Below are 288358 nucleotides of genomic sequence, written 5' to 3' on the forward strand. Positions count from 1 at the left end.
CTCTTCTTCTGTTTTCCTTCTCGTTTTACAACTTCCTACTTTCCTCAAATGTTTGCACACTTCAAATTTCAACAGTTCCCAGTTTCTTGTGACTTGATTGTCTTCTAAAGCCTTAGAGGAAAAATCTGCAATTAATTCCTTGATGGCAACTTTAACATCATCATACTTTAGTAAAGAAGTATTCAATTTCCAATATGAGCTACGAGTGGGTTCTATCAGTTTCAGACGTAGAGTAATAGAAATGGCTTTGTGGTCGGTTAATGGAGAAGGTTCAATGTTTACACCAACCGTGTCTTTGTTAAAACACTCTGAGATTAGCCAAAAATCTAGAACCTGATTTATTACTCCATGTAAAAGACATTTCATAGGGATTTTTTGCTCTCCAAATGTCTATCAGATTAAATTTATCCATAAATCTTTTAAGATATTCACATGTTTTATTTGGTTGGGCAGAAGGGAATTTATCTAAATTATTAGATAGCTTTATGTTTGATTAAATTAACCTCTAGTGTTAAGAGAAACAAAGGATAATGATAGTTTGTTTTTAAACAAAAGGAACAGAGAAAAGCAGAATGTAAAACTTTCGCAGGCTTTAAAATGACAACGAGATCAGCACCAAAGGGTGACAAGATTACCTGTCTGACCAGAATAAATCCCAGAGGAAAGAAGAAGAACAAACATAGGAAGCACCATGCCTAAAGTTCAGACAAAACTCTTTTTAATCACATGAAAGAGCAGCTTGTGATAAATCTTTCTGGATGATCTCTGTGCTGTTCAGGAAGGCTTTACCTCCCACCCTGCGGCCGCTCTGCCTTCCTCTCCAGCTTGTTCTGTCTCTGACGCAGATCAGGGTCTTCCTTCAGCAAAGTCCTCAGCGGAGCGCTGGCCTTTGCTCCGAGGAAAGCTGAGTTCTTAGCCGCCCTCCACATGGCATCCCTGTGCCGTGTGACACACCACAACCTCCTCGCCTTCTTTCGCCTCAGGTTCCAGCTCAGAAACACGGCTGATGGTTCCGATCCAAACGGTTTTCAATGCCTTTGATTTTTTCATTCATCGTTTTTAACTCACCACAAACCGTTTCAGTGCTTTTTTCAACAGCATCTCTTGTTGTGCTGACGAGGCTGGAAGGGGTATGGACCACGTGGTTTGGGCCAGAGGAAACGGACTGTTGGTGTTTTGGCTCACTGTGGCGTAGTAGACGTCATAGGCAGAGGCGGGAATTCCTCTTCGCGATCCACCTGCAGCTGGCACACCTGAGCCTCCGTAACTGTGGTCCTTAGCGCCAACACACGGCTTGTTAGATTCAGAAGGTCTCTTATTGGCACTTTTGGGCATTTTCAGCTGACTTGAGAGCTGTGAATTAACAAGTTGACTCAAAGAGCTGTACAGAAACTTACAGACAGGTCTGCTTGTATTTTCGCCGAAAAAAAGAAAAGTAACCAACTTTGGTGCTGAGAGCTCGTAATCGCTTGACTACTCACGCCGCCATCTTGAGCCGCCCCCCGTTTCTGTTAAACTGAAATCCGTTTTATTCAGATTAGTGATGTAAAAGGCTCCCGTCCAATCAGAATCCAGCTGGTTGAACAACATAGAGAGTACAGTCTGGTCTGACTAAACCCATTAACTGTCTTCCAAATAAAATATTTTTACATTTTACAATCTTTTCTGCCATTCAGTCCTTTACTGGGTTCAGACAAGCTGGCACAGCGCCCTCTGGTGGCCGGAGTTACAGCTTCAGGAATAACTACGTGATACAGTTCCGCTTTACGTTTTTTTTTCTTTCTTTTTTGTTTCAAATCTTTTTTTCTTTTTTTTTTTTATGTCTTGTCCATTATTTAAGCAGTAGACTGATGTTCTGGATGTTCTGCTGAGCAAATTTATTTTGCCAAGGGGAACTTTTATAGATGTAATGATCCCCTTGTATTTCTTGATTCTTATTTTATTTTCCAATTTGTTTTGGATAATAAGACCCCTATGATGAACACAAACTCGGGCAGAAATGTTCCCTTGCCCAGACGTGGGTTACCGGGACCCCCCCCTCTGGAGCCAGACCTGGGGGTGGGGTACGAGAGCGAGTGTCTGGTGGCCGGGCCTTTACCCATAGGGCCCGGTCGGGCTCAGCTCGGAAGGGTTACATGGGCCCCACCTCCCGTGGGCTCACCATCTGCGGGAGGAGCCGTAGGGGTCGGGTGCAATGTGAGCTGGGCAGCAAGGGAAGGATGGAACGTGAGATGGACAGACGGATCGGAGCGGCGTCTGCAGTAATGCGGACTCTGCGCCGGTCTGTCGTGGTGAAGAAGGAGCTGAACCAGAAGGCGAAGCTCTCGATTTACCAGTCGATCTACGTTCCTACCCTCACCTATGGTCATGAGCTGTGGGTCGTGACCGAAAGAACAAGATCTCGTATACAGGCGGCTGAAATGGGTTTCCTCCGCAGGGGTGGCCGGGCTCTCCCTTAGAGATAGGGTGAGGAGCTCAGTCATCCGGGAGGAGATCAGAGTAGAGCCGCTGCTCCTCCGCATCGAGAGGAACCAGTTGAGGTGGCTCGGGCATCTGGTCAGGATGCCTCCTGGACCTCCCTGGTGAGGTGTTCCAGGCACGTCCCTCTGGGAGGAGACCCCGGGGAAGACCCAGGACACGCTGGAGGGATTATATCTCTCGGCTGGCCTGGGAACGCCTCGGGATCCCCCCCGCAGAGTTGGCAAATGTGGCTGGGGAGAGGGAAGTCTGGGCTTCCCTGCTTAGGCTGCTGCCCCCGCGACCCGACCCCGGATAAGCGACAGAAGATGAAGTTTTGGATAATAGTTTGTATTACAGAGTTTATGCTGCTGGACCGGAAAGGACAGAAAAGGGGCAGAAAGAGATCATTGCATACACATATATGCACATACATACCCACCTACATATGTATGTATGTACACTCGCACACACACACACACACACACACACACACACACACCACCCACACAAGCCAACTCTAGATTCATGGTCCCTGTGAAGAACAAAAAAGACCCAGTGACTGTGTCACATGCAGAACATTCAGAGTGGAACGTGTTCAGAGAAGAGTGATCATACCAATGTGGCCCAGGACGGCAAGGGCCGACCCCACCGGCCACCCAGGGCAGACAGAGCGCAGGCCCCAGAGCCCCAAGAACCCAAGAGCCCCCCCCCCCCCCCCCCCCCCCACCAAACCACACACACATATACATGCACACCCTCCCTCCCCTCTCAACCCCCATCCCACACACCCCTCTGCAATCTACACACATCCCCCATCACATACACACCCCCACCTCTACTCACTCACCCATACCAAGTCACACAAACCCCACCCCACCCCCACACACGCTCACCCCCCTCCACCCCACCCCACCCCGCCCCCACACCTCTTCACCCCATCCCTCCACTTCCACCCAACCACACATGCCCAACTAAACACCCATCCACCCCTCCCTCAACCACAGCCCCCCCTCCAAACTTCACCCTCAGTCACACATCCCATTCAGCATATACACCCCCCCTCCCCACACACACACACCCTCACCCCTCCAACACAGGCACACCCCATTACATACAACCCACCCACCAACATACCCCTCCACACACACACACACACACACACACACACACACACACACATCTACCCATCTGCACACATTCCTATCCCCTCACCCCTCTACCCACCTATATCCCCAACCCTAATCCCCCCCCAACCATCCCACCATCCATCTGTAACGCCATACACTCGCTCCCCCTCCCCAGGGCCGGCGACAACCCTCCTACAGCTAGGACAGCCTAGACTTAGGTCTAATGGACCCCCCCCCCCCCCCCCCAGTAAAGCCTCGAAAATAGGGGCATGAGAAGACCCTATCGCCCCTGCCTCCCCCCCGCTTATGGCTGATTGTGAAGTATGTATTAGTTGCAATTAAAATTGAGGGAAGTGCCACGCGGTGTTGGGAGAGGGACCACCTAAGCAGCCCCGCCCACCATACACCGCATGCCCCCCCCCCCTAATCATGTGAGTTGTCAGTGTTTTGGTGTTTGGTGTCTAAGTGTAATTAAAACTGGGGGGTGAGCCGAGGCTGGGTGCAGCGATCAAGACCACCTTGATGGCCTTTCTCACCACCCAGCGCCACGTGCACACCTCCCAATACCCTGCCTGTGTGTGGTGGGGGGCGGGGAGGAAGAGGGGTCGAGGGATTTAAGTCTGGAGGAAAGTGAGCCGCCCGCGGCACTGGGCATGCCCCCCCTCCCAGGGCCCCCCAAGGACCAGGACAAGCCAGGGGCAGCCATCCCCGTAACCAGAGCCTTCGGCGACTCTAACCAGAGAGTCATCACTGACCCAAGAGGGGACCAACTCACCACATGCAGAAGGGGGGCACGAGGACAAAGAGGAGGCGGGGCGGCAGAAGGGGGGGCATGAGGACAGAGAAGAGGAGGGGCGGCAGAAGGGGGGGCACGAGGACAAAGAGGAGGCGGGGCGGCAGAAGGGGGGGCATGAGGACAGAGAAGAGGAGGGGCAGCAGAAGGGGGGCATGAGGACAGAGAAGAGGAGGGGCAGCAGAAGGGGGGCATGAGGACAGAGAAGAGGAGGGGCAGCAGAAGGGGGGCATGAGGACAGAGAAGAGGAGGGGCGGCAGAAGGGGGGCATGAGGACAGAGAAGAGGAGGGGCGGCAGAAGGGGGGCATGAGGACAGAGAAGAGGAGGGGCAGCAGAAGGGGGGCATGAGGACAGAGAAGAGGAGGGGCGGCAGAAGGGGGGCATGAGGACAGAGAAGAGGAGGGGCGGCAGAAGGGGGGCATGAGGACAGAGAAGAGGAGGGGCGGCAGAAGGGGGGGCATGAGGACAGAGAAGAGGAGGGGCGGCAGAAGGGGGGCACGAGGACAGAGAAGAGGAGGGGCGGCAGAAGGGGGGGCATGAGGACAGAGAAGAGGAGGGGCGGCAGAAGGGGGGGCATGAGGACAGAGAAGAGGAGGGGCGGCAGAAGGGGGGCATGAGGACAGAGAAGAGGAGGGGCGGCAGAAGGGGGGTCATGAGGACAGAGAAGAGGAGGGGCAGCAGAAGGGGGGGCATGAGGACAGAGAAGAGGAGGGGCGGCAGAAGGGGGGCACGAGGACAGAGAAGAGGAGGGGCAGCAGAAGGGGGGGCATGAGGACAGAGAAGAGGAGGGGCGGCAGAAGGGGGGCACGAGGACAGAGAAGAGGAGGGGCGGCAGAAGGGGGGCACGAGGACAGAGAAGAGGAGGGGCGGCAGAAGGGGGGCACGAGGACAGAGAAGAGGAGGGGCGGCAGAAGGGGGGCATGAGGACAGAGAAGAGGAGGGGCGGCAGAAGGGGGGCATGAGGACAGAGAGAGGAGGGGCAGCAGAAGGGGGGCATGAGGACAGAGAAGAGGAGGGGCGGCAGAAGGGGGGCATGAGGACAGAGAAGAGGAGGGGCGGCAGAAGGGGGGCATGAGGACAGAGAAGAGGAGGGGCGGCAGAAGGGGGGGGCATGAGGACAGAGAGAGGAGGGGCAGCAGAAGGGGGGCATGAGGACAGAGAAGAGGAGGGGCGGCAGAAGGGGGGCATGAGGACAGAGAAGAGGAGGGGCGGCAGAAGGGGAATCCCAGACCGATTGTCCACCACCCCCTCACTCACAGAGGACACCCCCACCTGGGGACATGAAGTCCCCCCTTGTCCACACATCGGCACTTTCACACACATCCGCCACTGTCTCAGCACATAATAATTCCAAATTGAGGTTTACGTGGAAAACTCGTTTATTTGCCTTCACTTAATTCTACTTTAGATCGATGTGTCAGGCACGGTTCTGATGGACAGGGGACATGATGTACTTAGTCTACCTGAAATGAACAAATTGCACTTCCTGGTTTTTTGGTTCAAGCATAGAAAACCACAAAATAAGACATTTTTTTCCATCAGTTTTTTTTTATTTTTGAAGCACAGCTTGTAGGGAGCATACTACATCACTTTTGTCAGCAGCTGAGGAGAGGAAACGTCAGGCAGAAGACCACACATGTGCATCATTGCGATGGGACGTGGTTACGAGTTTGCACAGAATGACCGGTATGAGCAGAGCGGAATGAACGTGAACATGATGGAAGAAATAATCAGCTCAGAATAAATGGGAGTAAACCCCCGACTAACTTCTAAAATTAAGTTGAAATCCAAATTGTCGTTTTCTTTGGGAATTAGATGTTTACATGTTAATTTTTCACCTATTTAAAGCAGACTTACATTTTATTCAGAACTAAAACTCATGTAAAAGTGACAATTTAAACAGAAACCAGACAACCGCAATCAGACCTTCTGAGGACACAGATCCTCTTCTCCAACTAAGCTTTTTGTCTACATACGAGCTCCCTGTCTCACCTGAGCAGGTGTCTCTATATCATGCAGCTGTATGTGTTTACAGAGATTAATATGAAAGTTTATGTTATTTAAGCAAAGCTGAAGATCCTTTCTGATCAGCACAGCTTCAGCAGCACAGTCTGGTCTGGTCAGTGGATGTTGCTTGTTGTCCAGTTAGCGGCGCTCTGACTGAAGCTCTGGAGGTTCAGCCACACATAGTCACAAACAACCACTGCAATAAAAGGAGAAGACATCGGTGAAAACCCCTGCATGTGGATCAGTGAATGAACTTGACAGAATTGGTTGTAATTGGATACAATCCTGTGGTCTCATCACAGGGGTCGGGTGCAATGTGAGCTGGGCGGCAGCAAGGGGCGGGGACCCTGGCGGTCCGATCCCCGGCTGCAGAAGCTGGCTCTAGGGACGTGGAACGTCACCTCTCTGGTGGGGAAGGAGCCTGAGCTTGTGCGCGAGGTTGAGCGGTTCCGACTAGATATAGTTGGACTCACCTCGACGCATGGCTTGGGCTCTGGAACCAGTACCCTCGAGAGGGGCTGGACCTTCTTCCACTCTGGAGTTGCTCATGGTGAGAGGCGCCGAGCAGGTGTGGGCATTCTCATCAGCCCCCAGCTTGGTGCCTGCACGTTGGGGTTTACCCCGGTGGATGAAAGGGTAGTTTCCCTCCGCCTCCGGGTGGGGGGGCGGGTCCTGACTGTTGTCTGTGCTTATGCACCGAACAGCAGTTCAGAGTACCCACCCTTTCTGGGGTCCTTGGAGGGAGTGCTGGAGGGTGCTCCTTCTGGGGACTCCATTGTTCTGCTGGGGGACTTCAATGCTCACGTGGGCAATGACAGTGAGACCTGGAGGGGAGTGATTGGGAGGCATGGTCCCCCCCCCCTCTGAACCCAAATGGTGTTTTGTTATTGGACTTCTGTGCTCGTCATGGATTGTCCATAACGAACACCATGTTCCAACATAAGAGTGTCCATATGTACACCTGGCATCAGGATTCCCTGGGCCGCAGTTCAATGATGGATTTTGTAGTCGTATCGTCGGACCTGCGGCCACATGCCTTGGACACTCGGGTGAAGAGGGGGGCGGAGCTTCAACTGATCACCACCTGGTGGTGAGTTGGTTCAGATGGTGGGGGAGGAAGTCGGTCAGATCTGGCAGGCCCAAACATGTTGTGAGGGTCTGCTGGGAACGTCTGGCTGAGTCCCCCGTCAGAGCGAGCTTCAACTCCCACCTTCAGCAGAGCTTCGAACATGTCCCGAGTGAGGCGGGGGACATTGAGTCCGAATGGGCTGTGTTCCGTGTCTCTATTGCTGAGGCGGCCAGCCGGAGCTGTGGCTGCAAGGTAGTTGGTGCCTGTCGTGGCGGTAATCCCAGGACTCGTTGGTGGACACCAGCAGTGAGGGATGCCGTCAAGCTGAAGAAGGAGTCCTATCGGGCCTTCTTGGCCTGTGGGACTCTGGAGGCAGCTGATGGGTACCGGCGGGCTAAGCGGCATGCAGCTTCGGCTGTCACTAAGGCAAAAACTCGGGCATGGGAGGAGTTCGGCGAGGCCATGGAGAAAGACTTCCGGACGGCTTCGAGGAGATTCTGGTCCACTATCCGGCGTCTCAGGAGGGGGAAGCAGTGCTCCATCAATACTGTGTACAGTGGAGATGGGGAGCTGCTGACCTCAACTCGGGACGTTGTGGGTCGGTGGAGGGAATACTTCGAAGACCTCCTCAATCCTACCAACACGTCTTCCGATGAGGGAGCAGAGCTGGTGGACTCAGGGGTGGACTCTCCTATCTCTGGGGCTGAAGTCGCTGAGGTGGTCAAAAAGCTCCTTGGTGGCAAGGCCCCGGGGGTGGATGAGATCCGCCCGGAGTTCCTTAAGGCTCTGGATGCTGTGGGGCTGTCCTGGCTGACACGCCTCTGCAGCATCGCGTGGACATCGGGGGCAGTACCGCTGGACTGGCAGACTGGGGTGGTGATCCCCCTTTTTAAGAAGGGGGACCGGAGGGTGTGTTCCAATTACAGGGGAATCACACTCCTCAGCCTCCCTGGTAAGGTCTATTCAGGGGTCCTGGAGAGGAGGGTCCGCCGGATAGTCGAATCCCGGATTGAGGAGGAGCAGTGTGGTTTTCGTCCTGGTCGTGGAACAGTGGACCAGCTCTATACCCTCTCTGGGGTCCTGGAGGGGGCATGGGAGTTTGCCCAAACAGTCTACATGTGCTTTGTGGACCTGGAGAAGGCATTCGACCGTGTCCCCCGGGGGCTCCTGTGGGGGGTACTCCGGGAGTATGGAGTACCAGACCCCCTTGTACGAGCTGTCCGGTCCCTGTACGACAGGTGTCAGAGCTTGGTCCGCATTGGCGGTAGTAAGTCGGATCCGTTTCTGGTGAGGGTTGGACTCCGCCAAGGCTGCCCTTTATCACCGATTCTGTTCATAACTTATATGGACAGAATTTCTAGGTGCAGCCGAGGTGTTGAGGGGATCCGACTTGGTGGCCTCAGGATTGGGTCCCTGCTTTTTGCAGATGACGTGGTCCTGTTGGCTTCATCTGGTCGTGATCTCCAGCTCTCACTTGAGCGATTCGCGGCCGAGTGTGAAGCGGCTGGGATGAGAATCAGCACCTCAAAATCTGAGACCATGGTCCTCAGCCGGAATAGGGTGGATTGCCCTCTCCGGGTCGGGAGTCAGGTCCTGCCTCAAGTGGAGGAGTTTAAATATCTCGGGGTCTTGTTCATGAGTGAGGGAAGGATGGAGCGCGAGATGGACAGACGGATCGGTGCGGCGTCTGCAGTAATGCGGACTCTGCGCCGGTCTGTCGTGGTGAAGAAGGAGCTGAGCCAGAAGGCGAAGCTCTCCATTTATCAGTCGATCTACGTTCCTACCCTCACCTATGGTCATGAGCTGTGGGTCGTGACCGAAAGAAGGAGATCTCGTATACAGGCGGCTGAAATGAGTTTCCTCCGCAGGGTGGCCGGGCTCTCCCTTAGAGATAGGGTGAGGAGGGAGACCCTGGGGAAGACCCAAGACACGCTGGAGGGATCACAAGTCTTGGCTGGGCTGGGAACACCTCGGGATCCCTCTTGATGAGTAGGTGAATGTGGCTGGAGAGGGAAGTCTGGACCTCCTGCTTAGGCTGCTGGATCTGTGTCCCAACCCAGATAAGATGTAGAAAATAGTTGTATTCTATTTAGACTGTTCTGGAGTTATGTGGCAGACGCTTTTATCCAAAGCAACCTGCATGTAACAAGTGATCAATAAACACGAATATCGTTGGTGGGAGGAGGCCGAAGGATCAGGAGAGAACTCCGCCGCCTACAAGGGTAGAACATGCAAACTCCACACAGAAAGACCACCACTCAAACTCCCCCCAGCCGAGGCTCGAACCAGTGAACTTCTTCCTTCTTGCTAATCACTATGCCAGCGTGCAGCCTTGTAATGAATTAAACTGGTACCTCATTGATGTTCATTTCCACAGTTCCTGTCCTGTCCTGGTCCAGTCCCTGGAAAGTTCCTGACAGAAACAGAAACGGGGTCAAGTCTATTTAAACACGTGTTCATGAGAACACGGACTCATGCTGAACTTACTGAACATGGTCTCCAGTTTAACCAGACAGCAAATGAAGTTGTCAAAGTCGATGACCTCATTGTCGGCATATCGAGCAATAAGCGTCTGGTACAACTTGTTGTTGAGCCTGAACCCTGCAGACCAAGCGGATCCAGGTCAGTTCATCACCAGACCAGAGAAGGTCCAACTCTGACGATGGAGGCTCACCTCCTTTTTCCAGCGCCAGACGCATCTCGTAGGAGTTCATGCTGCCAGATTTATCCAGATCAAACTCTCGGAATATTCCCTGTAACACACAGAAGAGCTCTGAGAGGTTAAACCAAGATCCAGAGTGGAGTCCAGGTCCACGAACAACCTCCTGCGATCTAGTCTCAGCAGATGTTGGACCACCTGTAGAACTCAACTGAAGATTAAGTGATAAATGCTATAGTTAGGGGGAATAGCCGTCCATGATCAAATTTCTCCAGTTTTAGCATCTCTCCATTGGCTTCCTGTTAAATCCATGGATGGAGTTGAAACTTCTTCTCCTCACATATAAAGCTCTCCATGACAAAGCTCCATCGTACATCCGAGATCTTATTGTCCATCAAACAAGGCGGGGCAGAGGGGTTCTGGTGGGGTTTTTGGTCTCTCTTTCCTGTCCTGTCCACCCCAACAGATGGCCGTCCTCCCTAAGCCAGGTTCTGACGGAGGTTTTTTCCTTCCCATGCAGCTCAGGATGGAGGATTAGATCCAAGACTAGATTCCTTATCTAGAGTATTGATTATGAATCGGCTCGTACTGATGTGTCCTGAGATGATGTTGCGGTGAAGTGACGCTGTACAAATATTGAATATGAATTGAATTGAACTGAATTGAATTGAACACCAGTCTGGCCTCTGACTCACCAACCATTTCCTTATTCTATTCCAGAGGATCTGAAACTCCAGCAGACCAAGTCGAGTGCTGCCATCTTTCTGAGTTCCTGTTAAGGTCCAGTCAGCAGGAAAAACCAGGATCGGGTCAAAACAGGTTTACTGGATCAAGGTCTGTTAACACCAAAAAGATTTCAGTTTCAGGACGTCAGTGAGGATACATCGATGAGGCTGACAATGGCTCTGCAGGACTCCATGCTAAATCCATCAGTCTGGAGGTCTCTGTCTGCAACACAGAACCAGATACCATGTTCACATGAAACCAAGAACTATATTCACATGAAACCTAGAACCATATTAACATGAAACGAAGAACCATATTAACATGAAACCAGGAACCGTGATCACATGAAACTAGGAACCGTGTTCACATGAAACTACGTTCACAAGAAACCAGTTCACATGAAACCAGTTCACATGGAACCAGGAACTATGTCGACATAAAACCAGGAACTGTGATGACATTAAAACCAGGAACCATGTTCACATGAAACCAGGAACCATGTTCACATGAAACCAGGAACCGTGTTCACATGAAACCAGGAACCATGTTCACATGAAACCAGGAACCATGTTCACATGAAACCAGGAACTATGTCCACATGAAACCAGGAACCATGTTGACATGAAACCAGGAACCGTGTTGACATGAAACCAGGAACCGTGTTCACATGAAACCAGGAACCGTGTTCACATGAAACCAGGAACCGTGTTCACTTGAAACCAGGAACCGTGTTGACATGAAACCAGGAACCGTGTTCACATGAAACCAGGAACCGTGTTCACATGAAACCAGGAACCGTGTTCACTTGAAACCAGGAACCGTGTTGACATGAAACCAGGAACCGTGTCCACATGAAACCAGGAACCATGTTGACATGAAACCAGGAACCGTGTTGACATGAAACCAGGAACCGTGTTCACATGAAACCAGGAACCGTGTTCACATGAAACCAGGAACCGTGTTCACTTGAAACCAGGAACCGTGTTCACATGAAACCAGGAACCGTGTTCACATGAAACCAGGAACAATGTTCACTTGAAACCAGGAACTGTGTTCACATGAAACCAGGAACCACGTTCACTTGAAACCAGGAACCACGTTCACATGAAACCAGGAACCACGTTCACATGAAACCAGGAACCATGTTCACATGAAACCAGGAACCGTGTTGACATGAAACCAGGAACCGTGTTGACATGAAACCAGGAACCGTGTTCACATGAAACCAGGAACCGTGTTCACATGAAACCAGGAACCGTGTTCACTTGAAACCAGGAACCGTGTTCACATGAAACCAGGAACCGTGTTCACATGAAACCAGGAACCGTGTTCACATGAAACCAGGAACCGTGTTCACATGAAACCAGGAACCACGTTCACTTGAAACCAGGAACCACATTCACATGAAACCAGGAACCATGTTCACATGAAACCAGGAACCGTGTTCACTTGAAACCAGGAACCGTGTTCACATGAAACCAGGAACCGTGTTCACATGAAACCAGGAACCGTGTTCACATGAAACCAGGAACCGTGTTGACATGAAACCAAGAACCATATTCACATGAAACCAAGAACCATATTCACATGAAACCAGGAACCGTGTTGACATGAAACCAGGAACCGTGTTCACATGACACCAGGAACCACGTTCACATGAAACCAGGAACCGTGTTGACATGAAACCAGGAACCGTGTTCACATGAAACCAGGAACCATGTTGACATGAAACCAGGAACCGTGTTGACATGAAACCAGGAACCGTGTTGACATGAAACCAGGAACCGTGTTCACATGAAACCAGGAACCGTGTTCACGTGAAACCAGGAACCGTGTTCACATGAAACCAGGAACCGTGTTCACATGAAACCAGGAACCGTGTTCACATGAAACCAGGAACCGTGTTCACATGAAACCAGGAACCGTGTTCACATGAAACCAGGAACCACGTTCACATGAAACCAGGAACTGTGTTCACATGAAACCAAGAACCATATTCACATGAAACCAAGAACCATATTCACATGAAACCAGGAACTGTGTTCACATGAAACCAAGAACCATATTCACATGAAACCAAGAACCATATTCACATGAAACCAAGAACCATATTCACATGAAACCAAGAACCATATTCACATGAAACCAGGAACCACGTTCACATGAAACCAGGAACTGTGTTCACATGAAACCAAGAACCATATTCACATGAAACCAAGAACCATATTCACATGAAACCAGGAACCGTGTTGACATGAAACCAGGAACCGTGTTCACATGACACCAGGAACCACGTTCACATGAAACCAGGAACCGTGTTGACATGAAACCAGGAACCGTGTTCACATGAAACCAGGAACCATGTTGACATGAAACCAGGAACCGTGTTGACATGAAACCAGGAACCGTGTTGACATGAAACCAGGAACCGTGTTCACATGAAACCAGGAACCGTGTTCACGTGAAACCAGGAACCGTGTTCACATGAAACCAGGAACCGTGTTCACATGAAACCAGGAACCGTGTTCACATGAAACCAGGAACCGTGTTCACATGAAACCAGGAACCGTGTTCACATGAAACCAGGAACCACGTTCACTTGAAACCAGGAACCACGTTCACATGAAACCAGGAACCATGTTCACATGAAACCAGGAACCATGTTCAAATGAAACCAGGAACTATGTCCACATGAAACCAGGAACCGTGTTGACATGAAACCAGGAACCGTGTTCACATGAAACTAGGAACCACGTTCACATGAAACCAGGAACCACGTTCACTTGAAACCAGGAACCGTGTTCACATGAAACCAGGAACTGTGTTCACATGAAACCAAGAACCATATTCACATGAACCCAAGAACCATATTCACATGAAACCAGGAACCGTGTTTACATGAAACCAGGAACCATGTTCACATGAAACCAGGAACCATGTTCACATGAAACCAGGAACCACGTTCACTTGAAACCAGGAACCGTGTTCACATGAAACCAGGAACCGTGTTGACATGAAACCAGGAACCGTGTTCACATGAAACCAGGAACCGTGTTCACATGACACCAGGAACCACATTCACATGAAACCAGGAACCGTGTTCACATGGAACCAGGAACCGTGTTGACATGAAACCAGGAACCATATTCACATGAAACCAGGAACCACGTTCACTTGAAACCAGGAACCGTGTTAACATGAAACCAGGAACCATGTTCACATGAAACCAAGAACCATATTCACATGAAACTAGGAACCACGTTCACATGAAACCAGGAACCACGTTCACTTGAAACCAGGAACCGTGTTCACATGAAACCAGGAACTGTGTTCACATGAAACCAAGAACCATATTCACATGAAACCAAGAACCATATTCACATGAAACCAGGAACCGTGTTGACATGAAACCAGGAACCGTGTTCACATGACACCAGGAACCACGTTCATATGAAACCAGGAACCGTGTTCACATGAAACCAGGAACCGTGTTCACATGAAACCAAGAACCATGTTCACATGAAACCAAGAACCATATTCACATGAAACTAGGAACCACGTTCACATGAAACCAGGAACCACGTTCACTTGAAACCAGGAACCGTGTTCACATGAAACCAGGAACTGTGTTCACATGAAACCAAGAACCATATTCACATGAAACCAAGAACCATATTCACATGAAACCAGGAACCGTGTTGACATGAAACCAGGAACCGTGTTCACATGACACCAGGAACCACGTTCACATGAAACCAGGAACCGTGTTCACATGAAACCAGGAACCGTGTTGACATGAAACCAAGAACCATATTCACATGAAACCAGGAACCACGTTCACTTGAAACCAGGAACTGTGTTAACATGAAACCAGGAACTGTGTTCACATGAAACCAAGAACCATGTTCACATGAAACCAAGAACCATATTCACATGAAACCAGGAACCGCGTTCACATGAAACCAGGAACCATGTTCACATGAAACCAGGAACCATGTTCACATGAAACCAGGAACCGTGTTGACATGAAACCAGGAACCGTGTTGACATGAAACCAGGAACCGTGTTCACATGAAACCAGGAACCATGTTGACATGAAACCAGGAACCGTGTTGACATGAAACCAGGAACCGTGTTGACATGAAACCAGGAACCGTGTTCACATGAAACCAGGAACCGTGTTCACGTGAAACCAGGAACCGTGTTGACATGAAACCAGGAACCGTGTTCACATGAAACCAGGAACCGTGTTCACATGACACCAGGAACCACGTTCACATGAAACCAGGAACCGTGTTCACATGGAACCAGGAACCGTGTTGACATGAAACCAGGAACCATATTCACATGAAACCAGGAACCACGTTCACTTGAAACCAGGAACCGTGTTAACATGAAACCAGGAACCATGTTCACATGAAACCAAGAACCATATTCACATGAAACTAGGAACCACGTTCACATGAAACCAGGAACCACGTTCACTTGAAACCAGGAACCGTGTTCACATGAAACCAGGAACTGTGTTCACATGAAACCAAGAACCATATTCACATGAAACCAGGAACCGTGTTGACATGAAACCAGGAACCGTGTTCACATGACACCAGGAACCACGTTCATATGAAACCAGGAACCGTGTTCACATGAAACCAGGAACCGTGTTCACATGAAACCAAGAACCATGTTCACATGAAACCAAGAACCATATTCACATGAAACTAGGAACCACGTTCACATGAAACCAGGAACCACGTTCACTTGAAACCAGGAACCGTGTTCAAATGAAACCAGGAACTGTGTTCACATGAAACCAGGAACCGTGTTCACATGAAACCAAGAACCATATTCACATGAAACCAGGAACCGTGTTGACATGAAACCAGGAACCGTGTTCACATGACACCAGGAACCACGTTCACATGAAACCAGGAACCGTGTTCACATGAAACCAGGAACCGTGTTGACATGAAACCAAGAACCATATTCACATGAAACCAGGAACCACGTTCACTTGAAACCAGGAACTGTGTTAACATGAAACCAGGAACTGTGTTCACATGAAACCAAGAACCATGTTCACATGAAACCAAGAACCATATTCACATGAAACAAGGAACCGCGTTCACATGAAACCAGGAACAATGTTCACATGAAACCAGGAACCATGTTCACATGAAACCAGGAACCGTGTTGACATGAAACCAGGAACCGTGTTGACATGAAACCAGGAACCGTGTTCACATGAAACCAGGAACCATGTTGACATGAAACCAGGAACCGTGTTGACATGAAACCAGGAACCGTGTTGACATGAAACCAGGAACCGTGTTCACATGAAACCAGGAACCGTGTTCACGTGAAACCAGGAACCGTGTTCACATGAAACCAGGAACCGTTTTCACATGAAACCAGGAACCGTGTTCACATGAAACCAGGAACCGTGTTCACATGAAACCAGGAACCACGTTCACTTGAAACCAGGAACCACGTTCACATGAAACCAGGAACCATGTTCACATGAAACCAGGAACCATGTTCACATGAAACCAGGAACTATGTCCACATGAAACCAGGAACCGTGTTGACATGAAACCAGGAACCGTGTTCACATGAAACTAGGAACCACGTTCACATGAAACCAGGAACCACGTTCACTTGAAACCAGGAACCGTGTTCACATGAAACCAGGAACTGTGTTCACATGAAACCAAGAACCATATTCACATGAAACCAAGAACCATATTCACATGAAACCAGGAACCGTGTTTACATGAAACCAGGAACCATGTTCACATGAAACCAGGAACCATGTTCACATGAAACCAGGAACCACGTTCACTTGAAACCAGGAACCGTGTTGACATGAAACCAGGAACCGTGTTGACATGAAACCAGGAACCGTGTTGACATGAAACCAGGAACCGTGTTGACATGAAACCAGGAACCGTGTTCACATGACACCAGGAACCACGTTCACATGAAACCAGGAACCGTGTTCACATGAAACCAGGAACCGTGTTGACATGAAACCAAGAACCATATTCACATGAAACCAGGAACCACGTTCACTTGAAACCAGGAACCACGTTCACATGAAACCAGGAACTGTGTTCACATGAAACCAGGAACTATGTCCACATGAAACCAGGAACCGTGTTGACATGAAACCAGGAACCGTGTTCACATGAAACCAGGAACTATGTCCACATGAAACCAGGAACCGTGTTGACATGAAACCAGGAACCGTGTTCACATGAAACTAGGAACCACGTTCACATGAAACCAGGAACCACGTTCACTTGAAACCAGGAACCGTGTTCACATGAAACCAGGAACTGTGTTCACATGAAACCAAGAACCATATTCACATGAAACCAAGAACCATATTCACATGAAACCAGGAACCGTGTTCACGTGAAACCAGGAACCGTGTTGACATGAAACCAGGAACCGTGTTCACATGAAACCAGGAACCGTGTTCACATGACACCAGGAACCACGTTCACATGAAACCAGGAACCGTGTTCACATGGAACCAGGAACCGTGTTGACATGAAACCAGGAACCATATTCACATGAAACCAGGAACCACGTTCACTTGAAACCAGGAACCGTGTTAACATGAAACCAGGAACCATGTTCACATGAAACCAAGAACCATATTCACATGAAACTAGGAACCACGTTCACATGAAACCAGGAACCACGTTCACTTGAAACCAGGAACCGTGTTCACATGAAACCAGGAACTGTGTTCACATGAAACCAAGAACCATATTCACATGAAACCAGGAACCGTGTTGACATGAAACCAGGAACCGTGTTCACATGACACCAGGAACCACGTTCATATGAAACCAGGAACCGTGTTCACATGAAACCAGGAACCGTGTTCACATGAAACCAAGAACCATGTTCACATGAAACCAAGAACCATATTCACATGAAACTAGGAACCACGTTCACATGAAACCAGGAACCACGTTCACTTGAAACCAGGAACCGTGTTCAAATGAAACCAGGAACTGTGTTCACATGAAACCAGGAACCGTGTTCACATGAAACCAAGAACCATATTCACATGAAACCAGGAACCGTGTTGACATGAAACCAGGAACCGTGTTCACATGACACCAGGAACCACGTTCACATGAAACCAGGAACCGTGTTCACATGAAACCAGGAACCGTGTTGACATGAAACCAAGAACCATATTCACATGAAACCAGGAACCACGTTCACTTGAAACCAGGAACTGTGTTAACATGAAACCAGGAACTGTGTTCACATGAAACCAAGAACCATGTTCACATGAAACCAAGAACCATATTCACATGAAACAAGGAACCGCGTTCACATGAAACCAGGAACAATGTTCACATGAAACCAGGAACCATGTTCACATGAAACCAGGAACCGTGTTGACATGAAACCAGGAACCGTGTTGACATGAAACCAGGAACCGTGTTCACATGAAACCAGGAACCATGTTGACATGAAACCAGGAACCGTGTTGACATGAAACCAGGAACCGTGTTGACATGAAACCAGGAACCGTGTTCACATGAAACCAGGAACCGTGTTCACGTGAAACCAGGAACCGTGTTCACATGAAACCAGGAACCGTGTTCACATGAAACCAGGAACCGTGTTCACATGAAACCAGGAACCGTGTTCACATGAAACCAGGAACCACGTTCACTTGAAACCAGGAACCACGTTCACATGAAACCAGGAACCATGTTCACATGAAACCAGGAACCATGTTCACATGAAACCAGGAACTATGTCCACATGAAACCAGGAACCGTGTTGACATGAAACCAGGAACCGTGTTCACATGAAACTAGGAACCACGTTCACATGAAACCAGGAACCACGTTCACTTGAAACCAGGAACCGTGTTCACATGAAACCAGGAACTGTGTTCACATGAAACCAAGAACCATATTCACATGAAACCAAGAACCATATTCACATGAAACCAGGAACTGTGTTCACATGAAACCAAGAACCATATTCACATGAAACCAAGAACCATATTCACATGAAACCAGGAACCGTGTTCACGTGAAACCAGGAACCGTGTTGACATGAAACCAGGAACCGTGTTCACATGAAACCAGGAACCGTGTTCACATGACACCAGGAACCACGTTCACATGAAACCAGGAACCGTGTTCACATGGAACCAGGAACCGTGTTGACATGAAACCAGGAACCATATTCACATGAAACCAGGAACCACGTTCACTTGAAACCAGGAACCGTGTTAACATGAAACCAGGAACCATGTTCACATGAAACCAAGAACCATATTCACATGAAACTAGGAACCACGTTCACATGAAACCAGGAACCACGTTCACTTGAAACCAGGAACCGTGTTCACATGAAACCAGGAACTGTGTTCACATGAAACCAAGAACCATATTCACATGAAACCAGGAACCGTGTTGACATGAAACCAGGAACCGTGTTCACATGACACCAGGAACCACGTTCATATGAAACCAGGAACCGTGTTCACATGAAACCAGGAACCGTGTTCACATGAAACCAAGAACCATGTTCACATGAAACCAAGAACCATATTCACATGAAACTAGGAACCACGTTCACATGAAACCAGGAACCACGTTCACTTGAAACCAGGAACCGTGTTCAAATGAAACCAGGAACTGTGTTCAGATGAAACCAGGAACCGTGTTCACATGAAACCAAGAACCATATTCACATGAAACCAGGAACCGTGTTGACATGAAACCAGGAACCGTGTTCACATGACACCAGGAACCACGTTCACATGAAACCAGGAACCGTGTTCACATGAAACCAGGAACCGTGTTGACATGAAACCAAGAACCATATTCACATGAAACCAGGAACCACGTTCACTTGAAACCAGGAACTGTGTTAACATGAAACCAGGAACTGTGTTCACATGAAACCAAGAACCATGTTCACATGAAACCAAGAACCATATTCACATGAAACAAGGAACCGCGTTCACATGAAACCAGGAACAATGTTCACATGAAACCAGGAACCATGTTCACATGAAACCAGGAACCGTGTTGACATGAAACCAGGAACCGTGTTGACATGAAACCAGGAACCGTGTTCACATGAAACCAGGAACCATGTTGACATGAAACCAGGAACCGTGTTGACATGAAACCAGGAACCGTGTTGACATGAAACCAGGAACCGTGTTCACATGAAACCAGGAACCGTGTTCACGTGAAACCAGGAACCGTGTTCACATGAAACCAGGAACCGTGTTCACATGAAACCAGGAACCGTGTTCACATGAAACCAGGAACCGTGTTCACATGAAACCAGGAACCACGTTCACTTGAAACCAGGAACCACGTTCACATGAAACCAGGAACCATGTTCACATGAAACCAGGAACCATGTTCACATGAAACCAGGAACTATGTCCACATGAAACCAGGAACCGTGTTGACATGAAACCAGGAACCGTGTTCACATGAAACTAGGAACCACGTTCACATGAAACCAGGAACCACGTTCACTTGAAACCAGGAACCGTGTTCACATGAAACCAGGAACTGTGTTCACATGAAACCAAGAACCATATTCACATGAAACCAAGAACCATATTCACATGAAACCAGGAACCGTGTTTACATGAAACCAGGAACCATGTTCACATGAAACCAGGAACCATGTTCACATGAAACCAGGAACCACGTTCACTTGAAACCAGGAACCGTGTTGACATGAAACCAGGAACCGTGTTGACATGAAACCAGGAACCGTGTTGACATGAAACCAGGAACCGTGTTGACATGAAACCAGGAACCGTGTTCACATGACACCAGGAACCACGTTCACATGAAACCAGGAACCGTGTTCACATGAAACCAGGAACCGTGTTGACATGAAACCAAGAACCATATTCACATGAAACCAGGAACCACGTTCACTTGAAACCAGGAACCACGTTCACATGAAACCAGGAACTGTGTTCACATGAAACCAGGAACTATGTCCACATGAAACCAGGAACCGTGTTGACATGAAACCAGGAACCGTGTTCACATGAAACCAGGAACTATGTCCACATGAAACCAGGAACCGTGTTGACATGAAACCAGGAACCGTGTTCACATGAAACTAGGAACCACGTTCACATGAAACCAGGAACCACGTTCACTTGAAACCAGGAACCGTGTTCACATGAAACCAGGAACTGTGTTCACATGAAACCAAGAACCATATTCACATGAAACCAAGAACCATATTCACATGAAACCAGGAACCATGTTTACATGAAACCAGGAACCATGTTCACATGAAACCAGGAACCATGTTCACATGAAACCAGGAACCACGTTCACTTGAAACCAGGAACCGTGTTCACATGAAACCAGGAACCGTGTTGACATGAAACCAGGAACCGTGTTCACATGAAACCAGGAACCGTGTTCACATGACACCAGGAACCACGTTCACATGAAACCAGGAACCGTGTTCACATGAAACCAGGAACCGTGTTGACATGAAACCAGGAACCATATTCACATGAAACCAGGAACCACGTTCACTTGAAACCAGGAACCGTGTTAACATGAAACCAGGAACTGTGTTCACATGAAACCAAGAACCATGTTCACATGAAACCAAGAACCATATTCACATGAAACCAGGAACCGCGTTCACATGAAACCAGGAACCATGTTCACATGAAACCAGGAACCATGTTCACATGAAACCAGGAACCGTGTTGACATGAAACCAGGAACCGTGTTGACATGAAACCAGGAACCGTGTTCACATGAAACCAGGAACCGTGATCACATGAAACCAGGAACCGTGTTCACATAAAACCAGGAACTGTGTTCACATAAAACAAGGAACTGTGTTCACATAAAACCAGGAACCACGTTCACATGAAACCAGGAACCATGTTCACATGAAACCAGGAACCATGTTCACAATAATCCAGGAACTGTGTTCACATAAAACCAGGAACGATGTTCACATGAAACCAGGAACCATGTTCACATTAAACCAGGAACCGTGTCCACATGACACCAGGAACCACGTTCACGTGAAACCAGGAACCGTGTTCACATGAAACTAGGAACCACGTTCACATGAAACCAGGAACCACGTTCACTTGAAACCAGGAACCGTGTTCACATGAAACCAGGAACTGTGTTCACATGAAACCAAGAACCATATTCACATGAAACCAAGAACCATATTCACATGAAACCAGGAACCGTGTTTACATGAAACCAGGAACCATGTTCACATGAAACCAGGAACCATGTTCACATGAAACCAGGAACCACGTTCACTTGAAACCAGGAACCGTGTTGACATGAAACCAGGAACCGTGTTGACATGAAACCAGGAACCGTGTTGACATGAAACCAGGAACCGTGTTGACATGAAACCAGGAACCGTGTTCACATGACACCAGGAACCACGTTCACATGAAACCAGGAACCGTGTTCACATGAAACCAGGAACCGTGTTGACATGAAACCAAGAACCATATTCACATGAAACCAGGAACCACGTTCACTTGAAACCAGGAACCACGTTCACATGAAACCAGGAACTGTGTTCACATGAAACCAGGAACTATGTCCACATGAAACCAGGAACCGTGTTGACATGAAACCAGGAACCGTGTTCACATGAAACCAGGAACTATGTCCACATGAAACCAGGAACCGTGTTGACATGAAACCAGGAACCGTGTTCACATGAAACTAGGAACCACGTTCACATGAAACCAGGAACCACGTTCACTTGAAACCAGGAACCGTGTTCACATGAAACCAGGAACTGTGTTCACATGAAACCAAGAACCATATTCACATGAAACCAAGAACCATATTCACATGAAACCAGGAACCATGTTTACATGAAACCAGGAACCATGTTCACATGAAACCAGGAACCATGTTCACATGAAACCAGGAACCACGTTCACTTGAAACCAGGAACCGTGTTCACATGAAACCAGGAACCGTGTTGACATGAAACCAGGAACCGTGTTCACATGAAACCAGGAACCGTGTTCACATGACACCAGGAACCACGTTCACATGAAACCAGGAACCGTGTTCACATGAAACCAGGAACCGTGTTGACATGAAACCAGGAACCATATTCACATGAAACCAGGAACCACGTTCACTTGAAACCAGGAACCGTGTTAACATGAAACCAGGAACTGTGTTCACATGAAACCAAGAACCATGTTCACATGAAACCAAGAACCATATTCACATGAAACCAGGAACCGCGTTCACATGAAACCAGGAACCATGTTCACATGAAACCAGGAACCATGTTCACATGAAACCAGGAACCGTGTTGACATGAAACCAGGAACCGTGTTGACATGAAACCAGGAACCGTGTTCACATGAAACCAGGAACCGTGATCACATGAAACCAGGAACCGTGTTCACATAAAACTAGGAACTGTGTTCACATAAAACAAGGAACTGTGTTCACATAAAACCAGGAACCACGTTCACATGAAACCAGGAACCATGTTCACATGAAACCAGGAACCATGTTCACAATAATCCAGGAACTGTGTTCACATAAAACCAGGAACGATGTTCACATGAAACCAGGAACCATGTTCACATTAAACCAGGAACCGTGTTCACATGACACCAGGAACCACGTTCACGTGAAACCAGGAACCATGTTCACATGAAACCAGGAACCGTGTTCACATGAAACCAAGAACCATATTCACATGAAACCAGGAACTGTGTTCACATGAAACCAAGAACCATATTCACATGAAACCAAGAACCATATTCACATGAAACCGGGAACCATGTTCACATGAAACCAGGAACTGTGTTCACATGAAACCAAGAACCATATTCACATGAAACCAGGAACCGTGTTCACATGAAACCAGGAACTGTGTTCACATGAAACCAAGAACCATATTCACATGAAACCAAGAACCATATTCACATGAAACCAGGAACCGTGTTTACATGAAACCAGGAACCATGTTCACATGAAACCAGGAACCATGTTCACATGAAACCAGGAACCACGTTCACTTGAAACCAGGAACCGTGTTCACATGAAACCAGGAACCGTGTTGACATGAAACCAGGAACCGTGTTCACATGAAACCAGGAACCGTGTTCACATGACACCAGGAACCACGTTCACATGAAACCAGGAACCGTGTTCACATGAAACCAGGAACCGTGTTGACATGAAACCAGGAACCATATTCACATGAAACCAGGAACCACGTTCACTTGAAACCAGGAACCGTGTTAACATGAAACCAGGAACTGTGTTCACATGAAACCAAGAACCATGTTCACATGAAACCAAGAACCATATTCACATGAAACCAGGAACCGCGTTCACATGAAACCAGGAACCATGTTCACATGAAACCAGGAACCATGTTCACATGAAACCAGGAACCGTGTTGACATGAAACCAGGAACCGTGTTGACATGAAACCAGGAACCGTGTTCACATGAAACCAGGAACCGTGATCACATGAAACCAGGAACCGTGTTCACATAAAACCAGGAACTGTGTTCACATAAAACAAGGAACTGTGTTCACATAAAACCAGGAACCACGTTCACATGAAACCAGGAACCATGTTCACATGAAACCAGGAACCATGTTCACAATAATCCAGGAACTGTGCTCACATAAAACCAGGAACTGTGTTCACATAAAACCAGGAACCACGTTCACATAAAACCAGGAACCGTGTTCACATGAAACCAAGAACCACGTTCACTTGAAACCAGGAACCGTGTTGACATGAAACCAGGAACCATGTTCACATGAAACCAGGAACTGTGTTTACATGAAACCAGGAACCATATTCACATGAAACCAGGAACCATGTTCACATGAAACCACGTTCACAAGAAACCAGTTCACATGGAACCAGGAACTATGTCGACATAAAACCAGGAACTGTGTTCACATGAAACCAGGAAACGTGTTCACATGAAACCAGGAAGCGTGTTCACATGAAACCAGGAACCGTGTTCACATGAAACCAGGAACCGTGTTCACATGAAACCAGGAACCGTGTTCACATGAAACCAGGAACCGTGTTTACATGAAACCAGGAACCATGTTCACATTAAACCAGGAACGATGTTCACATGAAACCAGGAACCATGTTCACATGAAACCAGGAACCGTGTTCACATGAAACCAGGAACCGTGTTTACATGAAACCAGGAACCATGTTCACATAAAACCAGGAACCATGTTCACATAAAACCAGGAACCATATTCACTTGAAACCAGGAACCGTGTTTACACGAAACCAGGAACCATGTTCACATTAAACCAAGAACCGTGTTCACATAATACCAGGAACGATGTTCACATGAAACCAGGAACCATGTTCACATTAAACCAGGAACCGTGTTCACATGACACCAGGAACCACGTTCACATGAAACCAGGAACCACGTTCACATGAAACCAGGAACCGTGTTGACATGAAACCAAGAACCATATTCACATGAAACCAGGAACTGTGTTCACATGAAACCAAGAACCATATTCACATGAAACCAAGAACCATATTCACATGAAACCGGGAACCATGTTCACATGAAACCAGGAACTGTGTTCACATGAAACCAAGAACCATATTCACATGAAACCAGGAACCACGTTCACTTGAAACCAGGAACCGTGTTCACATGAAACCAGGAACCGTGTTGACATGAAACCAGGAACCGTGTTCACATAAAACCAGGAACCGTGTTCACATGACACCAGGAACCACGTTCACATGAAACCAGGAACCGTGTTCACATGACACCAGGAACCGTGTTGACATGACACCAGGAACCACGTTAACATGAAACCAGGAACCATGTTCACATAAAACCAGGAACCACGTTCACTTGAAACCAGGAACCGTGTTTACACGAAACCAGGAACCATGTTCACATTAAACCAGGAACCGTGTTCACATAAAACCAGGAACGATGTTCACATGAAACCAGGAACCATGTTCACATTAAACCAGGAACCGTGTTCACATGACACCAGGAACCACGTTCACATGAAACCAGGAACCATGTTCACATGAAACCAGGAACCGTGTTCACATGAAACCAAGAACCATATTCACATGAAACCAGGAACTGTGTTCACATGAAACCAAGAACCATATTCACATGAAACCAAGAACCATATTCACATGAAACCGGGAACCATGTTCACATGAAACCAGGAACTGTGTTCACATGAAACCAGGAACCACGTTCACTTGAAACCAGGAACCGTGTTCACATGAAACCAGGAACCGTGTTGACATGAAACCAGGAACCGTGTTGACATAAAACCAGGAACTGTGTTCATATGACACCAGGAACCACGTTCACATGAAACCAGGAACCGTGTTCACATGACACCAGCAACCGTGTTTACATGACACCAGGAACCACGTTAACATGAAACGAGGAACCATGTTCACATGAAACCAGGAACCATGTTCACATGAAACCAGGAACCATGTTCACATGAAACCAGGAACCGTGTTCACATGAAACCAGGAACCACGTTCACATGAAACCAGGAACCGTGTTCACATAAAACCAGGAACTGCGTTCACATGAAACCAGGAACCATGTTCACATGAAACCAGGAACCATGTTCACATGAAACCAGGAACCATGTTCACATGAAACCAGGAACCATGTTCACATGAAACCAGGAACCGTGTTCACATGAAACCAAGAACCACGTTCACTTGAAACCAGGAACCGTGTTAACATGAAACCAGGAACTGTGTTCACATGAAACCAAGAACCATGTTCACATGAAACCAAGAACCATATTCACATGAAACCAGGAACCGCGTTCACATGAAACCAGGAACCATGTTCACATGAAACCAGGAACCGTGTTGACATGAAACCAGGAACCGTGTTGACATGAAACCAGGAACCATGTTCACATGAAACCAGGAACCATGTTCACAATAATCCAGGAACTGTGTTCACATAAAACCAGGAACTGTGTTCACATAAAACAAGGAACTGTGTTCACATGAAACCAGGAACCACGTTCACATGAAACCAGGAACCGTGTTCACATAAAACCAGGAACTGCGTTCACATGAAACCAGGAACCATGTTCACATGAAACCAGGAACCATGTTCACATGAAACCAGGAACCATGTTCACATGAAACCAGGAACCATGTTCACATGAAACCAGGAACCGTGTTCACATGAAACCAAGAACCACGTTCACTTGAAACCAGGAACCGTGTTAACATGAAACCAGGAACTGTGTTCACATGAAACCAAGAACCATGTTCACATGAAACCAAGAACCATATTCACATGAAACCAGGAACCGCGTTCACATGAAACCAGGAACCATGTTCACATGAAACCAGGAACCATGTTCACATGAAACCAGGAACCGTGTTGACATGAAACCAGGAACCGTGTTGACATGAAACCAGGAACCATGTTCACATGAAACCAGGAACCATGTTCACAATAATCCAGGAACTGTGTTCACATAAAACCGGGAACTGTGTTCACATAAAACAAGGAACTGTGTTGACATAAAACCAGGAACCACGTTCACATGAAACCAGGAACCATGTTCACATGAAACCAGGAACCATGTTCACAATAATCCAGGAACTGTGTTCACATAAAACCAGGAACTGTGTTCACATAAAACCAGGAACCACGTTCACATAAAACCAGGAACCGTGTTCACATGAAACCAAGAACCACGTTCACTTGAAACCAGGAACCGTGTTGACATGAAACCAGGAACCATGTTCACATGAAACCAGGAACTGTGTTTACATGAAACCAGGAACCATATTCACATGAAACCAGGAACCATGTTCACATGAAACCACGTTCACAAGAAACCAGTTCACATGGAACCAGGAACTATGTCGACATAAAACCAGGAACTGTGTTCACATGAAACCAGGAAACGTGTTCACATGAAACCAGGAACCGTGTTCACATGAAACCAGGAACCGTGTTGACATGAAACCAAGAACCATATTCACATGAAACCAGGAACTGTGTTCACATGAAACCAAGAACCATATTCACATGAAACCAAGAACCATATTCACATGAAACCGGGAACCATGTTCACATGAAACCAGGAACTGTGTTCACATGAAACCAAGAACCATATTCACATGAAACCAGGAACCACGTTCACTTGAAACCAGGAACCGTGTTCACATGAAACCAGGAACCGTGTTGACATGAAACCAGGAACCGTGTTCACATAAAACCAGGAACCGTGTTCACATAACACCAGGAACCGTGTTCACATGAAACCAGGAACCGTGTTCACATGAAACCAGGAACCGTGTTCACATGAAACCAGGAACCGTGTTCACATGAAACCAGGAACCATGTTCACATGAAACCAGGAACCGTGTTCACATGAAACCAGGAACCGTGTTCACATGAAACCAGGAACCATGTTCACATGAAACCAGGAACCGTGTTCACATGAAACCAGGAACCGTGTTCACATGAAACCAGGAACCGTGTTCACATGAAACCAGGAACCGTGTTCACATGAAACCAGGAACCATGTTCACATGAAACCAGGTACCGTGTTCACATAAAATCAGGAACATTGTTCACATGACACCAGGAACCATGTTAACATGAAACCAAGAACCGTGTTCACATGAAACCAGGACCCGTGTTCACATGAAGCCAGGAACCATGTTCACATGAAACCAGGAACCGTGTTCACATGAAACCAGGAACCGTGTTCACATGAAACCAGGAACCGTGTTCACATGAAACCAGGAACCACGTTCACTTGAAACCAGGAACCGTGTTTACACGAAACCAGGAACCATGTTCACATTAAACCAAGAACCGTGTTCACATAATACCAGGAACGATGTTCACATGAAACCAGCAACCATGTTCACATTAAACCAGGAACCGTGTTCACATGACACCAGGAACCACGTTCACATGAAACCAGGAACCGTGTTCACATGAAACCAGGAACCGTGTTGACATGAAACCAAGAACCATATTCACATGAAACCAGGAACCATGTTCACATGAAACCAAGAACCATATTCACATGAAACCAAGAACCATGTTCACATGAAACCGGGAACCATGTTCACATGAAACCAGGAACTGTGTTCACATGAAACCAAGAACCATATTCACATGAAACCAGGAACCACGTTCACTTGAAACCAGGAACCGTGTTCACATGAAACCAGGAACCGTGTTGACATGAAACCAGGAACCGTGTTCACATAAAACCAGGAACCGTGTTCACATGACACCAGGAACCACGTTCACATGAAACCAGGAACCGTGTTCACATGACACCAGGAACCGTGTTGACATGACACCAGGAACCACGTTAACATGAAACCAGGAACCATGTTCACATAAAACCAGGAAGCATGTTCACATAAAACCAGGAACCACGTTCACTTGAAACCAGGAACCGTGTTCACATTAAACCAGGAACCGTGTTCACATAAAACCAGGAACCGTGTTCACATGAAACCAGGAACCGTGTTGACATGAAACCAGGAACCGTGTTGACATGAAACCAGGAACCGTGTTGACATGAAACCAGGAACCATGTTCACATGAAACCAGGAACCATGTTCACAATAATCCAGGAACTGTGTTCACATAAAACCAGGAACTGTGTTCACATAAAACAAGGAACTGTGTTCACATGAAACCAGGAACCACGTTCACATGAAACCAGGAACCGTGTTCACATAAAACCAGGAACTGCGTTCACATGAAACCAGGAACCATGTTCACATGAAACCAGGAACCATGTTCACATGAAACCAGGAACCATGTTCACATGAAACCAGGAACCGTGTTCACATGAAACCAAGAACCACGTTCACTTGAAACCAGGAACCGTGTTAACATGAAACCAGGAACTGTGTTCACATGAAACCAAGAACCATGTTCACATGAAACCAAGAACCATATTCACATGAAACCAGGAACCGCGTTCACATGAAACCAGGAACCATGTTCACATGAAACCAGGAACCATGTTCACATGAAACCAGGAACCGTGTTGACATGAAACCAGGAACCGTGTTGACATGAAACCAGGAACCATGTTCACATGAAACCAGGAACCATGTTCACAATAATCCAGGAACTGTGTTCACATAAAACCAGGAACTGTGTTCACATAAAACAAGGAACTGTGTTCACATAAAACCAGGAACCACGTTCACATGAAACCAGGAACCATGTTCACATGAAACAAGGAACCATGTTCACAATAATCCAGGAACTGTGTTCACATAAAACCAGGAACTGTGTTCACATAAAACCAGGAACCACGTTCACATAAAACCAGGAACCGTGTTCACATGAAACCAAGAACCACGTTCACTTGAAACCAGGAACCGTGTTGACATGAAACCAGGAACCATGTTCACATGAAACCAGGAACTGTGTTTACATGAAACCAGGAACCATATTCACATGAAACCAGGAACCATGTTCACATGAAACCACGTTCACAAGAAACCAGTTCACATGGAACCAGGAACTATGTCGACATAAAACCAGGAACTGTGTTCACATGAAACCAGGAAACGTGTTCACATGAAACCAGGAACCGTGTTCACATGAAACCAGGAACCGTGTTCACATGAAACCAGGAACCGTGTTCACATGAAACCAGGAACCGTGTTCACATGAAACCAGGAACCGTGTTTACATGAAACCAGGAACCATGTTCACATTAAACCAGGAACGATGTTCACATGAAACCAGGAACCATGTTCACATGAAACCAGGAACCGTGTTCACATGAAACCAGGAACCATGTTCACATAAAACCAGGAACCATGTTCACATAAAACCAGGAACCATGTTCACTTGAAACCAGGAACCGTGTTTACACGAAACCAGGAACCATGTTCACATTAAACCAAGAACTGTGTTCACATAATACCAAGAACGATGTTCACATGAAACCAGGAACCATGTTCACATTAAACCAGGAACCGTGTTCACATGACACCAGGAACCACGTTCACATGAAACCAGGAACCGTGTTCACATGAAACCAGGAACCGTGTTGACATGAAACCAAGAACCATATTCACATGAAACCAGGAACTGTGTTCACATGAAACCAAGAACCATATTCACATGAAACCAAGAACCATATTCACATGAAACCGGGAACCATGTTCACATGAAACCAGGAACTGTGTTCACATGAAACCAAGAACCATATTCACATGAAACCAGGAACCACGTTCACTTGAAACCAGGAACCGTGTTCACATGAAACCAGGAACCGTGTTGACATGAAACCAGGAACCGTGTTCACATAAAACCAGGAACCGTGTTCACATGACACCAGGAACCACGTTCACATGAAACCAGGAACCGTGTTCACATGACACCAGGAACCGTGTTGACATGACACCAGGAACCACGTTAACATGAAACCAGGAACCATGTTCACATAAAACCAGGAACCATGTTCACATAAAACCAGGAACCACGTTCACTTGAAACCAGGAACCGTGTTTACACGAAACCAGGAACCATGTTCACATTAAACCAGGAACCGTGTTCACATAAAACCAGGAACCATGTTCACATGAAACCAGGAACCATGTTCACATGAAACCAGGAACCGTGTTCACATGAAACCAGGAACCGTGTTCACATGAAACCAGGAACCATGTTCACATGAAACCAGGAACCGTGTTCACATGAAACCAGGAACCGTGTTCACATGAAACCAGGAACCGTGTTCACATGAAACCAGGAACCGTGTTCACATGAAACCAGGAACCATGTTCACATGAAACCAGGTACCGTGTTCACATAAAATCAGGAACATTGTTCACATGACACCAGGAACCATGTTAACATGAAACCAAGAACCGTGTTCACATGAAACCAGGACCCGTGTTCACATGAAACCAGGAACCATGTTCACATGAAACCAGGAACCGTGTTCACATGAAACCAGGAACCATGTCCACATGAAAAAAGGAACCATGTTGCCATGAAACCAGGAACCGTGCTAACATAAAACCAGGAACCACGTACACATGAAACGAATTCACATGAAACCAGGAACCATGTTCACATAAAACCAGGAACCATGTTCACATAAAACCAGGAACCACGTTCACTTGAAACCAGGAACCGTGTTTACACGAAACCAGGAAGCATGTTCACATTAAACCAGGAACTGTGTTCACATAAAACCAGGAACGATGTTCACATAAAACCAGGAACCATGTTCACATTAAACCAGGAACCGTGTTCACATGACACCAGGAACCACGTTCACATGAAACCAGGAACCGTGTTCACATGAAACCAGGAACCGTGTTGACATGAAACCAAGAACCATATTCACATGAAACCAGGAACTGTGTTCACATGAAACCAAGAACCATATTCACATGAAACCAGGAACCACGTTCACTTGAAACCAGGAACCGTGTTCACATGAAACCAGGAACCGTGTTGACATGAAACCAGGAACCGTGTTCACATAAAACCAGGAACCGTGTTCACATGACACCAGGAACCACGTTCACATGAAACCAGGAACCGTGTTCACATGACACCAGGAACCGTGTTGACATGACACCAGGAACCACGTTAACATGAAACGAGGAACCATGTTCACATGAAACCAGGAACCATGTTCACATGAAACCAGGAACCATGTTCACATGAAACCAGGAACCGTGTTCACATGAAACCAGGAACCACGTTCACATGAAACCAGGAACCGTGTTCACATAAAACCAGGAACTGCGTTCACATGAAACCAGGAACCATGTTCACATGAAACCAGGAACCATGTTCACATGAAACCAGGAACCATGTTCACATGAAACCAGGAACCATGTTCACATGAAACCAGGAACCGTGTTCACATGAAACCAAGAACCACGTTCACTTGAAACCAGGAACCGTGTTGCCATGAAACCAGGAACCATGTTCACAATAATCCAGGAACCGTGTTCACATGAAACCAGGAACCGTGTTCACATGAAACCAGGAACCACAGTCACATGAAACCAGGAACCACGTTCACATGAAACCAGGGACCGTGTTCACATAAAACCAGGAACCACGTTCACATGAAACTAGGAACCGTGTTCACATGAAACCAGGAACTGTGTTTACATGAAACCAGGAACCGTGTTCACATGAAACCAGGAACCGTGTTCACATGAAACCAGGAACCATGTTCACATGAAACCAGGAACCGTGTTCACATGAAACCAGGAACCATGTTCACATGAAACCAGGAACCATGTTCACATGAAACCAGGAACCGTGTTCACATGAAACCAGGAACCATGTTCACATGAAACCAGGAACCATGTTCACATGAAACCAGGACCCGTGTTCACATGAAACCAGGAACCATGTTCACATGAAACCAGGAACCGTGTTCACATGAAACCAGGAACCATGTCCACATGAAAAAAGGAACCATGTTGCCATGAAACCAGGAACCGTGCTAACATAAAACCAGGAATCACGTACACATGAAACGAATTCACATGAAACCAGGAACCATGTTCACATGAAACCAGGAACCGTGTTGACATGAAACCAGGAACCATGTTCACAGTAAACAGGAACCGTGTTGACATGAAACCAGGAACCATGTTCACATGAAACCAGGAACCGTGTTGACATGAAACCAGGAACCATGTTCACATGAAACAGGAATCGTGTTGACATGAAACCAGGAACCGTGTTCACACGAAATCAGGAACCGTGTTTACATGAAACCAGGAACCATATTCACATGAAACCAGGAACCACGTTCACAAGAAACCAGTTCACATGGAACCAGGAACTATGTCGACATAAAACCAGGAACTGTGTTCACAGGAAACCAGGAACTGTGTTCACATGAAACCAGGAACCGTGTTCACATGAAACCAGGAACCGTGTTCACATGAAACCAGGAACCGTGTTCACATGAAACCAGGAACCGTGTTTACATGAAACCAGGAACCGTGTTCACATGAAACCAGGAACCATGTTCACATGAAACCAGGAACCGTGTTCACATGAAACCAGGAACCGTGTTGACATGAAACCAGGAACCGTGTTGACATGAAACCAGGAACCGTGTTCACATGAAACCAGGAACCGTGTTCACATGAAACCAGGAACCGTGTTCACTTGAAACCAGGAACCGTGTTCACATGAAACCAGGAACCGTGTTCACATGAAACCAGGAACCGTGTTCACATGAAACCAGGAACCACGTTCACTTGAAACCAGGAACCACGTTCACATGAAACCAGGAACCATGTTCACATGAAACCAGGAACCGTGTTCACTTGAAACCAGGAACCGTGTTCACATGAAACCAGGAACCGTGTTCACATGAAACCAGGAACCGTGTTCACATGAAACCAGGAACCGTGTTGACATGAAACCAGGAACCGTGTTCACATGAAACTAGGAACCACGTTCACATGAAACCAGGAACCACGTTCACTTGAAACCAGGAACCATGTTCACATGAAACCAGGAACCGTGTTTACATGAAACCAGGAACCATGTTCACATGAAACCAGGAACCATGTTCACATGAAACCAGGAACCACGTTCACTTGAAACCAGGAACCGTGTTCACATGAAACCAGGAACCGTGTTGACATGAAACCAGGAACCGTGTTCACATGAAACCAGGAACCGTGTTCACATGACACCAGGAACCACGTTCACATGAAACCAGGAACCGTGTTCACATGACACCAGGAACCGTGTTGACATGACACCAGGAACCGTGTTCACATGACACCAGGAACCGTGTTGACATGACACCAGGAACCACGTTAACATGAAACGAGGAACCATGTTCACATGAAACCAGGAACCATGTTCACATGAAACCAGGAACCATGTTCACATGAAACCAGGAACCGTGTTCACATGAAACCAGGAACCACGTTCACATGAAACCAGGAACCGTGTTCACATAAAACCAGGAACTGCGTTCACATGAAACCAGGAACCATGTTCACATGAAACCAGGAACCATGTTCACATGAAACCAGGAACCGTGTTCACATGAAACCAAGAACCACGTTCACTTGAAACCAGGAACCGTGTTGCCATGAAACCAGGAACCATGTTCACAATGATCCAGGAACCGTGTTCACATGAAACCAGGAACCGTGTTCACATGAAACCAGGAACCACAGTCACATGAAACCAGGAACCACGTTCACATGAAACCAGGGACCGTGTTCACATAAAACCAGGAACCACGTTCACATGAAACTAGGAACCGTGTTCACATGAAACCAGGAACTGTGTTTACATGAAACCAGGAACCGTGTTCACATGAAACCAGGAACCGTGTTCACATGAAACCAGGAACCATGTTCACATGAAACCAGGAACCGTGTTCACATGAAACCAGGAACCATGTTCACATGAAACCAGGAACCATGTTCACATGAAACCAGGACCCGTGTTCACATGAAACCAGGAACCATGTTCACATGAAACCAGGAACCGTGTTCACATGAAACCAGGAACCATGTCCACATGAAAAAAGGAACCATGTTGCCATGAAACCAGGAACCGTGCTAACATAAAACCAGGAATCACGTACACATGAAACGAATTCACATGAAACCAGGAACCATGTTCACATGAAACCAGGAACCGTGTTGACATGAAACCAGGAACCATGTTCACATGAAACAGGAATCGTGTTGACATGAAACCAGGAACCGTGTTCACACGAAATCAGGAACCGTGTTTACATGAAACCAGGAACCATATTCACATGAAACCAGAACCACGTTCACAAGAAACCAGTTCACATGGAACCAGGAACTATGTCGACATAAAACCAGGAACCGTGTTCACAGGAAACCAGGAACCGTGTTCACATGAAACCAGGAACCGTGTTCACATGAAACCAGGAACCGTGTTCACATGAAACCAGGAACCGTGTTCACATGAAACCAGGAACCGTGTTTACATGAAACCAGGAACCGTGTTCACATGAAACCAGGAACCATGTTCACATGAAACCAGGAACCGTGTTAACATGAAACCAGGAACCGTGTTGACATGAAACCAGGAACCGTGTTGACATGAAACCAGGAACCGTGTTCACATAAAACCAGGAACCGTGTTCACATGACACCAGGAACCACGTTCACATGAAACCAGGAACCGTGTTCACATGACACCAGGAACCGTGTTGACATGACACCAGGAACCACGTTAACATGAAACGAGGAACCATGTTCACATGAAACCAGGAACCATGTTCACATGAAACCAGGAACCATGTTCACATGAAACCAGGAACCGTGTTCACATGAAACCAGGAACCACGTTCACATGAAACCAGGAACCGTGTTCACATAAAACCAGGAACTGCGTTCACATGAAACCAGGAACCATGTTCACATGAAACCAGGAACCATGTTCACATGAAACCAGGAACCATGTTCACATGAAACCAGGAACCATGTTCACATGAAACCAGGAACCGTGTTCACATGAAACCAAGAACCACGTTCACTTGAAACCAGGAACCGTGTTGCCATGAAACCAGGAACCATGTTCACAATAATCCAGGAACCGTGTTCACATGAAACCAGGAACCGTGTTCACATGAAACCAGGAACCACAGTCACATGAAACCAGGAACCACGTTCACATGAAACCAGGGACCGTGTTCACATAAAACCAGGAACCACGTTCACATGAAACTAGGAACCGTGTTCACATGAAACCAGGAACTGTGTTTACATGAAACCAGGAACCGTGTTCACATGAAACAAGGAACCGTGTTCACATGAAACCAGGAACCATGTTCACATGAAACCAGGAACCGTGTTCACATGAAACCAGGAACCGTGTTCACATGAAACCAGGAACCATGTTCACATGAAACCAGGAACCGTGTTCACATGAAACCAGGAACCATGTTCACATGAAACCAGGAACCATGTTCACATGAAACCAGGACCCGTGTTCACATGAAACCAGGAACCATGTTCACATGAAACCAGGAACCGTGTTCACATGAAACCAGGAACCATGTCCACATGAAAAAAGGAACCATGTTGCCATGAAACCAGGAACCGTGCTAACATAAAACCAGGAATCACGTACACATGAAACGAATTCACATGAAACCAGGAACCATGTTCACATGAAACCAGGAACCGTGTTGACATGAAACCAGGAACCATGTTCACAGTAAACAGGAACCGTGTTGACATGAAACCAGGAACCATGTTCACATGAAACCAGGAACCGTGTTGACATGAAACCAGGAACCATGTTCACATGAAACAGGAATCGTGTTGACATGAAACCAGGAACCGTGTTCACACGAAATCAGGAACCGTGTTTACATGAAACCAGGAACCATATTCACATGAAACCAGGAACCACGTTCACAAGAAACCAGTTCACATGGAACCAGGAACTATGTCGACATAAAACCAGGAACTGTGTTCACAGGAAACCAGGAACTGTGTTCACATGAAACCAGGAACCGTGTTCACATGAAACCAGGAACCGTGTTCACATGAAACCAGGAACCGTGTTCACATGAAACCAGGAACCGTGTTTACATGAAACCAGGAACCGTGTTCACATGAAACCAGGAACCGTGTTCACATGAAACCAGGAACCGTGTTCACATGAAACCAGGAACCGTGTTGACATGAAACCAGGAACCGTGTTGACATGAAACCAGGAACCGTGTTCACATGAAACCAGGAACCGTGTTCACATGAAACCAGGAACCATGTTCACATGAAACCAGGAACCGTGTTCACATGAAACCAGGACCCATGTTCACATGAAACCAGGAACCATGTTCACATGAAACCAGGACCCGTGTTCACATGAAACCAGGAACCATGTTCACATGAAACCAGGAACCGTGTTCACATGAAACCAGGAACCATGTCCACATGAAAAAAGGAACCATGTTGCCATGAAAACAGGAACCGTGCTAACATAAAACCAGGAATCACGTACACATGAAACGAATTCACATGAAACCAGGAACCATGTTCACATGAAACCAGGAACCGTGTTGACATGAAACCAGGAACCATGTTCACATGAAACAGGAATCGTGTTGACATGAAACCAGGAACCGTGTTCACACGAAATCAGGAACCGTGTTTACATGAAACCAGGAACCATATTCACATGAAACCAGAACCACGTTCACAAGAAACCAGTTCACATGGAACCAGGAACTATGTCGACATAAAACCAGGAACCGTGTTCACAGGAAACCAGGAACCGTGTTCACATGAAACCAGGAACCGTGTTCACATGAAACCAGGAACCGTGTTCACATGAAACCAGGAACCGTGTTCACATGAAACCAGGAACCGTGTTTACATGAAACCAGGAACCGTGTTCACATGAAACCAGGAACCATGTTCACATGAAACCAGGAACCGTGTTAACATGAAACCAGGAACCGTGTTGACATGAAACCAGGAACCGTGTTGACATGAAACCAGGAACCGTGTTCACATAAAACCAGGAACCGTGTTCACATGACACCAGGAACCACGTTCACATGAAACCAGGAACCGTGTTCACATGACACCAGGAACCGTGTTGACATGACACCAGGAACCACGTTAACATGAAACGAGGAACCATGTTCACATGAAACCAGGAACCATGTTCACATGAAACCAGGAACCATGTTCACATGAAACCAGGAACCGTGTTCACATGAAACCAGGAACCACGTTCACATGAAACCAGGAACCGTGTTCACATAAAACCAGGAACTGCGTTCACATGAAACCAGGAACCATGTTCACATGAAACCAGGAACCATGTTCACATGAAACCAGGAACCATGTTCACATGAAACCAGGAACCATGTTCACATGAAACCAGGAACCGTGTTCACATGAAACCAAGAACCACGTTCACTTGAAACCAGGAACCGTGTTGCCATGAAACCAGGAACCATGTTCACAATAATCCAGGAACCGTGTTCACATGAAACCAGGAACCGTGTTCACATGAAACCAGGAACCACAGTCACATGAAACCAGGAACCATGTTCACATGAAACCAGGGACCGTGTTCACATAAAACCAGGAACCACGTTCACATGAAACTAGGAACCGTGTTCACATGAAACCAGGAACTGTGTTTACATGAAACCAGGAACCGTGTTCACATGAAACCAGGAACCGTGTTCACATGAAACCAGGAACCATGTTCACATGAAACCAGGAACCGTGTTCACATGAAACCAGGAACCGTGTTCACATGAAACCAGGAACCATGTTCACATGAAACCAGGAACCGTGTTCACATGAAACCAGGAACCATGTTCACATGAAACCAGGAACAATGTTCACATGAAACCAGGACCCGTGTTCACATGAAACCAGGAACCATGTTCACATGAAACCAGGAACCGTGTTCACATGAAACCAGGAACCATGTCCACATGAAAAAAGGAACCATGTTGCCATGAAACCAGGAACCGTGCTAACATAAAACCAGGAATCACGTACACATGAAACGAATTCACATGAAACCAGGAACCATGTTCACATGAAACCAGGAACCGTGTTGACATGAAACCAGGAACCATGTTCACAGTAAACAGGAACCGTGTTGACATGAAACCAGGAACCATGTTCACATGAAACCAGGAACCGTGTTGACATGAAACCAGGAACCATGTTCACATGAAACAGGAATCGTGTTGACATGAAACCAGGAACCGTGTTCACACGAAATCAGGAACCGTGTTTACATGAAACCAGGAACCATATTCACATGAAACCAGGAACCACGTTCACAAGAAACCAGTTCACATGGAACCAGGAACTATGTCGACATAAAACCAGGAACTGTGTTCACAGGAAACCAGGAACTGTGTTCACATGAAACCAGGAACCGTGTTCACATGAAACCAGGAACCGTGTTCACATGAAACCAGGAACCGTGTTCACATGAAACCAGGAACCGTGTTTACATGAAACCAGGAACCGTGTTCACATGAAACCAGGAACCGTGTTCACATGAAACCAGGAACCGTGTTCACATGAAACCAGGAACCGTGTTGACATGAAACCAGGAACCGTGTTGACATGAAACCAGGAACCGTGTTCACATGAAACCAGGAACCGTGTTCACATGAAACCAGGAACCGTGTTCACTTGAAACCAGGAACCGTGTTCACATGAAACCAGGAACCGTGTTCACATGAAACCAGGAACCGTGTTCACATGAAACCAGGAACCGTGTTCACATGAAACCAGGAACCACGTTCACTTGAAACCAGGAACCACGTTCACATGAAACCAGGAACCATGTTCACATGAAACCAGGAACCGTGTTCACTTGAAACCAGGAACCGTGTTCACATGAAACCAGGAACCGTGTTCACATGAAACCAGGAACCGTGTTCACATGAAACCAGGAACCGTGTTGACATGAAACCAGGAACCGTGTTCACATGAAACTAGGAACCACGTTCACATGAAACCAGGAACCACGTTCACTTGAAACCAGGAACCATGTTCACATGAAACCAGGAACCGTGTTTACATGAAACCAGGAACCATGTTAATATGAAACCAGGAACCATGTTCACATGAAACCAGGAACCACGTTCACTTGAAACCAGGAACCGTGTTCACATGAAACCAGGAACCGTGTTGACATGAAACCAGGAACCGTGTTCACATGAAACCAGGAACCGTGTTCACATGACACCAGGAACCACGTTCACATGAAACCAGGAACCGTGTTCACATGACACCAGGAACCGTGTTGACATGACACCAGGAACCGTGTTCACATGACACCAGGAACCGTGTTGACATGACACCAGGAACCACGTTAACATGAAACGAGGAACCATGTTCACATGAAACCAGGAACCATGTTCACATGAAACCAGGAACCATGTTCACATGAAACCAGGAACCGTGTTCACATGAAACCAGGAACCACGTTCACATGAAACCAGGAACCGTGTTCACATAAAACCAGGAACTGCGTTCACATGAAACCAGGAACCATGTTCACATGAAACCAGGAACCATGTTCACATGAAACCAGGAACCGTGTTCACATGAAACCAAGAACCACGTTCACTTGAAACCAGGAACCGTGTTGCCATGAAACCAGGAACCATGTTCACAATGATCCAGGTACCGTGTTCACATGAAACCAGGAACCGTGTTCACATGAAACCAGGAACCACAGTCACATGAAACCAGGAACCACGTTCACATGAAACCAGGGACCGTGTTCACATAAAACCAGGAACCACGTTCACATGAAACTAGGAACCGTGTTCACATGAAACCAGGAACTGTGTTTACATGAAACCAGGAACCGTGTTCACATGAAACCAGGAACCGTGTTCACATGAAACCCGGAACCATGTTCACATGAAACCAGGAACCGTGTTCACATGAAACCAGGAACCATGTTCACATGAAACCAGGAACCATGTTCACATGAAACCAGGACCCGTGTTCACATGAAACCAGGAACCATGTTCACATGAAACCAGGAACCGTGTTCACATGAAACCAGGAACCATGTCCACATGAAAAAAGGAACCATGTTGCCATGAAACCAGGAACCGTGCTAACATAAAACCAGGAATCACGTACACATGAAACGAATTCACATGAAACCAGGAACCATGTTCACATGAAACCAGGAACCGTGTTGACATGAAACCAGGAACCATGTTCACATGAAACAGGAATCGTGTTGACATGAAACCAGGAACCGTGTTCACACGAAATCAGGAACCGTGTTTACATGAAACCAGGAACCATATTCACATGAAACCAGAACCACGTTCACAAGAAACCAGTTCACATGGAACCAGGAACTATGTCGACATAAAACCAGGAACCGTGTTCACAGGAAACCAGGAACCGTGTTCACATGAAACCAGGAACCGTGTTCACATGAAACCAGGAACCGTGTTCACATGAAACCAGGAACCGTGTTCACATGAAACCAGGAACCGTGTTTACATGAAACCAGGAACCGTGTTCACATGAAACCAGGAACCATGTTCACATGAAACCAGGAACCGTGTTCACATGAAACCAGGAACCGTGTTGACATGAAACCAGGAACCGTGTTGACATGAAACCAGGAACCGTGTTCACATGAAACCAGGAACCGTGTTCACATGAAACCAGGAACCGTGTTCACTTGAAACCAGGAACCGTGTTCACATGAAACCAGGAACCGTGTTCACATGAAACCAGGAACCGTGTTCACATGACACCAGGAACCACGTTCACATGAAACCAGGAACCGTGTTCACATGAAACCAGGAACCGTGTTGACATGAAACCAAGAACCATATTCACATGAAACCAGGAACTGTGTTCACATGAAACCAAGAACCATATTCACATGAAACCAAGAACCATATTCACATGAAACCGGGAACCATGTTCACATGAAACCAGGAACTGTGTTCACATGAAACCAAGAACCATATTCACATGAAACCAGGAACCACGTTCACTTGAAACCAGGAACCGTGTTCACATGAAACCAGGAACCGTGTTGACATGAAACCAGGAACCGTGTTCACATAAAACCAGGAACCGTGTTCACATGACACCAGGAACCACGTTCACATGAAACCAGGAACCGTGTTCACATGACACCAGGAACCGTGTTGACATGACACCAGGAACCACGTTAACATGAAACCAGGAACCATGTTCACATAAAACCAGGAACCATGTTCACATAAAACCAGGAACCACGTTCACTTGAAACCAGGAACCGTGTTTACACGAAACCAGGAACCATGTTCACATTAAACCAGGAACCGTGTTCACATAAAACCAGGAACGATGTTCACATGAAACCAGGAACCATGTTCACATTAAACCAGGAACCGTGTTCACATGACACCAGGAACCACGTTCACATGAAACCAGGAACCGTGTTCACATGAAACCAGGAACCGTGTTCACATGAAACCAAGAACCATATTCACATGAAACCAGGAACTGTGTTCACATGAAACCAAGAACCATATTCACATGAAACCAAGAACCATATTCACATGAAACCGGGAACCATGTTCATATGAAACCAGGAACTGTGTTCACATGAAACCAAGAACCATATTCACATGAAACCAGGAACCACGTTCACTTGAAACCAGGAACCGTGTTCACATGAAACCAGGAACCGTGTTGACATGAAACCAGGAACCGTGTTGACATAAAACCAGGAACTGTGTTCACATGACACCAGGAACCACGTTCACATGAAACCAGGAACCGTGTTCACATGACACCAGCAACCGTGTTTACATGACACCAGGAACCACGTTAACATGAAACGAGGAACCATGTTCACATGAAACCAGGAACCATGTTCACATGAAACCAGGAACCATGTTCACATGAAACCAGGAACCGTGTTCACATGAAACCAGGAACCACGTTCACATGAAACCAGGAACCGTGTTCACATAAAACCAGGAACTGCGTTCACATGAAACCAGGAACCATGTTCACATGAAACCAGGAACCATGTTCACATGAAACCAGGAACCATGTTCACATGAAACCAGGAACCATGTTCACATGAAACCAGGAACCGTGTTCACATGAAACCAAGAACCACGTTCACTTGAAACCAGGAACCGTGTTGCCATGAAACCAGGAACCATGTTCACAATAATCCAGGAACCGTGTTCACATGAAACCAGGAACCGTGTTCACATGAAACCAGGAACCACAGTCACATGAAACCAGGAACCACGTTCACATGAAACTAGGAACCGTGTTCACATGAAACCAGGAACTGTGTTTACATGAAACCAGGAACCGTGTTCACATGAAACCAGGAACCGTGTTCACATGAAACCAGGAACCATGTTCACATGAAACCAGGAACCGTGTTCACATGAAACCAGGAACCGTGTTCACATGAAACCAGGAACCATGTTCACATGAAACCAGGAACCGTGTTCACATGAAACCAGGAACCATGTTCACATGAAACCAGGAACCATGTTCACATGAAACCAGGAACCGTGTTCACATGAAACCAGGAACCGTGTTCACATGAAACCAGGAACCATGTTCACATGAAACCAGGAACCGTGTTCACATGAAACCAGGAACCGTGTTCACATGAAACCAGGAACCGTGTTCACATGAAACCAGGAACCGTGTTCACATGAAACCAGGAACCATGTTCACATGAAACCAGGTACCGTGTTCACATAAAATCAGGAACATTGTTCACATGACACCAGGAACCATGTTAACATGAAACCAAGAACCGTGTTCACATGAAACCAGGACCCGTGTTCACATGAAACCAGGAACCATGTTCACATGAAACCAGGAACCGTGTTCACATGAAACCAGGAACCATGTCCACATGAAAAAAGGAACCATGTTGCCATGAAACCAGGAACCGTGCTAACATAAAACCAGGAACCACGTACACATGAAACGAATTCACATGAAACCAGGAACCATGTTCACATAAAACCAGGAACCATGTTCACATAAAACCAGGAACCACGTTCACTTGAAACCAGGAACCGTGTTTACACGAAACCAGGAAGCATGTTCACATTAAACCAGGAACTGTGTTGACATAAAACCAGGAACGATGTTCACATAAAACCAGGAACCATGTTCACATTAAACCAGGAACCGTGTTCACATGACACCAGGAACCACGTTCACATGAAACCAGGAACCGTGTTCACATGAAACCAGGAACCGTGTTGACATGAAACCAAGAACCATATTCACATGAAACCAGGAACTGTGTTCACATGAAACCAAGAACCATATTCACATGAAACCGGGAACCATGTTCACATGAAACCAGGAACTGTGTTCACATGAAACCAAGAACCATATTCACATGAAACCAGGAACCACGTTCACTTGAAACCAGGAACCGTGTTCACATGAAACCAGGAACCGTGTTGACATGAAACCAGGAACCGTGTTCACATAAAACCAGGAACCGTGTTCACATGACACCAGGAACCACGTTCACATGAAACCAGGAACCGTGTTCACATGACACCAGGAACCGTGTTGACATGACACCAGGAACCACGTTAACATGAAACGAGGAACCATGTTCACATGAAACCAGGAACCATGTTCACATGAAACCAGGAACCATGTTCACATGAAACCAGGAACCGTGTTCACATGAAACCAGGAACCACGTTCACATGAAACCAGGAACCGTGTTCACATAAAACCAGGAACTGCGTTCACATGAAACCAGGAACCATGTTCACATGAAACCAGGAACCATGTTCACATGAAACCAGGAACCATGTTCACATGAAACCAGGAACCATGTTCACATGAAACCAGGAACCGTGTTCACATGAAACCAAGAACCACGTTGACTTGAAACCAGGAACCATGTTGCCATGAAACCAGGAACCATGTTCACAATAATCCAGGAACCGTGTTCACATGAAACCAGGAACCGTGTTCACATGAAACCAGGAACCACAGTCACATGAAACCAGGAACCACGTTCACATGAAACCAGGGACCGTGTTCACATAAAACCAGGAACCACGTTCACATGAAACTAGGAACCGTGTTCACATGAAACCAGGAACTGTGTTTACATGAAACCAGGAACCGTGTTCACATGAAACCAGGAACCGTGTTCACATGAAACCAGGAACCATGTTCACATGAAACCAGGAACCGTGTTCACATGAAACCAGGAACCGTGTTCACATAAAACCAGGAACCATGTTCACATGAAACCAGGAACCGTGTTCACATGAAACCAGGAACCATGTTCACATGAAACCAGGAACCATGTTCACATGAAACCAGGACCCGTGTTCACATGAAACCAGGAACCATGTTCACATGAAACCAGGAACCGTGTTCACATGAAACCAGGAACCATGTCCACATGAAAAAAGGAACCATGTTGCCATGAAACCAGGAACCGTGCTAACATAAAACCAGGAATCACGTACACATGAAACGAATTCACATGAAACCAGGAACCATGTTCACATGAAACCAGGAACCGTGTTGACATGAAACCAGGAACCATGTTCACAGTAAACAGGAACCGTGTTCACATGAAACCAGGAACCATGTTCACATGAAACCAGGAACCGTGTTGACATGAAACCAGGAACCATGTTCACATGAAACAGGAATCGTGTTGACATGAAACCAGGAACCGTGTTCACACGAAATCAGGAACCGTGTTTACATGAAACCAGGAACCATATTCACATGAAACCAGGAACCACGTTCACAAGAAACCAGTTCACATGGAACCAGGAACTATGTCGACATAAAACCAGGAACTGTGTTCACAGGAAACCAGGAACCGTGTTCACATGAAACCAGGAACCGTGTTCACATGAAACCAGGAACCGTGTTCACATGAAACCAGGAACCGTGTTCACATGAAACCAGGAACCGTGTTCACATGAAACCAGGAACCGTGTTTACATGAAACCAGGAACCGTGTTCACATGAAACCAGGAACCATGTTCACATGAAACCAGGAACCGTGTTCACATGAAACCAGGAACCGTGTTGACATGAAACCAGGAACCGTGTTGACATGAAACCAGGAACCGTGTTCACATGAAACCAGGAACCGTGTTCACATGAAACCAGGAACCGTGTTCACTTGAAACCAGGAACCGTGTTCACATGAAACCAGGAACCGTGTTCACATGAAACCAGGAACCGTGTTCACATGAAACCAGGAACCGTGTTCACATGAAACCAGGAACCACGTTCACTTGAAACCAGGAGCCACGTTCACATGAAACCAGGAACCATGTTCACATGAAACCAGGAACCGTGTTCACTTGAAACCAGGAACCGTGTTCACATGAAACCAGGAACCGTGTTCACATGAAACCAGGAACCGTGTTCACATGAAACCAGGAACCGTGTTCACATGAAACCAGGAACCGTGTTCACATGAAACTAGGAACCACGTTCACATGAAACCAGGAACCACGTTCACTTGAAACCAGGAACCATGTTCACATGAAACCAGGAACCGTGTTTACATGAAACCAGGAACCATGTTCACATGAAACCAGGAACCATGTTCACATGAAACCAGGAACCACGTTCACTTGAAACCAGGAACCGTGTTCACATGAAACCAGGAACCGTGTTGACATGAAACCAGGAACCGTGTTCACATGAAACCAGGAACCGTGTTCACATGACACCAGGAACCACGTTCACATGAAACCAGGAACCGTGTTCACATGACACCAGGAACCGTGTTGACATGACACCAGGAACCGTGTTCACATGACACCAGGAACCGTGTTGACATGACACCAGGAACCACGTTAACATGAAACGAGGAACCATGTTCACATGAAACCAGGAACCATGTTCACATGAAACCAGGAACCATGTTCACATGAAACCAGGAACCGTGTTCACATGAAACCAGGAACCACGTTCACATGAAACCAGGAACCGTGTTCACATAAAACCAGGAACTGCGTTCACATGAAACCAGGAACCATGTTCACATGAAACCAGGAACCATGTTCACATGAAACCAGGAACCATGTTCACATGAAACCAGGAACCATGTTCACATGAAACCAGGAACCATGTTCACATGAAACCAGGAACCGTGTTCACATGAAACCAAGAACCACGTTCACTTGAAACCAGGAACCGTGTTGCCATGAAACCAGGAACCATGTTCACAATAATCCAGGAACCGTGTTCACATGAAACCAGGAACCGTGTTCACATGAAACCAGGAACCACAGTCACATGAAACCAGGAACCACGTTCACATGAAACCAGGGACCGTGTTCACATAAAACCAGGAACCACGTTCACATGAAACTAGGAACCGTGTTCACATGAAACCAGGAACTGTGTTTACATGAAACCAGGAACCGTGTTCACATGAAACCAGGAACCGTGTTCACATGAAACCAGGAACCATGTTCACATGAAACCAGGAACCGTGTTCACATGAAACCAGGAACCGTGTTCACATGAAACCAGGAACCATGTTCACATGAAACCAGGAACCGTGTTCACATGAAACCAGGAACCATGTTCACATGAAACCAGGAACCATGTTCACATGAAACCAGGACCCGTGTTCACATGAAACCAGGAACCATGTTCACATGAAACCAGGAACCGTGTTCACATGAAACCAGGAACCATGTCCACATGAAAAAAGGAACCATGTTGCCATGAAACCAGGAACCGTGCTAACATAAAACCAGGAATCACGTACACATGAAACGAATTCACATGAAACCAGGAACCATGTTCACATGAAACCAGGAACCGTGTTGACATGAAACCAGGAACCATGTTCACAGTAAACAGGAACCGTGTTGACATGAAACCAGGAACCATGTTCACATGAAACCAGGAACCGTGTTGACATGAAACCAGGAACCATGTTCACATGAAACAGGAATCGTGTTGACATGAAACCAGGAACCGTGTTCACACGAAATCAGGAACCGTGTTTACATGAAACCAGGAACCATATTCACATGAAACCAGGAACCACGTTCACAAGAAACCAGTTCACATGGAACCAGGAACTATGTCGACATAAAACCAGGAACCGTGTTCACAGGAAACCAGGAACCGTGTTCACATGAAACCAGGAACCGTGTTCACATGAAACCAGGAACCGTGTTCACATGAAACCAGGAACCGTGTTCACATGAAACCAGGAACCGTGTTTACATGAAACCAGGAACCGTGTTCACATGAAACCAGGAACCATGTTCACATGAAACCAGGAACCGTGTTCACATGAAACCAGGAACCGTGTTGACATGAAACCAGGAACCGTGTTCACATGAAACCAGGAACCGTGTTCACATGAAACCAGGAACCGTGTTCACATGAAACCAGGAACCGTGTTCACTTGAAACCAGGAACCGTGTTCACATGAAACCAGGAACCGTGTTCACATGAAACCAGGAACCGTGTTCACATGAAACCAGGAACCACGTTCACTTGAAACCAGGAACCACGTTCACATGAAACCAGGAACCATGTTCACATGAAACCAGGAACCGTGTTCACTTGAAACCAGGAACCGTGTTCACATGAAACCAGGAACCGTGTTCACATGAAACCAGGAACTGTGTTCACATGAAACCAAGAACCATATTCACATGAAACCAAGAACCATATTCACATGAAACCAGGAACCGTGTTGACATGAAACCAGGAACCGTGTTCACATGACACCAGGAACCACGTTCACATGAAACCAGGAACCGTGTTCACATGAAACCAGGAACCGTGTTGACATGAAACCAAGAACCATATTCACATGAAACCAGGAACCACGTTCACTTGAAACCAGGAACTGTGTTAACATGAAACCAGGAACTGTGTTCACATGAAACCAAGAACCATGTTCACATGAAACCAAGAACCATATTCACATGAAACCAGGAACCGCGTTCACATGAAACCAGGAACCATGTTCACATGAAACCAGGAACCATGTTCACATGAAACCAGGAACCGTGTTGACATGAAACCAGGAACCGTGTTGACATGAAACCAGGAACCGTGTTCACATGAAACCAGGAACCATGTTGACATGAAACCAGGAACCGTGTTGACATGAAACCAGGAACCGTGTTGACATGAAACCAGGAACCGTGTTCACATGAAACCAGGAACCGTGTTCACGTGAAACCAGGAACCGTGTTGACATGAAACCAGGAACCGTGTTCACATGAAACCAGGAACCGTGTTCACATGACACCAGGAACCACGTTCACATGAAACCAGGAACCGTGTTCACATGGAACCAGGAACCGTGTTGACATGAAACCAGGAACCATATTCACATGAAACCAGGAACCACGTTCACTTGAAACCAGGAACCGTGTTAACATGAAACCAGGAACCATGTTCACATGAAACCAAGAACCATATTCACATGAAACTAGGAACCACGTTCACATGAAACCAGGAACCACGTTCACTTGAAACCAGGAACCGTGTTCACATGAAACCAGGAACTGTGTTCACATGAAACCAAGAACCATATTCACATGAAACCAGGAACCGTGTTGACATGAAACCAGGAACCGTGTTCACATGACACCAGGAACCACGTTCATATGAAACCAGGAACCGTGTTCACATGAAACCAGGAACCGTGTTCACATGAAACCAAGAACCATGTTCACATGAAACCAAGAACCATATTCACATGAAACTAGGAACCACGTTCACATGAAACCAGGAACCACGTTCACTTGAAACCAGGAACCGTGTTCACATGAAACCAGGAACTGTGTTCACATGAAACCAAGACCCATATTCACATGAAACCAAGAACCATATTCACATGAAACCAGGAACCGTGTTGACATGAAACCAGGAACCGTGTTCACATGACACCAGGAACCACGTTCACATGAAACCAGGAACCGTGTTCACATGAAACCAGGAACCGTGTTGACATGAAACCAAGAACCATATTCACATGAAACCAGGAACCACGTTCACTTGAAACCAGGAACTGTGTTAACATGAAACCAGGAACTGTGTTCACATGAAACCAAGAACCATGTTCACATGAAACCAAGAACCATATTCACATGAAACAAGGAACCGCGTTCACATGAAACCAGGAACCATGTTCACATGAAACCAGGAACCATGTTCACATGAAACCAGGAACCGTGTTGACATGAAACCAGGAACCGTGTTGACATGAAACCAGGAACCGTGTTCACATGAAACCAGGAACCATGTTGACATGAAACCAGGAACCGTGTTGACATGAAACCAGGAACCGTGTTGACATGAAACCAGGAACCGTGTTCACATGAAACCAGGAACCGTGTTCACGTGAAACCAGGAACCGTGTTCACATGAAACCAGGAACCGTGTTCACATGAAACCAAGAACCATATTCACATGAAACCAGGAACCGTGTTGACATGAAACCAGGAACCGTGTTCACATGACACCAGGAACCACGTTCACATGAAACCAGGAACCGTGTTCACATGAAACCAGGAACCGTGTTGACATGAAACCAAGAACCATATTCACATGAAACCAGGAACCACGTTCACTTGAAACCAGGAACTGTGTTAACATGAAACCAGGAACTGTGTTCACATGAAACCAAGAACCATGTTCACATGAAACCAAGAACCATATTCACATGAAACAAGGAACCGCGTTCACATGAAACCAGGAACCATGTTCACATGAAACCAGGAACCATGTTCACATGAAACCAGGAACCGTGTTGACATGAAACCAGGAACCGTGTTGACATGAAACCAGGAACCGTGTTCACATGAAACCAGGAACCATGTTGACATGAAACCAGGAACCGTGTTGACATGAAACCAGGAACCGTGTTGACATGAAACCAGGAACCGTGTTCACATGAAACCAGGAACCGTGTTCACGTGAAACCAGGAACCGTGTTCACATGAAACCAGGAACCGTGTTCACATGAAACCAGGAACCGTGTTGACATGAAACCAAGAACCATATTCACATGAAACCAGGAACCACGTTCACTTGAAACCAGGAACTGTGTTAACATGAAACCAGGAACTGTGTTCACATGAAACCAAGAACCATGTTCACATGAAACCAAGAACCATATTCACATGAAACAAGGAACCGCGTTCACATGAAACCAGGAACCATGTTCACATGAAACCAGGAACCATGTTCACATGAAACCAGGAACCGTGTTGACATGAAACCAGGAACCGTGTTGACATGAAACCAGGAACCGTGTTCACATGAAACCAGGAACCATGTTGACATGAAACCAGGAACCGTGTTGACATGAAACCAGGAACCGTGTTGACATGAAACCAGGAACCGTGTTCACATGAAACCAGGAACCGTGTTCACGTGAAACCAGGAACCGTGTTCACATGAAACCAGGAACCGTGTTCACATGAAACCAGGAACCGTGTTCACATGAAACCAGGAACCGTGTTCACATGAAACCAGGAACCACGTTCACTTGAAACCAGGAACCACGTTCACATGAAACCAGGAACCATGTTCACATGAAACCAGGAACCATGTTCACATGAAACCAGGAACTATGTCCACATGAAACCAGGAACCGTGTTGACATGAAACCAGGAACCGTGTTCACATGAAACTAGGAACCACGTTCACATGAAACCAGGAACCACGTTCACTTGAAACCAGGAACCGTGTTCACATGAAACCAGGAACTGTGTTCACATGAAACCAAGAACCATATTCACATGAAACCAAGAACCATATTCACATGAAACCAGGAACCGTGTTTACATGAAACCAGGAACCATGTTCACATGAAACCAGGAACCATGTTCACATGAAACCAGGAACCACGTTCACTTGAAACCAGGAACCGTGTTGACATGAAACCAGGAACCGTGTTGACATGAAACCAGGAACCGTGTTGACATGAAACCAGGAACCGTGTTGACATGAAACCAGGAACCGTGTTCACATGACACCAGGAACCACGTTCACATGAAACCAGGAACCGTGTTCACATGAAACCAGGAACCGTGTTGACATGAAACCAAGAACCATATTCACATGAAACCAGGAACCACGTTCACTTGAAACCAGGAACCACGTTCACATGAAACCAGGAACTGTGTTCACATGAAACCAGGAACTATGTCCACATGAAACCAGGAACCGTGTTGACATGAAACCAGGAACCGTGTTCACATGAAACCAGGAACTATGTCCACATGAAACCAGGAACCGTGTTCACATGAAACCAGGAACTGTGTTCACATGAAACCAAGAACCATATTCACATGAAACCAAGAACCATATTGACATGAAACCAGGAACCGTGTTTACATGAAACCAGGAACCATGTTCACATGAAACCAGGAACCATGTTCACATGAAACCAGGAACCACGTTCACTTGAAACCAGGAACCGTGTTCACATGAAACCAGGAACCGTGTTGACATGAAACCAGGAACCGTGTTCACATGAAACCAGGAACCGTGTTCACATGACACCAGGAACCACGTTCACATGAAACCAGGAACCGTGTTCACATGAAACCAGGAACCGTGTTGACATGAAACCAGGAACCATATTCACATGAAACCAGGAACCACGTTCACTTGAAACCAGGAACCGTGTTAACATGAAACCAGGAACTGTGTTCACATGAAACCAAGAACCATGTTCACATGAAACCAAGAACCATATTCACATGAAACCAGGAACCGCGTTCACATGAAACCAGGAACCATGTTCACATGAAACCAGGAACCATGTTCACATGAAACCAGGAACCGTGTTGACATGAAACCAGGAACCGTGTTGACATGAAACCAGGAACCGTGTTCACATGAAACCAGGAACCGTGATCACATGAAACCAGGAACCGTGTTCACATAAAACCAGGAACTGTGTTCACATAAAACAAGGAACTGTGTTCACATAAAACCAGGAACCACGTTCACATGAAACCAGGAACCATGTTCACATGAAACCAGGAACCATGTTCACAATAATCCAGGAACTGTGTTCACATAAAACCAGGAACGATGTTCACATGAAACCAGGAACCATGTTCACATTAAACCAGGAACCGTGTTCACATGACACCAGGAACCACGTTCACATGAAACCAGGAACCATGTTCACATGAAACCAGGAACCGTGTTCACATGAAACCAAGAACCATATTCACATGAAACCAGGAACTGTGTTCACATGAAACCAAGAACCATATTCACATGAAACCAAGAACCATATTCACATGAAACCGGGAACCATGTTCACATGAAACCAGGAACTGTGTTCACATGAAACCAAGAACCATATTCACATGAAACCAGGAACCGTGTTCACATGAAACCAGGAACTGTGTTCACATGAAACCAAGAACCATATTGACATGAAACCAAGAACCATATTCACATGAAACCAGGAACCGTGTTTACATGAAACCAGGAACCATGTTCACATGAAACCAGGAACCATGTTCACATGAAACCAGGAACCACGTTCACTTGAAACCAGGAACCGTGTTCACATGAAACCAGGAACCGTGTTGACATGAAACCAGGAACCGTGTTCACATGAAACCAGGAACCGTGTTCACATGACACCAGGAACCACGTTCACATGAAACCAGGAACCGTGTTCACATGAAACCAGGAACCGTGTTGACATGAAACCAGGAACCATATTCACATGAAACCAGGAACCACGTTCACTTGAAACCAGGAACCGTGTTAACATGAAACCAGGAACTGTGTTCACATGAAACCAAGAACCATGTTCACATGAAACCAAGAACCATATTCACATGAAACCAGGAACCGCGTTCACATGAAACCAGGAACCATGTTCACATGAAACCAGGAACCATGTTCACATGAAACCAGGAACCGTGTTGACATGAAACCAGGAACCGTGTTGACATGAAACCAGGAACCGTGTTCACATGAAACCAGGAACCGTGATCACATGAAACCAGGAACCGTGTTCACATAAAACCAGGAACTGTGTTCACATAAAACAAGGAACTGTGTTCACATAAAACCAGGAACCACGTTCACATGAAACCAGGAACCATGTTCACATGAAACCAGGAACCATGTTCACAATAATCCAGGAACTGTGTTCACATAAAACCAGGAACTGTGTTCACATAAAACCAGGAACCACGTTCACATAAAACCAGGAACCGTGTTCACATGAAACCAAGAACCACGTTCACTTGAAACCAGGAACCGTGTTGACATGAAACCAGGAACCATGTTCACATGAAACCAGGAACTGTGTTTACATGAAACCAGGAACCATATTCACATGAAACCAGGAACCATGTTCACATGAAACCACGTTCACAAGAAACCAGTTCACATGGAACCAGGAACTATGTCGACATAAAACCAGGAACTGTGTTCACATGAAACCAGGAAACGTGTTCACATGAAACCAGGAACCGTGTTCACATGAAACCAGGAACCGTGTTCACATGAAACCAGGAACCGTGTTCACATGAAACCAGGAACCGTGTTTACATGAAACCAGGAACCATGTTCACATTAAACCAGGAACGATGTTCACATGAAACCAGGAACCATGTTCACATGAAACCAGGAACCGTGTTCACATGAAACCAGGAACCGTGTTTACATGAAACCAGGAACCATGTTCACATAAAACCAGGAACCATGTTCACATAAAACCAGGAACCATGTTCACTTGAAACCAGGAACCATGTTCACATTAAACCAGGAACCGTGTTCACATGACACCAGGAACCACGTTCACATGAAACCAGGAACCGTGTTGACATGAAACCAAGAACCATATTCACATGAAACCAGGAACTGTGTTCACATGAAACCAAGAACCATATTCACATGAAACCAAGAACCATATTCACATGAAACCGGGAACCATGTTCACATAAAACCAGGAACCATGTTCACATAAAACCAGGAACCATGTTCACTTGAAACCAGGAACCGTGTTTACACGAAACCAGGAACCATGTTCACATTAAACCAAGAACCGTGTTCACATAATACCAGGAACGATGTTCACATGAAACCAGGAACCATGTTCACATTAAACCAGGAACCGTGTTCACATGACACCAGGAACCACGTTCACATGAAACCAGGAACCGTGTTCACATGAAACCAGGAACCGTGTTGACATGAAACCAAGAACCATATTCACATGAAACCAGGAACTGTGTTCACATGAAACCAAGAACCATATTCACATGAAACCAAGAACCATATTCACATGAAACCGGGAACCATGTTCACATGAAACCAGGAACTGTGTTCACATGAAACCAAGAACCATATTCACATGAAACCAGGAACCACGTTCACTTGAAACCAGGAACCGTGTTCACATGAAACCAGGAACCGTGTTGACATGAAACCAGGAACCGTGTTCACATAAAACCAGGAACCGTGTTCACATGACACCAGGAACCACGTTCACATGAAACCAGGAACCGTGTTCACATGACACCAGGAACCGTGTTGACATGACACCAGGAACCACGTTAACATGAAACCAGGAACCATGTTCACATAAAACCAGGAACCACGTTCACTTGAAACCAGGAACCGTGTTTACACGAAACCAGGAACCACGTTCACATGAAACCAGGAACCATGTTCACATTAAACCAGGAACCGTGTTCACATAAAACCAGGAACGATGTTCACATGAAACCAGGAACAATGTTCACATTAAACCAGGAACCGTGTTCACATGACACCAGGAACCACGTTCACATGAAACCAGGAACCATGTTCACATGAAACCAGGAACCGTGTTCACATGAAACCAAGAACCATATTCACATGAAACCAGGAACTGTGTTCACATGAAACCAAGAACCATATTCACATGAAACCAAGAACCATATTCACATGAAACCGGGAACCATGTTCACATGAAACCAGGAACTGTGTTCACATGAAACCAGGAACCACGTTCACTTGAAACCAGGAACCGTGTTCACATGAAACCAGGAACCGTGTTGACATGAAACCAGGAACCGTGTTGACATAAAACCAGGAACTGTGTTCACATGACACCAGGAACCACGTTCACATGAAACCAGGAACCGTGTTCACATGACACCAGCAACCGTGTTTACATGACACCAGGAACCACGTTAACATGAAACGAGGAACCATGTTCACATGAAACCAGGAACCATGTTCACATGAAACCAGGAACCGTGTTCACATGAAACCAGGAACCACGTTCACATGAAACCAGGAACCGTGTTCACATAAAACCAGGAACTGCGTTCACATGAAACCAGGAACCATGTTCACATGAAACCAGGAACCATGTTCACATGAAACCAGGAACCATGTTCACATGAAACCAGGAACCATGTTCACATGAAACCAGGAACCGTGTTCACATGAAACCAAGAACCACGTTCACTTGAAACCAGGAACCGTGTTAACATGTAACCAGGAACTGTGTTCACATGAAACCAAGAACCATGTTCACATGAAACCAAGAACCATATTCACATGAAACCAGGAACCGCGTTCACATGAAACCAGGAACCATGTTCACATGAAACCAGGAACCGTGTTGACATGAAATTAGGAACCGTGTTGACATGAAACCAGGAACCATGTTCACATGAAACCAGGAACCATGTTCACAATAATCCAGGAACTGTGTTCACATAAAACCAGGAACTGTGTTCACATAAAACAAGGAACTGTGTTCACATGAAACCAGGAACCACGTTCACATGAAACCAGGAACCGTGTTCACATAAAACCAGGAACTGCGTTCACATGAAACCAGGAACCATGTTCACATGAAACCAGGAACCATGTTCACATGAAACCAGGAACCATGTTCACATGAAACCAGGAACCATGTTCACATGAAACCAGGAACCGTGTTCACATGAAACCAAGAACCACGTTCACTTGAAACCAGGAACCGTGTTAACATGAAACCAGGAACTGTGTTCACATGAAACCAAGAACCATGTTCACATGAAACCAAGAACCATATTCACATGAAACCAGGAACCGCGTTCACATGAAACCAGGAACCATGTTCACATGAAACCAGGAACCATGTTCACATGAAACCAGGAACCGTGTTGACATGAAACCAGGAACCGTGTTGACATGAAACCAGGAACCATGTTCACATGAAACCAGGAACCATGTTCACAATAATCCAGGAACTGTGTTCACATAAAACCAGGAACTGTGTTCACATAAAACAAGGAACTGTGTTCACATAAAACCAGGAACCACGTTCACATGAAACCAGGAACCATGTTCACATGAAACCAGGAACCATGTTCACAATAATCCAGGAACTGTGTTCACATAAAACCAGGAACTGTGTTCACATAAAACCAGGAACCACGTTCACATAAAACCAGGAACCGTGTTCACATGAAACCAAGAACCACGTTCACTTGAAACCAGGAACCGTGTTGACATGAAACCAGGAACCATGTTCACATGAAACCAGGAACTGTGTTTACATGAAACCAGGAACCATATTCACATGAAACCAGGAACCATGTTCACATGAAACCACGTTCACAAGAAACCAGTTCACATGGAACCAGGAACTATGTCGACATAAAACCAGGAACTGTGTTCACATGAAACCAGGAAACGTGTTCACATGAAACCAGGAACCGTGTTCACATGAAACCAGGAACCGTGTTGACATGAAACCAAGAACCATATTCACATGAAACCAGGAACTGTGTTCACATGAAACCAAGAACCATATTCACATGAAACCAAGAACCATATTCACATGAAACCGGGAACCATGTTCACATGAAACCAGGAACTGTGTTCACATGAAACCAAGAACCATATTCACATGAAACCAGGAACCACGTTCACTTGAAACCAGGAACCGTGTTCACATGAAACCAGGAACCGTGTTGACATGAAACCAGGAACCGTGTTCACATAAAACCAGGAACCGTGTTCACATAACACCAGGAACCATGTTCACATGAAACCAGGAACCGTGTTCACATGAAACCAGGAACCGTGTTCACATGAAACCAGGAACCGTGTTCACATGAAACCAGGAACCGTGTTCACATGAAACCAGGAACCGTGTTCACATGAAACCAGGAACCGTGTTCACATGAAACCAGGAACCGTGTTCACATGAAACCAGGAACCGTGTTCACATGAAACCAGGAACCGTGTTCACATGAAACCAGGAACCGTGTTCACATGAAACCAGGAACCGTGTTCACATGAAACCAGGAACCGTGTTCACATGAAACCAGGAACCATGTTCACATGAAACCAGGTACCGTGTTCACATAAAATCAGGAACATTGTTCACATGACACCAGGAACCATGTTAACATGAAACCAAGAACCGTGTTCACATGAAACCAGGACCCGTGTTCACATGAAGCCAGGAACCATGTTCACATGAAACCAGGAACCGTGTTCACATGAAACCAGGAACCGTGTTCACATGAAACCAGGAACCGTGTTCACATGAAACCAGGAACCACGTTCACTTGAAACCAGGAACCGTGTTTACACGAAACCAGGAACCATGTTCACATTAAACCAAGAACCGTGTTCACATAATACCAGGAACGATGTTCACATGAAACCAGGAACCATGTTCACATTAAACCAGGAACCGTGTTCACATGACACCAGGAACCACGTTCACATGAAACCAGGAACCGTGTTCACATGAAACCAGGAACCGTGTTGACATGAAACCAAGAACCATATTCACATGAAACCAGGAACTGTGTTCACATGAAACCAAGAACCATATTCACATGAAACCAAGAACCATGTTCACATGAAACCGGGAACCATGTTCACATGAAACCAGGAACTGTGTTCACATGAAACCAAGAACCATATTCACATGAAACCAGGAACCACGTTCACTTGAAACCAGGAACCGTGTTCACATGAAACCAGGAACCGTGTTGACATGAAACCAGGAACCGTGTTCACATAAAACCAGGAACCGTGTTCACATGACACCAGGAACCACGTTCACATGAAACCAGGAACCGTGTTCACATGACACCAGGAACCGTGTTGACATGACACCAGGAACCACGTTAACATGAAACCAGGAACCATGTTCACATAAAACCAGGAAGCATGTTCACATAAAACCAGGAACCACGTTCACTTGAAACCAGGAACCGTGTTCACATTAAACCAGGAACCGTGTTCACATAAAACCAGGAACCGTGTTCACATGAAACCAGGAACCGTGTTGACATGAAACCAGGAACCGTGTTGACATGAAACCAGGAACCGTGTTGACATGAAACCAGGAACCATGTTCACATGAAACCAGGAACCATGTTCACAATAATCCAGGAACTGTGTTCACATAAAACCAGGAACTGTGTTCACATAAAACAAGGAACTGTGTTCACATGAAACCAGGAACCACGTTCACATGAAACCAGGAACCGTGTTCACATAAAACCAGGAACTGCGTTCACATGAAACCAGGAACCATGTTCACATGAAACCAGGAACCATGTTCACATGAAACCAGGAACCATGTTCACATGAAACCAGGAACCGTGTTCACATGAAACCAAGAACCACGTTCACTTGAAACCAGGAACCGTGTTAACATGAAACCAGGAACTGTGTTCACATGAAACCAAGAACCATGTTCACATGAAACCAAGAACCATATTCACATGAAACCAGGAACCGCGTTCACATGAAACCAGGAACCATGTTCACATGAAACCAGGAACCATGTTCACATGAAACCAGGAACCGTGTTGACATGAAACCAGGAACCGTGTTGACATGAAACCAGGAACCATGTTCACATGAAACCAGGAACCATGTTCACAATAATCCAGGAACTGTGTTCACATAAAACCAGGAACTGTGTTCACATAAAACAAGGAACTGTGTTCACATAAAACCAGGAACCACGTTCACATGAAACCAGGAACCATGTTCACATGAAACCAGGAACCATGTTCACAATAATCCAGGAACTGTGTTCACATAAAACCAGGAACTGTGTTCACATAAAACCAGGAACCACGTTCACATAAAACCAGGAACCGTGTTCACATGAAACCAAGAACCACGTTCACTTGAAACCAGGAACCGTGTTGACATGAAACCAGGAACCATGTTCACATGAAACCAGGAACTGTGTTTACATGAAACCAGGAACCATATTCACATGAAACCAGGAATCATGTTCACATGAAACCACGTTCACAAGAAACCAGTTCACATGGAACCAGGAACTATGTCGACATAAAACCAGGAACTGTGTTCACATGAAACCAGGAAACGTGTTCACATGAAACCAGGAACCGTGTTCACATGAAACCAGGAACCGTGTTCACATGAAACCAGGAACCGTGTTCACATGAAACCAGGAACCGTGTTTACATGAAACCAGGAACCATGTTCACATTAAACCAGGAACGATGTTCACATGAAACCAGGAACCATGTTCACATGAAACCAGGAACCGTGTTCACATGAAACCAGGAACCATGTTCACATAAAACCAGGAACCATGTTCACATAAAACCAGGAACCATGTTCACTTGAAACCAGGAACCGTGTTTACACGAAACCAGGAACCATGTTCACATTAAACCAAGAACTGTGTTCACATAATACCAGGAACGATGTTCACATGAAACCAGGAACCATGTTCACATTAAACCAGGAACCGTGTTCACATGACACCAGGAACCACGTTCACATGAAACCAGGAACCGTGTTCACATGAAACCAGGAACCGTGTTGACATGAAACCAAGAACCATATTCACATGAAACCAGGAACTGTGTTCACATGAAACCAAGAACCATATTCACATGAAACCAAGAACCATATTCACATGAAACCGGGAACCATGTTCACATGAAACCAGGAACTGTGTTCACATGAAACCAAGAACCATATTCACATGAAACCAGGAACCACGTTCACTTGAAACCAGGAACCGTGTTCACATGAAACCAGGAACCGTGTTGACATGAAACCAGGAACCGTGTTCACATAAAACCAGGAACCGTGTTCACATGACACCAGGAACCACGTTCACATGAAACCAGGAACCGTGTTCACATGACACCAGGAACGATGTTTACATGAAACCAGGAACCATGTTCACATGAAACCAGGAACCGTGTTCACATGAAACCAGGAACCATGTTCACATAAAACCAGGAACCATGTTCACATAAAACCAGGAACCATGTTCACTTGAAACCAGGAACCGTGTTTACACGAAACCAGGAACCATGTTCACATTAAACCAAGAACTGTGTTCACATAATACCAGGAACGATGTTCACATGAAACCAGGAACCATGTTCACATTAAACCAGGAACCGTGTTCACATGACACCAGGAACCACGTTCACATGAAACCAGGAACCGTGTTCACATGAAACCAGGAACCGTGTTGACATGAAACCAAGAACCATATTCACATGAAACCAGGAACTGTGTTCACATGAAACCAAGAACCATATTCACATGAAACCAAGAACCATATTCACATGAAACCGGGAACCATGTTCACATGAAACCAGGAACTGTGTTCACATGAAACCAAGAACCATATTCACATGAAACCAGGAACCACGTTCACTTGAAACCAGGAACCGTGTTCACATGAAACCAGGAACCGTGTTGACATGAAACCAGGAACCGTGTTCACATAAAACCAGGAACCGTGTTCACATGACACCAGGAACCACGTTCACATGAAACCAGGAACCGTGTTCACATGACACCAGGAACCGTGTTGACATGACACCAGGAACCACGTTAACATGAAACCAGGAACCATGTTCACATAAAACCAGGAACCATGTTGACATAAAACCAGGAACCACGTTCACTTGAAACCAGGAACCGTGTTTACACGAAACCAGGAACCATGTTCACATTAAACCAGGAACCGTGTTCACATAAAACCAGGAACCATGTTCACATGAAACCAGGAACCATGTTCACATGAAACCAGGAACCGTGTTCACATGAAACCAGGAACCGTGTTCACATGAAACCAGGAACCATGTTCACATGAAACCAGGAACCGTGTTCACATGAAACCAGGAACCGTGTTCACATGAAACCAGGAACCGTGTTCACATGAAACCAGGAACCGTGTTCACATGAAACCAGGAACCATGTTCACATGAAACCAGGTACCGTGTTCACATAAAATCAGGAACATTGTTCACATGACACCAGGAACCATGTTAACATGAAACCAAGAACCGTGTTCACATGAAACCAGGACCCGTGTTCACATGAAACCAGGAACCATGTTCACATGAAACCAGGAACCGTGTTCACATGAAACCAGGAACCATGTCCACATGAAAAAAGGAACCATGTTGCCATGAAACCAGGAACCGTGCTAACATAAAACCAGGAACCACGTACACATGAAACGAATTCACATGAAACCAGGAACCATGTTCACATAAAACCAGGAACCATGTTCACATAAAACCAGGAACCACGTTCACATGAAACCAGGAACCGTGTTTACACGAAACCAGGAAGCATGTTCACATTAAACCAGGAACTGTGTTCACATAAAACCAGGAACGATGTTCACATGAAACCAGGAACCATGTTCACATTAAACCAGGAACCGTGTTCACATGAAACCAGGAACCACGTTCACATGAAACCAGGAACCGTGTTCACATGAAACCAGGAACCGTGTTGACATGAAACCAAGAACCATATTCACATGAAACCAGGAACTGTGTTCACATGAAACCAAGAACCATATTCACATGAAACCAGGAACCACGTTCACTTGAAACCAGGAACCGTGTTCACATGAAACCAGGAACCGTGTTGACATGAAACCAGGAACCGTGTTCACATAAAACCAGGAACCGTGTTCACATGACACCAGGAACCACGTTCACATGAAACCAGGAACCGTGTTGACATGACACCAGGAACCACGTTAACATGAAACGAGGAACCATGTTCACATGAAACCAGGAACCATGTTCACATGAAACCAGGAACCATGTTCACATGAAACCAGGAACCGTGTTCACATGAAACCAGGAACCACGTTCACATGAAACCAGGAACCGTGTTCACATAAAACCAGGAACTGCGTTCACATGAAACCAGGAACCATGTTCACATGAAACCAGGAACCATGTTCACATGAAACCAGGAACCATGTTCACATGAAACCAGGAACCATGTTCACATGAAACCAGGAACCGTGTTCACATGAAACCAAGAACCACGTTCACTTGAAACCAGGAACCGTGTTGCCATGAAACCAGGAACCATGTTCACAATAATCCAGGAACCGTGTTCACATGAAACCAGGAACCGTGTTCACATGAAACCAGGAACCACAGTCACATGAAACCAGGAACCACGTTCACATGAAACCAGGGACCGTGTTAACATAAAACCAGGAACCACGTTCACATGAAACTAGGAACCGTGTTCACATGAAACCAGGAACTGTGTTTACATGAAACCAGGAACCGTGTTCACATGAAACCAGGAACCGTGTTCACATGAAACCAGGAACCATGTTCACATGAAACCAGGAACCGTGTTCACATGAAACCAGGAACCGTGTTCACATGAAACCAGGAACCATGTTCACATGAAACCAGGAACCGTGTTCACATGAAACCAGGAACCATGTTCACATGAAACCAGGAACCATGTTCACATGAAACCAGGACCCGTGTTCACATGAAACCAGGAACCATGTTCACATGAAACCAGGAACCGTGTTCACATGAAACCAGGAACCATGTCCACATGAAAAAAGGAACCATGTTGCCATGAAACCAGGAACCGTGCTAACATAAAACCAGGAATCACGTACACATGAAACGAATTCACATGAAACCAGGAACCATGTTCACATGAAACCAGGAACCGTGTTGACATGAAACCAGGAACCATGTTCACAGTAAACAGGAACCGTGTTGACATGAAACCAGGAACCATGTTCACATGAAACCAGGAACCGTGTTGACATGAAACCAGGAACCATGTTCACATGAAACAGGAATCGTGTTGACATGAAACCAGGAACCGTGTTCACACGAAATCAGGAACCGTGTTTACATGAAACCAGGAACCATATTCACATGAAACCAGGAACCACGTTCACAAGAAACCAGTTCACATGGAACCAGGAACTATGTCGACATAAAACCAGGAACTGTGTTCACAGGAAACCAGGAACTGTGTTCACATGAAACCAGGAACCGTGTTCACATGAAACCAGGAACCGTGTTCACATGAAACCAGGAACCGTGTTCACATGAAACCAGGAACCGTGTTTACATGAAACCAGGAACCGTGTTCACATGAAACCAGGAACCATGTTCACATGAAACCAGGAACCGTGTTCACATGAAACCAGGAACCGTGTTCACATGAAACCAGGAACCGTGTTCACATGAAACCAGGAACCATGTTCACATGAAACCAGGAACCGTGTTGACATGAAACCAGGAACCGTGTTCACATGAAACCAGGAACCGTGTTCACATGAAACCAGGAACCGTGTTCACTTGAAACCAGGAACCGTGTTCACATGAAACCAGGAACCGTGTTCACATGAAACCAGGAACCGTGTTCACATGACACCAGGAACCACGTTCACATGAAACCAGGAACCGTGTTCACATGACACCAGGAACCGTGTTGACATGACACCAGGAACCGTGTTCACATGACACCAGGAACCGTGTTGACATGACACCAGGAACCACGTTAACATGAAACGAGGAACCATGTTCACATGAAACCAGGAACCATGTTCACATGAAACCAGGAACCATGTTCACATGAAACCAGGAACCGTGTTCACATGAAACCAGGAACCACGTTCACATGAAACCAGGAACCGTGTTCACATAAAACCAGGAACTGCGTTCACATGAAACCAGGAACCATGTTCACATGAAACCAGGAACCATGTTCACATGAAACCAGGAACCGTGTTCACATGAAACCAAGAACCACGTTCACTTGAAACCAGGAACCGTGTTGCCATGAAACCAGGAACCATGTTCACAATGATCCAGGAACCGTGTTCACATGAAACCAGGAACCGTGTTCACATGAAACCAGGAACCACAGTCACATGAAACCAGGAACCACGTTCACATGAAACCAGGGACCGTGTTCACATAAAACCAGGAACCACGTTCACATGAAACTAGGAACCGTGTTCACATGAAACCAGGAACTGTGTTTACATGAAACCAGGAACCGTGTTCACATGAAACCAGGAACCGTGTTCACATGAAACCAGGAACCATGTTCACATGAAACCAGGAACCATGTTCACATGAAACCAGGAACCGTGTTCACATGAAACCAGGAACCATGTTCACATGAAACCAGGAACCGTGTTCACATGAAACCAGGAACCATGTTCACATGAAACCAGGAACCATGTTCACATGAAACCAGGACCCGTGTTCACATGAAACCAGGAACCATGTTCACATGAAACCAGGAACCATGTTCACATGAAACCAGGAACCGTGTTCACATGAAACCAGGAACCATGTCCACATGAAAAAAGGAACCATGTTGCCATGAAACCAGGAACCGTGCTAACATAAAACCAGGAATCACGTACACATGAAACGAATTCACATGAAACCAGGAACCATGTTCACATGAAACCAGGAACCGTGTTGACATGAAACCAGGAACCATGTTCACATGAAACAGGAATCGTGTTGACATGAAACCAGGAACCGTGTTCACACGAAATCAGGAACCGTGTTTACATGAAACCAGGAACCATATTCACATGAAACCAGAACCACGTTCACAAGAAACCAGTTCACATGGAACCAGGAACTATGTCGACATAAAACCAGGAACCGTGTTCACAGGAAACCAGGAACCGTGTTCACATGAAACCAGGAACCGTGTTCACATGAAACCAGGAACCGTGTTCACATGAAACCAGGAACCGTGTTCACATGAAACCAGGAACCGTGTTTACATGAAACCAGGAACCGTGTTCACATGAAACCAGGAACCATGTTCACATGAAACCAGGAACCGTGTTCACATGAAACCAGGAACCGTGTTCACATGAAACCAGGAACCGTGTTGACATGAAACCAGGAACCGTGTTCACATGAAACCAGGAACCGTGTTCACATGAAACCAGGAACCGTGTTCACTTGAAACCAGGAACCGTGTTCACATGAAACCAGGAACCGTGTTCACATGAAACCAGGAACCGTGTTCACATGACACCAGGAACCACGTTCACATGAAACCAGGAACCGTGTTCACATGAAACCAGGAACCGTGTTGACATGAAACCAAGAACCATATTCACATGAAACCAGGAACTGTGTTCACATGAAACCAAGAACCATATTCACATGAAACCAAGAACCATATTCACATGAAACCGGGAACCATGTTCACATGAAACCAGGAACTGTGTTCACATGAAACCAAGAACCATATTCACATGAAACCAGGAACCACGTTCACTTGAAATCAGGAACCGTGTTCACATGAAACCAGGAACCGTGTTGACATGAAACCAGGAACCGTGTTCACATAAAACCAGGAACCGTGTTCACATGACACCAGGAACCACGTTCACATGAAACCAGGAACCGTGTTCACATGACACCAGGAACCGTGTTGACATGACACCAGGAACCACGTTAACATGAAACCAGGAACCATGTTCACATAAAACCAGGAACCATGTTCACATAAAACCAGGAACCACGTTCACTTGAAACCAGGAACCGTGTTTACACGAAACCAGGAACCATGTTCACATTAAACCAGGAACCGTGTTCACATAAAACCAGGAACGATGTTCACATGAAACCAGGAACCATGTTCACATTAAACCAGGAACCGTGTTCACATGACACCAGGAACCACGTTCACATGAAACCAGGAACCGTGTTCACATGAAACCAGGAACCGTGTTCACATGAAACCAAGAACCATATTCACATGAAACCAGGAACCGTGTTCACATGAAACCAGGAACCACAGTCACATGAAACCAGGAACCACGTTCACATGAAACCAGGGACCGTGTTCACATAAAACCAGGAACCACGTTCACATGAAACTAGGAACCGTGTTCACATGAAACCAGGAACTGTGTTTACATGAAACCAGGAACCGTGTTCACATGAAACCAGGAACCGTGTTCACATGAAACCAGGAACCATGTTCACATGAAACCAGGAACCGTGTTCACATGAAACCAGGAACCGTGTTCACATGAAACCAGGAACCATGTTCACATGAAACCAGGAACCGTGTTCACATGAAACCAGGAACCATGTTCACATGAAACCAGGAACCATGTTCACATGAAACCAGGACCCGTGTTCACATGAAACCAGGAACCATGTTCACATGAAACCAGGAACCGTGTTCACATGAAACCAGGAACCATGTCCACATGAAAAAAGGAACCATGTTGCCATGAAACCAGGAACCGTGCTAACATAAAACCAGGAATCACGTACACATGAAACGAATTCACATGAAACCAGGAACCATGTTCACATGAAACCAGGAACCGTGTTGACATGAAACCAGGAACCATGTTCACATGAAACAGGAATCGTGTTGACATGAAACCAGGAACCGTGTTCACACGAAATCAGGAACCGTGTTTACATGAAACCAGGAACCATATTCACATGAAACCAGAACCACGTTCACAAGAAACCAGTTCACATGGAACCAGGAACTATGTCGACATAAAACCAGGAACCGTGTTCACAGGAAACCAGGAACCGTGTTCACATGAAACCAGGAACCGTGTTCACATGAAACCAGGAACCGTGTTCACATGAAACCAGGAACCGTGTTCACATGAAACCAGGAACCGTGTTTACATGAAACCAGGAACCGTGTTCACATGAAACCAGGAACCATGTTCACATGAAACCAGGAACCGTGTTCACATGAAACCAGGAACCGTGTTGACATGAAACCAGGAACCGTGTTGACATGAAACCAGGAACCGTGTTCACATGAAACCAGGAACCGTGTTCACATGAAACCAGGAACCGTGTTCACTTGAAACCAGGAACCGTGTTCACATGAAACCAGGAACCGTGTTCACATGAAACCAGGAACCGTGTTCACATGACACCAGGAACCACGTTCACATGAAACCAGGAACCGTGTTCACATGAAACCAGGAACCGTGTTGACATGAAACCAAGAACCATATTCACATGAAACCAGGAACTGTGTTCACATGAAACCAAGAACCATATTCACATGAAACCAAGAACCATATTCACATGAAACCGGGAACCATGTTCACATGAAACCAGGAACTGTGTTCACATGAAACCAAGAACCATATTCACATGAAACCAGGAACCACGTTCACTTGAAACCAGGAACCGTGTTCACATGAAACCAGGAATCGTGTTGACATGAAACCAGGAACCGTGTTCACATAAAACCAGGAACCGTGTTCACATGACACCAGGAACCACGTTCACATGAAACCAGGAACCGTGTTCACATGACACCAGGAACCGTGTTGACATGACACCAGGAACCACGTTAACATGAAACCAGGAACCATGTTCACATAAAACCAGGAACCATGTTCACATAAAACCAGGAACCACGTTCACTTGAAACCAGGAACCGTGTTTACACGAAACCAGGAACCATGTTCACATTAAACCAGGAACCGTGTTCACATAAAACCAGGAACGATGTTCACATGAAACCAGGAACCATGTTCACATTAAACCAGGAACCGTGTTCACATGACACCAGGAACCACGTTCACATGAAACCAGGAACCATGTTCACATGAAACCAGGAACCGTGTTCACATGAAACCAAGAACCATATTCACATGAAACCAGGAACTGTGTTCACATGAAACCAAGAACCATATTCACATGAAACCAAGAACCATATTCACATGAAACCGGGAACCATGTTCACATGAAACCAGGAACTGTGTTCACATGAAACCAAGAACCATATTCACATGAAACCAGGAACCACGTTCACTTGAAACCAGGAACCGTGTTCACATGAAACCAGGAACCGTGTTGACATGAAACCAGGAACCGTGTTGACATAAAACCAGGAACTGTGTTCACATGACACCAGGAACCACGTTCACATGAAACCAGGAACCGTGTTGACATGACACCAGCAACCGTGTTTACATGACACCAGGAACCACGTTAACATGAAACGAGGAACCATGTTCACATGAAACCAGGAACCATGTTCACATGAAACCAGGAACCATGTTCACATGAAACCAGGAACCGTGTTCACATGAAACCAGGAACCACGTTCACATGAAACCAGGAACCGTGTTCACATAAAACCAGGAACTGCGTTCACATGAAACCAGGAACCATGTTCACATGAAACCAGGAACCATGTTCACATGAAACCAGGAACCATGTTAACATGAAACCAGGAACCATGTTCACATGAAACCAGGAACCGTGTTCACATGAAACCAAGAACCACGTTCACTTGAAACCAGGAACCGTGTTGCCATGAAACCAGGAACCATGTTCACAATAATCCAGGAACCGTGTTCACATGAAACCAGGAACCGTGTTCACATGAAACCAGGAACCACAGTCACATGAAACCAGGAACCACGTTCACATGAAACTAGGAACCGTGTTCACATGAAACCAGGAACTGTGTTTACATGAAACCAGGAACCGTGTTCACATGAAACCAGGAACCGTGTTCACATGAAACCAGGAACCATGTTCACATGAAACCAGGAACCGTGTTCACATGAAACCAGGAACCGTGTTCACATGAAACCAGGAACCATGTTCACATGAAACCAGGAACCGTGTTCACATGAAACCAGGAACCATGTTCACATGAAACCAGGAACCATGTTCACATGAAACCAGGAACCGTGTTCACATGAAACCAGGAACCGTGTTCACATGAAACCAGGAACCATGTTCACATGAAACCAGGAACCGTGTTCACATGAAACCAGGAACCGTGTTCACATGAAACCAGGAACCGTGTTCACATGAAACCAGGAACCGTGTTCACATGAAACCAGGAACCATGTTCACATGAAACCAGGTACCGTGTTCACATAAAATCAGGAACATTGTTCACATGACACCAGGAACCATGTTAACATGAAACCAAGAACCGTGTTCACATTAAACCAGGACCCGTGTTCACATGAAACCAGGAACCATGTTCACATGAAACCAGGAACCGTGTTCACATGAAACCAGGAACCATGTCCACATGAAAAAAGGAACCATGTTGCCATGAAACCAGGAACCGTGCTAACATAAAACCAGGAACCACGTACACATGAAACGAATTCACATGAAACCAGGAACCATGTTCACATAAAACCAGGAACCATGTTCACATAAAACCAGGAACCACGTTCACTTGAAACCAGGAACCGTGTTTACACGAAACCAGGAAGCATGTTCACATTAAACCAGGAACTGTGTTCACATAAAACCAGGAACGATGTTCACATAAAACCAGGAACCATGTTCACATTAAACCAGGAACCGTGTTCACATGACACCAGGAACCACGTTCACATGAAACCAGGAACCGTGTTCACATGAAACCAGGAACCGTGTTGACATGAAACCAAGAACCATATTCACATGAAACCAGGAACTGTGTTCACATGAAACCAAGAACCATATTCACATGAAACCGGGAACCATGTTCACATGAAACCAGGAACTGTGTTCACATGAAACCAAGAACCATATTCACATGAAACCAGGAACCACGTTCACTTGAAACCAGGAACCGTGTTCACATGAAACCAGGAACCGTGTTGACATGAAACCAGGAACCGTGTTCACATAAAACCAGGAACCGTGTTCACATGACACCAGGAACCACGTTCACATGAAACCAGGAACCGTGTTCACATGACACCAGGAACCGTGTTGACATGACACCAGGAACCACGTTAACATGAAACGAGGAACCATGTTCACATGAAACCAGGAACCATGTTCACATGAAACCAGGAACCATGTTCACATGAAACCAGGAACCGTGTTCACATGAAACCAGGAACCACGTTCACATGAAACCAGGAACCGTGTTCACATAAAACCAGGAACTGCGTTCACATGAAACCAGGAACCATGTTCACATGAAACCAGGAACCATGTTCACATGAAACCAGGAACCATGTTCACATGAAACCAGGAACTATGTTCACATGAAACCAGGAACCGTGTTCACATGAAACCAAGAACCACGTTGACTTGAAACCAGGAACCGTGTTGCCATGAAACCAGGAACCATGTTCACAATAATCCAGGAACCGTGTTCACATGAAACCAGGAACCGTGTTCACATGAAACCAGGAACCACAGTCACATGAAACCAGGAACCACGTTCACATGAAACCAGGGACCGTGTTCACATAAAACCAGGAACCACGTTCACATGAAACTAGGAACCGTGTTCACATGAAACCAGGAACTGTGTTTACATGAAACCAGGAACCGTGTTCACATGAAACCAGGAACCGTGTTCACATAAAACCAGGAACCATGTTCACATGAAACCAGGAACCGTGTTCACATGAAACCAGGAACCGTGTTCACATGAAACCAGGAACCATGTTCACATGAAACCAGGAACCGTGTTCACATGAAACCAGGAACCATGTTCACATGAAACCAGGAACCATGTTCACATGAAACCAGGACCCGTGTTCACATGAAACCAGGAACCATGTTCACATGAAACCAGGAACCGTGTTCACATGAAACCAGGAACCATGTCCACATGAAAAAAGGAACCATGTTGCCATGAAACCAGGAACCGTGCTAACATAAAACCAGGAATCACGTACACATGAAACGAATTCACATGAAACCAGGAACCATGTTCACATGAAACCAGGAACCGTGTTGACATGAAACCAGGAACCATGTTCACAGTAAACAGGAACCGTGTTGACATGAAACCAGGAACCGTGTTGACATGAAACCAGGAACCGTGTTCACATGAAACCAGGAACCGTGTTCACATGAAACCAGGAACCGTGTTCACTTGAAACCAGGAACAGTGTTCACATGAAACCAGGAACCGTGTTCACATGAAACCAGGAACCGTGTTCACATGACACCAGGAACCACGTTCACATGAAACCAGGAACCGTGTTCACATGAAACCAGGAACCGTGTTGACATGAAACCAAGAACCATATTCACATGAAACCAGGAACTGTGTTCACATGAAACCAAGAACCATATTCACATGAAACCAAGAACCATATTCACATGAAACCGGGAACCATGTTCACATGAAACCAGGAACTGTGTTCACATGAAACCAAGAACCATATTCACATGAAACCAGGAACCACGTTCACTTGAAACCAGGAACCGTGTTCACATGAAACCAGGAACCGTGTTGACATGAAACCAGGAACCGTGTTCACATAAAACCAGGAACCGTGTTCACATGACACCAGGAACCACGTTCACATGAAACCAGGAACCGTGTTCACATGACACCAGGAACCGTGTTGACATGACACCAGGAACCACGTTAACATGAAACCAGGAACCATGTTCACATAAAACCAGGAACCATGTTCACATAAAACCAGGAACCACGTTCACTTGAAACCAGGAACCGTGTTTACACGAAACCAGGAACCATGTTCACATTAAACCAGGAACCGTGTTCACATAAAACCAGGAACGATGTTCACATGAAACCAGGAACCATGTTCACATTAAACCAGGAACCGTGTTCACATGACACCAGGAACCACGTTCACATGAAACCAGGAACCGTGTTCACATGAAACCAGGAACCGTGTTCACATGAAACCAAGAACCATATTCACATGAAACCAGGAACTGTGTTCACATGAAACCAAGAACCATATTCACATGAAACCAAGAACCATATTCACATGAAACCGGGAACCATGTTCACATGAAACCAGGAACTGTGTTCACATGAAACCAAGAACCATATTCACATGAAACCAGGAACCACGTTCACTTGAAACCAGGAACCGTGTTCACATGAAACCAGGAACCGTGTTGACATGAAACCAGGAACCGTGTTGACATAAAACCAGGAACTGTGTTCACATGACACCAGGAACCACGTTCACATGAAACCAGGAACCGTGTTCACATGACACCAGGAACCGTGTTGACATGACACCAGGAACCACGTTAACATGAAACGAGGAACCATGTTCACATGAAACCAGGAACCATGTTCACATGAAACCAGGAACCATGTTCACATGAAACCAGGAACCGTGTTCACATGAAACCAGGAACCACGTTCACATGAAACCAGGAACCGTGTTCACATAAAACCAGGAACTGCGTTCACATGAAACCAGGAACCATGTTCACATGAAACCAGGAACCATGTTCACATGAAACCAGGAACCATGTTCACATGAAACCAGGAACCATGTTCACATGAAACCAGGAACCGTGTTCACATGAAACCAAGAACCACGTTCACTTGAAACCAGGAACCGTGTTGCCATGAAACCAGGAACCATGTTCACAATAATCCAGGAACCGTGTTCACATGAAACCAGGAACCGTGTTCACATGAAACCAGGAACCACAGTCACATGAAACCAGGAACCACGTTCACATGAAACTAGGAACCGTGTTCACATGAAACCAGGAACTGTGTTTACATGAAACCAGGAACCGTGTTCACATGAAACCAGGAACCGTGTTCACATGAAACCAGGAACCATGTTCACATGAAACCAGGAACCGTGTTCACATGAAACCAGGAACCGTGTTCACATGAAACCAGGAACCATGTTCACATGAAACCAGGAACCGTGTTCACATGAAACCAGGAACCATGTTCACATGAAACCAGGAACCATGTTCACATGAAACCAGGAACCGTGTTCACATGAAACCAGGAACCGTGTTCACATGAAACCAGGAACCATGTTCACATGAAACCAGGAACCGTGTTCACATGAAACCAGGAACCGTGTTCACATGAAACCAGGAACCGTGTTCACATGAAACCAGGAACCGTGTTCACATGAAACCAGGAACCATGTTCACATGAAACCAGGTACCGTGTTCACATAAAATCAGGAACATTGTTCACATGACACCAGGAACCATGTTAACATGAAACCAAGAACCGTGTTCACATGAAACCAGGACCCGTGTTCACATGAAACCAGGAACCATGTTCACATGAAACCAGGAACCGTGTTCACATGAAACCAGGAACCATGTCCACATGAAAAAAGGAACCATGTTGCCATGAAACCAGGAACCGTGCTAACATAAAACCAGGAACCACGTACACATGAAACGAATTCACATGAAACCAGGAACCATGTTCACATAAAACCAGGAACCATGTTCACATAAAACCAGGAACCACGTTCACTTGAAACCAGGAACCGTGTTTACACGAAACCAGGAAGCATGTTCACATTAAACCAGGAACTGTGTTCACATAAAACCAGGAACGATGTTCACATAAAACCAGGAACCATGTTCACATTAAACCAGGAACCGTGTTCACATGACACCAGGAACCACGTTCACATGAAACCAGGAACCGTGTTGACATGAAACCAGGAACCGTGTTGACATGAAACCAAGAACCATATTCACATGAAACCAGGAACTGTGTTCACATGAAACCAAGAACCATATTCACATGAAACCGGGAACCATGTTCACATGAAACCAGGAACTGTGTTCACATGAAACCAAGAACCATATTCACATGAAACCAGGAACCACGTTCACTTGAAACCAGGAACCGTGTTCACATGAAACCAGGAACCGTGTTGACATGAAACCAGGAACCGTGTTCACATAAAACCAGGAACCGTGTTCACATGACACCAGGAACCACGTTCACATGAAACCAGGAACCGTGTTCACATGACACCAGGAACCGTGTTGACATGACACCAGGAACCACGTTAACATGAAACGAGGAACCATGTTCACATGAAACCAGGAACCATGTTCACATGAAACCAGGAACCATGTTCACATGAAACCAGGAACCGTGTTCACATGAAACCAGGAACCACGTTCACATGAAACCAGGAACCGTGTTCACATAAAACCAGGAACTGCGTTCACATGAAACCAGGAACCATGTTCACATGAAACCAGGAACCATGTTCACATGAAACCAGGAACCATGTTCACATGAAACCAGGAACCATGTTCACATGAAACCAGGAACCGTGTTCACATGAAACCAAGAACCACGTTGACTTGAAACCAGGAACCGTGTTGCCATGAAACCAGGAACCATGTTCACAATAATCCAGGAACCGTGTTCACATGAAACCAGGAACCGTGTTCACATGAAACCAGGAACCACAGTCACATGAAACCAGGAACCACGTTCACATGAAACCAGGGACCGTGTTCACATAAAACCAGGAACCACGTTCACATGAAACTAGGAACCGTGTTCACATGAAACCAGGAACTGTGTTTACATGAAACCAGGAACCGTGTTCACATGAAACCAGGAACCGTGTTCACATGAAACCAGGAACCATGTTCACATGAAACCAGGAACCGTGTTCACATGAAACCAGGAACCGTGTTCACATGAAACCAGGAACCATGTTCACATGAAACCAGGAACCGTGTTCACATGAAACCAGGAACCATGTTCACATGAAACCAGGAACCATGTTCACATGAAACCAGGACCCGTGTTCACATGAAACCAGGAACCATGTTCACATGAAACCAGGAACCATGTCCACATGAAAAAAGGAACCATGTTGCCATGAAACCAGGAACCGTGCTAACATAAAACCAGGAATCACGTACACATGAAACGAATTCACATGAAACCAGGAACCATGTTCACATGAAACCAGGAACCGTGTTGACATGAAACCAGGAACCATGTTCACAGTAAACAGGAACCGTGTTGACATGAAACCAGGAACCATGTTCACATGAAACCAGGAACCGTGTTGACATGAAACCAGGAACCATGTTCACATGAAACAGGAATCGTGTTGACATGAAACCAGGAACCGTGTTCACACGAAATCAGGAACCGTGTTTACATGAAACCAGGAACCATATTCACATGAAACCAGGAACCACGTTCACAAGAAACCAGTTCACATGGAACCAGGAACTATGTCGACATAAAACCAGGAACTGTGTTCACAGGAAACCAGGAACCGTGTTCACATGAAACCAGGAACCGTGTTCACATGAAACCAGGAACCGTGTTCACATGAAACCAGGAACCGTGTTCACATGAAACCAGGAACCGTGTTTACATGAAACCAGGAACCGTGTTCACATGAAACCAGGAACCATGTTCACATGAAACCAGGAACCGTGTTCACATGAAACCAGGAACCATGTTGACATGAAACCAGGAACCGTGTTGACATGAAACCAGGAACCGTGTTCACATGAAACCAGGAACCGTGTTCACATGAAACCAGGAACCGTGTTCACTTGAAACCAGGAACCGTGTTCACATGAAACCAGGAACCGTGTTCACATGAAACCAGGAACCGTGTTCACATGAAACCAGGAACCGTGTTCACATGAAACCAGGAACCACGTTCACTTGAAACCAGGAACCACGTCACATGAAACCAGGAACCATGTTCACATGAAACCAGGAACCGTGTTCACTTGAAACCAGGAACCGTGTTCACATGAAACCAGGAACCGTGTTCACATGAAACCAGGAACCGTGTTCACATGAAACCAGGAACCGTGTTGACATGAAACCAGGAACCGTGTTCACATGAAACTAGGAACCACGTTCACATGAAACCAGGAACCACGTTCACTTGAAACCAGGAACCATGTTCACATGAAACCAGGAACCGTGTTTACATGAAACCAGGAACCATGTTCACATGAAACCAGGAACCATGTTCACATGAAACCAGGAACCACGTTCACTTGAAACCAGGAACCGTGTTCACATGAAACCAGGAACCGTGTTGACATGAAACCAGGAACCGTGTTCACATGAAACCAGGAACCGTGTTCACATGACACCAGGAACCACGTTCACATGAAACCAGGAACCGTGTTCACATGACACCAGGAACCGTGTTGACATGACACCAGGAACCGTGTTCACATGACACCAGGAACCGTGTTGACATGACACCAGGAACCACGTTAACATGAAACGAGGAACCATGTTCACATGAAACCAGGAACCATGTTCACATGAAACCAGGAACCATGTTCACATGAAACCAGGAACCGTGTTCACATGAAACCAGGAACCACGTTCACATGAAACCAGGAACCGTGTTCACATAAAACCAGGAACTGCGTTCACATGAAACCAGGAACCATGTTCACATGAAACCAGGAACCATGTTCACATGAAACCAGGAACCATGTTCACATGAAACCAGGAACCATGTTCACATGAAACCAGGAACCATGTTCACATGAAACCAGGAACCGTGTTCACATGAAACCAAGAACCACGTTCACTTGAAACCAGGAACCGTGTTGCCATGAAACCAGGTACCATGTTCACAATAATCCAGGAACCGTGTTCACATGAAACCAGGAACCGTGTTCACATGAAACCAGGAACCACAGTCACATGAAACCAGGAACCACGTTCACATGAAACCAGGGACCGTGTTCACATAAAACCAGGAACCACGTTCACATGAAACTAGGAACCGTGTTCACATGAAACCAGGAACTGTGTTTACATGAAACCAGGAACCGTGTTCACATGAAACCAGGAACCGTGTTCACATGAAACCAGGAACCATGTTCACATGAAACCAGGAACCGTGTTGACATGAAACCAGGAACCATGTTCACAGTAAACAGGAACCGTGTTGACATGAAACCAGGAACCATGTTCACATGAAACCAGGAACCGTGTTGACATGAAACCAGGAACCATGTTCACATGAAACAGGAATCGTGTTGACATGAAACCAGGAACCGTGTTCACACGAAATCAGGAACCGTGTTTACATGAAACCAGGAACCATATTCACATGAAACCAGGAACCACGTTCACAAGAAACCAGTTCACATGGAACCAGGAACTATGTCGACATAAAACCAGGAACTGTGTTCACAGGAAACCAGGAACCGTGTTCACATGAAACCAGGAACCGTGTTCACATGAAACCAGGAACCGTGTTCACATGAAACCAGGAACCGTGTTCACATGAAACCAGGAACCGTGTTTACATGAAACCAGGAACCGTGTTCACATGAAACCAGGAACCATGTTCACATGAAACCAGGAACCGTGTTCACATGAAACCAGGAACCGTGTTGACATGAAACCAGGAACCGTGTTGACATGAAACCAGGAACCGTGTTCACATGAAACCAGGAACCGTGTTCACATGAAACCAGGAACCGTGTTCACTTGAAACCAGGAACCGTGTTCACATGAAACCAGGAACCGTGTTCACATGAAACCAGGAACCGTGTTCACATGAAACCAGGAACCGTGTTCACATGAAACCAGGAACCACGTTCACTTGAAACCAGGAACCACGTCACATGAAACCAGGAACCATGTTCACATGAAACCAGGAACCGTGTTCACTTGAAACCAGGAACCGTGTTCACATGAAACCAGGAACCGTGTTCACATGAAACCAGGAACCGTGTTCACATGAAACCAGGAACCGTGTTGACATGAAACCAGGAACCGTGTTCACATGAAACTAGGAACCACGTTCACATGAAACCAGGAACCACGTTCACTTGAAACCAGGAACCATGTTCACATGAAACCAGGAACCGTGTTTACATGAAACCAGGAACCATGTTCACATGAAACCAGGAACCATGTTCACATGAAACCAGGAACCACGTTCACTTGAAACCAGGAACCGTGTTCACATGAAACCAGGAACCGTGTTGACATGAAACCAGGAACCGTGTTCACATGAAACCAGGAACCGTGTTCACATGACACCAGGAACCACGTTCACATGAAACCAGGAACCGTGTTCACATGACACCAGGAACCGTGTTGACATGACACCAGGAACCGTGTTCACATGACACCAGGAACCGTGTTGACATGACACCAGGAACCACGTTAACATGAAACGAGGAACCATGTTCACATGAAACCAGGAACCATGTTCACATGAAACCAGGAACCATGTTCACATGAAACCAGGAACCGTGTTCACATGAAACCAGGAACCACGTTCACATGAAACCAGGAACCGTGTTCACATAAAACCAGGAACTGCGTTCACATGAAACCAGGAACCATGTTCACATGAAACCAGGAACCATGTTCACATGAAACCAGGAACCATGTTCACATGAAACCAGGAACCATGTTCACATGAAACCAGGAACCATGTTCACATGAAACCAGGAACCGTGTTCACATGAAACCAAGAACCACGTTCACTTGAAACCAGGAACCGTGTTGCCATGAAACCAGGTACCATGTTCACAATAATCCAGGAACCGTGTTCACATGAAACCAGGAACCGTGTTCACATGAAACCAGGAACCACAGTCACATGAAACCAGGAACCACGTTCACATGAAACCAGGGACCGTGTTCACATAAAACCAGGAACCACGTTCACATGAAACTAGGAACCGTGTTCACATGAAACCAGGAACTGTGTTTACATGAAACCAGGAACCGTGTTCACATGAAACCAGGAACCGTGTTCACATGAAACCAGGAACCATGTTCACATGAAACCAGGAACCGTGTTCACATGAAACCAGGAACCGTGTTCACATGAAACCAGGAACCATGTTCACATGAAACCAGGAACCGTGTTCACATGAAACCAGGAACCATGTTCACATGAAACCAGGAACCATGTTCACATGAAACCAGGACCCGTGTTCACATGAAACCAGGAACCATGTTCACATGAAACCAGGAACCGTGTTCACATGAAACCAGGAACCATGTCCACATGAAAAAAGGAACCATGTTGCCATGAAACCAGGAACCGTGCTAACATAAAACCAGGAATCACGTACACATGAAACGAATTCACATGAAACCAGGAACCATGTTCACATGAAACCAGGAACCGTGTTGACATGAAACCAGGAACCATGTTCACAGTAAACAGGAACCGTGTTGACATGAAACCAGGAACCATGTTCACATGAAACCAGGAACCGTGTTGACATGAAACCAGGAACCATGTTCACATGAAACAGGAATCGTGTTGACATGAAACCAGGAACCGTGTTCACACGAAATCAGGAACCGTGTTTACATGAAACCAGGAACCATATTCACATGAAACCAGGAACCACGTTCACAAGAAACCAGTTCACATGGAACCAGGAACTATGTCGACATAAAACCAGGAACCGTGTTCACAGGAAACCAGGAACCGTGTTCACATGAAACCAGGAACCGTGTTCACATGAAACCAGGAACCGTGTTCACATGAAACCAGGAACCGTGTTCACATGAAACCAGGAACCGTGTTTACATGAAACCAGGAACCGTGTTCACATGAAACCAGGAACCATGTTCACATGAAACCAGGAACCGTGTTCACATGAAACCAGGAACCGTGTTGACATGAAACCAGGAACCGTGTTGACATGAAACCAGGAACCGTGTTCACATGAAACCAGGAACCGTGTTCACATGAAACCAGGAACCGTGTTCACTTGAAACCAGGAACCGTGTTCACATGAAACCAGGAACCGTGTTCACATGAAACCAGGAACCGTGTTCACATGAAACCAGGAACCGTGTTCACATGAAACCAGGAACCACGTTCACTTGAAACCAGGAACCACGTTCACATGAAACCAGGAACCATGTTCACATGAAACCAGGAACCGTGTTCACTTGAAACCAGGAACCGTGTTCACATGAAACCAGGAACCGTGTTCACATGAAACCAGGAACCGTGTTCACATGAAACCAGGAACCGTGTTGACATGAAACCAGGAACCGTGTTCACATGAAACTAGGAACCACGTTCACATGAAACCAGGAACCACGTTCACTTGAAACCAGGAACCATGTTCACATGAAACCAGGAACTGTGTTCACATGAAACCAAGAACCATATTCACATGAAACCAAGAACCACATTCACATGAAACCAGGAACCGTGTTTACATGAAACCAGGAACCATGTCCACATGAAACCAGGAACCATGTTCACATGAAACCAGGAACCATGTTCACTTGAAACCAGGAACCGTGTTCACATGAAACCAGGAACTGTGTTCACATGAAACCAAGAACCATATTCACATGAAACCAGGAACCACGTTCACTTGAAACCAGGAACCGTGTTCACATGAAACCAGGAACCGTGTTGACATGAAACCAGGAACCGTGTTCACATAAAACCAGGAACCGTGTTCACATGACACCAGGAACCACGTTCACATGAAACCAGGAACCGTGTTCACATGACACCAGGAACCGTGTTGACATGACACCAGGAACCACGTTAACATGAAACGAGGAACCATGTTCACATGAAACCAGGAACCATGTTCACATGAAACCAGGAACCATGTTCACATGAAACCAGGAACCGTGTTCACATGAAACCAGGAACCACGTTCACATGAAACCAGGAACCGTGTTCACATAAAACCAGGAACTGCGTTCACATGAAACCAGGAACCATGTTCACATGAAACCAGGAACCATGTTCACATGAAACCAGGAACCATGTTCACATGAAACCAGGAACCATGTTCACATGAAACCAGGAACCGTGTTCACATGAAACCAAGAACCACGTTGACTTGAAACCAGGAACCGTGTTGCCATGAAACCAGGAACCATGTTCACAATAATCCAGGAACCGTGTTCACATGAAACCAGGAACCGTGTTCACATGAAACCAGGAACCACAGTCACATGAAACCAGGAACCACGTTCACATGAAACCAGGGACCGTGTTCACATAAAACCAGGAACCACGTTCACATGAAACTAGGAACCGTGTTCACATGAAACCAGGAACTGTGTTTACATGAAACCAGGAACCGTGTTCACATGAAACCAGGAACCGTGTTCACATGAAACCAGGAACCATGTTCACATGAAACCAGGAACCGTGTTCACATGAAACCAGGAACCGTGTTCACATGAAACCAGGAACCATGTTCACATGAAACCAGGAACCATGTTCACATGAAACCAGGACCCGTGTTCACATGAAACCAGGAACCATGTTCACATGAAACCAGGAACCGTGTTCACATGAAACCAGGAACCATGTCCACATGAAAAAAGGAACCATGTTGCCATGAAACCAGGAACCGTGCTAACATAAAACCAGGAATCACGTACACATGAAACGAATTCACATGAAACCAGGAACCATGTTCACATGAAACCAGGAACCGTGTTGACATGAAACCAGGAACCATGTTCACATGAAACCAGGACCCGTGTTCACATGAAACCAGGAACCATGTTCACATGAAACCAGGAACCGTGTTCACATGAAACCAGGAACCATGTCCACATGAAAAAAGGAACCATGTTGCCATGAAACCAGGAACCGTGCTAACATAAAACCAGGAATCACGTACACATGAAACGAATTCACATGAAACCAGGAACCATGTTCACATGAAACCAGGAACCGTGTTGACATGAAACCAGGAACCATGTTCACAGTAAACAGGAACCGTGTTGACATGAAACCAGGAACCATGTTCACATGAAACCAGGAACCGTGTTGACATGAAACCAGGAACCATGTTCACATGAAACAGGAATCGTGTTGACATGAAACCAGGAACCGTGTTCACACGAAATCAGGAACCGTGTTTACATGAAACCAGGAACCATATTCACATGAAACCAGGAACCACGTTCACAAGAAACCAGTTCACATGGAACCAGGAACTATGTCGACATAAAACCAGGAACTGTGTTCACAGGAAACCAGGAACCGTGTTCACATGAAACCAGGAACCGTGTTCACATGAAACCAGGAACCGTGTTCACATGAAACCAGGAACCGTGTTCACATGAAACCAGGAACCGTGTTTACATGAAACCAGGAACCGTGTTCACATGAAACCAGGAACCATGTTCACATGAAACCAGGAACCGTGTTCACATGAAACCAGGAACCGTGTTGACATGAAACCAGGAACCGTGTTCACATGAAACCAGGAACCGTGTTCACATGAAACCAGGAACCGTGTTCACATGAAACCAGGAACCGTGTTCACTTGAAACCAGGAACCGTGTTCACATGAAACCAGGAACCGTGTTCACATGAAACCAGGAACCGTGTTCACATGAAACCAGGAACCGTGTTCACATGAAACCAGGAACCACGTTCACTTGAAACCAGGAACCACGTTCACATGAAACCAGGAACCATGTTCACATGAAACCAGGAACCGTGTTCACTTGAAACCAGGAACCGTGTTCACATGAAACCAGGAACCGTGTTCACATGAAACCAGGAACCGTGTTCACATGAAACCAGGAACCGTGTTGACATGAAACCAGGAACCGTGTTCACATGAAACTAGGAAACACGTTCACATGAAACCAGGAACCACGTTCACTTGAAACCAGGAACCATGTTCACATGAAACCAGGAACCGTGTTTACATGAAACCAGGAACCATGTTCACATGAAACCAGGAACCATGTTCACATGAAACCAGGAACCACGTTCACTTGAAACCAGGAACCGTGTTCACATGAAACCAGGAACCGTGTTGACATGAAACCAGGAACCGTGTTCACATGAAACCAGGAACCGTGTTCACATGACACCAGGAACCACGTTCACATGAAACCAGGAACCGTGTTCACATGACACCAGGAACCGTGTTGACATGACACCAGGAACCGTGTTCACATGACACCAGGAACCGTGTTGACATGACACCATGAACCACGTTAACATGAAACGAGGAACCATGTTCACATGAAACCAGGAACCATGTTCACATGAAACCAGGAACCATGTTCACATGAAACCAGGAACCGTGTTCACATGAAACCAGGAACCACGTTCACATGAAACCAGGAACCGTGTTCACATAAAACCAGGAACTGCGTTCACATGAAACCAGGAACCATGTTCACATGAAACCAGGAACCATGTTCACATGAAACCAGGAACCATGTTCACATGAAACCAGGAACCATGTTCACATGAAACCAGGAACCGTGTTCACATGAAACCAAGAACCACGTTCACTTGAAACCAGGAACCGTGTTGCCATGAAACCAGGAACCATGTTCACAATAATCCAGGAACCGTGTTCACATGAAACCAGGAACCGTGTTCACATGAAACCAGGAACCACAGTCACATGAAACCAGGAACCACGTTCACATGAAACCAGGGACCGTGTTCACATAAAACCAGGAACCACGTTCACATGAAACCAGGAACCGTGTTCACATGAAACCAGGAACTGTGTTTACATGAAACCAGGAACCGTGTTCACATGAAACCAGGAACCGTGTTCACATGAAACCAGGAACCGTGTTCACATGAAACCAGGAACCACGTTCACTTGAAACCAGGAACCACGTTCACATGAAACCAGGAACCGTGTTCACATGAAACCAGGAACCGTGTTCACATGAAACCAGGAACCATGTTCACATGAAACCAGGAACCGTGTTCACATGAAACCAGGAACCGTGTTCACATGAAACCAGGAACCATGTTCACATGAAACCAGGAACCGTGTTCACATGAAACCAGGAACCATGTTCACATGAAACCAGGAACCATGTTCACATGAAACCAGGACCCGTGTTCACATGAAACCAGGAACCATGTTCACATGAAACCAGGAACCGTGTTCACATGAAACCAGGAACCATGTCCACATGAAAAAAGGAACCATGTTGCCATGAAACCAGGAACCGTGCTAACATAAAACCAGGAATCACGTTCACATGAAACGAATTCACATGAAACCAGGAACCATGTTCACATGAAACCAGGAACCGTGTTGACATGAAACCAGGAACCATGTTCACAGTAAACAGGAACCGTGTTGACATGAAACCAGGAACCATGTTCACATGAAACCAGGAACCGTGTTGACATGAAACCAGGAACCATGTTCACATGAAACAGGAATCGTGTTGACATGAAACCAGGAACCGTGTTCACACGAAATCAGGAACCGTGTTTACATGAAACCAGGAACCATATTCACATGAAACCAGGAACCACGTTCACAAGAAACCAGTTCACATGGAACCAGGAACTATGTCGACATAAAACCAGGAACCGTGTTCACAGGAAACCAGGAACCGTGTTCACATGAAACCAGGAACCGTGTTCACATGAAACCAGGAACCGTGTTCACATGAAACCAGGAACCGTGTTCACATGAAACCAGGAACCGTGTTTACATGAAACCAGGAACCGTGTTCACATGAAACCAGGAACCATGTTCACATGAAACCAGGAACCGTGTTCACATGAAACCAGGAACCGTGTTCACATGAAACCAGGAACCGTGTTGACATGAAACCAGGAACCGTGTTCACATGAAACCAGGAACCGTGTTCACATGAAACCAGGAACCGTGTTCACTTGAAACCAGGAACCGTGTTCACATGAAACCAGGAACCGTGTTCACATGAAACCAGGAACCGTGTTCACATGAAACCAGGAACCGTGTTCACATGAAACCAGGAACCACGTTCACTTGAAACCAGGAACCACGTTCACATGAAACCAGGAACAATGTTCACATGAAACCAGGAACCGTGTTCACTTGAAACCAGGAACCGTGTTCACATGAAACCAGGAACCGTGTTCACATGAAACCAGGAACCGTGTTCACATGAAACCAGGAACCGTGTTGACATGAAACCAGGAACCGTGTTCACATGAAACTAGGAACCACGTTCACATGAAACCAGGAACCACTTTCACTTGAAACCAGGAACCATGTTCACATGAAACCAGGAACTGTGTTCACATGAAACCAAGAACCATATTCACATGAAACCAAGAACCACATTCACATGAAACCAGGAACCGTGTTTACATGAAACCAGGAACCATGTCCACATGAAACCAGGAACCATGTTCACATGAAACCAGGAACCATGTTCACTTGAAACCAGGAACCGTGTTCACATGAAACCAGGAACCGTGTTGACATGAAACCAGGAACCGTGTTCACATGAAACCAGGAACCGTGTTCACATGACACCAGGAACCACGTTCACATGAAACCAGGAACCGTGTTCACATGACACCAGGAACCGTGTTGACATGACACCAGGAACCACGTTAACATGAAACGAGGAACCATGTTCACATGAAACCAGGAACCATGTTCACATGAAACCAGGAACCATGTTCACATGAAACCAGGAACCGTGTTCACATGAAACCAGGAACCACGTTCACATGAAACCAGGAACCGTGTTCACATAAAACCAGGAACTGCGTTCACATGAAACCAGGAACCATGTTCACATGAAACCAGGAACCATGTTCACATGAAACCAGGAACCATGTTCACATGAAACCAGGAACCATGTTCACATGAAACCAGGAACCGTGTTCACATGAAACCAAGAACCACGTTCACTTGAAACCAGGAACCGTGTTGCCATGAAACCAGGAACCATGTTCACAATAATCCAGGAACCGTGTTCACATGAAACCAGGAACCGTGTTCACATGAAACCAGGAACCACAGTCACATGAAACCAGGAACCACGTTCACATGAAACCAGGAACCGTGTTCACATAAAACCAGGAACCACGTTCACATGAAACTAGGAACCGTGTTCACATGAAACCAGGAACTGTGTTCACATGAAACCAGGAACCATGTTCACATGAAACCAGGTACCGTGTTCACATAAAATCAGGAACATTGTTCACATGACACCAGGAACCATGCTAACATGAAACCAAGAACCGTGTTCACATGAAACCAGGACCCGTGTTCACATGAAACCAGGAACCATGTTCACATGAAACCAGGAACCGTGTTCACATGAAACCAGGAACCATGTTCACATGAAACCAGGAACCGTGTTCACATGAAACCAGGAACCACGTTCACTTGAAACCAGGAACCGTGTTTACACGAAACCAGGAACCATGTTCACATTAAACCAAGAACCGTGTTCACATAATACCAGGAACGATGTTCACATGAAACCAGGAACCATGTTCACATTAAACCAGGAACCGTGTTCACATGACACCAGGAACCACGTTCACATGAAACCAGGAACCGTGTTCACATGAAACCAGGAACCGTGTTGACATGAAACCAAGAACCATATTCACATGAAACCAGGAACTGTGTTCACATGAAACCAAGAACCATATTCACATGAAACCAAGAACCATATTCACATGAAACCGGGAACCATGTTCACATGAAACCAGGAACTGTGTTCACATGAAACCAAGAACCATATTCACATGAAACCAGGAACCACGTTCACTTGAAACCAGGAACCGTGTTCACATGAAACCAGGAACCGTGTTGACATGAAACCAGGAACCGTGTTCACATAAAACCAGGAACCGTGTTCACATGACACCAGGAACCACGTTCACATGAAACCAGGAACCGTGTTCACATGAAACCAGGAACCGTGTTGACATGAAACCAAGAACCATATTCACATGAAACCAGGAACTGTGTTCACATGAAACCAAGAACCATATTCACATGAAACCAACAACCATGTTCACATGAAACCGGGAACCATGTTCACATGAAACCAGGAACTGTGTTCACATGAAACCAAGAACCATATTCACATGAAACCAGGAACCACGTTCACTTGAAACCAGGAACCGTGTTGACATGAAACCAGGAACCGTGTTCACATGAAACCAGGAACCGTGTTCACATGAAACCAGGAACCATGTTCACATGAAACCAGGAACCATGTTCACATGAAACCAGGAACCATGTTCACATGAAACCAGGACCCGTGTTCACATGAAACCAGGAACCATGTTCACATGAAACCAGGAACCGTGTTCACATGAAACCAGGAACCATGTCCACATGAAAAAAGGAACCATGTTGCCATGAAACCAGGAACCGTGCTAACATAAAACCAGGAATCACGTACACATGAAACGAATTCACATGAAACCAGGAACCATGTTCACATGAAACCAGGAACCATGTTGACATGAAACCAGGAACCATGTTCACAGTAAACAGGAACCGTGTTGACATGAAACCAGGAACCATGTTCACATGAAACCAGGAACCGTGTTGACATGAAACCAGGAACCATGTTCACATGAAACAGGAATCGTGTTGACATGAAACCAGGAACCGTGTTCACACGAAATCAGGAACCGTGTTTACATGAAACCAGGAACCATATTCACATGAAACCAGGAACCACGTTCACAAGAAACCAGTTCACATGGAACCAGGAACTATGTCGACATAAAACCAGGAACCGTGTTCACATGAAACCAGGAACCGTGTTCACATGACACCAGGAACCACGTTCACATGAAACCAGGAACCGTGTTCACATGACACCAGGAACCGTGTTGACATGACACCAGGAACCACGTTAACATGAAACGAGGAACCATGTTCACATGAAACCAGGAACCATGTTCACATGAAACCAGGAACCATGTTCACATGAAACCAGGAACCGTGTTCACATGAAACCAGGAACCACGTTCACATGAAACCAGGAACCGTGTTCACATGAAACCAGGAACCGTGTTCACATGAAACCAGGAACCGTGTTCACATGAAACCAGGAACCGTGTTCACATGAAACCAGGAACCATGTTCACATGAAACCAGGAACCGTGTTCACATGAAACCAGGAACCGTGTTCACATGAAACCAGGAACCATGTTCACATGAAACCAGGAACCGTGTTCACATGAAACCAGGAACCGTGTTCACATGAAACCAGGAACCGTGTTCACATGAAACCAGGAACCGTGTTCACATGAAACCAGGAACCATGTTCAAGTGAAACCAGGTACCGTGTTCACATAAAATCAGGAACATTGTTCACATGACACCAGGAACCATGTTAACATGAAACCAAGAACCGTGTTCACATGAAACCAGGACCCGTGTTCACATGAAACCAGGAACCATGTTCACATGAAACCAGGAACCGTGTTCACATGAAACCAGGAACCGTGTTCACATGAAACCAGGAACCACGTTCACTTGAAACCAGGAACCGTGTTTACACGAAACCAGGAACCATGTTCACATTAAACCAAGAACCGTGTTCACATAATACCAGGAACGATGTTCACATGAAACCAGGAACCATGTTCACATTAAACCAGGAACCGTGTTCACATGACACCAGGAACCACGTTCACATGAAACCAGGAACCGTGTTCACATGAAACCAGGAACCGTGTTGACATGAAACCAAGAACCATATTCACATGAAACCAGGAACTGTGTTCACATGAAACCAAGAACCATATTCACATGAAACCAACAACCATGTTCACATGAAACCGGGAACCATGTTCACATGAAACCAGGAACTGTGTTCACATGAAACCAAGAACCATATTCACATGAAACCAGGAACCACGTTCACTTGAAACCAGGAACCGTGTTCACATGAAACCAGGAACCGTGTTCACATGAAACCAGGAACCGTGTTCACATGAAACCAGGAACCATGTTCACATGAAACCAGGAACCATGTTCACATGAAACCAGGAACCATGTTCACATGAAACCAGGACCCGTGTTCACATGAAACCAGGAACCATGTTCACATGAAACCAGGAACCGTGTTCACATGAAACCAGGAACCATGTCCACATGAAAAAAGGAACCATGTTGCCATGAAACCAGGAACCGTGCTAACATAAAACCAGGAATCACGTACACATGAAACGAATTCACATGAAACCAGGAACCATGTTCACATGAAACCAGGAACCGTGTTGACATGAAACCAGGAACCATGTTCACAGTAAACAGGAACCGTGTTGACATGAAACCAGGAACCATGTTCACATGAAACCAGGAACCGTGTTGACATGAAACCAGGAACCATGTTCACATGAAACAGGAATCGTGTTGACATGAAACCAGGAACCGTGTTCACACGAAATCAGGAACCGTGTTTACATGAAACCAGGAACCATATTCACATGAAACCAGGAACCACGTTCACAAGAAACCAGTTCACATGGAACCAGGAACTATGTCGACATAAAACCAGGAACCGTGTTCACATGAAACCAGGAACCGTGTTCACATGAAACCAGGAACCGTGTTCACATGAAACCAGGAACCGTGTTCACATGAAACCAGGAACCGTGTTCACATGAAACCAGGAACCGTGTTTACATGAAACCAGGAACCGTGTTCACATGAAACCAGGAACCGTGTTCACATGAAACCAGGAACCGTGTTCACATGAAACCAGGAACCGTGTTGACATGAAACCAGGAACCGTGTTGACATGAAACCAGGAACCGTGTTCACATGAAACCAGGAACCGTGTTCACATGAAACCAGGAACCGTGTTCACTTGAAACCAGGAACCGTGTTCACATGAAACCAGGAACCGTGTTCACATGAAACCAGGAACCGTGTTCACATGAAACCAGGAACCGTGTTCACATGAAACCAGGAACCGTGTTTACATGAAACCAGGAACCATGTCCACATGAAACCAGGAACCATGTTCACATGAAACCAGGAACCATGTTCACTTGAAACCAGGAACCGTGTTCACATGAAACCAGGAACCGTGTTGACATGAAACCAGGAACCGTGTTCACATGAAACCAGGAACCGTGTTCACATGACACCAGGAACCACGTTCACATGAAACCAGGAACCGTGTTCACATGACACCAGGAACCGTGTTGACATGACACCAGGAACCACGTTAACATGAAACGAGGAACCATGTTCACATGAAACCAGGAACCATGTTCACATGAAACCAGGAACCATGTTCACATGAAACCAGGAACCGTGTTCACATGAAACCAGGAACCACGTTCACATGAAACCAGGAACCGTGTTCACATAAAACCAGGAACTGCGTTCACATGAAACCAGGAACCATGTTCACATGAAACCAGGAACCATGTTCACATGAAACCAGGAACCATGTTCACATGAAACCAGGAACCATGTTCACATGAAACCAGGAACCGTGTTCACATGAAACCAAGAACCACGTTCACTTGAAACCAGGAACCGTGTTGCCATGAAACCAGGAACCATGTTCACAATAATCCAGGAACCGTGTTCACATGAAACCAGGAACCGTGTTCACATGAAACCAGGAACCACAGTCACATGAAACCAGGAACCACGTTCACATGAAACCAGGAACCGTGTTCACATAAAACCAGGAACCACGTTCACATGAAACTAGGAACCGTGTTCACATGAAACCAGGAACTGTGTTCACATGAAACCAGGAACCATGTTCACATGAAACCAGGTACCGTGTTCACATAAAATCAGGAACATTGTTCACATGACACCAGGAACCATGCTAACATGAAACCAAGAACCGTGTTCACATGAAACCAGGACCCGTGTTCACATGAAACCAGGAACCATGTTCACATGAAACCAGGAACCGTGTTCACATGAAACCAGGAACCATGTTCACATGAAACCAGGAACCGTGTTCACATGAAACCAGGAACCACGTTCACTTGAAACCAGGAACCGTGTTTACACGAAACCAGGAACCATGTTCACATGAAACCAGGAACCGTGTTCACATGAAACCAGGAACCACGTTCACTTGAAACCAGGAACCGTGTTTACACGAAACCAGGAACCATGTTCACATTAAACCAAGAACCGTGTTCACATAATACCAGGAACGATGTTCACATGAAACCAGGAACCATGTTCACATTAAACCAGGAACCGTGTTCACATGACACCAGGAACCACGTTCACATGAAACCAGGAACCGTGTTCACATGAAACCAGGAACCGTGTTGACATGAAACCAAGAACCATATTCACATGAAACCAGGAACTGTGTTCACATGAAACCAAGAACCATATTCACATGAAACCAAGAACCATATTCACATGAAACCGGGAACCATGTTCACATGAAACCAGGAACTGTGTTCACATGAAACCAAGAACCATATTCACATGAAACCAGGAACCACGTTCACTTGAAACCAGGAACCGTGTTCACATGAAACCAGGAACCGTGTTGACATGAAACCAGGAACCGTGTTCACATAAAACCAGGAACCGTGTTCACATAACACCAGGAACCACGTTCACATGAAACCAGGAACCGTGTTCACATGAAACCAGGAACCGTGTTCACATGAAACCAGGAACCGTGTTCACATGAAACCAGGAACCGTGTTCACATGAAACCAGGAACCGTGTTCACATGAAACCAGGAACCATGTTCACATGAAACCAGGAACCGTGTTCACATGAAACCAGGAACCGTGTTCACATGAAACCAGGAACCGTGTTCACATGAAACCAGGAACCGTGTTCACATGAAACCAGGAACCATGTTCAAGTGAAACCAGGTACCGTGTTCACATAAAATCAGGAACATTGTTCACATGACACCAGGAACCATGTTAACATGAAACCAAGAACCGTGTTCACATGAAACCAGGAACCGTGTTCACTTGAAACCAGGAACCGTGTTCACATGAAACCAGGAACCGTGTTCACATGAAACCAGGAACCGTGTTCACATGAAACCAGGAACCGTGTTCACATGAAACCAGGAACCGTGTTTACATGAAACCAGGAACCATGTCCACATGAAACCAGGAACCATGTTCACATGAAACCAGGAACCATGTTCACTTGAAACCAGGAACCGTGTTCACATGAAACCAGGAACCGTGTTGACATGAAACCAGGAACCGTGTTCACATGAAACCAGGAACCGTGTTCACATGACACCAGGAACCACGTTCACATGAAACCAGGAACCGTGTTCACATGACACCAGGAACCGTGTTGACATGACACCAGGAACCACGTTAACATGAAACGAGGAACCATGTTCACATGAAACCAGGAACCATGTTCACATGAAACCAGGAACCGTGTTCACATGAAACCAGGAACCGTGTTCACATGAAACCAGGAACCACGTTTACATGAAACCAGGAACCGTGTTCACATAAAACCAGGAACTGCGTTCACATGAAACCAGGAACCATGTTCACATGAAACCAGGAACCATGTTCACATGAAACCAGGAACCATGTTCACATGAAACCAGGAACCATGTTCACATGAAACCAGGAACCGTGTTCACATGAAACCAAGAACCACGTTCACTTGAAACCAGGAACCGTGTTGCCATGAAACCAGGAACCATGTTCACAATAATCCAGGAACCGTGTTCACATGAAACCAGGAACCGTGTTCACATGAAACCAGGAACCACAGTCACATGAAACCAGGAACCACGTTCACATGAAACCAGGAACCGTGTTCACATAAAACCAGGAACCACGTTCACATGAAACTAGGAACCGTGTTCACATGAAACCAGGAACTGTGTTCACATGAAACCAGGAACCATGTTCACATGAAACCAGGTACCGTGTTCACATAAAATCAGGAACATTGTTCACATGACACCAGGAACCATGCTAACATGAAACCAAGAACCGTGTTCACATGAAACCAGGACCCGTGTTCACATGAAACCAGGAACCATGTTCACATGAAACCAGGAACCGTGTTCACATGAAACCAGGAACCATGTTCACATGAAACCAGGAACCGTGTTCACATGAAACCAGGAACCACGTTCACTTGAAACCAGGAACCGTGTTTACACGAAACCAGGAACCATGTTCACATTAAACCAAGAACCGTGTTCACATAATACCAGGAACGATGTTCACATGAAACCAGGAACCATGTTCACATTAAACCAGGAACCGTGTTCACATGACACCAGGAACCACGTTCACATGAAACCAGGAACCGTGTTCACATGAAACCAGGAACCGTGTTGACATGAAACCAAGAACCATATTCACATGAAACCAGGAACTGTGTTCACATGAAACCAAGAACCATATTCACATGAAACCAAGAACCATATTCACATGAAACCGGGAACCATGTTCACATGAAACCAGGAACTGTGTTCACATGAAACCAAGAACCATATTCACATGAAACCAGGAACCACGTTCACTTGAAACCAGGAACCGTGTTCACATGAAACCAGGAACCGTGTTGACATGAAACCAGGAACCGTGTTCACATAAAACCAGGAACCGTGTTCACATAACACCAGGAACCACGTTCACATGAAACCAGGAACCGTGTTCACATGAAACCAGGAACCGTGTTCACATGAAACCAGGAACCGTGTTCACATGAAACCAGGAACCGTGTTCACATGAAACCAGGAACCATGTTCACATGAAACCAGGAACCGTGTTCACATGAAACCAGGAACCGTGTTCACATGAAACCAGGAACCATGTTCACATGAAACCAGGAACCGTGTTCACATGAAACCAGGAACCGTGTTCACATGAAACCAGGAACCGTGTTCACATGAAACCAGGAACCGTGTTCACATGAAACCAGGAACCATGTTCAAGTGAAACCAGGTACCGTGTTCACATAAAATCAGGAACATTGTTCACATGACACCAGGAACCATGTTAACATGAAACCAAGAACCGTGTTCACATGAAACCAGGACCCGTGTTCACATGAAACCAGGAACCATGTTCACATGAAACCAGGAACCGTGTTCACATGAAACCAGGAACCGTGTTCACATGAAACCAGGAACCACGTTCACTTGAAACCAGGAACCGTGTTTACACGAAACCAGGAACCATGTTCACATTAAACCAAGAACCGTGTTCACATAATACCAGGAACGATGTTCACATGAAACCAGGAACCATGTTCACATTAAACCAGGAACCGTGTTCACATGACACCAGGAACCACGTTCACATGAAACCAGGAACCGTGTTCACATGAAACCAGGAACCGTGTTGACATGAAACCAAGAACCATATTCACATGAAACCAGGAACTGTGTTCACATGAAACCAAGAACCATATTCACATGAAACCAACAACCATGTTCACATGAAACCGGGAACCATGTTCACATGAAACCAGGAACTGTGTTCACATGAAACCAAGAACCATATTCACATGAAACCAGGAACCACGTTCACTTGAAACCAGGAACCGTGTTGACATGAAACCAGGAACCGTGTTCACATGAAACCAGGAACCGTGTTCACATGAAACCAGGAACCATGTTCACATGAAACCAGGAACCATGTTCACATGAAACCAGGAACCATGTTCACATGAAACCAGGACCCGTGTTCACATGAAACCAGGAACCATGTTCACATGAAACCAGGAACCGTGTTCACATGAAACCAGGAACCATGTCCACATGAAAAAAGGAACCATGTTGCCATGAAACCAGGAACCGTGCTAACATAAAACCAGGAATCACGTACACATGAAACGAATTCACATGAAACCAGGAACCATGTTCACATGAAACCAGGAACCGTGTTGACATGAAACCAGGAACCATGTTCACAGTAAACAGGAACCGTGTTGACATGAAACCAGGAACCATGTTCACATGAAACCAGGAACCGTGTTGACATGAAACCAGGAACCATGTTCACATGAAACAGGAATCGTGTTGACATGAAACCAGGAACCGTGTTCACACGAAATCAGGAACCGTGTTTACATGAAACCAGGAACCATATTCACATGAAACCAGGAACCACGTTCACAAGAAACCAGTTCACATGGAACCAGGAACTATGTCGACATAAAACCAGGAACCGTGTTCACATGAAACCAGGAACCGTGTTCACATGAAACCAGGAACCGTGTTCACATGAAACCAGGAACCGTGTTCACATGAAACCAGGAACCGTGTTTACATGAAACCAGGAACCGTGTTCACATGAAACCAGGAACCGTGTTCACATGAAACCAGGAACCGTGTTCACATGAAACCAGGAACCGTGTTGACATGAAACCAGGAACCGTGTTGACATGAAACCAGGAACCGTGTTGACATGAAACCAGGAACCGTGTTCACATGAAACCAGGAACCGTGTTCACTTGAAACCAGGAACCGTGTTCACATGAAACCAGGAACCGTGTTCACATGAAACCAGGAACCGTGTTCACATGAAACCAGGAACCGTGTTTACATGAAACCAGGAACCACGTTCACTTGAAACCAGGAACCACGTTCACATGAAACCAGGAACCATGTTCACATGAAACCAGGAACCACGTTCACAAGAAACCAGTTCACATGGAACCAGGAACTATGTCGACATAAAACCAGGAACCGTGTTCACATGAAACCAGGAACCGTGTTCACATGAAACCAGGAACCGTGTTCACATGAAACCAGGAACCGTGTTCACATGAAACCAGGAACCGTGTTCACATGAAACCAGGAACCGTGTTCACATGAAACCAGGAACCGTGTTCACATGAAACCAGGAACCGTGTTCACATGAAACCAGTTCACATGGAACCAGGAACTATGTCGACATAAAACCAGGAACCGTGTTCACATGAAACCAGGAACCGTGTTGACATGAAACCAGGAACCGTGTTCACATGAAACCAGGAACCGTGTTCACATGAAACCAGGAACCGTGTTCACATGAAACCAGGAACCGTGTTCACATGAAACCAGGAACCACGTTCACTTGAAACCAGGAACCACGTTCACATGAAACCAGGAACCATATTCACATGAAACCAGGAACCACGTTCACTTGAAACCAGGAACCACGTTCACATGAAACCAGGAACCATATTCACATGAAACCAGGAACCATGTTCACATGAAACCAGGAACCATGTTCACATGAAACCAGGAACCATGTTCACATGAAACCAGGAACCGTGTTCACATGAAACCAAGAACCACGTTCACTTGAAACCAGGAACCGTGTTGCCATGAAACCAGGAACCATGTTCACAATAATCCAGGAACCGTGTTCACATGAAACCAGGAACCGTGTTCACATGAAACCAGGAACCACAGTCACATGAAACCAGGAACCACGTTCACATGAAACCAGGAACCGTGTTCACATAAAACCAGGAACCACGTTCACATGAAACTAGGAACCGTGTTCACATGAAACCAGGAACTGTGTTCACATGAAACCAGGAACCATGTTCACATGAAACCAGGTACCGTGTTCACATAAAATCAGGAACATTGTTCACATGACACCAGGAACCATGCTAACATGAAACCAAGAACCGTGTTCACATGAAACCAGGACCCGTGTTCACATGAAACCAGGAACCATGTTCACATGAAACCAGGAACCGTGTTCACATGAAACCAGGAACCATGTTCACATGAAACCAGGAACCGTGTTCACATGAAACCAGGAACCACGTTCACTTGAAACCAGGAACCGTGTTTACACGAAACCAGGAACCATGTTCACATTAAACCAAGAACCGTGTTCACATAATACCAGGAACGATGTTCACATGAAACCAGGAACCATGTTCACATTAAACCAGGAACCGTGTTCACATGACACCAGGAACCACGTTCACATGAAACCAGGAACCGTGTTCACATGAAACCAGGAACCGTGTTGACATGAAACCAAGAACCATATTCACATGAAACCAGGAACTGTGTTCACATGAAACCAAGAACCATATTCACATGAAACCAAGAACCATATTCACATGAAACCGGGAACCATGTTCACATGAAACCAGGAACTGTGTTCACATGAAACCAAGAACCATATTCACATGAAACCAGGAACCACGTTCACTTGAAACCAGGAACCGTGTTCACATGAAACCAGGAACCGTGTTGACATGAAACCAGGAACCGTGTTCACATAAAACCAGGAACCGTGTTCACATAACACCAGGAACCACGTTCACATGAAACCAGGAACCGTGTTCACATGAAACCAGGAACCGTGTTCACATGAAACCAGGAACCGTGTTCACATGAAACCAGGAACCGTGTTCACATGAAACCAGGAACCATGTTCACATGAAACCAGGAACCGTGTTCACATGAAACCAGGAACCGTGTTCACATGAAACCAGGAACCATGTTCACATGAAACCAGGAACCGTGTTCACATGAAACCAGGAACCGTGTTCACATGAAACCAGGAACCGTGTTCACATGAAACCAGGAACCGTGTTCACATGAAACCAGGAACCATGTTCAAGTGAAACCAGGTACCGTGTTCACATAAAATCAGGAACATTGTTCACATGACACCAGGAACCATGTTAACATGAAACCAAGAACCGTGTTCACATGAAACCAGGAACCGTGTTCACTTGAAACCAGGAACCGTGTTCACATGAAACCAGGAACCGTGTTCACATGAAACCAGGAACCGTGTTCACATGAAACCAGGAACCGTGTTCACATGAAACCAGGAACCGTGTTTACATGAAACCAGGAACCATGTCCACATGAAACCAGGAACCATGTTCACATGAAACCAGGAACCATGTTCACTTGAAACCAGGAACCGTGTTCACATGAAACCAGGAACCGTGTTGACATGAAACCAGGAACCGTGTTCACATGAAACCAGGAACCGTGTTCACATGACACCAGGAACCACGTTCACATGAAACCAGGAACCGTGTTCACATGACACCAGGAACCGTGTTGACATGACACCAGGAACCACGTTAACATGAAACGAGGAACCATGTTCACATGAAACCAGGAACCATGTTCACATGAAACCAGGAACCATGTTCACATGAAACCAGGAACCGTGTTCACATGAAACCAGGAACCACGTTCACATGAAACCAGGAACCGTGTTCACATAAAACCAGGAACTGCGTTCACATGAAACCAGGAACCATGTTCACATGAAACCAGGAACCATGTTCACATGAAACCAGGAACCATGTTCACATGAAACCAGGAACCATGTTCACATGAAACCAGGAACCGTGTTCACATGAAACCAAGAACCACGTTCACTTGAAACCAGGAACCGTGTTGCCATGAAACCAGGAACCATGTTCACAATAATCCAGGAACCGTGTTCACATGAAACCAGGAACCGTGTTCACATGAAACCAGGAACCACAGTCACATGAAACCAGGAACCACGTTCACATGAAACCAGGAACCGTGTTCACATAAAACCAGGAACCACGTTCACATGAAACTAGGAACCGTGTTCACATGAAACCAGGAACTGTGTTCACATGAAACCAGGAACCATGTTCACATGAAACCAGGAACCATGTTCACTTGAAACCAGGAACCGTGTTCACATGAAACCAGGAACCGTGTTGACATGAAACCAGGAACCGTGTTCACATGAAACCAGGAACCGTGTTCACATGACACCAGGAACCACGTTCACATGAAACCAGGAACCGTGTTCACATGACACCAGGAACCGTGTTGACATGACACCAGGAACCACGTTAACATGAAACGAGGAACCATGTTCACATGAAACCAGGAACCATGTTCACATGAAACCAGGAACCATGTTCACATGAAACCAGGAACCGTGTTCACATGAAACCAGGAACCACGTTCACATGAAACCAGGAACCGTGTTCACATAAAACCAGGAACTGCGTTCACATGAAACCAGGAACCATGTTCACATGAAACCAGGAACCATGTTCACATGAAACCAGGAACCATGTTCACATGAAACCAGGAACCATGTTCACATGAAACCAGGAACCGTGTTCACATGAAACCAAGAACCACGTTCACTTGAAACCAGGAACCGTGTTGCCATGAAACCAGGAACCATGTTCACAATAATCCAGGAACCGTGTTCACATGAAACCAGGAACCGTGTTCACATGAAACCAGGAACCACAGTCACATGAAACCAGGAACCACGTTCACATGAAACCAGGAACCGTGTTCACATAAAACCAGGAACCACGTTCACATGAAACTAGGAACCGTGTTCACATGAAACCAGGAACTGTGTTCACATGAAACCAGGAACCATGTTCACATTAAACCAAGAACCGTGTTCACATAATACCAGGAACGATGTTCACATGAAACCAGGAACCATGTTCACATTAAACCAGGAACCGTGTTCACATGACACCAGGAACCACGTTCACATGAAACCAGGAACCGTGTTCACATGAAACCAGGAACCGTGTTGACATGAAACCAAGAACCATATTCACATGAAACCAGGAACTGTGTTCACATGAAACCAAGAACCATATTCACATGAAACCAAGAACCATATTCACATGAAACCGGGAACCATGTTCACATGAAACCAGGAACTGTGTTCACATGAAACCAAGAACCATATTCACATGAAACCAGGAACCACGTTCACTTGAAACCAGGAACCGTGTTCACATGAAACCAGGAACCGTGTTCACATGAAACCAGGAACCGTGTTCACATGAAACCAGGAACCGTGTTCACATGAAACCAGGAACCGTGTTCACATGAAACCAGGAACCATGTTCACATGAAACCAGGAACCGTGTTCACATGAAACCAGGAACCGTGTTCACATGAAACCAGGAACCATGTTCACATGAAACCAGGAACCGTGTTCACATGAAACCAGGAACCGTGTTCACATGAAACCAGGAACCGTGTTCACATGAAACCAGGAACCGTGTTCACATGAAACCAGGAACCATGTTCAAGTGAAACCAGGTACCGTGTTCACATAAAATCAGGAACATTGTTCACATGACACCAGGAACCATGTTAACATGAAACCAAGAACCGTGTTCACATGAAACCAGGAACCGTGTTCACTTGAAACCAGGAACCGTGTTCACATGAAACCAGGAACCGTGTTCACATGAAACCAGGAACCGTGTTCACATGAAACCAGGAACCGTGTTCACATGAAACCAGGAACCGTGTTTACATGAAACCAGGAACCATGTCCACATGAAACCAGGAACCATGTTCACATGAAACCAGGAACCATGTTCACTTGAAACCAGGAACCGTGTTCACATGAAACCAGGAACCGTGTTGACATGAAACCAGGAACCGTGTTCACATGAAACCAGGAACCGTGTTCACATGACACCAGGAACCACGTTCACATGAAACCAGGAACCGTGTTCACATGACACCAGGAACCGTGTTGACATGACACCAGGAACCACGTTAACATGAAACGAGGAACCATGTTCACATGAAACCAGGAACCATGTTCACATGAAACCAGGAACCATGTTCACATGAAACCAGGAACCGTGTTCACATGAAACCAGGAACCACGTTCACATGAAACCAGGAACCGTGTTCACATAAAACCAGGAACTGCGTTCACATGAAACCAGGAACCATGTTCACATGAAACCAGGAACCATGTTCACATGAAACCAGGAACCATGTTCACATGAAACCAGGAACCATGTTCACATGAAACCAGGAACCGTGTTCACATGAAACCAAGAACCACGTTCACTTGAAACCAGGAACCGTGTTGCCATGAAACCAGGAACCATGTTCACAATAATCCAGGAACCGTGTTCACATGAAACCAGGAACCGTGTTCACATGAAACCAGGAACCACAGTCACATGAAACCAGGAACCACGTTCACATGAAACCAGGAACCGTGTTCACATAAAACCAGGAACCACGTTCACATGAAACTAGGAACCGTGTTCACATGAAACCAGGAACTGTGTTCACATGAAACCAGGAACCATGTTCACATGAAACCAGGTACCGTGTTCACATAAAATCAGGAACATTGTTCACATGACACCAGGAACCATGCTAACATGAAACCAGGAACCATGTTCACATGAAACCAGGAACCGTGTTCACATGAAACCAGGAACCGTGTTCACATGAAACCAGGAACCACGTTCACTTGAAACCAGGAACCGTGTTTACACGAAACCAGGAACCATGTTCACATTAAACCAAGAACCGTGTTCACATAATACCAGGAACGATGTTCACATGAAACCAGGAACCATGTTCACATTAAACCAGGAACCGTGTTCACATGACACCAGGAACCACGTTCACATGAAACCAGGAACCGTGTTCACATGAAACCAGGAACCGTGTTGACATGAAACCAAGAACCATATTCACATGAAACCAGGAACTGTGTTCACATGAAACCAAGAACCATATTCACATGAAACCAACAACCATGTTCACATGAAACCGGGAACCATGTTCACATGAAACCAGGAACTGTGTTCACATGAAACCAAGAACCATATTCACATGAAACCAGGAACCACGTTCACTTGAAACCAGGAACCGTGTTGACATGAAACCAGGAACCGTGTTCACATGAAACCAGGAACCGTGTTCACATGAAACCAGGAACCATGTTCACATGAAACCAGGAACCATGTTCACATGAAACCAGGAACCATGTTCACATGAAACCAGGACCCGTGTTCACATGAAACCAGGAACCATGTTCACATGAAACCAGGAACCGTGTTCACATGAAACCAGGAACCATGTCCACATGAAAAAAGGAACCATGTTGCCATGAAACCAGGAACCGTGCTAACATAAAACCAGGAATCACGTACACATGAAACGAATTCACATGAAACCAGGAACCATGTTCACATGAAACCAGGAACCGTGTTGACATGAAACCAGGAACCATGTTCACAGTAAACAGGAACCGTGTTGACATGAAACCAGGAACCATGTTCACATGAAACCAGGAACCGTGTTGACATGAAACCAGGAACCATGTTCACATGAAACAGGAATCGTGTTGACATGAAACCAGGAACCGTGTTCACACGAAATCAGGAACCGTGTTTACATGAAACCAGGAACCATATTCACATGAAACCAGGAACCACGTTCACAAGAAACCAGTTCACATGGAACCAGGAACTATGTCGACATAAAACCAGGAACCGTGTTCACATGAAACCAGGAACCGTGTTCACATGAAACCAGGAACCGTGTTCACATGAAACCAGGAACCGTGTTCACATGAAACCAGGAACCGTGTTTACATGAAACCAGGAACCGTGTTCACATGAAACCAGGAACCGTGTTCACATGAAACCAGGAACCGTGTTCACATGAAACCAGGAACCGTGTTGACATGAAACCAGGAACCGTGTTGACATGAAACCAGGAACCGTGTTGACATGAAACCAGGAACCGTGTTCACATGAAACCAGGAACCGTGTTCACTTGAAACCAGGAACCGTGTTCACATGAAACCAGGAACCGTGTTCACATGAAACCAGGAACCGTGTTCACATGAAACCAGGAACCGTGTTTACATGAAACCAGGAACCACGTTCACTTGAAACCAGGAACCACGTTCACATGAAACCAGGAACCATGTTCACATGAAACCAGGAACCACGTTCACAAGAAACCAGTTCACATGGAACCAGGAACTATGTCGACATAAAACCAGGAACCGTGTTCACATGAAACCAGGAACCGTGTTCACATGAAACCAGGAACCGTGTTCACATGAAACCAGGAACCGTGTTCACATGAAACCAGGAACCGTGTTCACATGAAACCAGGAACCGTGTTCACATGAAACCAGGAACCGTGTTCACATGAAACCAGGAACCGTGTTCACATGAAACCAGTTCACATGGAACCAGGAACTATGTCGACATAAAACCAGGAACCGTGTTCACATGAAACCAGGAACCGTGTTGACATGAAACCAGGAACCGTGTTCACATGAAACCAGGAACCGTGTTCACATGAAACCAGGAACCGTGTTCACATGAAACCAGGAACCGTGTTCACATGAAACCAGGAACCACGTTCACTTGAAACCAGGAACCACGTTCACATGAAACCAGGAACCATATTCACATGAAACCAGGAACCACGTTCACTTGAAACCAGGAACCACGTTCACATGAAACCAGGAACCATATTCACATGAAACCAGGAACCATGTTCACATGAAACCAGGAACCATGTTCACATGAAACCAGGAACCATGTTCACATGAAACCAGGAACCGTGTTCACATGAAACCAAGAACCACGTTCACTTGAAACCAGGAACCGTGTTGCCATGAAACCAGGAACCATGTTCACAATAATCCAGGAACCGTGTTCACATGAAACCAGGAACCGTGTTCACATGAAACCAGGAACCACAGTCACATGAAACCAGGAACCACGTTCACATGAAACCAGGAACCGTGTTCACATAAAACCAGGAACCACGTTCACATGAAACTAGGAACCGTGTTCACATGAAACCAGGAACTGTGTTCACATGAAACCAGGAACCATGTTCACATGAAACCAGGTACCGTGTTCACATAAAATCAGGAACATTGTTCACATGACACCAGGAACCATGCTAACATGAAACCAAGAACCGTGTTCACATGAAACCAGGACCCGTGTTCACATGAAACCAGGAACCATGTTCACATGAAACCAGGAACCGTGTTCACATGAAACCAGGAACCATGTTCACATGAAACCAGGAACCGTGTTCACATGAAACCAGGAACCACGTTCACTTGAAACCAGGAACCGTGTTTACACGAAACCAGGAACCATGTTCACATTAAACCAAGAACCGTGTTCACATAATACCAGGAACGATGTTCACATGAAACCAGGAACCATGTTCACATTAAACCAGGAACCGTGTTCACATGACACCAGGAACCACGTTCACATGAAACCAGGAACCGTGTTCACATGAAACCAGGAACCGTGTTGACATGAAACCAAGAACCATATTCACATGAAACCAGGAACTGTGTTCACATGAAACCAAGAACCATATTCACATGAAACCAAGAACCATATTCACATGAAACCGGGAACCATGTTCACATGAAACCAGGAACTGTGTTCACATGAAACCAAGAACCATATTCACATGAAACCAGGAACCACGTTCACTTGAAACCAGGAACCGTGTTCACATGAAACCAGGAACCGTGTTGACATGAAACCAGGAACCGTGTTCACATAAAACCAGGAACCGTGTTCACATAACACCAGGAACCACGTTCACATGAAACCAGGAACCGTGTTCACATGAAACCAGGAACCGTGTTCACATGAAACCAGGAACCGTGTTCACATGAAACCAGGAACCGTGTTCACATGAAACCAGGAACCATGTTCACATGAAACCAGGAACCGTGTTCACATGAAACCAGGAACCGTGTTCACATGAAACCAGGAACCATGTTCACATGAAACCAGGAACCGTGTTCACATGAAACCAGGAACCGTGTTCACATGAAACCAGGAACCGTGTTCACATGAAACCAGGAACCGTGTTCACATGAAACCAGGAACCATGTTCAAGTGAAACCAGGTACCGTGTTCACATAAAATCAGGAACATTGTTCACATGACACCAGGAACCATGTTAACATGAAACCAAGAACCGTGTTCACATGAAACCAGGAACCGTGTTCACTTGAAACCAGGAACCGTGTTCACATGAAACCAGGAACCGTGTTCACATGAAACCAGGAACCGTGTTCACATGAAACCAGGAACCGTGTTCACATGAAACCAGGAACCGTGTTTACATGAAACCAGGAACCATGTCCACATGAAACCAGGAACCATGTTCACATGAAACCAGGAACCATGTTCACTTGAAACCAGGAACCGTGTTCACATGAAACCAGGAACCGTGTTGACATGAAACCAGGAACCGTGTTCACATGAAACCAGGAACCGTGTTCACATGACACCAGGAACCACGTTCACATGAAACCAGGAACCGTGTTCACATGACACCAGGAACCGTGTTGACATGACACCAGGAACCACGTTAACATGAAACGAGGAACCATGTTCACATGAAACCAGGAACCATGTTCACATGAAACCAGGAACCATGTTCACATGAAACCAGGAACCGTGTTCACATGAAACCAGGAACCACGTTCACATGAAACCAGGAACCGTGTTCACATAAAACCAGGAACTGCGTTCACATGAAACCAGGAACCATGTTCACATGAAACCAGGAACCATGTTCACATGAAACCAGGAACCATGTTCACATGAAACCAGGAACCATGTTCACATGAAACCAGGAACCGTGTTCACATGAAACCAAGAACCACGTTCACTTGAAACCAGGAACCGTGTTGCCATGAAACCAGGAACCATGTTCACAATAATCCAGGAACCGTGTTCACATGAAACCAGGAACCGTGTTCACATGAAACCAGGAACCACAGTCACATGAAACCAGGAACCACGTTCACATGAAACCAGGAACCGTGTTCACATAAAACCAGGAACCACGTTCACATGAAACTAGGAACCGTGTTCACATGAAACCAGGAACTGTGTTCACATGAAACCAGGAACCATGTTCACATGAAACCAGGTACCGTGTTCACATAAAATCAGGAACATTGTTCACATGACACCAGGAACCATGCTAACATGAAACCAAGAACCGTGTTCACATGAAACCAGGACCCGTGTTCACATGAAACCAGGAACCATGTTCACATGAAACCAGGAACCGTGTTCACATGAAACCAGGAACCATGTTCACATGAAACCAGGAACCGTGTTCACATGAAACCAGGAACCACGTTCACTTGAAACCAGGAACCGTGTTTACACGAAACCAGGAACCATGTTCACATTAAACCAAGAACCGTGTTCACATAATACCAGGAACGATGTTCACATGAAACCAGGAACCATGTTCACATTAAACCAGGAACCGTGTTCACATGACACCAGGAACCACGTTCACATGAAACCAGGAACCGTGTTCACATGAAACCAGGAACCGTGTTGACATGAAACCAAGAACCATATTCACATGAAACCAGGAACTGTGTTCACATGAAACCAAGAACCATATTCACATGAAACCAAGAACCATATTCACATGAAACCGGGAACCATGTTCACATGAAACCAGGAACTGTGTTCACATGAAACCAAGAACCATATTCACATGAAACCAGGAACCACGTTCACTTGAAACCAGGAACCGTGTTCACATGAAACCAGGAACCGTGTTGACATGAAACCAGGAACCGTGTTCACATAAAACCAGGAACCGTGTTCACATAACACCAGGAACCACGTTCACATGAAACCAGGAACCGTGTTCACATGAAACCAGGAACCGTGTTCACATGAAACCAGGAACCGTGTTCACATGAAACCAGGAACCGTGTTCACATGAAACCAGGAACCATGTTCACATGAAACCAGGAACCGTGTTCACATGAAACCAGGAACCGTGTTCACATGAAACCAGGAACCATGTTCACATGAAACCAGGAACCGTGTTCACATGAAACCAGGAACCGTGTTCACATGAAACCAGGAACCGTGTTCACATGAAACCAGGAACCGTGTTCACATGAAACCAGGAACCATGTTCAAGTGAAACCAGGTACCGTGTTCACATAAAATCAGGAACATTGTTCACATGACACCAGGAACCATGTTAACATGAAACCAAGAACCGTGTTCACATGAAACCAGGACCCGTGTTCACATGAAACCAGGAACCATGTTCACATGAAACCAGGAACCGTGTTCACATGAAACCAGGAACCGTGTTCACATGAAACCAGGAACCACGTTCACTTGAAACCAGGAACCGTGTTTACACGAAACCAGGAACCATGTTCACATTAAACCAAGAACCGTGTTCACATAATACCAGGAACGATGTTCACATGAAACCAGGAACCATGTTCACATTAAACCAGGAACCGTGTTCACATGACACCAGGAACCACGTTCACATGAAACCAGGAACCGTGTTCACATGAAACCAGGAACCGTGTTGACATGAAACCAAGAACCATATTCACATGAAACCAGGAACTGTGTTCACATGAAACCAAGAACCATATTCACATGAAACCAACAACCATGTTCACATGAAACCGGGAACCATGTTCACATGAAACCAGGAACTGTGTTCACATGAAACCAAGAACCATATTCACATGAAACCAGGAACCACGTTCACTTGAAACCAGGAACCGTGTTGACATGAAACCAGGAACCGTGTTCACATGAAACCAGGAACCGTGTTCACATGAAACCAGGAACCATGTTCACATGAAACCAGGAACCATGTTCACATGAAACCAGGAACCATGTTCACATGAAACCAGGACCCGTGTTCACATGAAACCAGGAACCATGTTCACATGAAACCAGGAACCGTGTTCACATGAAACCAGGAACCATGTCCACATGAAAAAAGGAACCATGTTGCCATGAAACCAGGAACCGTGCTAACATAAAACCAGGAATCACGTACACATGAAACGAATTCACATGAAACCAGGAACCATGTTCACATGAAACCAGGAACCGTGTTGACATGAAACCAGGAACCATGTTCACAGTAAACAGGAACCGTGTTGACATGAAACCAGGAACCATGTTCACATGAAACCAGGAACCGTGTTGACATGAAACCAGGAACCATGTTCACATGAAACAGGAATCGTGTTGACATGAAACCAGGAACCGTGTTCACACGAAATCAGGAACCGTGTTTACATGAAACCAGGAACCATATTCACATGAAACCAGGAACCACGTTCACAAGAAACCAGTTCACATGGAACCAGGAACTATGTCGACATAAAACCAGGAACCGTGTTCACATGAAACCAGGAACCGTGTTCACATGAAACCAGGAACCGTGTTCACATGAAACCAGGAACCGTGTTCACATGAAACCAGGAACCGTGTTTACATGAAACCAGGAACCGTGTTCACATGAAACCAGGAACCGTGTTCACATGAAACCAGGAACCGTGTTCACATGAAACCAGGAACCGTGTTGACATGAAACCAGGAACCGTGTTGACATGAAACCAGGAACCGTGTTGACATGAAACCAGGAACCGTGTTCACATGAAACCAGGAACCGTGTTCACTTGAAACCAGGAACCGTGTTCACATGAAACCAGGAACCGTGTTCACATGAAACCAGGAACCGTGTTCACATGAAACCAGGAACCGTGTTCACATGAAACCAGGAACCACGTTCACTTGAAACCAGGAACCACGTTCACATGAAACCAGGAACCATGTTCACATGAAACCAGGAACCGTGTTCACTTGAAACCAGGAACCGTGTTCACATGAAACCAGGAACCGTGTTCACATGAAACCAGGAACCGTGTTCACATGAAACCAGGAACCGTGTTGACATGAAACCAGGAACCGTGTTCACATGACACCAGGAACCACGTTCACATGAAACCAGGAACCACGTTCACTTGAAACCAGGAACCATGTTCACATGAAACCAGGAACTGTGTTCACATGAAACCAAGAACCATATTCACATGAAACCAAGAACCACATTCACATGAAACCAGGAACCGTGTTTACATGAAACCAGGAACCATGTCCACATGAAACCAGGAACCATGTTCACATGAAACCAGGAACCATGTTCACTTGAAACCAGGAACCGTGTTCACATGAAACCAGGAACCGTGTTGACATGAAACCAGGAACCGTGTTCACATGAAACCAGGAACCGTGTTCACATGACACCAGGAACCACGTTCACATGAAACCAGGAACCGTGTTCACATGAAACCAGGAACCGTGTTGACATGACACCAGGAACCACGTTAACATGAAACGAGGAACCATGTTCACATGAAACCAGGAACCATGTTCACATGAAACCAGGAACCGTGTTCACATGAAACCAGGAACCACGTTCACATGAAACCAGGAACCGTGTTCACATAAAACCAGGAACTGCGTTCACATGAAACCAGGAACCATGTTCACATGAAACCAGGAACCATGTTCACATGAAACCAGGAACCATGTTCACATGAAACCAGGAACCATGTTCACATGAAACCAGGAACCGTGTTCACATGAAACCAAGAACCACGTTCACTTGAAACCAGGAACCGTGTTGCCATGAAACCAGGAACCATGTTCACAATAATCCAGGAACCGTGTTCACATGAAACCAGGAACCGTGTTCACATGAAACCAGGAACCACAGTCACATGAAACCAGGAACCACGTTCACATGAAACCAGGAACCGTGTTCACATAAAACCAGGAACCACGTTCACATGAAACTAGGAACCGTGTTCACATGAAACCAGGAACCGTGTTTACATGAAACCAGGAACCGTGTTCACATGAAACCAGGAACCGTGTTCACATGAAACCAGGAACCATGTTCACATGAAACCAGGAACCGTGTTCACATGAAACCAGGAACCGTGTTCACATGAAACCAGGAACCATGTTCACATGAAACCAGGAACCGTGTTCACATGAAACCAGGAACCATGTTCACATGAAACCAGGAACCATGTTCACATGAAACCAGGAACCGTGTTCACATGAAACCAGGAACCGTGTTCACATGAAACCAGGAACCATGTTCACATGAAACCAGGAACCGTGTTCACATGAAACCAGGAACCGTGTTCACATGAAACCAGGAACCGTGTTCACATGAAACCAGGAACCGTGTTCACATGAAACCAGGAACCATGTTCACATGAAACCAGGTACCGTGTTCACATAAAATCAGGAACATTGTTCACATGACACCAGGAACCATGCTAACATGAAACCAAGAACCGTGTTCACATGAAACCAGGACCCGTGTTCACATGAAACCAGGAACCATGTTCACATGAAACCAGGAACCGTGTTCACATGAAACCAGGAACCATGTTCACATGAAACCAGGAACCGTGTTCACATGAAACCAGGAACCACGTTCACTTGAAACCAGGAACCGTGTTTACACGAAACCAAGAACCATGTTCATATTAAACCAAGAACCGTGTTCACATAATACCAGGAACGATGTTCACATGAAACCAGGAACCATGTTCACATTAAACCAGGAACCGTGTTCACATGACACCAGGAACCACGTTCACATGAAACCAGGAACCGTGTTCACATGAAACCAGGAACCGTGTTGACATGAAACCAAGAACCATATTCACATGACACCAGGAACTGTGTTCACATGAAACCAAGAACCATATTCACATGAAACCAAGAACCATATTCACATGAAACCAGGAACCATGTTCACATGAAACCAGGAACCGTGTTCACATGAAACCAGGAACCATGTTCACATGAAACCAGGAACCGTGTTCACATGAAACCAGGAACCACGTTCACTTGAAACCAGGAACCGTGTTTACACGAAACCAGGAACCATGTTCACATTAAACCAAGAACCGTGTTCACATAATACCAGGAACGATGTTCACATGAAACCAGGAACCATGTTCACATTAAACCAGGAACCGTGTTCACATGACACCAGGAACCACGTTCACATGAAACCAGGAACCGTGTTCACATGAAACCAGGAACCGTGTTGACATGAAACCAAGAACCATATTCACATGAAACCAGGAACTGTGTTCACATGAAACCAAGAACCATATTCACATGAAACCAAGAACCATATTCACATGAAACCGGGAACCATGTTCACATGAAACCAGGAACTGTGTTCACATGAAACCAAGAACCATATTCACATGAAACCAGGAACCACGTTCACTTGAAACCAGGAACCGTGTTCACATGAAACCAGGAACCGTGTTGACATGAAACCAGGAACCGTGTTCACATAAAACCAGGAACCGTGTTCACATAACACCAGGAACCACGTTCACATGAAACCAGGAACCGTGTTCACATGAAACCAGGAACCGTGTTCACATGAAACCAGGAACCGTGTTCACATGAAACCAGGAACCGTGTTCACATGAAACCAGGAACCGTGTTCACATGAAACCAGGAACCGTGTTCACATGAAACCAGGAACCGTGTTCACATGAAACCAGGAACCGTGTTCACATGAAACCAGGAACCGTGTTCACATGAAACCAGGAACCGTGTTCACATGAAACCAGGAACCGTGTTCACATGAAACCAGGAACCGTGTTCACATGAAACCAGGAACCGTGTTCACATGAAACCAGGAACCATGTTCAAGTGAAACCAGGTACCGTGTTCACATAAAATCAGGAACATTGTTCACATGACACCAGGAACCATGTTAACATGAAACCAAGAACCGTGTTCACATGAAACAAGGACCCGTGTTCACATGAAACCAGGAACCATGTTCACATGAAACCAGGAACCGTGTTCACATGAAACCAGGAACCGTGTTCACATGAAACCAGGAACCGTGTTCACATGAAACCAGGAACCACGTTCACTTGAAACCAGGAACCGTGTTTACACGAAACCAGGAACCATGTTCACATTAAACCAAGAACCGTGTTCACATAATACCAGGAACGATGTTCACATGAAACCAGGAACCATGTTCACATTAAACCAGGAACCGTGTTCACATGACACCAGGAACCACGTTCACATGAAACCAGGAACCGTGTTCACATGAAACCAGGAACCGTGTTGACATGAAACCAAGAACCATATTCACATGAAACCAGGAACTGTGTTCACATGAAACCAACAACCATATTCACATGAAACCAACAACCATGTTCACATGAAACCGGGAACCATGTTCACATGAAACCAGGAACTGTGTTCATATGAAACCAAGAACCATATTCACATGAAACCAGGAACCACGTTCACTTGAAACCAGGAACCGTGTTGACATGAAACCAGGAACCGTGTTCACATGAAACCAGGAACCGTGTTCACATGAAACCAGGAACCATGTTCACATGAAACCAGGAACCATGTTCACATGAAACCAGGAACCATGTTCACATGAAACCAGGACCCGTGTTCACATGAAACCAGGAACCATGTTCACATGAAACCAGGAACCGTGTTCACATGAAACCAGGAACCATGTCCACATGAAAAAAGGAACCATGTTGCCATGAAACCAGGAACCGTGCTAACATAAAACCAGGAATCACCTACACATGAAACGAATTCACATGAAACCAGGAACCATGTTCACATGAAACCAGGAACCGTGTTGACATGAAACCAGGAACCATGTTCACAGTAAACAGGAACCGTGTTGACATGAAACCAGGAACCATGTTCACATGAAACCAGGAACCGTGTTGACATGAAACCAGGAACCATGTTCACATGAAACAGGAATCGTGTTGACATGAAACCAGGAACCGTGTTCACACGAAATCAGGAACCGTGTTTACATGAAACCAGGAACCATATTCACATGAAACCAGGAACCACGTTCACAAGAAACCAGTTCACATGGAACCAGGAACTATGTCGACATAAAACCAGGAACCGTGTTCACATGAAACCAGGAACCGTGTTCACATGAAACCAGGAACCGTGTTCACATGAAACCAGGAACCGTGTTCACATGAAACCAGGAACCGTGTTGACATGAAACCAGGAACCGTGTTGACATGAAACCAGGAACCGTGTTCACATGAAACCAGGAACCGTGTTCACATGAAACCAGGAACCGTGTTCACTTGAAACCAGGAACCGTGTTCACATGAAACCAGGAACCGTGTTCACATGAAACCAGGAACCGTGTTCACATGAAACCAGGAACCGTGTTCACATGAAACCAGGAACCACGTTCACTTGAAACCAGGAACCACGTTCACATGAAACCAGGAACCATGTTCACATGAAACCAGGAACCGTGTTCACTTGAAACCAGGAACCGTGTTCACATGAAACCAGGAACCGTGTTCACATGAAACCAGGAACCGTGTTCACATGAAACCAGGAACCGTGTTGACATGAAACCAGGAACCGTGTTCACATGAAACTAGGAACCACGTTCACATGAAACCAGGAACCACGTTCACTTGAAACCAGGAACCATGTTCACATGAAACCAGGAACTGTGTTCACATGAAACCAAGAACCATATTCACATGAAACCAAGAACCACATTCACATGAAACCAGGAACCGTGTTTACATGAAACCAGGAACCATGTCCACATGAAACCAGGAACCATGTTCACATGAAACCAGGAACCATGTTCACTTGAAACCAGGAACCGTGTTCACATGAAACCAGGAACCGTGTTGACATGAAACCAGGAACCGTGTTCACATGAAACCAGGAACCGTGTTCACATGACACCAGGAACCACGTTCACATGAAACCAGGAACCGTGTTCACATGACACCAGGAACCGTGTTGACATGACACCAGGAACCACGTTAACATGAAACGAGGAACCATGTTCACATGAAACCAGGAACCATGTTCACATGAAACCAGGAACCATGTTCACATGAAACCAGGAACCGTGTTCACATGAAACCAGGAACCACGTTCACATGAAACCAGGAACCGTGTTCACATAAAACCAGGAACTGCTTTCACATGAAACCAGGAACCATGTTCACATGAAACCAGGAACCATGTTCACATGAAACCAGGAACCATGTTCACATGAAACCAGGAACCATGTTCACATGAAACCAGGAACCGTGTTCACATGAAACCAAGAACCACGTTCACTTGAAACCAGGAACCGTGTTGCCATGAAACCAGGAACCATGTTCACAATAATCCAGGAACCGTGTTCACATGAAACCAGGAACCGTGTTCACATGAAACCAGGAACCACAGTCACATGAAACCAGGAACCACGTTCACATGAAACCAGGAACCGTGTTCACATAAAACCAGGAACCACGTTCACATGAAACTAGGAACCGTGTTCACATGAAACCAGGAACTGTGTTTACATGAAACCAGGAACCGTGTTCACATGAAACCAGGAACCGTGTTCACATGAAACCAGGAACCATGTTCACATGAAACCAGGAACCGTGTTCACATGAAACCAGGAACCGTGTTCACATGAAACCAGGAACCATGTTCACATGAAACCAGGAACCGTGTTCACATGAAACCAGGAACCATGTTCACATGAAACCAGGAACCATGTTCACATGAAACCAGGAACCGTGTTCACATGAAACCAGGAACCGTGTTCACATGAAACCAGGAACCATGTTCACATGAAACCAGGAACCGTGTTCACATGAAACCAGGAACCGTGTTCACATGAAACCAGGAACCGTGTTCACATGAAACCAGGAACCGTGTTCACATGAAACCAGGAACCATGTTCACATGAAACCAGGTACCGTGTTCACATAAAATCAGGAACATTGTTCACATGACACCAGGAACCATGCTAACATGAAACCAAGAACCGTGTTCACATGAAACCAGGACCCGTGTTCACATGAAACCAGGAACCATGTTCACATGAAACCAGGAACCGTGTTCACATGAAACCAGGAACCATGTTCACATGAAACCAGGAACCGTGTTCACATGAAACCAGGAACCACGTTCACTTGAAACCAGGAACCGTGTTTACACGAAACCAGGAACCATGTTCACATTAAACCAAGAACCGTGTTCACATAATACCAGGAACGATGTTCACATGAAACCAGGAACCATGTTCACATTAAACCAGGAACCGTGTTCACATGACACCAGGAACCACGTTCACATGAAACCAGGAACCGTGTTCACATGAAACCAGGAACCGTGTTGACATGAAACCAAGAACCATATTCACATGACACCAGGAACTGTGTTCACATGAAACCAAGATCCATATTCACATGAAACCAAGAACCATATTCACATGAAACCGGGAACCATGTTCACATGAAACCAGGAACTGTGTTCACATGAAACCAAGAACCATATTCACATGAAACCAGGAACCACGTTCACTTGAAACCAGGAACCATGTTCACATGAAACCAGGAACCGTGTTGACATGAAACCAGGAACCGTGTTCACATAAAACCAGGAACCGTGTTCACATAACACCAGGAACCACGTTCACATGAAACCAGGAACCGTGTTCACATGAAACCAGGAACCGTGTTCACATGAAACCAGGAACCGTGTTCACATGAAACCAGGAACCGTGTTCACATGAAACCAGGAACCATGTTCACATGAAACCAGGAACCGTGTTCACATGAAACCAGGAACCGTGTTCACATGAAACCAGGAACCATGTTCACATGAAACCAGGAACTGTGTTCACATGAAACCAGGAACCGTGTTCACATGAAACCAGGAACCGTGTTCACATGAAACCAGGAACCGTGTTCACATGAAACCAGGAACCATGTTCAAGTGAAACCAGGTACCGTGTTCACATAAAATCAGGAACATTGTTCACATGACACCAGGAACCATGTTAACATGAAACCAAGAACCGTGTTCACATGAAACCAGGACCCGTGTTCACATGAAACCAGGAACCATGTTCACATGAAACCAGGAACCGTGTTCACATGAAACCAGGAACCGTGTTCACATGAAACCAGGAACCGTGTTCACATGAAACCAGGAACCACGTTCACTTGAAACCAGGAACCGTGTTTACACGAAACCAGGAACCATGTTCACATTAAACCAAGAACCGTGTTCACATAATACCAGGAACGATGTTCACATGAAACCAGGAACCATGTTCACATTAAACCAGGAACCGTGTTCACATGACACCAGGAACCACGTTCACATGAAACCAGGAACCGTGTTCACATGAAACCAGGAACCATGTTCACATGAAACCGGGAACCATGTTCACATGAAACCAGGAACTGTGTTCACATGAAACCAAGAACCATATTCACATGAAACCAGGAACCACGTTCACTTGAAACCAGGAACCGTGTTGACATGAAACCAGGAACCGTGTTGACATGAAACCAGGAACCGTGTTGACATGAAACCAGGAACCGTGTTCACATAAAACCAGGAACCGTGTTCACATGACACCAGGAACCACGTTCACATGAAACCAGGAACCGTGTTCACATGACACCAGGAACCGTGTTGACATGACACCAGGAACCACGTTAACATGAAACCAGGAACCATGTTCACATAAAACCAGGAACCATGTTCACATAAAACCAGGAACCACGTTCACTTGAAACCAGGAACCGTGTTCACATTAAACCAGGAACCGTGTTCACATAAAACCAGGAACGATGTTCACATGAAACCAGGAACCATGTTCACATGAAACCAGGAACCATGTTCACATGAAACCAGGAACCATGTTCACATGAAACCAGGAACCATGTTCACATGAAACCAGGAACCGTGTTCACATGAAACCAGGAACCATGTTCACATGAAACCAGGAACCATGTTCACATGAAACCAGGAACCGTGTTCACATGAAACCAGGAACCGTGTTCACATGAAACCAGGAACCATGTTCACATGAAACCAGGAACCGTGTTCACATGAAACCAGGAACCGTGTTCACATGAAACCAGGAACCGTGTTCACATGAAACCAGGAACCGTGTTCACATGAAACCAGGTACCGTGTTCACATAAAATCAGGAACATTGTTCACATGACACCAGGAACCATGTTAACATGAAACCAAGAACCGTGTTCACATGAAACCAGGACCCGTGTTCACATGAAACCAGGAACCATGTTCACATGAAACCAGGAACCGTGTTCACATGAAACCAGGAACCATGTCCACATGAAAAAAGGAACCATGTTGCCATGAAACCAGGAACCGTGCTAACATAAAACCAGGAACCACGTACACATGAAACGAATTCACATGAAACCAGGAACCATGTTCACATGAAACCAGGAACCGTGTTGACATGAAACCAGGAACCATGTTCACATGAAACAGGAACCGTGTTGACATGAAACCAGGAACCATGTTCACATGAAACCAGGAACCGTGTTGACATGAAACCAGGAACCATGTTCACATGAAACAGGAACCGTGTTGACATGAAACCAGGAACCGTGTTCACACGAAATCAGGAACCGTGTTTACATGAAACCAGGAACCATATTCACATGAAACCAGGAACCACGTTCACAAGAAACCAGTTCACATGGAACCAGGAACTATGTCGACATAAAACCAGGAACGGTGTTCACAGGAAACCAGGAACCGTGTTCACATGAAACCAGGAACCGTGTTCACATGAAACCAGGAACCGTGTTCACATGAAACCAGGAACCGTGTTCACATGAAACCAGGAACCGTGTTCACATGAAACCAGGAACCGTGTTTACATGAAACCAGGAACCGTGTTCACATGAAACCAGGAACCGTGTTCACATGAAACCAGGAACCGTGTTCACATGAAACCAGGAACCGTGTTGACATGAAACCAGGAACCGTGTTGACATGAAACCAGGAACCGTGTTGACATGAAACCAGGAACCGTGTTCACATGAAACCAGGAACCGTGTTCACTTGAAACCAGGAACCGTGTTCACATGAAACCAGGAACCGTGTTCACATGAAACCAGGAACCACGTTCACTTGAAACCAGGAACCACGTTCACATGAAACCAGGAACCATGTTCACATGAAACCAGGAACCGTGTTCACTTGAAACCAGGAACCGTGTTCACATGAAACCAGGAACCGTGTTCACATGAAACCAGGAACCGTGTTCACATGAAACCAGGAACCGTGTTGACATGAAACCAGGAACCGTGTTCACCTGAAACTAGGAACCACGTTCACATGAAACCAGGAACCACGTTCACTTGAAACCAGGAACCGTGTTCACATGAAACCAGGAACTGTGTTCACATGAAACCAAGAACCATATTCACATGAAACCAAGAACCATATTCACATGAAACCAGGAACCGTGTTTACATGAAACCAGGAACCATGTTCACATGAAACCAGGAACCATGTTCACATGAAACCAGGAACCACGTTCACTTGAAACCAGGAACCGTGTTCACATGAAACCAGGAACCGTGTTGACATGAAACCAGGAACCGTGTTCACATGAAACCAGGAACCGTGTTCACATGACACCAGGAACCACGTTCACATGAAACCAGGAACCGTGTTCACATGACACCAGGAACCGTGTTGACATGACACCAGGAACCACGTTAACATGAAACGAGGAACCATGTTCACATGAAACCAGGAACCATGTTCACATGAAACCAGGAACCATGTTCACATGAAACCAGGAACCGTGTTCACATGAAACCAGGAACCACGTTCACATGAAACCAGGAACCGTGTTCACATAAAACCAGGAACTGCGTTCACATGAAACCAGGAACCATGTTCACATGAAACCAGGAACCATGTTCACATGAAACCAGGAACCATGTTCACATGAAACCAGGAACCATGTTCACATGAAACCAGGAACCGTGTTCACATGAAACCAAGAACCACGTTCACTTGAAACCAGGAACCGTGTTGCCATGAAACCAGGAACCATGTTCACAATAATCCAGGAACCGCGTTCACATGAAACCAGGAACCGTGTTCACATGAAACCAGGAACCACAGTCACATGAAACCAGGAACCGTGTTCACATGAAACCAGGAACCGTGTTCACATAAAACCAGGAACCACGTTCACATGAAACTAGGAACCGTGTTCACATGAAACCAGGAACTGTGTTTACATGAAACCAGGAACCGTGTTCACATGAAACCAGGAACCGTGTTCACATGAAACCAGGAACCATGTTCACATGAAACCAGGAACCGTGTTCACATGAAACCAGGAACCGTGTTCACATGAAACCAGGAACCATGTTCACATGAAACCAGGAACCGTGTTCACATGAAACCAGGAACCGTGTTCACATGAAACCAGGAACCGTGTTCACATGAAACCAGGAACCGTGTTCACATGAAACCAGGAACCGTGTTCACATGAAACCAGGAACCGTGTTCACATGAAACCAGGAACCGTGTTCACATGAAACCAGGAACCGTGTTCACATGAAACCAGGAACCATGTTCACATGAAACCAGGTACCGTGTTCACATAAAATCAGGAACATTGTTCACATGACACCAGGAACCATGTTAACATGAAACCAAGAACCGTGTTCACATGAAACCAGGACCCGTGTTCACATGAAACCAGGAACCATGTTCACATGAAACCAGGAACCGTGTTCACATGAAACCAGGAACCATGTCCACATGAAAAAAGGAACCATGTTGCCATGAAACCAGGAACCGTGCTAACATAAAACCAGGAACCACGTACACATGAAACGAATTCACATGAAACCAGGAACCATGTTCACATGAAACCAGGAACCGTGTTGACATGAAACCAGGAACCATGTTCACATGAAACAGGAACCGTGTTGACATGAAACCAGGAACCATGTTCACATGAAACCAGGAACCATGTTGACATGAAACCAGGAACCATGTTCACATGAAACAGGAACCGTGTTGACATGAAACCAGGAACCGTGTTCACACAAAATCAGGAACCGTGTTTACATGAAACCAGGAACCATATTCACATGAAACCAGGAACCACGTTCACAAGAAACCAGTTCACATGGAACAAGGAACTATGTCGACATAAAACCAGGAACTGTGTTCACAGGAAACCAGGAACCGTGTTCACATGAAACCAGGAACCGTGTTCACATGAAACCAGGAACCGTGTTCACATGAAACCAGGAACCGTGTTCACATGAAACCAGGAACCGTGTTTACATGAAACCAGGAACCGTGTTCACATGAAACCAGGAACCATGTTCACATGAAACCAGGAACCGTGTTGACATGAAACCAGGAACCGTGTTGACATGAAACCAGGAACCGTGTTGACATGAAACCAGGAACCGTGTTCACATGAAACCAGGAACCGTGTTCACATGAAACCAGGAACCGTGTTCACTTGAAACCAGGAACCGTGTTCACATGAAACCAGGAACCGTGTTCACATGAAACCAGGAACCGTGTTCACATGAAACCAGGAACCATGTTCACATGAAACCAGGAACCACGTTCACTTGAAACCAGGAACCACGTTCACATGAAACCAGGAACCATGTTCACATGAAACCAGGAACCGTGTTCACTTGAAACCAGGAACCGTGTTCACATGAAACCAGGAACCGTGTTCACATGAAACCAGGAACCGTGTTCACATGAAACCAGGAACCGTGTTGACATGAAACCAGGAACCGTGTTCACATGAAACTAGGAACCACGTTCACATGAAACCAGGAACCACGTTCACTTGAAACCAGGAACCGTGTTCACATGAAACCAGGAACTGTGTTCACATGAAACCAAGAACCATATTCACATGAAACCAAGAACCATATTCACATGAAACCAGGAACCGTGTTTACATGAAACCAGGAACCATGTTCACATGAAACCAGGAACCATGTTCACATGAAACCAGGAACCACGTTCACTTGAAACCAGGAACCATGTTCACATGAAACCAGGAACCGTGTTGACATGAAACCAGGAACCATGTTGACATGAAACAGGAACCGTGTTGACATGAAACCAGGAACCATGTTCACATGAAACCAGGAACCGTGTTGACATGAAACCAGGAACCATGTTCACATGAAACAGGAACCGTGTTGACATGAAACCAGGAACCGTGTTCACACGAAATCAGGAACCGTGTTTACATGAAACCAGGAACCATATTCACATGAAACCAGGAACCACGTTCACAAGAAACCAGTTCACATGAAACCAGGAACCTTGTTCACATGAAACCAGGAACCGTGTTCACTTGAAACCAGGAACCGTGTTGACATGAAACCAGGAACCATGTTCACATGAAACAGGAACCGTGTTGACATGAAACCAGGAACCGTGTTCACACGAAATCAGGAACCGTGTTTACATGAAACCAGGAACCATATTCACATGAAACCAGGAACCACGTTCACAAGAAACCAGTTCACATGAAACCAGGAACCTTGTTCACATGAAACCAGGAACCGTGTTCACTTGAAACCAGGAACCGTGTTCACATGAAACCAGGAACCGTGTTCACATGAAACCAGGAACCGTGTTCACATGAAACCAGGAACCGTGTTGACATGAAACCAGGAACCGTGTTCACCTGAAACCAGGAACCATGTTCACATGAAACCAGGAACCGTGTTGACATGAAACCAGGAACCATGTTCACATGAAACAGGAACCGTGTTGACATGAAACCAGGAACCATGTTCACATGAAACCAGGAACCATGTTGACATGAAACCAGGAACCATGTTCACATGAAACAGGAACCGTGTTGACATGAAACCAGGAACCGTGTTCACACAAAATCAGGAACCGTGTTTACATGAAACCAGGAACCATATTCACATGAAACCAGGAACCACGTTCACAAGAAACCAGTTCACATGGAACAAGGAACTATGTCGACATAAAACCAGGAACTGTGTTCACAGGAAACCAGGAACCGTGTTCACATGAAACCAGGAACCGTGTTCACATGAAACCAGGAACCGTGTTCACATGAAACCAGGAACCGTGTTCACATGAAACCAGGAACCGTGTTTACATGAAACCAGGAACCGTGTTCACATGAAACCAGGAACCATGTTCACATGAAACCAGGAACCGTGTTGACATGAAACCAGGAACCGTGTTGACATGAAACCAGGAACCGTGTTGACATGAAACCAGGAACCGTGTTCACATGAAACCAGGAACCGTGTTCACATGAAACCAGGAACCGTGTTCACTTGAAACCAGGAACCGTGTTCACATGAAACCAGGAACCGTGTTCACATGAAACCAGGAACCGTGTTCACATGAAACCAGGAACCATGTTCACATGAAACCAGGAACCACGTTCACTTGAAACCAGGAACCACGTTCACATGAAACCAGGAACCATGTTCACATGAAACCAGGAACCGTGTTCACTTGAAACCAGGAACCGTGTTCACATGAAACCAGGAACCGTGTTCACATGAAACCAGGAACCGTGTTCACATGAAACCAGGAACCGTGTTGACATGAAACCAGGAACCGTGTTCACATGAAACTAGGAACCACGTTCACATGAAACCAGGAACCACGTTCACTTGAAACCAGGAACCGTGTTCACATGAAACCAGGAACTGTGTTCACATGAAACCAAGAACCATATTCACATGAAACCAAGAACCATATTCACATGAAACCAGGAACCGTGTTTACATGAAACCAGGAACCATGTTCACATGAAACCAGGAACCATGTTCACATGAAACCAGGAACCACGTTCACTTGAAACCAGGAACCATGTTCACATGAAACCAGGAACCGTGTTGACATGAAACCAGGAACCATGTTGACATGAAACAGGAACCGTGTTGACATGAAACCAGGAACCATGTTCACATGAAACCAGGAACCGTGTTGACATGAAACCAGGAACCATGTTCACATGAAACAGGAACCGTGTTGACATGAAACCAGGAACCGTGTTCACACGAAATCAGGAACCGTGTTTACATGAAACCAGGAACCATATTCACATGAAACCAGGAACCACGTTCACAAGAAACCAGTTCACATGAAACCAGGAACCTTGTTCACATGAAACCAGGAACCGTGTTCACTTGAAACCAGGAACCGTGTTCACATGAAACCAGGAACCGTGTTCACATGAAACCAGGAACCGTGTTCACATGAAACCAGGAACCGTGTTGACATGAAACCAGGAACCGTGTTCACCTGAAACTAGGAACCACGTTCACATGAAACCAGGAACCACGTTCACTTGAAACCAGGAACCGTGTTCACATGAAACCAGGAACTGTGTTCACATGAAACCAAGAACCATATTCACATGAAACCAAGAACCATATTCACATGAAACCAGGAACCGTGTTTACATGAAACCAGGAACCATGTTCACATGAAACCAGGAACCATGTTCACATGAAACCAGGAACCACGTTCACTTGAAACCAGGAACCGTGTTCACATGAAACCAGGAACCGTGTTGACATGAAACCAGGAACCGTGTTCACATGAAACCAGGAACCGTGTTCACATGACACCAGGAACCACGTTCACATGAAACCAGGAACCGTGTTCACATGACACCAGGAACCACGTTCACATGAAACCAGGAACCGTGTTCACATGACACCAGGAACCGTGTTGACATGACACCAGGAACCACGTTAACATGAAACGAGGAACCATGTTCACATGAAACCAGGAACCATGTTCACATGAAACCAGGAACCATGTTCACATGAAACCAGGAACCGTGTTCACATGAAACCAGGAACCACGTTCACATGAAACCAGGAACCGTGTTCACATAAAACCAGGAACTGCGTTCACATGAAACCAGGAACCATGTTCACATGAAACCAGGAACCATGTTCACATGAAACCAGGAACCATGTTCACATGAAACCAGGAACCATGTTCACATGAAACCAGGAACCGTGTTCACATGAAACCAAGAACCACGTTCACTTGAAACCAGGAACCGTGTTGCCATGAAACCAGGAACCATGTTCACAATAATCCAGGAACCGTGTTCACATGAAACCAGGAACCGTGTTCACATGAAACCAGGAACCACAGTCACATGAAACCAGGAACCACGTTCACATGAAACCAGGAACCGTGTTCACATAAAACCAGGAACCACGTTCACATGAAACTAGGAACCGTGTTCACATGAAACCAGGAACTGTGTTTACATGAAACCAGGAACCGTGTTCACATGAAACCAGGAACCGTGTTCACATGAAACCAGGAACCATGTTCACATGAAACCAGGAACCGTGTTCACATGAAACCAGGAACCGTGTTCACATGAAACCAGGAACCATGTTCACATGAAACCAGGAACCGTGTTCACATGAAACCAGGAACCATGTTCACATGAAACCAGGAACCGTGTTCACATGAAACCAGGAACCGTGTTCACATGAAACCAGGAACCGTGTTCACATGAAACCAGGAACCATGTTCACATGAAACCAGGAACCGTGTTCACATGAAACCAGGAACCGTGTTCACATGAAACCAGGAACCGTGTTCACATGAAACCAGGAACCGTGTTCACATGAAACCAGGAACCATGTTCACATGAAACCAGGTACCGTGTTCACATAAAATCAGGAACATTGTTCACATGACACCAGGAACCATGTTAACATGAAACCAAGAACCGTGTTCACATGAAACTAGGACCCGTGTTCACATGAAACCAGGAACCATGTTCACATGAAACCAGGAACCGTGTTCACATGAAACCAGGAAGCATGTCCACATGAAAAAAGGAACCATGTTGCCATGAAACCAGGAACCGTGTTCACATGAAACCAGGAACCGTGTTGACATGAAACCAAGAACCATATTCACATGAAACCAGGAACCACGTTCACTTGAAACCAGGAACCGTGTTAACATGAAACCAGGAACTGTGTTCACATGAAACCAAGAACCATGTTCACATGAAACCAAGAACCATATTCACATGAAACCAGGAACCGCGTTCACATGAAACCAGGAACCATGTTCACATGAAACCAGGAACCGTGTTGACATGAAACCAGGAACCATGTTCACATGAAACCAGGAACCGTGTTCACATGAAACCAGGAACCGTGTTCACATGAAACCAGGAACCGTGTTCACATGAAACCAGGAACCATGTTCACATGAAACCAGGAACCGTGTTCACATGAAACCAGGAACCGTGTTCACATGAAACCAGGAACCGTGTTCACATGAAACCAGGAACCGTGTTCACATGAAACCAGGAACCATGTTCACATGAAACCAGGTACCGTGTTCACATAAAATCAGGAACATTGTTCACATGACACCAGGAACCATGTTAACATGAAACCAAGAACCGTGTTCACATGAAACTAGGACCCGTGTTCACATGAAACCAGGAACCATGTTCACATGAAACCAGGAACCGTGTTCACATGAAACCAGGAACCATGTCCACATGAAAAAAGGAACCATGTTGCCATGAAACCAGGAACCGTGTTCACATGAAACCAGGAACCGTGTTGACATGAAACCAAGAACCATATTCACATGAAACCAGGAACCACGTTCACTTGAAACCAGGAACCGTGTTAACATGAAACCAGGAACTGTGTTCACATGAAACCAAGAACCATGTTCACATGAAACCAAGAACCATATTCACATGAAACCAGGAACCGCGTTCACATGAAACCAGGAACCATGTTCACATGAAACCAGGAACCATGTTCACATGAAACCAGGAACCGTGTTGACATGAAACCAGGAACCGTGTTGACATGAAACCAGGAACCGTGTTCACATGAAACCAGGAACCATGTTGACATGAAACCAGGAACCGTGTTGACATGAAACCAGGAACCGTGTTGACATGAAACCAGGAACCGTGTTCACATGAAACCAGGAACCGTGTTCACGTGAAACCAGGAACCGTGTTCACATGAAACCAGGAACCGTGTTCACATGAAACCAGGAACCACGTTCACTTGAAACCAGGAACCACGTTCACATGAAACCAGGAACCATGTTCACATGAAACCAGGAACCATGTCCACATGAAACCAGGAACCGTGTTGACATGAAACCAGGAACCGTGTTCACATGAAACTAGGAACCACGTTCACATGAAACCAGGAACCGTGTTCACATGAAACCAGGAACTGTGTTCACATGAAACCAAGAACCATATTCACATGAAACCAAGAACCATATTAACATGAAACCAGGAACAGTGTTTACATGAAACCAGGAACCATGTTCACATGAAACCAGGAACCATGTTCACATGAAACCAGGAACCACGTTCACTTGAAACCAGGAACCGTGTTCACATGAAACCAGGAACCGTGTTGACATGAAACCAGGAACCGTGTTGCCATGAAACCAGGAACCATGTTCACAATAATCCAGGAACCGTGTTCACATGAAACCAGGAACCGTGTTCACATGAAACCAGGAACCACAGTCACATGAAACCAGGAACCACGTTCACATGAAACCAGGAACCGTGTTCACATAAAACCAGGAACCACGTTCACATGAAACTAGGAACCGTGTTCACATGAAACCAGGAACTGTGTTTACATGAAACCAGGAACCGTGTTCACATGAAACCAGGAACCGTGTTCACATGAAACCAGGAACCATGTTCACATGAAACCAGGAACCGTGTTCACATGAAACCAGGAACCGTGTTCACATGAAACCAGGAACCATGTTCACATGAAACCAGGAACCGTGTTCACATGAAACCAGGAACCATGTTCACATGAAACCAGGAACCGTGTTCACATGAAACCAGGAACCGTGTTCACATGAAACCAGGAACCGTGTTCACATGAAACCAGGAACCATGTTCACATGAAACCAGGAACCGTGTTCACATGAAACCAGGAACCGTGTTCACATGAAACCAGGAACCGTGTTCACATGAAACCAGGAACCGTGTTCACATGAAACCAGGAACCATGTTCACATGAAACCAGGTACCGTGTTCACATAAAATCAGGAACATTGTTCACATGACACCAGGAACCATGTTAACATGAAACCAAGAACCGTGTTCACATGAAACCAGGACCCGTGTTCACATGAAACCAGGAACCATGTTCACATGAAACCAGGAACCGTGTTCACATGAAACCAGGAACCATGTCCACATGAAAAAAGGAACCATGTTGCCATGAAACCAGGAACCGTGCTAACATAAAACCAGGAACCACGTACACATGAAACGAATTCACATGAAACCAGGAACCATGTTCACATGAAACCAGGAACCGTGTTGACATGAAACCAGGAACCATGTTCACATGAAACAGGAACCGTGTTGACATGAAACCAGGAACCATGTTCACATGAAACCAGGAACCGTGTTGACATGAAACCAGGAACCATGTTCACATGAAACAGGAACCGTGTTGACATGAAACCAGGAACCGTGTTCACACAAAATCAGGAACCGTGTTTACATGAAACCAGGAACCACATTCACATGAAACCAGGAACCACGTTCACAAGAAACCAGTTCACATGGAACCAGGAACTATGTCGACATAAAACCAGGAACTGTGTTCACAGGAAACCAGGAACCGTGTTCACATGAAACCAGGAACCGTGTTCACATGAAACCAGGAACCGTGTTCACATGAAACCAGGAACCGTGTTTACATGAAACCAGGAACCGTGTTCACATGAAACCAGGAACCATGTTCACATGAAACCAGGAACCGTGTTCACATGAAACCAGGAACCGTGTTGACATGAAACCAGGAACCGTGTTGACATGAAACCAGGAACCGTGTTCACATGAAACCAGGAACCGTGTTCACATGAAACCAGGAACCGTGTTCACTTGAAACCAGGAACCGTGTTCACATGAAACCAGGAACCGTGTTCACATGAAACCAGGAACCGTGTTCACATGAAACCAGGAACCGTGTTGACATGAAACCAGGAACCGTGTTCACATGAAACCATGAACCACGTTCACTTGAAACCAGGAACCACGTTCACATGAAACCAGGAACCATGTTCACATGAAACCAGGAACCGTGTTCACTTGAAACCAGGAACCGTGTTCACATGAAACCAGGAACCGTGTTCACATGAAACCAGGAACCGTGTTCACATGAAACCAGGAACCGTGTTCACATGAAACCAGGAACCGTGTTCACATGAAACTAGGAACCACGTTCACATGAAACCAGGAACCACGTTCACTTGAAACCAGGAACCGTGTTCACATGAAACCAGGAACTGTGTTCACATGAAACCAAGAACCATATTCACATGAAACCAAGAACCATATTCACATGAAACCAGGAACCGTGTTTACATGAAACCAGGAACCATGTTCACATGAAACCAGGAACCATGTTCACATGAAACCAGGAACCACGTTCACTTGAAACCAGGAACCATGTTCACATGAAACCAGGAACCGTGTTGACATGAAACCAGGAACCGTGTTCACATGAAACCAGGAACCGTGTTCACATGACACCAGGAACCACGTTCACATGAAACCAGGAACCGTGTTCACATGACACCAGGAACCGTGTTGACATGACACCAGGAACCACGTTAACATGAAACGAGGAACCATGTTCACATGAAACCAGGAACCATGTTCACATGAAACCAGGAACCATGTTCACATGAAACCAGGAACCGTGTTCACATGAAACCAGGAACCACGTTCACATGAAACCAGGAACCGTGTTCACATGAAACCAGGAACCATGTTCACATGAAACAGGAACCGTGTTGACATGAAACCAGGAACCGTGTTCACACAAAATCAGGAACCGTGTTTACATGAAACCAGGAACCACATTCACATGAAACCAGGAACCACGTTCACAAGAAACCAGTTCACATGGAACCAGGAACTATGTCGACATAAAACCAGGAACTGTGTTCACAGGAAACCAGGAACCGTGTTCACATGAAACCAGGAACCGTGTTCACATGAAACCAGGAACCGTGTTCACATGAAACCAGGAACCGTGTTTACATGAAACCAGGAACCGTGTTCACATGAAACCAGGAACCATGTTCACATGAAACCAGGAACCGTGTTCACATGAAACCAGGAACCGTGTTGACATGAAACCAGGAACCGTGTTGACATGAAACCAGGAACCGTGTTGACATGAAACCAGGAACCGTGTTCACATGAAACCAGGAACCGTGTTCACTTGAAACCAGGAACCGTGTTCACATGAAACCAGGAACCGTGTTCACATGAAACCAGGAACCGTGTTCACATGAAACCAGGAACCGTGTTGACATGAAACCAGGAACCGTGTTCACATGAAACCAGGAACCACGTTCACTTGAAACCAGGAACCACGTTCACATGAAACCAGGAACCATGTTCACATGAAACCAGGAACCGTGTTCACTTGAAACCAGGAACCGTGTTCACATGAAACCAGGAACCGTGTTCACATGAAACCAGGAACCGTGTTCACATGAAACCAGGAACCGTGTTCACATGAAACCAGGAACCGTGTTCACATGAAACTAGGAACCACGTTCACATGAAACCAGGAACCACGTTCACTTGAAACCAGGAACCACGTTCACATGAAACCAGGAACTGTGTTCACATGAAACCAAGAACCATATTCACATGAAACCAAGAACCATATTCACATGAAACCAGGAACCGTGTTTACATGAAACCAGGAACCATGTTCACATGAAACCAGGAACCATGTTCACATGAAACCAGGAACCACGTTCACTTGAAACCAGGAACCATGTTCACATGAAACCAGGAACCGTGTTGACATGAAACCAGGAACCGTGTTCACATGAAACCAGGAACCGTGTTCACATGACACCAGGAACCACGTTCACATGAAACCAGGAACCGTGTTCACATGACACCAGGAACCGTGTTGACATGACACCAGGAACCACGTTAACATGAAACGAGGAACCATGTTCACATGAAACCAGGAACCATGTTCACATGAAACCAGGAACCATGTTCACATGAAACCAGGAACCGTGTTCACATGAAACCAGGAACCACGTTCACATGAAACCAGGAACCGTGTTCACATAAAACCAGGAACTGCGTTCACATGAAACCAGGAACCATGTTCACATGAAACCAGGAACCATGTTCACATGAAACCAGGAACCATGTTCACATGAAACCAGGAACCATGTTCACATGAAACCAGGAACCGTGTTCACATGAAACCAAGAACCACGTTCACTTGAAACCAGGAACCGTGTTGCCATGAAACCAGGAACCATGTTCACAATAATCCAGGAACCGTGTTCACATGAAACCAGGAACCGTGTTCACATGAAACCAGGAACCACAGTCACATGAAACCAGGAACCACGTTCACATGAAACCAGGAACCGTGTTCACATAAAACCAGGAACCACGTTCACATGAAACTAGGAACCGTGTTCACATGAAACCAGGAACTGTGTTTACATGAAACCAGGAACCGTGTTCACATGAAACCAGGAACCGTGTTCACATGAAACCAGGAACCATGTTCACATGAAACCAGGAACCGTGTTCACATGAAACCAGGAACCGTGTTCACATGAAACCAGGAACCATGTTCACATGAAACCAGGAACCGTGTTCACATGAAACCAGGAACCATGTTCACATGAAACCAGGAACCATGTTCACATGAAACCAGGAACCGTGTTCACATGAAACCAGGAACCGTGTTCACATGAAACCAGGAACCATGTTCACATGAAACCAGGAACCGTGTTCACATGAAACCAGGAACCGTGTTCACATGAAACCAGGAACCGTGTTCACATGAAACCAGGAACCGTGTTCACATGAAACCAGGAACCGTGTTCACATGAAACCAGGAACCATGTTCACATGAAACCAGGTACCGTGTTCACATAAAATCAGGAACATTGTTCACATGACACCAGGAACCATGCTAACATGAAACCAAGAACCGTGTTCACATGAAACCAGGACCCGTGTTCACATGAAACCAGGAACCATGTTCACATGAAACCAGGAACCGTGTTCACATGAAACCAGGAACCATGTTCACATGAAACCAGGAACCGTGTTCACATGAAACCAGGAACCACGTTCACTTGAAACCAGGAACCGTGTTTACACGAAACCAGGAACCATGTTCACATTAAACCAAGAACCGTGTTCACATAATACCAGGAACGATGTTCACATGAAACCAGGAACCATGTTCACATTAAACCAGGAACCGTGTTCACATGACACCAGGAACCACGTTCACATGAAACCAGGAACCGTGTTCACATGAAACCAGGAACCGTGTTTACATGAAACCAGGAACCATGTCCACATGAAACCAGGAACCATGTTCACATGAAACCAGGAACCATGTTCACTTGAAACCAGGAACTGTGTTCACATGAAACCAAGAACCATATTCACATGAAACCAAGAACCACATTCACATGAAACCAGGAACCGTGTTTACATGAAACCAGGAACCATGTCCACATGAAACCAGGAACCATGTTCACATGAAACCAGGAACCATGTTCACTTGAAACCAGGAACCGTGTTCACATGAAACCAGGAACCGTGTTGACATGAAACCAGGAACCGTGTTCACATGAAACCAGGAACCGTGTTCACATGACACCAGGAACCACGTTCACATGAAACCAGGAACCGTGTTCACATGACACCAGGAACCGTGTTGACATGACACCAGGAACCACGTTAACATGAAACCAGGAACCATGTTCACATGAAACCAGGAACCATGTTCACATGAAACCAGGAACCATGTTCACATGAAACCAGGAACCGTGTTCACATGAAACCAGGAACCACGTTCACATGAAACCAGGAACCGTGTTCACATAAAACCAGGAACTGCGTTCACATGAAACCAGGAACCATGTTCACATGAAACCAGGAACCATGTTCACATGAAACCAGGAACCATGTTCACATGAAACCAGGAACCATGTTCACATGAAACCAGGAACCGTGTTCACATGAAACCAAGAACCACGTTCACTTGAAACCAGGAACCGTGTTGCCATGAAACCAGGAACCATGTTCACAATAATCCAGGAACCGTGTTCACATGAAACCAGGAACCGTGTTCACATGAAACCAGGAACCACAGTCACATGAAACCAGGAACCACGTTCACATGAAACCAGGAACCGTGTTCACATAAAACCAGGAACCACGTTCACATGAAACTAGGAACCGTGTTCACATGAAACCAGGAACTGTGTTTACATGAAACCAGGAACCGTGTTCACATGAAACCAGGAACCGTGTTCACATGAAACCAGGAACCATGTTCACATGAAACCAGGAACCGTGTTCACATGAAACCAGGAACCGTGTTCACATGAAACCAGGAACCATGTTCACATGAAACCAGGAACCGTGTTCACATGAAACCAGGAACCATGTTCACATGAAACCAGGAACCATGTTCACATGAAACCAGGAACCGTGTTCACATGAAACCAGGAACCGTGTTCACATGAAACCAGGAACCATGTTCACATGAAACCAGGAACCGTGTTCACATGAAACCAGGAACCGTGTTCACATGAAACCAGGAACCGTGTTCACATGAAACCAGGAACCGTGTTCACATGAAACCAGGAACCATGTTCACATGAAACCAGGTACCGTGTTCACATAAAATCAGGAACATTGTTCACATGACACCAGGAACCATGCTAACATGAAACCAAGAACCGTGTTCACATGAAACCAGGACCCGTGTTCACATGAAACCAGGAACCATGTTCACATGAAACCAGGAACCGTGTTCACATGAAACCAGGAACCATGTTCACATGAAACCAGGAACCGTGTTCACATGAAACCAGGAACCACGTTCACTTGAAACCAGGAACCGTGTTTACACGAAACCAGGAACCATGTTCACATTAAACCAAGAACCGTGTTCACATAATACCAGGAACGATGTTCACATGAAACCAGGAACCATGTTCACATTAAACCAGGAACCGTGTTCACATGACACCAGGAACCACGTTCACATGAAACCAGGAACCGTGTTCACATGAAACCAGGAACCGTGTTGACATGAAACCAAGAACCATATTCACATGAAACCAGGAACTGTGTTCACATGAAACCAAGAACCATATTCACATGAAACCAAGAACCATGTTCACATGAAACCGGGAACCATGTTCACATGAAACCAGGAACTGTGTTCACATGAAACCAAGAACCATATTCACATGAAACCAGGAACCACGTTCACTTGAAACCAGGAACCGTGTTGACATGAAACCAGGAACCGTGTTGACATGAAACCAGGAACCGTGTTGACATGAAACCAGGAACCGTGTTCACATAAAACCAGGAACCGTGTTCACATGACACCAGGAACCACGTTCACATGAAACCAGGAACCGTGTTCACATGACACCAGGAACCGTGTTGACATGACACCAGGAACCACGTTAACATGAAACCAGGAACCATGTTCACAAAAAACCAGGAACCATGTTCACATAAAACCAGGAACCACGTTCACTTGAAACCAGGAACCGTGTTCACATTAAACCAGGAACCGTGTTCACATAAAACCAGGAACGATGTTCACATGAAACCAGGAACCATGTTCACATGAAACCAGGAACCATGTTCACATGAAACCAGGAACCATGTTCACATGAAACCAGGAACCATGTTCACATGAAACCAGGAACCGTGTTCACATGAAACCAGGAACCATGTTCACATGAAACCAGGAACCATGTTCACATGAAACCAGGAACCGTGTTCACATGAAACCAGGAACCGTGTTCACATGAAACCAGGAACCATGTTCACATGAAACCAGGAACCGTGTTCACATGAAACCAGGAACCGTGTTCACATGAAACCAGGAACCGTGTTCACATGAAACCAGGTACCGTGTTCACATAAAATCAGGAACATTGTTCACATGACACCAGGAACCATGTTAACATGAAACCAAGAACCGTGTTCACATGAAACCAGGACCCGTGTTCACATGAAACCAGGAACCATGTTCACATGAAACCAGGAACCGTGTTCACATGAAACCAGGAACCATGTCCACATGAAAAAAGGAACCATGTTGCCATGAAACCAGGAACCGTGCTAACATAAAACCAGGAACCACGTACACATGAAACGAATTCACATGAAACCAGGAACCATGTTCACATGAAACCAGGAACCGTGTTGACATGAAACCAGGAACCATGTTCACATGAAACAGGAACCGTGTTGACATGAAACCAGGAACCATGTTCACATGAAACCAGGAACCGTGTTGACATGAAACCAGGAACCATGTTCACATGAAACAGGAACCGTGTTGACATGAAACCAGGAACCGTGTTCACACGAAATCAGGAACCGTGTTTACATGAAACCAGGAACCATATTCACATGAAACCAGGAACCACGTTCACAAGAAACCAGTTCACATGGAACCAGGAACTATGTCGACATAAAACCAGGAACTGTGTTCACAGGAAACCAGGAACCGTGTTCACATGAAACCAGGAACCGTGTTCACATGAAACCAGGAACCGTGTTCACATGAAACCAGGAACCGTGTTCACATGAAACCAGGAACCGTGTTTACATGAAACCAGGAACCGTGTTCACATGAAACCAGGAACCGTGTTCACATGAAACCAGGAACCGTGTTCACATGAAACCAGGAACCGTGTTGACATGAAACCAGGAACCGTGTTGACATGAAACCAGGAACCGTGTTGACATGAAACCAGGAACCGTGTTCACATGAAACCAGGAACCGTGTTCACTTGAAACCAGGAACCGTGTTCACATGAAACCAGGAACCGTGTTCACATGAAACCAGGAACCGTGTTCACATGAAACCAGGAACCGTGTTCACATGAAACCAGGAACCACGTTCACTTGAAACCAGGAACCACGTTCACATGAAACCAGGAACCGTGTTCACATGAAACCAGGAACCGTGTTCACTTGAAACCAGGAACCGTGTTCACATGAAACCAGGAACCGTGTTCACATGAAACCAGGAACCGTGTTCACATGAAACCAGGAACCGTGTTGACATGAAACCAGGAACCGTGTTCACCTGAAACTAGGAACCACGTTCACATGAAACCAGGAACCACGTTCACTTGAAACCAGGAACCGTGTTCACATGAAACCAGGAACTGTGTTCACATGAAACCAAGAACCATATTCACATGAAACCAAGAACCATATTCACATGAAACCAGGAACCGTGTTTACATGAAACCAGGAACCATGTTCACATGAAACCAGGAACCATGTTCACATGAAACCAGGAACCACGTTCACTTGAAACCAGGAACCGTGTTCACATGAAACCAGGAACCGTGTTGACATGAAACCAGGAACCGTGTTCACATGAAACCAGGAACCGTGTTCACATGACACCAGGAACCACGTTCACATGAAACCAGGAACCGTGTTCACATGAAACCAGGAACCGTGTTGACATGAAACCAGGAACCATGTTCACATGAAACCAGGAACCGTGTTCACATGAAACCAGGAACCACGTTCACATGAAACCAGGAACCGTGTTCACATGAAACCAGGAACCATGTTCACATGAAACCAGGAACCGTGTTCACATGAAACCAGGAACCGTGTTCACATGAAACCAGGAACTGTGTTCACATGAAACCAAGAACCATATTCACATGAAACCAAGAACCATATTAACATGAAACCAGGAACCGTGTTTACATGAAACCAGGAACCATGTTCACATGAAACCAGGAACCATGTTCACATGAAACCAGGAACCACGTTCACTTGAAACCAGGAACCGTGTTCACATGAAACCAGGAACCGTGTTGACATGAAACCAGGAACCGTGTTGCCATGAAACCAGGAACCATGTTCACAATAATCCAGGAACCGTGTTCACATGAAACCAGGAACCGTGTTCACATGAAACCAGGAACCACAGTCACATGAAACCAGGAACCACGTTCACATGAAACCAGGAACCGTGTTCACATGAAACCAGGAACCACGTTCACATGAAACTAGGAACCGTGTTCACATGAAACCAGGAACTGTGTTTACATGAAACCAGGAACCGTGTTCACATGAAACCAGGAACCGTGTTCACATGAAACCAGGAACCATGTTCACATGAAACCAGGAACCGTGTTCACATGAAACCAGGAACCGTGTTCACATGAAACCAGGAACCATGTTCACATGAAACCAGGAACCGTGTTCACATGAAACCAGGAACCATGTTCACATGAAACCAGGAACCGTGTTCACATGAAACCAGGAACCGTGTTCACATGAAACCAGGAACCGTGTTCACATGAAACCAGGAACCATGTTCACATGAAACCAGGAACCGTGTTCACATGAAACCAGGAACCGTGTTCACATGAAACCAGGAACCGTGTTCACATGAAACCAGGAACCGTGTTCACATGAAACCAGGAACCATGTTCACATGAAACCAGGTACCGTGTTCACATAAAATCAGGAACATTGTTCACATGACACCAGGAACCATGTTAACATGAAACCAAGAACCGTGTTCACATGAAACCAGGACCCGTGTTCACATGAAACCAGGAACCATGTTCAAATGAAACCAGGAACCGTGTTCACATGAAACCAGGAACCATGTCCACATGAAAAAAGGAACCATGTTGCCATGAAACCAGGAACCGTGCTAACATAAAACCAGGAACCACGTACACATGAAACGAATTCACATGAAACCAGGAACCATGTTCACATGAAACCAGGAACCGTGTTGACATGAAACCAGGAACCATGTTCACATGAAACAGGAACCGTGTTGACATGAAACCAGGAACCATGTTCACATGAAACCAGGAACCGTGTTGACATGAAACCAGGAACCATGTTCACATGAAACAGGAACCGTGTTGACATGAAACCAGGAACCGTGTTCACACAAAATCAGGAACCGTGTTTACATGAAACCAGGAACCATATTCACATGAAACCAGGAACCACGTTCACAAGAAACCAGTTCACATGGAACCAGGAACTATGTCGACATAAAACCAGGAACTGTGTTCACAGGAAACCAGGAACCGTGTTCACATGAAACCAGGAACCGTGTTCACATGAAACCAGGAACCGTGTTCACATGAAACCAGGAACCGTGTTTACATGAAACCAGGAACCGTGTTCACATGAAACCAGGAACCATGTTCACATGAAACCAGGAACCGTGTTCACATGAAACCAGGAACCGTGTTGACATGAAACCAGGAACCGTGTTGACATGAAACCAGGAACCGTGTTCACATGAAACCAGGAACCGTGTTCACATGAAACCAGGAACCGTGTTCACTTGAAACCAGGAACCGTGTTCACATGAAACCAGGAACCGTGTTCACATGAAACCAGGAACCGTGTTCACATGAAACCAGGAACCGTGTTGACATGAAACCAGGAACCGTGTTGACATGAAACCAGGAACCACGTTCACTTGAAACCAGGAACCACGTTCACATGAAACCAGGAACCATGTTCACATGAAACCAGGAACCGTGTTCACTTGAAACCAGGAACCGTGTTCACATGAAACCAGGAACCGTGTTCACATGAAACCAGGAACCGTGTTCACATGAAACCAGGAACCGTGTTGACATGAAACCAGGAACCGTGTTCACATGAAACTAGGAACCACGTTCACATGAAACCAGGAACCACGTTCACTTGAAACCAGGAACCGTGTTCACATGAAACCAGGAACTGTGTTCACATGAAACCAAGAACCATATTCACATGAAACCAAGAACCATATTCACATGAAACCAGGAACCGTGTTTACATGAAACCAGGAACCATGTTCACATGAAACCAGGAACCATGTTCACATGAAACCAGGAACCACGTTCACTTGAAACCAGGAACCATGTTCACATGAAACCAGGAACCGTGTTGACATGAAACCAGGAACCGTGTTCACATGAAACCAGGAACCGTGTTCACATGACACCAGGAACCACGTTCACATGAAACCAGGAACCGTGTTCACATGAAACCAGGAACCGTGTTCACATGAAACCAAGAACCATATTCACATGAAACCAGGAACCACGTTCACTTGAAACCAGGAACCGTGTTAACATGAAACCAGGAACTGTGTTCACATGAAACCAAGAACCATGTTCACATGAAACCAAGAACCATATTCACATGAAACCAGGAACCGCGTTCACATGAAACCAGGAACCATGTTCACATGAAACCAGGAACCATGTTCACATGAAACCAGGAACCGTGTTGACATGAAACCAGGAACCGTGTTGACATGAAACCAGGAACCGTGTTCACATGAAACCAGGAACCATGTTGACATGAAACCAGGAACCGTGTTGACATGAAACCAGGAACTGTGTTCACATGAAACCAAGAACCATATTCACATGAAACCAAGAACCATATTAACATGAAACCAGGAACCGTGTTTACATGAAACCAGGAACCATGTTCACATGAAACCAGGAACCATGTTCACATGAAACCAGGAACCACGTTCACTTGAAACCAGGAACCGTGTTCACATGAAACCAGGAACCGTGTTGACATGAAACCAGGAACCGTGTTCACATGAAACCAGGAACCGTGTTCACATGACACCAGGAACCACGTTCACATGAAACCAGGAACCGTGTTCACATGAAACCAGGAACCGTGTTGACATGAAACCAAGAACCATATTCACATGAAACCAGGAACCACGTTCACTTGAAACCAGGAACCACGTTCACATGAAACCAGGAACCGTGTTGACATGAAACCAGGAACCGTGTTCACATGAAACCAAGAACCATGTTCACATGAAACCAAGAACCATATTCACATGAAACCAGGAACCGCGTTCACATGAAACCAGGAACCGCGTTCACATGAAACCAGGAACCATGTTCACATGAAACCAGGAACCATGTTCACATGAAACCAGGAACCGTGTTCACATAAAACCAGGAACCACGTTCACATGAAACTAGGAACCGTGTTCACATGAAACCAGGAACCATGTTCACAATAATCCAGGAACTGTGTTCACATAAAACCAGGAACTGTGTTCACATAAAACCAGGAACTGTGTTCACATAAAACCAGGAACCACGTTCACATAAAACCAGGAACCGTGTTCACATGAAACCAGGAACCGTGTTCACATGAAACCAGGAACCGTGTTCACTTGAAACCAGGAACCGTGTTCACATGAAACCAGGAACCGTGTTCACATGAAACCAGGAACCGTGTTCACATGAAACCAGGAACCGTGTTCACATGAAACCAGGAACCACGTTCACTTGAAACCAGGAACCACGTTCACATGAAACCAGGAACCATGTTCACATGAAACCAGGAACCGTGTTCACTTGAAACCAGGAACCGTGTTCACATGAAACCAGGAACCGTGTTCACATGAAACCAGGAACCGTGTTCACATGAAACCAGGAACCGTGTTGACATGAAACCAGGAACCGTGTTCACATGAAACTAGGAACCACGTTCACATGAAACCAGGAACCACGTTCACTTGAAACCAGGAACCGTGTTCACATGAAACCAGGAACTGTGTTCACATGAAACCAAGAACCATATTCACATGAAACCAAGAACCATATTCACATGAAACCAGGAACCGTGTTTACATGAAACCAGGAACCATGTTCACATGAAACCAGGAACCATGTTCACATGAAACCAGGAACCACGTTCACTTGAAACCAGGAACCGTGTTGACATGAAACCAGGAACCGTGTTGACATGAAACCAGGAACCGTGTTCACATGAAACCAGGAACCGTGTTCACATGACACCAGGAACCACGTTCACATGAAACCAGGAACCGTGTTAACATGAAACCAGGAACTGTGTTCACATGAAACCAAGAACCATGTTCACATGAAACCAAGAACCATATTCACATGAAACCAGGAACCGCTTTTACATGAAACCAGGAACCATGTTCACATGAAACCAGGAACCATGTTCACATGAAACCAGGAACCATGTTGACATGAAACCAGGAACCGTGTTGACATGAAACCAGGAACCGTGTTGACATGAAACCAGGAACCGTGTTCACATGAAACCAGGAACCGTGTTCACGTGAAACCAGGAACCGTGTTCACATGAAACCAGGAACCGTGTTCACATGAAACCAGGAACCGTGTTCACATGAAACCAGGAACCGTGTTCACATGAAACCAGGAACCACGTTCACTTGAAACCAGGAACCACGTTCACATGAAACCAGGAACCATGTTCACATGAAACCAGGAACCATGTTCACATGAAACCAGGAACTATGTACACATGAAACCAGGAACCGTGTGGACATGAAACCAGGAACCGTGTTCACATGAAACCAGGAACCACGTTCACATGAAACCAGGAACCACGTTCACTTGAAACCAGGAACCGTGTTCACATGAAACCAGGAACCGTGTTCACATGAAACCAAGAACCATATTCACATGAAACCAAGAACCATATTCACATGAAACCAGGAACCGTGTTTACATGAAACCAGGAACCATGTTCACATGAAACCAGGAACCATGTTCACATGAAACCAGGAACCACGTTCACTTGAAACCAGGAACCGTGTTCACATGAAACCAGGAACCGTGTTGACATGAAACCAGGAACCGTGTTCACATGAAACCAGGAACCGTGTTCACATGACACCAGGAACCACGTTGACATGAAACCAGGAACCGTGTTCACATGAAACCAGGAACCGTGTTGACATGAAACCAAGAACCATATTCACATGAAACCAGGAACCACGTTCACTTGAAACCAGGAACCGTGTTCACATGAAACCAGGAACCGTGTTGACATGAAACCAGGAACCGTGTTCACATGAAACCAAGAACCATGTTCACATGAAACCAAGAACCATATTCACCTGAAACCAGGAACCGCGTTCACATGAAACCAGGAACCGTGTTCACATGAAACCAGGAACCGTGTTCACATGAAACCAGGAACCGTGTTGACATGAAACCAGGAACAGTGTTCACATGAAACTAGGAACCACGTTCACATGAAACCAGGAACCACGTTCACTTGAAACCAGGAACCGTGTTCACATGAAACCAAGAACCATATTCACATGAAACCAAGAACCATATTCACATGAAACCAGGAACCGTGTTTACATGAAACCAGGAACCATGTTCACATGAAACCAGGAACCATGTTCACATGAAACCAGGAACCACGTTCACTTGAAACCAGGAACCGTGTTCACATGAAACCAGGAACCGTGTTGACATGAAACCAGGAACCGTGTTGACATGAAACCAGGAACCATGTTCACATGAAACCAGGAACCGTGTTGACATGAAACCAGGAACCATGTTCACATGAAACAGGAACCGTGTTGACATGAAACCAGGAACCGTGTTCACACAAAATCAGGAACCGTGTTTACATGAAACCAGGAACCATATTCACATGAAACCAGGAACCACGTTCACAAGAAACCAGTTCACATGGAACCAGGAACTATGTCGACATAAAACCAGGAACTGTGTTCACAGGAAACCAGGAACCGTGTTCACATGAAACCAGGAACCGTGTTCACATGAAACCAGGAACCGTGTTCACATGAAACCAGGAACCGTGTTTACATGAAACCAGGAACCGTGTTCACATGAAACCAGGAACCATGTTCACATGAAACCAGGAACCGTGTTCACATGAAACCAGGAACCGTGTTGACATGAAACCAGGAACCGTGTTGACATGAAACCAGGAACCGTGTTCACATGAAACCAGGAACCGTGTTCACATGAAACCAGGAACCGTGTTCACTTGAAACCAGGAACCGTGTTCACATGAAACCAGGAACCGTGTTCACATGAAACCAGGAACCGTGTTCACATGAAACCAGGAACCGTGTTGACATGAAACCAGGAACCGTGTTGACATGAAACCAGGAACCACGTTCACTTGAAACCAGGAACCACGTTCACATGAAACCAGGAACCATGTTCACATGAAACCAGGAACCGTGTTCACTTGAAACCAGGAACCGTGTTCACATGAAACCAGGAACCGTGTTCACATGAAACCAGGAACCGTGTTCACATGAAACCAGGAACCGTGTTGACATGAAACCAGGAACCGTGTTCACATGAAACTAGGAACCACGTTCACATGAAACCAGGAACCACGTTCACTTGAAACCAGGAACCGTGTTCACATGAAACCAGGAACTGTGTTCACATGAAACCAAGAACCATATTCACATGAAACCAAGAACCATATTCACATGAAACCAGGAACCGTGTTTACATGAAACCAGGAACCATGTTCACATGAAACCAGGAACCATGTTCACATGAAACCAGGAACCACGTTCACTTGAAACCAGGAACCATGTTCACATGAAACCAGGAACCGTGTTGACATGAAACCAGGAACCGTGTTCACATGAAACCAGGAACCGTGTTCACATGACACCAGGAACCACGTTCACATGAAACCAGGAACCGTGTTCACATGAAACCAGGAACCGTGTTGACATGAAACCAAGAACCATATTCACATGAAACCAGGAACCACGTTCACTTGAAACCAGGAACCGTGTTAACATGAAACCAGGAACTGTGTTCACATGAAACCAAGAACCATGATCACATGAAACCAAGAACCATATTCACATGAAACCAGGAACCGCGTTCACATGAAACCAGGAACCATGTTCACATGAAACCAGGAACCATGTTCACATGAAACCAGGAACCGTGTTGACATGAAACCAGGAACCGTGTTGACATGAAACCAGGAACCGTGTTCACATGAAACCAGGAACCATGTTGACATGAAACCAGGAACCGTGTTGACATGAAACCAGGAACTGTGTTCACATGAAACCAAGAACCATATTCACATGAAACCAAGAACCATATTAACATGAAACCAGGAACCGTGTTTACATGAAACCAGGAACCATGTTCACATGAAACCAGGAACCATGTTCACATGAAACCAGGAACCACGTTCACTTGAAACCAGGAACCGTGTTCACATGAAACCAGGAACCGTGTTGACATGAAACCAGGAACCGTGTTCACATGAAACCAGGAACCGTGTTCACATGACACCAGGAACCACGTTCACATGAAACCAGGAACCGTGTTCACATGAAACCAGGAACCGTGTTGACATGAAACCAAGAACCATATTCACATGAAACCAGGAACCACGTTCACTTGAAACCAGGAACCACGTTCACATGAAACCAGGAACCGTGTTGACATGAAACCAGGAACCGTGTTCACATGAAACCAAGAACCATGTTCACATGAAACCAAGAACCATATTCACATGAAACCAGGAACCGCGTTCACATGAAACCAGGAACCGCGTTCACATGAAACCAGGAACCATGTTCACATGAAACCAGGAACCATGTTCACATGAAACCAGGAACCGTGTTCACATAAAACCAGGAACCACGTTCACATGAAACTAGGAACCGTGTTCACATGAAACCAGGAACCATGTTCACAATAATCCAGGAACTGTGTTCACATAAAACCAGGAACTGTGTTCACATAAAACCAGGAACTGTGTTCACATAAAACCAGGAACCACGTTCACATAAAACCAGGAACCGTGTTCACATGAAACCAGGAACCGTGTTCACATGAAACCAGGAACCGTGTTCACTTGAAACCAGGAACCGTGTTCACATGAAACCAGGAACCGTGTTCACATGAAACCAGGAACCGTGTTCACATGAAACCAGGAACCGTGTTCACATGAAACCAGGAACCACGTTCACTTGAAACCAGGAACCACGTTCACATGAAACCAGGAACCGTGTTCACATGAAACCAGGAACCGTGTTCACTTGAAACCAGGAACCGTGTTCACATGAAACCAGGAACCGTGTTCACATGAAACCAGGAACCGTGTTCACATGAAACCAGGAACCGTGTTGACATGAAACCAGGAACCGTGTTCACATGAAACTAGGAACCACGTTCACATGAAACCAGGAACCACGTTCACTTGAAACCAGGAACCGTGTTCACATGAAACCAGGAACTGTGTTCACATGAAACCAAGAACCATATTCACATGAAACCAAGAACCATATTCACATGAAACCAGGAACCGTGTTTACATGAAACCAGGAACCATGTTCACATGAAACCAGGAACCATGTTCACATGAAACCAGGAACCACGTTCACTTGAAACCAGGAACCGTGTTGACATGAAACCAGGAACCGTGTTGACATGAAACCAGGAACCGTGTTCACATGAAACCAGGAACCGTGTTCACATGACACCAGGAACCACGTTCACATGAAACCAGGAACCGTGTTAACATGAAACCAGGAACTGTGTTCACATGAAACCAAGAACCATGTTCACATGAAACCAAGAACCATATTCACATGAAACCAGGAACCGCTTTTACATGAAACCAGGAACCATGTTCACATGAAACCAGGAACCATGTTCACATGAAACCAGGAACCATGTTGACATGAAACCAGGAACCGTGTTGACATGAAACCAGGAACCGTGTTGACATGAAACCAGGAACCGTGTTCACATGAAACCAGGAACCGTGTTCACGTGAAACCAGGAACCGTGTTCACATGAAACCAGGAACCGTGTTCACATGAAACCAGGAACCGTGTTCACATGAAACCAGGAACCGTGTTCACATGAAACCAGGAACCACGTTCACTTGAAACCAGGAACCACGTTCACATGAAACCAGGAACCATGTTCACATGAAACCAGGAACCATGTTCACATGAAACCAGGAACTATGTACACATGAAACCAGGAACCGTGTGGACATGAAACCAGGAACCGTGTTCACATGAAACCAGGAACCACGTTCACATGAAACCAGGAACCACGTTCACTTGAAACCAGGAACCGTGTTCACATGAAACCAGGAACCGTGTTCACATGAAACCAAGAACCATATTCACATGAAACCAAGAACCATATTCACATGAAACCAGGAACCGTGTTTACATGAAACCAGGAACCATGTTCACATGAAACCAGGAACCATGTTCACATGAAACCAGGAACCACGTTCACTTGAAACCAGGAACCGTGTTCACATGAAACCAGGAACCGTGTTGACATGAAACCAGGAACCGTGTTCACATGAAACCAGGAACCGTGTTCACATGACACCAGGAACCACGTTGACATGAAACCAGGAACCGTGTTCACATGAAACCAGGAACCGTGTTGACATGAAACCAAGAACCATATTCACATGAAACCAGGAACCACGTTCACTTGAAACCAGGAACCGTGTTCACATGAAACCAGGAACCGTGTTGACATGAAACCAGGAACCGTGTTCACATGAAACCAAGAACCATGTTCACATGAAACCAAGAACCATATTCACATGAAACCAGGAACCGCGTTCACATGAAACCAGGAACCGTGTTCACATGAAACCAGGAACCGTGTTCACATGAAACCAGGAACCGTGTTGACATGAAACCAGGAACAGTGTTCACATGAAACTAGGAACCACGTTCACATGAAACCAGGAACCACGTTCACTTGAAACCAGGAACCGTGTTCACATGAAACCAAGAACCATATTCACATGAAACCAAGAACCATATTCACATGAAACCAGGAACCGTGTTTACATGAAACCAGGAACCATGTTCACATGAAACCAGGAACCATGTTCACATGAAACCAGGAACCACGTTCACTTGAAACCAGGAACCGTGTTCACATGAAACCAGGAACCGTGTTGACATGAAACCAGGAACCGTGTTGACATGAAACCAGGAACCGTGTTCACATGACACCAGGAACCACGTTCACATGAAACCAGGAACCGTGTTCACATGAAACCAGGAACCGTGTTCACATGAAACCAGGAACCGTGTTGACATGAAACCAAGAACCATATTCACATGAAACCAGGAACCACGTTCACTTGAAACCAGGAACCGTGTTCACATGAAACCAGGAACCGTGTTCACATGAAACCAGGAACCGTGTTCACATGAAACCAGGAACCGTGTTGACATGAAACCAGGAACCGTGTTCACATGAAACTAGGAACCACGTTCACATGAAACCAGGAACCACGTTCACTTGAAACCAGGAACCGTGTTCACATGAAACCAGGAACTGTGTTCACATGAAACCAAGAACCATATTCACATGAAACCAAGAACCATATTCACATGAAACCAGGAACCGTGTTTACATGAAACCAGGAACCATGTTCACATGAAACCAGGAACCATGTTCACATGAAACCAGGAACCACGTTCACTTGAAACCAGGAACCGTGTTGACATGAAACCAGGAACCGTGTTGACATGAAACCAGGAACCGTGTTCACATGAAACCAGGAACCGTGTTCACATGACACCAGGAACCACGTTCACATGAAACCAGGAACCGTGTTAACATGAAACCAGGAACTGTGTTCACATGAAACCAAGAACCATGTTCACATGAAACCAAGAACCATATTCACATGAAACCAGGAACCGCTTTTACATGAAACCAGGAACCATGTTCACATGAAACCAGGAACCATGTTCACATGAAACCAGGAACCATGTTGACATGAAACCAGGAACCGTGTTGACATGAAACCAGGAACCGTGTTGACATGAAACCAGGAACCGTGTTCACATGAAACCAGGAACCGTGTTCACGTGAAACCAGGAACCGTGTTCACATGAAACCAGGAACCGTGTTCACATGAAACCAGGAACCGTGTTCACATGAAACCAGGAACCACGTTCACTTGAAACCAGGAACCACGTTCACATGAAACCAGGAACCATGTTCACATGAAACCAGGAACCATGTTCACATGAAACCAGGAACTATGTACACATGAAACCAGGAACCGTGTGGACATGAAACCAGGAACCGTGTTCACATGAAACCAGGAACCACGTTCACATGAAACCAGGAACCACGTTCACTTGAAACCAGGAACCGTGTTCACATGAAACCAGGAACCGTGTTCACATGAAACCAAGAACCATATTCACATGAAACCAAGAACCATATTCACATGAAACCAGGAACCGTGTTTACATGAAACCAGGAACCATGTTCACATGAAACCAGGAACCATGTTCACATGAAACCAGGAACCACGTTCACTTGAAACCAGGAACCGTGTTCACATGAAACCAGGAACCGTGTTGACATGAAACCAGGAACCGTGTTCACATGAAACCAGGAACCGTGTTCACATGACACCAGGAACCACGTTGACATGAAACCAGGAACCGTGTTCACATGAAACCAGGAACCGTGTTGACATGAAACCAAGAACCATATTCACATGAAACCAGGAACCACGTTCACTTGAAACCAGGAACCGTGTTCACATGAAACCAGGAACCGTGTTGACATGAAACCAGGAACCGTGTTCACATGAAACCAAGAACCATGTTCACATGAAACCAAGAACCATATTCACATGAAACCAGGAACCGCGTTCACATGAAACCAGGAACCGTGTTCACATGAAACCAGGAACCGTGTTCACATGAAACCAGGAACCGTGTTGACATGAAACCAGGAACAGTGTTCACATGAAACTAGGAACCACGTTCACATGAAACCAGGAACCACGTTCACTTGAAACCAGGAACCGTGTTCACATGAAACCAAGAACCATATTCACATGAAACCAAGAACCATATTCACATGAAACCAGGAACCGTGTTTACATGAAACCAGGAACCATGTTCACATGAAACCAGGAACCATGTTCACATGAAACCAGGAACCACGTTCACTTGAAACCAGGAACCGTGTTCACATGAAACCAGGAACCGTGTTGACATGAAACCAGGAACCGTGTTGACATGAAACCAGGAACCGTGTTCACATGACACCAGGAACCACGTTCACATGAAACCAGGAACCGTGTTCACATGAAACCAGGAACCGTGTTCACATGAAACCAGGAACCGTGTTGACATGAAACCAAGAACCATATTCACATGAAACCAGGAACCACGTTCACTTGAAACCAGGAACCGTGTTCACATGAAACCAGGAACTGTGTTCACATGAAACCAAGAACCATGTTCACATGAAACCAAGAACCATATTCACATGAAACCAGGAACCGCGTTCACATGAAACCAGGAACCATGTTCACATGAAACCAGGAACCATGTTCACATGAAACCAGGAACTGTGTTGACATGAAACCAGGAACCGTGTTGACATGAAACCAGGAACCGTGTTCACATGAAACCAGGAACCATGTTGACATGAAACCAGGAACCGTGTTGACATGAAACCAGGAACCGTGTTGACATGAAACCAGGAACCGTGTTCACATGAAACCAGGAACCGTGTTCACGTGAAACCAGGAACCGTGTTCACATGAAACCAGGAACCGTGTTCACATGAAACCAGGAACCGTGTTCACATGAAACCAGGAACCGTGTTCACATGAAACCAGGAACCACGTTCACTTGAAACCAGGAACCACGTTCACATGAAACCAGGAACCATGTTCACATGAAACCAGGAACCATGTTCACATGAAACCAGGAACTATGTCCACATGAAACCAGGAACCGTGTTCACATGAAACCAGGAACCGTGTTCACATGAAACTAGGAACCACGTTCACATGAAACCAGGAACCACGTTCACTTGAAACCAGGAACCGTGTTCACATGAAACTAGGAACCACGTTCACATGAAACCAGGAACCACGTTCACTTGAAACCAGGAACCGTGTTCACATGAAACCAGGAACTGTGTTCACATGAAACCAAGAACCATATTCACATGAAACCAAGAACCATATTCACATGAAACCAGGAACCGTGTTTACATGAAACCAGGAACCATGTTCACATGAAACCAGGAACCATGTTCACATGAAACCAGGAACCACGTTCACTTGAAACCAGGAACCGTGTTCACATGAAACCAGGAACCGTGTTGACATGAAACCAGGAACCGTGTTGACATGAAACCAGGAACCGTGTTCACATGACACCAGGAACCACGTTCACATGAAACCAGGAACCGTGTTCACATGAAACCAGGAACCGTGTTGACATGAAACCAAGAACCACGTTCACATGAAACCAGGAACCGTGTTAACATGAAACCAGGAACTGTGTTCACATGAAACCAAGAACCATGTTCACATGAAACCAAGAACCATATTCACATGAAACCAGGAACCGCTTTTACATGAAACCAGGAACCATGTTCACATGAAACCAGGAACCATGTTCACATGAAACCAGGAACCATGTTGACATGAAACCAGGAACCGTGTTGACATGAAACCAGGAACCGTGTTGACATGAAACCAGGAACCGTGTTCACATGAAACCAGGAACCGTGTTCACGTGAAACCAGGAACCGTGTTCACATGAAACCAGGAACCGTGTTCACATGAAACCAGGAACCGTGTTCACATGAAACCAGGAACCACGTTCACTTGAAACCAGGAACCACGTTCACATGAAACCAGGAACCATGTTCACATGAAACCAGGAACCATGTTCACATGAAACCAGGAACTATGTACACATGAAACCAGGAACCGTGTGGACATGAAACCAGGAACCGTGTTCACATGAAACCAGGAACCACGTTCACATGAAACCAGGAACCACGTTCACTTGAAACCAGGAACCGTGTTCACATGAAACCAGGAACCGTGTTCACATGAAACCAAGAACCATATTCACATGAAACCAAGAACCATATTCACATGAAACCAGGAACCGTGTTTACATGAAACCAGGAACCATGTTCACATGAAACCAGGAACCATGTTCACATGAAACCAGGAACCACGTTCACTTGAAACCAGGAACCGTGTTCACATGAAATCAGGAACCGTGTTGACATGAAACCAGGAACCGTGTTCACATGAAACCAGGAACCGTGTTCACATGACACCAGGAACCACGTTGACATGAAACCAGGAACCGTGTTCACATGAAACCAGGAACCGTGTTGACATGAAACCAAGAACCATATTCACATGAAACCAGGAACCACGTTCACTTGAAACCAGGAACCGTGTTCACATGAAACCAGGAACCGTGTTGACATGAAACCAGGAACCGTGTTCACATGAAACCAAGAACCATGTTCACATGAAACCAAGAACCATATTCACATGAAACCAGGAACCGCGTTCACATGAAACCAGGAACCGTGTTCACATGAAACCAGGAACCGTGTTCACATGAAACCAGGAACCGTGTTGACATGAAACCAGGAACAGTGTTCACATGAAACTAGGAACCACGTTCACATGAAACCAGGAACCACGTTCACTTGAAACCAGGAACCGTGTTCACATGAAACCAAGAACCATATTCACATGAAACCAAGAACCATATTCACATGAAACCAGGAACCGTGTTTACATGAAACCAGGAACCATGTTCACATGAAACCAGGAACCATGTTCACATGAAACCAGGAACCACGTTCACTTGAAACCAGGAACCGTGTTCACATGAAACCAGGAACCGTGTTGACATGAAACCAGGAACCGTGTTGACATGAAACCAGGAACCGTGTTCACATGAAACCAGGAACCGTGTTCACGTGAAACCAGGAACCGTGTTCACATGAAACCAGGAACCGTGTTCACATGAAACCAGGAACCGTGTTCACATGAAACCAGGAACCACGTTCACTTGAAACCAGGAACCACGTTCACATGAAACCAGGAACCATGTTCACATGAAACCAGGAACCATGTTCACATGAAACCAGGAACTATGTACACATGAAACCAGGAACCGTGTGGACATGAAACCAGGAACCGTGTTCACATGAAACCAGGAACCACGTTCACATGAAACCAGGAACCACGTTCACTTGAAACCAGGAACCGTGTTCACATGAAACCAGGAACCGTGTTCACATGAAACCAAGAACCATATTCACATGAAACCAAGAACCATATTCACATGAAACCAGGAACCGTGTTTACATGAAACCAGGAACCATGTTCACATGAAACCAGGAACCATGTTCACATGAAACCAGGAACCACGTTCACTTGAAACCAGGAACCGTGTTCACATGAAACCAGGAACCGTGTTGACATGAAACCAGGAACCGTGTTCACATGAAACCAGGAACCGTGTTCACATGACACCAGGAACCACGTTGACATGAAACCAGGAACCGTGTTCACATGAAACCAGGAACCGTGTTGACATGAAACCAAGAACCATATTCACATGAAACCAGGAACCACGTTCACTTGAAACCAGGAACCGTGTTCACATGAAACCAGGAACCGTGTTGACATGAAACCAGGAACCGTGTTCACATGAAACCAAGAACCATGTTCACATGAAACCAAGAACCATATTCACATGAAACCAGGAACCGCGTTCACATGAAACCAGGAACCGTGTTCACATGAAACCAGGAACCGTGTTCACATGAAACCAGGAACCGTGTTGACATGAAACCAGGAACAGTGTTCACATGAAACTAGGAACCACGTTCACATGAAACCAGGAACCACGTTCACTTGAAACCAGGAACCGTGTTCACATGAAACCAAGAACCATATTCACATGAAACCAAGAACCATTTTCACATGAAACCAGGAACCGTGTTTACATGAAACCAGGAACCATGTTCACATGAAACCAGGAACCATGTTCACATGAAACCAGGAACCACGTTCACTTGAAACCAGGAACCGTGTTCACATGAAACCAGGAACCGTGTTGACATGAAACCAGGAACCGTGTTGACATGAAACCAGGAACCGTGTTCACATGACACCAGGAACCACGTTCACATGAAACCAGGAACCGTGTTCACATGAAACCAGGAACCGTGTTCACATGAAACCAGGAACCGTGTTGACATGAAACCAAGAACCATATTCACATGAAACCAGGAACCACGTTCACTTGAAACCAGGAACCGTGTTCACATGAAACCAGGAACTGTGTTCACATGAAACCAAGAACCATGTTCACATGAAACCAAGAACCATATTCACATGAAACCAGGAACCGCGTTCACATGAAACCAGGAACCATGTTCACATGAAACCAGGAACCATGTTCACATGAAACCAGGAACTGTGTTGACATGAAACCAGGAACCGTGTTGACATGAAACCAGGAACCGTGTTCACATGAAACCAGGAACCATGTTGACATGAAACCAGGAACCGTGTTGACATGAAACCAGGAACCGTGTTGACATGAAACCAGGAACCGTGTTCACATGAAACCAGGAACCGTGTTCACGTGAAACCAGGAACCGTGTTCACATGAAACCAGGAACCGTGTTCACATGAAACCAGGAACCGTGTTCACATGAAACCAGGAACCGTGTTCACATGAAACCAGGAACCACGTTCACTTGAAACCAGGAACCACGTTCACATGAAACCAGGAACCATGTTCACATGAAACCAGGAACCATGTTCACATGAAACCAGGAACTATGTCCACATGAAACCAGGAACCGTGTTGACATGAAACCAGGAACCGTGTTCACATGAAACTAGGAACCACGTTCACATGAAACCAGGAACCACGTTCACTTGAAACCAGGAACCGTGTTCACATGAAACTAGGAACCACGTTCACATGAAACCAGGAACCACGTTCACTTGAAACCAGGAACCGTGTTCACATGAAACCAGGAACTGTGTTCACATGAAACCAAGAACCATATTCACATGAAACCAAGAACCATATTCACATGAAACCAGGAACCGTGTTTACATGAAACCAGGAACCATGTTCACATGAAACCAGGAACCATGTTCACATGAAACCAGGAACCACGTTCACTTGAAACCAGGAACCGTGTTCACATGAAACCAGGAACCGTGTTGACATGAAACCAGGAACCGTGTTGACATGAAACCAGGAACCGTGTTCACATGACACCAGGAACCACGTTCACATGAAACCAGGAACCGTGTTCACATGAAACCAGGAACCGTGTTGACATGAAACCAAGAACCATATTCACATGAAACCAGGAACCACGTTCACTTGAAACCAGGAACCGTGTTCACATGAAACCAGGAACCGTGTTGACATGAAACCAGGAACCATGTTCACATGAAACCAAGAACCATGTTCACATGAAACCAAAAACCATATTCACATGAAACCAGGAACCACGTTCACATGAAACCAGGAACCATGTTCACATGAAACCAGGAACCATGTTCACATGAAACCAGGAACCGTGTTGACATGAAACCAGGAACCGTGTTGACATGAAACCAGGAACCGTGTTCACATGAAACCAGGAACCATGTTCACATGAAACCAGGAACCATGTTCACAATAATCCAGGAACTGTGTTCACATAAAACCAGGAACTGTGTTCACATAAAACCAGGAACCACGTTCACATAAAACCAGGAACCGTGTTCACATGAAACCAAGAACCACGTTCACTTGAAACCAGGAACCGTGTTGACATGAAACCAGGAACCGTGTTCACATGAAACCAGGAACCGTGTTCACGTGAAACCAGGAACCGTGTTCACATTAAACCAGGAACCGTGTTCACATGAAACCAGGAACCGTGTTCACATGAAACCAGGAACCGTGTTCACATGAAACCAGGAACCACGTTCACTTGAAACCAGGAACTGTGTTCACATGAAACCAGGAACCATGTTCACATGAAACCAGGAACCGTGTTGACATGAAACCAGGAACCGTGTTCACATGAAACCAAGAACCATGTTCACATGAAACCAAGAACCATATTCACATGAAACCAGGAACCGCGTTCACATGAAACCAGGAACCATGTTCACATGAAACCAGGAACCATGTTCACATGAAACCAGGAACCGTGTTGACATGAAACCAGGAACCGTGTTGACATGAAACCAGGAACCGTGTTCACATGAAACCAGGAACCATGTTCACATGAAACCAGGAACCATGTTCACAATAATCCAGGAACTGTGTTCACATAAAACCAGGAACCGTGTTCACGTGAAACCAGGAACCGTGTTCACATGAAACCAGGAACCGTGTTCACATGAAACCAGGAACCGTGTTCACATGAAACCAGGAACCGTGTTCACATGAAACCAGGAACCGTGTTCACTTGAAACCAGGAACCACGTTCACATGAAACCAGGAACCATGTTCACATGAAACCAGGAACCATGTTCACATGAAACCAGGAACTATGTCCACATGAAACCAGGAACCGTGTTGACATGAAACCAGGAACCGTGTTCACATGAAACTAGGAACCACGTTCACATGAAACCAGGAACCACGTTCACTTGAAACCAGGAACCGTGTTCACATGAAACCAGGAACTTTGTTCACATGAAACCAAGAACCATATTCACATGAAACCAAGAACCATATTCACATGAAACCAGGAACCGTGTTTACATGAAACCAGGAACCATGTTCACATGAAACCAGGAACCATGTTCACATGAAACCAGGAACCACGTTCACTTGAAACCAGGAACCGTGTTCACATGAAACCAGGAACCGTGTTGACATGAAACCAGGAACCGTGTTCACATGAAACCAGGAACCGTGTTCACATGACACCAGGAACCACGTTCACATGAAACCAGGAACCGTGTTCACATGAAACCAGGAACCGTGTTGACATGAAACCAAGAACCATATTCACATGAAACCAGGAACCACGTTCACTTGAAACCAGGAACCGTGTTCACATGAAACCAGGAACCGTGTTGACATGAAACCAGGAACCGTGTTCACATGAAACCAAGAACAATCTTCACATGAAACCAAGAACCATATTCACATGAAACCGGTAACCGCGTTCACATGAAACCAGGAACCATGTTTACATGAAACCAGGAACCATGTTCACATGAAACCAGGAACCGTGTTGACATGAAACCAGGAACCGTGTTCACATGAAACCAGGAACCGTGTTCACATGAAACCAGGAACCATGTTCACATGAAACCAGGAACCATGTTTACATGAAACCAGGAACCATGTTCACATGAAACCAGGAACCGTGTTGACATGAAACCAGGAACCGTGTTCACATGAAACCAGGAACCGTGTTCACATGAAACCAGGAACCATGTTCACATGAAACCAGGAACCATGTTCACAATAATCCAGGAACTGTGTTCACATAAAACCAGGAACTGTGTTCACATAAAACCAGGAACCATGTTCACATAAAACCAGGAACCACGTTCACATAAAACCAGGAACCGTGTTCACATGAAACCAAGAACCACGTTCACTTGAAACCAGGAACCGTGTTGACATGAAACCAGGAACCATGTTCACATGAAACCACGTCCACAAGAAACCAGTTCACATGAAACCAGGAACCGTGATCACATGAAACCAGGAACTGTGTTCACATGAAACCAGGAACCGTGTTCACATGAAACCAGGAACCGTGATCACATGAAACCAGGAACCGTGTTCACATGAAACCAGGAACCGTGTTCACATGAAACCAGGAACCGTGTTTACATGAAACCAGGAACCATGTTCACATGAAACCAGGAACGATGTTCACATGAAACCAGGAACCATGTTCACATGAAACCAGGAACCGTGTTCACATGAAACCAGGAACCGCGTTTACATGAAACCAGGAACCATGTTCACATAAAACCAGGAACCACGTTCACATAAAACCAGGAACCACGTTCACTTGAAACCAGGAACCGTGTTTACACGAAACCAGGAACCATGTTCACATTAAACCAGGAACCGTGTTCACATAAAACCAGGAACGATGTTCACATGAAACCAGGAACCATGTTCACATTAAACCAGGAACCGTGTTCACATGACACCAGGAACCACGTTCACATGAAACCAGGAACCATGTTCACATGAAACCAGGAACCGTGTTGACATGAAACCAAGAACCATATTCACATGAAACCAGGAACTGTGTTCACATGAAACCAAGAACCATATTCACATGAAACCAAGAACCATATTCACATGAAACCGGGAACTATGTTCACATGAAACCAGGAACTGTGTTCACATGAAACCAAGAACCATATTCACATGAAACCAGGAACCACGTTCACTTGAAACCAGGAACCGTGTTCACATGAAACCAGGAACCGTGTTGAAGTGAAACCAGGAACCGTGTTCACATAAAACCAGGAACCGTGTTCACATGACACCAGGAACCACGTTCACATGAAACCAGGAACCGTGTTCACATGACACCAGGAACCGTGTTGACATGACACCAGGAACCACGTTAACATGAAACAAGGAACCATGTTCACATGAAACCAGGAACCATGTTCACATGAAACCAGGAACCGTGTTCACATGAAACCAGGAACCACGTTCACATGAAACCAGGAACCGTGTTCACATAAAACCAGGAACTGCGTTCACATGAAACCAGGAACCGTGTTCACATGAAACCAGGAACCGTGTTCACATGAAACCAGGAACCATGTTCACATGAAACCAGGAACCGTGTTCACATGAAACCAAGAACCACGTTCACTTGAAACCAGGAACCGTGTTGCCATGAAACCAGGAACCATGTTCACAATAATCCAGGAACCGTGTTCACATGAAACCAGGAACCATGTTCACAATAATCCAGGAACTGTGTTCACATAAAACCAGGAACTTTGTTCACATAAAACCAGGAACTGTGTTCACATAAAACCAGGAACCACGTTCACATAAAACCAGGAACCGTGTTCACATGAAACCAGGAACTGCGTTCACATGAAACCAGGAACCGTGTTCACATGAAACCAGGAACCGTGTTCACATGACACCAGGAACCATGTTCACATGAAACCAGGAACCGTGTTCACATGAAACCAAGAACCACGTTCACTTGAAACCAGGAACCGTGTTGCCATGAAACCAGGAACCATGTTCACAATAATCCAGGAACCGTGTTCACATGAAACCAGGAACCATGTTCACAATAATCCAGGAACTGTGTTCACATAAAACCAGGAACTGTGTTCACATAAAACCAGGAACTGTGTTCACATAAAACCAGGAACCACGTTCACATAAAACCAGGAACCGTGTTCACATGAAACCAAGAACCACGTTCACTTGAAACCAGGAACCGTGTTGACATGAAACCAGGAACCATGTTCACATGAAACCACGTCCACAAGAAACCAGTTCACATGAAACGAGGAACTATGTCGACATAAAACCAGGAACTGTGTTCACATTAAAACCAGGAACCGTGTTCACATGAAACCAGGAACCGTGTTTACATGAAACCAGGAACCATATTCACATGAAACCAGGAACCATGTTCACATGAAACCACGTTCACAAGAAACCAGTTCACATGGAACCAGCAACTATGTCGACATAAAACCAGGAACTGTGTTCACATGAAACCAGGAACCGTGTTCACATGAAACCAGGAACCGTGATCACATGAAACCAGGAACCGTGTTCACATGAAACCAGGAACCGTGTTCACATGAAACCAGGAACCGTGTTTACATGAAACCAGGAACCATGTTCACATGAAACCAGGAACGATGTTCACATGAAACCAGGAACCATGTTCACATGAAACCAGGAACCGTGTTCACGTGAAACCAGGAACCGTGTTTACATGAAACCAGGAACCATGTTCACATAAAACCAGGAACCACGTTCACATAAAACCAGGAACCACGTTCACTTGAAACCAGGAACCGTGTTTACACGAAACCAGGAACCATGTTCACATTAAACCAGGAACCGTGTTCACATAAAACCAGGAACGATGTTCACATGAAACCAGGAACCATGTTCACATTAAACCAGGAACCGTGTTCACATGACACCAGGAACCACGTTCACATGAAACCAGGAACCGTGTTCACATGAAACCAGGAACCGTGTTGACATGAAACCAAGAACCATATTCACATGAAACCAGGAACTGTGTTCACATGAAACCAAGAACCATATTCACATGAAACCAAGAACCATATTCACATGAAACCGGGAACCATGTTCACATGAAACCAGGAACTGTGTTCACATGAAACCAAGAACCATATTCACATGAAACCAGGAACCACGTTCACTTGAAACCAGGAACCGTGTTCACATGAAACCAGGAACCGTGTTGACATGAAACCAGGAACCGTGTTCACATAAAACCAGGAACCGTGTTCACATGACACCAGGAACCACGTTCACATGAAACCAGGAACCGTGTTCACATGACACCAGGAACCGTGTTGACATGACACCAGGAACCACGTTAACATGAAACAAGGAACCATGTTCACATGAAACCAGGAACCATGTTCACATGAAACCAGGAACCATGTTCACATGAAACCAGGAACCGTGTTCACATGAAACCAGGAACCACGTTCACATGAAACCAGGAACCGTGTTCACATAAAACCAGGAACTGCGTTCACATGAAACCAGGAACCATGTTCACATGAAACCAGGAACCGTGTTCACATGAAACCAGGAACCATGTTCACATGAAACCAGGAACCATGTTCACATGAAACCAGGAACCGTGTTCACATGAAACCAAGAACCACGTTCACTTGAAACCAGGAACCGTGTTGCCATGAAACCAGGAACCATGTTCACAATAATCCAGGAACCGTGTTCACATGAAACCAGGAACCGTGTTCACATGAAACCAGGAACCACAGTCACATGAAACCAGGAACCACGTTCACATGAAACCAGGAACCGTGTTCACATAAAACCAGGAACCACGTTCACATGAAACTAGGAACTGTGTTCACATGAAACCAGGAACTGTGTTTACATGAAACCAGGAACCGTGTTCACATGAAACCAGGAACTGTGTTCATATGAAACCAGGAACCGTGTTCACATGAAACCAGGAACCGTGTTCACATGAAACCAGGAACCGTGTTCACATGAAACCAGGAACCATGTTCACATGAAACCAGGAACCGTGTTCTCATGAAACCAGGAACCGTGTACACATGAAACCAGGAACCACGTTCACATGAAACCAGGAACCGTGTTCACATAAAACCAGGAACTGCGTTCACATGAAACCAGGAACCGTGTTCACATGAAACCAGGAACCGTGTTCACATGAAACCAGGAACCATGTTCACATGAAACCAGGAACCGTGTTCACATGAAACCAAGAACCACGTTCACTTGAAACCAGGAACCGTGTTGCCATGAAACCAGGAACCATGTTCACAATAATCCAGGAACCGTGTTCACATGAAACCAGGAACCATGTTCACAATAATCCAGGAACTGTGTTCACATAAAACCAGGAACTGTGTTCACATAAAACCAGGAACTGTGTTCACATAAAACCAGGAACCACGTTCACATAAAACCAGGAACCGTGTTCACATGAAACCAGGAACTGCGTTCACATGAAACCAGGAACCGTGTTCACATGAAACCAGGAACCGTGTTCACATGACACCAGGAACCATGTTCACATGAAACCAGGAACCGTGTTCACATGAAACCAAGAACCACGTTCACTTGAAACCAGGAACCGTGTTGCCATGAAACCAGGAACCATGTTCACAATAATCCAGGAACCGTGTTCACATGAAACCAGGAACCATGTTCACAATAATCCAGGAACTGTGTTCACATAAAACCAGGAACTGTGTTCACTTAAAACCAGGAACTGTGTTCACATAAAACCAGGAACCACGTTCACATAAAACCAGGAACCGTGTTCACATGAAACCAAGAACCACGTTCACTTGAAACCAGGAACCGTGTTGACATGAAACCAGGAACCATGTTCACATGAAACCACGTCCACAAGAAACCAGTTCACATGAAACGAGGAACTATGTCGACATAAAACCAGGAACTGTGTTCACATGAAAACCAGGAACCGTGTTCACATGAAACCAGGAACCGTGTTTACATGAAACCAGGAACCATATTCACATGAAACCAGGAACCATGTTCACATGAAACCACGTTCACAAGAAACCAGTTCACATGGAACCAGGAACCGTGATCACATGAAACCAGGAACCGTGTTCACATGAAACCAGGAACCGTGTTCACATGAAACCAGGAACCGTGTTCACATGAAACCAGGAACCGTGATCACATGAAACCAGGAACCGTGTTCACATGAAACCAGGAACCGTGTTCACATGAAACCAGGAACCGTGTTTACATGAAACCAGGAACCATGTTCACATGAAACCAGGAACGATGTTCACATGAAACCAGGAACCATGTTCACATGAAACCAGGAACCGTGTTCATGTGAAACCAGGAACCGTGTTTACATGAAACCAGGAACCATGTTCACATGAAACCAAGAACCATATTCACATGAAACCGGGAACCATGTTCACATGAAACCAGGAACTGTGTTCACATGAAACCAAGAACCATATTCACATGAAACCAGGAACCACGTTCACTTGAAACCAGGAACCGTGTTCACATGAAACCAGGAACCGTGTTGACATGAAACCAGGAACCGTGTTCACATAAAACCAGGAACCGTGTTCACATGACACCAGGAACCACGTTCACATGAAACCAGGAACCGTGTTCACATGACACCAGGAACCGTGTTGACATGACACCAGGAACCACGTTAACATGAAACAAGGAACCATGTTCACATGAAACCAGGAACCATGTTCACATGAAACCAGGAACCATGTTCACATGAAACCAGGAACCGTGTTCACATGAAACCAGGAACCACGTTCACATGAAACCAGGAACCGTGTTCACATAAAACCAGGAACTGCGTTCACATGAAACCAGGAACCATGTTCACATGAAACCAGGAACCATGTTCACATGAAACCAGGAACCATGTTCACATGAAACCAGGAACCATGTTCACATGAAACCAGGAACCGTGTTCACATGAAACCAAGAACCACGTTCACTTGAAACCAGGAACCGTGTTGCCATGAAACCAGGAACCATGTTCACAATAATCCAGGAACCGTGTTCACATGAAACCAGGAACCGTGTTCACATGAAACCAGGAACCACAGTCACATGAAACCAGGAACCACGTTCACATGAAACCAGGAACCGTGTTCACATAAAACCAGGAACCACGTTCACATGAAACTAGGAACTGTGTTCACATGAAACCAGGAACTGTGTTTACATGAAACCAGGAACCGTGTTCACATGAAACCAGGAACCGTGTTCATATGAAACCAGGAACCGTGTTCACATGAAACCAGGAACCGTGTTCACATGAAACCAGGAACCGTGTTCACATGAAACCAGGAACCATGTTCACATGAAACCAGGAACCGTGTTCTCATGAAACCAGGAACCGTGTTCACGTGAAACCAGGAACCGTGTTTACATGAAACCAGGAACCATGTTCACATAAAACCAGGAACCACGTTCACATAAAACCAGGAACCACGTTCACTTGAAACCAGGAACCGTGTTTACACGAAACCAGGAACCATGTTCACATTAAACCAGGAACCGTGTTCACATAAAACCAGGAACGATGTTCACATGAAACCAGGAACCATGTTCACATTAAACCAGGAACCGTGTTCACATGACACCAGGAACCACGTTCACATGAAACCAGGAACCGTGTTCACATGACACCAGGAACCACGTTCACATGAAACCAGGAACCGTGTTCACATGACACCAGGAACCGTGTTGACATGACACCAGGAACCACGTTAACATGAAACAAGGAACCATGTTCACATGAAACCAGGAACCATGTTCACATGAAACCAGGAACCATGTTCACATGAAACCAGGAACCGTGTTCACATGAAACCAGGAACCACGTTCACATGAAACCAGGAACCGTGTTCACATAAAACCAGGAACTGCGTTCACATGAAACCAGGAACCATGTTCACATGAAACCAGGAACCGTGTTCACATGAAACCAGGAACCATGTTCACATGAAACCAGGAACCATGTTCACATGAAACCAGGAACCGTGTTCACATGAAACCAAGAACCACGTTCACTTGAAACCAGGAACCGTGTTGCCATGAAACCAGGAACCATGTTCACAATAATCCAGGAACCGTGTTCACATGAAACCAGGAACCGTGTTCACATGAAACCAGGAACCACAGTCACATGAAACCAGGAACCACGTTCACATGAAACCAGGAACCGTGTTCACATAAAACCAGGAACCACGTTCACATGAAACTAGGAACTGTGTTCACATGAAACCAGGAACTGTGTTTACATGAAACCAGGAACCGTGTTCACATGAAACCAGGAACCGTGTTCATATGAAACCAGGAACCGTGTTCACATGAAACCAGGAACCGTGTTCACATGAAACCAGGAACCGTGTTCACATGAAACCAGGAACCATGTTCACATGAAACCAGGAACCGTGTTCTCATGAAACCAGGAACCGTGTTCACATGAAACCAGGAACCACGTTCACATGAAACCAGGAACCGTGTTCACATAAAACCAGGAACTGCGTTCACATGAAACCAGGAACCGTGTTCACATGACACCAGGAACCGTGTTCACATGAAACCAGGAACCATGTTCACATGAAACCAGGAACCGTGTTCACATGAAACCAAGAACCACGTTCACTTGAAACCAGGAACCGTGTTGCCATGAAACCAGGAACCATGTTCACATGAAACCAGGTACCATGTTCACAATAATCCAGGAACTGTGTTCACATAAAACCAGGAACTGTGTTCACATAAAACCAGGAACTGTGTTCACATAAAACCAGGAACCACGTTCACATAAAACCAGGAACCGTGTTCACATGACACCAGGAACTGCGTTCACATGAAACCAGGAACCGTGTTCACATGAAACCAGGAACCGTGTTCACATGACACCAGGAACCATGTTCACATGAAACCAGGAACCGTGTTCACATGAAACCAAGAACCACGTTCACTTGAAACCAGGAACCGTGTTGCCATGAAACCAGGAACCATGTTCACAATAATCCAGGAACCGTGTTCACATGAAACCAGGAACCATGTTCACAATAATCCAGGAACTGTGTTCACATAAAACCAGGAACTGTGTTCACATAAAACCAGGAACTGTGTTCACATAAAACCAGGAACCACGTTCACATAAAACCAGGAACCGTGTTCACATGACACCAGGAACTGCGTTCACATGAAACCAGGAACCGTGTTCACATGAAACCAGGAACCGTGTTCACATGACACCAGGAACCATGTTCACATGAAACCAGGAACCGTGTTCACATGAAACCAAGAACCACGTTCACTTGAAACCAGGAACCGTGTTGCCATGAAACCAGGAACCATGTTCACAATAATCCAGGAACCGTGTTCACATGAAACCAGGAACCATGTTCACAATAATCCAGGAACTGTGTTCACATAAAACCAGGAACTGTGTTCACTTAAAACCAGGAACTGTGTTCACATAAAACCAGGAACCACGTTCACATAAAACCAGGAACCGTGTTCACATGAAACCAAGAACCACGTTCACTTGAAACCAGGAACCGTGTTGACATGAAACCAGGAACCATGTTCACATGAAACCACGTCCACAAGAAACCAGTTCACATGAAACGAGGAACTATGTCGACATAAAACCAGGAACTGTGTTCACATGAAAACCAGGAACCGTGTTCACATGAAACCAGGAACCGTGTTTACATGAAACCAGGAACCATATTCACATGAAACCAGGAACCATGTTCACATGAAACCACGTTCACAAGAAACCAGTTCACATGGAACCAGGAACCGTGATCACATGAAACCAGGAACCGTGTTCACATGAAACCAGGAACCGTGTTCACATGAAACCAGGAACCGTGTTCACATGAAACCAGGAACCGTGATCACATGAAACCAGGAACCGTGTTCACATGAAACCAGGAACCGTGTTCACATGAAACCAGGAACCGTGTTTACATGAAACCAGGAACCATGTTCACATGAAACCAGGAACGATGTTCACATGAAACCAGGAACCATGTTCACATGAAACCAGGAACCGTGTTCACGTGAAACCAGGAACCGTGTTTACATGAAACCAGGAACCATGTTCACATGAAACCAAGAACCATATTCACATGAAACCGGGAACCATGTTCACATGAAACCAGGAACTGTGTTCACATGAAACCAAGAACCATATTCACATGAAACCAGGAACCACGTTCACTTGAAACCAGGAACCGTGTTCACATGAAACCAGGAACCGTGTTGACATGAAACCAGGAACCGTGTTCACATAAAACCAGGAACCGTGTTCACATGACACCAGGAACCACGTTCACATGAAACCAGGAACCGTGTTCACATGACACCAGGAACCGTGTTGACATGACACCAGGAACCACGTTAACATGAAACAAGGAACCATGTTCACATGAAACCAGGAACCATGTTCACATGAAACCAGGAACCATGTTCACATGAAACCAGGAACCGTGTTCACATGAAACCAGGAACCACGTTCACATGAAACCAGGAACCGTGTTCACATAAAACCAGGAACTGCGTTCACATGAAACCAGGAACCATGTTCACATGAAACCAGGAACCATGTTCACATGAAACCAGGAACCATGTTCACATGAAACCAGGAACCATGTTCACATGAAACCAGGAACCGTGTTCACATGAAACCAAGAACCACGTTCACTTGAAACCAGGAACCGTGTTGCCATGAAACCAGGAACCATGTTCACAATAATCCAGGAACCGTGTTCACATGAAACCAGGAACCGTGTTCACATGAAACCAGGAACCACAGTCACATGAAACCAGGAACCACGTTCACATGAAACCAGGAACCGTGTTCACATAAAACCAGGAACCACGTTCACATGAAACTAGGAACTGTGTTCACATGAAACCAGGAACTGTGTTTACATGAAACCAGGAACCGTGTTCACATGAAACCAGGAACCGTGTTCATATGAAACCAGGAACCGTGTTCACATGAAACCAGGAACCGTGTTCACATGAAACCAGGAACCGTGTTCACATGAAACCAGGAACCATGTTCACATGAAACCAGGAACCGTGTTCTCATGAAACCAGGAACCGTGTTCACATGAAACCAGGAACCATGTTCACATGAAACCAGGAACCGTGTTCACATGAAACCAGGAACCGTGTTGACATGAAACCAGGAACCGTGTTCACATGAAACCAGGAACCGTGTTCACATGAAACCAGGAACCATGTTCACATGAAACCAGGTACCGTGTTCACATGAAATCAGGAACAGTGTTCACATGAAACCAGGAACCATGTTCACATGAAACCAGGAACCGTGTTCACATGAAACCAGGACCCGTGTTCACATGAAACCAGGAACCATGTTCACATGAAACCAGGAACCGTGTTCACATGAAACCAGGAACCATGTCCACATGAAAAAAGGAACCATGTTGCCATGAAACCAGGAACCGTGCTCACATAAAACCAGGAACCACGTACACATGAAACGAATTCACATGAAACCAGGAACCGTGTTGACATGAAACCAGGAACCATGTTCACATGAAACAGGAACCGTGTTGACATGAAACCAGGAACCGTGTTGACATGAAACCAGGAACCATGTTCACATGAAACCAGGAACCGTGTTGACATGAAACCATATTCACATGAAACCAAGAACCGTGTTCACATGAAACCAAGAACCACGTTTACTTGAAACCAGGAACCGTGTTTAAATGAAACCAGGAACCGTGTTCACATGAAACCAGGAACCGTGTTCACATGAAACCAGGAACCGTGTACACATGAAACCACGTTCACAAGAAACCAGTTCACATGAAACCAGGAACCATGTTCACATGAAACCAGGAACCGTGTTCACGTGAAACCAGGAACCGTGTTTACATGAAACCAGGAACCATGTTTACATGAAACCAGGAACCGTGTTCACGTGAAACCAGGAACCGTGTACACATGAAACCACGTTCACAAGAAACCAGTTCACATGAAACCAGGAACCATGTTCACATGAAACCAGGAACCGTGTTCACGTGAAACCAGGAACCGTGTTCACATAAAACCAGGAACCACGTTCACATAAAACCAGGAACCACGTTCACTTGAAACCAGGAACCGTGTTTACACGAAACCAGGAACCATGTTCACATTAAACCAGGAACCGTGTTCACATAAAACCAGGAACGATGTTCACATGAAACCAGGAACCATGTTCACATTAAACCAGGAACCGTGTTCACATGACACCAGGAACCACGTTCACATGAAACCAGGAACCGTGTTCACATGAAACCAGGAACCGTGTTGACATGAAACCAAGAACCATATTCACATGAAACCAGGAACTGTGTTCACATGAAACCAAGAACCATATTCACATGAAACCAAGAACCATATTCACATGAAACCGGGAACCATGTTCACATGAAACCAGGAACTGTGTTCACATGAAACCAAGAACCATATTCACATGAAACCAGGAACCACGTTCACTTGAAACCAGGAACCGTGTTCACATGAAACCAGGAACCGTGTTGACATGAAACCAGGAACCGTGTTAACATAAAACCAGGAACCGTGTTCACATGACACCAGGAACCACGTTCACATGAAACCAGGAACCGTGTTCACATGACACCAGGAACCGTGTTGACATGACACCAGGAACCACGTTAACATGAAACAAGGAACCATGTTCACATGAAACCAGGAACCATGTTCACATGAAACCAGGAACCATGTTCACATGAAACCAGGAACCGTGTTCACATGAAACCAGGAACCACGTTCACATGAAACCAGGAACCGTGTTCACATAAAACCAGGAACTGCGTTCACATGAAACCAGGAACCATGTTCACATGAAACCAGGAACCATGTTCACATGAAACCAGGAACCATGTTCACATGAAACCAGGAACCATGTTCACATGAAACCAGGAACCGTGTTCACATGAAACCAAGAACCACGTTCACTTGAAACCAGGAACCGTGTTGCCATGAAACCAGGAACCATGTTCACAATAATCCAGGAACCGTGTTCACATGAAACCAGGAACCGTGTTCACATGAAACCAGGAACCACAGTCACATGAAACCAGGAACCACGTTCACATGAAACCAGGAACCGTGTTCACATAAAACCAGGAACCACGTTCACATGAAACTAGGAACTGTGTTCACATGAAACCAGGAACTGTGTTTACATGAAACCAGGAACCGTGTTCACATGAAACCAGGAACCGTGTTCATATGAAACCAGGAACCATGTTCACATGAAACCAGGAACCGTGTTCACATGAAACCAGGAACCGTGTTCACATGAAACCAGGAACCATGTTCACATGAAACCAGGAACCGTGTTCACATGAAACCACGAACCATGTTCACATGAAACCAGGAACCATGTTCACATGAAACCAGGAACCGTGTTCACATGAAACCAGGAACCGTGTTCACATGAAACCAGGAACCATGTTCACATGAAACGAGGAACCGTGTTCACATGAAACCAGGAACCGTGTTCACATGAAACCAGGAACCATGTTCACATGAAACCAGGAACCGTGTTCACATGAAACCAGGAACCATGTTCACATGAAACCAGGTACCGTGTTCACATGAAATCAGGAACAGTGTTCACATGAAACCAGGAACCATGTTCACATGAAACCAGGAACCGTGTTCACATGAAACCAGGACCCGTGTTCACATGAAACCAGGAACCATGTTCACATGAAACCAGGAACCGTGTTCACATGAAACCAGGAACCATGTCCACATGAAAAAAGGAACCATGTTGCCATGAAACCAGGAACCGTGCTCACATAAAACCAGGAACCACGTACACATGAAACGAATTCACATGAAACCAGGAACCGTGTTGACATGAAACCAGGAACCATGTTCACATGAAACAGGAACCGTGTTGACATGAAACCAGGAACCGTGTTGACATGAAACCAGGAACCATGTTCACATGAAACCAGGAACCGTGTTGACATGAAACCATATTCACATGAAACCAAGAACCGTGTTCACATGAAACCAAGAACCACGTTTACTTGAAACCAGGAACCGTGTTTAAATGAAACCAGGAACCGTGTTCACATGAAACCAGGAACCGTGTTCACATGAAACCAGGAACCGTGTACACATGAAACCACGTTCACAAGAAACCAGTTCACATGAAACCAGGAACCATGTTCACATGAAACGAGGAACCATGTTCACATGAAACCAGGAACCATGTTCACATGAAACCAGGAACCGTGTTCACATGAAACCAAGAACCACGTTCACTTGAAACCAGGAACCGTGTTGCCATGAAACCAGGAACCATGTTCACAATAATCCAGGAACCGTGTTCACATGAAACCAGGAACCGTGTTCACATGAAACCAGGAACCACAGTCACATGAAACCAGGAACCACGTTCACATGAAACCAGGAACCATGTTCACATAAAACCAGGAACCACGTTCACATGAAACTAGGAACTGTGTTCACATGAAACCAGGAACCGTGTTGACATGACACCAGGAACCACGTTAACATGAAACAAGGAACCATGTTCACATGAAACCAGGAACCATGTTCACATGAAACCAGGAACCATGTTCACATGAAACCAGGAACCGTGTTCACATGAAACCAGGAACCACGTTCACATGAAACCAGGAACCGTGTTCACATAAAACCAGGAACTGCGTTCACATGAAACCAGGAACCATGTTCACATGAAACCAGGAACCATGTTCACATGAAACCAGGTACCATGTTCACATGAAACCAGGAACCATGTTCACATGAAACCAGGAACCGTGTTCACATGAAACCAAGAACCACGTTCACTTGAAACCAGGAACCGTGTTGCCATGAAACCAGGAACCATGTTCACAATAATCCAGGAACCATGTTCACATGAAACCAGGAACCGTGTTCACATGAAACCAGGAACCACAGTCACATGAAACCAGGAACCACGTTCACATGAAACCAGGAACCGTGTTCACATAAAACCAGGAACCACGTTCACATGAAACTAGGAACTGTGTTCACATGAAACCAGGAACTGTGTTTACATGAAACCAGGAACCGTGTTCACATGAAACCAGGAACCGTGTTCATATGAAACCAGGAACCATGTTCACATGAAACCAGGAACCGTGTTCACATGAAACCAGGAACCGTGTTCACATGAAACCAGGAACCATGTTCACATGAAACCAGGAACCGTGTTCACATGAAACCAGGAACCATGTTCACATGAAACCAGGAACCATGTTCACATGAAACCAGGAACCGTGTTCACATGAAACCAGGAACCGTGTTCACATGAAACCAGGAACCGTGTTCACATGAAACGAGGAACCGTGTTCACATGAAACCAGGAACCGTGTTGACATGAAACCAGGAACCGTGTTCACATGAAACCAGGAACCGTGTTCACATGAAACCAGGAACCATGTTCACATGAAACCAGGTACCGTGTTCACATGAAATCAGGAACAGTGTTCACATGAAACCAGGAACCATGTTCACATGAAACCAGGAACCGTGTTCACATGAAACCAGGACCCGTGTTCACATGAAACCAGGAACCATGTTCACATGAAACCAGGAACCGTGTTCACATGAAACCAGGAACCATGTCCACATGAAAAAAGGAACCATGTTGCCATGAAACCAGGAACCGTGCTCACATAAAACCAGGAACCACGTACACATGAAACGAATTCACATGAAACCAGGAACCGTGTTGACATGAAACCAGGAACCATGTTCACATGAAACAGGAACCGTGTTGACATGAAACCAGGAACCGTGTTGACATGAAACCAGGAACCATGTTCACATGAAACCAGGAACCGTGTTGACATGAAACCATATTCACATGAAACCAAGAACCGTGTTCACATGAAACCAAGAACCACGTTTACTTGAAACCAGGAACCGTGTTTAAATGAAACCAGGAACCGTGTTCACATGAAACCAGGAACCGTGTTCACATGAAACCAGGAACCGTGTACACATGAAACCACGTTCACAAGAAACCAGTTCACATGAAACCAGGAACCATGTTCACATGAAACGAGGAACCATGTTCACATGAAACCAGGAACCATGTTCACATGAAACCAGGAACCGTGTTCACATGAAACCAAGAACCACGTTCACTTGAAACCAGGAACCGTGTTGCCATGAAACCAGGAACCATGTTCACAATAATCCAGGAACCGTGTTCACATGAAACCAGGAACCGTGTTCACATGAAACCAGGAACCACAGTCACATGAAACCAGGAACCACGTTCACATGAAACCAGGAACCGTGTTCACATAAAACCAGGAACCACGTTCACATGAAACTAGGAACTGTGTTCACATGAAACCAGGAACTGTGTTTACATGAAACCAGGAACCGTGTTCACATGAAACCAGGAACCGTGTTCATATGAAACCAGGAACCGTGTTCACATGAAACCAGGAACCGTGTTCACATGAAACCAGGAACCGTGTTCACATGAAACCAGGAACCATGTTCACATGAAACCAGGAACCGTGTTCTCATGAAACCAGGAACCGTGTTCACATGAAACCAGGAACCATGTTCACATGAAACCAGGAACCGTGTTCACATGAAATCAGGAACCGTGTTGACATGAAACCAGGAACCGTGTTCACATGAAACCAGGAACCGTGTTCACATGAAACCAGGAACCATGTTCACATGAAACCAGGTACCGTGTTCACATGAAATCAGGAACAGTGTTCACATGAAACCAGGAACCATGTTCACATGAAACCAGGAACCGTGTTCACATGAAACCAGGACCCGTGTTCACATGAAACCAGGAACCATGTTCACATGAAACCAGGAACCGTGTTCACATGAAACCAGGAACCATGTCCACATGAAAAAAGGAACCATGTTGCCATGAAACCAGGAACCGTGCTCACATAAAACCAGGAACCACGTACACATGAAACGAATTCACATGAAACCAGGAACCGTGTTGACATGAAACCAAGAACCATATTCACATGAAACCAAGAACCATATTCACATGAAACCGGGAACCATGTTCACATGAAACCAGGAACTGTGTTCACATGAAACCAAGAACCATATTCACATGAAACCAGGAACCACGTTCACTTGAAACCAGGAACCGTGTTCACATGAAACCAGGAACCGTGTTGACATGAAACCAGGAACCGTGTTCACATAAAACCAGGAACCGTGTTCACATGACACCAGGAACCACGTTCACATGAAACCAGGAACCGTGTTCACATGACACCAGGAACCGTGTTGACATGACACCAGGAACCACGTTAACATGAAACAAGGAACCATGTTCACATGAAACCAGGAACCATGTTCACATGAAACCAGGAACCATGTTCACATGAAACCAGGAACCGTGTTCACATGAAACCAGGAACCACGTTCACATGAAACCAGGAACCGTGTTCACATAAAACCAGGAACTGCGTTCACATGAAACCAGGAACCATGTTCACATGAAACCAGGAACCATGTTCACATGAAACCAGGAACCATGTTCACATGAAACCAGGAACCATGTTCACATGAAACCAGGAACCGTGTTCACATGAAACCAAGAACCACGTTCACTTGAAACCAGGAACCGTGTTGCCATGAAACCAGGAACCATGTTCAGAATAATCCAGGAACCGTGTTCACATGAAACCAGGAACCGTGTTGACATGAAACCAGGAACCACAGTCACATGAAACCAGGAACCACGTTCACATGAAACCAGGAACCGTGTTCACATAAAACCAGGAACCACGTTCACATGAAACTAGGAACTGTGTTCACATGAAACCAGGAACTGTGTTTACATGAAACCAGGAACCGTGTTCACATGAAACCAGGAACCGTGTTCATATGAAACCAGGAACCATGTTCACATAAAACCAGGAACCGTGTTCACATGAAACCAGGAACCATGTTCACATGAAACCAGGAACCATGTTCACATGAAACCGGGAACCGTGTTCACATGAAACCAGGAACCGTGTTCACATGAAACCAGGAACCATGTTCACATGAAACGAGGAACCGTGTTCACATGAAACCAGGAACCGTGTTGACATGAAACCAGGAACCGTGTTCACATGAAACCAGGAACCGTGTTCACATGAAACCAGGAACCATGTTCACATGAAACCAGGTACTGTGTTCACATGAAATCAGGAACAGTGTTCACATGAAACCAGGAACCATGTTAAAATGAAACCAGGAACCATGTTCACATGAAACCAGGACCCGTGTTCACATGAAACCAGGAACCGTGTTCACATGAAACCAGGAACCGTGTTCACATGAAACCAGGAACCATGTCCACATGAAAAAAGGAACCATGTTGCCATGAAACCAGGAACCGTGCTCACATAAAACCAGGAACCACGTACACATGAAACGAATTCACATGAAACCAGGAACCGTGTTGACATGAAACCAGGAACCATGTTCACATGAAACAGGAACCGTGTTGACATGAAACCAGGAACCGTGTTGACATGAAACCAGGAACCATGTTCACATGAAACCAGGAACCGTGTTGACATGAAACCATATTCACATGAAACCAAGAACCGTGTTCACATGAAACCAAGAACCACGTTTACTTGAAACCAGGAACCGTGTTTAAATGAAACCAGGAACCGTGTTCACATGAAACCAGGAACCGTGTTCACATGAAACCAGGAACCGTGTACACATGAAACCACGTTCACAAGAAACCAGTTCACATGAAACCAGGAACCATGTTCACATGAAACGAGGAACCATGTTCACATGAAACCAGGAACCATGTTCACATGAAACCAGGAACCGTGTTCACATGAAACCAAGAACCACGTTCACTTGAAACCAGGAACCGTGTTGCCATGAAACCAGGAACCATGTTCACAATAATCCAGGAACCGTGTTCACATGAAACCAGGAACCGTGTTCACATGAAACCAGGAACCACAGTCACATGAAACCAGGAACCACGTTCACATGAAACCAGGAACCGTGTTCACATAAAACCAGGAACCACGTTCACATGAAACCAGGAACTGTGTTCACATGAAACCAGGAACCGTGTTGACATGACACCAGGAACCACGTTAACATGAAACAAGGAACCATGTTCACATGAAACCAGGAACCATGTTCACATGAAACCAGGAACCATGTTCACATGAAACCAGGAACCGTGTTCACATGAAACCAGGAACCACGTTCACATGAAACCAGGAACCGTGTTCACATAAAACCAGGAACTGCGTTCACATGAAACCAGGAACCATGTTCACATGAAACCAGGAACCATGTTCACATGAAACCAGGAACCATGTTCACATGAAACCAGGAACCATGTTCACATGAAACCAGGAACCGTGTTCACATGAAACCAAGAACCACGTTCACTTGAAACCAGGAACCGTGTTGCCATGAAACCAGGAACCATGTTCACAATAATCCAGGAACCGTGTTCACATGAAACCAGGAACCGTGTTCACATGAAACCAGGAACCACAGTCACATGAAACCAGGAACCACGTTCACATGAAACCAGGAACCGTGTTCACACAAAACCAGGAACCACGTTCACATGAAACTAGGAACTGTGTTCACATGAAACCAGCAACTGTGTTTACATGAAACCAGGAACCGTGTTCACATGAAACCAGGAACCGTGTTCATATGAAACCAGGAACCATGTTCACATGAAACCAGGAACCGTGTTCACATGAAACCAGGAACCGTGTTCACATGAAACCAGGAACCATGTTCACATGAAACCAGGAACCGTGTTCACATGAAACCAGGAACCATGTTCACATGAAACCAGGAACCATGTTCACATGAAACCAGGAACCGTGTTCACATGAAACCAGGAACCGTGTTCACATGAAACCAGGAACCATGTTCACATGAAACGAGGAACTGTGTTCACATGAAACCAGGAACTGTGTTTACATGAAACCAGGAACCGTGTTCACATGAAACCAGGAACCGTGTTCATATGAAACCAGGAACCATGTTCACATAAAACCAGGAACCGTGTTCACATGAAACCAGGAACCATGTTCACATGAAACCAGGAACCATGTTCACATGAAACCGGGAACCGTGTTCACATGGAACCAGGAACCATGTTCACATGAAACCAGGAACCGTGTTCACATGAAACCAGGAACCGTGTTGACATGAAACCAGGAACCGTGTTCACATGAAACCAGGAACCGTGTTCACATGAAACCAGGAACCATGTTCACATGAAACCAGGTACTGTGTTCACATGAAATCAGGAACAGTGTTCACATGAAACCAGGAACCATGTTAAAATGAAACCAGGAACCGTGTTCACATGAAACCAGGACCCGTGTTCACATGAAACCAGGAACCGTGTTCACATGAAACCAGGAACCGTGTTCACATGAAACCAGGAACCATGTCCACATGAAAAAAGGAACCATGTTGCCATGAAACCAGGAACCGTGCTCACATAAAACCAGGAACCACGTACACATGAAACGAATTCACATGAAACCAGGAACCGTGTTGACATGAAACCAGGAACCATGTTCACATGAAACAGGAACCGTGTTGACATGAAACCAGGAACCGTGTTGACATGAAACCAGGAACCATGTTCACATGAAACCAGGAACCGTGTTGACATGAAACCATATTCACATGAAACCAAGAACCGTGTTCACATGAAACCAAGAACCGTGTTCACATGAAACCAGGAACCATGTTCACATGAAACGAGGAACCATGTTCACATGAAACCAGGAACCATGTTCACATGAAACGAGGAACCATGTTCACATGAAACCAGGAACCATGTTCACATGAAACCAGGAACCGTGTTCACATGAAACCAAGAACCACGTTCACTTGAAACCAGGAACCGTGTTGCCATGAAACCAGGAACCATGTTCACAATAATCCAGGAACCGTGTTCACATGAAACCAGGAACCGTGTTCACATGAAACCAGGACACATGAAACCAGGAACCATGTTCACATGAAACGAGGAACCATGTTCACATGAAACCAGGAACCATGTTCACATGAAACCAGGAACCGTGTTCACATGAAACCAAGAACCACGTTCACTTGAAACCAGGAACCGTGTTGCCATGAAACCAGGAACCATGTTCACAATAATCCAGGAACCGTGTTCACATGAAACCAGGAACCGTGTTCACATGAAACCAGGAACCACAGTCACATGAAACCAGGAACCACGTTCACATGAAACCAGGAACCGTGTTCACATAAAACCAGGAACCACGTTCACATGAAACCAGGAACTGTGTTCACATGAAACCAGGAACCGTGTTGACATGACACCAGGAACCACGTTAACATGAAACAAGGAACCATGTTCACATGAAACCAGGAACCATGTTCACATGAAACCAGGAACCATGTTCACATGAAACCAGGAACCGTGTTCACATGAAACCAGGAACCACGTTCACATGAAACCAGGAACCGTTTTCACATAAAACCAGGAACTGCGTTCACATGAAACCAGGAACCATGTTCACATGAAACCAGGAACCATGTTCACATGAAACCAGGAACCATGTTCACATGAAACCAGGAACCATGTTCACATGAAACCAGGAACCGTGTTCACATGAAACCAAGAACCACGTTCACTTGAAACCAGGAACCGTGTTGCCATGAAACCAGGAACCATGTTCACAATAATCCAGGAACCGTGTTCACATGAAACCAGGAACCGTGTTCACATGAAACCAGGAACCACAGTCACATGAAACCAGGAACCACGTTCACATGAAACCAGGAACCGTGTTCACACAAAACCAGGAACCACGTTCACATGAAACTAGGAACTGTGTTCACATGAAACCAGCAACTGTGTTTACATGAAACCAGGAACCGTGTTCACATGAAACCAGGAACCGTGTTCATATGAAACCAGGAACCATGTTCACATGAAACCAGGAACCATGTCCACATGAAAAAAGGAACCATGTTGCCATGAAACCAGGAACCGTGCTCACATAAAACCAGGAACCACGTACACATGAAACGAATTCACATGAAACCAGGAACCGTGTTGACATGAAACCAGGAACCATGTTCACATGAAACAGGAACCGTGTTGACATGAAACCAGGAACCGTGTTGACATGAAACCAGGAACCATGTTCACATGAAACCAGGAACCGTGTTGACATGAAACCATATTCACATGAAACCAAGAACCGTGTTCACATGAAACCAAGAACCACGTTTACTTGAAACCAGGAACCGTGTTTAAATGAAACCAGGAACCGTGTTCACATGAAACCAGGAACCGTGTTCACATGAAACCAGGAACCGTGTACACATGAAACCACGTTCACAAGAAACCAGTTCACATGAAACCAGGAACCATGTTCACATGAAACCAGGAACCGTGTTCACGTGAAACCAGGAACCGTGTTTACATGAAACCAGGAACCATGTTCACATAAAACCAGGAACCACGTTCACATAAAACCAGGAACCACGTTCACTTGAAACCAGGAACCGTGTTTACACGAAACCAGGAACCATGTTCACATTAAACCAGGAACCGTGTTCACATAAAACCAGGAACGATGTTCACATGAAACCAGGAACCATGTTCACATTAAACCAGGAACCGTGTTCACATGACACCAGGAACCACGTTCACATGAAACCAGGAACCGTGTTCACATGAAACCAGGAACCGTGTTGACATGAAACCAAGAACCATATTCACATGAAACCAGGAACTGTGTTCACATGAAACCAAGAACCATATTCACATGAAACCAAGAACCATATTCACATGAAACCGGGAACCGTGTTCACATGAAACCAGGAACTGTGTTCACATGAAACCAAGAACCATATTCACATGAAACCAGGAACCACGTTCACTTGAAACCAGGAACCGTGTTCACATGAAACCAGGAACCGTGTTGACATGAAACCAGGAACCGTGTTCACATAAAACCAGGAACCGTGTTCACATGACACCAGGAACCACGTTCACATGAAACCAGGAACCGTGTTCACATGACACCAGGAACCGTGTTGACATGACACCAGGAACCACGTTAACATGAAACAAGGAACCATGTTCACATGAAACCAGGAACCATGTTCACATGAAACCAGGAACCATGTTCACATGAAACCAGGAACCGTGTTCACATGAAACCAGGAACCACGTTCACATGAAACCAGGAACCGTGTTCACATAAAACCAGGAACTGCGTTCACATGAAACCAGGAACCATGTTCACATGAAACCAGGAACCATGTTCACATGAAACCAGGAACCATGTTCACATGAAACCAGGAACCATGTTCACATGAAACCAGGAACCATGTTCACATGAAACCAGGAACCGTTTTCACATGAAACCAAGAACCACGTTCACTTGAAACCAGGAACCGTGTTGCCATGAAACCAGGAACCATGTTCACAATAATCCAGGAACCGTGTTCACATGAAACCAGGAACCGTGTTCACATGAAACCAGGAACCACAGTCACATGAAACCAGGAACCACGTTCACATGAAACCAGGAACCGTGTTCACATAAAACCAGGAACCACGTTCACATGAAACTAGGAACTGTGTTCACATGAAACCAGGAACTGTGTTTACATGAAACCAGGAACCGTGTTCACGTGAAACCAGGAACAATGTTCATATGAAACCAGGAACCATGTTCACATGAAACCAGGAACCGTGTTCACATGAAACCAGGAACCGTGTTCACATGAAACCAGGAACCATGTTCACATGAAACCAGGAACCGTGTTCACATGAAACCAGGAACCATGTTCACATGAAACCAGGAACCATGTTCACATGAAACCAGGAACCGTGTTCACATGAAACCAGGAACCGTGTTCACATGAAACCAGGAACCATGTTCACATGAAACGAGGAACCGTGTTCACATGAAACCAGGAACCGTGTTGACATGAAACCAGGAACCGTGTTCACATGAAACCAGGAACCGTGTTCACATGAAACCAGGAACCATGTTCACATGAAACCAGGTACCGTGTTCACATGAAATCAGGAACAGTGTTCACATGAAATCAGGAACAATGTTCACATGAAACCAGGAACCATGTTCACATGAAACCAGGAACCGTGTTCACATGAAACCAGGACCCGTGTTCACATGAAACCAGGAACCATGTTCACATGAAACCAGGAACCGTGTTCACATGAAACCAGGAACCATGTCCACATGAAAAAAGGAACCATGTTGCCATGAAACCAGGAACCGTGCTCACATAAAACCAGGAACCACGTACACATGAAACGAATTCACATGAAACCAGGAACCGTGTTGACATGAAACCAGGAACCATGTTCACATGAAACAGGAACCGTGTTTAAATGAAACCAGGAACCGTGTTCACATGAAACCAGGAACCGTGTTCACATGAAACCAGGAACCGTGTACACATGAAACCACGTTCACAAGAAACCAGTTCACATGAAACCAGGAACCATGTTCACATGAAACGAGGAACCATGTTCACATGAAACCAGGAACCATGTTCACATGAAACCAGGAACCGTGTTCACATGAAACCAAGAACCACGTTCACTTGAAACCAGGAACCGTGTTGCCATGAAACCAGGAACCATGTTCACAATAATCCAGGAACCGTGTTCACATGAAACCAGGAACCGTGTTCACATGAAACCAGGAACCACAGTCACATGAAACCAGGAACCACGTTCACATGAAACCAGGAACCGTGTTCACATAAAACCAGGAACCACGTTCACATGAAACTAGGAACTGTGTTCACATGAAACCAGGAACTGTGTTTACATGAAACCAGGAACCGTGTTCACATGAAACCAGGAACCGTGTTCATATGAAACCAGGAACCATGTTCACATGAAACCAGGAACCGTGTTCACATGAAACCAGGAACCGTGTTCACATGAAACCAGGAACCATGTTCACATGAAACCAGGAACCGTGTTCACATGAAACCAGGAACCATGTTCATATGAAACCAGGAACCATGTTCACATGAAACCAGGAACCGTGTTCACATGAAACCAGGAACCGTGTTCACATGAAACCAGGAACCATGTTCACATGAAACCAGGAACCGTGTTCACATGAAACCAGGAACCGTGTTGACATGAAACCAGGAACCGTGTTCACATGAAACCAGGAACCGTGTTCACATGAAACCAGGAACCATGTTCACATGAAACCAGGTACCGTGTTCACATGAAATCAGGAACAGTGTTCACATGAAACCAGGAACCATGTTCACATGAAACCAGGAACCGTGTTCACATGAAACCAGGACCCGTGTTCACATGAAACCAGGAACCATGTTCACATGAAACCAGGAACCGTGTTCACATGAAACCAGGAACCATGTCCACATGAAAAAAGGAACCATGTTGCCATGAAACCAGGAACCGTGCTCACATAAAACCAGGAACCACGTACACATGAAACGAATTCACATGAAACCAGGAACCGTGTTGACATGAAACCAGGAACCATGTTCACATGAAACAGGAACCGTGTTGACATGAAACCAGGAACCGTGTTGACATGAAACCAGGAACCATGTTCACATGAAACCAGGAACCGTGTTGACATGAAACCATATTCACATGAAACCAAGAACCGTGTTCACATGAAACCAAGAACCACGTTTACTTGAAACCAGGAACCGTGTTTAAATGAAACCAGGAACCGTGTTCACATGAAACCAGGAACCGTGTTCACATGAAACCAGGAACCGTGTACACATGAAACCACGTTCACAAGAAACCAGTTCACATGAAACCAGGAACCATGTTCACATGAAACGAGGAACCATGTTCACATGAAACCAGGAACCATGTTCACATGAATCCAGGAACCACGTTCACATAAAACGAGGAACTGTGTTCACATGAATCCAGGAACCACGTTCACATGAAACCAGGAACCGTTTTCACATAAAACCAGGAACCGTGTTCACATGAAACCAGGAACCATGTTCACATGAAAGCAGGTATCATGTTCTCATAAAACCAGGAGTCCTGTTCACATGAAACCAGGAGTCATGTTCACAATAAACCAAGAACCGTCTTCACATGAAACCAAGAACCACGTTCACATTAAACCAGGAACCGTGTTCACATGAAACCAGGAACCACGTTCACATGAAACCAGGAACCGTGTTCACAGGAAACCAGGAACCATTTTCACATGAAACCAGGAACCGTTTTCACATAAAACCAGGAACCGTGTTCACATGAAACCAGGAACCATGTTCACATGAAACCAGGAACCGTGTTCACATAAAACCAGGAACCGTGTTCACATGAAACCAGGAACCATGTTCACATGAAACCAGGAGTCATGTTCACAATAAACCAAGAACCGTGTTCACATTAAACCAGGAACCATGTTCACATGAAACCAGGAACCGTTTTCACATAAAACCAGGAACCGTGTTCACATGAAACCAGGAACCATGTTCACATGAAACCAGGAGTCATGTTCACAATAAACCAAGAACCGTGTTCACATGAAACCAGGAGTCATGTTCACATGAAACCAGGAACCATGTTCACATGAAACCAGGTACCGTGTTCACATGAAATCAGGAACAGTGTTCACATGAAACCAGGAACCATGTTCACATGAAACCAGGAACCGTGTTCACATGAAACCAGGACCCGTGTTCACATGAAACCAGGAACCATGTTCACATGAAACCAGGAACCGTGTTCACATGAAACCAGGAACCATGTCCACATGAAAAAAGGAACCATGTTGCCATGAAACCAGGAACCGTGCTCACATAAAACCAGGAACCACGTACACATGAAACGAATTCACATGAAACCAGGAACCGTGTTGACATGAAACCAGGAACCATGTTCACATGAAACAGGAACCGTGTTGACATGAAACCAGGAACCGTGTTGACATGAAACCAGGAACCATGTTCACATGAAACCAGGAACCGTGTTGACATGAAACCATATTCACATGAAACCAAGAACCGTGTTCACATGAAACCAAGAACCACGTTTACTTGAAACCAGGAACCGTGTTTAAATGAAACCAGGAACCGTGTTCACATGAAACCAGGAACCGTGTTCACATGAAACCAGGAACCGTGTACACATGAAACCACGTTCACAAGAAACCAGTTCACATGAAACCAGGAACCATGTTCACATGAAACGAGGAACCATGTTCACATGAAACCAGGAACCATGTTCACATGAATCCAGGAACCACGTTCACATAAAACGAGGAACTGTGTTCACATGAAACCAGGAACCACGTTCACATGAAACCAGGAACCGTTTTCACATAAAACCAGGAACCGTGTTCACATGAAACCAGGAACCATGTTCACATGAAAGCAGGTATCATGTTCTCATAAAACCAGGAGTCCTGTTCACATGAAACCAGGAGTCATGTTCACAATAAACCAAGAACCGTCTTCACATGAAACCAAGAACCACGTTCACATTAAACCAGGAACCGTGTTCACATGAAACCAGGAACCACGTTCACATGAAACCAGGAACCGTGTTCACAGGAAACCAGGAACCATTTTCACATGAAACCAGGAACCGTTTTCACATAAAACCAGGAACCGTGTTCACATGAAACCAGGAACCATGTTCACATGAAACCAGGAACCGTGTTCACATAAAACCAGGAACCGTGTTCACATGAAACCAGGAACCATGTTCACATGAAACCAGGAGTCATGTTCACAATAAACCAAGAACCGTGTTCACATTAAACCAGGAACCATGTTCACATGAAACCAGGAACCGTTTTCACATAAAACCAGGAACCGTGTTCACATGAAACCAGGAACCATGTTCACATGAAACCAGGAGTCATGTTCACAATAAACCAAGAACCGTGTTCACATGAAACCAGGAGTCATGTTCACAATAAACCAAGAACCGTGTTCACATTAAACCAGGAACCGTGTTCACATGAAACCAGGAACCGTTTTCACATAAAACCAGGAACCGTGTTCACATGAAACCAGGAACCATGTTCACATGAAACCAGGAGTCATGTTCACAATAAACCAAGAACCGTGTTCACATGAAACCAGGAACCATGTTCACATGAAACCAGGAACCGTGTTCTCATAAAACCAGGAACCGTGTTCACATGAAACCAGGAACCACGTTCACATGAAACCAGGAACCGTGTTCACATGAAACCAGGAACCATGTCCACATGAAAAAAGGAACCATGTTGCCATGAAACCAGGAACCGTGCTCACATAAAACCAGGAACCACGTACACATGAAACGAATTCACATGAAACCAGGAACCGTGTTGACATGAAACCAGGAACCATGTTCACATGAAACAGGAACCGTGTTGACATGAAACCAGGAACCGTGTTGACATGAAACCAGGAACCATGTTCACATGAAACCAGGAACCGTGTTGACATGAAACCATATTCACATGAAACCAAGAACCGTGTTCACATGAAACCAAGAACCACGTTTACTTGAAACCAGGAACCGTGTTTAAATGAAACCAGGAACCGTGTTCACATGAAACCAGGAACCGTGTTCACATGAAACCAGGAACCGTGTACACATGAAACCACGTTCACAAGAAACCAGTTCACATGAAACCAGGAACCATGTTCACATGAAACGAGGAACCATGTTCACATGAAACCAGGAACCATGTTCACATGAATCCAGGAACCACGTTCACATAAAACGAGGAACTGTGTTCACATGAATCCAGGAACCACGTTCACATGAAACCAGGAACCGTTTTCACATAAAACCAGGAACCGTGTTCACATGAAACCAGGAACCATGTTCACATGAAAGCAGGTATCATGTTCTCATAAAACCAGGAGTCCTGTTCACATGAAACCAGGAGTCATGTTCACAATAAACCAAGAACCGTCTTCACATGAAACCAAGAACCACGTTCACATTAAACCAGGAACCGTGTTCACATGAAACCAGGAACCACGTTCACATGAAACCAGGAACCGTGTTCACAGGAAACCAGGAACCATTTTCACATGAAACCAGGAACCATGTTCACATGAAACCAGGAACCGTGTTCACATAAAACCAGGAACCGTGTTCACATGAAACCAGGAACCATGTTCACATGAAACCAGGAGTCATGTTCACAATAAACCAAGAACCGTGTTCACATTAAACCAGGAACCATGTTCACATGAAACCAGGAACCGTTTTCACATAAAACCAGGAACCGTGTTCACATGAAACCAGGAACCATGTTCACATGAAACCAGGAGTCATGTTCACAATAAACCAAGAACCGTGTTCACATGAAACCAGGAGTCATGTTCACATGAAACCAGGAACCATGTTCACATGAAACCAGGTACCGTGTTCACATGAAATCAGGAACAGTGTTCACATGAAACCAGGAACCATGTTCACATGAAACCAGGAACCGTGTTCACATGAAACCAGGACCCGTGTTCACATGAAACCAGGAACCATGTTCACATGAAACCAGGAACCGTGTTCACATGAAACCAGGAACCATGTCCACATGAAAAAAGGAACCATGTTGCCATGAAACCAGGAACCGTGCTCACATAAAACCAGGAACCACGTACACATGAAACGAATTCACATGAAACCAGGAACCGTGTTGACATGAAACCAGGAACCATGTTCACATGAAACAGGAACCGTGTTGACATGAAACCAGGAACCGTGTTGACATGAAACCAGGAACCATGTTCACATGAAACCAGGAACCGTGTTGACATGAAACCATATTCACATGAAACCAAGAACCGTGTTCACATGAAACCAAGAACCACGTTTACTTGAAACCAGGAACCGTGTTTAAATGAAACCAGGAACCGTGTTCACATGAAACCAGGAACCGTGTTCACATGAAACCAGGAACCGTGTACACATGAAACCACGTTCACAAGAAACCAGTTCACATGAAACCAGGAACCATGTTCACATGAAACGAGGAACCATGTTCACATGAAACCAGGAACCATGTTCACATGAATCCAGGAACCACGTTCACATAAAACGAGGAACTGTGTTCACATGAAACCAGGAACCACGTTCACATGAAACCAGGAACCGTTTTCACATAAAACCAGGAACCGTGTTCACATGAAACCAGGAACCATGTTCACATGAAAGCAGGTATCATGTTCTCATAAAACCAGGAGTCCTGTTCACATGAAACCAGGAGTCATGTTCACAATAAACCAAGAACCGTCTTCACATGAAACCAAGAACCACGTTCACATTAAACCAGGAACCGTGTTCACATGAAACCAGGAACCACGTTCACATGAAACCAGGAACCGTGTTCACAGGAAACCAGGAACCATTTTCACATGAAACCAGGAACCGTTTTCACATAAAACCAGGAACCGTGTTCACATGAAACCAGGAACCATGTTCACATGAAACCAGGAACCGTGTTCACATAAAACCAGGAACCGTGTTCACATGAAACCAGGAACCATGTTCACATGAAACCAGGAGTCATGTTCACAATAAACCAAGAACCGTGTTCACATTAAACCAGGAACCATGTTCACATGAAACCAGGAACCGTTTTCACATAAAACCAGGAACCGTGTTCACATGAAACCAGGAACCATGTTCACATGAAACCAGGAGTCATGTTCACAATAAACCAAGAACCGTGTTCACATGAAACCAGGAGTCATGTTCACAATAAACCAAGAACCGTGTTCACATTAAACCAGGAACCGTGTTCACATGAAACCAGGAACCGTTTTCACATAAAACCAGGAACCGTGTTCACATGAAACCAGGAACCACGTTCACATGAAACCAGGAACCGTGTTCACATGAAACCAGGAACCATGTTCACATGAAACCAGGAACCGCGTTCACATGAAACCAGGAACCACGTTCACATGAAACCAGGAACCGTGTTCACATGAAAGCAGGAACCACGTTCACATGAAATCAGGAGTCATGTTGACATGAAACCAGGACCCGTGTTGACATGAAACCAGGAACCAAACCAGCAAGCAGGTAGACAAGGAAAGTGCTGCTGGTGGATCAGCTGCTGATCCAGTGATGGACCAGCTACTGATTCTGCTGGTTCTGTGGCCGACCAGCTCTTTTGTTTTAGGGAAGACCGACTTACGTTTGGACACAACCCGGTTCAGGATGGTTCTGAGTTCCTGCACTGAGATCGCCATGTCCTGAGGAGGAAAATCTGATTTAATCAAATTATTTCTGAGAAGGACGTTGGAAAGTGGCAGGTCTACAAAAAGACCGATGTGGACTCACGTGTCCAGCCAACTGGGCAAACATGGACCTGAAGGAGTCGTCAATGTCCCCCTCAGCGATGTCCTCCTGGAGGGCAGAATCACCTCAACATTAACACTCAGCTGTTTTTATAAAACCGTGTGAAAGTAGGAGGAAATGTGTGTGGACCTCTTCTGGAACGTCAGCGACCACAATGTCGTCCATGTCCCTGCAGAGAGTCACATGACACAACATTTACCTCAGAAAAGACCAGATCAGATGTTCTGTTTCTGGTTCTAACTCACTGCATCTCCGTCTGCTTCTCGGCGAACACTCTCAGAACGAAGTCGGCTTCCTTTGAGGGTTCGAAGGTCGATGGGACGATGAGGTAGTCGCCTGGGGGGAGGCGGAGCCTGGCGCTCACCTCCCTCAGGTTGATGAAGGTCTCGGAGCGAGCGCAGGACGAGTGGCGCAGAAAGAAGTCCTTCTTCATGTGGATGCTGGGAGAACCTCGGTACTACCGGGTAGACACACTTTTAACTTCAACGCCAACGCCAAGTTCAGAAGAACAGTCGGTGATGAACTCACCTCCTCGGGGATCTAGCAACGAGGGAAGACACAGAAGAAGTGTTTAAAGTAGAGACCGAGCAGGAAGTTGTTTCTGACACAAACTTCACATCATCACGTTGAACCAGGGACTGCCAGCGGCTGCTAGGGCCTTGTGAGCAGTTACCATGGTTACTACAGTTTGAATGGTTGCTATGAAGAATCAGAGGTGTTTATTGGAGAAGACTGGTCAGACGTTGGCGGTGGAAGGAGGCTCTGAAACGGCAGCCATGATGGAATTTATCAGCTGACGCATTAGAAACCAGCTGATGGAAAAACGATAATGTTACCATGACGACGGTGTCCTCTGACTCTTAATGTTACTATGACAACAGTGTCCTGTTTGTCCCACAGAGACAAACAGAAAAGTTGTCCTAAGGTGATGTGGACCTCCGGGAACTCTGCTGTAAGTCACGACTCAGAAAAGATCAATCATATCGATTGGATTGTGGAATGGTGAGCAGCCGACTGTCTGCTGAACACACAGAAGCAATTCTACTGTTTTCTACCTAAATTCTATTTCAGGTGAAGAAGAACAAGCATCACTGAGTTTCAGGTTTGACTGAGTTGTAAGATGTGATGTAGAACAGAAAGTCCGGATCGGTCACATGGTTTAGAGAGACGCCGGGACCGAACTGGACCCGTCTACAAGGATGACTACGTGTTTACGGTGTAAAATGTCTTTAACGTCCTCAGTAGCCGTAACCAAGGAATCCCCATGATGGCATTGAAGACCTCTGACCTCATAGATGGCAAAGCCAATGGTGTGCAGGTCCTGGCCGTGGCGGCGGTAGCGGCGGCGGTCCTTCTGCATCAGAGCTACCAGGAAGCTGCAGGTGGCCTGGTCGTCCTCGGGGTCGTCGTCCTCCTCCAGCAGAGACATCTTATACTGAGGGTTGATCCAGAATGTGTCTGCAGGGACACATCACGAGATAAACTCTGAGGAACTCTGGTTCTAGAACACGTTCCTGTGTCTGGAAGGTCTCCCCGTCCGTCCTCACTGGGGTGGTTCCTGCAGCCGCCGGCGGTGCTTCCCTTCCTCCAGCTGCCCTCAAACATCACTGTGGTCCAGTACCCAGTGGATTCTTGACTCAGGGCGTCCGGAGTCAGATTACAGATCTCCAAGCGAGAGAACTGACGCAGGAACTCCTGGAAAGACATCCTGACACACAGAGACATGTCTTCCTGGACTCAGGACTTACAGAAGTCTCAGTCACACCAGAACCGACCTACCAGAACTCCCCATCTTCCATCTTGCACAGCATCTCATCTTTCTCTGCAGAGTCGACACGGTTCCATTCCGAGGAGCTGAAACATGAAGATCCATGACCTCAACTGCTCCTCGGTGTCCACAAGGTCCTCCATGTGATGCACTAACCTGTCGCTCCATGCTCCAGTCCACTCCACCTGTCCCCACGGGTTCCTGATCCGGATCAGACTCTCCGGCCGTCCGTTGTAGTCCACCTGCAGGACCAAAACCCACAAAGACTAAATCATATTGATCCGCCATCGTACTGCGTCGGGGTGTCCTAATGTACATCCTGTCTGTCACAGGGGTCTCAAGATCTTACAAGTCTTATGACAGTCTCTATTCTATTCTATTCTATTCTATTCTATTCTATTCTATTCTATTTATTTAGCAAATGCTTTTTTCCAAAGCGACTTACAAGTGAGAGTGAGAACAAGAGAGCATATCGGCAGGTACGGGCAACCGAGGCAACATGGACCTTAAAGGTCAGCTGGTCATCCACCATGACACCCAGATTCCAGGCAGCAGACGTAGGAACAAGTGTGATAGAGTGGAGCTTCACACGTATCTGTGGAGGTAAGGAAGGATCGGCTGGACAGACAATGAGCTCTGTCTTGGACAGATGGAGCTGAAGGTGGCGATCCTTCATCCATGCAGAGATATCAGCAAGACAAGCTGATATTCTCAGTGAAACGTTGCGTTGTCTGGTGGGAAGGAGAGGAAAAGCTGAGTGTCATCTGCATAGCAGTGGTAGGAGAAGCCATGAGAGCTTCTAACTGCACCGAGTGAGGAGGTGGATGGTGGAAAGAGAAGAGGGCCGAGCACCGATCCCTGAGGCTCCCCTGTTTTCATGTGATCTGGACACTTCTCCTCACCAGGATACTCTGAAGGATCTTCCTGAGAGGTAGGACGTGGACCAGGAGAGGACAGATCCAGAGATGCCGAGCTCAGAGAGTGGAGAAGAGAATCTGATGGTTGGCAGAAGCAGCAGACAGGTCCAGCAGGACCAGGACTGACCGGTGGATCTGGTCCAGCAGGACCAGGACTGACCGGTGGATCTGGTCCAGCAGGACCAGTACTGAGGACTCACCAGTGGATCTGGTCCAGCAGGATCAGGACTGACCGGTAGATCTGGTCCAGCAGGACTGATAGGGGGGTTGGGGCTGATTGGGGGGTTGGGGCTGATTGGGGGGTTGGGGCTGATTGGGGCTGGTTGGGGGGTTGGGGCTGATTGGGGGGTTGGGGCTGATTGGGGCTGGTTGGGGGGTTGGGGCTGATTGGGGGGTTGGGGCTGGTTGGGGGGTTGGGGCTGATTGGGGCTGGTTGGGGGGTTGGGGCTGATTGGGGCTGGTTGGGGCTGATTGGGGGGTTGGGGGGTTGGGGCTGGTTGGGGGGTTGGGGGGTTGGGGCTGATTGGGGCTGGTTGGGGGGTTGGGGCTGGTTGGGGCTGGTTGGGGCTGATTGGGGGTTGGGGGGTTGGGGCTGGTTGGGGGGTTGGGGCTGATTGGGGCTGGTTGGGGGGTTGGGGCTGATTGGGGCTGGTTGGGGCTGATTGGGGGGTTGGGGCTGGTTGGGGGGTTGGGGCTGATTGGGGCTGGTTGGGGGGTTGGGGCTGATTGGGGCTGGTTGGGGGGTTGGGGCTGATTGGGGCTGGTTGGGGCTGGTTGGGGCTGATTGGGGGGTTGGGGGGTTGGGGCTGGTTGGGGGGTTGGGGCTGATTGGGGGGTTGGGGCTGGTTGGGGGGTTGGGGCTGATTGGGGCTGGTTGGGGCTGGTTGGGGGGTTGGGGCTGATTGGGGCTGGTTGGGGCTGATTGGGGGGTTGGGGCTGATTGGGGGGTTGGGGCTGGTTGGGGGGTTGGGGCTGATTGGGGGGTTGGGGCTGGTTGGGGGGTTGGGGCTGATTGGGGCTGGTTGGGGGGTTGGGGCTGATTGGGGGGTTGGGGCTGATTGGGGCTGGTTGGGGGGTTGGGGCTGATTGGGGCTGGTTGGGGCTGATTGGGGGGTTGGGGGGTTGGGGCTGATTGGGGGGTTGGGGGGTTGGGGCTGGTTGGGGGGTTGGGGCTGGTTGGGGGGTTGGGGCTGATTGGGGCTGGTTGGGGCTGATTGGGGCTGGTTGGGGCTGATTGGGGGATTGGGGCTGATTGGGGGGTTGGGGCTGGTTGGGGGGTTGGGGCTGGTTGGGGCTGATTGGGGGGTTGGGGCTGGTTGGGGGGTTGGGGCTGGTTGGAGCTGATTGGGGGGTTGGGGCTGATTGGGGGGTTGGGGCATGGGTGTTAGGGTTAGACATACCATCTGTAAAGGTCGCATGGCTGCAGGATCCAGGTGCTCACCTGTCTGAGGCCTGTGACTGAGTAGGCGTGACCTTTCACCAGCTTCTTGAACGTCACGGCCTCCATGTCCGCGGCACTGCTGATCTGCAGAGGAAGCAAAGTTCTGAGGTTCTGTTTGGTTCTGAAGGACAAACTCCAGCAGGTCTCTGAACACTGACGTCGATGGAGCAGCCCAGCAGAGATCCTCTCTGCAGAGCTTTGCTGATGATCCGATGGAGATCCCCGGGAGCGTTCTTCAGCTCGTACATCTCCGACACGCCACCGGTGAAATCTTCAAAGCCCTCCACGGTGCTGCCGCCAGACAGCGCCTCGTACGATCCGTTCAGCCTGGAACCCGGTGAGAACAGAGCTCAGAACTTCCTCAGAATCAGCTTTCTTCCTGTACAACGTCAGACTGTCTGGAGGCAAGCCATCCTCCGTCTCCACAGGCGGATCGGTCTTACTTGGCGTAGGCCTTCTCCAGCAGGGCGCTCCAGAACTCGCTGCCTTCAGCTGAGTGGACAAACAGAAGTTCTCCATCTTTAATCGGCAGACGATCATCGATCACTACGTCCACCCACTCCCCGAACTGCCAGAACTGAGGACAGACACGGGAACCAATGGACGGGAAGGATGGAGGGACAAAACACAGATGAATGGACCGAAAGAAGAAATAAAAAATTCACTTTGAAACAAATAAAATGAACCAACAAGCATCTGACTGAAGCAGGCCGTCTGCTCCCAGCAGGTATGGACGTCTTTGGACTCTTGTCTCTGGCTGCTGCTACAGTACGGGTGTAGTACTCAGTACTGCTGTGCCTCGCCAACATCCCTTTGGCATGTTTTCTGAAAACAGCACATTCAGCTGCTCTGCAGGCGACACCCATCCTGCTTCACTTTCACCTTCAAACGGTGGCAAATGGGAAATGCTCCTTGTAGGTACAAACTCCTGCCAAATCTCAGTTTGCTGCTGTCATTGATGCTCTTATTTACCGCTACGCAGGTCAACAGTCCGGTGTCCTGCTCGGTAGCACAGCTCCTTCACCTCCCATGTCAATAAGATCATCTCCATAGGATTAATCATTCAGGCCCCTCCCTCACTGCTTCCATCTCGTTCATGGTCTAGTCGCGTCTCGCTGAGACCACAACTCCCTTTACCTGGTTCAGAACGGGTCGTAGCTGGGATTTCCTCATCCTATTTAGAATCTTAGTTGGGCTGGGGTTAGTTGGGTTAGGGTTGGGGTTAGGTTAGGGTTAGTTGGGTTAGGGTTATTTGGGTTAGGGTTGGGTTAGGGTTAGTTGGTTTAGAGTTAGGGTTAGGGTTGGGTTGGGTTAGGGTTAGTTGGGTTAGGGTTGGGGTTAGGTTAGTGTTAGTTTGGTTAGGTTAGGGTTAGTTGGGTTAGGGTTATTTGGGTTAGGGTTGGGTTAGGGTTAGTTGGTTTAGAGTTAGGGTTATTTCAGTTAGGGTTGGGGTTGGGTTAGGGTTATTTGGGTTAGGGTTGGGTTGGGTCAGGGTTAGTTCGGTTAAGGTTAGGGTTATTTGGGTTAGGGTTGGGTTGGGTTAGGGTTGGGTTAGGGTTAGTTGGTTTAGAGTTAGGGTTATTTCAGTTAGGGTTGGGGTTGGGTTAGGGTTATTTGGGTTAGGGTTGGGTTGGGTCAGGGTTAGTTCGGTTAAGGTTAGGGTTATTTGGGTTAGGGTTGGGTTGGGTCAGGGTTAGTTGGGTTAGGGTTATTTGGGTTAGGGTTGGGGTTGGGTTAGGGTTAGTTGGTTTAGGGTTATTTGGGTTAGGGTTGGGGTTGGGTTAGGGTTAGTTGGGTTAGGGTTAGGGTTATTTGGGTTAGGGTTGGGGTTGGGTTAGGATTAGTTGGTTTAGAGTTAGGGTCATGTGGGTTAGGGTTGGGGTTGGGTTAGGGTTAGTTGGGTTAGGGTTATTTGGGTTAGGGTTGGGGTTGGGTTAGTTGGTTTAGAGTTAGGGTTATGTGGGTTAGGGTTGGGGTTGGGTTAGGGTTAGTTGGGTTAGGGTTATTTGTGTTAGGGTTGGGTTGGGTCAGGATTAGTTGGGTTAGGGTTATTTGGGTTAGGGTTGGGGTTGGGTTAGGGTTAGTTGGTTTAGGGTTATTTGGGTTAGGGTTGGGGTTGGGTTAGGGTTAGTTGGGTTAGGGTTAGGGTTATTTGGGTTAGGGTTGGGGTTGGGTTAGGATTAGTTGGTTTAGAGTTAGGGTCATGTGGGTTAGGGTTGGGGTTGGGTTAGGGTTAGTTGGGTTAGGGTTATTTGTGTTAGGGTTGGGGTTGGGTTATGGTTAGTTGGTTTAGAGTTAGGGTTATGTGGGTTAGGGTTGGGGTTGGGTTAGGGTTAGTTGGGTTAGGGTTATTTGTGTTAGGGTTGGGTTGGGTCAGGGTTAGTTGGGTTAGGGTTAGGGTTATTTGGGTTAGGGTTGGGTTAGGGTTAGTTGTTGTTCCCTCACAAGGCCATCTCAGACCTGATATACATTGCTACACCCGTTTACACCCTTCGATGCTGTCTCACTTTGCCATTTTCACACCTCTTCTCCATGGAAGGCAGAGCTTTCCATAGTTCCCCCATCATGGCTGTGTCTCTCAGTGTTAGGGGGTTAGGGGTCAGCAGTGTTTCTCAGCCCAAGTCCTTAGGCCCCCTCCCTGCATGCTTTAGAGGCAACCCGTTAACAGGCTGCAAACAACTTGATGAGGAAGCTCAATAATCTGACTCAGGTCTTTGGAAGAGGATCATGTCTAAACCATGCAGGGCGGGGGGGCCTGGCAGTAAGAAACACTGGTCTACAGCCACACATCGGTTATATCAGTCTGCATCACACGTACACTTAGATTCAGCTGGTTTAACCAGGATTTCATTTACAGACAAATAATATCTTGTTAGACATTAATTTAATTTAGCATCACAACACAGTTCACATTTTAGTTTATGTTGTGGTGGTATGATGTTTTCATTTGTTGCATTTCAGTGGCTCCAGTCTGGCTGTGAACCAGCAGGTTCACAGCCAGACTGGGTGGATCCAGCTGCTTGGACCAGAACAGTTGCAGCAGGACTTCAGGGTTTTCCTCTGTTCAGGCTCATGTGTGTCATCCTCTTTGTCTGTTTTGGTTTAAGTTTCACCCTGTGTGTCATTTGTAGGTCAGTTTGTTTCATTTTGCTTGCTTTTGTGAGTTAGTTAGTTAGTTGAGAATAGTTTGGTTATGTTGACCTCTTTTATGGATCCGATTTATTCCTTCATGTTAAAATTGTCTCTCCCTTTTTTGGGTTATATTAAAATCCCTTATTTTGGAACTTTAAACCTGAGCTTGACGGTTCTTCACTACTTGGCTCCATCATACCCCTGATCGCCACATCACTTCCCGTCCAAACTCATAGCTTATCTTTACAAACTGTGCTACTGCTTTGATCCTTCCACTAAATTAGTCCCTCATGTTCTGTTTTTTTTTTTTTACGTTTTTTTCATGAATTGTGGAAAAAAAAGGGGAAAAAAAGAAAAAAAAAGAATTGTGGTCTTTGTGAAGGTGGGTGTGGTCTTTGTGAAGGTGGGTGTGGTCTTTGTGAAGGTGGGTGTGGTCTTTGTGAAGCTGGGTGTGGTCTTTGTGAAAGTGGGTGTGGTCTTTGTGAAGCTGGGTGTGGTCTTTGGACATGTGGACTTTGGACAGACGGCGTCTCACCTGGAAGTGGAAGATGCCGGCATACTGCTGACTGAAGTTCTGGCCATGGGGAACAACACGATGCAGCAGACGGTCGTTCAGAGTCAGAGAGCCAATGGCAGCCAGCAGCCAACAGTCACCTGGAAACAGACCGAGGTCCCATGACCCGTCAGCTGAAGCTGGATCTATCTATGTGGACCCTATGATTGTGACGCTGTAACCGACCCCAGAGTCTCATCGTGAGCATCAATCCAGCTTCCAGATTTAAGCTCAACAACTGAAATCACCGGAGGTGTCTTCAGAGCTTATCTGATTAAAAGCAACTGCCGTGTTGCTGTAGTCTGTTCTCTGAGTGGGCCTGCAGTGCCTCCTGCTGGTCACATGATTCAACAGCAATCTTCATGTTCCAGTCAATTCTTCATCATTTAAGCTTCAGTCAGCAAATTCCAGACCTAATGCGTTGTTTTCTCAGCAGGAAATGCTTCCTGTTAGCACTTTCTTCAGATCAGCCCAAACATCAGCTGACTCCATTACCGTGATGGTCTTTGGGGACATGCTAATGCTAAGCTAAACACAAACATTAACAACGGATAATGGATATCCATTTGCAGATCAATGAAAAGATCAATACCAGCGGAAGTGGTGCATTTAGGCGCTTCCTGTAACATTAGTTGTTTTCAGAAACTTCTATCATAGCGGAAAGAGTTTCCAGGATGCTGAAAGTTTCTGGAAGTGGTTTAAAGGGGTTTAATCAGACTATTTGACCAGCAGGAAGTTAAGAATCAGAAGTAGGAAAATCATTTGATCTGATCAAAATCCACCATTCGACCTGTTGTGTTTAAATGTAAAACTTATTAAATGTACTGATCACAATTATCTGGCCTGTTAGTTTATATTACCCTCACTGAAGGGTTGGACTCCGCCAAGGCTGCCCTTTATCACCGATTCTGTTCATAACTTATATGGACAGAATTTCTAGGTGCAGCCGAGGTGTTGAGGGGATCCGACTTGGTGGCCTCAGGATTGGGTCCCTGCTTTTTGCAGATGACGTGGTCCTGTTGGCTTCATCTGGTCGTGATCTCCAGCTCTCACTTGAGCGATTCGCGGCCGAGTGTGAAGCGGCTGGGATGAGAATCAGCACCTCCAAATCTGAGACCATGGTCCTCAGCCGGAATAGGGTGGATTGTCCTCTCCGGGTCGGGAGTCAGGTCCTGCCTCAAGTGGAGGAGTTTAAATATCTCGGGGTCTTGTTCACGAGTGAGGGAATGATGGAGCGTGAGATCGACAGACGGATCGGTGCGGCGTCTGCAGTAATGCGGACTCTGCGCCGGTCTGTCGTGGTGAAGAAGGAGCTGAGCCAGAAGGCGAAGCTCTCCATTTACCAGTCGATCTACGTTCCTACCCTCACCTATGGTCATGAGCTGTGGGTCGTGACCGAAAGAAGGAGATCTCGTATACAGGCGGCTGAAATGAGTTTCCTCCGCAGGGTGGCCGGGCTCTCCCTTAGAGATAGGGTTCAACTGCCAGGGGCAAGCAGAAAGAGGTGGTTTCAGCCGGCTGTTAAATCAGGCTGAGTGGACCCAGCTGGGTCCGTCCCAGGTACGTCAGCAGTCCAGGTGCGCTGTCGTGTCAGCCACTGTGTCCCACGTCGGGTTCAGACCACTACGGGTGAAGACCTGCGAGTCTACCTGCGCCAGTCCACCGAGACACGAGCAGCTAAGCTCACATTACCACGTGTCTCCAACCATCCCCGTCTGATACGGGGACAGACCAAGGCCTGTCTCCCACAGACAAGGCAGTCCTCTAAACCTCTCTGGACCACCGTCTCCCACACTGTCCTCATCCTCTCTCACCTCCCGTCTCTGGAACTGTCAGTCCGTAGTAAATAAAACAGAATTCATCAGTTCTCTGATGTCAGTCTCAGACGTTCAGGTCCTGGTCCTGACTGAGACCTGGATCCATCCAGAAAACACAGCGACTCCTGCTGTCCTCTCCCTTAACGCAGATTTCACCCAGACACCTCGCTCTGCTGGACGAGGAGGTGGAACGGACGTCCTGCTTCCTAAAACATGGAGCTTTACCTCTCTGTGTCCCATGGCTTCCTGCTCATCATGTAATCCAGGTCTCTGCTCCGACCGATACATACATTCTGGTCATATATGGCCTCCAGGAGGCAACATGAACCACTTTATCTCTGAGATGGATATGTTACTCTCTGACACACCTGATGATGTCACACCGCTGGTTGTCATGGAGACCTAAATATTCACACTGGCAAAACTCAGATCAATGACTTAATGAACCTCCTTCAGTCTCAGACCGGTCCAGACTCCTCCGACACACTAAGCCGGCAGCACTATGGATCTGGTCCTGACCAGGAACTGGTCCACAGCTGATCTGCCAGTCCCCCCCCCGCACCTCTCAGACCACCTCCTGGTCACATTCTCAGCCCTCCTTCCTCATGGCGCTAAAGAGGCTCCGAGGACGGTTTCCTACCGCAGAAACCTGAGATCTCTAAGTCCAGCACAGCTGTCTGATGAGGTTAACTCTCCCCTCTGATTCAGACTCCTCCTTCCTGTCTGTTAATGAGGCTCCAGAAACATCCCGCCACGCTGACTGCAGACATGTTGGCTTCCTGTTTTACTGAAAAGGTTGCTACCATCAGGAATCACTTCTCTGAGCCTGACCAGCTCAGTCCACCACATCCAGCTAGTGGTGCCTCACTTTGCTCTTTCTGCCCTCTGAATGAGGACCAAGTCTCTAAACTTCTAGTCAACTCTAAAGCCACTATCTGTCCTCTGGATCCGGTCCCTACCGACATCCTGCAGAGCATTTTACCTCCAATCAATCTGCAGTGACCCATATTATCATCTCCTCTCTGGAATCCGCTGTCTTTCCCTCTGTCTTCCAGCAAGCTCGGGTCACCCCGCTGCTGAAGAAACCCACACTCAACCCAGTCCAGGTTGGAAACTACCGGCTGGTCCCACTGGTGCCGTTCATGTCCACACTACTGGAGCGGGTCGTCTTCACTCTCCCAGTTCCTCCATGATAGAAACCAGTTAGATCCACATCAGTCTGGCTTCACTCCTCTGGAACTGGTCTCCTGTCTGCTACTGGTTCCCTAACACCAGATCCACTGGTCAGTCCTGGTCCTGCTGGACCAGATCCACCTGTCAGTCCTGGTCCTGCTGGACCAGATCCACCGGTCGGTCCTGGTCCTGCTGGACCAGATCCACCGGTCGGTCCTGGTCCTGCTGGACCAGATCCACCGGTCAGTCCTGGTCCTGCTGGACCAGATCCACCGGTCAGTCCTGGTCCTGCTGGACCAGATCCACCGGTCAGTCCTGGTCCTGCTGGACCTGTCTGCTGCTTCTGCCAACCATCAGATTCTCCTCTCCACTCTCTGAGCTCGGCATCTCTGGATCTGTCCTCTCCTGGTCCACGTCCTACCTCTCAGGAAGATCCTTCAGAGTATCCTGGTGAGGAGAAGTGTCCAGATCACATGAAAACAGGGGAGCCTCAGGGATCGGTGCTCGGTCCTCTTCTCTTTCCACCATCCACCTCCTCACTCGGTGCAGTTAGAAGCTCTCATGGCTTCTCCTACCACTGCTATGCAGATGACACTCAGCTTTTCCTCTCCTTCCCACCAGACAACGCAACGTTTCACTGAGAATATCAGCTTGTCTTGCTGATATCTCTGCATGGATGAAGGATCACCACCTTCAGCTCCATCTGTCCAAGACAGCTCATTGTCTGTCCAGCCAATCCTTCCTTACCTCCACAGATACGTGTGAAGCTCCACTCTATCACACTTGTTCCTACGTCTGCTGCCTGGAATCTGGGTGTCATGGTGGATGACCAGCTGACCTTTAAGGTCCATGTTGCCTCGGTTGCCCGTACCTGCTGATATGCTCTCTTGTTCTCACTCTCACTTGTAAGTCGCTTTGGAAAAAAGCATTTGCTAAATAAATAGAATAGAATAGAATAGAATAGAATAGAATAGAATAGAATAGAGACTGTCATAAGACTTGTAAGATCTTGAGACCCCTGTGACAGACAGGATGTACATTAGGACACCCCGACGCAGTACGATGGCGGATCAATATGATTTAGTCTGTGTGGGTTTTGGTCCTGCAGGTGGACTACAACGGACGGCCGGAGAGTCTGATCCGGATCAGGAACCCGTGGGGACAGGTGGAGTGGACTGGAGCATGGAGCGACAGGTTAGTGCATCACATGGAGGACCTTGTGGACACCGAGGAGCAGTTGAGGTCATGGATCTTCATGTTTCAGCTCCTCGGAATGGAACCGTGAATAACTCCACTTATCATACATCCTGATCAAACAGGATTTATCAAGGGACGACATTCCACCACTAATACGCGCAGACTAATAAATCTAATTGATTATGCCACCATACATAACCTGGAAACTACAATAATCTCTCTAGATGCTGAAAAAGCATTTGACAGGGTGAACTGGAAATTCTTATTTGCAACATTAAGAAAATTGGGGTTTGGCTCATCGTTTATCGACTGGATAAAGATACTGTATAGCAATCCAAATGCATGCGTCAGGACAAATGATCAAACTTCTCACAGCTTCAGATTGCAGAGAGGCACCAGACAAGGCTGTCCACTCTCCCCCTCACTTTTTGCAATCTTTATTGAACCCTTAGCAGCATAATTAGACAAAACAAAGACATTAAAGGCATTAACTGTAGAAATATGGAGCATAAGACCAGTCTTTATGCTGATGATGTTTTACTTTTCCTTCAAAATTCACAATCATCCATCTGTCAGACAATCGCACTCATCAATAAATTCTCATCAATTTCTGAATATTCCATTAATTGGTCTAAAACCACCGTTCTACCCATCAACTGTCCCTTCCATAATACTCCTGACGCTGCTTTACAGTCAGGAGATATTAGATACTTGGGAATAAACATCTCACCCAGACTGTCAGACCTTATAAAGCTAAATTATGTCCCTCTACTAAAAACAATTGAGGACGATCTCACACGGTGGAAATCTTTACCCATATCACTAATGGGAAGAGTTGCAACTATAAAAATGATGATTCTACCTAAAATCAATTATCTGTTTTCAATGATCCCCATTAAACCTCCCTCCACCTGGTTTAAATCGCTGGACTCTAATGTTACTAGATTTCTCTGGAAAGACAAACCACCACGGATTAGTCTAAAAACACTCCAGAAGACTAAAGATAGCGGTGGCTTAGACTTGCCTAATTTCCAAAATTACTTTATAAGCAATAGACTACAATACATCTCTAAATGGCTTAAACCTAGCTATCTAGATGAACCATGGCTTAATATAGAAGAAGCTATGTGTGAGGATATGGCAATTTCAGACCTGCCATTTATCAGCACAGCTGTCAAACGCCAAAAATGCTTTAAAAGCATTAATATCAGCTCCTCACTAATGGCCTGGTGGGAATTTCTTAAACTAACCAAGTCCTTGCTTATTCCATGCAAACTTACACCTATTTGGAACAATCCCGACATCCAGCAAAACCAGAAAATGATAAACTTCCCTCAGTGGAAGAATAAAGGAATAAAACAGTTAGAACATTTAATAGAAAACGGGAACTTTCTCCCTTTTGACACAATTACTTCACGATATGAAATCAGCAGCACAAAATTCTTAGAATACCACCAACTTAAATCTATTATAGGTAAGAAATACACCCCTGATCAATTAAACTTGCAGCTACCTATCAGGGCTGCAGAATTCTTAAATCTCAATGCCCCGAAACTGTTATCCAAAATATACAGATTACTATCAAAGCTAGACGATTCCATATGTCTCCCAACTTCTAAATGGGAAGCAGACTTATCCAGTAACTTTGACCAAAATGAATGGTCACAAATCTGTTCAAATACATTTACAATGACTAAGAATTCAAACATGCAACTAATACAATTTAAAATTCTGCATAGAACTCATTATACAGGACACAGGATGTTCAGGATGGGTCTGTCACAACCAAACATCTGTCCACACTGCACTGGCAACACGACTGACAGCTACTACCATGCTTTGTGGTCTTGCCCACCTGTCCAGGAATTCTGGTTTCAGGTATGTAAAGATCTGTCAAATTGCTTCAAATGTAACATCCCTACAAACCCCAAACTGGGCCTACTGGGTTACTTGGGTGAAATTAACATAGAATTTAATTCTGCAAACTTAATCCTCACCAGTTTATGTATCGCAAAGAAAACTATCCTTCTAAACTGGAAAAGCAAACAAAGTCTGTGTATCCAGCAGTTCAGAAATCTCTTATTAGATCACATCAGTGTCGAGATGATGTCTGCCTCCTCAAGAGATCAGTCAGCTGAACTTTATTCCCTCTGGTCCCCTGTGATCAGCTCCATCACTTAGTATGGGGGGAGAATGTGACCTTATTGCGCTCGGGGTTGGTGGCCGGTTGGGGTTCTCTGGGGGCTGTGGGTCTGTGGTGGGCTCCTGGGGGGGGGATTTTGACTGCTCCATTGCTGGAGTGGCTAGGTTTCTAGCCCTACTGTGGACCTGGATGGGCCGGCGGCTGGAGTTGCCGCGCAGCGGCGGGGCGAGGTCGCTGGCGGGGGATGGGTTGGCGGGCGTGACTCCGTAACGGGCGCCTGTGCCGCCGTGGGGTGGGCTGGGCGGGGTCCCGGGCTCCGGTGCCCGGGGTTGTCCCCTGTCTCTTGGGGGTGGGGGGTCGGCTTGTGCCGGGGGGGGGGCTGGGCTGACCTGGACCTGCCGCTGCGGCGGCGGGCAGGTACGTGCTCTGGTGCCTGGTTGCGACCCTGGGACTTGTTGAGTGGGGGGTGTTTGATAGTGTGGATGGGATGTGAGTGTGTATGGAGGGATGTGTGTAGGGGGTGTGCGTTGAGGACTGGTGGCGGTACATAGGTATGTGGATGTGTGTGGGTGGGGAAGTGTGATGATGCGTGTGTGGGGGGGGTGTCGTGGTGTCTGTGGGGGGGGGTAGTGCCGTGTGTGTAGGGGAGTGGGGTGATGCGTGTATGTGGGGAGTGGCGGTGGTGCATGTATACGGGTGTGTGTGTGGGGGGGGGAGGATGGGGGGAGGGGGGGCGTGCTGTCTGTGTGTGTGGGGGGGGGGGGGGTGTATGTATGGGGGAGTGGGTGGTGCATGTGTGTGGTAGGTTGGTGGATAAGTGTAGATATGATGGATGGGGGGGGGGGAGATTTGGATGTGACGGGGGGGTCAGGAGGATGGTTTTAAGGGTGGGCTGAACGGGTGGCTGGGTGGACCTGAATGTGTCCGGAAGTGTGTGTGTGTGTGGCTGTAGGTGTGTGCTGAGACAGTGTGAGGTGCCGATGTGTGGACAAGGGGGGACTTCATGTCCCCAGGTGGGGGTGTCCTCTGTGAGTGAGGGGGCGGTGGACAATCGGTCTGGGATTCCCCTTCTGCCGCCCCGCCTCCTCTTTGTCCTCGTGCCCCCCTTCTGCATGTGGTGAGTTGGTCCCCTCTTGGGTCGGTGATGACTCTCTGGTTAGTCGCCGAAGGCTCTGGTTACGGGGATGGCTGTCCCCGGCTTGTCCTGGTCCTTGGGGGGCCCTGGGAGTAGGGGGCATGCCCAGTGCCGCGGGCGGCTCACCTTCTGGAGGAAAGCTCACTTTCCTCCAGACTTAAATCCCTCAACCCCTCTTCCTCCCCGCTCCCCATCACACACAGGCAGGGTATTGGGAGGTGTGCACGTGGCGCTGGGTGGTGAGAAAGGCCATCAAGGTGGTCTTGATCGCTGCACCCAGCCTCGGCTCACCTCCCAGTTTTAATTACACTTAGACACCAAACACCAAAACACTGACGACTCACATGATTAGGGGGGGGGGCATGCGGTGTATGGTGGGCGGGGCTGCTTAGGTGGTCCCTCTCCCAGCACCGCGTGGCAATTCCCTCAGTTTTAATTGCAACTAATACATACTTCACAATCAGTCATAAGCGGGGGGGGGGGGGGGGGGGGACGATAGGGTCTTCTCATGCCCCTGCTCTCGGGGCTTTACTGGGGGGGGGGGGGGTACGGGTGGGGGAAGAGTGCCGTCCATTAGACCTAAGTCTGGGCTGGCCTGGCTGTAGGAGGGTTGTCGCCGGCCCTGGGGGGGTGCTGGGTCGGCTGCATCTGTGGGGTGGTGGGGGGGACGCTGGGAGTGGTGGGGGGGACGCTGGGAGTGGTGGGCGGTAATTATGGGGGCCCTGATCGGGGCCATCCTGTCCTCTCCCCCACAGGTGGGGGAGAGGACGGGGGGGGGGGGGGGGGGATTAGGGTTGGGGATATAGGTGGGTAGGGGATAGGGATGTGTGAGGATGAGTAGATGTGTGTGTGGAGGGGTATGTTGGCGCGTGGGTTGTATTGGGGTGTGCCTGTGTTGGAGGAGTGAGGTGTGTGTGTGTGTGTGTGTGTGTGTGTGTGTGTGTGTGTAGGGGGGGCGTATATGCGGAATGGGATGTGTGAGTGAGGGTGAAGTTTGGAGGGGGGCTGTGGGTGGTGGAGGGGTGTTTGGTGGGGCATGTGTGGTTGGGTAGAAGTAGAGGGATGGGGTGGCGGGGTGTGAGCGTGTGTGGGGGGGGGTGAGCGTGTGTGGGGGTGGGGAGGGGGGGAGGGGTGGGTTGGGGTTTGTGTGACTTGGTATGGGTGAGTGAGTAGAGGTGGGGTGGGGTTGTGTATGTGATGGGAGATGTGTGTGGATTGCGGAGGGGTGTGTGGATGGGGGCTGAGAGGGGAGTGCGTGTTGGGGGAGGGAGGGTATGCATGTTTATGTGTGTGTGGTTTGGTGGTGGGGGGGGGGGGGGGGGGGGGGGGGGTGTCCTGTACCCGGGGGCGCAGCTGGTGCACTGGGGTGCGACCTGGCTGCCGCTAGGTGGCGGTCTGGGGATCCTGGTCCTCCGTCGGTGTGGGCTGGGCCCTCTGCCTGCAGGGGTGGGGGGCTGCTCTCGGGCTCTTGGGGCCCTGGGGCCTGCGCTCTGTCTGCCCTGGGGGGCCGGTGCCCGGCGGGATCGGCCCTTGCCGGCCTGGGCCTGCTGGGGCCTGTTCCCCCTGACTGCGGGGGACTCTGGTTGGGCACCTCCTTCGCCACCTCCTGGGCAGATGCATGGCTGGCTCTGGAGTGGGGGGGTTGGGATCTGTACCTGGGGGTGACTGTCGGTTACCCGGGTCTCTGGGTTCTCCTGGCCTTCCTCTAGCCCTAGGCGGGCGGGGTCACATTGGCATGATCACTCTTCTCTAAACACGTTCCACTCTAAATGTTCTGCATGAATGTTCTGCATGTGTCACAGTCACTGAGTCATCCAGCAAGTTTATTCATTAACAGCAGGTAGCTCTCTTTCTGTCTTTCTGACTTAACTTGCTAGTTTCTGGTCCTCCTGATTGTCAACGGTTTTGTTCTCCACGAATCTAGAGTTGGCTTGTGTGGGTGTATATATTTATGTGTGTGGGTGGGTATGTGTGTGTACTTATGTGTATGTGTATGTATGTATGTGTATGGATATGTATATATGTATGCATATGTGTGAGTGTATGTGTATGTGTATGTATGTGAGTATGTATATGTGTATATATATATATATATATATATATATGTGTGTGTGTATGTATGTATATGTATGTGTATGTGTGTGTATGTGTATATGTATGTATGTATATCTATCTTTATGTATGCATGTATGTGTACGTGTGTGTATGCATGTGTATGTGTGTGTATATGTATGTATGTATGTATGTATATATGTATATATATAATGTATGTGCGAGTGTATATACATATATATGTAGGTGGGTATGTATGTGCATATACATGTATGCATTGATCTCTGTCTTTTGTTTTTTTTTTTTGTTTTTTTATGTTCTCTTTTCTGTTCTCTTTCTGCCCCTTTCCTGTCCTTTCCGGTCGGGTCCAGCAGCATAAACTCTGTAATACAAGCTATTATCCAAAACAAATTGAAAAATAAAATAAGAATCAAGAAATACAAGGGGATCATTACATCTACAAAAGTTCCCCTTGGCAAAATAAATTTGCTCAGCAGAACATCAGTCTGCTTGCTTAAATGCTGGACAAGACAAACAAAAAAAAAAGAAAAAAAAAAAAGAATATCAGCTTGTCTTGCTGATATCTCTGCATGGATGAAGGATCGCCACCTTCAGCTCCATCTGTCCAAGACAGAGCTCATTGTCTGTCCAGCCGATCCTTCCTTACATCTGCAGATACGTGTGAAGCTCCACTCTATCACACTTGTTCCTACGTCTGCTGTCTGTGTAGCCAACATTATATGTAAGAGTGTAGACTATTAATCTGGGCAATTAAATCAGAAGTCTAGGTAACTGCTGGAGGAGGTAGGGATACAGTGAACAGCGACAAATGTTATAAGTTTGGATAACAGGTGGATTATTATTAACAGTGACATGGCACAATGTATAATATTTACAGCTGTTCAGGTTATTCAAAAGGTTGCAACAAATAAGATTTCATTCAATCCAGCCAGTTTCGCTGTCTTCGCTCCCAGTTATCCAAGTCAAGGTTTGCAGTTCAAAGAGATGAGAATTGTCCATATGTAGAAATATATATATCAGTTCTTTTTGAGTCCATGAGTGCTGAATGTCCAAATGCGCATAGTGTGTTTGAGTGGACAACGGTGGGAGCAGCTGGCTGCAACAATCTCCTACCAGACTGTAGGGGAGACAATCCGGCTAGCAGTTCAGGCTCTTGTTCTAGCTCACCATCCAATTCCTTGTACCCCACAGGGCACACCTGGCCTGCATCAAAACAGCAAAGCAAATCATCAGTCAAAACTAATCATCAGGATTCATGAACCCTTGGTTATTTTCACTAATTCCATTAACTTGGTGCACACAGTTCAAATCACTTCAAAATCTGTTCAGGTTACTTAAGCAACACATACAATAATAGAAAACATATCAATGCAACACTCTATGCAGTTACAGTATGTTGCTGAATTCATAAAACACAAAATCAAACCATTCAACTGACAGCGTCAGCATCAGCAGTGGATGCACCAATGTAGGCACAGCCACAAACAGGCAGACTCACCAATCCAAGGTAGGGGTCCGCCTGCAATGACGTTCACAGCGCCCACGGCGGGCATAGACGTGTCTAAAATATATGACAACTGTCATAAGTCACAAGAAACACCTGATGGCGTCTGAATGAGTTTGTTCGGGACCAACCTGTTGCAGCCTCCTCTGACGTTTCTCACACACCTACTGGGAAAGACGCCAGCAGCGTGTAAGAAGAATTGCCGCAACTCGGATTGGCCAGACAGGCTCAGGCGTCACCGTGCGTGCATGCGTAAAGTGTCACGTGAACAAACGGTGCGTTCAAGGACAATCCGGCACTATAGCGATACATACTCGCAGCACTATGTGGTTTACACCTGGAATCTGGGTGTCATGGTGGATGACCAGCTGACCTTTAAGGTCCATGTTGCCTCGGTTGCCCGTACCTGCCGATATGCTCTCTACAACATCAAGAGAATCAGACGTACCGACAGAACACACGACCCAGCTGTTGGTTCAGGTTCTGGTCACATGGATTACTGCAGTTCCCTACTGGCAGGTCTGTCTGCATGCTGGTTAAACCTCTGCAGATGATCCAGAACCAGCAGCACATCTGGTCTTCAACCAACCCAAACGGGTTCATGTCACTCCACAGGTCCTTCCATGAAATGGAAGGAGACAGTCCACCAGCACCTTCCTACGATGTCCTCTACTGTTTGATTTCGTGCTTGTGTTGTTCTCACTCATATGTAAATCGCTTTGGATAAAAGCGTCTGCTAAATGACTGTAGAATAGGGTGAGGAGCTCGGTCATCCGGGAGGAGATCAGAGTAGAGCCGCTGCTCCTTCGCATCGAGAGGAACCAGTTGAGGTGGCTCGGGCATCTGGTCAGGATGCCTCCTGGACCTCCCTGGTGAGGTGTTCCAGGCACGTCCCTCTGGGAGGAGACCCCGGGGAAGACCCAGGACACGCTGGAGGGATTATATCTCTCGGCTGGCCTGGGAACGCCTCGGGATCCCCCCCGCAGAGTTGGCAAATGTGGCTGGGGAGAGGGAAGTCTGGGCTTCCCTGCTTAGGCTGCTGCCCCCGCGACCCGACCCCGGATAAGCAGTATGAAGATGGATGGAGAAATAAATGGATGGATAGTTTGGTTTTTCATTGTTAGGATTTTCTCTACGCGGTCCTGCTTTCTCTGAGTCTAACCCTAACCCTGCAGCTTAGTGAAAAACTGAAATGTCTCAAAGCCCGCGACATACAGATCCTAGCCAACCTTATACCTGCTGCTTTCATAGAAACTCAGCAGGTGTGTCCCATTCAATCTGCACTCTTACAAAACTAACTTAACACAGTATGATAAATAAACAAAATGCCAGCTTGCTAGAAACACAATAGAAAGATAGACAAACAGACAGATAGAGCAGAGAACAATCCTGCCACAGGCTGAGGTCACATGACCTTCCAACTCACCCAGTGCCCCCTGACAGATGTCTGTCCTGGTTGCCCCGCCTACAATGAACTGAGGGTCAGCTGTCAGTTCCTGGAACAGCCAATCGGAGACAAGCATTAGTCAGAAAAAACATTAAACAAGTCCACTCTTTTATCTGTACATGTCCAGGTGTGTCCAGGTGTGTCCAGGTGTGTCCAGGTGTGTCCTGGTGTGTCCAGGTGTGTGAAGGTGTGTCCAGGTGTGTCCTGGTGTGTCCAGGTGTGTGAAGGTGTGTCCAGGTGTGTGCGGGTGTGTGTCCAGGTGTGTGCGGGTGTGTGTCCAGGTGTGTCCAGGTGTGTCCAGGTGTGTGCAGGTGTGTGCATGTGTGTCCAGGTGTGTGAAGGTGTGTCCAGGTGTGTCCAGATGTGTGAAGGTGTGTCCAGGTGTGTGAAGGTGTGTCCAGGTGTGTGCGGGTGTGTGTCCAGGTGTGTGAAGGTGTGTCCAGGTGTGTGAAGGTGTGTCCAGGTGTGTGCAGGTGTGTCCAGGTGTGTGAAGGTGTGTCCAGGTGTGTGCAGATGTGTGTCCAGGTGTGTGAAGGTGTGTTCAGGTGTGTGCGGGTGTGTGTCCAGGTGTGTGAAGGTGTGTCCAGGTGTGTGCGGGTGTGTGTCCAGGTGTGTGCAGATGTGTCCAGGTGTGTCCAGGTGTGTCCAGGTGTGTGAAGGTGTGTCCAGGTGTGTCCAGGTGTGTGAAGGTGTGTCCAGGTGTGTCCAGGTGTGTGAAGGTGTGTGAAGGTGTGTCCAGGTGTGTGAAGGTGTGTCCAGGTATGTCCAGGTGTGTCCAGGTGTGTGAAGGTGTGTCCAGGTGTGTGCAGGTGTGTGTCCAGGTGTGTGAATGTGTGTCCAGATGTGTGTAGGTGTGTGTCCAGGTGTGAGCGGGTGTGTGTCCAGGTGTGTGTAGGTGTGTGTCCAGGTGTGTGTAGGTGTGTGAAAGTGTGTCCAGGTGTGTGAAGGTGTGTCCAGGTGTGTGCGGGTGTGTCCAGGTGTGTGTAGGTGTGTGAAAGTGTGTCCAGGTGTGTGAAGGTGTGTCCAGGTGTGTCCAGGTGTGTGCGGGTGTGTGCGGGTGTGTGTCCAGGTGTGTGAAGGTGTGTGAAGGTGTGTCCAGGTGTGTGAAGGTGTGTCCAGGTGTGTGCGGGTGTGTGTCCAGGTGTGTGTCCAGGTGTGTGAAGGTGTGTCCAGGTGTGTGTAGGTGTGTGTCCAGGTGTGTGTAGGTGTGTGTAGATGTGTGAAGGTGTGTCCAGGTGTGTGCAGGTGTGTGCGGGTGTGTGTCCAGGTGTGTGAAGGTGTGTGAAGGTGTGTCCAGGTGTGTGCGGGTGTGTGTCCAGGTATGTGAAGGTGTGTCCAGGTGTGAGCGGGTGTGTGTCCAGGTGTGAGCGGGTGTGTGTCCAGGTGTGTGTAGGTGTGTGTCCAGGTGTGTGTAGGTGTGTGAAGGTGTGTCCAGGTGTGTGTAGGTGTGTCCAGGTGTGTGAAGGTGTGTCCAGGTGTGAGCGGGTGTGTGTCCAGGTGTGTGTAGGTGTGTGTCCAGGTGTGTGTAGGTGTGTGAAGGTGTGTCCAGGTGTGTGTAGGTGTGTCCAGGTGTGTGCAGGTGTGTGCGGGTGTGTGTCCAGGTGTGTGAAGGTGTGTGAAGGTGTGTCCAGGTGTGTGCGGGTGTGTGTCCAGGTATGTGAAGGTGTGTCCAGGTGTGAGCGGGTGTGTGTCCAGGTGTGAGCGGGTGTGTGTCCAGGTGTGTGTAGGTGTGTGTCCAGGTGTGTGTAGGTGTGTGAAGGTGTGTCCAGGTGTGTGTAGGTGTGTCCAGGTGTGTGAAGGTGTGTCCAGGTGTGAGCGGGTGTGTGTCCAGGTGTGTGTAGGTGTGTGTCCAGGTGTGTGTAGGTGTGTGAAGGTGTGTCCAGGTGTGTGTAGGTGTGTCCAGGTGTGTGCAGGTGTGTGCGGGTGTGTGTCCAGGTGTGTGAAGGTGTGTGAAGGTGTGTCCAGGTGTGTGCGGGTGTGTGTCCAGGTATGTGAAGGTGTGTCCAGGTGTGAGCGGGTGTGTGTCCAGGTGTGAGCGGGTGTGTGTCCAGGTGTGTGTAGGTGTGTGTCCAGGTGTGTGTAGGTGTGTGAAGGTGTGTCCAGGTGTGTGTAGGTGTGTGAAGGTGTGTCCAGGTGTGAGCGGGTGTGTGTCCAGGTGTGTGTAGGTGTGTGAAGGTGTGTCCAGGTGTGTGTAGGTGTGTGTCCAGGTGTGTGTAGGTGTGTGAAGGTGTGTCCAGGTGTGTGAAGGTGTGTGAAGGTGTGTCCAGGTGTGTGCGGGTGTGTGTCCAGGTATGTGAAGGTGTGTCCAGGTGTGAGTGGGTGTGTGTCCAGGTGTGAGCGGGTGTGTGTCCAGGTGTGTGCAGGTGTGTGTCCAGGTGTGTGTAGGTGTGTGTCCAGGTGTGTGTAGGTGTGTCCAGGTGTGTGAAGGTGTGTCCAGGTATGTCCAGGTGTGTCCAGGTGTGTGAAGGTGTGTCCAGGTGTGTGCAGGTGTGTGTCCAGGTGTGTGAATGTGTGTCCAGATGTGTGTAGGTGTGTGTCCAGGTGTGAGCGGGTGTGTGTCCAGGTGTGTGTAGGTGTGTGTCCAGGTGTGTGTAGGTGTGTGAAAGTGTGTCCAGGTGTGTGAAGGTGTGTCCAGGTGTGTGCGGGTGTGTCCAGGTGTGTGTAGGTGTGTGAAAGTGTGTCCAGGTGTGTGAAGGTGTGTCCAGGTGTGTCCAGGTGTGTGCGGGTGTGTGCGGGTGTGTGTCCAGGTGTGTGAAGGTGTGTGAAGGTGTGTCCAGGTGTGTGAAGGTGTGTCCAGGTGTGTGCGGGTGTGTGTCCAGGTGTGTGTCCAGGTGTGTGAAGGTGTGTCCAGGTGTGTGTAGGTGTGTGTAGATGTGTGAAGGTGTGTCCAGGTGTGTGCAGGTGTGTGCGGGTGTGTGTCCAGGTGTGTGAAGGTGTGTGAAGGTGTGTCCAGGTGTGTGCGGGTGTGTGTCCAGGTATGTGAAGGTGTGTCCAGGTGTGAGCGGGTGTGTGTCCAGGTGTGAGCGGGTGTGTGTCCAGGTGTGTGTAGGTGTGTGTCCAGGTGTGTGTAGGTGTGTGAAGGTGTGTCCAGGTGTGTGTAGGTGTGTCCAGGTGTGTGAAGGTGTGTCCAGGTGTGAGCGGGTGTGTGTCCAGGTGTGTGTAGGTGTGTGTCCAGGTGTGTGTAGGTGTGTGAAGGTGTGTCCAGGTGTGTGTAGGTGTGTCCAGGTGTGTGCAGGTGTGTGCGGGTGTGTGTCCAGGTGTGTGAAGGTGTGTGAAGGTGTGTCCAGGTGTGTGCGGGTGTGTGTCCAGGTATGTGAAGGTGTGTCCAGGTGTGAGCGGGTGTGTGTCCAGGTGTGAGCGGGTGTGTGTCCAGGTGTGTGTAGGTGTGTGTCCAGGTGTGTGTAGGTGTGTGAAGGTGTGTCCAGGTGTGTGTAGGTGTGTCCAGGTGTGTGAAGGTGTGTCCAGGTGTGAGCGGGTGTGTGTCCAGGTGTGTGTAGGTGTGTGTCCAGGTGTGTGTAGGTGTGTGAAGGTGTGTCCAGGTGTGTGTAGGTGTGTCCAGGTGTGTGCAGGTGTGTGCGGGTGTGTGTCCAGGTGTGTGAAGGTGTGTGAAGGTGTGTCCAGGTGTGTGCGGGTGTGTGTCCAGGTATGTGAAGGTGTGTCCAGGTGTGAGCGGGTGTGTGTCCAGGTGTGAGCGGGTGTGTGTCCAGGTGTGTGTAGGTGTGTGTCCAGGTGTGTGTAGGTGTGTGAAGGTGTGTCCAGGTGTGTGTAGGTGTGTGAAGGTGTGTCCAGGTGTGAGCGGGTGTGTGTCCAGGTGTGTGTAGGTGTGTGAAGGTGTGTCCAGGTGTGTGTAGGTGTGTGTCCAGGTGTGTGTAGGTGTGTGAAGGTGTGTCCAGGTGTGTGAAGGTGTGTGAAGGTGTGTCCAGGTGTGTGCGGGTGTGTGTCCAGGTATGTGAAGGTGTGTCCAGGTGTGAGCGGGTGTGTGTCCAGGTGTGAGCGGGTGTGTGTCCAGGTGTGTGCAGGTGTGTGTCCAGGTGTGTGTAGGTGTGTGTCCAGGTGTGTGTAGGTGTGTGTAGGTGTGTCCAGGTGTGTGCAGGTGTGTGCGGGTGTGTGTCCAGGTGTGTGAAGGTGTGTGAAGGTGTGTCCAGGTGTGTGCGGGTGTGTGTCCAGGTATGTGAAGGTGTGTCCAGGTGTGAGCGGGTGTGTGTCCAGGTGTGAGCGGGTGTGTGTCCAGGTGTGTGTAGGTGTGTGTCCAGGTGTGTGTAGGTGTGTGAAGGTGTGTCCAGGTGTGTGTAGGTGTGTGAAGGTGTGTCCAGGTGTGAGCGGGTGTGTGTCCAGGTGTGTGTAGGTGTGTGAAGGTGTGTCCAGGTGTGTGTAGGTGTGTGTCCAGGTGTGTGGTTCTCACCGTGGGCCTCTTCCACTCCACCCCTCTGGTCTTGGCCGTGAACGGTCCAAGTTCCTTGAAGCCCAGTGAAGCCGGTTCTGCGGGGAACATGGGGTCCTGGAACAGAGACCTGGTCCGATGGCATTCCTCCTTCAGGACCTGGAAATCCTGGTTTAGGTAGGGAACGGCCTTCTGGACTGAACCCAGACCACCGGTTCGGTCCCGGTCCCTCTGGATCAGATCTGACACACCACCAAACATCCTGACCCACAACCTGCTGAAGAGACCAGGAGTCAGTTCTAAAGAGTCTGTTCCAACAGAACTGGGTCTGTCCGATCCAGTTGGTGGGGTAAGAGCCGGGTCTCTGACATAAAACTCACAGCAGGACCCGCGCATCACATGATCAATTCCCGGAAATCGAGCTCATAATGAGGGGAACTCCGGTGTACAATTACAGTCGTGTGTAAAGGTGTGCACAAGTTCCGATCCACAGAACCCGGTCCGAAAATAGAACCTGAAGAAAGAGCCAGTACTGCTGCCAGTGATGTGAATAATCATCCACACCATCCGGATAGGTAGCGTTGGTGGCTGCAACATTGCCAAGCAACCCAAAGGTAACTTCCCGACTAACTGGCTCAGACTGTGTCCATGGCAACAAAAATGACCTCAGATCCAATCAGATGCGTGTGATGTGCTGAGGAGGAGCAGCTGCACAGCGAAGAGGAGACTAACGTTACCACTGAAACCTGAGTGAAGTTCATGAAAGATGTGGAGCGTCCTGCTTTCATTAAGCTAAACACGGAACGGCCACGCCACGGCAGTTTCATGCACAAAAAGGGGCTGAAATGCACCAGTCCATGCAAGCATAGACATGTCTACACAAACGCCTCATTGTGCGCTGGAGAGTGGACAAGTGTCTCCACCATATTGGATGGGTCGGCGCCTTTTTGGATGGGTCTCCGCCATATTGGATGGGTCACCGCCATATTGGATGGGTCACCGCCATATTGGATGGGTCTCCGCCATATTGGATGGGTCACCGCCATATTGGATGGGTCACCGCCATATTGGATGGGTCTCCGCCATATTGGATGGGTCACCGCCATATTGGATGGGTCTCTGCTTTCGAGTCTTGCTGCAGAGTCATTGTAGTTTCTCCACATAACTGTTTTCTGTGGAACAACACGTATATATTACACACAAACAAAATAATTCTCTACATAACTGGTTTATAAATAATGTTAATACAGTCAATAATCTGCCCTAATAATTTTACCCCTATGAGGTGTTTATGGAAAAATATGATATTGATGTTTCACAAAGAGAGTTTTACATGGTTGCTGAGTCTATTCCTGCTTATATTGTTTCTCTGATGCAGAGCATCCAAGTAGATACTTCTCTGTCTGGAACATCCAGCTCTACAACTATTTCTGGCATCCCAGTTACAGATCAGCAGGAGCAGCGGCTCTACTCTGATCTCCTGGATGACTCACCCGATCCCGAAAGGAGCCCGGCCACCCTGCGGAATATCAGACAGTGATCTGTATCATAGCAATATCTCTGTCAATTGTAACAAACCCAACTGTGAGAAAAATCAGGTAAAACTTGGTGAAGTTATTGTTGTGGTTGGACCTACACCTTACAGATAAATGCATTGGAGGCGCATGGAGACCCATCCAAGATGGGTGTTGTACCTACTGATATGATGTCTATAATTGCAAGCATACTTATGGAAGTTGTACGAAGAACTCCTGTGTTTTCATTAACACTGGATGAATCCACTGACATCAGCAACAGAAAGCCACTCATTAGCTATGTCAGATACACAGAGGACAAGGAGATGAAAACCAAACGTCATAGGAACTCTGAAATGGCAGGTGGAAGACCAGATCTATTGTAGATGTGAAGCAACTGCGAAGCTTGTATGATGGAGCTGCTGTAATGACAGGATGCCGCCAACGAGTTGAAACACTCAGAGGAACTGAGATCTGGTGGGTGCTGCTGTCCGTCTGGAACGTTTCAGCAGTAACTCTGCTGTCAGAAGCAACAAGCTGCACAAACAACTGGACGAACCCCAACGGAAGTTCACCCCGCTGCATACATGAGGTGGTGGTCCATTCACTAAGCTGTCAGTGGTGTAAAGGGCAGTGCCTGAGCCATGTCCGAGCTGCTGAAGATGCTGACCAAACCACATCTGGCACAGGATGAAGGATATCCTGCTACATGTGGTTCTTCTCCACAGCCCAGCCAACGGGGTCCGCAGAGCTGAGGGTCCTCCCTGTCCAGCAAGAAGGGGAACAACTCTCTTCAAGGTAGAAGGACTCAAAGTTCTCTCCTTGGATGACGTGAAGAGGAGGTGCATCCGTCAAGGGACAAACTGACAGAAGAGGATTTTCAATGCGGTGGAGCAGCGAAGCTTCACAACGTGCTGACACACTTACCAAGCTGTGCAGATGGAGGGGTTTACAAGTTTACAAGATAGGACCATGTAGGACCAGTTAAGGCCAGGTCGGACAAGGTAGGACCAGGTAGAACCAGGTCGGACAAGGTAGGACCAGTTAAGGCCAGGTCGGACAAGGTAGGACCAGGTAGAACCAGATCGGACAAGGTAGGACCAGGTAGAACCAGGTCGGACAAGGTAGGACCAGTTAAGGCCAGGTCGGACAAGGTAGGACCAGGTAGAACCAGGTCGGACATGGTAGGACCAGGTAGAACCAGGTCGGACAAGGTAGGACCAGTTAAGGCCAGGTCGGACAAGGTAGGACCAGGTAGAACCAGGTCGGACAAGGTAGGACCAGGTAGAACCAGGTCGGACATGGTAGGACCAGGTAGAACCAGGTCGGACAAGGTAGGACCAGTTAAGGCCAGGTCGGACAAGGTAGGACCAGGTAGAACCAGGTCGGACAAGGTAGGACCAGGTAGAACCAGGTCGGACAAGGTAGGACCAGTTAAGGCCAGGTCGGACAAGGTAGGACCAGTTAAGGCCAGGTCGGACAAGGTAGGACCAGGTAAAACCAGGTCGGACAAGGTAGGACCAGGTAGAACCAGGTCGGACAAGGTAGGACCAGTTAAGGCCAGGTCGGACAAGGTAGGACCAGGTAGAACCAGGTCGGACAAGGTAGGACCAGGTAGAACCAGGTCGGACAAGGTAGGACCAGTTAAGGCCAGGTCGGACAAGGTAGGACCAGGTAGAACCAGGTCGGACAAGGTAGGACCAGGTAGAACCAGGTCGGACAAGGTAGGACCAGTTAAGGCCAGGTCGGACAAGGTAGGACCAGTTAAGGCCAGGTCGGACAAGGTAGGACCAGTTAAGGCCAGGTCGGACAAGGTAGGACCAGGTAAAACCAGGTCGGACAAGGTAGGACCAGGTAGAACCAGGTCGGACAAGGTAGGACCAGTTAAGGCCAGGTCGGACAAGGTAGGACCAGGTAGAACCAGGTCGGACAAGGTAGGACCAGTTAAGGCCAGGTCGGACAAGGTAGGACCAGGTAGAACCAGGTCGGACAAGGTAGGACCAGGTAGAACCAGGTCGGACAAGGTAGGACCAGGTAGAATCAGGTCGGACCAGGTAGGACCAGTTAAGGCCAGGTCGGACAAGGTAGGACCAGGTAGAACCAGGTCGGACAAGGTAGGACCAGTTAAGGCCAGGTCGGACAAGGTAGGACCAGGTAGAACCAGGTCGGACAAGGTAGGACCAGGTAGAACCAGGTCGGACAAGGTAGGACCAGTTAAGGCCAGGTCGGACAAGGTAGGACCAGGTAGAACCAGGTCGGACAAGGTAGGACCAGGTAGAACCAGGTCGGACAAGGTAGGACCAGGTAGAATCAGGTCGGACCAGGTAGGACCAGGTAGAACCAGGTCGGACCAGGTCGGACCAGGTAGAACCAGGTCGGACCAGGTCGGACCAGGTAGGACGAGGTAGAACCAGGCCGAACCAGGTAGGATCAGATAAGACCAGGTCGGACCAGGGAGAACCAGGTAGGACCTGACCAGATAGGACCAGGTCGGACCAGGTAGGATAAGATAAGACCAGATAAGACCAGATAGGACCAGGTCAGAACAGGTAGGACATCCTCATCATCGTCATCATCTTCATCATCTTCATCACCCGCATCATCTTCATCACCCGCATCATCTTCATCACCCGCATCATCTTCATCATCCTCATCATCTTCATCCTCATCACCCTCATCATCTTCATCATCCTCATCATCTTCATCATCCTCATCATCTTCATCACCCGCATCATCTTCATCATCCTCATCATCTTCATCCTCATCACCGTCATCATCTTCATCATCCTCATCACCCTCATCATCTTCATCATCCTCATCACCCTCATTATCTTCATCACCCTCATCATCTTCATCATCCTCATAATCTTCATCATCCTTATCATCTTCATCAACCTCATCATCTTTATCATCCTCATCACCCTCATCATCTTCATCACCCTCATCATCCTCATCATCTTCATCATCCTCATCACCCTCATCTTCTTCATCATCCTCATCATCTTCATCATCCTCATCATCTCCATCACCCTCATCATCTTCATCATCCTCATCACCCTCATCATCTTCATCACCCTCATCATCCTCATCATCCTCATCACCCTCATCTTCTTCATCATCCTCATCATCCTCATCATCTTCATCACCCTCATCACCCTCATCATCTTCATCATCTTCATCACCCTCATCATCTTCATCACCCTCATCATCCTCATCATCTTCATCACCCTCATCATCCTCATCATCTTCATCATCCTCATCACCCTCATCTTCTTCATCATCCTCATCATCTTCATCATCCTCATCATCTTCATCACCCTCATCATCTTCATCATCCTCATCACCCTCATCATCTTCATCACCCTCATCATACTCATCATCTTCATCATCCTCATCTTCTTCATCATCCTCATCATCTTCATCATCCTCATCATCTTCATCACCCTCATCATCTTCATCACCCTCATCATCTTCATCACCCTCATCATCTTCATCATCCTCATCACCCTCATCATCTTCATCATCCTCATCACCCTCATCTTCTTCATCATCCTCATCATCTTCATCATCCTCATCACCCTCATCATCTTCATCATCTTCATCACCCTCATCATCTTCATCACCCTCATCATCCTCATCACCCTCATCATCCTCATCATCTTCATCATCCTCATCACCCTCATCTTCTTCATCATCCTCATCATCTTCATCATCCTCATCACCCTCATCATCTTCATCATCCTCATCACCCTCATCATCTTCATCACCCTCATCATCCTCATCATCTTCATCATCCTCATCACCCTCATCTTCTTCATCATCCTCATCATCTTCATCATCCTCATCATCTTCATCACCCTCATCACCCTCATCATCTTCATCATCCTCATCACCCTCATCACCCTCATCATCTTCATCACCCTCATCATCTTCATCACCCTCATCATCTTCATCATCCTCATCACCCTCATTATCTTCATCATCCTCATCACCCTCATCATCTTCATCATCCTCATCACCCTCATCGTCTTCATCATCTTCATCACCCTCATCATCTTCATCATCCTCATCACCCTCATCATCTTCATCGCCCTCATCATCTTCATCATGCTAATCTTCATCACCCTCATCATCCTCATCATCTTCATCACCCTCATCATCTTCTTCATCCCAATAACCCTCATCATCTTCATCATCCCAATCATCTTCATCACCCTCATCATCCTCATAATATTCATCATCCTCATCACCCTCATCATCTTCATCACCCGGATCATCTTCATCACCCTCATCATCTTCATCATCCTCATGATCTTCATTATCTCCATCACCTGCATCATCTTCATTACCCTCATCACCATCATCTTCATCATCCTCATCATCTTCATCATCCTAATCATCTTCATCACCCTCATCATCTTCATCATCCTCATCACCCTCATCATCTTCATCACCCTCATCACCATCATCATCTTCATCATCCTCATCACCCTCATCATCTTCATCATCCAAATCATCTTCATCACCCTCATGATCTTCATCATCCTAATCTTCATCACCCTCATCATCCTCATCATCTTCATCATTCTCATCACCCTCATCATCTTCATCACCCGGATCATCTTCATCACCCTCTTCATCTTCATCATCTTCATTATCCTCATCATCTTCATCACCCGCATCATCTTCATCACCCGCATCATCTTCATTACCCTCATCACCATCATCTTCATCATCCTCATCATCTTCATCACCCTCATCATCTTCATCATCTTCATCATCCTCATCACCCTCATCATCTTCATCATCCTAATCATCTTCATCATCCTCATCATCTTCATCATCCTAATCTTCATCACCCGGATCATCTTCATCACCCTCATCATCTTCATCGTCCTCATCACCCTCATCATCTTCATCATCTTCATCACCCTCATCATCTTCATCACCCTCATCATCTTAATCATCTTCATCATCCTCATCATCTTCATCACCCTCATCATCTTCATCATCCTCATCATCTTCATCACCCTCATCATCTTCATCACCCTCATTACCCTCATCATCTTCATCATCCTCATGACCCTAAAAATCCTAAACATCTTCATCACCCGCATCATCTTCATCACCCGCATCATCTTCATTACCCTCATCACCATCATCTTCATCATCCTCATCATCTTCATCACCCTCATCATCTTCATCATCCTCATCATCTTCATCACCCTCATCATCTTCATCATCTTCATCACCCTCATCATCTTCATCACCCTCATCATCTTCATCATCCTCATCACCCTCATTATCTTCATCACCCTCATCATCTTCATCATCCTCATAATCTTCATCATCCTTATCATCTTCATCACCCTCATCATCTTTATCATCCTCATCACCCTCATCATCTTCATCACCCTCATCATCCTCATCATCTTCATCATCCTCATCACCCTCATCTTCTTCATCATCCTCATCATCTTCATCATCCTCATCATCTCCATCACCCTCATCATCTTCATCATCCTCATCACCCTCATCATCTTCATCACCCTCATCATCCTCATCATCCTCATCACCCTCATCTTCTTCATCATCCTCATCATCCTCATCATCTTCATCACCCTCATCACCCTCATCATCTTCATCATCTTCATCACCCTCATCATCTTCATCACCCTCATCATCCTCATCACCCTCATCATCTTCATCACCCTCATCATCCTCATCATCTTCATCATCCTCATCACCCTCATCTTCTTCATCATCCTCATCATCTTCATCATCCTCATCATCTTCATCACCCTCATCATCTTCATCATCCTCATCACCCTCATCATCTTCATCACCCTCATCATACTCATCATCTTCATCATCCTCATCTTCTTCATCATCCTCATCATCTTCATCATCCTCATCATCTTCATCACCCTCATCATCTTCATCACCCTCATCATCTTCATCACCCTCATCATCTTCATCATCCTCATCACCCTCATCATCTTCATCATCCTCATCACCCTCATCTTCTTCATCATCCTCATCATCTTCATCATCCTCATCACCCTCATCATCTTCATCATCTTCATCACCCTCATCATCTTCATCACCCTCATCATCCTCATCACCCTCATCATCCTCATCATCTTCATCATCCTCATCACCCTCATCTTCTTCATCATCCTCATCATCTTCATCATCCTCATCACCCTCATCATCTTCATCATCCTCATCACCCTCATCATCTTCATCACCCTCATCATCCTCATCATCTTCATCATCCTCATCACCCTCATCTTCTTCATCATCCTCATCATCTTCATCATCCTCATCATCTTCATCACCCTCATCACCCTCATCATCTTCATCATCCTCATCACCCTCATCACCCTCATCATCTTCATCACCCTCATCATCTTCATCACCCTCATCATCTTCATCATCCTCATCACCCTCATTATCTTCATCATCCTCATCACCCTCATCATCTTCATCATCCTCATCACCCTCATCGTCTTCATCATCTTCATCACCCTCATCATCTTCATCATCCTCATCACCTTCATCATCTTCATCGCCCTCATCATCTTCATCATGCTAATCTTCATCACCCTCATCATCCTCATCATCTTCATCACCCTCATCATCTTCTTCATCCCAATAACCCTCATCATCTTCATCATCCCAATCATCTTCATCACCCTCATCATCCTCATAATATTCATCATCCTCATCACCCTCATCATCTTCATCACCCGGATCATCTTCATCACCCTCATCATCTTCATCATCCTCATGATCTTCATTATCTCCATCACCTGCATCATCTTCATTACCCTCATCACCATCATCTTCATCACCCTCATCATCTTCATCATCCTCATCACCCTCATCATCTTCATCACCCTCATCACCATCATCATCTTCATCATCCTCATCACCCTCATCATCTTCATCATCCAAATCATCTTCATCACCCTCATGATCTTCATCATCCTAATCTTCATCACCCTCATCATCCTCATCATCTTCATCATTCTCATCACCCTCATCATCTTCATCACCCGGATCATCTTCATCACCCTCATCATCTTCATCATCTTCATTATCCTCATCATCTTCATCACCCGCATCATCTTCATCATCCTCATGACCCTAAAAATCCTAAACATCTTCATCACCCGCATCATCTTCATCACCCGCATCATCTTCATTACCCTCATCACCATCATCTTCATCATCCTCATCATCTTCATCACCCTCATCATCTTCATCATCCTCATCATCTTCATCACCCTCATCATCTTCATCATCTTCATCACCCTCATCATCTTCATCATCCTCATGACCCTAAAAATCCTAAACATCTTCATCACCCGCATCATCTTAATCATCTTCATCATCCTCATCATCTTCATCACCCTCATCATCTTCATCATCCTCATCATCTTCATCACCCTCATCATCCTCATCATCTTCATCACCCTCATTACCCTCATCATCTTCATCATCCTCATGACCCTAAAAATCCTAAACATCTTCATCACCCGCATCATCTTCATCACCCGCATCATCTTCATTACCCTCATCACCATCATCTTCATCATCCTCATCATCTTCATCACCCTCATCATCTTCATCATCCTCATCATCTTCATCACCCTCATCATCTTCATCATCTTCATCATCTTCATCACCCTCATCATCTTCATCATCCTCATGACCCTAAAAATCCTAAACATCTTCATCACCCGCATCATCTTCATCACCCGCATCATCTTCATCATCTTCATCATCCTCATCATCTTCATAACCCGCATCATCTTCATCATCTTCATCATCCTCATCACCCTCATCTTCAGCATCCTCATCACCTTCATCATCCTCATCTTCATCATCCTCATCATCTTCATCACCCTCATCATCTTCATCATCTTCATCATCCTCATCATCTTCATAACCCGCATCATCTTCATCATCTTCATCATCCTCATCACCCTCATCTTCAGCATCCTCATCACCTTCATCATCCTCATCTTCATCACCCTCATCATCTTCATCACCCTCATCATCTTCATAATCTTCATCATCCTCATAATCTTCACCACCCTCATCATCTTCATCATCTTCATCATCCTCATCACCCTCATCATCTTCATCATCCTAATCACCCTCATTATCTTCATCACCCGGATCATCGTCATCACCCTCATCATCTTCATCATCTTCATCATCCTAATCGTCTTCATCACCCTCATCATCTTCATCGTCCTCATCACCCTCATCATCCTCATCATCTTCATCATCCCAATCATCTTCATCACCCTCATCATCTTCATCATCTTCATCATCCTCATCACCCTCATCATCTTCATCATCCTAATCATCTTCATCACCCTCATCATCTTCATCATCCTAATCTTCATCACCCGGATCATCTTCATCACCCTCATTATCTTCATCGTCCTCATCACCCTCATCATCTTCATCATCTTCATCACCCTCATCATCTTCATCACCCTCATCATCTTCATCATCCTCATCATCTTCATCACCCTCATCATCTTCATCATCTTCATCATCCTCATCACCCTCATCATCCTAAACATCTTCATCACCCTCATCATCTTCATCACCCTCATCATCTCAATCATCTTCATCATCCTAATCGTCTTCATCACCCTCATCATCCTCATCATCTTCAACATCCTCATCATCTTCATCATCCTCATCACCCTCATCATCTTCATCATCCTAATCATCTTCATCACCCTCATCATCTTCATCATCCTAATCTTCATCACCCTCATCATCTTCATCATCCTCATCACCTTCATCATCCTCATCATCTTCATCACCCTCATCATCTTCATCATCCTCATCATCTTCATCATCCTAATCACCCTCATCACCCTCATCATCTTCATCATCCTAATCATCTTCATCACCCTCATCATCTTCATCACCCTCATCATCTTCATCATCTTCATCATCTTCAACATCCTCATCATCTTTATCATCCTCATCACCCTCATCATCTTCATCATCCTAATCATCTTCATCACCCTCATCATCTTCATCATCCTAATCTTCATCACCCTCATCATCTTCATCATCCTCATCACCTTCATCACCCTCATCATCTTCATCATCCTCATCATCTTCATCACCCTCATCATCTTCATCATCTTCATCATCTTCATCACCCTCATCATCTTCATCATCCTCATGACCCTAAAAATCCTAAACATCTTCATCACCCGCATCATCTTCATCACCCGCATCATCTTCATTACCCTCATCACCATCATCTTCATCATCCTCATCATCTTCATCACCCTCATCATCTTCATCATCTTCATCATCCTCATCATCTTCATAACCCGCATCATCTTCATCATCTTCATCATCCTCATCACCCTCATCTTCAGCATCCTCATCACCTTCATCATCCTCATCTTCATCACCCTCATCATCTTCATCACCCTCATTATCTTCATAATCTTCATCATCCTCATAATCTTCACCACCCTCATCATCTTCATCATCTTCATCATCCTCATCACCCTCATCATCTTCATCATCCTAATCACCCTCATTATCTTCATCACCCGGATCATCGTCATCACCCTCATCATCTTCATCATCTTCATCATCCTAATCGTCTTCATCACCCTCATCATCTTCATCGTCCTCATCACCCTCATCATCCTCATCATCTTCATCATCCCAATCATCTTCATCACCCTCATCATCTTCATCATCTTCATCATCCTCATCACCCTCATCATCTTCATCATCCTAATCTTCATCACCCGGATCATCTTCATCACCCTCATCATCTTCATCGTCCTCATCACCCTCATCATCTTCATCATCTTCATCACCCTCATCATCTTCATCATCCTCATCATCTTCATCACCCTCATCATCTTCATCATCTTCATCACCCTCATTACCCTCATCATCTTCATCATCCTCATCACCCTCATCATCCTAACCATCTTCATCACCCTCATCATCTTCATCACCCTCATCATCTCAATCATCTTCATCATCTTCATCATCCTAATCGTCTTCATCACCCTCATCATCCTCATCATCTTCAACATCCTCATCATCTTCATCATCCTCATCACCCTCATCATCTTCATCATCCTAATCATCTTCATCACCCTCATCATCTTCATCATCCTAATCTTCATCACCCTCATCATCTTCATCATCCTCATCACCTTCATCACCCGGATCATCTTCATCACCCTCATCATCCTCATCATCTTCATCACCCGGATCATCTTCATCATCCTCATCATCTTCATCACCCTCATCATCTTCATCATCCTCATCATCTTCATCATCCTAATCACCCTCATCACCCTCATCATCTTCATCATCCTAATCATCTTCATCACCCTCATCATCTTCATCATCTTCATCGTCCTCATCACCCTCATCATCTTCATCATCCTCATCATCTTCATTATCCCAATCATCTTCATCACCCTCATCATCTTCATCATCTTCATCATCCTCATCACCCTCATCATCTTCATCACCCTCATCATCTTCATAATCTTCATCATCCTCATAATCTTCACCACCCTCATCATCTTCATCATCTTCATCATCCTCATCACCCTCATCATCTTCATAATCCTAATCACCCTCATTATCTTCATCACCCGGATCATCGTCATCACCCGCATCATCTTCATCATCCTAATCGTCTTCATCACCCTCATCATCCTCATCATCTTCAACATCCTCATCATCTTCATCATCCTCATCACCCTCATCATCTTCATCATCCTAATCATCTTCATCACCCTCATCATCTTCATCATCCTAATCTTCATCACCCTCATCATCCTCATCATCTTCATCATCCTCATCACCTTCATCACCCGGATCATCTTCATCACCCTCATCATCTTCATCATCTTCATCACCCGGATCATCTTCATCATCCTCATCATCTTCATCACCCTCATCATCTTCATCATCCTAATCATCTTCATCATCCTCATCATCTTCATCACCCTCATCATCTTCATCATCCTAATCATCTTCATCACCCTCATCATCTTCATCGTCCTCATCACCCTCATCATCTTCATCATCCTCATCATCTTCATCATCCCAATCATCTTCATCACCCTCATCATCTTCATCATCTTCATCATCCTCATCACCCTCATCATCTTCATCATCCTAATCATCTTCATCACCCTCATCATCTTCATCATCCTAATCTTCATCACCCGGATCATCTTCATCACCCTCATCATCTTCATCGTCCTCATCACCCTCATCATCTTCATCATCTTCATCACCCTCATCATCTTCATCACCCTCATCATCTTAATCATCTTCATCATCCTCATCATCTTCATCACCCTCATCATCTTCATCATCCTCATCATCTTCATCACTCTCATCATCTTCATCATCCTCATCATCTTCATTACCCTCATCACCCTCATCTTCATCATCCTAACCATCTTCATCACCCTCATCATCCTCATGATCTTCAACATCCTCATCACCCTCATCATCTTCATCATCCTCATCACCCTCATCATCTTCATCATCTTCATCACCCTCATTACCCTCATCATCTTCATCATCCTCATCACCCTCATCATCCTAAACATCTTCATCACCCTCATCTCAATCATCTTCATCATCCTCATCATCTTCATCATCCCAATCATCTTCATCACCCTCATCATCCTCATAATATTCATCATCCTCATCACCCTCATCATCTTCATCATCCTCATCACCCTCATCATCTTCATCATCTTCATCACCCTCATTACCCTCATCATCTTCATCATCCTCATGACCCTAAAAATCCTAAACATCTTCATCACCCGCATCATCTTCATCACCCGCATCATCTTCATTACCCTCATCACCATCATCTTCATCACCCTCATCATCTTCATCATCCCAATCATCTTCATCACCCTCATCATCCTCATAATATTCATCATCCTCATCACCCTCATCATCTTCATCACCCTCATCATCTTCATCACCCTCATTACCCTCATCACCCTCATCATCTTCATCACCCTAATCTTCCTCATCATCTTCATCACCCTCATTATCTTCATCATCCTAATCACCCTTATCACCCTCATCATCTTCATCATCCTAATCATCTTCATCACCCTCATCATCCTCATCATCTTCACCATCCTCATCACCCTCATCATCTTCATCATCCTAATCATCTTCATCACCCTCATCATCCTCATCATCTTCACCATCCTCATCACCCTCATCATCTTCATCATCCTCATCACCCTCATCATCCTCATCACCCTCATCATCTTCATCACCCGGATCATCTTCATCATCCTCATCATCTTCATCACCCTCATCATCTTCATCATCCTAATCATCTTCGTCATCCTAATCACCCTCATCACCCTCATCATCTTCATCATCCTAATCATCTTTATCACCCTCATCATCTTCATCATCTTCATCGTCCTCATCACCCTCATCATCTTCATCATCCTCATCATCTTCATCATCCTCATCACCCTCATCATCTTCATCACCCTCATCATCTTCATAATCTTCATCATCCTCATAATCTTCACCACCCTCATCATCTTCATCATCTTCATCATCCTCATCACCCTCATCATCTTCATAATCCTAATCACCCTCATTATCTTCATCACCCGGATCATCGTCATCACCCTCATCATCTTCATCATCTTCATCATCCTAATCGTCTTCATCACCCTCATCATCCTCATCATCTTCAACATCCTCATCATCTTCATCATCCTCATCACCCTCATCATCTTCATCACCCTCATCATCTTCATCATCCTAATCTTCATCACCCTCATCATCTTCATCATCCTCATCACCTTCATCACCCGGATCATCTTCATCACCCTCATCATCTTCATCATCTTCATCACCCTCATCATCCTCATCACCCTCATCATCTTCATCATCTTCATCACTCTCATTACCCTCATCATCTTCATCATCCTCATCATCCTAAACATCTTCATCACCCTCATCATCTTCACCATCCTAATCTTCATCACCCTCATCTTCCTCATCATCTTCATCATCCTCATCACCCTCATCATCTTCATCATCCTAATCACCCTCATCATCTTCATCACCCTCATCATCTTCATCATCTTCATCATCCTCATCATCTTCATCACCCGCATCATCTTCATCATCTTCATCATCCTCATCACCCTCATCTTCAGCATCCGCATCACCTTCATCATCCTCATCATCTTCATCACCCTCATCATCTTCATCACCCTCATCATCTTCATAATCTACATCATCCTCATAATCTTCACCACCCTCATCATCTTCATAATCCTAATCACCCTCATTATCTTCATCACCCGGATCATCGTCATCACCCTCATCATCTTCATCATCTTCATCATCCTAATCGTCTTCATCACCCTCATCATCCTCATCATCTTCATCATCCTCATCACCCTCATCATCTTCATCATCATCACCCTCATCATCTTCATCATCCTCATCACCCTCATCATCTTCATCATCCTAATCATCTTCATCACCCTCATCATCTTCATCACCCTCATCATCTTCATCATCCTAATCTTCATCACCCTCATCATCTTCATCATCTTCATCACCCGCATCATCTTCATCACCCGCATCATCTTCATTACCCTCATCACCATCATCTTCATCATCCTCATCATCTTCATCACCCTCATCATCTTCATCATCCCAATCATCCTCATCACCCTCATCATCCTCATAATATTCATCATCCTCATCACCCTCATCATCTTCATCATCCTCATTACCCTCATCATCTTCATCATCCTCATGACCCTAAAAATCCTAAACATCTTCATCACCCGCATCATCTTCATTACCCTCATCACCATCATCTTCATCATCCTCATCATCTTCATCACCCTCATCATCTTCATCATCTTCATCATCCTCATCACCCTCATCATCTTCATCATCCTAATCATCTTCATCACCCTCATCATCTTCATCGTCCTCATCACCCTCATCATCTTCATCATCTTCATCACCCTCATCATCTTCATCACCCTCATCATCTTAATCATCTTCATCATCCTCATCATCTTCATCACCCTCATCATCTTCATCATCCTCATCATCTTCATCACCCTCATCATCTTCATCATCCTCATCATCTTCATTACCCTCATCACCCTCATCTTCAGCATCCTCATCATCTTCATCACCCTCATCATCTTCATCATGCTCATCATCTTCATCACCCTCATCATCTTCATAATCTTCATCATCCTCATCATCTTCATCATCCTCATCATCTTCATCATCCTAACCATCTTCATCACCCTCATCATCCTCATGATCTTCAACATCCTCATCACCCTCATCATCTTCATCATCCTCATCACCCTCATCATCTTCATCACCCTCATTACCCTCATCATCTTCATCATCCTCATCACCCTCATCATCCTAAACATCTTCATCACCCTCATCATCTTCATCACCCTCATCATCTCAATCATCTTCATCATCCTCATCATCTTCATCACCCGCATCATCTTCATCACCCTCATCACCATCATCTTCATCATCCTCATCATCTTCATCACCCGCATCATCTTCATCACCCTCATCATCCTCATAATATTCATCATCATAAATCTCATCATCGTTATCACCCTCATCATCTTCATCACCTGCATCATCTTCATCACCCTCATCATCCTCATAATCTTCATGATCCTCATCACCCTCATCATCTTCATCACCCGGATCATCTTCATCACCCTCACTATCACCCTCATCTTCCTCATCATCTTCATCATCCTCATCACCCTCATCATCTTCATCATCCTAATCACCCTCATCATCTTCATCACCCTCATCATCTTCATGATCTTCATCATCCTCATCATCTTCATCACCCGCATCATCTTCATCATCCTCATCATCTTCATAACCCGCATCATCTTCATCATCTTCATCATCCTCATCACCCTCATCTTCAGCATCCTCATCACCTTCATCATCCTCATCTTCATCACCCTCATCATCTTCATCACCCTCATCATCTTCATAATCTTCATCATCCTCATAATCTTCACCACCCTCATCATCTTCATCATCTTCATCATCCTCATCACCCTCATCATCTTCATAATCCTAATCACCCTCATTATCTTCATCACCCGGATCATCGTCATCACCCTCATCATCTTCATCATCTTCATCATCCTAATCATCTTCATCACCCTCATCATCTTCATCATCCTAATCTTCATCACCCTCATCATCTTCATCATCCTCATCACCTTCATCACCCGGATCATCTTCATCACCCTCATCATCTTCATCATCTTCATCACCCTCATCATCCTCATCACCCTCATCATCTTCATCATCTTCATCACTCTCATTACCCTCATCATCTTCATCACCCTCATCATCTTCATCACCCTCATCATCTTAATCATCTTCATCATCCTCATCATCTTCATCACCCTCATCATCTTCATCATCCTCATCATCTTCATCACCCTCATCATCTTCATCATCCTCATCATCTTCATTACCCTCATCACCCTCATCTTCAGCATCCTCATCATCTTCATCACCCTCATCATCTTCATCACCCTTATCATCTTCATCACCCTCATCATCTTCATCACCCTCATCATCTTCATCATCTTCATCATCCTCATCATCTTCATCACCCGCATCAGCTTCATCACCCGCATCATCTTCATCATCCTCATCATCTTCATCACCCGCATCATCTTCATCATCCTCATCATCTTCATAACCCGCATCATCTTCATCATCTTCATCATCCTCATCACCCTCATCTTCAGCATCCTCATCACCTTCATCATCCTCATCTTCATCACCCTCATCATCTTCACCATCCTAATCTTCATCACCCTCATCTTCCTCATCATCTTCATCATCCTCATCACCCTCATCATCTTCATCATCCTAATCACCCTCATCATCTTCATCACCCTCATCATCTTCATCATCTTCATCATCCTCATCATCTTCATCACCCGCATCATCTTCATCACCCGCATCATCTTCATCATCTTCATCTTCCTCATCACCCTCATCTTCAGCATCCGCATCACCTTCATCATCCTCATCATCTTCATCACCCTCATCATCTTCATCACCCTCATCATCTTCATAATCTTCATCATCCTCATAATCTTCACCACCCTCATGATCTTCATCATCTTCATCATCCTCATCACCCTCATCATCTTCATAATCCTAATCACCCTCATCATCTTCATCATCTTCATCATCCTAATCGTCTTCATCACCCTCATCATCCTCATCATCTTCATCATCCTCATCACCCTCATCATCTTCATCATCTTCATCACCCTCATCATCTTCATCATCCTCATCACCCTCATCATCTTCATCATCCTAATCATCTTCATCACCCTCATCATCTTCATCACCCGCATCATCTTCATCACCCGCATCATCTTCATTACCCTCATCACCATCATCTTCATCATCCTCATCATCTTCATCACCCTCATCATCTTCATCATCCCAATCATCTTCATCACCCTCATCATCCTCATAATATTCATCATCCTCATCACCCTCATCATCTTCATCATCCTCATTACCCTCATCATCTTCATCATCCTCATGACCCTAAAAATCCTAAACATCTTCATCACCCGCATCATCTTCATCACCCGCATCATCTTCATTACCCTCATCACCATCATCTTCATCATCCTCATCATCTTCATCACCCTCATCATCTTCATCATCTTCATCATCCTCATCACCCTCATCATCTTCATCATCCTAATCATCTTCATCACCCTCATCATCTTCATCATCCTAATCTTCATCACCCGGATCATCTTCATCACCCGGATCATCTTCATCGTCCTCATCACCCTCATCATCTTCATCATCTTCATCACCCTCATCATCTTCATCACCCTCATCATCTTAATCATCTTCATCATCCTCATCATCTTCATCACCCTCATCATCTTCATCATCCTCATCATCTTCATCACCCTCATCATCTTCATCATCCTCATCATCTTCATTACCCTCATCACCCTCATCTTCTGCATCCTCATCATCTTCATCACCCTCATCATCTTCATCACCCTCATCATCCTCATAATATTCATCATCATAAATCTCATCATCGTTATCACCCTCATCATCTTCATCACCTGCATCATCTTCATCACCCTCATCATCCTCATAATCTTCATGATCCTCATCACCCTCATCATCTTCATCACCCGGATCATCTTCATCACCCTCACCATCACCCTCATCTTCCTCATCATCTTCATCATCCTCATCACCCTCATCATCTTCATCATCCTAATCACCCTCATCATCTTCATCACCCTCATCATCTTCATCATCCTCATCATCTTCATCACCCGCATCAGCTTCATCACCCGCATCATCTTCATCATCCTCATCATCTTCATCACCCGCATCATCTTCATCATCCTCATCATCTTCATAACCCGCATCATCTTCATCATCTTCATCATCCTCATCACCCTCATCTTCAGCATCCTCATCACCTTCATCATCCTCATCTTCATCACCCTCATCATCTTCATCACCCTCATCATCTTCATAATCTTCATCATCCTCATAATCTTCACCACCCTCATCATCTTCATCATCTTCATCATCCTCATCACCCTCATCATCTTCATAATCCTAATCACCCTCATTATCTTCATCACCCGGATCATCGTCATCACCCTCATCATCTTCATCATCTTCATCATCCTAATCATCTTCATCACCCTCATCATCTTCATCATCCTAATCTTCATCACCCTCATCATCTTCATCATCCTCATCACCTTCATCACCCGGATCATCTTCATCACCCTCATCATCTTCATCATCTTCATCACCCTCATCATCCTCATCACCCTCATCATCTTCATCATCTTCATCACTCTCATTACCCTCATCATCTTCATCATCCTCATCATCCTAAACATCTTCATAACCCTCATCATCTTCACCATCCTAATCTTCATCACCCTCATCTTCCTCATCATCTTCATCATCCTCATCACCCTCATCATCTTCATCAACCTAATCACCCTCATCATCTTCATCACCCTCATCATCTTCATCATCTTCATCATCCTCATCATCTTCATCACCCGCATCATCTTCATCATCTTCATCATCCTCATCACCCTCATCTTCAGCATCCGCATCACCTTCATCATCCTCATCATCTTCATCACCCTCATCATCTTCATCACCCTCATCATCTTCATAATCTTCATCATCCTCATAATCTTCACCACCCTCATCATCTTCATCATCCTCATCACCCTCATCATCTTCATAATCCTAATCACCCTCATCATCTTCATCATCTTCATCATCCTAATCGTCTTCATCACCCTCATCATCCTCATCATCTTCATCATCCTCATCACCCTCATCATCTTCATCATCTTCATCACCCTCATCATCTTCATCATCCTCATCACCCTCATCATCTTCATCATCCTAATCATCTTCATCACCCTCATCATCTTCATCACCCTCATCATCTTCATCATCCTAATCTTCATCACCCTCATCATCTTCATCATCTTCATCACCCGCATCATCTTCATCACCCGCATCATCTTCATTACCCTCATCACCATCATCTTCATCATCCTCATCATCTTCATCACCCTCATCATCTTCATCATCCCAATCATCTTCATCACCCTCATCATCCTCATAATATTCATCATCCTCATCACCCTCATCATCTTCATCATCCTCATTACCCTCATCATCTTCATCATCCTCATGACCCTAAAAATCCTAAACATCTTCATCACCCGCATCATCTTCATCACCCGCATCATCTTCATTACCCTCATCACCATCATCTTCATCATCCTCATCATCTTCATCACCCTCATCATCTTCATCATCTTCATCATCCTCATCACCCTCATCATCTTCATCATCCTAATCATCTTCATCACCCTCATCATCTTCATCATCCTAATCTTCATCACCCGGATCATCTTCATCACCCTCATCATCTTCATCGTCCTCATCACCCTCATCATCTTCATCATCTTCATCACCCTCATCATCTTAATCATCTTCATCATCCTCATCATCTTCATCACCCTCATCATCTTCATCATCCTCATCATCTTCATCACCCTCATCATCTTCATCATCCTCATCATCTTCATTACCCTCATCACCCTCATCTTCAGCATCCTCATCATCTTCATCACCCTCATCATCTTCATCATCCTCATCATCTTCATCATCCTCATCATCTTCATCATCCTAACCATCTTCATCACCCTCATCATCCTCATGATCTTCAACATCCTCATCACCCTCATCATCTTCATCATCCTCATCACCCTCATCATCTTCATCACCCTCATTACCCTCATCATCTTCATCATCCTCATCACCCTCATCATCCTAAACATCTTCATCACCCTCATCATCTTCATCACCCTCATCATCTCAATCATCTTCATCATCCTCATCATCTTCATCACCCGCATCATCTTCATCACCCTCATCACCATCATCTTCATCATCCTCATCATCTTCATCACCCTCATCATCCTCATAATATTCATCATCATAAATCTCATCATCGTTATCACCCTCATCATCTTCATCACCTGCATCATCTTCATCACCCTCATCATCCTCATAATCTTCATGATCCTCATCACCCTCATCATCTTCATCACCCGGATCATCTTCATCACCCTCACCATCACCCTCATCTTCCTCATCATCTTCATCATCCTCATCACCCTCATCATCTTCATCATCCTAATCACCCTCATCATCTTCATCACCCTCATCATCTTCATCATCCTCATCATCTTCATCACCCGCATCAGCTTCATCACCCGCATCATCTTCATCATCCACATCATCTTCATCACCCGCATCATCTTCATCATCCTCATCATCTTCATAACCCGCATCATCTTCATCATCTTCATCATCCTCATCACCCTCATCTTCAGCATCCTCATCACCTTCATCATCCTCATCTTCATCACCCTCATCATCTTCATAATCTTCATCATCCTCATAATCTTCACCACCCTCATCATCTTCATCATCTTCATCATCCTCATCACCCTCATCATCTTCATAATCCTAATCACCCTCATTATCTTCATCACCCGGATCATCGTCATCACCCTCATCATCTTCATCATCTTCATCATCCTAATCGTCTTCATCACCCTCATCATCCTCATCATCTTCAACATCCTCATCATCTTCATCATCCTCATCACCCTCATCATCTTCATCATCCTAATCATCTTCATCACCCTCATCATCTTCATCATCCTAATCTTCATCACCCTCATCATCTTCATCATCCTCATCACCTTCATCACCCGGATCATCTTCATCACCCTCATCATCTTCATCATCTTCATCACCCGGATCATCTTCATCACCCTCATCATCTTCATCACCCTCATCATCTTCATCATCCTCATCATCTTCATCATCCTAATCACCCTCATCACCCTCATCATCTTCATCATCCTAATCATCTTCATCACCCTCATCATCTTCATCACCTTCATCGTCCTCATCACCCTCATCATCTTCATCATCCTCATCATCTTCATTATCCCAATCATCTTCATCACCCTCATCATCTTCATCATCTTCATCATCCTCATCACCCTCATCATCTTCATCACCCTCATCATCTTCATAATCTTCATCATCCTCATAATCTTCACCACCCTCATCATCTTCATCATCTTCATCATCCTCATCACCCTCATCATCTTCATAATCCTAATCACCCTCATTATCTTCATCACCCGGATCATCATCATCACCCTCATCATCTTCATCATCTTCATCATCCTAATCGTCTTCATCACCCTCATCATCCTCATCATCTTCAACATCCTCATCATCTTCATCATCCTCATCACCCTCATCATCTTCATCATCCTAATCATCTTCATCACCCTCATCATCTTCATCATCCTAATCTTCATCACCCTCATCATCCTCATCATCTTCATCATCCTCATCACCTTCATCACCCGGATCATCTTCATCACCCTCATCATCTTCATCATCTTCATCACCCGGATCATCTTCATCATCCTCATCATCTTCATCACCCTCATCATCTTCATCATCCTAATCATCTTCATCACCCTCATCATCTTCATCGTCCTCATCACCCTCATCATCTTCATCATCCTCATCATCTTCATCATCCCAATCATCTTCATCACCCTCATCATCTTCATCATCTTCATCATCCTCATCACCCTCATCATCTTCATCATCCTAATCATCTTCATCACCCTCATCATCTTCATCATCCTAATCTTCATCACCCGGATCATCTTCATCACCCTCATCTTCATCGTCCTCATCACCCTCATCATCTTCATCATCTTCATCACCCTCATCATCTTCATCACCCTCATCATTTTAATCATCTTCATCATCTTCATCATCCTCATCATCTTCATCACCCTCATCATCTTCATCATCCTCATCATCTTCATCACTCTCATCATCTTCATCATCCTCATCATCTTCATTACCCTCATCACCCTCATCTTCATCATCCTAACCATCTTCATCACCCTCATCATCCTCATGATCTTCAACATCCTCATCACCCTCATTATCTTCATCATCCTCATCACCCTCATCATCTTCATCATCTTCATCACCCTCATTACCCTCATCATCTTCATCATCCTCATCACCCTCATCATCCTAAACATCTTCATCACCCTCATCATCTTCATCACCCTCATCATCTCAATCATCTTCATCATCCTCATCATCTTCATCATCTTCATCATCTTCATCATCCCAATCATCTTCATCACCCTCATCATCCTCATAATATTCATCATCCTCATCACCCTCATCATCTTCATCATCCTCATCACCCTCATCATCTTCATCATCTTCATCACCCTCATTACCCTCATCATCTTCATCATCCTCATGACCCTAAAAATCCTAAACATCTTCATCACCCGCATCATCTTCATCACCCGCATCATCTTCATTACCCTCATCACCATCATCTTCATCACCCTCATCATCTTCATCATCCCAATCATCTTCATCACCCTCATCATCCTCATAATATTCATCATCCTCATCACCCTCATCATCTTCATCACCCTCATCATCTTCATCACCCTCATCATCTTCATCACCCTCATTACCCTCATCACCCTCATCATCTTCATCACCCTAATCTTCCTCATCATCTTCATCATCCTCATCACCCTCATTATCTTCATCATCCTAATCACCCTTATCACCCTCATCATCTTCATCATCCTAATCATCTTCATCACCCTCATCATCCTCATCATCTTCACCATCCTCATCACCCTCATCATCTTCATCATCCTAATCATCTTCATCACCCTCATCATCCTCATCATCTTCACCATCCTCATCACCCTCATCATCTTCATCATCCTCATCACCCTCATCATCCTCATCACCCTCATCATCTTCATCATCTTCATCACCCTCATTACCCTCATCATCTTCATCATCCTCATCACCCTCATCATCCTCATCATCCTAAACATCTTCATCACCCTCATCATCCTCATGATCTTCAACATCCTCATCACCCTCATCATCTTCATCATCCTCATCACCCTCATCATCTTCATCATCTTCATCACCCTCATCATCTTCATCATCCTCATCATCTTCATCACTCTCATCATCTTCATCATCCTCATCATCTTCATTACCCTCATCACCCTCATCTTCAGCATCCTCATCATCTTCATCACCCTCATCATCTTCATCATGCTCATCATCTTCATCACCCTCATCATCTTCATCATCCTAACCATCTTCATCACCCTCATCATCCTCATGATCTTCAACATCCTCATCACCCTCATCATCTTCATCATCCTCATCACCCTCATCATCTTCATCATCTTCATCACCCTCATTACCCTCATCATCCTCATCACCCTCATCATCCTAAACATCTTCATCACCCTCATCATCTCAATCATCTTCATCATCCTCATCATCTTCATCATCTTCATCATCCCAATCATCTTCATCACCCTCATCATCTTCATCATCTTCATCATCCTCATCACCCTCATCATCTTCATCATCCTAATCATCTTCATCACCCTCATCATCTTCATCACCCTCATTACCCTCATCATCTTCATCATCCTCATGACCCTAAAAATCCTAAACATCTTCATCACCCGCATCATCTTCATCACCCGCATCATCTTCATTACCCTCATCACCATCACCTTCATCACCCTCATCATCTTCATCATCCCAATCATCTTCATCACCCTCATCATCCTCATAATATTCATCATCCTCATCACCCTCATCATCTTCATCACCCTCATCATCTTAATCATCTTCATTACCCTCATCACCCTCATCGTCTTCATCACCCTAATCTTCCTCATCATCTTCATCATCCTCATCACCCTCATTATCTTCATCATCCTAATCACCCTTATCACCCTCATCATCTTCATCATCCTAATCATCTTCATCACCCTCATCATCCTCATCATCTTCACCATCCTCATCACCCTCATCATCTTCATCATCCTCATCACCCTCATCATCGTCATCACCCTCATTACCCTCATCATCTTCATCATCCTCATCACCCTCATCATCTTCATCATCCTAATCATCTTCATCACCCTCATCATCCTCATCATCTTCACCATCCTCATCACCCTCATCATCTTCATCATCGTAATCATCTTCATCACCCTCATCATCCTCATCATCTTCACCATCCTCATCACCCTCATCATCTTCATCACCCTAATCTTCCTCATCATCTTCATCATCCTCATCACCCTCATTATCTTCATCATCCTAATCACCCTTATCACCCTCATCATCTTCATCATCCTAATCATCTTCATCACCCTCATCATCCTCATCATCTTCACCATCCTCATCACCCTCATCATCTTCATCATCCTCATCACCCTCATCATCTTCATCATCCTAATCATCTTCATCACCCTCATCATCTTCATCATGCTCATCATCTTCATCACCCTCATCATCTTCATAATCTTCATCATCCTCATCATCTTCATCACCCTCATCATCTTCATCATCCTCATCATCTTCATCATCCTAATCATCTTCATCACCCTCATCATCCTCATCACCCTCATCATCTTCATCATCTTCATCACGCTCATTACCCTCATCATCTTCATCATCCTCATCATCCTAAACATCTTCATCACCCTCATCATCTTCACCATCCTAATCTTCATCACCCTCATCTTCCTCATCATCTTCATCATCCTCATCACCCTCATCATCCTAATCACCCTCATCATCTTCATCACCCTCATCATCTTCATCATCTTCATCATCCTCATCATCTTCATCACCCGCATCATCTTCATCACCCGCATCATCTTCATCATCTTCATCATCCTCATCACCCTCATCTTCAGCATCCTCATCACCTTCATCATCCTCATCATCTTCATCACCCTCATCATCTTCATCATCTTCATCATCCTCATCACCCTCATCATCTTCATCACCCTCATCATCTTCATCATCCTCATCACCCTCATCATCTTCATCATCCGAATCATCTTCATCACCCTCATCATCTTCATCATCCTAATCTTCATCACCCTCATCATCCTCATCATCTTCATCATCCTCATCACCTTCATCACCCGGATCATCTTCATCACCCTCATCATCTTCATCATCCTCATCACCCTCATCATCTTCATCACCCTCATCATATTCATCATCTTCATCACCCTCATCATCTTCATCATCCTAATCATCTTCATCACCCTCATCATCTTCATCATCCTAATCTTCATCACCCTCATCATCCTCATCATCTTCATCATCCTCATCACCTTCATCACCCGGATCATCTTCATCACCCTCATCATCTTCATCATCTTCATCACCCTCATCATCTTCATCATCCTCATCATCTTCATCATCCTAATCACCCTCATCATCTTCATCATCCTAATCATCTTCATCACCCTCATCATCTTCATCGTCCTCATCACCCTCATCATCTTCATCATCCTCATCTTCATCATCTTCATCATCCTCATCACCCTCATCATCTTCATCATCCTAATCATCTTCATCACCCTCATCATTTTCATCATCCTAATCTTCATCACCCGGATCATCTTCATCACCCTCATCATCTTCATCACCCTCATCATCTTCATCATCCTCATCATCTTCATCACTCTCATCATCTTCATCATCCTAACCATCTTCATCACCCTCATCATCCTCATGATCTTCAACATCCTCATCACCCTCATCATCTTCATCATCCTCATCACCCTCATCATCTTCATCATCTTCATCACCCTCATTACCCTCATCATCTTCATCATCCTCATCACCCTCATCATCCTAAACATCTTCATCACCCTCATCATCTCAATCATCTTCATCATCCTCATCATCTTCATCATCTTCATCATCCCAATCATCTTCATCACCCTCATCATCCTCATAATATTCATCATCCTCATCACCCTCATCATCTTCATCATCCTCATCACCCTCATCATCTTCATCATCTTCATCATCCTCATCATCCTAAACATCTTCATCACCCTCATCATCTTCACCATCCTAATCTTCATCACCCTCATCTTCCTCATCATCTTCATCATCCTCATCACCCTCATCATCTTCATCATCCTAATCAACCTCATCATCTTCATCACCCTCATCATCTTCATCATCCTCATCATCTTCATCACCCGCATCATCTTCATCATCATCATCCTCATCACCCTCATCTTCAGCATCCTCATCACCTTCATCATCCTCATCATCTTCATCACCCTCATCATCTTCATCATCTTCATCATCCTCATCACCCTCATCATCTTCATCACCCTCATCATCTTCATCATCCTAATCATCTTCATCACCCGCATCATCTTCATCATCTTCATCATCCTCATCACCCTCATCATCTTCATCACCCTCATCATCTTCATCACCCTCATTACCCTCATCACCCTCATCATCTTCATCACCCTAATCTTCCTCATCATCTTCATCATCCTCATCACCCTCATTATCTTCATCATCCTAATCATCTTCATCACCCTCATCATCCTCATCATCTTCACCATCCTCATCACCCTCATCATCTTCATCATCCTAATCATCTTCATCACCCTCATCATCCTCATCATCTTCACCATCCTCATCACCCTCATCATCTTCATCATCCTCATCACCCTCATCATCTTCATCATCCTAATCATCTTCATCACCCTCATCATCTTCATCATCCTAATCATCTTCATCACCCTCATCATCTTCATCGTCCTCATCACCCTCATCATCTTCATCATCCTCATCTTCATCATCTTCATCATCCTCATCACCCTCATCATCTTCATCATCCTAATCATCTTCATCACCCTCATCATTTTCATCATCCTAATCTTCATCACCCGGATCATCTTCATCACCCTCATCATCTTAATCATCTTCATCATCCTCATCATCTTCATCACCCTCATCATCTTCATCATCCTCATCATCTTCATCACTCTCATCTTCATCATCCTAACCATCTTCATCACCCTCATCATCCTCATGATCTTCAACATCCTCATCACCCTCATCATCTTCATCATCCTCATCACCCTCATCATCTTCATCATCTTCATCACCCTCATTACCCTCATCATCTTCATCATCCTCATCACCCTCATCATCCTAAACATCTTCATCACCCTCATCATCTCAATCATCTTCATCATCCTCATCATCTTCATCATCTTCATCATCCCAATCATCTTCATCACCCTCATCACCCTCATCATCTTCATCATCCTCATCACCCTCATCATCTTCATCATCTTCATCATCCTCATCATCCTAAACATCTTCATCACCCTCATCATCTTCACCATCCTAATCTTCATCATCCTAATCACCCTCATCATCTTCATCACCCTCATCATCTTCATCATCTTCATCATCCTCATCATCTTCATCACCCGCATCATCTTCATCACCCGCATCATCTTCATCATCTTCATCATCCTCATCACCCTCATCTTCAGCATCCTCATCACCTTCATCATCCTCATCATCTTCATCACCCTCATCATCTTCATCATCTTCATCATCCTCATCACCCTCATCATCTTCATCACCCTCATCATCTTCATCATCCTCATCATCTTCATCATCCTAATCATCTTCATCACCCTCATCATCTTCATCATCCTAATCATCTTCATCACCCTCATCATCTTCATCATCCTAATCTTCATCACCCTCATCATCCTCATCATCTTCATCATCCTCATCACCTTCATCACCCGGATCATCTTCATCACCCTCATCATCTTCATCATCTTCATCACCCTCATCATCTTCATCATCCTCATCATCTTCATCATCCTAATCACCCTCATCATCTTCATCATCCTAATCATCTTCATCACCCTCATCACCCTCATCTTCAGCATCCTCATCATCTTCATCACCCTCATCATCTTCATCATCCTCATCATCTTCATCATCCTCATCATCTTCATCATCCTAACCATCTTCATCACCCTCATCATCCTCATGATCTTCAACATCCTCATCACCCTCATCATCTTCATCATCCTCATCACCCTCATCATCTTCATCACCCTCATTACCCTCATCATCTTCATCATCCTCATCACCCTCATCATCCTAAACATCTTCATCACCCTCATCATCTTCATCACCCTCATCATCTCAATCATCTTCATCATCCTCATCATCTTCATCACCCGCATCATCTTCATCACCCTCATCACCATCATCTTCATCATCCTCATCATCTTCATCACCCGCATCATCTTCATCACCCTCATCATCCTCATAATATTCATCATCATAAATCTCATCATCGTTATCACCCTCATCATCTTCATCACCTGCATCATCTTCATCACCCTCATCATCCTCATAATCTTCATGATCCTCATCACCCTCATCATCTTCATCACCCGGATCATCTTCATCACCCTCACCATCACCCTCATCTTCCTCATCATCTTCATCATCCTCATCACCCTCATCATCTTCATCATCCTAATCACCCTCATCATCTTCATCACCCTCATCATCTTCATCATCCTCATCATCTTCATCACCCGCATCAGCTTCATCACCCGCATCATCTTCATCATCCACATCATCTTCATCACCCGCATCATCTTCATCATCCTCATCATCTTCATAACCCGCATCATCTTCATCATCTTCATCATCCTCATCACCCTCATCTTCAGCATCCTCATCACCTTCATCATCCTCATCTTCATCACCCTCATCATCTTCATCACCCTCATCATCTTCATAATCTTCATCATCCTCATAATCTTCACCACCCTCATCATCTTCATCATCTTCATCATCCTCATCACCCTCATCATCTTCATAATCCTAATCACCCTCATTATCTTCATCACCCGGATCATCGTCATCACCCTCATCATCTTCATCATCTTCATCATCCTAATCGTCTTCATCACCCTCATCATCCTCATCATCTTCAACATCCTCATCATCTTCATCATCCTCATCACCCTCATCATCTTCATCATCCTAATCATCTTCATCACCCTCATCATCTTCATCATCCTAATCTTCATCACCCTCATCATCTTCATCATCCTCATCACCTTCATCACCCGGATCATCTTCATCACCCTCATCATCTTCATCATCTTCATCACCCGGATCATCTTCATCACCCTCATCATCTTCATCACCCTCATCATCTTCATCATCCTCATCATCTTCATCATCCTAATCACCCTCATCACCCTCATCATCTTCATCATCCTAATCATCTTCATCACCCTCATCATCTTCATCACCTTCATCGTCCTCATCACCCTCATCATCTTCATCATCCTCATCATCTTCATTATCCCAATCATCTTCATCACCCTCATCATCTTCATCATCTTCATCATCCTCATCACCCTCATCATCTTCATCACCCTCATCATCTTCATAATCTTCATCATCCTCATAATCTTCACCACCCTCATCATCTTCATCATCTTCATCATCCTCATCACCCTCATCATCTTCATAATCCTAATCACCCTCATTATCTTCATCACCCGGATCATCATCATCACCCTCATCATCTTCATCATCTTCATCATCCTAATCGTCTTCATCACCCTCATCATCCTCATCATCTTCAACATCCTCATCATCTTCATCATCCTCATCACCCTCATCATCTTCATCATCCTAATCATCTTCATCACCCTCATCATCTTCATCATCCTAATCTTCATCACCCTCATCATCCTCATCATCTTCATCATCCTCATCACCTTCATCACCCGGATCATCTTCATCACCCTCATCATCTTCATCATCTTCATCACCCGGATCATCTTCATCATCCTCATCATCTTCATCACCCTCATCATCTTCATCATCCTAATCATCTTCATCACCCTCATCATCTTCATCGTCCTCATCACCCTCATCATCTTCATCATCCTCATCATCTTCATCATCCCAATCATCTTCATCACCCTCATCATCTTCATCATCTTCATCATCCTCATCACCCTCATCATCTTCATCATCCTAATCATCTTCATCACCCTCATCATCTTCATCATCCTAATCTTCATCACCCGGATCATCTTCATCACCCTCATCTTCATCGTCCTCATCACCCTCATCATCTTCATCATCTTCATCACCCTCATCATCTTCATCACCCTCATCATTTTAATCATCTTCATCATCTTCATCATCCTCATCATCTTCATCACCCTCATCATCTTCATCATCCTCATCATCTTCATCACTCTCATCATCTTCATCATCCTCATCATCTTCATTACCCTCATCACCCTCATCTTCATCATCCTAACCATCTTCATCACCCTCATCATCCTCATGATCTTCAACATCCTCATCACCCTCATTATCTTCATCATCCTCATCACCCTCATCATCTTCATCATCTTCATCACCCTCATTACCCTCATCATCTTCATCATCCTCATCACCCTCATCATCCTAAACATCTTCATCACCCTCATCATCTTCATCACCCTCATCATCTCAATCATCTTCATCATCCTCATCATCTTCATCATCTTCATCATCTTCATCATCCCAATCATCTTCATCACCCTCATCATCCTCATAATATTCATCATCCTCATCACCCTCATCATCTTCATCATCCTCATCACCCTCATCATCTTCATCATCTTCATCACCCTCATTACCCTCATCATCTTCATCATCCTCATGACCCTAAAAATCCTAAACATCTTCATCACCCGCATCATCTTCATCACCCGCATCATCTTCATTACCCTCATCACCATCATCTTCATCACCCTCATCATCTTCATCATCCCAATCATCTTCATCACCCTCATCATCCTCATAATATTCATCATCCTCATCACCCTCATCATCTTCATCACCCTCATCATCTTCATCACCCTCATCATCTTCATCACCCTCATTACCCTCATCACCCTCATCATCTTCATCACCCTAATCTTCCTCATCATCTTCATCATCCTCATCACCCTCATTATCTTCATCATCCTAATCACCCTTATCACCCTCATCATCTTCATCATCCTAATCATCTTCATCACCCTCATCATCCTCATCATCTTCACCATCCTCATCACCCTCATCATCTTCATCATCCTAATCATCTTCATCACCCTCATCATCCTCATCATCTTCACCATCCTCATCACCCTCATCATCTTCATCATCCTCATCACCCTCATCATCCTCATCACCCTCATCATCTTCATCATCTTCATCACCCTCATTACCCTCATCATCTTCATCATCCTCATCACCCTCATCATCCTCATCATCCTAAACATCTTCATCACCCTCATCATCCTCATGATCTTCAACATCCTCATCACCCTCATCATCTTCATCATCCTCATCACCCTCATCATCTTCATCATCTTCATCACCCTCATCATCTTCATCATCCTCATCATCTTCATCACTCTCATCATCTTCATCATCCTCATCATCTTCATTACCCTCATCACCCTCATCTTCAGCATCCTCATCATCTTCATCACCCTCATCATCTTCATCATGCTCATCATCTTCATCACCCTCATCATCTTCATCATCCTAACCATCTTCATCACCCTCATCATCCTCATGATCTTCAACATCCTCATCACCCTCATCATCTTCATCATCCTCATCACCCTCATCATCTTCATCATCTTCATCACCCTCATTACCCTCATCATCCTCATCACCCTCATCATCCTAAACATCTTCATCACCCTCATCATCTCAATCATCTTCATCATCCTCATCATCTTCATCATCTTCATCATCCCAATCATCTTCATCACCCTCATCATCTTCATCATCTTCATCATCCTCATCACCCTCATCATCTTCATCATCCTAATCATCTTCATCACCCTCATCATCTTCATCACCCTCATTACCCTCATCATCTTCATCATCCTCATGACCCTAAAAATCCTAAACATCTTCATCACCCGCATCATCTTCATCACCCGCATCATCTTCATTACCCTCATCACCATCACCTTCATCACCCTCATCATCTTCATCATCCCAATCATCTTCATCACCCTCATCATCCTCATAATATTCATCATCCTCATCACCCTCATCATCTTCATCACCCTCATCATCTTAATCATCTTCATTACCCTCATCACCCTCATCATCTTCATCACCCTAATCTTCCTCATCATCTTCATCATCCTCATCACCCTCATTATCTTCATCATCCTAATCACCCTCATCATCTTCATCATCCTAATCATCTTCATCACCCTCATCATCCTCATCATCTTCACCATCCTCATCACCCTCATCATCTTCATCATCCTCATCACCCTCATCATCGTCATCACCCTCATTACCCTCATCATCTTCATCATCCTCATCACCCTCATCATCTTCATCATCCTAATCATCTTCATCACCCTCATCATCCTCATCATCTTCACCATCCTCATCACCCTCATCATCTTCATCATCGTAATCATCTTCATCACCCTCATCATCCTCATCATCTTCACCATCCTCATCACCCTCATCATCTTCATCACCCTAATCTTCCTCATCATCTTCATCATCCTCATCACCCTCATTATCTTCATCATCCTAATCACCCTTATCACCCTCATCATCTTCATCATCCTAATCATCTTCATCACCCTCATCATCCTCATCATCTTCACCATCCTCATCACCCTCATCATCTTCATCATCCTCATCACCCTCATCATCTTCATCATCCTAATCATCTTCATCACCCTCATCATCTTCATCATGCTCATCATCTTCATCACCCTCATCATCTTCATAATCTTCATCATCCTCATCATCTTCATCACCCTCATCATCTTCATCATCCTCATCATCTTCATCATCCTAATCATCTTCATCACCCTCATCATCCTCATCACCCTCATCATCTTCATCATCTTCATCACGCTCATTACCCTCATCATCTTCATCATCCTCATCATCCTAAACATCTTCATCACCCTCATCATCTTCACCATCCTAATCTTCATCACCCTCATCTTCCTCATCATCTTCATCATCCTCATCACCCTCATCATCCTAATCACCCTCATCATCTTCATCACCCTCATCATCTTCATCATCTTCATCATCCTCATCATCTTCATCACCCGCATCATCTTCATCACCCGCATCATCTTCATCATCTTCATCATCTTCATCATCCTCATCACCCTCATCTTCAGCATCCTCATCACCTTCATCATCCTCATCATCTTCATCACCCTCATCATCTTCATCATCTTCATCATCCTCATCACCCTCATCATCTTCATCACCCTCATCATCTTCATCATCCTCATCACCCTCATCATCTTCATCATCCGAATCATCTTCATCACCCTCATCATCTTCATCATCCTAATCTTCATCACCCTCATCATCCTCATCATCTTCATCATCCTCATCACCTTCATCACCCGGATCATCTTCATCACCCTCATCATCTTCATCATCCTCATCACCCTCATCATCTTCATCACCCTCATCATATTCATCATCTTCATCACCCTCATCATCTTCATCATCCTAATCATCTTCATCACCCTCATCATCTTCATCATCCTAATCTTCATCACTCTCATCATCCTCATCATCTTCATCATCCTCATCACCTTCATCACCCGGATCATCTTCATCACCCTCATCATCTTCATCACCCTCATCATCTTCATCATCCTCATCATCTTCATCATCCTAATCACCCTCATCATCTTCATCATCCTAATCATCTTCATCACCCTCATCATCTTCATCGTCCTCATCACCCTCATCATCTTCATCATCCTCATCTTCATCATCTTCATCATCCTCATCACCCTCATCATCTTCATCATCCTAATCATCTTCATCACCCTCATCATTTTCATCATCCTAATCTTCATCACCCGGATCATCTTCATCACCCTCATCATCTTCATCACCCTCATCATCTTCATCATCCTCATCATCTTCATCACTCTCATCATCTTCATCATCCTAACCATCTTCATCACCCTCATCATCCTCATGATCTTCAACATCCTCATCACCCTCATCATCTTCATCATCCTCATCACCCTCATCATCTTCATCATCTTCATCACCCTCATTACCCTCATCATCTTCATCATCCTCATCACCCTCATCATCCTAAACATCTTCATCACCCTCATCATCTCAATCATCTTCATCATCCTCATCATCTTCATCATCTTCATCATCCCAATCATCTTCATCACCCTCATCATCCTCATAATATTCATCATCCTCATCACCCTCATCATCTTCATCATCCTCATCACCCTCATCATCTTCATCATCTTCATCATCCTCATCATCCTAAACATCTTCATCACCCTCATCATCTTCACCATCCTAATCTTCATCACCCTCATCTTCCTCATCATCTTCATCATCCTCATCACCCTCATCATCTTCATCATCCTAATCACCCTCATCATCTTCATCACCCTCATCATCTTCATCATCCTCATCATCTTCATCACCCGCATCATCTTCATCACCCGCATCATCTTCATCATCTTCATCATCCTCATCACCCTCATCTTCAGCATCCTCATCACCTTCATCATCCTCATCATCTTCATCACCCTCATCATCTTCATCATCTTCATCATCCTCATCACCCTCATCATCTTCATCACCCTCATCATCTTCATCATCCTAATCATCTTCATCACCCTCATCATCTTCATCATCCTAATCATCTTCATCACCCTCATCATCTTCATCATCCTAATCTTCATCACCCTCATCATCCTCATCATCTTCATCATCCTCATCACCTTCATCACCCGGATCATCTTCATCACCCTCATCATCTTCATCATCTTCATCACCCTCATCATCTTCATCATCCTCATCATCTTCATCATCCTAATCACCCTCATCATCTTTATCATCCTAATCATCTTCATCACCCTCATCATCTTCATCGTCCTCATCACCCTCATCATCTTCATCATCCTCATCTTCATCATCTTCATCAACCTCATCACCCTCATCATCTTCATCATCCTAATCATCTTCATCACCCTCATCATTTTCATCATCCTAATCTTCATCACCCGGATCATCTTCATCACCCTCATCATCTTACTCACCCTCATCATCTTAATCATCTTCATCATCCTCATCATCTTCATCACCCTCATCATCTTCATCATCCTCATCATCTTCATCACTCTCATCATCTTCATCATCCTAACCATCTTCATCACCCTCATCATCCTCATGATCTTCAACATCCTCATCACCCTCATCATCTTCATCATCCTCATCACCCTCATCATCTTCATCATCTTCATCACCCTCATTACCCTCATCATCTTCATCATCCTCATCACCCTCATCATCCTAAACATCTTCATCACCCTCATCATCTCAATCATCTTCATCATCCTCATCATCTTCATCATCTTCATCATCCCAATCATCTTCATCACCCTCATCATCCTCATAATATTCATCATCCTCATCACCCTCATCATCTTCATCATCCTCATCATCTTCATCATCTTCATCATCCTCATGACCCTAAAAATCCTAAACATCTTCATCACCCGCATCATCTTCATCATCTTCATCATCCTCATCACCCTCATCATCCTCATAATATTCATCATCCTCATCACCCTCATCATCTTCATCACCCTCATCATCTTCATCACCCTCATTACCCTCATCACCCTCATCATCTTCATCACCCTAATCTTCCTCATCATCTTCATCATCCTCATCACCCTCATTATCTTCATCATCCTCATCACCCTCATCATCTTCATCATCCTAATCATCTTCATCACCCTCATCATCTTCATCATCCTAATCATCTTCATCACCCTCATCATCTTCATCGTCCTCATCACCCTCATCATCTTCATCATCCTCATCTTCATCATCTTCATCATCCTCATCACCCTCATCATCTTCATCATCCTAATCATCTTCATCACCCTCATCATTTTCATCATCCTAATCTTCATCACCCGGATCATCTTCATCACCCTCATCATCTTAATCATCTTCATCATCCTAATCATCTTCATCACCCTCATCATCCTCATCATCTTCACCATCCTCATCACCCTCATCATCTTCATCATCCTAATCATCTTCATCACCCTCATCATCCTCATCATCTTCACCATCCTCATCACCCTCATCATCTTCATCATCCTCATCACCCTCATCATCTTCATCATCCTAATCATCTTCATCACCCTCATCATCTTCATCATCCTAATCATCTTCATCACCCTCATCATCTTCATCGTCCTCATCACCCTCATCATCTTCATCATCCTCATCTTCATCATCTTCATCATCCTCATCACCCTCATCATCTTCATCATCCTAATCATCTTCATCACCCTCATCATTTTCATCATCCTAATCTTCATCACCCGGATCATCTTCATCACCCTCATCATCTTAATCATCTTCATCATCCTCATCATCTTCATCACCCTCATCATCTTCATCATCCTCATCATCTTCATCACTCTCATCTTCATCATCCTAACCATCTTCATCACCCTCATCATCCTCATGATCTTCAACATCCTCATCACCCTCATCATCTTCATCATCCTCATCACCCTCATCATCTTCATCATCTTCATCACCCTCATTACCCTCATCATCTTCATCATCCTCATCACCCTCATCATCCTAAACATCTTCATCACCCTCATCATCTCAATCATCTTCATCATCCTCATCATCTTCATCATCTTCATCATCCCAATCATCTTCATCACCCTCATCACCCTCATCATCTTCATCATCCTCATCACCCTCATCATCTTCATCATCTTCATCATCCTCATCATCCTAAACATCTTCATCACCCTCATCATCTTCACCATCCTAATCTTCATCATCCTAATCACCCTCATCATCTTCATCACCCTCATCATCTTCATCATCTTCATCATCCTCATCATCTTCATCACCCGCATCATCTTCATCACCCGCATCATCTTCATCATCTTCATCATCCTCATCACCCTCATCTTCAGCATCCTCATCACCTTCATCATCCTCATCATCTTCATCACCCTCATCATCTTCATCATCTTCATCATCCTCATCACCCTCATCATCTTCATCACCCTCATCATCTTCATCATCCTCATCATCTTCATCATCCTAATCATCTTCATCACCCTCATCATCTTCATCATCCTAATCATCTTCATCACCCTCATCATCTTCATCATCCTAATCTTCATCACCCTCATCATCCTCATCATCTTCATCATCCTCATCACCTTCATCACCCGGATCATCTTCATCACCCTCATCATCTTCATCATCTTCATCACCCTCATCATCTTCATCATCCTCATCATCTTCATCATCCTAATCACCCTCATCATCTTCATCATCCTAATCATCTTCATCACCCTCATCATCTTCATCGTCCTCATCACCCTCATCATCTTCATCATCCTCATCACCCTCATCATCTTCATCATCCTAATCATCTTCATCACCCTCATCATCTTCATCACCCTCATCATCTTAATCATCTTCATCATCCTCATCATCTTCATCACCCTCATCATCTTCATCATCCTCATCATCTTCATCACTCTCATCATCTTCATCATCCTAACCATCTTCATCACCCTCATCATCCTCATGATCTTCAACATCCTCATCACCCTCATCATCTTCATCATCCTCATCACCCTCATCATCTTCATCATCTTCATCACCCTCATTACCCTCATCATCTTCATCATCCTCATCACCCTCATCATCCTAAACATCTTCATCACCCTCATCATCTCAATCATCTTCATCATCCTCATCATCTTCATCATCTTCATCATCTTCATCATCCCAATCATCTTCATCACCCTCATCATCCTCATAATATTCATCATCCTCATCACCCTCATCATCTTCATCATCCTCATCACCCTCATCATCTTCATCATCTTCATCACCCTCATTACCCTCATCATCTTCATCATCCTCATGACCCTAAAAATCCTAAACATCTTCATCACCCGCATCATCTTCATCACCCGCATCATCTTCATTACCCTCATCACCATCACCTTCATCACCCTCATCATCTTCATCATCCCAATCATCTTCATCACCCTCATCATCCTCATAATATTCATCATCCTCATCACCCTCATCATCTTCATCACCCTCATCATCTTCATCACCCTCATTACCCTCATCACCCTCATCATCTTCATCACCCTAATCTTCCTCATCATCTTCATCATCCTCATCACCCTCATTATCTTCATCATCCTAATCACCCTCATCATCTTCATCATCCTAATCATCTTCATCACCCTCATCATCCTCATCATCTTCACCATCTTCATCACCCTCATCATCTTCATCATCTTCATCACCCTCATCATCTTCATCATCCTCATCATCTTCATCATCCTAATCACCCTCATCATCTTCATCATCCTAATCATCTTCATCACCCTCATCATCTTCATCGTCCTCATCACCCTCATCATCTTCATCATCCTCATCTTCATCATCTTCATCATCCTCATCACCCTCATCATCTTCATCATCCTAATCATCTTCATCACCCTCATCATCTTCATCACCCTCATCATCTTAATCATCTTCATCATCCTCATCATCTTCATCACCCTCATCATCTTCATCATCCTCATCATCTTCATCACTCTCATCATCTTCATCATCCTAACCATCTTCATCACCCTCATCATCCTCATGATCTTCAACATCCTCATCACCCTCATCATCTTCATCATCCTCATCACCCTCATCATCTTCATCATCTTCATCACCCTCATTACCCTCATCATCTTCATCATCCTCATCACCCTCATCATCCTAAACATCTTCATCACCCTCATCATCTTCATCATCTTCATCATCCCAATCATCTTCATCACCCTCATCATCCTCATAATATTCATCATCCTCATCACCCTCATCATCTTCATCACCCTCATCATCTTCATCACCCTCATTACCCTCATCACCCTCATCATCTTCATCACCCTAATCTTCCTCATCATCTTCATCATCCTCATCACCCTCATTATCTTCATCATCCTAATCACCCTTATCACCCTCATCATCTTCATCATCCTAATCATCTTCATCACCCTCATCATCCTCATGATCTTCACCATCCTCATCACCCTCATCATCTTCATCATCCTCATCACCCTCATCATCTTCATCACCCTCATCATCTTCATCATCCTCATCACCCTCATCATCCTAAACATCTTCATCACCCTCATCATCTTCATCACCCTCATCATCTCAATCATCTTCATCATCCTCATCATCTTCATCATCTTCATCATCCCAATCATCTTCATCACCCTCATCATCTTCATAATATTCATCATCCTCATCACCCTCATCATCTTCATCATCCTCATCATCTTCATCATCTTCATCACCCTCATTACCCTCATCATCTTCATCATCCTCATGACCCTAAAAATCCTAAACATCTTCATCACCCGCATCATCTTCATCACCTGCATCATCTTCATTACCCTCATCACCATCATCTTCATCACCCTCATCATCTTCATCATCCCAATCATCTTCATCACCCTCATCATCCTCATAATATTCATCATCCTCATCACCCTCATCATCTTCATCACCCTCATCATCTTCATCACCCTCATTACCCTCATCACCCTCATCATCTTCATCACCCTAATCTTCCTCATCATCTTCATCATCCTCATCACCCTCATTATCTTCATCATCCTAATCACCCTTATCACCCTCATCATCTTCATCATCCTAATCATCTTCATCACCCTCATCATCCTCATCATCTTCACCATCCTCATCACCCTCATCATCTTCATCATCTTCATCACCCTCATCATCCTCATCATCTTCACCATCCTCATCACCCTCATCATCTTCATCATCCTCATCACCCTCATCATCTTCATCATCCTAATCATCTTCATCACCCTCATCATCTTCATCATCCTAATCATCTTCATCACCCTCATCATCTTCATCGTCCTCATCACCCTCATCATCTTCATCATCCTCATCTTCATCATCTTCATCATCCTCATCACCCTCATCATCTTCATCATCCTAATCATCTTCATCACCATCATCATTTTCATCATCCTAATCTTCATCACCCGGATCATCTTCATCACCCTCATCATCTTCATCACCCTCATCATCTTAATCATCTTCATCATCCTCATCATCTTCATCACCCTCATCATCTTCATCATCCTCATCATCTTCATCACTCTCATCATCTTCATCATCCTAACCATCTTCATCACCCTCATCATCCTCATGATCTTCAACATCCTCATCACCCTCATCATCTTCATCATCCTCATCACCCTCATCATCTTCATCATCTTCATCACCCTCATTACCCTCATCATCTTCATCATCCTCATCACCCTCATCATCCTAAACATCTTCATCACCCTCATCATCTCAATCATCTTCATCATCCTCATCATCTTCATCATCTTCATCATCCCAATCATCTTCATCACCCTCATCATCCTCATCATCCTCATCACCCTCATCATCTTCATCATCCTCATCACCCTCATCATCTTCATCATCTTCATCATCCTCATCATCCTAAACATCTTCATCACCCTCATCATCTTCACCATCCTAATCTTCATCATCCTAATCACCCTCATCATCTTCATCACCCTCATCATCTTCATCATCTTCATCATCCTCATCATCTTCATCACCCGCATCATCTTCATCACCCGCATCATCTTCATCATCTTCATCATCCTCATCACCCTCATCTTCAGCATCCTCATCACCTTCATCATCCTCATCATCTTCATCACCCTCATCATCTTCATCATCTTCATCATCCTCATCACCCTCATCATCTTCATCACCCTCATCATCTTCATCATCCTCATCACCCTCATCATCTTCATCATCCTAATCATCTTCATCACCCTCATCATCTTCATCATCCTAATCATCTTCATCACCCTCATCATCTTCATCATCCTAATCTTCATCACCCTCATCATCCTCATCATCTTCATCATCCTCATCACCTTCATCACCCGGATCATCTTCATCACCCTCATCATCTTCATCACCCTCATCATCTTCATCATCCTCATCATCTTCATCATCCTAATCACCCTCATCATCTTCATCATCCTAATCATCTTCATCACCCTCATCATCTTCATCGTCCTCATCACCCTCATCATCTTCATCATCCTCATCTTCATCATCTTCATCATCCTCATCACCCTCATCATCTTCATCATCCTAATCATCTTCATCACCGTCATCATCTTCATCATCCTAATCTTCATCACCCGGATCATCTTCATCACCCTCATCATCTTCATCACCCTCATCATCTTAATCATCTTCATCATCCTCATCATCTTCATCACCCTCATCATCTTCATCATCCTCATCATCTTCATCACTCTCATCATCTTCATCATCCTAACCATCTTCATCACCCTCATCATCCTCATGATCTTCAACATCCTCATCACCCTCATCATCTTCATCATCCTCATCACCCTCATCATCTTCATCATCTTCATCACCCACATTACCCTCATCATCTTCATCATCCTCATCACCCTCATCATCCTAAACATCTTCATCACCCTCATCATCTCAATCATCTTCATCATCCTCATCATCTTCATCATCCCAATCATCTTCATCACCCTCATCATCCTCATAATATTCATCATCCTCATCACCCTCATCATCTTCATCATCCTCATCACCCTCATCATCTTCATCATCTTCATCACCCTCATTACCCTCATCATCTTCATCATCTTCATCACCCTCATCATCTTCATCATCCCAATCATCTTCATCACCCTCATCATCCTCATAATATTCATCATCCTCATCACCCTCATCATCTTCATCACCCTCATCATCTTCATCACCCTCATCACCCTCATCATCTTCATCATCCTCATCACCCTCATCATCTTCATCACCCACATCATCCTCATCATCCTCATCACCCTCATCATCTTCATCACCCTCATCATCCTCATAATCTTCATCACCCTCATCATCTTCATCATCCTCATCATCTTCATCACCCTCATCATCTTCATCATCTTCATTACCCTCATCACCCTCATCTTCAGCATCCTCATCATCCTCATCATCTTCATCACCCTCATCATCTTCATCACCATCATCATCTTCATCATCCTCATCACCCTCATCATCTTCATCATCCTAATCTTCATCACCCGGATCATCTTCATCACCCTCATCATCTTCATCATCCTCATCACCCTCATCACCCTCATCATCTTCATCACCCTCATCATCCTCATGATATTCATCATCCTCCTCACCCTCATCATCTTCATCATCCTCATCATCTTCATGACCCTCATCATCTTCATCACCCTCATCATCTTCATCATCCTCATCATCTTCATTACCCTCATCAACTACATCTTCATCATCTTCATCACCCTCATCACCCTCACCATCCTCATCACCCTCATCATCTTCATCATCCTCATCATCCTCATCGTCTTCTCCATCCTCATCACCCTCATCACCCTCATCATCTTCATCACCCTCATCATCTTCATCATCCTAATCTTCATCATCCTCATCATCTTCATCATCCTAATCTTCATCACCCTCATCATCCTCATCATCTTCATCACCCTCATCATCTTCATCATCTTCATCACCCTCATCATCCTCATAATCTTCATGATCCTCATCACCCTCATCATCTTCATCACCCGGATCATCTTCATCACCCTCATCATCTTCATCATCTTCATCACCCGCATCATCTTCATCACCCGCATCATCTTCATTACCCTCATCACCTACATCTTCATCATCTTCATCATCTTCATCACCCTCATCATCTTCATCATCCTCATCATCTCCATCACCCTCATCATCTTCATCACCCGCATCATCTTCATCGCCCGCATCATCTTCATTACCCTCATCACCTACATCTTCATCATCCTCATCATCTTCATCACCCTCATCATCTTCATCATCCTCATCATCTTCATCACCCTCATCATCTTCATCATCCTCATCATCTTCATTACCCTCATCATCTTCATCATCCTCATGACCCTCATCATCTTCATCATCCTAATCTTCATCACCTGGATCATCTTCATCACCCTCATCATCTTCATCATCCTCATCTCCCTCATCACCCTCATCATCTTCATCACCCTCATCATCCTCATGATATTCATCATCCTCATCACCCTCATCATCTTCATCATCCTCATCATCTTCATGACCCTCGTCATATTGATCACCCTCATCATCTTCATCATCCTCATCACCCTCATCATCTTCATCATCCTCATCACCCTCATCATCTTCGTCATCTTCATCACCCTCATCATCTTCATCATCCTCATCATATTCATTACCCTCATCACCCTCATCTTCAGCATCCTCATCATCTTCATCATCCTCATCATCTTCATCACCCTCATCATCTTCATCACCATCATCATCTTCATCATCCTCATCACCCTCATCATCTTCATCATCCTAATCATCTTCATCACCCTCATCATCTTCATCATCCTAATCATCTTCATCACCCTCATCATCCTCATCATCTTCATCATCCTAATCTTCATCACCCTCATCATCCTCATCACCGTCATCATCTTCATCATCATCATCACCCGGATCATCTTCATCACCCTCATCATCTTCATCATCCTCATCACCCTCATCTTCATCATCCTCATCACCCTCATCACCCTCATCATCTTCATCACCCTCATCATCCTCATAATATTCATCATCCTCATCACCCTCATCATCTTCATCATCCTCATCACCCTCATCATCTTCATCATCCTAATCTTCATCACCCTAATCACCCTCATCATCTTCAGCATACTCATCATCTTCATCATCTTCTTCACCCTCATCATCTTCATCATCCTCATCACCCTCATCATCTTCATCATCCTCATCCTCTTCATTACCCTCATCAACTACATCTTCATCACCCTCATCATCTTCATCACCCTCATCACCCTCATCATCCTCATCACCCTCATCATCTTCATCATCTTCATCCTCATCACCCTCATCATCTTCATCACCCTCATCATCTTCATCACCCTCATCACCCTCATCATCCTCATCACCCTCATCATCTTCATCATCCACATCATCTTCATCACCCTCATCATCTTCATCATCCTCATCATCCTCATCGTCTTCTCCATCCTCATCACCCTCATCACCCTCATCATCTTCATCACCCTCATCATCTTCATCACCCTCATCATCTTCATCATCCTAATCTTCATCATCCTCATCATCTTCATCATCCTAATCTTCATCACCCTCATCATCCTCATCATCTTCATCACCCTCATCATCTTCATCATCTTCATCACCCTCATCATCCTCATAATCTTCATGATCCTCATCACCCTCATCATCTTCATCACCCGCATCATCTTCATCACCCGCATCATCTTCATTACCCTCATCACCTACATCTTCATCATCCTCATCATCTTCATCACCCTCATCATCTTCATCATCCTCATCATCTCCATCACCCTCATCATCTTCATCACCCGCATCATCTTCATCGCCCGCATCATCTTCATTACCCTCATCACCTACATCTTCATCATCCTCATCATCTTCATCACCCTCATCATCTTCATCATCCTCATCATCTTCATCACCCTCATCATCTTCATCATCCTCATCATCTTCATTACCCTCATCATCTTCATCATCCCAATGACCCTCATCATCTTCATCATCCTAATCTTCATCACCTGGATCATCTTCATCACCCTCATCATCTTCATCATCCTCATCTCCCTCATCACCCTCATCATCTTCATCACCCTCATCATCCTCATGATATTCATCATCCTCATCACCCTCATCATCTTCATCATCCTCATCATCTTCATGACCCTCGTCATATTGATCACCCTCATCATCTTCATCATCCTCATCACCCTCATCATCTTCATCATCCTCATCACCCTCATCATCTTCGTCATCTTCATCACCCTCATCATCTTCATCATCCTCATCATATTCATTACCCTCATCACCCTCATCTTCAGCATCCTCATCATCTTCATCATCCTCATCATCTTCATCACCCTCATCATCTTCATCACCATCATCATCTTCATCATCCTCATCACCCTCATCATCTTCATCATCCTAATCATCTTCATCACCCTCATCATCTTCATCATCCTAATCATCTTCATCACCCTCATCATCCTCATCATCTTCATCATCCTAATCTTCATCACCCTCATCATCCTCATCACCGTCATCATCTTCATCATCATCATCACCCGGATCATCTTCATCACCCTCATCATCTTCATCATCCTCATCACCCTCATCATCTTCATCATCCTCATCACCCTCATCACCCTCATCATCTTCATCACCCTCATCATCCTCATAATATTCATCATCCTCATCACCCTCATCATCTTCATCATCCTCATCACCCTCATCATCCTCATCATCTTCATCATCCTCATCACCCTCATCATCTTCATCATCCTAATCTTCATCACCCTAATCACCCTCATCATCTTCAGCATACTCATCATCTTCATCATCTTCTTCACCCTCATCATCTTCATCATCCTCATCACCCTCATCATCTTCATCATCCTCATCATCTTCATTACCCTCATCAACTACATCTTCATCACCCTCATCATCTTCATCACCCTCATCACCCTCATCATCCTCATCACCCTCATCATCTTCATCATCTTCATCCTCATCACCCTCATCATCTTCATCACCCTCATCATCTTCATCACCCTCATCACCCTCATCATCCTCATCACCCTCATCATCTTCATCATCCACATCATCTTCATCACCCTCATCATCTTCATCACCCTCATCATCTTCATTACCCTCATCATCTTCATCACTCTCATCATATTCATCACCCTCATCATCTTCATCACCCTCATCATCCTCATCATCTTCATCATCCTCATCATCTTCATCACCGTCATCATCTTCATCATCCTCATCATCTTCATTACCCTCATCATCTTCATCATCCTCATCATCTTCATTACCCTCATCATCTTCATCACCCTCATCATCTTCATCATCATCATCACCCTCATCATCTTCATCACCCTCATCATCTTCATCATCCTCATCATCTTCATCACCCTCATCATCTTCATCACCCTCATCATCTTCATCATCCTCATCACCCTCATCATCTTCATCATCCTCATCACCCTCATCATCCTCATCACCCTCATCATCTTCATCACCCTCATCATCTTCATCACCCACATCATCCTCATCATCTTCATCATCCTCATCACCCTCATCATCTTCGTCATCTTCATCACCCTCATCATCCTCATAATCTTCATGATCCTCATCACCCTCATCATCTTCATCATCCTCATCATCTTCATCACCCTCATCATCTTCATCATCCTCATCATCTTCATTACCCTCATCACCCTCATCGTCAGCATCCTCATCATCTTCATCATCCTCATCATCTTCATCACCCTCATCATCTTCATCACCATCATCATCTTCATCATCCTCATCACCCTCATCATCTTCATCATCCTAATCATCTTCATCACCCTCATCATCTTTATCATCCTAATCATCTTCATCACCCTCATCATCCTCATCATCTTCATCATCCTCATCATCCTAATCTTCATCACCCTCATCATCCTCATCACCGTCATCATCTTAATCATCATCATCACCTGGATCATCTTCATCATACTCATCACCGTCATCATCTTCATCATCCTCATCACCCTCATCATCTTCATCACCCTCATCATCCTCATAATATTCATCATCCTCATCATCTTCATCACCCTCATCATCTTCATCATCCTAATCACCCTCATCATCTTCATCACCCTCATCTTCATCACCCTCATCATCTTCATAATCCTCATCACCCTCATCATCTTCATCATCCTAATCTTCATCACCCTAATCACCCTCATCATCTTCAGCATACTCATCATCTTCAGCATCTTCACCACCCTCATCATCTTCATCACCCTCATCATCCTCATCACCCTCATCATCTTCATCACCCTCATCATCCTCATCATCTTCATCACCCTCATCATCCTCATCACCGTCATCATCTTCATCATCATCATCACCTGGATCATCCTCATCACCCTCATCATCTTCATCACCCTCATCATCCTCATAATATTCATCATCCTCATCATCTTCATCACCCTCATCATCTTCATCATCCTCATCACCCTCATCATCTTCATCACCCTCATCTTCATCATCTTCATAATCCTCATCACCCTCATCATCTTCATCATCCTAATCTTCATCACCCTCATCATCTTCAGCATACTCATCATCTTCAGCATCTTCATCACCCTCATCATCTTCATCATCCTCATCACCCTCATCATCTTCATCATCTTCATCATCCTCATCACCCTCATCATCTTCATCACCCTCATCATCTTCATCATCTTCATCACCCTTATCACCTTCATCATCTTCATCATCCACATCATCTTCATCACCCTCATCATCTTCATCATCCTCATCATCTTCATTACCCTCATCATCTTCATCACTCTCATCATCTTCATCACCCTCATCATCTTCATCACCCTCATCATCCTCATCATCTTCATCATCCTCATCATCTTCATCACCCTCATCATCTTCATCATCCTCATCATCTTCATTACCCTCATCATCTTCATCATCTTCATCACCCTCATCATCTTCATCATCCTCATCTCCCTCATCACCCTCATCATCTTCATCACCCTCATCATCCTCATGATATTCATCATCCTCATCACCCTCATCATCTTCATCATCCTCATCATCTTCATGACCCTCGTCATATTGATCACCCTCATCATCTTCATCATCCTCATCACCCTCATCATCTTCATCATCCTCATCACCCTCATCATCTTCGTCATCTTCATCACCCTCATCATCTTCATCATCCTCATCATATTCATTACCCTCATCACCCTCATCTTCAGCATCCTCATCATCTTCATCATCCTCATCATCTTCATCACCCTCATCATCTTCATCACCATCATCATCTTCATCATCCTCATCACCCTCATCATCTTCATCATCCTAATCATCTTCATCACCCTCATCATCTTCATCATCCTAATCATCTTCATCACCCTCATCATCCTCATCATCTTCATCATCCTAATCTTCATCACCCTCATCATCCTCATCACCGTCATCATCTTCATCATCATCATCACCCGGATCATCTTCATCACCCTCATCATCTTCATCACCCTCATCATCTTCATCATCCTCATCACCCTCATCACCCTCATCATCTTCATCACCCTCATCATCCTCATAATATTCATCATCCTCATCACCCTCATCATCTTCATCATCCTCATCACCCTCATCATCCTCATCATCTTCATCATCCTCATCACCCTCATCATCTTCATCATCCTAATCTTCATCACCCTAATCACCCTCATCATCTTCAGCATACTCATCATCTTCATCATCTTCTTCACCCTCATCATCTTCATCATCCTCATCACCCTCATCATCTTCATCATCCTCATCATCTTCATTACCCTCATCAACTACATCTTCATCACCCTCATCATCTTCATCACCCTCATCACCCTCATCATCCTCATCACCCTCATCATCTTCATCATCTTCATCCTCATCACCCTCATCATCTTCATCACCCTCATCATCTTCATCACCCTCATCACCCTCATCATCCTCATCACCCTCATCATCTTCATCATCCACATCATATTCATCACCCTCATCATCTTCATCACCCTCATCATCCTCATCATCTTCATCATCCTCATCATCTTCATCACCGTCATCATCTTCATCATCCTCATCATCTTCATTACCCTCATCATCTTCATCATCCTCATCATCTTCATTACCCTCATCATCTTCATCACCCTCATCATCTTCATCATCATCATCACCCTCATCATCTTCATCACCCTCATCATCTTCATCATCCTCATCATCTTCATCACCCTCATCATCTTCATCACCCTCATCATCTTCATCATCCTCATCACCCTCATCATCTTCATCATCCTCATCACCCTCATCATCCTCATCACCCTCATCATCTTCATCACCCTCATCATCTTCATCACCCACATCATCCTCATCATCTTCATCATCCTCATCACCCTCATCATCTTCGTCATCTTCATCACCCTCATCATCCTCATAATCTTCATGATCCTCATCACCCTCATCATCTTCATCATCCTCATCATCTTCATCACCCTCATCATCTTCATCATCCTCATCATCTTCATTACCCTCATCACCCTCATCGTCAGCATCCTCATCATCTTCATCATCTTCATCACCCTCATCATCTTCATCACCATCATCATCTTCATCATCCTCATCACCCTCATCATCTTCATCATCCTAATCATCTTCATCACCCTCATCATCTTTATCATCCTAATCATCTTCATCACCCTCATCATCCTCATCATCTTCATCATCCTCATCATCCTAATCTTCATCACCCTCATCATCCTCATCACCGTCATCATCTTCATCATCATCATCACCTGGATCATCTTCATCACCCTCATCATCTTCATCATACTCATCACCGTCATCATCTTCATCATCCTCATCACCCTCATCATCTTCATCACCCTCATCATCCTCATAATATTCATCATCCTCATCATCTTCATCACCCTCATCATCTTCATCATCCTCATCACCCTCATCATCTTCATCACCCTCATCTTCATCACCCTCATCATCTTCATAATCCTCATCACCCTCATCATCTTCATCATCCTAATCTTCATCACCCTAATCACCCTCATCATCTTCAGCATACTCATCATCTTCAGCATCTTCATCACCCTCATCATCTTCATCACCCTCATCATCCTCATCACCCTCATCATCTTCATCACCCTCATCATCCTCATCATCTTCATCATCCTCATCATCCTAATCTTCATCACCCTCATCATCCTCATCACCCTCATCATCTTCATCATCATCATCACCTGGATCATCTTCATCACCCTCATCATCTTCATCATACTCATCACCCTCATCATCTTCATCATCCTCATCACCCTCATCATCTTCATCACCCTCATCATCCTCATAATATTCATCATCCTCATCATCTTCATCACCCTCATCATCTTCATCATCCTCATCACCCTCATCATCTTCATCACCCTCATCTTCATCACCCTCATCATCTTCATAATCCTCATCACCCTCATCATCTTCATCATCCTAATCTTCATCACCCTAATCACCCTCATCATCTTCAGCATACTCATCATCTTCAGCATCTTCATCACCCTCATCATCTTCATCATCCTCATCACCCTCATCATCTTCATCATCTTCATCATCCTCATCACCCTCATCATCTTCATCACCCTCATCATCTTCATCATCTTCATCACCCTTATCACCTTCATCATCTTCATCATCCACATCATCTTCATCACCCTCATCATCTTCATCATCCTCATCATCTTCATTACCCTCATCATCTTCATCACTCTCATCATCTTCATCACCCTCATCATCTTCATCACCCTCATCATCCTCATCATCTTCATCATCCTCATCATCTTCATCACCGTCATCATCTTCATCATCCTCATCATCTTCATTACCCTCATCATCTTCATCATCCTCATCATCTTCATTACCCTCATCATCTTCATCACCCTCATCATCTTCATCACCCTCATCATCTTCATCATCCTCATCATCTTCATCATCCTCATCATCACCCTCATCATCTTCATTACCCTCATCATCTTCATTACCCTCACCATCTTCATCATCCTCATCATCTTCATTACCCTCATCATCTTCATCACTCTCATCATCTTCATCACCCTCATCATCTTCATCACCCTCATCATCTTCATCATCCTCATCATCACCCTCATCATCTTCATTACCCTCATCATCTTCATCATCCTCATCATCTTCATTACCCTCATCATCATCATCACCCTCATCATCTTCATCACCCTCATCATCTTCATCATCCTCATCATCTTCATCATCCTCATCATCACCCTCATCATCTTCATTACCCTCATCATCTTCATCATCCTCATCATCCTCATGATATTCATCATCCTCATCACCCTCATCATCTTCATCACCCTCATCATCCTCATAATATTCATCATCCTCATCACCCTCATCATCTTCATCATCCTCATCACCCTCATCATCTTCATCACCCTCATCATCTTCATCATCTTCATCATCCTCATCACCCTCATCATCTTCATCATCCTAATCTTCATCATCCTCATCACCCTCATCATCTTCATCACCCTCATCATCTTCATCATCTTCATCATCCTCATCACCCTCATCATCTTCATCATCCTAATCTTCATCACCCTAATCACCCTCATCATCTTCAGCATACTCATAATCTTCATCATCCTCATCATCTTCATTACCCTCATCAACTACATCTTCATCACCCTCATCTTCATCACCCTCATCACCCTCATCATCCTCATCACCCTCATCATCTTCATCATCCTCATCACCCTCATCATCCTCATCACCCTCATCATCTTCATCATCCTCATCACCCTCATCATCTTCATCACCCTCATCATCTTCATCATCCACATCATCTTCATCACCCTCATCATCTTCATCATCCTCATCATCTTCATTACCCTCATCATCTTCATCACTCTCATCATATTCATCACCCTCATCATCTTCATCACCCTCATCATCTTCATCATCCTCATCATCTTCATCACCGTCATCATCTTCATCATCCTCATCATCTTCATTACCCTCATCATCTTCATCATCCTCATCATCTTCATTACCCTCATCATCTTCATCACCCTCATCATCTTCATCATCATCATCACCCTCATCATCTTCATCACCCTCATCATCTTCATCATCCTCATCATCTTCATCACCCTCATCATCTTCATCACCCTCATCATCTTCATCATCCTCATCACCCTCATCATCTTCATCATCATCCTCATCACCCTCATCATCTTCATCACCCACATCATCCTCATCATCTTCATCATCCTCATCACCCTCATCATCTTCATCACCCTCATCATCCTAATAATCTTCATGATCCTCATCACCCTCATCATCTTCATCATCCTCATCATCTTCATCCCCCTCATCATCTTCATCATCCTCATCATCTTCATTACCCTCATCACCCTCATCTTCAGCATCCTCATCATCTTCATCATCCTCATCATCTTCATCACCCTCATCATCATCATCACCATCATCATCTTCATCATCCTCATCACCCTCATCATCTTCATCACCCTCATCATCTTCATCATCCTAATCATCTTCATCACCCTCATCATCCTCATCATCTTCATCATCCTCATCATCCTAATCTTCATCACCCTCATCATCCTCATCACCGTCATCATCTTCATCATCATCATCACCCGGATCATCTTCATCACCCTCATCATCTTCATCATACTCATCATCCTCATCTTCTTCATCATCCTCATCACCCTCATCATCTTCATCACCCTCATCATCCTCATAATATTCATCATCCTCATCATCTTCATCACCCTCATCATCTTCATCATCCTCATCACCCTCATCATCTTCATCACCCTCATCATCTTCATCACCCTCATCATCCTCATCATCTTCATAATCCTCATCACCCTGATCATCTTCATCATCCTAATCTTCATCACCCTAATCACCCTCATCATCTTCAGCATACTCATCATCTTCATCATCTTCATCACCCTCATCATCTTCATCATCCTCATCATCTTCATTACCCTAATCAACTACATCTTCATCACCCTCATTATCTTCCTCATCTTCATCATCCTCATCACCCTCATTATCTTCATCATCCTAATCATCCTCATCATCTTCATCATCCTCATCACATTCATTACACTCATCACCGACATCTTCATCACCCTCATCATCTTCATCATCCTCATCACCCTTATCAATTTTATCATCTTCATCATCCTCATCACCCTCATCATCTCCTTCATCCTCATCACCCTCATCATCTTCATCATCCTCATCATCTTCATCACCCTCATCATCTTTATCATCTTCATCATATTCATCATCCTCATCACCCTCATCATCCTCATCACCCTCATTATCTTCATCATCCACATCATCTTCATCATCCTCATCATCTTCATCACCCTCATTATCTTCCTCATCTTCATCATCCTCATCACCCTCAATATCTTCATCACCCTCATCATCTTCATCATCCTCATCACATTCATTACACTCATCACCGTCATCTTCATCACCCTCATCATCTTCATCATCCTCATCACCCTTATCAATTTCATCATCTTCATCATCCTCATCACCCTAATCACCCTCATCATCTTTATCATCCTCATCACCCTCATCACCTACATCTTCATCATCCTCATCATCTTCATCACCCTCATCATCTTCATCATCCTCATCGTCTTCATCACCCTCATCATCTTCATCATCCTCATCATCTTCATTACCTTCATCAACTACATCTTCATCACCCTCATCATCTTCATCACCCTCATCACCCTCACCATCCTCATCACCCTCATCATTTTCATCATCCTCATCATCTTCACCATCCTCATCACCCTCATCACCCTCATCATCTTCATCATCCTCATCACCCTCATCATCTTCATCACCCTCATCACCCTCATCATCTTCATCATCCTAATCATCTTCATCACCCTCATCATCTTCATCACCCTCATCATCTTCATCACCCACATCATCCTCATCATCTTCATCATCCTCATCACCCTCATCATCTTCATCACCCTCATCATCCTAATAATCTTCATGATCCTCATCACCCTCATCATCTTCATCATCCTCATCATCTTCATCACCCTCATCATCTTCATCATCCTCATCATCTTCATTACCCTCATCACCCTCATCTTCAGCATCCTCATCATCTTCATCATCCTCATCATCTTCATCACCCTCATCATCATCATCACCATCATCATCTTCATCATCCTCATCACCCTCATCATCTTCATCACCCTCATCATCTTCATCATCCTAATCATCTTCATCACCCTCATCATCCTCATCATCTTCATCATCCTCATCATCCTAATCTTCATCACCCTCATCATCCTCATCACCGTCATCATCTTCATCATCATCATCACCCGGATCATCTTCATCACCCTCATCATCTTCATCATACTCATCATCCTCATCATCTTCATCATCCTCATCACCCTCATCATCTTCATCACCCTCATCATCCTCATAATATTCATCATCCTCATCATCTTCATCACCCTCATCATCTTCATCATCCTCATCACCCTCATCATCTTCATCACCCTCATCATCTTCATCACCCTCATTATCCTCATCATCTTCATAATCCTCATCACCCTCATCATCTTCATCACCCTAATCTTCATCACCCTAATCACCCTCATCATCTTCAGCATACTCATCATCTTCATCATCTTCATCACCCTCATCATCTTCATCATCCTCATCATCTTCATTACCCTAATCAACTACATCTTCATCACCCTCATTATCTTGCTCATCTTCATCATCCTCATCACCCTCATTATCTTCATCATCCTAATCATCCTCATCATCTTCATCATCCTCATCACATTCATTACACTCATCACCGACATCTTCATCACCCTCATCATCTTCATCATCCTCATCACCCTTATCAATTTTATCATCTTCATCATCCTCATCACCCTCATCATCTCCTTCATCCTCATCACCCTCATCATCTTCATCATCCTCATCATCTTCATCACCCTCATCATCTTTATCATCTTCATCATATTCATCATCCTCATCACCCTCATCATCCTCATCACCCTCATTATCTTCATCATCCACATCATCTTCATCATCCTCATCATCTTCATCACCCTCATTATCTTCCTCATCTTCATCATCCTCATCACCCTCAATATCTTCATCATCCTAATCATCCTCATCATCTTCATCATCCTCATCACATTCATTACACTCATCACCGTCATCTTCATCACCCTCATCATCTTCATCATCCTCATCACCCTTATCAATTTCATCATCTTCATCATCCTCATCACCCTAATCACCCTCATCATCTTCATCATCCTCATCACCCTCATCACCTACATCTTCATCATCCTCATCATCTTCATCACCCTCATCATCTTCATCATCCTCATCATCTTCATCACCCTCATCATCTTCATCATCCTCATCATCTTCATTACCTTCATCAACTACATCTTCATCACCCTCATCATCTTCATCACCCTCATCACCCTCACCATCCTCATCACCCTCATCATCTTCATCATCCTCATCATCTTCACCATCCTCATCACCCTCATCACCCTCATCATCTTCATCATCCTCATCACCCTCATCATCTTCATCACCCTCATCACCCTCATCATCTTCATCATCCTAATCATCTTCATCACCCTCATCATCTTCATCATCCTAATCTTCATCACCCTCATCATCTTCATCATCCTCATCACCCTCATCATCTTCATCATCTTCATCACCCTCATCATCCTCATAATCTTCATGATCCTCATCACCCTCATCATCTTCATCACCCGGATCATCTTCATCATCCTCATCATCTTCACCATCCTCATCACCCTCATCACCCTCATCATCTTCATCACCCTCATCACCCTCATCATCTTCATCATCCTAATCATCTTCATCACCCTCATCATCTTCATCATCCTAATCTTCATCACCCTCATCATCCTCATCATCTTCATCATCCTCATCACCCTCATCATCTTCATCATCTTCATCACCCTCATCATCCTCATAATCTTCATGATCCTCATCACCCTCATCATCTTCATCACCCGCATCATCTTCATCACCCTCATCATCTTCATCATCTCCATCACCCTCATCATCTTCATCACCCGCATCATCTTCATTACCCTCATCACCTACATCTTCATCATCCTCATCATCTTCATCACCCTCATCATCTTCAGCATCCTCATCATCTTCATCATCCTCATCATCTTCATCACCCTCATCATCTTCATCACCCTCATCATCTTCATAATCTTCATCATCCTCATCATCTTCATCACCCTCATCATCCTCATCATCTTCATCACCCTCATCATCTTCATCATCCTCATCACCCTCATCATCTTCATCATCCTCATCATCTTCATCACCCTCATCACCATCATCATCATCATCCTCATCACCCTCATCATCTTCATCATCCTAATCATCTTCATCACCCTCATCATCTTCATCATCCTAATCATCTTCATCACCCTCATCATCCTCATCATCTTCATCATCCTCATCATCTTCATCACCCTCATCACCATCATCATCTTCATCATCCTCATCACTCTCATCATCTTCATCATCCTAATCTTCATCACCCTCATCATCCTCATCACCCTCATCATCTTCATCATCCTAATCTTCATCACCCGGATCATCTTCATCACCCTCATCATCTTCATCATCCTCATCATCTTCATCATCCTCATCACCCTCATCATCTTCATCACCCTCATCATCCTCATGATATTCATCATCCTCATCACCCTCATCATCTTCATCACTCTCATCTTCATCATCCTCATCACCCTCATCATCTTCATCACCCTCATCATCTTCATCACCCACATCATCCTCATCATCCTCATCACCCTCATCATCTTCATCACCCTCATCATCCTCATAATCTTCATCACCCTCATCATCTTCATCATCCTCATCATCTTCATCACCCTCATCATCTTCATCATCTTCATTACCCTCATCACCCTCATCTTCAGCATCCTCATCATCCTCATCATCTTCATCACCCTCATCATCTTCATCACCATCATCATCTTCATCATCCGCATCACCCTCATCATCTTCATCATCCTAATCTTCATCACCCGGATCATCTTCATCACCCTCATCATCTTCATCATCCTCATCACCCTCATCACCCTCATCATCTTCATCACCCTCATCATCCTCATGATATTCATCATCCTCCTCACCCTCATCATCTTCATCATCCTCATCATCTTCATCATCCTCATCATCTTCATTACCCTCATCAACTACATCTTCATCATCTTCATCACCCTCATCACCCTCACCATCCTCATCACCCTCATCATCTTCATCATCCTCATCATCCTCATCGTCTTCTCCATCCTCATCACCCTCATCACCCTCATCATCTTCATCACCCTCATCATCTTCATCATCCTAATCTTCATCATCCTCATCATCTTCATCATCCTAATCTTCATCACCCTCATCATCCTCATCATCTTCATCACCCTCATCATCTTCATCATCTTCATCACCCGCATCATCTTCATCACCCGCATCATCTTCATTACCCTCATCACCTACATCTTCATCATCCTCATCATCTTCATCACCCTCATCATCTTCATCATCCTCATCATCTCCATCACCCTCATCATCTTCATCACCCGCATCATCTTCATCGCCCGCATCATCTTCATTACACTCATCACCTACATCTTCATCATCCTCATCATCTTCATCACCCTCATCATCTTCATCATCCTCATCATCTTCATCACCCTCATCATCTTCATCATCCTCATCATCTTCATTACCCTCATCATCTTCATCATCCTCATGACCCTCATCATCTTCATCATCCTAATCTTCATCACCTGGATCATCTTCATCACCCTCATCATCTTCATCATCCTCATCTCCCTCATCACCCTCATCATCTTCATCACCCTCATCATCCTCATGATATTCATCATCCTCATCACCCTCATCATCTTCATCATCCTCATCATCTTCATGACCCTCGTCATATTGATCACCCTCATCATCTTCATCATCCTCATCACCCTCATCATCTTCATCATCCTCATCACCCTCATCATCTTCGTCATCTTCATCACCCTCATCATCTTCATCATCCTCATCATATTCATTACCCTCATCACCCTCATCTTCAGCATCCTCATCATCTTCATCATCCTCATCATCTTCATCACCCTCATCATCTTCATCACCATCATCATCTTCATCATCCTCATCACCCTCATCATCTTCATCATCCTAATCATCTTCATCACCCTCATCATCTTCATCATCCTAATCATCTTCATCACCCTCATCATCCTCATCATCTTCATCATCCTAATCTTCATCACCCTCATCATCCTCATCACCGTCATCATCTTCATCATCATCATCACCCGGATCATCTTCATCACCCTCATCATCTTCATCATCCTCATCACCCTCATCATCTTCATCATCCTCATCACCCTCATCACCCTCATCATCTTCATCACCCTCATCATCCTCATAATATTCATCATCCTCATCACCCTCATCATCTTCATCATCCTCATCACCCTCATCATCCTCATCATCTTCATCATCCTCATCACCCTCATCATCTTCATCATCCTCATCACCCTCATCATCTTCAGCATACTCATCATCTTCATCATCTTCATCACCCTCATCATCTTCATCATCCTCATCACCCTCATCATCTTCATCATCCTCATCATCTTCATTACCCTCATCAACTACATCTTCATCACCCTCATCATCTTCATCACCCTCATCACCCTCATCATCCTCATCACCCTCATCATCTTCATCATCTTCATCCTCATCACCCTCATCATCTTCATCACCCTCATCATCTTCATCACCCTCATCACCCTCATCATCCTCATCACCCTCATCATCTTCATCATCCACATCATCTTCATTACCCTCATCATCTTCATCACTCTCATCATATTCATCACCCTCATCATCTTCATCACCCTCATCATCCTCATCATCTTCATCATCCTCATCATCTTCATCACCGTCATCATCTTCATCATCCTCATCATCTTCATTACCCTCATCATCTTCATCATCCTCATCATCTTCATTACCCTCATCATCTTCATCATCCTCATCATCTTCATTACCCTCATCATCTTCATCACCCTCATCATCTTCATCATCATCATCACCCTCATCATCTTCATCACCCTCATCATCTTCATCATCCTCATCATCTTCATCACCCTCATCATCTTCATCATCCTCATCATCTTCATCACCCTCATCATCTTCATCACCCTCATCATCTTCATCATCCTCATCACCCTCATCATCTTCATCATCCTCATCACCCTCATCATCCTCATCACCCTCATCATCTTCATCACCCTCATCATCTTCATCACCCACATCATCCTCATCATCTTCATCATCCTCATCACCCTCATCATCTTCGTCATCTTCATCACCCTCATCATCCTCATAATCTTCATGATCCTCATCACCCTCATCATCTTCATCATCCTCATCATCTTCATCACCCTCATCATCTTCATCATCCTCATCATCTTCATTACCCTCATCACCCTCATCGTCAGCATCCTCATCATCTTCATCATCCTCATCATCTTCATCACCCTCATCATCTTCATCACCATCATCATCTTCATCATCCTCATCACCCTCATCATCTTCATCATCCTAATCATCTTCATCATCCTCATCATCTTCATCATCCTCATCATCCTAATCTTCATCACCCTCATCATCCTCATCACCGTCATCATCTTCATCATCATCATCACCTGGATCATCTTCATCACCCTCATCATCTTCATCATACTCATCACCGTCATCATCTTCATCATCCTCATCACCCTCATCATCTTCATCACCCTCATCATCCTCATAATATTCATCATCCTCATCATCTTCATCACCCTCATCATCTTCATCATCCTCATCACCCTCATCATCTTCATCACCCTCATCTTCATCACCCTCATCATCTTCATAATCCTCATCACCCTCATCATCTTCATCATCCTAATCTTCATCACCCTAATCACCCTCATCATCTTCAGCATACTCATCATCTTCAGCATCTTCATCACCCTTATCATCTTCATCACCCTCATCATCCTCATCACCCTCATCATCTTCATCACCCTCATCATCCTCATCATCTTCATCATCCTCATCATCCTAATCTTCATCACCCTCATCATCCTCATCACCGTCATCATCTTCATCATCATCATCACCTGGATCATCTTCATCACCCTCATCATCTTCATCATACTCATCACCCTCATCATCTTCATCATCCTCATCACCCTCATCATCTTCATCACCCTCATCATCCTCATAATATTCATCATCCTCATCATCTTCATCACCCTCATCATCTTCATCATCCTCATCACCCTCATCATCTTCATCACCCTCATCTTCATCACCCTCATCATCTTCATAATCCTCATCACCCTCATCATCTTCATCATCCTAATCTTCATCACCCTAATCACCCTCATCATCTTCAGCATACTCATCATCTTCAGCATCTTCATCACCCTCATCATCTTCATCATCCTCATCACCCTCATCATCTTCATCATCTTCATCATCCTCATCACCCTCATCATCTTCATCACCCTCATCATCTTCATCATCTTCATCACCCTTATCACCTTCATCATCTTCATCATCCACATCATCTTCATCACCCTCATCATCTTCATCATCCTCATCATCTTCATTACCCTCATCATCTTCATCACTCTCATCATCTTCATCACCCTCATCATCTTCATCACCCTCATCATCCTCATCATCTTCATCATCCTCATCATCTTCATCACCGTCATCATCTTCATCATCCTCATCATCTTCATTACCCTCATCATCTTCATCATCCTCATCATCTTCATTACCCTCATCATCTTCATCACCCTCATCATCTTCATCATCATCATCACCCTCATCATCTTCATCACCCTCATCATCTTCATCATCCTCATCATCTTCATCATCCTCATCATCACCCTCATCATCTTCATTACCCTCATCATCTTCATTACCCTCACCATCTTCATCATCCTCATCATCTTCATTACCCTCATCATCTTCATCACTCTCATCATCTTCATCACCCTCATCATCTTCATCACCCTCATCATCTTCATCATCCTCATCATCACCCTCATCATCTTCATTACCCTCATCATCTTCATCATCCTCATCATCTTCATTACCCTCATCATCATCATCACCCTCATCATCTTCATCACCCTCATCATCTTCATCATCCTCATCATCTTCATCATCCTCATCATCACCCTCATCATCTTCATTACCCTCATCATCTTCATCATCCTCATCATCCTCATGATATTCATCATCCTCATCACCCTCATCATCTTCATCACCCTCATCATCCTCATAATATTCATCATCCTCATCACCCTCATCATCTTCATCATCCTCATCACCCTCATCATCTTCATCACCCTCATCATCTTCATCATCTTCATCATCCTCATCACCCTCATCATCTTCATCATCCTAATCTTCATCACCCTAATCACCCTCATCATCTTCAGCATACTCATAATCTTCATCATCCTCATCATCTTCATTACCCTCATCAACTACATCTTCATCACCCTCATCATCTTCATCACCCTCATCACCCTCATCATCCTCATCACCCTCATCATCTTCATCATCCTCATCACCCTCATCATCTTCATCACCCTCATCATCTTCATCACCCTTATCACCTTCATTAACTTCATTATCCACATCATCTTTATCACCCTCATCATCTTCATCATCCACATCATCTTCATCACCCTCATCATCTTCATCATCCTCATCATCTTCATTACCCTCATCATCTTCATCACTCTCATCATATTCATCACCCTCATCATCTTCATCACCCTCATCATCTTCATCATCCTCATCATCTTCATCACCGTCATCATCTTCATCATCCTCATCATCTTCATTACCCTCATCATCTTCATCATCCTCATCATCTTCATTACCCTCATCATCTTCATCACCCTCATCATCTTCATCATCATCATCACCCTCATCATCTTCATCACCCTCATCATCTTCATCATCCTCATCATCTTCATCACCCTCATCACCCTCATCATCTTCATCATCCTCATCACCCTCATCATCTTCATCATCACCCTCATCATCCTCATCACCCTCATCATCTTCATCACCCTCATCATCTTCATCACCCACATCATCCTCATCATCTTCATCATCCTCATCACCCTCATCATCTTCATCACCCTCATCATCCTAATAATCTTCATGATCCTCATCACCCTCATCATCTTCATCATCCTCATCATCTTCATCACCCTCATCATCTTCATCATCCTCATCATCTTCATTACCCTCATCACCCTCATCTTCAGCATCCTCATCATCTTCATCATCCTCATCATCTTCATCACCCTCATCATCATCATCACCATCATCATCTTCATCATCCTCATCACCCTCATCATCTTCATCACCCTCATCATCTTCATCATCCTAATCATCTTCATCACCCTCATCATCCTCATCATCTTCATCATCCTCATCATCCTAATCTTCATCACCCTCATCATCCTCATCACCGTCATCATCTTCATCATCATCATCACCCGGATCATCTTCATCACCCTCATCATCTTCATCATACTCATCATCCTCATCATCTTCATCATCCTCATCACCCTCATCATCTTCATCACCCTCATCATCCTCATAATATTCATCATCCTCATCATCTTCATCACCCTCATCATCTTCATCATCCTCATCACCCTCATCATCTTCATCACCCTCATCATCTTCATCACCCTCATCATCCTCATCATCTTCATAATCCTCATCACCCTCATCATCTTCATCATCCTAATCTTCATCACCCTAATCACCCTCATCATCTTCAGCATACTCATCATCTTCATCACCCTCATCATCTTCATCATCCTCATCATCTTCATTACCCTAATCAACTACATCTTCATCACCCTCATCATCTTCATCACCCTCATCACCCTCATCATCCTCATCACCCTCATCATCTTCATCATCCTCATCACCCTCATCATCTTCATCACCCTCATCATCTTCATCATCTTCATCACCCTTATCACCTTCATCATCTTCATCATCCACATCATCTTCATCACCCTCATCATCTTCATCATCCTCATCATCTTCATTACCCTCATCATCTTCATCACTCTCATCATCTTCATCACCCTCATCATCTTCATCACCCTCATCATCCTCATCATCTTCATCATCCTCATCATCTTCATCACCGTCATCATCTTCATCATCCTCATTATCTTCATTACCCTCATCATCTTCATCATCCTCATCATCTTCATTACCCTCATCATCTTAATCACCCTCATCATCTTCATCATCATCACCCTCATCATCTTCATCACCCTCATCATCTTCATCATCCTCATCATCTTCATCATCCTCATCATCACCCTCATCATCTTCATTACCCTCATCATCTTCATCATCCTCATCATCTTCATTACCCTCATCATCTTCATCACTCTCATCATCTTCATCACCCTCATCATTTTCATCATCATCATCACCCTCATCATCTTCATCACCCTCATCATCTTCATCATCCTCATCATCTTCATCATCCTCATCATCACCCTCATCTTCATTACCCTCATCATCTTCATCATCCTCATGATATTCATCATCCTCATCACCCTCATCATCTTCATCATCCTCATCATCTTCATCACCCTCATCATCTTCATCATCCTCATCACCCTCATCATCTTCATCACCCTCATCATCCTCATCATCTTCATCATCCTCATCACCCTCATCATCTTCATCACCCGGATCATCTTCATCACCCTCATCACCCTCATCATCCTCATCACCCTCATCATCCTCATCACCCTCATCATCCTCATCATCTTCATCATCCTCATCACCCTCATCATCTTCATCACCCTCATCATCTTCATCATCCTCATCACCCTCATCATCTTCATCACCCTCATCAGCTTCATCACCATCATCATCTTCATCATCCTCATCATCTTCATCATCCTCATCACCCTCATCATCTTCATCATCCTAATCACCTTCATCACCCTCATCATCTTCATCATCCTAATCATCTTCATCACCCTCATCATCCTCATCATCTTCATCATCCTAATCTTCATCACCCTCATCATCCTCATCACCCTCATCATCATCATCACCCGGATCATCTTCATCACCCTCATCATCTTCATCATCCTCATCACCCTCATCACCCTCATCATCTTCATCATCCTCATCACCCTCATCATCTTCATCACCCTCATCATCTTCATCATCGTCATCATCTTCATCACCCTCATCATCTTCATCACCCTCATCATCCTCATCATCTTCATCATCCTCATTACCCTCATCATCTTCATCACCCTCATCATCTTCATCATCCTAATCTTCATCACCCTTATCATCTTCATCACCCTAATCACCCTCATCATCTTCATCATCTTCATCACCCTCATCATCTTCATCATCCTCATCACCCTCATCATCTTCATCATCTTCATCACCCTCATCATCTTCATCATCTTCACCACCATCATCATCTTCATCATCCACATCATCTTCATCACCCTCATCATCTTCATCACCCTCATCATCTTCATCACCCTCATCATCCTCATCATCTTCATCATCCTCATCATCTTCATCACCCTCATCATCTTCATCATCCTCATCATCTTCATCATCCTCATCATCTTCATTACCCTCATCATCTTCATCACCCTCATCACCCTCATCATCCTCATCACCCTCATCATCTTCATCATCCTCATCACCCTCATCATCTTCATCATCCTCATCATCTTCATCACCCTCATCATCTTCATCATCCTCATCACCCTCATCATCTTCATCACCCTCATCATCCTCATCATCTTCATCATCCTCATCACCCTCATCATCTTCATCACCCGGATCATCTTCATTACCCTCATCATCTTCATCACCATCATCATCTTCATCATCCTCATCATCTTCATCATCCTCATCACCCTCATCATCTTCATCATCCTAATCACCTTCATCACCCTCATCATCTTCATCATCCTAATCATCTTCATCACCCTCATCATCCTCATCATCTTCATCATCCTAATCTTCATCACCCTCATCATCCTCATCACCCTCATCATCATCATCACCCGGATCATCTTCATCACCCTCATCATCTTCATCATCCTCATCACCCTCATCATCTTCATCATCCTCATCACCCTCATCATCTTCATCATCCTCATCATCTTCATCACCCTCATCATCTTCATCATCTTCATCATCTTCATCACCCTCATCATCTTCATCACCCTCATCATCCTCATCATCTTCATCATCCTCATTACCCTCATCATCTTCATCACCCTCATCATCTTCATCATCCTAATCTTCATCACCCTTATCATCTTCATCACCCTAATCACCCTCATCATCTTCATCATCTTCATCACCCTCATCATCTTCATCATCCTCATCACCCTCATCATCTTCATCATCTTCATCACCCTCATCATCTTCATCATCTTCACCACCCTCATCATCTTCATCATCTTCATCATCCACATCATCTTCATCACCCTCATCATCTTCATCACCCTCATCATCTTCATCACCCTCATCATCCTCATCATCTTCATCATCCTCTTCATCTTCATCACCCTCATCATCTTCATCATCCTCATCATCTTCATCATCCTCATCATCTTCATTACCCTCATCATCTTCATCACCCTCATCACCCTCATCATCCTCATCACCCTCATCATCTTCATCATCCTCATCACCCTCATCACCCTCATCACCCTCATCATCTTCATCATCTTCATCACCCTTATCACCTTCATCATCTTCATCATCCACATCATCTTCATCACCCTCATCATCCTCATCATCTTCATTACCCTCATCATCTTCATCACTCTCATCATCTTCATCACCCTCATCATCTTCATCACCCTCATCATCCTCATCATCTTCATCATCCTCATCATCTTCATCACCGTCATCATCTTCATCATCCTCATCATCTTCATTACCCTCATAATCTTCATCATCCTCATCATCTTCATTACCCTCATCATCTTCATCATCATCATCACCCTCATCATCTTCATCACCCTCATCATCTTCATCATCCTCATCATCTTCATCATCCTCATCATCACCCTCATCATCTTCATTACCCTCATCATCTTCATTACCCTCATCATCTTCATCATCCTCATCATCTTCATTACCCTCATCATCTTCATCACTCTCATCATCTTCATCACCCTCATCATTTTCATCATCATCATCACCCTCATCATCTTCATCACCCTCATCATCTTCATCATCCTCATCATCACCCTCATCTTCATTACCCTCATCATCTTCATCATCCTCATGATATTCATCATCCTCATCACCCTCATCATCTTCATCATCCTCATCATCTTCATCACCCTCATCATCTTCATCATCCTCATCACCCTCATCATCTTCATCACCCTCATCATCCTCATCATCTTCATCATCCTCATCACCCTCATCATCTTCATCACCCGGATCATCTTCATTACCCTCATCATCTTCATCACCATCATCATCTTCATCATCCTCATCATCTTCATCATCCTCATCACCCTCATCATCTTCATCATCCTCATCATCTTCATCACCCTCATCATCTTCATCATCCTCATCACCCTCATCATCTTCATCACCCTCATCATCCTCATCATCTTCATCATCCTCATCACCCTCATCATCTTCATCACCCGGATCATCTTCATTACCCTCATCATCTTCATCACCATCATCATCTTCATCATCCTCATCATCTTCATCATCCTCATCACCCTCATCATCTTCATCATCCTAATCACCTTCATCACCCTCATCATCTTCATCATCCTAATCATCTTCATCACCCTCATCATCCTCATCATCTTCATCATCCTAATCTTCATCACCCTCATCATCCTCATCACCCTCATCATCATCATCACCCGGATCATCTTCATCACCCTCATCATCTTCATCATCCTCATCACCCTCATCACCCTCATCATCTTCATCATCCTCATCACCCTCATCATCTTCATCATCCTCATCATCTTCATCACCCTCATCATCTTCATCATCTTCATCATCTTCATCACCCTCATCATCTTCATCACCCTCATCATCCTCATCATCTTCATCATCCTCATTACCCTCATCATCTTCATCACCCTCATCATCTTCATCATCCTAATCTTCATCACCCTTATCATCTTCATCACCCTAATCACCCTCATCATCTTCATCATCTTCATCACCCTCATCATCTTCATCATCCTCATCACCCTCATCATCTTCATCATCTTCATCACCCTCATCATCTTCATCATCTTCACCACCCTCATCATCTTCATCATCCACATCATCTTCATCACCCTCATCATCTTCATCACCCTCATCATCCTCATCATCTTCATCATCCTCATCATCTTCATCACCCTCATCATCTTCATCATCCTCATCACCCTCATCATCTTCATCACCCTCATCATCCTCATCATCTTCATCATCCTCATCACCCTCATCATCTTCATCACCCGGATCATCTTCATTACCCTCATCATCTTCATCACCATCATCATCTTCATCATCCTCATCATCTTCATCATCCTCATCACCCTCATCATCTTCATCATCCTAATCACCTTCATCACCCTCATCATCTTCATCATCCTAATCATCTTCATCACCCTCATCATCTTCATCATCCTAATCTTCATCACCCTCATCATCCTCATCACCCTCATCATCATCATCACCCGGATCATCTTCATCACCCTCATCATCTTCATCATCCTCATCACCCTCATCATCTTCATCATCCTCATCACCCTCATCATCTTCATCATCCTCATCATCTTCATCACCCTCATCATCTTCATCATCTTCATCATCTTCATCACCCTCATCATCTTCATCACCCTCATCATCCTCATCATCTTCATCATCCTCATTACCCTCATCATCTTCATCACCCTCATCATCTTCATCATCCTAATCTTCATCACCCTTATCATCTTCATCACCCTAATCACCCTCATCATCTTCATCATCTTCATCACCCTCATCATCTTCATCATCCTCATCACCCTCATCATCTTCATCATCTTCATCACCCTCATCATCTTCATCATCTTCACCACCCTCATCATCTTCATCATCTTCATCATCCACATCATCTTCATCACCCTCATCATCTTCATCACCCTCATCATCTTCATCACCCTCATCATCCTCATCATCTTCATCATCCTCATCATCTTCATCACCCTCATCATCTTCATCATCCTCATCATCTTCATCATCCTCATCATCTTCATTACCCTCATCATCTTCATCACCCTCATCACCCTCATCATCCTCATCACCCTCATCATCTTCATCATCCTCATCACCCTCATCATCTTCATCACCCTCATCATCTTCATCATCTTCATCACCCTTATCACCTTCATCATCTTCATCATCCACATCATCTTCATCACCCTCATCATCCTCATCATCTTCATTACCCTCATCATCTTCATCACTCTCATCATCTTCATCACCCTCATCATCTTCATCACCCTCATCATCCTCATCATCTTCATCATCCTCATCATCTTCATCACCGTCATCATCTTCATCATCCTCATCATCTTCATTACCCTCATAATCTTCATCATCCTCATCATCTTCATTACCCTCATCATCTTCATCATCATCATCACCCTCATCATCTTCATCACCCTCATCATCTTCATCATCCTCATCATCTTCATCATCCTCATCATCACCCTCATCATCTTCATTACCCTCATCATCTTCATTACCCTCATCATCTTCATCATCCTCATCATCTTCATTACCCTCATCATCTTCATCACTCTCATCATCTTCATCACCCTCATCATTTTCATCATCATCATCACCCTCATCATCTTCATCACCCTCATCATCTTCATCATCCTCATCATCACCCTCATCTTCATTACCCTCATCATCTTCATCATCCTCATGATATTCATCATCCTCATCACCCTCATCATCTTCATCATCCTCATCATCTTCATCACCCTCATCATCTTCATCATCCTCATCACCCTCATCATCTTCATCACCCTCATCATCCTCATCATCTTCATCATCCTCATCACCCTCATCATCTTCATCACCCGGATCATCTTCATTACCCTCATCATCTTCATCACCATCATCATCTTCATCATCCTCATCATCTTCATCATCCTCATCACCCTCATCATCTTCATCATCCTAATCACCTTCATCACCCTCATCATCTTCATCATCCTAATCATCTTCATCACCCTCATCATCCTCATCATCTTCATCATCCTAATCTTCATCACCCTCATCATCCTCATCACCCTCATCACCCTCATCATCTTCATCATCCTCATCACCCTCATCATCTTCATCATCCTCATCATCTTCATCACCCTCATCATCTTCATCATCTTCATCATCTTCATCACCCTCATCATCTTCATCACCCTCATCATCCTCATCATCTTCATCATCCTCATTACCCTCATCATCTTCATCACCCTCATCATCTTCATCATCCTAATCTTCATCACCCTTATCATCTTCATCACCCTAATCACCCTCATCATCTTCATCATACTCATCATCTTCATCATCTTCATCACCCTCATCATCTTCATCATCCTCATCACCCTCATCATCTTCATCATCTTCATCACCCTCATCATCTTCATCATCTTCACCACCCTCATCATCTTCATCATCCACATCATCTTCATCACCCTCATCATCTTCATCACCCTCATCATCTTCATCACCCTCATCATCCTCATCATCTTCATCATCCTCATCATCTTCATCACCCTCATCATCTTCATCATCCTCATCATCTTCATTACCCTCATCATCTTCATCATCCTCATCATCTTCATTACCCTCATCATCTTCATCACTCTCATCATCTTCATCACCCTCATCATCTTCATCATCATCATCACCCTCATCATCTTCATCACCCTCATCATCTTCATCATCCTCATCATCTTCATCATCTTCATTACCCTCATCATCTTCATCACCCTCATCATCTTCATCACCCTCATGATCTTCATCATCATCATCACCCTCATCATCTTCATCTTCATCATCATCTTCATTACCCTCATCATCTTCATCACTCTCATCATCTTCATCACCCTCATGATCTTCATCATCATCATCACCCTCATCATCTTCATCATCCTCATCATCTTCATTACCCTCATCATCTTCATCACTCTCATCATCTTCATCACCCTCATGATCTTCATCATCATCATCACCCTCATCATCTTCATCATCCTCATCATCTTCATTACCCTCATCATCTTCATCATCCTCATCATCACCCTCATCATCTTCATCACCCTCATCATCTTCATTACCCTCATCATCTTCATCATCCTCATCATCCTCATCACCCTCATCATCTTCATCACCCTCATCATCTTCATCACCCTCATCATCCTCATCATCTTCATCATCTTCATATTCCTCATCATCTTCATCACCCTCATCATCTTCATCATCCTCATCATCTTCATCATCCTCATCATCTTCATCATCCTCATCACCCTCATTATCTTCATAATCCACATCTTCATCATCCTCATCATCTTCATCACCTTCATTATCTTCCTCATCTTCATCATCCTCATCACCCTCATCATCTTCATAATCCACATCTTCATCATCCTCATCATCTTCATCACCCTCATTATCTTAGTAAGTAAGTAAGTAAAGTTTATTTATAAAGCGCTTTTCACAGATAAAAATCACAAAGTGCTGTACATAAAAATGGGTACAATAACACAATCAGCAAAAATTAAAATCATCCAAGAATCAACCAAAAGCTCTTCTAAACAGCAGAGTCTTTAGCTGCATTTTAAAAGAGTCCACAGAGTCAAGCACACGAAGGGACAGAGGCAGCTCATTCCAGAGTCTGGGAGCAACAGACTGGAAAGACAGGTCACCACGAGTTTTAAAACGAGTTTTTGGAACCTTCAGGAGGTTCTGGCCAGAAGACCGAAGAGAGCGTCCAGAAGAGTATGGACATAGTAAGTCGGTGATATACTGAGGGGCCTGACCATGTAACGCCTGAAAGGTCAATACTAAAATTTTAAAATCTATGCGAAATTTAACAGGAAGCCAATGAAGACGTGTCAAAACAGGGGTGATGTGGGCTGTTCTGGCTGCACCTGTCAAAAGTCTGGCAGCAGAGTTCTGCACAATTTGAAGCTTATTTAGAGTCGTCTTATTTATGTAAGTGAAAACAGAGTTACAGTAATCAATGCGACTCGAGATGAAAGCATGGATGATCATTTCAAGATCTGATTTTGACAACAACCTCCTTACTTTAGAGATGTTTCTTAGATGATAGAAACTGTTTTTGGTCAGTTGTCGGGTGTGACTCTCCAAAGACATGGCCTGATCAAACACAACCCCAAGGTTTCTGAGACTGGTTTTCACAGACGGTCCCAGAGCACCAAGATAGTTTTTGATCATAGGTATCTTTTTATCAGGGGCAATGATCAGAGTTTCTGTTTTGTTAGAATTTATCTGAAGGTAATTTGAGGAGAGCCAGTTTTTAATGCAGGACACACATTCTAACAACATAGATAAAAAATAAAACTCTGAATCATTGAAGGAACAGTACAACTGAATATCATCAGCGTAAAAGTGATAAGATACATTTTCAAAACCACAAATAAGTCGGCCAAGAGGCAATAAGTACAAAAGAAACAAAACAGGTCCCAGGACAGAACCTTGGGCCACTCCACACAACAGTTTAGACACATGAGACATTATATTGTTTACCGCAACATTAAAGGTTCTACCTTTTATGTATGAGGAGAACCACTGAAGAACAGTCCCAGAAAAACCCATCTCTGATTTAAGTCGATCAATCAATAAGTCATGGTCTACTGTGTCAAAGGCAGACGTTAAATCTAGTAAAACCAAAACTGTGTAGCGACCAGAGTCAGCGGCCATCATCACATCATTTGAAACTCTCAATAAGGCAGTTTCAGTAGAGTGCTTTTTGCGGAAACCTGACTGAAATTTGTCGTAAGAATCATTTTCTTCCAAAAATGTAGTTAGCTGTTCAGCCACTACTTTCTCTAAGATCTTAGAAAGGAAAGGAAGTTTTGATATGGGCCTATAATTTCTTGGTTCCGCAGGATCTAGATTTGTTTTTTTAAGGATGGGATTTACCACTGCATGTTTGAAGTAGTTGGGGACTGAGCCAGATTCCAATGAAAGATTGATCAATTTAACAACCCAAGGACCAACTACATCAAAAACCTTCACAAACAAAGATGTCGGTAGAATGTCTGCCAGACTTGAGGAAGGTTTCATCTTGTCCACTAAAGCCTTCACATTCTGCAGGCTGACAGGAGTGAACGAGGACCATATCCGAACACTATTTGACACAGGGCATAAGTTATTTAAAGAAGGACTGATGCTGGCCCTAATGTCTTTCACTTTGGACACAAAGAAGTTTAAAAAATTATTGCAATCCTCCTGTGTATACACTGGAACATGTGGAGATGAAGGCACAAGAAGGTTTTCAATAGTATCAAACAGGACTTTAGGGTTTTTCTTATTACATGACACTAGATTTGAGAAGTAAGATGACCGAGCTACTTTTATCATTTCATTTAGCTCCGACATCATTTCTTTAAGATTGAGTCTATGCACCTCTAATTTTGTGGCTTTCCACAAACGCTCCACTTTCCGACAGCTTCTTTTAAAGTTACAAATAGCCTCACTCATCCATGGACAGGGCTTTTTATGCACAAGAGTGCTTTTAGAGGGGGCAACTGTGTCCAAAACAGTTAAGCAGTGACTATTGAAATTTGTCACATAAGTTTCCACATCGTCACACATTGCAAATGAAGAAAAATCAAAAGAAGCAGAGAAATGACTAATGGCTGCTTCATTAAGAACGCGTCTCTGGATGTTTACATTAGAGTCATTTGGCACCAATGAAAAAGACAGGTTAAAAAGGATACAGCAGTGGTCACTTATCTTCCTCATCTTCATCATCCTCATCACCCTCATCATCTTCATCATCTTCATATTCCTCATCATCTTCATCACCCTCATCATCTTCATCATCCTCATCATCTTCATCATCTTCATCATCCTCATCACCCTCATTATCTTCATCATCCTCATCACATTCATTACACTCATCATCTTCATCACCCTCATCATCTTCATCATCCTCATCATCTTCATTACCCTCATCATCTTCATCATCCTCATCACCCTCATCATCTTCATCATCCTCATCATCTTCATCACCCTCATCATCTTCATCATCCTCATTATCTTCATCATCCACATCATCTTCATCATCCTCATCATCTTCATCACCCTCATTATCTTCCTCATCTTCATCATCCTCATTATCTTCATCATCCTCATCATCTTCATCACCCTCATCATCTTCATCATCCTCATCATCTTCATTACCCTCATCATCTTCATCATCCTCATCATCTTCATCATCCTCATCACCCTCATCATCCTCATCATCTTCATCACCCTCATCATCCTCATCATCTTCATCATCCTCATTATCTTCATCATCCACATCATCTTCATCATCCTCATCATCTTCATCACCCTCATTATCTTCCTCATCTTCATCATCCTCATTATCTTCATCATCTTCATCATCCTCATCACATTCATTACACTCATCACCGTCATCTTCATCACCCTCATCATCTTCATCATCTTCATCACCCTCATCACCCTCATCATCTTCATCACCCTGACTCTCTTTACCTGTAAACAACACATGCACGCGCTCTCACCTCCACTGAGCTTCCCACCAGCTGAGCTTCGTGGCGACGTCTCTGATTGGTCCACAACGGAGATGATGCAATCAGAGTTTCTGCAGAAACAGCATAAAACGGTGAAATTAGCTGATCTGGAAGCAGCTGGAGACAGACAGACCGGTCCGGACCGGTTTGGACCGGTTCGGTTCGGAGCTCAGTGTGGAAACCCACCTGCCGCTCGGCGCTCCGGGATCTGGTTTAGACTCGGTTCTGGATGCTGAAGATGCTTTGCTGTATCACCGAGACCCGCCCGGCACAAGGGGCGGGGTCGTGGCGATGGCGTGACGTCGCGGAACGGGGGGGGGGGCTTCGGTACCAAATAATAACATTGCTTTTCTTTTCTGTTCAAATATTTGTTTGCAGGAAAATTACACAAATAAAATGTTTTAAATCACACATTTGTTGTTTTTAAGCTTCTAAAAGTATCCATTGGCGTTGCTATGGCAACCCATGTCTACCAGCTGCTTCAGGTGGGGGCAGACCAGTAGGAACCCGGGCTGTCTCCCAGTTAAAGGTCTATATGAACCCTACTTTACCTCCTGCTGGACCCCTGGGCTGAGGGTTTCTGTAGGCCCCGTCCCGTCCTCCACATGTACCGAGTCTCATTACAGGAAATAATCTCCAGGTTTACACCGAGCTTGTCTTTATTTAGTTGTAATAACATATTAATAACATGACTGTAATGAATAAACATGAATGAATAAATAACAGCAGATGAAACAAGCTGTGAGCTTCCTGAACAGAAACAGCTGATTAACATGACTTTTCTCTGGAACCCTGCAGATGTTTCCACTAATCTGTCCTTTCAGGAGCGTTTTCTTCTCGTCTGCTCAGAAACATTCATCATGTCCTAAGATCACCACGATGGACAATATCAGAGATCATAAGGATTACTGACCGTGTTTCCCAGTTTCAAGCTGAAATATGATCTAAGACAGTTTCTGCTGTTCATCTGTTCCAACCAGACATGATGACAAACCATCCTTCCCATTTCTGCCCAGTAAGTCCGTACTGGACCAGTCTAAGTCCCCCACAGACCCCTTCTAATGAAAATGAATATATGATTGAAAAGTATCATAAACTGCATGTTTTATGTGTCAACACACACACATCCAGCTGATCTGACTGCTGACGTTTCTACCTGATAAAAACACAGTGGGTTCACGCTGCCATGGAACTCTACCAGAGGTTTGCACAAACTAAACGTGTGCAAAGTGATTTCACACACAACAAAACATTCCAAGCTGGTTTATTGACAGTGTTGAGGGTTGTGTTTTAATGGTGAACAAAAACAGCCTGACTGTTGGTGTTTCCAACGTAATGTTTAATATTCACGGCCTGTTCTGTGTGAAGAGAAGAGAAAATGTAAAAATATTGATTTAACATCCACAATGTGATTTATTCCCCTCCCTGAGCCGTCACCTTATCGTGGTGGAGGGGTTTGTGCGTCCCAAAGATCCTAGCAGCTATGTTGTCGGGGGCTTTATGCCCCTGGTAGGGTCACCCATGGCAAACAGGTGTCTAGGGGAGGAACCAGACCAAGCACGGCTCATAGACCCCTATGATGATGACGACCTTGGGGATAAATGTTCCCTTGCCCGGATGCGGGTTATCGGGACCCCCCTCTGGAGCCAGGCCTGGAGGCGGGGTACGAGAGCGAGCGTCTGGTGGCCGGGCCTTCGCCCATGGGGCCCGGTTGGGCTCAGCCCGAAAGGGTTACATGGGCCCCACCTCCCGTGGGCTCACCATCTGCGGGAGGAGCCGTAGGGGTCGGGTGCAGTGTGAGCTGGGCGGCAGCAAGGGGCGGGGACCCTGGCGGTCCGATCCCCGGCTGCAGAAGCTGGCTCTAGGGACGTGGAACGTCACCTCTCTGGTGGGGAAGGAGCCTGAGCTTGTGCGCGAGGTTGAGCGGTTCCGACTAGATATAGTTGGACTCACCTCGACGCATGGCTTGGGCTCTGGAACCAGAACCCTCGAGAGGGGCTGGACCTTCTTCCACTCTGGAGTTGCTCATGGTGAGAGGCGCCGAGCAGGTGTGGGCATTCTCATCAGCCCCCAGCTT

The 288358-nt window shown here is 45.4% G+C and overlaps 1 protein-coding gene across 1 annotated transcript; it reads right to left on the reverse strand.

The window, feature by feature from the left end:
• Positions 1-6557: 6557 nt before the first annotated feature.
• On the reverse strand, positions 6558-211265 carry LOC306774723 (calpain-1 catalytic subunit-like; the record flags this gene model as incomplete). The annotated part of the gene is made up of 21 exons (XM_079264877.1): positions 6558-6584; positions 9812-9870; positions 9945-10058; positions 10132-10210; positions 10812-10880; positions 11000-11064; positions 186160-186217; positions 186306-186371; positions 186453-186492; positions 186569-186780; positions 186852-186863; positions 187612-187781; positions 187871-188031; positions 188103-188177; positions 188248-188333; positions 190450-190533; positions 190608-190776; positions 190893-191026; positions 194117-194235; positions 206603-206672; positions 211026-211265. 21 exons carry the CDS (start codon positions 211263-211265, stop codon positions 6558-6560), a joined length of 2109 nt encoding a protein of 702 aa, XP_079121003.1.
• Positions 211266-288358: the final 77093 nt, after the last annotated feature.

Source organism: Telmatherina bonti (genome assembly GCF_933228915.1).
Source record: "Telmatherina bonti genome assembly, chromosome: 3".
Lineage (NCBI taxonomy): Eukaryota > Metazoa > Chordata > Actinopteri > Atheriniformes > Telmatherinidae > Telmatherina > Telmatherina bonti.